At 40.9% G+C, this 266,514-nt stretch overlaps 2 protein-coding genes and 2 pseudogenes across 4 annotated transcripts; 3 read left to right on the top strand and 1 right to left on the bottom strand.

Moving 5' to 3' along the window:
- Window positions 1-55,954: 55,954 nt before the first annotated feature.
- On the top strand, window positions 55,955-157,980 carry REC114 (REC114 meiotic recombination protein). Of its 2 annotated transcripts, XM_046007785.1 has the most exons (6): window positions 55,955-56,113; window positions 75,697-75,786; window positions 141,343-141,426; window positions 148,735-148,947; window positions 153,811-153,900; window positions 156,944-157,980. In XM_046007785.1, exons 1-6 carry the CDS (start codon window positions 55,955-55,957, stop codon window positions 157,106-157,108), a joined length of 801 nt encoding a protein of 266 aa, XP_045863741.1. In that variant the 3' UTR covers window positions 157,109-157,980. The 2 variants fall into 2 exon arrangements, with proteins under 2 accessions (XP_045863741.1, XP_045863742.1); XM_046007786.1 differs by lacking the exon at window positions 141,343-141,426.
- Window positions 69,132-69,303, top strand: LOC123945266 (annotated as a pseudogene).
- NPTN (neuroplastin) lies at window positions 157,191-226,958 on the bottom strand. 2 transcript variants are annotated; one of them, XM_046007784.1, is made up of 9 exons: window positions 226,691-226,958; window positions 192,078-192,425; window positions 186,839-187,010; window positions 182,906-183,000; window positions 171,857-171,990; window positions 166,694-166,967; window positions 159,629-159,638; window positions 158,751-158,825; window positions 157,191-158,201 (listed from the first exon to the last, which is right to left on the bottom strand). In XM_046007784.1, the coding sequence occupies exons 1-8, from the start codon at window positions 226,779-226,781 to the stop codon at window positions 158,765-158,767; spliced, it is 1,185 nt and encodes a 394-aa protein (XP_045863740.1). In that variant the 5' UTR covers window positions 226,782-226,958; the 3' UTR covers window positions 157,191-158,201; window positions 158,751-158,764. The 2 variants fall into 2 exon arrangements, with proteins under 2 accessions (XP_045863740.1, XP_045863739.1); XM_046007783.1 differs by having other exon boundaries at window positions 159,629-159,650; window positions 226,691-226,957.
- On the top strand, window positions 203,220-203,307 carry LOC123945286 (annotated as a pseudogene).
- Window positions 226,959-266,514: the final 39,556 nt, after the last annotated feature.

Genomic DNA, 266,514 nt, shown 5'->3' with positions numbered 1-266,514 from the left:
CTGAAAGCAATCATTAGTGTCCTTGTAGGAGGAAAGCAGAGGGAGATATGACACAGAATGAGAGGGTGATGTGACCACTGAAGCATGATGCTATGCTGCTGGCTTTGAAGATGGATGAAGGGGCCATGAGCCAAGGAACACAAAGAATGTAGCTCTAGAAGCTGGAAGAGGCAAGGGAAAGATTCTCCCTGAGAGCCTCTGGAGAGGGAACAGCCCTGCCAACACTTTGATTCCAGGACTTCTGGAGCTGTGAGAGAACAAGTTGTATTGCTTTAAGCCAACAGGTTTGTGGCCATTAGGAAACAAAGCAGTCCCTTTTTGTCCTCCTTCTCTGTCCCCTCTGTCTTCCTCTTGAGTTGGGTCAATCCCTTTGGTGTTAACAGGGAGGCCAGACACTGAGCAAAGGAGAAAACCGGGCTCCTCACCCCTACCTGGGGCCCAGTGGTCTCTGGTTCCAGGGAAGGGAGGCTGTGGGAACATTGGAAAAGGGGCACCTCTTCAGAGCCGTAGTCTCACGTGGGTCACTGGTAGAGTGGCTTTGCTGGCAGCAGGCACTGAACTGGGAGAGAAGAACTCCTGAGAAGCCATATGGGGATTGTGGCTGACAGGGTGATGCTTCAGCATATGTGGGCTCCCTTTTTGGAACACCCAGAAATACATGTGGCAGAGGAGGAAGAGGGCAGAGGTCTTGTAGGAGCCAGAAGAGAAACAGCAGGAACTTTGGGTGATGTACGTTAATGGAACTTTATTTATAGTCCCAGACTGGGAGGGTCTGATAACACTGGTGTTACATTGTTCTTCTAGCTCACTACTCCCTCCCTGCCTTTATGCAAGGTGGCTGATTAAGCAACGAATGATTCCCAAACTCTTTTTATCCCCTTTTCCCATTTCAATTCAGTTTTGATCTTTGTCTTATGGCGTTGAAGGAGCACTTCCTATATGGGGGGAGCATTCCCTTTTCTATCATTTATTGCTACAAATACTCATCCCTGCATTTGTATGGAGTGTTTGCCATGCCAGAAATTTTCTCTCTTTTTTTTTAAAGATGTATTTACTTACTTAGAGAGAGAGAGAGCAAGAGAGTGTGCGTGGGTGGGGGGAGGTAGGAGGGGCAGAGAGAGAGGGAGAGGAGAATCCTCAGACTCCCCACTGAGCTTGGAGCCCAACTGGGGGGGGGTGACATGGGGGGCTCACTCTCACAACCCTGAGATCATGACCTGAGCCAAAATCAAGAGTCAGCTGCCTAACCAACTGCACCACCCAGAAATTTTCATTTCTTATATAGTGAAGCATGTCAACCTTTTCTTTTATGATCTCTGACCTAGATAGCATACTTCAAGAGTTTTTCCCCAACTCAAAAAATATTCATTTACATTTTCTTATCTAAATACACTTCATATACATATATAATCCATCTCCCCCCTATTAATTAGCAATGCCCCTTTTCTCATACAGTACATTTCTCTATATATCTGACATAGATATTCTGGAGTTTGTATCTATTCCATGATTTTGCTTCCTATTCCTGTTCCTATACCACAACCCCCCCAAAATTACCGTAACGTACTATTATCTTAAAAAAAAGAGAGAGAGAGATAAAAGAATCTTTTTCCTCTACTGCTCATCTCTTTTAGAATTCTCCTAGCTCTTCCTTGCACGATTAACTATATAATTATTTGATTGTGTTAGAAATCATGTTGGTATTTTGATTAGGATTATACTGGATTTACAAGTGAACCCAGAGGGAATAGATATCCTTTTTTAAAAGATTTTATTTATTTATTTGACAGACAGAGAGATCACAAGCAGGCAGAGGGAGAGGAAGGGAAGCGAGAGAGCCCGATGTGGGGCTCCATCCCAGGACCCTGAGATCATGAACTGAGCTGGAGGCAGAGGCTTTAACCCACTGAGCCACCCAGGCGCCCCAGGAGTAGATATCTTTATATCACCATGTCTTTCCTTCCAAGAGGAAGGTCTGTCTCTATTTAAATCTTCTTTTGTTTCCGAGAGAAATCATGCCATGCTTTCAGCCCTGGTGCAGCATTTTCTCTCATTTTTGTTTCTTTTTGTTCGCTTCTGTCAAGTTGGAGGAGGGTAGTTTCGTAAACCTGCATTTAAGCCACCATGATTCCCAGAAGTCTTTAGATTTGCACTGAATCGGGGGCGAAGGCGGAGATGATGAGCTGAGGCTCTGGATGTGGGTGAAATTCAGAAGATTAGATGCTAAGTGAAAGAAACAGAACCTTACAAAACTCCAGCATCTGGAGGGAAAGTGAATATGGTGGATATGGATGAGAGAGAGCACACAGAAGGGAGAGGTGAAAACTAGCCGGCGGGGTGGGGGTGGAGGTTGTGTGTCAAATAAGCCAGAGGACGACATTTCAAGAAGGGCACAGTCAACAGAGGTCGGTGTTGCTTGGAGTTCGGGGGAAATGGCTGTGATGAAGATGTGGGTTGTGTTGGTTGTGGCTGGTGAGCAGTAAACCAAACACATAATACAAGGTTTAAACCGGCACGCTTAAGAAGACGCTGGGACAGCAAGGGCAAACCAGGATTATTTCTGGTGAATTGAGACACAGGGTGACCCTGATGACAGTGATTTCTGAGAAAGTGGTCTCAGCAAATGATGTCCATGGTACCATATTGTATGGGTTGAGGAGTCAAGACAATGAGAGTAGGTTGTTTTTCTCAGAAGTTTGGCCAGCTGGGTCATAGCTAGAGGAAATTAAAGTTGGAGGAGGGTTTACTTGCTTGTTAGTTGTCTACACTTGAGAGATTTGTCTTTCTGGGGAGGAAAAGGACTTAGCAAAGAGGGAGAGGTTGAAGATGCAGGATATAGAAGAAAAATTAATAAATAAAGACAGGAGATTTCGGAGGGAAGGAAGCAGCCCCAACAACTTATTGAAGACATGAGGTTAGTCTGGAGGAGAAGGAAGGATAGTTTCTGATGTGAGAGGTAAGTAAAAGAATGCATGACAGGCCAGGGAGAAGTTGAGGTGCAGAGAAGGAATTTGAGAGAACTCATTAAACTTCTCAAGAATGGTTGCCAAGAAGGAAGTGGGCAAATCCACATGGGGCACAGAGCCTCCAAAAGGAAAGTTTATCCTAACGTGGTTATCCCCCGCCCCTGATGGATTGAGATGGCTCTGAGTGAGGTCCACTGGGGGTGGGAGGCTTGACGGACTGTCTAAGCTCAGTGCCAGACCCTAAGCTTTCAGGGTTCTGGCTGGTGTGTGTCTGGGACTGGAAGCTTCTCCCATCCTAGGCACTTTGGAAAATCGGGGTTTCTCTCCACTGGAGAACCATCTTAGAAATCCCTTGTCTAAGTCTGGACCATTGAGGAAATCGCGTCACTGCCGTGATAGGCAAGGATGTTGAGATTGTCCAGGACCGGGTTCCACAGCGATATGTATGATGTGACAAGAGACCCATGCTCTCATCTGTCACCTATCTTGAATAAGCCAGCCCTTTTGAGGAAGTCCTTGTACGCTTTGACAATTCCAGGAGAAGGACAAACCGGAGAGAGAGAGATATTGTATTTCTTGTTACTTCAGATGGACTTGAGTAGTTAATATGAATATTTATGAAATATTTCTCTTATTTATGCCCCATCTTGATAGAACAGATTCATATAATAAAATATTATGGAACCATTTGAAATGATATTGGAAAATAGAACAAGTAAGTAATCGAGGACATGAAAAAATATCTAGGACATATTAATTGAAAAACACTAGTATGAACATGGCAGTCTGATTTGTTATTTTTCATTTTATTTATTTACTTATTTTTAAGTAGGCTCCATGCCCAGGGCAGAGCCCAACACTCGGCTTGAACTCACAACTCTGAGATCAAGACCTGAATTGAGATCAAGAGTTGGATGCTTGGGTGCCTGTGTGGTTCAGTCATTTAAGCATCTGCCTTTGGCTCAGGTCATGATCCCAGGGTTCTGGGATGGAGTCCCACATTGCTTCTCCCTCTCCCACTCCCCCTGCTTGTGCTCCCTCTCTTGCTGTGTCTCTGTAAAAAAAAAAAAAAAAAAAGAGTTTGATGCTTAACCAACTGAACCACCCCAGTGGCTCAGCAATCTGATTTTTTTAAAAGAATATATAATATGTATAGACAGATATAAAACTGTAAGAATATATACTAGTTAGCAGTCGCTGTTTCTGAGTTGTGGAAGTAGAATTAAGGGTGATTTTTCTTTTTCACTTACATTTATTTTTAAAACATTCAACAATGTGTTTGTATTGCTTTTTTTAGTAAGTTAAATAACACAGTTATTTTTTAAAAGGATTGCCAAGCAGCAGTGGGACTCCACCTGAGCCTGAAAGAGAAATCTGTCAAGGGGCCCATGGATGCGGTTGAGTGTAGTCCCTCCAGCTGCACTCAGCAGCTTCCCTTTCCGAAGGGAAAGCAACCTGGCTGAATTTAGCAATGTACGTAGCCCAGGGCCACTCACAGGTCACCCGTGGGACACATCTGAGAAGAGCTGCCCTACATTCCCCACCTGGGGCTCCACAAACAGCCCACCCTCCATGAGCCGGTGTCTTCAGTCCACATCCCTAAATGAAACCTTCCCCCATCCCTGACCCGGGAGACCGGATCTACCCAGACCACTTATACCCAGACCAAAGGGGAAAGGCACATTGCGGGACCAGAATCCAATACTCAGAAGGATGGCCCTTGCAATTCCGGCCAGAATCCTTGACGAACCCCATACAGCATTCACATTTCAGTTGGAGGGTGAACACACTTACCCTGGCCTAGTTTGTTGGTCCATCCTCCGTGCTCAGTGAATCTGATGCAAGGAAAGCCCTAGGGGCAATTCCTGGGCCCACAAGCTTTGATCCAGTTCAGCCCCGCTGGAGAGGAGCTTAGTGATGTTTCTTACCTATATTTGGCTGGTGTGTATAGGGGCGTAGTTGGTGGATATGAGGGGGTCTCCATTGGGCCATAGGAAAAGTCTGGGCCTCTCCCTGGCCCTCTACTCTTTCCCGACCCCTGAGCTTTTGATCCCTACATCAGATGTCACCACTGCCCCATGGGAAGCTGGAGAGGCAGCCAGACCTCTCTGCTCTGGGCAGCAGGGCCGCCTCCCAGGCTGCTTTGCTGGAACAGCAAGAGTGAAGTGAGGATGGGCCTGCCTCTGTGCCCGCACAAAGATTCCATGCCATCTCCGGTATCTACTAGCTTTCTCTGAGCTTCTCACAAAGACAGTGAAGGAAACATACAATTCATCTCTGACTCGTGATAGACATTCCATATATCCTTGTTAAATGAACAAATGAATAAGGGAGTGAATTAATCCATTACCTAATTTTGTGGGCACAGAGGCCTTATGTGGCTGGACAAGGAACCGACTCTTTTTAGACTAGGAACATGTCGATAAAAATACCTACAGTGCTCAGCCATGAGTAAAAAAGAAATGCTAAGATGCCAAGGTTTGTGACTGTGATTCAAAATTTGTACATATTAATCATTTGAATGTATTAATCATGATACTTAAAAAAGTCTCTCCTTGGCACTGAACCACAGATTATCAAGTCCAACCAAGTCCAAGTTTCAGATAAGAAGAACCAAGGTCCAGGGGTGCTTGGGTGGCTCAGTCATTAAGCATCTGCCTTCGGCTCGGGTCATGATCCTAGGGCCCTGGGATCGAGCCCCACATCAGGCTCCCACTTGGCAGGAAGCCTGCTTCTCCCTCTCCCACTTCCCCTGCTTATGTTCCTTCTCTTGCTGTGTCTCTCTCTGTCAAATAAATAAATAAAATCTTTCAAAAAAGAAGAAAAAGAAAAACCAGGGTCCAGAACAAAAGGGAATGTCCAAAGCCAGTAGCCTGGTGAAAGGAAAGCACAGTTTAATCCTCTTGGGCCCCGGCCCTATAGGGCTTTTCCCACCGTCTATGCCAGTGTTATTGGAGGCTTGCTGCTCTGGGGCAGTGGGGAGCAGTTCCCGTTATAAATAGATATTTGTTGGGCACCACGTAGATGCTGCAAGCCTACTATGTGCCAGGCAATTTGCTAGGGGCAGGTGATACAATGATGGACTAGATGGTGCTTTAACAAGAGAGGAAATGAGCAATTATGGTAAGGAAAGTGCACGTGGCTTTGGGAACCTGGAGGAAGGATACCAAGCCCAGACTCGGGGTAGAGGGTCTGGTGGGAGGAGCTTGGGACGGGAAGCAGAAACTCCACACATTCCTCTTAGAGCCTCTGCAGGACCACCCCCACCCCCCCAACACACATACCATTCCTGCGCCACTCTGTCTCCTGCTTGGATGAGAGCACCAGATAAATGTCACACCTCAGAGGCTAAGGGGATGATAAGCAGGACAGGCTGCTCAAATGAAAGAGGGGTGTCAGGCTCCAGAGGAAGGCCCTGGGAAGGAAGAGAACTGACATCTTGTTTGAGGGGGATGTTGGGGGGGAAGGCTTGGACCCCATGGCAGAGGCTTGAGCTCCAGGACCCTTTCAGCAGCCCCTTCAACCCCCCAGACAGCCCAGCTGGGTTCTGCTGTTCAACCCGAGGTCTGTGTTGTCTGGAGGCCAAAGCTTCTTTAGGAGGTCCTAGAGGACTCCTGAACTCTGTCTTGTTTTCCACCTCCTTCCTCCCATTCTCTGACTATCCACCTGGCCAACAACTCATCCCTCCTGCGTCACCAGCCCACTCAGCCATTTTTTTCATCCTTCCTCATTTGGAGAGCTCCTAGAATTTGGTTTCTTCTGAAGAAGTTTGGAGGCCAAAGCAGAGGTGGTGAGAGAGGAACATCCATGATCCCCTGCTGCCTGGTGGTACCACCCGTAGGGCTAGGCTAGGAGGGGGTCTGTGTATCAGAACAGAAGAGGTGTATTTTCATGAGGTCGGGGGGAGAGCTTAGTAAAGGAGAAAGCAACAAGGGATAGGACAGCACCCCATCAAGAAACAGCGGGAAGCAGCTTCTACTTTGGGGCCTAAAGGGGCCTACGTCGGGAGGAGTTACAGAAGTCTGGAGGGAGGAGCTCTCCAGGGAGGGCCACCTGATAGTGCTGGGCCCTTTCATCGAGGGAGAGCGCCCACGCACAGTGGCCTGGCAGGGAAAAGACCACAAAATAAACGCCCCAACATCTCTCTCTCTTCCTGCCCTCTGATGTTCTGTGGTGTCTTCCAATGGCCAAATCCAACTGGAAGACCGAGGGCAAGAAAACACTTTGATGCCATCCTTAAGGGTCAGCTTCTCAGGCACGGAGTTGGATGGTAAGACTGGATGGTGGGTCTAGAGGGGCAAACAGAAGGCCTCCTTCTCATCTGTCTGTGTTCAGGGCACCGCGCTGAAGTGCTGTACAGCTCAGCTCATTTAGGGGCCACGAGACTCCGATGAGGCAGACATTATTTTTATCCCCATTTTATTTTATATTTTAAAGATGTATTTATTTATTTGAGAGAGAGTGCTCACAGCAGGGAAGGAGAGAGGGAAAGGGAGTCTTTTTTTTTTTTTTAAGATTTTATTTATTTATTTGACAGACGGAGATCACAAGTAGGCAGAGAGGCAGGCAGAGAGAGAGGAGGAAGCAGGCTCCCTGCTGAGCAGAGAACCCAATGCAGGGCTCGATCCCAGGACCCTGAGATCATGACCTGAGCCGAAGGCAGCGGCTTAATCTACTGAGCCACCCAGGCGCCCCGGGAAAGGGAGTCTTAAGCAGACTCTGCATAGATCTTGGAATCCAATATGGGCCTCAATCTCAAGACCCTGAGATCATGCCCTGAGCCAAAACCAAGAGTCAGACACTCAATCGACTGCACCACCCAGGTTTCCCTATTACCCCCATTTTAGAGAGAAGGAACCTGAAGCCCAGAGAAGCTAAGAAATTTACCCCAAACCTCTCTATCAAATGGTAGGCTACAGATTTGAAGCAAGAGAGCCTTCCTCAGGGCTATGACTTTGTTCAGAATCTGTTTAATCTAGACTAAAGCTGTCCAATAGAACTTTCTGCAGTGATGGGAATGTTCTATATTTGCACTGCTCCATGCAGTAGCCACTGGCCACATGTGGCTATGGTGACTGACTGAGGAACTCAGTTTTAAATTTTATTTTACTTCAATTCATTTTCACTTGAATGACTACATGTGATTACCCTATGAGACAACAGAGGTCTAAGACTTTACTCTGCGGGTCTTGAGTTGTTGGACCCCAGAAAGATGAATTGCTGCCAGTCTCACTCTCCAGCTTAATTCTGGGGAGGGTGGACTGATAATGTCATGTAGGTGCAGGCTGGGGCAGCTGTGGCCTGAGAGAAGATGTGGAAGTGCGTGTCCTCCCCCATCTCAGGCTGAAGAAGCTCATCAGATGCTCCCCTCCACCCTCACCTGGGCAGGAATAGCCCTGGAGGTCGAATCACGGGTCAACAAGATGCGGGGGTAGGGTGCTCAGGGAAAGGGGACAAAGACACTTGGTCACCTTCCCCAGCTAGACATCTAGACATGCAGGTTAAAATAATTGGCTGTGATAGGTCTGCATTTCTGAATTCCACTGCTGCTGCTACTTGGCCTGGGGCAGGCCCCTGAGCACTTTTCATGCTTCTTGATAAGGATTCTTCACCGGGCCGCTGGGGTTCCACGGATTGCTATGGGGCGGGGGTGTCTCAGGAACCCCCGATGCCGTGTGCAAAAGATTGCACGTGTGTCTTTGTTTCAAGGAGAAGGTCCACAGATGCCGTCAGATTCCCATAGGCATCTGTGACTCACAAAAAATGGCAGAGTCCCCGATCCAGGTCTTTGGATGAAGACGTGCCTCCCGCTTGCCTGCACCCTCCCCCAAGATCCCCCACCCCTCTTCTGGGTTTCTTCCCCTGCTACGGCTCTGCAGTTCTGCGGGGGCCGACTGTCCCCAGAGCCAGCTGCAGCTGTGTGTGCCTCTCTGCTCACCTGGACACCGTGCAGCATCTCTATCAACTGTCCTAGTTAAGAGCTGTTGAGCTGACTGCAGAGGCCAGGTCTGCATCTGCGGCCTCCTGAGGTGGTGGGGCTTTGAGGTGGGGTGTAGGCATTTGCCCTCTGAGTCTCTGGGCTGGCCGGGAGGATCGGGAGTCCTGGAGCTGTGCCTCCTTGATGAGTTATTGAAGCTCCCTGAGACTCTGTTTCCTCATCTATAAACTGGGGGCAAGATTGCCTCCCTACAGGGATGCTGTGAAGATTAAATGAGGTAATAGTCATAACGCGCCAGGAACTCCATAAATATTAGCTGTTATCTGGCACAACTGGGTCCAGAAGTTTTCTCAGCAGTGTTCTGGCAGGAGACTGCACAGCTCTGCTCCCGGCAGCTAGGGCTTCCCGTGGTGGCCCAGCCCCCATTTGGACAGCTCCGGCTGTGAGAAAGTTCTTACCTCAGTCAGGAACACTTTGAGTTGAAGTGACAGAAATTCAACTCAAACAGTTCACCCCCCCACCCAAAAAAAAGAGAGAGAGAGAGAGGGAGAATTTATTGGCCTTAAAAATTAGAAAGGGCAGGAGTTGAGGTGACCCTGAGGGCTTTTGAGACTCAGATATTATCAGGACTTTCCTTGTCTCTTTCTGCAACTCTTAATTTTGTTTCTCCATGTGATTGGGGAGAAGACAGCCCACAGCTCTCAACATATATTATCACATTTCAGTAAATCAGAAGAGACAGCTTCCTCTGTCCAGTGGCAACATATGAATTCCCAGACAAGGATTGAGCCTGGCCAGTCTTGGCTCACATGCCCATCCTAAGCCAATCACCATGGGCAGGGTCATGGGCAGTTATGACAGGCCAGGCCTTGTCACATGACCCAAGGATAGGAGATGCTAAATGGTAGCCATATTGGAACCATATGAAGTGTGGGAGAGTAGAATCCCCGACAGGAGGAATGCTGTTTCTAGAAGCCTATGGAAAACCAGTGGGTGTTCACTACTCTTCCTACTTAGGTTGGATCTAATTCTCTGTCCCTCTGACAGCCTTCCAGCCAGCACCGGTCCTAGCTTTGTCTTGGGCCACACAGGACGGGGCTGTTTACTCAGATGAGCCAGCCCCCTTAGAAATATGAAGAGCCATTTTTTCTGTAAGCGAAGTTGTTCCAGTTCCTCCATCTCTCTGAGTTCAGTAGGTTTCCAACACTCTTCCTCCTCTACTCCTGGGCAGAAGGCAGCAATCTGGTGGAAACTGGAAGGGAGCCAGACTTGAGAAGTATCTACAGAATGCTGATGAAAATCATGGGGGCAATGGGGAGGGGCGGTTAGTATCCCTTGGCACCGGTCACTAACCTGGTGTTTCCTCCAGCCAAGCAAGGGGAGTTGACTGGGGAAGAAACACAAAAGAGGAGAATGGGGGGAAGAGGAGGAGGGAGAGAAGATGCAAGAATGGGAAGCGGAAGGGAGGCAGAGGAAGTAGAAGGAAAAGAGACAAGGAGTCAAGGAGGAGAAAGGGGAGGAAGCTTCAGTTCTCTAGGAGCTCCCAGAGCTAGGAAGCACCATCAAGTACTTTAAAAGGACCCAACTTGGGTGGCACTGACTATACATGCAGGAGCTGGAGGCTGGGAGACATTCCCTTGGCTGGTCCTGGAAAGCTTCCTGGAAGAGGGGATCTTGAAGGAAGAAGAGGATTGCAAAGCTGGAGCCTAGCTCAGGGTGCTTGGTGCAGGAAGTGCAGAACCTTCTCTGAATGTCCAGCAGGAGGGTAGGAACCAGGCTAGCAGGGAAGGGGGCTTCTGCTCCCATCCCCCCATTCTCCCTTTCCCAATTGGGCTGCTGTGCGGAGGTCACCCCCAGGCTAATGAGGAATCTTCTGAAGTTTAAAACCAATTAAGCAACAAACGGCTTCTGATTAGTTATTTCTCTTGATATGAATTTTAATGAACAGCCTCCTCTCCCCTCCCCATCTCCCAAGCACTCAGGGGTTAACCAGCTCTTACTCTGCCTTCAAGAGGCTGTAGGGGTGTCTGGGAAGAAGAGAGAGGAAAATGAAAGGAGCTAAGTTGGGGTCCAAGCACCGCAAGCCCTGCCAGTCAGCCTGCATCTCCCCTGATATTTTAGAGTTCCACTGTGTCCTAAGACAGGGCTGCTCTTGGAGGGGAAAGGGTGAGGCCACAGTGGGACAAAGAGATGGTGAAACATAGTCTCTCACCTCTGCAAGCTCACTGTGGCCAAAGAGGCTGAGCATAACGTGTTCCACGTTCACCCATGACAAAAGGTAGACGTGCTCGGTGAAAGACAAGGGGCTGGGAACAGTGCCGAGTTGCAGGGGTCACAGAGGTGGCAACAAGGCTACAGAAAAAGGCAAAATGGTGCATGGGCAGAACTCAGTTCTGCAGGGGTATGTTGGGTGCTTTTGTCCTTCTAGGAATGTAGAGATGCTAGCCCTTGTGTGGCCTGTCTCTGGGGACTTTTGTGTCCCTCCCATGAATTATCATGAGGGAAAGTTTATTGTAAGCCAGAAAGAGACTAGGGGTTGGGCAGTGAGTGTTGAAGAGGAGGCAGAGCACTGTCTCCTTCACTGTCCTGAACCCTCACCAGGAGAACACAGCACAATGACAATGGGACCCTAATCAGTTGCATACCATCCCCATTCCACAGGCAGAAAACTGAGGTCAAAACTCAGCTCTGTCTCCAGTATGGACAGGAGGGCCAGCTGTAGAGCCTCAGGGTCCAGGTCTCTCTCTGTCCTGGGATCTAGAAGCCCCTGGGGAGTAGCTGAGACTCCGAGGTGCAGCTCAGAAGCTTGGTAAAGCTATGCTGTCCAGCCCCACATTCCTTACTACTCCTTTGAGCTGAGCAGAAAAGCTCCTTCTTGAAAGAATAAATTTCATGGTGTCTGCTAGAAGAAGGAAAGGCAGGGGGAGTTCCTCTTGGGAACTGCTGACAAAAGAAATAAAGATGGATTTTTCTTCAGGTTCTTCTTTACCACCTCCCTTCTCTTCTCTCCTCCCAGAGTACCTCTATCTCCTCTCCCTCTCCACCTAATTGCTCTCCCTCCCAGCCTCCCATTCCCTCCCCAGTCCCTGTTGGCTCTGAGGGACATCTGGCTGAGGGGTTCCAGAAGGTTCTGACAGGCCCTGGCCTCCCAGGGAAAGCCCAGTGAGTTTCATAGTGATTCCCTGAAAGTCAGCCCTGCTGTCCAGGTCAGAGGAAAGGCATCATTTCTGGCTCAGGCATCTGAGTGATGACAAATTTAGAGCAGCCACCTCTAAGCCCAATCTTTTTGGCTTCCGTTTTGGGTACCAGGAGCCAGCCTGGCCCAGAAGATTGGCTTCCAACCAAGGCTCTGCAGTCCAGAGTGGGGCCAGCTGTTCCAGGCCTGAGATTCCCCTTACTTGTCCCCATGTCACCATCAGGCACCTGGGCCCCTCTGATCTGCTTCACTGCCCCAGCTTTCTGGAACATGCTGACCATGATCTCCTAATGCAGTGGTGATGGATGAGGAGACAGATTCATAGGTCACTTGGTGGCACAACCATTCATACTACCAAGGGCACAAAAAGGGACTTTGTTCATAGATGTGGTGGTACAAGTTGTGCCTTTTGAGGAGGTGCCAAGGTCAGGTATGGGATATTGGCAAAAATATCCCAACCAAAAGAAGGGTTGAACAGCCAACCTGGAGAGAACAGGGATACCACTAAGCTTCAGGAACATTTGAACTCTGTCTTGAATGCTGCCAGGAATCCATCATCCTCTTTACATCTCCATTTGGGTGCCTGCTTCTCTCTGACACTAGATTGACTCCTTCTATCTCCTGAGCTTTACCCCTCACAACCTCAGCTCCAGGAGAGAGATGAGCCCTTTAGCTTAGTGCCAGTTCAAAGATCCCAGCAAAGATGCCTGATTAGCTCAGCTGGGTGGTGGTCCCGCCCCTATAGCACTCAACTCTGGCCAGTGGGTGGAGTAGCAAAATAGCAAAAAATAGCTGCTCCCATGGGAACCCTAAGGCTGGAAAGGGGGAAGGAGCCGTTTACTGTACTTGGGGAGTACTCACCCCAGAAACTCGGAGGAGGGCTGGAGAGACAGATCAGTAGCTATCCACTTCATCTGCTCTCTGACCTTGAGGATAGTGGAATTTTAGGGGGGTCCCATTACAGAGACTTTGTGAACATTACTTTCACCACCCCTGGTTCGCTAGCACCACGGACAGCTGGATGGATTTCCTTCCCTCATCCACAGCTCCCAACCTATCATCCTGACTCATGGACGGCTCTCACATATCATCCCAGAGGAGGGGTGACATCTAGCTCTGGCACTGTCTTACCTTGGTCAGCTTTACTTAGCCATTGAAATAGAGCCCAAAGATAGGAGCTTAGGATTTAGATAGGAGTTCAATCTACCTGAATTTGGGTTAACTGAGTTTGGATTAAGTGCCACCATTTACCAACAGCTCCTCCTGTCTAGTTCCCTCTGATTCTTCACATGTGAAATTAAGAAGATAACAGTACTTAGCCAACAGAGTTATGGTACAGGTTAAAAGAGATGGTGAGTGTAAGCTCATGGCATACAGTAGGTAACTATAAGTGGTAGCCTCAAAGAAGCCATGCAGAGGTATAGAGCCTTCTCAGCTGTTTATTCGAAGAGCAAGATCGCTGCGTCTGAGCAGGAGCCGTCCGTGGTAGGTGGGGGAATGGGTGTCGGGGATTTCCTTCAAGTTCGGGCTCCCAGATGCAGGCGAGAACCTCCATCCACTTCCCCAGCTAAGCTACACACCTCCCTTCAGCTCTGGGGAACCCTCTCTTTCTTGAGTGAATACGAAGGTCCTGATAAAACCTTCAAGCCCACATTGTCCTCAGGGAAAAGGACTGACCCCCTAGAGTCTGTCCTGAAAGCAGGGTGGAGCAGGAGAGGAGGACCCTGCATGGGATCCCGGCCACATCTGTCCTGAGGAAGCTCCAGCTTCCAAATGTCCCAGGCCACAGGGAAAACCCTGAATACAGGCTCCCATGTGACCACGATCTGCATTGTGTTCAAATCAGCCTTGTGTATCAGTGCAAGCTGTCCCCTCTGAGGAGCTGGCCGCGACTGGGGATGAGATACTGACAAACACATCCCAGCTTCATCCCTCCCCCTAGTTTGGGCCGTCATCCCTGAGCTCCTGGCTGGTAGGCATAGTAGTGTGCGTGGGGGGGGGGGAGGTGCAAGGAGGATCAAAGACGTGGGCACGCACACGCAAGCACACTCGCAGACACACGCGCACCCTCGCACATGCTGGCCCTGTGAGCAGAGGGAAGCAGATGGCTGAGACCAGAAGCCCTACCTGATGGCTAAGCCTCCCAGATGCCTAATAATAGTCATGGATACTGCAGGAACAGAGCACTCAGCACGTGCCAGGTTCCAGGCTAACATCTTCACCTTTGTTATATCATTGACTCTTTTCCACGATCCCAGAAATAGGCGTTAGTCTCCCTGTTTTACAGATGAGGCAACGGAAGCCCAGGAGTTAAGTAACTCGCCTGAGATCATACTGAAGGTGACAGAGCCAGCATTCAGTCCCAGATGTGTCTGACTACCATAGACATGGTTTTCCAAAGGAGAGATTCCGAGGGCACAGATGATTCTGCAGGCAGAGGCACTGGTTCTTGGAGGGGGACCTGGAGAGGAGCGACCTCAAAATCATCTGGGGAGGTTGCTGGAAGTGCAAGTTCTTGGGTCCCATCCCTTCCCCCCTTCACCCCTTTCCTTTGGGTATTGATTTCATGGGGTGCAGCTGCCTAGGAATAGGCACTTTCACAACCGGTCTAATCCCCCCTGAAAATAGCTTCCTTCTCCATTATAAAATAATAACACTGTCCATTGTAAGATATTTGAATCCATGTGGGGCTCAGGATTCTGCATTTTAAATACATTCTCCAGGAGAGACCTATGTTTGCTAAAGTTTAACAACATTTTCTCAGGGGTTTGAGCACACGCCCTTCCTCGGGTCAGTCCCAGGGATCTGCACAGAGGACTGCGGGGCCTCCACAACCTGGAGTTTGGGAGTCAGGTGCACCCCCTCCAGCTCACACCCAGCTCCTCAGGCTCCCCAGGCATTGTGGACGCAGCTTCATAAGGAGGGCAGAAGGGGCAGTAAGTTCTGCTCAGAGATGACTCTACCAAGTCTTTCCCATCTGCTGTGGGGAAATGCTTCAACAGCTCCTACAAGAACCCCCCCTCCCTCTGCTGCTCTGCCCAGGACCCTCTCCGTGGGAAGCCTGGACCCACCCGTTGGCTCCCCACTTGCTGAGCCCCTCCCACACCATTCTGCCAGACTTACAAAACTCCTCTTCCAAGAATGTCCTCCCCTGGGTAATTGGACCCTCAGGCCACTGACATTTAAAGAAATGTTCTTGACCTTTTCAGCAGTTCCATAAAATCACAAAATAGAACGCTAAATATTACTGCACACTCCTACTTGCCCAGACCCTGGCAGAGTCTCATTTTCCAGGCTAACTCAAGAATGAGAGAAAATAGCAAAATTGCTAGCAAAAAAGGAGCTCTTCTCAAACATCTCCCTTCTGGAAATCATCCCATTATGGACCATTATGGTCTGCATCAAGACTCTGCTCCACCACCACCACGACCACTACCAACACATCCTGCCCGCCATCATCATCCCTGAGCACCGTGGCCAGGTTCAGCATCATCACTTCAACGCCATCCTTACATAACACGTGGAGGATTTGCACCCTTGAGTCCTCATGGTGTGCAAGTTTTGCTTGTGCTTCAGATATTTTTGACCCAGAACCTCTCCCTGCTTCTCTTCTTCCCTCATTGTCATAGAACCAGATGGAATGGCGGATGGAGAAGGGCCAGCTAATGGCTCTGGAGGGAGACACAAGAGAGGACAGGTCTTGGGGGAGACAATGAATGGGTTAAAGACATTTTAAGAAAATAAAGAATATTTAAAACTAGATTAGACGGTAGAGCAGGACCATCCCTTACATTTACAGAGCTTGGGCCAAGGGTAGAAATTAAAATGATTTTTCCCATAGGTTTCAAAAAATGTTTTGGCATCTAAAACAGGAGTCCACAGTCTCTGGTCTGCAGCCCAAATCCAGCCCTCAGCCCATTTTTATATGGCCCTTGAGCTAAAAAATTATTTTTACATTTTTTAAATAGCAGCTTTGTTGAGATATAATTCACACACCATAAAGGTCACCTTTTTGGAGTGTACAATTCAGTGGTTTTCAGTGTATCACAGAATTGTATAACCATCCCCACTATTTAATTCCAGAATATTTCTTTACCCTCAAAAGAAATCTGTATCTACTAGCAATCATTCCCCATTCCCCTACCCCCCCAGTCCCTGGCAACCAATAATCTACTTTCTGCCTCTGTGAATTTATCTGGACATTGTTCTGGACATTTCATATAAATGGAATCATATGTGGCCTGTTCTATCTGAATCCTTTTACTTAGCATAATATTTTCAAGGTTTATCTATGTACATATACATATATTCATATGTAGTATATATGAGCAATATTCCATTGTGTGATATATGTGGTGCTTTCTGATACCACCTCTGACACCAAATGTCTGGTTTTTTCTTTCGCAGCAAATAAAAGTCATTCTTCCACACCACCAGCAACACATTCTTAGACACCAACTGGGTGTCCAACAACTCAGTTCAGTTCTGACACAGTCCAGGATTAGCATCGACCCCACAGGTTAAGGGCTCGGTCCCACAAGACTGCCTCCATTCAGATGTCATCTACAAATGGGGTGCTCAAGCTCCTAACATTTCTGCCTGACTACAATCTAAGAGCTTCCACAATCCTTTTCATTTCCAGAATTCTCTAGAACAATTCACAGAATTCAGGAATATGCTTTCCCTGCAATTACTGGTTTTATAAGGGATACAAATAAACAGCCAAATGGAAAAAATGTACCGAGCAGTGTATAGGGGGTGAGGCATGGGACTCCTCTGCCCTCCAAGTGCACCATCTTTCTGGCTCATCGATGTATTCACCAATACAGAAGCACTGAGAGGTCAGGGGTGGGGCGGCAAGTTTCCACCCTCTAACCACGTATTTGGTCTTTTTGGTGACCAGCTCCCATCCTGAAATGTTCTAGGGGCCCCACTTTGAGCCATCCCATTAGCATAAACTCAGCTGTGGTCCAGAGGGGTTCTAATGATCAACAAAAGACACTCCTACTCCTATCACTCAGGACATTCCAAGAGCTTTAAGGAGTTCTGCACCAGGAACTATGGACAAAGACCAAGTGAATGTTTTATTCTGCCACCAATGTACATTTTGTTTATCCACTCATCAGCTGATGGACATTGGATGGTATCCACTTTGGGTTATCATGGATAATAGGGCCACAAAAACTTTTGTGTGAATACATGTTTTTTATTTCCTTAGGTATGTACCCTGGCATCATGTTTCACTCTCTGAGGAAATGCCAAATTGTTTTCCAAAGAGTTTGTACCTTTGGAACAAAGGTACCCTCATCAGTGTGTGGTGGTTGCAATTTCTCCACCTCTTCATTAACACTTATTATTGTCTGTCTTTCTTATTTTAGCTCTCCTATAGGCTGTGATGTGATATTTCATTGTAGTTGGCTTTTACTCTTTTTTTTTTTTTTTTGCTTTTACATTTTTAAAGAGTTGTAAGAAGAAACAAAAACCAAGAAGAATATGGATCAAAGACTGTCTACTGTATGTAGCCTGCAAAACCTTCAATTTTTCATATCTGGATCTTTACAGGAAAAGCTTAGAACCCTTGGTCTGAAATATTCTAAATAATCCATTGAATTAAAAGGCAAAATACAAATAATAATTAATGAATAGCAAAAGTTACAATCAAATTATTTTATTTTATTTTATTTTAAAAGATTTTATTTATTTATTTGACAGACAGAGATCACAAGTAGACAGAGAGGCAGGCAGAGAGAGAGGTGAAAGCAGGCTCCCCACTGAGCAGGGAGCCCAATGTGGGGCTCAATCCCAGGACCCTGAGATCATGACCTGAGCCCAAGGCAGAGGCTTATTAACCCACTGAGTCACCCAGGTGCCCCACAATCAAATTATTTGACTGAAGTTCCTACTTTTAAAAAGCAGCTATATTAAGTATTTTTATTAAAAACATTCCCCCTCCCAAAAAAAAACCATTCCCAACCTAGCATTCATTGGCTTTCTAGTTGCCTAAGTTAAGAATCAGAAGTATATCAGGGATATTACTTCTAGATCCAACAGAGACAAATTTAAGAGGACCATGAATTGTTTAACTTTGCAAAACGTTCCTCAGTCTCCATGTACATCTACAGCAAATGCTGCGCTAATTCATGAGCCATGAGCTAGAATGTGGAGAGAAGCAAGAAACAGTGCCTTGGCCCTACTGGAGCAGACAATTCATTATGCAAGAGTCTGCCATATCCATGCTCTCTAAGAGGAAGGATGGGACAAGTTCATTAGTCTTTTCCCTGCAACATGCTTCTGCTGCTTTCTGCATGCATTCTGGAGGCTTTCTGCAGTGGACCTGTCTCCAGCCTCAGGAGCAACACAGGTCAGATGCCTACTGAGTAGGTAGTTGAATGCAGACACCTTTCACCGAGAGGCCCTAGGGCAAGAAGGGTGGATAAGTGATTCCCTGGGGCCCAAGTTGTGTTAGTCATTAGAGCCAAGGTCAGGGCTGTGGGTCACTTGTGGCAGACTCCAGCGCTGTATCCTCCGTGACTGAGGTACGCCTGAGTTCTTTAATAAATTCATTTTCTCTGTATTTGAAATATGTGGGAACTCCTTTAGGACACAGGGTCTTGCACAGGTCTGAAAGTAATATTGTATTCCTGTATTAGAAGATATTGAGGGATTATTATTAATTTTGTTAGGTGTGATAATGGTATTATGGTAATTTTTAAACGTCATCTGCCAACACTGAAGTATTCGTGGATGAAATGAAATGATGTCTAGGATTTGCTTTATAATACTGCAGCAAAAAAAAAAAAAAATCAGGGGGATAGATGAAATAAGATTGACAAAGTGTTAATATTAATAGTTGTTGAAACTGGGTGATGGTATGACTTCATGGTACCATTCTCTCTACTTTCGTATGTTTGAAATTTTTCATAATACAGAGTTAAAAATAGTAAAATGAAATGTAAAAGGACAGGAAGATTGTCAAAGAGAAGGTGTTCCTACCTCCTCGGAGGGCAGCTGGTAAGAGAGCACAGAGGACACCCATCAAGGGAGCTGTAGGCCAGAGGCAAGGACCTTTCCTATCAACCAGCTCCATAAAAATGGTATGAAAGTACTTGGATCTGAAGGAAAAGGACTAATTAAACATTTCCAGGGTTCCAGCTGTGCATGTAACCAGCTGACGGCCTAGCTACTTTGATACAGGCCATTCTAATCCTATGCCACAAAAGAGGGGTCTATGTATTTGGGGTTAGGTTACACCAGGAAGACTGGGGGTGAAGAAAAGCCTAGATATGCCTGGATGACAGAGGAGTCCCCGAGAACCCATGGGCTGAACCCCATGGTAGCTCTGTTCCACATGACTTTTAAAACTAAGAGAGAGTTCAAACACCCAAAAAAAGCATATAAAATGGTTGAGCAGACATCCAGGCACCTATACCACTCAGCTTGTGAAATCTTTAACATTTTGCCATTTTTGCTTCAGACCTTTTTAATGGCTTGAAATAAAATATTAGAGATACAGTTGAAGCTTTGATGAAACAGTCTGCAATTCTTCCCTTCTCCCTTTCTCCTCAGGGGTAACCACGAGCTTGAATTTGGTGTTCATCATTCCCATGAATTTTTTTTTTAAGATTTTATTTATTTATTTGACAGACAGAGATCACAAGTAGGCAGAGAGGCAGGCAGAGAGAGAGGAAGGGAAGCAGGCTCCCCACCGAGCAGAGAGAGAGACTGATGCGGGGCTCAATCCCAGAACCCTGGGATCATGACCTGAGCGGAAGGCAAAGGCTTTACCACTTAGCCACCCAGGTGCCCCTCCCATGAATGTTTTATACCTAAACTATATATGTATGCACCTGGAAACAGTATTTAGCACTGTATGACGTATTTCTAAACTTAAATTGCACCTCACCTACATATCCTTTGAAAATTTGCTTTTTCACTTACGTTCTGCGAGATCTATGTTGATTCTGATCACATCACTGTTTATTTCCTTATTCACTTTCCTGTTGATGGATGTTTGGATTGATGCCAATATTTCTCTACTATATTTTCTTATGCACATGTATGAGACTTTCTGTAAAGCTGATGATAAAATAATTGTTTATTTCTAGGGCACACACTCTCCTGTTTTTAAGAAGGATTTTATTTATTTATTTGAGACAGACAGAGAGAGCACGAGCAGGGGGAGGGGCAGAGAGAGGTGGGTGGAGAAGAAGGCTTCCCACTGAGCAGGAAGTCCATTGTGGGTCTTGATCCTAGGATCATGAGACCATGACTTGAGCCGAAGCAGGTACTACACTGACTGAGCTACCCAAGCACCCTACACCTCTCCCATTTTGTAGCTTCTCTAGAGAGTGGTCGTATGGGAGTTCCTGTTGCATCAGACTTCCTAACTGTTGCCAGTCTGTTGAGTATAAAATGGTATGTCCAATTGTTTTAATTTTGTGTATCTCTGATTATTTGTGAGGCTGTGAATCTTTTCCCCACTCTATTTCTGAAGTTTTGCTTTCTACGAATTCTGTTTGACAAGTTTTTCTCCTTGACACCATGGGTCTTTTGTTATTGCTTTGTAGAAGTTTTTTATATATTCTCTATACTGACTCTGTATGGTTTTATGTATTATACAGATCTTCCCAGTCACAAACCTGACTTCTCAATTGTGGTATCTCTTTTATACAAAAGTTTTAATTCTTAACGCAGTTGAATTTATCCATTATTTCTAATATTGTTGATTTTTTCCCCCTTAAGACATCCTTTCCTACTCCAAGGTCATATAGATATTTTTTATATTTTCCTCTAAAAGTTTTAAAGTTTTGCCTTTCATAACAGGGCCTTTAGTCCATCTGAAATTTATTTTTGTGTGTGTGCTATGAGCTATAGGTTTAATTTTTTACATGTGGATGACCAATGTTTCAACACCACTTCTTCTTTTTTTTTTAAAGATTTGTTTATTTATTTGAGAGAGAGAGAGCATGGCAGGAGAGGGGCAGAAGGAGAGGAGGAGAGAGCCGCACGCCGACTCCACTCTGAGTTTAGAGCCTGACATAGGGCTTGACCTCAAGAACCGGAGATCACAACCTGAACTGAAATGAAGAGTCTGACACCCAACCAACTGTGCTACAAAGGCAACCCTCAGCACCATTTACTTTTGGGTTCAAAATTGTACCTCTGTCATATACCAAATATCCATAGAGGTACAGACATGTTGAGCTCTCCGTTATATAGGGTTTTCAGTTTGTCAAAGCTTATTTCAAGAACACACTCTCTTAGCTACCAGAGCTTTATACTAACTCTTGATATCTGGTTGGGAGAGTATCCCCTTCAAAATTCCCTTGGCTGTTTTTCATCTTTCACGATTCCATATACATGTTAGGATCGGGTTGTTCAGTTCCACAGGAAACCCTATTGATATTTTGTCTGAGACTATATTGATGGTAGATATTAATTTAGGGATAACTCCATATTTATAACTTTAGGTTTTCCCAAATATAAATATGAAATATATCTCTATTTATTTACATACAGGTCTTTTTTGAAATCCTTCAATAATTTTTTTAAAATTTTCTCCGTTAAAGGCCCTGAATGTCATGGTTAGGTTTATTCTCAGTTAATTAATATTTTTGTTTTATTGTTTTGCTTTTATTTTTAAATTATATTTTATAAGTTTTAATGCTATTATTATTATATATAATTATACATAATATAATATATAATTATATTATATATACAAATATATAATATAAAATTATCATATAATAATAGCATTATTAATGCTATTATATATGAATAGAATTGATATTTAAATATTTATACCTTCTCCTACTCTCAGTCCTAATAATTTTACTGTAGATGGTCTTAGATTTTTTTGTGCAAATAATATTCTGCAAATAATGATGGTTTTTCTTCTTTATTCTCAATACATTTTTTGACAGCTCAGTGCTAATTGCTTTATATTTCATTAGAGAGATTCTTTTTTTCCAACATCTTTTCTTTCCTTCGGTGCTGGCTACAACCTCCATTACCTCATAGAAAAGAAGTGGCATGAATGGGCATCCTTGTCTGATTTCTGACTTTAAAAGGAATGCTTCTACCACACTTGCTGTAAGTTTCTGATCAGTGTCCTGTAGTAGGTTGAGGAGGCTCCTTCCCCCTATTTTTATTGTGCTCAGTTACTTTTTTTCCCCTTAAATATGAGTGCGTGTTGGATCAACTGCTTTCTCTGCCTCTCTTAAGATCACATGGATTTTCTCTTTTAATGTGTTGGTGTTTCAGAGTCTCAGCATGGGCTGGCATACAGGCTAGATTAATCCAGAAAGGATGCAGGAGGATGGCTACCACCACTCTTAGAGCAGGAGATATTTCCTCCCTATCCAGCCACAGCTGATCTATAGATACATAATTGATGATAAGGATCAGGTCTCAATGAGGCAGTGCCCTCAGGCTTTCTGGCTGCTTCTCTAATGAGCCATTTTCCCTGTCACTGAGGGAACAGGAGAATTTCTCTGAGAAACACTCACACAGGGCGCCTGGGTGGCTCAGTGGGTTAAAGCCTCTGCCTTTGGCTCAGGTCATGATCCCAGGGTCCTGGGTCCGAGCCCCGCATTGGGCCCTTTGCTCAGTGGGGAGCCTGCTTCCCTTCCTCTCTCTCTGCCTGCCTCTCTGCTTACTTGTGATCTCTGCTAAATAAATAAATAAAATCTTTAGGAAAAAAAAAAAAAAAGAAGAAACACTCACACAAGCAGAAGACCCTCAGCTGAGAGCTTTCCCACAAGTGGAAGGCCTCACTGTGTGAAGCATGCAGCTTTGAGACATTAGGTGAGCTAAGTTGGAGGAAGGCTGGAATGGCACAAGAGTGGTGGTCAGCAGATAAACTCTATGACAGGTGAGTTGATGGTGACAGGAGAAGGTGGCAGAAGGACCATGTTAACCACTTGAGGCTAAGGACCAGGACCCAGGTAACCCCTGGGGGCCAAGTATGACCCAGTGGAGGTAGCAAAGGAGCCAAACCACTGGGGTAGATGTAGTGAGCACTTCTTTATACGTTAAAGGGTTGAGTGCTCAGAGACTGATTTACTTTGACCCACAAGAATAAATAAATCTGAAAATCCCTGTATCTGAGGATCGTGGCTCTCATTTATATTTATTATACAAGGAAATATTTTGTTTTCTTTGTTCACCTACACCAGAGCCTACAGCACAAAAGAGAGTCTATGTTTCCAGTATTCCTTTGTTTTGAGAGAGAGAGTGCATGAGTGAATGCAAGGTGGGTGGTTGGGGGGGGTGGAGAGAGGCAGAGGGAGAGAGAGAATCTTAAGCAGGCTTGGAGCCCAGCTTGATCTCAGACCCTGAGATCATGACCTGAGCCAAAATCAAGAGTCAGACGCTTAACGGACTGAGCCACGCAGGTGGCCCTCCAATATTTGTTAAATGAGTGTTTGTTGACTGTCGGATGAAACCCACACACAAAGCAATTATCCCAAGACCTGGCACGCAGAGATGCAGGAGCCTTAACCGCAGCTCTGGGGGCTGGCTGATGACATGCTGGGTGAGCAGAGGCCCTCACAGACGACAGATAGCATCTCTCTGATCAAGTCCAGGAAGAAGGAGCAGAGTGAAAGAGTAGCTCCTGCCGGCCTCCCCTGCCCTGGCTTCTCTATACACACTGTCTCATGTACACGGAGACAGACAAAGGAAAAGTGACAGGGGCTGCTCCCATGATATGGCTTCCCTTAGCTCAGCCTTATTTGCTTCTGTTTCACTAAGAGAATAAGACCCATTTGAGCATGTGGTCTGCTTTACTCCTTCTCTAGGAGCTGTCAGCTTGCCTGTCAGAATTTATTCTTGCAAAACCATCAGTGATCAGATGATACTGTTGTTGGTCCCCTGTTCCTTGCTGCCTCCAACAGAACTGCAGGAAAAGCACAGATCACATCTTTCCCTCCCTCCCTTCCTATTACCTGTCTCCTCTTCTCCCGTGTCCCTGCAGGGGAGATTGGCCTCTCAACCTCCATGCTACCTTTTTCCAGTGAGAGTGGTTGAAAAGGTAAAAACTGCATTTCTCAGATTCCTTTGCAGATAGGCTCCTGGATTCCGAGCTCTTTTCATCAGTAAATGCACTCTAATTGTATTTGGATGAAAGAAATAGGGGGAGGCCATCGAATGCTGCAGGTGGTAAGCAAGGCTGGGCGTGTTTCTGGGCCATGGTGGCAGCTAGATTCAGTTCCAGGGTTTAGCATCCAGTCTGGGGCATGAGTCCTGCTGCAGAGGTGGCAGCAGCCGTGGGTTCTAGCAGCTTCGACAGTGGGTTTGCTTATCCAATAAACTGAAGCCAGATCCCTGACTTCCACACCATAAATCTCTTCTAAAAACATGCCTAATTCCTTCTACCATACCTTTTTCTACATTAAATACTTAGAGCAATCTCTGTTTATTGCATGGAATGGATGAATGCATCCATCCTCTGCTAGATCTCCTAAGTATATAACATTTTGTTCAGTTCGGCTCAGTCTGTACTGACCTCCACTGTGTGCCCAGTTCATTTTCTTGTCCTTGTCTTCAAGGAAGTTCCTAATCTGTCTGGAACAAGTGCAGACTCACACACAGGGGTCTGTAATAATGGCTGCCATTTATTGAGCAACTGCCAAGCAGGAAGTACTGTTAGGGCTTTGCATACATTGTCTTTATTTCCCATCACATCCCTGTGATGTAAGTATAAGGAGCATTAGAAAACCTTACCACATACTCAGACAGCAATGAGTTTATTTTTTTTTCCCCATATAAATAGGTGTTCAGGTTAGAAAACTCAGGACTGTATTGATGGTCAAGGTCATCATGAATAACTAGGTTTCTTCTCCTTACCAGTTCTACCACCATTAGTGTGTTTTCCTTCCTCAAATAGAACAGATGCTGTACCTGCCGACATCCTGTCTGAGTTTCGGGCAGAAAGAGGGAGGCAAACCCTAAAATGGTAAAAAGCAACAACCTCCTCCTTGTCAGGCATGGCCTGGAAGGCATTCTGGAAGGGAAGGCCTCCCTGAGGTCTTCTGCCTGAATCTCATTAGCTAGGGCTGTGTCACATCATGGCCGCCTCTACCTGAAAAAGAGTCCGGGATATAAGTATTTCATTTGCCAGCCTCTGCAGTAGAGTAAGACAGGAGATATATGGTTGACTGGGATGCTGAGTCAGCCATTCTACAAGAACTCCCAGGGAAGGTGCTATCCTAATTTTGCAGGTGAAGAATCTACAGCTGAGAAAAGTGACATGATATGCCCGAGTTAACCAAAGGAATGCGGACCACAGAAGAGATGTTGTCAGTCTGTCCTTGTGGAGAATCTGTGCATCGCACTGAGGTGAAGGCATCCCTTTCTTCAGTATTCATCTCAGCCTCCTTGGCCCTCAACACCTTCTGCAGGTATCCCTACACCTTGGGCACGAAGTGTAGACTTAGAGAATTCTGGAGGATACTGAATGTAGAGATTGTGAAACTAACTTTCTGGTGGTGGAACATTACCATGGGGATGCACAGACCACTGTGAGAAGGAATTCAGGGAAGTATCCATATCAAGTACCACCAACACACCAAGACCACTTGCCTGCAACCTTGGGTGGTACCAGCAAGGAGCATGAGATCTAACAGAGAGTTGTCGTCATTGTTGGTTGGTGTGGAGGTGGGACAGCTTAAAGAGAAATGGTGAACACATAATTGGCTTGAGAAGATGGAGGTGGAGGAAGAGTCTTTGTCCCTGTTGGATTGGGTTAGGCTTGAGGGAGAGTGCAAGGAGACCTGAGGTGAATGGCAGCCCCAGAGAGGAACTCAGAAACAGGAAAACACTTGATGCATGACAAAATAACTTTGCAAAGCACTAAGGAAAAGATAGCCTTTCCAATAAGAGGTAGTCATACAATCAGGTATTTATGTTGGGAAAAAAAAAATCAGACCCTAATCCTCACACCATTTGCAAAAAAATGAATTTCAGAAGGATTGGAAAATTCTACAAAGACTGGAGTTCTAAAAATTAAAGTTAGAATAATAAAGATCTCTAAAAGATAATAGAAGAGAATATCTTCATGACCTTAGCATAGTAAAAAAGTTTCATAAGACGCACAAAAGTACCAACCATAAAAGAGAAGATTGTTCTACATTGTTCTACATAAAAGAGAAGATTGTTGAAAGTACCAACCATAAAACAGAAGGTCCTCATCACAGGCACTATTACAAGAGTGAAAAAGCAAGCCACAGAATGGGGAAGGGGGAGACATTTTTCACATAAAGAACGCCTAAAAATTGATAAGAAAAACACAACAGAATTTTTAAAATGGCAAAATACTTGAACAGGCACAACACAGAAAAGGAAGTCAAAATGGTGAATATACTTAAGGAAAAGGACTCAATCTTATTACTAATCAAAGCCGTATTAATTACAAATTAAAATCACAATGAGATTCTATTACACACCCACCAGATGGGAAAATGTTTATAGAAGTCTGGAAGCATTAGGCATTGACTAGGGTATAGTGCAAGGGGAACTCTCTTAAGTTGTTGACAGGAATGTAAATTGGCCCAATCACTTTGGAAAACTAGCATTTTCTAAAATAGTTGAAGATAGGCATACCTATGACTCAGAAATTCCTGTACAAGAATGTACCTGGGCAAGAATGTTCATAGCAACACTGCCTGCAAAAGCCTCAAATTGGAAAAAGCCCATATATCCATCAACAGTTGAATGGATAAATAAACTGGGGTTCTATTCATATAAGAAAATATTATATGGCAATAAAAGTGAGCCCAACTACCCTCAACCACATAGATGAATCTCACAAACACAATTTTGATCTGAAAAATCCAGATATAGAGTGGCTGGGTGGCTCAGTCAGTAGAGCATGTGACTCTTGAACTTGGGGTTGTGAGTTCAAGCCCCACATTGGGCACAGAACTTACTTTTTTTAAAAAATATTTATTAATTTATTTATTTGACAGACAGAGATCACAAGTAGGCAGACAGGCAGGCAGAGAGAGGAGGAAGCAGGCTCCCTGCCAAGCAGAGAGCCCAATGTGGGGCTCTATCCCAGGACCCTGGGATCATGACCCGAACCGAAGGCAGAGGCTTTAACCCACTGAGCCACCCAGGCGCCCCAAGAACTTACTTTTTAAAAAGCCAGATACAAAGGAATAAACATTACATGATTTCACCCATATGGCATTTAAAAACTAAAAAACTAAAATACCTCATCTAGGCTTGCATACGTAGGTAGGACGTGATTACTGCGAGTGTCAGGATAGTGTGGGAGGAGGGGGTTGGTGTTAGGAATGGGCACGTAGAGGGGCTTCAGTGGTGGCTAGAAATATTCTTTCCTGATTACCTTGGTGGTCAGTGTGTAACATTAAATTCTACATTTCATGTTTTATGTGCTTTCTTGGTTATTATACTTCAGAATAAAAAGGTGAAAGATACATATTATCTTCAAGAGACCCTCTGGTCTAGACTCACACCATCAAGCAGATCAGGTGTCTTTCATGCTCACGTTCAGATGAGACAACTGAATCTGAGAGCTTTAAATGACTCATCCAAGGCCATTCGTTGATAGTTACCAGAAGCAGAAGAACACAGACCCACCTCCCATGTAAAGGCCCTATTCTCTCAGCCCAAACATCAGTAGTTTAGTTAAGAAAGGTTGAAGCAATAGAACTGCAAGAAGAGCATTTGTGGGTGGTGTGGGTCATCGCTACGGCAGATGAAAAAGCCTCATCCTTTCCCTTGGGTCCTAGCTTCATGCTGATGGTCCAGACACTGTACAAGCTGGGGCTGGAGAGCTGACCCTGATGCTCTTGAGGACTGGGTTCCCATTACTACCCTGTTCTGCTCCACATTCTCTGGATGGTCTCTCTGTGCTTAAATGCCCTGGCTGGTATGACCAGCTCTTATGATTTGGGCTTTTCTACCTCTTCATCAAGAAGAAAACTGCTTAAAAGCTACAGCGTATATAAGCTCTGAGAAGGCAGGAGCCATATCAGTCTTGCTCACCAGGCACTATATTCCCAGAGTTAGCACAGAGCCTGGTGCAAAGAAAGAGCTCAAGCAATATTGATTGGTGATTTGTTGAATGAGTAGCCTAGGAGGCCTGTTAGGGGACTAAGATGGGGAAGGATGGAGCTGAATAAAGGTCCCATTCCTTACCCAAGGCAGTCCATGACCAGTCTCTGGGCTTTGTAAGCCAACAATGCTTGAGGAAGGAAAAGATCAAGGTAGGCTATCTGGTCCAAGAAATCACATTTGAACTGAGTCTTGAATAAGAAGCGGGAATTCGTAAGTGGGAAAAGAATGGAAGGGATTACAACACGGACAACAGCAGTGAGGTGAGGGAACTCCAACCAGTTTGGGGACAGTGATCAGTGTGACCTCAGCAAATTGTCGATGCTGGAGTGAATCAGTTGGAGTTCAGTGTATCTCTCTGCCCTCTGATATGGTATTCTGCAGGGCTTTGCCCCAGAGCTGCCCCTGATCACAGCAGAGGTTCTTACAGTTGCGGCAAGATCATGCCTCCTGTATGGGGCGCAGCCCAGAGCGCCGCCCTCTGTAGCTTGGCTGCTTCCATCTTTGATCTTCAGGGTCTTGGTCAACAGTGTTCTTCCTCCTGACTGTCTCTGGGTGTCAGACGACAGTCCCCCCAATCGCCCTGGTTTGCATATTTTACAAGTTGAAGTACACTATTCCATCCTGGCTGTCCCATAGGCTCCAATCCTTCTGCATTTGGTCCCTCTGGCCCCCATATTTTCAGCAATCAATGTAATTAATGTGCTGTCTAATTTGTTTTCCTGGAACTGTGATTATCCAAGGTATCTCAAAACTTTTTGCAATAATTATGGGAAAAGGCTTGAAGGGTATGAACTGTGTGTGTGGAGTGAACTGTAACCTGGCCCTTGGACACTTAGATATTAAAAATCTGTCTGACTGTGTCTGCCTTCATTTGCATTTCCAAATTTTTAGGTGAGAGAGACTTTCAGTTGATTGGATAATGGGTTAATGGCATCCTCTCTATAATTAAATCCGGATTGTTTCTTCATGAAAGTGCACACTTGGTAGTCTCTATCTAGATCATTCTAATTGCATTCTGAGGGTGCCATGGGAGCTGCTTTGAAAAAGTAACTGTCTTATATGAGGGTAAAAGTTCTGTGCAAGAGGGAGGGGACCCAGTCCAAGAACATTTGGAGGCTATCTAGTTTTGTGTCTTGCTGTAACATAAGACTTAGGGTAGCAGGGACCAGCCCTATCTTGTTGGCCATCGTATCCTATGCCTAGAATGATGTTCTCAGTGCTGGCCCCTGATGTTTGATAACTCGTTCTGAGCAAGTGAACAAGTGAATAAATGAGTGCAGCTGTGTTGTCATGTTGACAACCTGCTGGGGTAGTCTGGATGGTCACATGAGTACAGTTTCAATCCCATATTTCAAAATATGGGATTATGACAGATTGAAACTAGAGCAAGAGAAGGTGTCAGACATAGAGAAACCAGGCTTAAGAGCTCCTATCTTTCCAAATGTACATTTTCCAAATGAGCATTCTGTTGTGACCAGGTAGGCTATCTCCTCCACAAACACTTACCTTGCTAACAGTCATCTCATTTCTATGCTAGTCATTCCATAAACCAAAAACTTTGATATGAAGTCCTCTCTTAGTACCAGTTCTGGGAGATCAAAAACAGGCTGCTGCTCCCTCTTGATGTCCATCTCTGTGTTTAAGTCTAGTCTTTTTTTCCTTACCACTAATAATAGTCCTTGACTGCAGAGAAAGGCTCTGCATTGTGGTGGGAAAAATATTCTGTCCACTGTGAACACTTACACATAAAATACGACAAATACCATTTAAAAAAATGTATGATCAAGCTTAAAAGACAGAGAAGTGAGTCTTTCTTTTTATTTAAAGTATTTTATTTATTTATTTGACAGAGAGAGAGAGAGATCACAAATAGGCAGAAAGGCAGGCAGAGAGAGAGGTGGAAGCAGGCTCCCCACCGAGCGGAGAGCCCAATGCGGGGCTCGATCCCAGGACCCTGAGACCATGACCTGAGCTGAAGGCAGAGGCTTTAACCCACTGAGCCACCCAGGTGCCCGAGAAGTGAATCTTTCATTAGCCATCAGGGGAACTCAAATCAAAACCGCCATGAGATACTATTCCACACACACTATAGGATGACTATAATAATTAAAAAAAAAAAAAACCAGAAATAAGATCTGGTGAGGATGCAGAAAAACTGGGGCCGTTATACATAACTGGTGAGAATGTAAAATGGTGTAGCCATTGTGGAAAATGTTGTCAGTTCCCCCAAAATTAAATACAGGATTATTATATGGCCCAGCAATTCCACTCAAGAGAATTGGAAAAACACACTCAAGTGAAAACTTGTATACAAATGTTCATAAGAGGGTTATTCATTAGAGTCAAAAAGTGGAAACAACCTAAATGTTCATCAGCTCATGAATGCATCAGCAAAAGGCGGAGAATCTTAAACAATGAAACATTGATACACTTATCTCAGACCACTTTTCCCAGCACAAAAGCCCATGGCCAGGTCTACTGTGTAGAGCTCTTACTAGAAGCTTTCTGGTGTTGAGTGGAATGGTAGTGGGTCAGCCATCCATTTACGACTCACAGAAACGAATCAAGGCATTCCATTTATGAACCAGACCCAGTTTTTTCCTGCCTGCATTAGCTGGTCATACAGAACTTCCCTTGAGGTCTCAGGTCTGAGCTGAAGGAGGTATTGGTGCAACAGAGGGACATGGCATGGAGATGTGGAACACCGGATAGGGTAATTTATTTGAACTCTCAGTTTATTGGAGCACAATTCCACCATATGATTGTTGCTGTGCCTCTCAAGGTGGATGTGACAAGATCCAACTTATGACGGTCACATCCAGTTACATAGTCACCTGCTGCCCCGTGATTGTATGCTCAGTCCCTGCCCAAGGTCAGTGGCATGCTGGGAGCTGCTGCTTGAACGATGGATATCTCTCTTCTGCAATCAGCACAGCCTTACTCCAGAACCTCAGTTGTTTGTGCTGTTACTCTCCTAACAGAACTTGCTGGAGATTCTGCATAGCAGCCTCTAGCCACAGAGGCCACAGAGACCTCTAGCCCCATTGTCCCCGCTGGGTTATATGACTCTAGGTTAGATGACTCTTGCTGAAGCCTGGACCTGCTAAAGAGCCCTGTCTTACTCTGGGCCCCACCCAAATCCAGCAGCTTTCTGATTCAGCTGGCAAATGGAATTGGACAGTAAGTCCCATGGTATGTGTTATCTCTAAAAATCCAGAGAAACCTCTCAAGCACTGTGGCCCCTTTTTTATGCTGGGGGGTACAAGGCACAATAGTTTCTGCTTTACTTTGGAGGGGATATTCCAGCATACCCCAGACTGTTGGACCTCTGAATGCTTCACAAGTGTGTTAGGCCCCCTAAATTTTTGTAGAATTTAGCTCCCACCCTCTGGCACTCAGGTGTCTCACCAGGCCTCCCAGGATACTTTTCATTCCCACTTACCGCTTTGATTAATGTGATTTCATCAATATAGTAGACCAGCATGAAGTTCTTTGGAACATCAAGATGGTCAAGGTCCCTTTGAACTACACTGTGACATAGAGTAAGAGAGTTAATCTAGTTTTGGGACAAATCTAGTTCTGGGATGTGTACTGCTCTCTGTCCTAGGAAAATGCAAACTGATGTTGATCCATTTTCCTGATGGAGATTTAAAATAACACATTCACCAACTCTATAGATGCATACCAAGTACCACAGGCTGTGTTGATATCAGTAAAGATGTTGTATCTGGGTTTGGGATTACCTCTTGTCAGAATGGCTAAAATTAACAACACAGGAAACAACAGATGTTGGCAAGGATGCAGAGAAAGGGGAAACCTCTTCTACTGTTGGTGGGAATACAAACTGATGCAGTCACTCTGGAAAACAGTATAGAGGTTCCTCAAAAAGTTAAAAAATCGAGCTACCCTCTGACCCAGGATTTGCACTCCTAGGTATTTACCCACAGCATACAAAAATAAATTCAAAGGGGTACATGATCCTCAATGTTTACAGCAGCATTATCAATAATAGTCAAACTATGGAAAGAGCCCAAATGTCCATTGACTTGTGAATGGATAAAGAAGATGTGGCATATATATATAGTGGAATACTAGTCATCAAAAAGAATGAAATTTTGCTCTTTGCAATGGTGTGGATGGAGCTAGAGAGTATTATGCTAAGTGAAATAAGTCAGTCAGTGAAAGACAAATACCATATGATTTCACTTATATGTGGAATTTAAGAAACAAAACAGATGAACGTATGGGAAGGACAAAAAAGAAAGAGCAGAAAACTCTGAAGCTCTTAACAATAGAGAACAAACTGAGGGTTGATGGAGAGAGGGCAGTGGGGAATGAGCTGAATGGGTGATGGGTATTAAGGAGGGCATTTGTTATGATGAGCGCTGTGTGTTATATGTAAGTGATGAACCACTAAATTCTCGTCCTGAAACCAATATTACACTATATGTTAGCTGACTGGAATTTAAATAAAAATTTGAAGAAAAAAATTTATGGTAATTACCATCATTTGCCTTGACTCATTTGATCCTTAGGTTCTTTGGCGTGGCATTAATCTCTGCTCTCCCACAGGATGCAGTATTACTTCTAATTTACTATCTTGGTTGGAAGGTAGTAGTATAAGAGGCTTCCATTTTGCCTTTCATACCATAGTGACTCTTACCCCATAAGCGAGGGAACCAGCTGCTAAGTGTATTCATCTCAATGATGCAATTAGGGATAGATAAAATGGATTTGGACCAAGACTCCATATATGCCATCCCTGAGCATGGGGACTATGATGGCATTTTTGGGTCCCCATAGCATCAGCGTCAGCTCAGATCCTATATAAAACAGGCTTCAAACGTCTGGATATTCCTTGCACTTACTGGACAGTTACTCAGATATGTGACTGTAGGTCCCTTTGAAGGAAGAACTGGAAGAGCGTCTGCTGCATAAACTTGACATGACATTGCAGGGCTCTTCTTCAAGGGGTCCAGCCCCCTTCAATCCAGAGCTCTAAAAACTGGCTCAGTTTTAGAAAACAGGTGAGGAATCATGATATTTTTTCATTGCAACCAACATTTTGTTCACTCTTTCTTGATTTTTTGATTATAGGATTTAAGCAACATCCTCACTGGCTGTCCATTTACCTCACTCCTAGAAACATTGTCAATTAGCCATTGTCCTATCCCCAAAGGTCAGGGCCCTTGATTTCCATCTGGTCTTGGTGTTCATGACGGTCATTACACTCACATTGTCTCTGACAGTTAAGTGCTACTTCCTGGCCTCCCTATATTCTAGAATTCTATCATCTCGTTGACATACGGACCCCAACTCCACAGCAGCATCTCTTACTAGCAACCCTGGCCTAGCAAATTCCTTATTTCCTTAATGAATGAAGTATCTTCAGGACCCTGGAATATAATCAGGGAATATAGTCAGCTAGAGAGCTCTCTGGTATTACATAATGAAGCCATTCAAATATGCTTATCCCTCTGAGATTTTTTTTTAAAGATTTTATTTATTTATTTGACAGAGAGAGAGATCACAAGTAGGCAGAGAGTCAGGCAGAGAGAGAGGGGGAAGCAGGCTCCCTGCGGAGCAGAGAGCCCGATGCGGGGCTCGATCCCAGGACCCTGAGATCATGACCTGAGCCGAAGGCAGCGGCTTAATCCACTGAGCCACCCAGGCGCCCTGAGATTTTTTTTTAGTTGAAGTAGTTGACATACAATATTAGTTTTAAGTATACAACACAGCGATTTGACATGTATATACAGTACAAAATGATGATTATTTGTCTAGTGACACCAAATGTCACCAAATGTCTCATTAACCTCTGTCACTATACAAAGTTGTTACAATATTATGGATTTTATTCCCTATGCAGTACTTTTCATTCCCATGACTTATGTATTTCATAACTGGAAATTTGTACCTCTTAACCCCCTTCACTTATTTTGCCCACTCCTCCACCCCATCCCCTCTGGCAACCACCAGTTTGTTCTCTGTATTTGTAAGGCATTTCTATTTTGTTGTGTTTTTTAAGGCATCTCTATTCTGTTGTGTTTGTTTGCTTTGTTTATTTAGATTCCGCATTTAACTGAAATCATACGGTATTTTTCTGTGTCTGCCTCATTTCACTTAGTATAATACCCTCTAGGTCCATCCATGTTGCTTCCAATGGCAAGATCTCATGTTCTTTTATAGCTGAGTGGTATCCCACTGTGTGTGTATGTATATCACATCTTTCTCATCAATAGATGAAGTTGCTTCCCTATCTTGGTTATTGTAAATAATGCTGCAATAAACATAGGGGCACATACATCTTTTCAAAGTGGTGTTTCCATAGATAAATACCCAGAAGTGGAATTGCTGGATCATATGGTAGGTCCATTTTTATTTTGGATGGAACCTCCATACTGTTTTCCATGGTGGCTGCACCAGTTTATATTCCCACCAACAGAACATGAGGGTTCCCTTTTCTCCACATCCTCCCCAACACTTATTATTTTTTGTCTTTCTTATAATAGCCATTCTGACATGCATAAGGTAATGTTTCATTGTGGCCTTGATTTGCATTTCCCTGATGATGAATGATGCTGAGCATCTTTTCACATGACTGTGGACCAACTGTATATCTTCTCTGGAGATGTGTCTATTCTTATCCTCTGCCCATTTTTTAATCAGTTTGTTTTTTTGGTGTTGAGTTGTTGTGACCTCCTCTTTAATGCTCTGCTAAGGCATCTCCACCTTATTTTCCATAGACCATCATTGGTTCCAAGCTTCAAGGAATCATTATGGCAACATATGAGGACTAGCTCCAGGCTGTTGCTGACCAGTTCCGTGACAGGAATGTTAATCATGGAAATGTCTCCATATCATTAAATCTTGCATACCAGATTTAGATTCCAAGCTTTTTTGTCCAGCAATCTTGAGATGCACCTACAGGTTTTCCCTACATATTTGCCATGTCCTACAGCTCTTTGGGGGAAACAATTCCTTTTGTCCCATAGTAAGGACAATACATCCCAACTGAAGACAAGCTCAGACCTAACCACACTTATCAATCTAGGAATGGCAATAGGAGGCTAGCTGTTCTCCTAGCAAAGGGGTGGCACCTCTGCTGGTCCAGAGGATTCCAGTTTCTCAAAGGCATCTACCCAAGTATTCTTATCCCATGTATCAGAGTCCTGATCCTCACCAGGGCCCTGATTTCAGCATAGACTTGGCAAGGCTGTGAGCTCATCTTCCTTTGCAATCAAATCTTGGCCTGAGTTTTTAGCACAATCTGTCTCCTCTATCTGGAAGAGATGAGGGTCACTTGAAACATTGCCATGCAGCCCTATGGCCTTCATAATGTGTCTTGATTTGATAGTAGGCAGACACGAACGTGCTATTTTTTTTCCTTGTAGGTTTCTATGGCAGTTAGCAAATAGTCAACCAAATCTGCCTTCAGTTGCAAGAAATGAAAAATGCAATTCAAACTGGCTTGAAAAATAGGGAGGATTTATGGGCTCACATAACTGAAAAGACCAGTGCTGGGGTGAACCAAAATAGGGCTGATTTGGTTCAGAGGCTGAACAATGCCACTCCCCTTCAGGGACCCATTTCCCTCTCTCTTTCTACTCTTTTCCACGGTGGCTGTGCCAATTTACATTCCCATATATGGAGTGGGAATTCCATTCCCATTCCATAGGCTCCAGCTTTACCCCAAGTTTAGCTCCCTTCATGGTGCCAAAATGGCTACAGAGGTTCCAGGCTTTGCATTTACTTACCATGTTATTCCAGGGAGATGATCCCTCTCCTGGTAGCTCTTTCAGAAGAAGAGGAAATCTCCTTCTCATATGACTCAGACAACTAACACCTGAGTCTCCTCGAACAGATTGTGTCACATTTCCATCTCTGAATCATTATCCTGATTATCTCAGAAGAGACAGGGCCAACCAAAAGCAGATGGGCTCCAATGGGGAGGGGTAGATACCTGGAAAAAAAAAGTCTCTGTATTGCTAGAATGCTGGCTAGGTATCTAAGAAATGAATGTATTTAAGTGTACTCCAAATTTTTACAATGAGCTTGTATTTCTTTGGGAACTTTAGACACTATAAGTGTAAAAATTCTCTTTTATACTCATAATAATAGCATTCTCTATGCTGCAAAAAGTAGCAAACCCCTTTCACTAGCCTTTTCCATAATAATATATAGAATAAGCCCAGCATTCTGAAATCAGCCTTCATAATTACCTTGATAATTCAATTAGGGGTGATATTCAAAATATTTAATGAGTAATGTGGCACAATTATCGATGAACCTGAGTGGCCATCCGACCAAGGAGGGGCCACTGGCCATCACACTGCCTCAGTGACCTCAGCCACTATTAGAGTTGTTACTACAGGATGGTCACCATCAACTCACAGCATCTCATATGACTGTCCAGTCTACCTTCAGTTACCAGGATTGAGCAGCCCATAGCCAGGGGATTCTCACTGACACCCAACCCAACACTGTGCCTGGACAGAGGGATCACAGTTTCAAGGGAGGGCAGGACTGTCATTTGTGAAGCAGTAAAGGAAGTATGCACTCCAGAGAACAAAATTAAGGACCAAAACCTCCCTGGCCCTCTGCATTTAGTGAGGAGAGACAGCCTGGGAGTCAAGACCAACCAATGGCACAATGAGCTCCAAGATTTCATTGCAACTGTGTCATTTTGGGCAAGCTACTCCACCTTGCCAAGGGTCAGTGTTCACATCTATAAAGAAACACAAAAATTGTCTTGAAAATTGCCTATGAACATTTACAAGTAGTGTGAATAAGGTGTCTGGCTCAGTGTTAGACACTGGAGTTAGTCATTAAGCTAATCAATGATAAGCATCACTTAATAGCGTCTCAAAGAGAGTGGTTGGAAAACCTCAGACAACCCAGGGGCTTACAGGCGTTCTTGGAGGAAGATTAGCTCTCTGATTTCTGACGTAAGGAAACTCAGCCACCGGCCTCTGCATCATTTCACCCCCATTTTGGGCTTGAACCATCCATTCATCCATGCTGCCCCTGTCTCTATAAATATATTGGGCTGTCAGCCACTAGGGCTGGAAACTGCTCTTCCTGAGCTAGAATCTCTAACAGCTCAACCTCCACAAGCTGTTCATGAGTTATTTCAAGGGACATTTTGCTGTCAATCACTCACCCTTGAAGTGGACTGCACAGGCCTGCTCTGTACCCAGAATCATGAGGGAGTGGGAGCAACATTTGCTTCTTGGGAATTAGCACACTAGTTCATGGCCCCTGAAGGGAAGTCGAGAAGAGAACTGTGATGCCAAACAAGGAAAGGGAACTGTTCCTACCAAGAACTCCATATATATCAGACAGCATCCTCCTAACAATCCTAGGAGGCAGGGAGGAGATTCCCATCCTACAGGGGAAAGAAACTGAGGCTCAAATATTCTACCTTGTCCATCTGGTGAGCGGGGAAGCTGAGTTTCAAACCTAGGGCTCTTTGACTACAAAGTTCCTTACAGGATTTCTCAGAGGTGGTGGTGCTGTGGTATTTGGGGTAAGATCATCTTTTATTACATGATGGTTAGCAACTCTGGTCCCTTGGCATTAGAAGCTGATAGCATACCTGGGTCATTGCAGGACCTAAAATGGGAATGGCCTCTGCACATTTTCAAACCTCCCCTTGTGGAGGGCGGGATGCCCCAGGCTGAGGAGGATTTAGATAGATAGATAATCTAGAACAGAACTATCTGTAATAGAACAACATCCTGTTTGAGAACAGGATTCTGACAGAGGGTATGAGGAGAAAGGGAGCTTTGCAAATATGGCTGTGAGGCTCTCGTCTAGTCTGGAAATACATTTGTGACTCTGAGTATGTGCGTTTCCACCTGAAGTAAGTAACGCTTCTTCATGCATGGTGTGTGCATGCAAATGATGACACAGGTGTATGAGGTGTGCCCTCGAGCACATGCCGGAACGCTCAGGTCCCAGTCCCCCAGGTCCCCTCCTCCTCACTTCCTCCACGTTCAGTCTGTTTCTTCTGTCCTGGTAAGTCCCACTCCTAAATATATCTCACAGCCATTCCCGCTACACTGGTCTACATCAAACCTCCTCATCTCTCATCTGGACCATTGCAACGACCCTGTCCCTAGCAGCAGCTACCACCAACTCGTTCTCCACACCGCTGCCAGCATGATCTTTCTAAATGGCAAATCAGACCACATCACTCTCCAGCTCAAAACTCCCGTCATTGCCATTGCCTAGAGCAGTTTTAGAAGCAGACCCTGTATCTAAATGAAATCTCCACACAGAAGGGCAGTATGTAAAGCAAATAAATGCAGGACTGCTCTGTTGAATTATGTAGACTCCTAAGTGAGGCATACAAGGTCTTTCCTGATCTGTCCTCCGCCTACCTCTCCAGCAACATCTCTTAACTCTATAGAATCCCTGTGGCTCGGCGGCTAAGTTGGAGGACTCTGGCGACAAGCTTCCTGCATTCAAATCCTTGGCCATTTCCTAGCTGTACAAACTTGGGCACATTGTTTTACCTCCCTGTGCCTGGGTTTCCTTATTCATAAAGTGGGGCTAATAGTACATCACAGGGTCCTTTTAAGGATTAGATTAGTTTATATTTCTGAAATACGTGAAACAGTTCCTGGCATGTAGTAAGCACACAGTAAATTTCAGCTCTTATGACCTTTCTTGTATCTCACCCTAAGTTGCTCTAAACCTCTACAAGCTCCCTGAAATGTTATGCTACCCCACCCTCCAATATTTTGCACACTATATACATGTGTGGGCAGGAGTGCAGGGCTTAGCTATAAGACCTGGAGTCATGAGGCTGCTTAAGAAAGGAAGGACCTTTATTATAAGAACACATGTGGACTGGATCTGGCATCAAAAAATCTATTCAGGACTTAAGGGGACTCTAGGCACTAGGTGCTCTAACCAGGTCTCCTGTCTTCCCTGAGCACCTGCTTCATCATCCTTCATCATCCTTCTACACCGACTTGACGGTCCAATCTCTAGTCTCTAATTTCTTGAGGGATCCAATCAGATTGGCTAAGTTCAGTTTCCAGTGCTTCCTAATTGGGTAAAAGCCCTTTGTGCCCACCTGCTTCATAGGACAACAGCTTCTTTTTCTTTTTTCTTTTTCTTAAGATTTTTTAAAACATTTTATTTATTTGACAGAGAGACAGCAAGAGCCAGAGAGCATAGGCAGAGGGAATGGCAGTGGGAGAGGAAGAAGCAGGCTCCGCACCGAGCAGAGAACCTGATGCGGGGCTCGATCCCAGGGCTCTGGGATCATGACCTGAGCCAAAGACAGAACCTTAACCATCTGAGCCACCCAGGCAACCCAGGACATCACCTTCTTGTCATGAGGTCATCTCTGGTCCAACCAGTGGCCACTGTACTTCAGAGGATGACTTTACTTCTCTTCTCTGAGCTAGGGGCTGTGCCTCTGGAAGGGGCATTATGAGCAGGCCTTTAACATAACATCCTGCACCTTCCACTAGAATGGCATCCTTCCTACTTCCCTGTCTGGCAAACTCTTTATTTACCAAAGACTACTTCCTTGGTCTCTCTTCCCTGATTCTCCCAGGCAGAATGGGTGCTGTCTTTACCCAGGTAGGACCTGAGAATCAGCATCTGTATACTGTCTTTGGAGGGCCTATCTTTTTTTTTTTTTTTTAAGATTTTATTTATTTATTTTTTTTGACAGACAGAGATCACAGGTAGGCAGAGAGGCAGGCAGAGACAGAGAAGGAAGCAGGCTCCCCACTGAGCAGAGAGCCCAACATGGGGCTCGATCCCAGGACCCTGAGATCATGACCTGAGCTGAAGGCAGAGGCTTTAACCCACTGAGTCACCCAGGCGCCCTGGAGGGCCTATCTTATCAGCATCTATATTTCTGTCTTCCCATCTTTTAAAAAAATTTTCAGTAATATTCCATTGTGTATATAGCACTGGGTGTTACATGCAAACAATGAATCATGGAACGCTACATCAAAAACTAATGATGTAATGTATAGTGACTAACATAACATAATAAAAAATAAAAAATTTAAAAAAATTTTTAAAAAAACTTTGAAGTATAGTTAACATATAACATTGTGTTAGTTCTAGGTGCACAACATATATGCCTATCTTTTCACAAGAATTCCTCACGTATCTCTAGGACCTGGCACACAAATGTGCATTATGCAAAATGCCAAGACATCTGGGGAAGAATTTTATTAGATGGATGAAAAGAATCTGGATATACATGCAAAAGAAGGTAAATTTCAGCCCATGTGTGCTTTCTTTGCTGAAATTGTGTCTTTTCTTCAGGACTAAGACAAGTTCATCTTGAAAAGGAGAAACAGATGTTGTTTCTGTGACATTTTCAAACCTTTCCCTGCTACCAAGAGGCACAATTGCCTCTCATGACTGATTTCTCTACTCCCTCCAGTTGGAATGTCCTTCAAAGGCTCTTCCTTTTCACCCCTTGCCTACCTGGTGGATACTATTCACGTTCGAATAATTCCACACATGTTAGATTCTCTAAGAACATCCCCTTGACCTCCTCCTCTTCCCCAACATTGATATTTCATTCCTCCTTGCTCAGTACCAAGTTTGTATGGTAGCCTATAGCTGTTTTTATGTTGATCCCATAGAATGGAGCTGTATTTCCTTATACATTTTTTGGTTTTTGCCTATAAAGTAACTCATTGAAGGCAAGAAGAAGAACCTATTCCTCTTTATAGCTCCCATACACCTAAGACAGTCATTAGAATGCAGGAGGTGCCAAATACATGTTTGTTGAATGAATGAATGAATAAATGAACAAATGAATATAGGGTACATAGTTATTCCAAAAATAGCACAAAATCCCCAAACCCTTAGCTTAGTCTTTGAAATATGATTTTCTTGCTGCAGACCTCCTTTTTTTTTTTTTAAAGATTTTATTTATTCATTTGACAGAGAGAGAGATCACAAGTAGGCAGAGAGGCAGGCAGAGAGAGAGGAGGAAGCAGGCTCCCTGCGGAGCAGAGAGCCCGATGCGGGGCTCGATCCCAGGACCCTGAGATCATGACCTGAGCCGAAGGCAGCGGCTTAATCCACTGAGCCACCCAGGTGCCCCCAGACCTCCCTTTTTTCATCATGTTTCATTTAGACTAAAGCTACTTCTTTTCTGATAGTTCTCACAATTTCCCTGAGTATATTTCAACAGACTAATGGGGACAAACATACTCACTAGAGTGCCACTATAAACAACTGAGGCCTACAAACATATTCAAAGTGGTTTTGTATGATTGCTTTACCCGAAGAAGGTCTTGGTACACATATTTGAAGGAAATGTGAAACTTCTCTGCTATCCCTGCTTTCTTCATATTTTCCCCCTACCTTTGCGACCTTTCTGCCATTTCTAGGTCTGACAAATGTGCATTATGCAAAATTCCAAGACATCTAGGCAAGAAGCATTTTTTTTTAAAGATTTATTTATTTGACAGATAGAGATCACAAGTAGGCAGAGAGGCAGGCAGAGAGAGAGGAGGAAGCAGGCTCCCAGCCAAGCAGAGAGCCCGATGCGGCGCTCGATCCCAGGACCCTGGGATCATGACCTGAGCTGAAGGCAGAGGCTTTAACCCGCTGAGCCACCCAGGTGCCCCAAGAAGCATTTTTTTAAAGCAAAGAAAATCTTCTTCTCAATGTGTGTTAGCTCAAAAACACCGATTCCTCACACCATGCATGAATATAAATTGAAGATGTATTAAAGATCTAAATGTGAAACCAAATTTTAAAACTATGAAAAGGGATAATAAATAAGTATGAGGAACCTCCATGAAAAGAGGGATGTCTTAAGAAATAAAAGACTTATAAAATATAAAAGCAAAAAAATTTTTTTCAAGTAACTTGGCAATTTCTAATGAAGTTGGAAATGGACACATTATGTGACTGAGCGATTCCACTTTTAGGTTTACACCCTAGAGAAAAATTTACACATGGTCACATGGAAACATATAAAAGAATAAAGGATTCTTTCATAATCAGAAGAAATTTAGGAACCTTTTATGTCATAGACTTCCAAAGACAGAAGAAACACAAGATTTTGCATGAAAGTCACTTATTTTGGGAAGTGATCCCAGGGAAACAGATGTGGGGAGATGGGGAAGAGGGAAAGAGGGAAGAAGATAAAACCAATCCAAAAATGTGTATCTAACCAGTCACCAGTGTAGACAACTCTAGTGGGGCTCTATCCTACTAGAGATTTATTTTGGAACCCTATAGAAAATAGATTTCTTTTACAACACCACAGAATTGTTTGCCCCTGAGATAAAAGATGAGCACATTTATTAATGGGCTTCAACTATCATTGGTCAAGGATTGCCCTATGAGGTGTTAATTCTTTCATATTTCTAGGTTGTACACATCTTAGAATGACTGAGTAGGATCCCATTGGAATTCCCAGATTGTCCTTATCTTTTCTTTCATATGCTCTATCTCTTTGCCTTTTTGTCCCACTTTCTAAGAGTTCTTCAAATTTATTTTCCAACCCTTCTACATTCTTTTATTTTTATCCATGTTGTGTTTTATTTTCTGAGAGCACTCTCTTTTCTCTAATTGCTTCTTTTTTCATAGCAACCTGTTCTTGTTTTATAGACACACTAGCTTTTCTTGTTTTATAGATGCACTAGATTTATAATCTCTGCAGATTTTAATTATTATTTTTCTTCTCCCCACGTTCTCTTTTTTCTCTGGGGTCACATCCTTTCTTATAGTCTCTTTTTTATGGTGGAAATTTTCCTCAACTGTCTGATAATATCGTTGATTTTTATTTAAGACTGAGGCATTAACAAGCTGTTTGGAGTTGTACAATGGGTTAGACTTTAGAATTGGAGAACTTTGCCTTATGTTATCAGATAGGAAGTTTGCCTTTACTATGAGTGACCCCCAAATGCCAGATAAAGAGAAATTATTCAGTTCTCCAGGAAAGAACCCTCTGCCTATGGAGAGATGTCCTGTGGTTAGATGTTTTACATTCAAGTTGTGAGGAGGTGTTCCATGCATAGATACCCCGTTAATCCATCTGTTGCCTGCTCTACGTTTTACTCCTGCCACTGAGAAACATGCTATCTCTGTGGGCATGTTGGCTTTCTTTTAGGCTATATTGTGACTCCTGGTATGCTCCAGGCTGCAAATTCCCTTGTCCTACTCTATCAATTACCCTTCTTTATGTCATTTTCTCTCTTCAGAAATTTGTTGAAATCTCTCCTTCACTTTGCTTTTGAGATAAGAATCTTTTTAATTTCCAGGTGAGTTAATAATCTACATTGATTAGTATGACAATACATTTGGTCTTTTAAGTTATTCCCTTTTTAAAAATTATTTTTATTAACATATAATGTATTATTTGCCCCAGGGGTACAGGTCTTTGAATCGTCAGGCTTACACTTCACAGCACTCACCATAGCACATACCCTCCCCAATGTCCCTAACCCAACTACCCTATCCCTACCTCCCCATCCCAAGCAACCCTCAGTTTGTTTTGTGAGATTAAGAGTCTCTTATTGTTTGTCTCCCTCCCAATCCCATCTTGTTTCATTTTTTCTTTCCCTACCCACCAAGCCCCCCACTCTGCCTCTCAAATTCCTCTTATCAGGGAGATTGTACGATAATGTCTTTCTCTGATTGACTTATTTTGCTCAGCATAATACCCTCTAGTTCCATCCACGTCGTTGCAAATGGCAAGATTTCATTTCTTTTAATGGCTGCATAGTGTTCCATTGTATATATATATATATATATATATATATATATATATATATATACCACATCTTCTTTATCCATTCATCTGTTGATGGACATCTAAGTTCTTTCCATAGTTTGGCTATTGTGGACATTGCTGCTATAAACATTTGGGTGCACAAGGCCCTTCGGATCACTACATTTGTATCTTTAGGGTAAACACTCAGTAGTGTGATTGCTGGGTCATAGGGTAGTTCTATTTTCAACATTTTGAGGAACATCCATGCTGCTTTCCAGAGTGGCTGCACCAGCTTGCAGTCCCACCAACAGTGTAGGATGGTTCCCCTTTCTCTGCATCCTCGCCAACATCTGTCATGTCCTGACTTGTTAATTTTAGCCATTCTGACTGGTGTGAGGTGATATCTCACTGTGGTTTTGATTTGTATTTCCCTGATGCCGAGTGATGTGGAGCACTTTTTTGTGTGTCTGTTGGCCATATGGATGTGTTCTTTGTGGAAATGTCTATTCATGTCCTCTGCCCATGTTTGATTGGATTATTTGTTCTTTGGGTGCTGAGTTTGATAAGTTCTTTACAGATTTTGGATACTAGCCCTTTATCTGATATGTCATTTGCAAATATCTTCCCCCATTCTGTTGGTTGTCTTTTGGTTTTGTTGACTGTTTCCTTTGCTGTGCAAAAACTTTTGATCTTGATGAAGTCCCAATAGTTCATTTTTGCCCTTGCTTCCCTTGCCTTTGGTGATGTTTCTAGGAAGAAGTTGCTGCAGCTGAGGTCGAAGTGTTACTGCCTGTGTTCTCCTCAAGGATTTTGATGGATTCCTGTCTCACATTGAGTTCCTTCATCCATTCTGAGTCTATTTTTGTGTGTGATATAAGGAAATGGTCCAGTTTCATTCTTCTGCATGTGGCTGTGTAATTTTCCCAACACCATTTGTTTTGAATGCTTTTTTGGGTTATTTTACTATATTGATGTTTCACTTTATAATCTGTGGTTACATTTCTGGAATACATGTGTATACCTGCTGGTGTGGTGTTTTCATCTGATAATTTGAATGTTTTACAGTCTACTGTTCTTCTAATTGATAATTTTATTTTATTTTATTTTATTTTTAAGATTTTATTTATTTATTTGACAGACAGATCACAAGTAGGGAGAGAGGCAGGCAGAGAGAGAGGAGGAAGCAGGCTCACTGCTGAGCAGAGAGCCCGATGCGGGGCTTGATCCCAGGACTCTGGGATCATGACCTGAGCTGAAGGCAGAGGCTTAACCCACTGAGTCACCCAAGTGCCCCTAATTGATAATTTTATAATCTAACTTTATATAATTAATTCTAGCATATAGCTAGATTTTTTAAAAATCCAATCTGATAATACATTTTTTAAAGATTTACTTATTTATTTTGGAGAGAGAGAGAGAGTGGGGGAGGAGCAGAGGGAAAGGGAGACAGAATCTCAAGCAGACTCCCCACAAAGTGTAGAGCCCAATGTGGGGCTTGATCTCATTATCCTGAGATCATGACCTGAGCAGAAATCAAGAGCTGGATATTTAACCAACTGAGCCATTATCAGGTGCCCCAGATAATGCATGTTTTTAATAAGTGTGTATAATTTATTTACATTTTCATGAATATGTGCGTATATGAATTTTCAGTACTAGCTTATGAGGATCTGTTTATCATTTTTTCTTTATTCTTTCTCTCTGTTGATAGATTTTTCTGCATCCCTATTTTCATGTTTTAGTCTGCTTCTTGAAAGCTATAGATTGTACTTCTATTTTTTAGTAGTTTCTCTAATTTTTTTAACATATACACAATTTCTCACTTGTCTAACAAAACTAATGCTATTAAATATTTCAGTCCCACCTAACTCTGAATAATTATCATCCTTCATTTTATTATAGTTCTTTAGAATTTCCATTTTACATTTTTACACAAAAGTATTGTTTTCTCAGTCAATACTTAAATTTCTCTACATTTTAAACAAGTTTCTGTGCTGTGATTAAATGCATCCTCGAATAATTATTTTAGTGAGTGTCTGGAAGTATAAACTCTCTTAGTTGTTATTGTATTAAAAATGTATTTGTTTCAGGGTTCCTGGGAAGCTCAGTTGGTTAAGTGTCTGCTTTCGGCTTAGGTCATGATTTCCAGGTGCTGGGATAGAGCGCCAGGGCAGGCTCCTTCCTCAGCGGGGAGTCTGCTTCTCCCTTTGCTTCTCCCCCTCTCCCAGTTCTTTCTCTCTCAAATAAATAGACGAATAGATATTTTTTTTAAAATGTATTTATTGCTTAAATGGAACATAAAATTAGTGAATACCAAACTATTGCTCCTAGGGAAAATACAGGGTTGGGATCCTGAGAGTCTACAGAGGTATTTTAAAAACCAATCAACACGTAACTTTGTTTATTTAGTGTGTGTTTCTGCTTAATGAAACATTGCTTAATATGTATAGTTGATCCATTAACACAAAATTATTGGCCAACAGCACTATAACGTGTGTCTAACACACCTATTTTCTCCATAAGGCACATCACAACTTCCTGAGCTTAGGAAACTAGCCATCACTTCGGAATTATGCTCTGGGTCCATTTCAGATGGCTAACTTACTAACAAAAAAACACAAAAAAGCAACAAATGAACAGACAAAAAAACAAAAAACAAAACAAAAAAAGTAGCACTAGGTAGACTACAAAAAGGATACTTGTTTACAATACGAGAACTGAAACAAGAAGGTGGAGTGTTGCCTTGTTTGACCTCAGATGAGACTAAGTGTCTGATGACTCAAAATTTCCCCCTTTACTGCCCATGTTGGCAAATGACCCACAAAGGGCACAGGTACTGATTTTGGGGTTTCAAATACATTTTCGTGAATAGGCAAATCCACAAGTACAAAATCTGCAAAGGAAGATTAAGTGTATCTATAACATAATGACTTTTTACAAAGTGAAGTCATTCATGTTGCGAGTAAAGTAAAGAAACGTTAACATTTCCAGCATCTCCCTTGGGCCCTCTTCCAACAGGAACCACTGTCCTGACTTCTAACATCATAGATGAGTTTACCTATTTTTTCATATCAGTGTAAGCATGTGTTTTGTATTCTTGTTCTGGCTTTTTTGGGGGTAAATATTACATTATTTATCCATGTTGTTGTGGGTTGTAACAGTATCACTCATTTTAAAACATTCTTACTAGTCCGTTCTGTACCATTAGTTTTGTCAGAAGTGAATTTGTGTTCTTATTGTTGCTTTCGTTGGCTTTCCTAGGATTATATTTTATCCTGAATTTTGGCTTTTTGACTTTCAAGTTCACTTTAAGTAGGAAGCTTTCTGCTTCTTCATCTTTCTCTTACTTTCTTGTAGTATAGTGGGTGTACTGGTGCTTTCCCCTGACCTCTGAAGGCCCCAGTGTCTTACTGTGGTGTTTCAGCATACCTCCCCTGCAGCAACGTTGAGGATATCCAGTCTCAGAGCCTGCAGGAGACTTGGCTCAGGTCCTGCTTGTGAGGCCATGTCCGTCCATCTGCCTCAGAAGGTCCCGATTTTCCTGGAAACATTTACACCAAGCAGCAGAGTGGCAGCTTCCTGAACCCCCTTCAAAGGAGGTGCAACCCACTCCAGTTCCTGGTGGCATGCAAGGAGCCCGACTCTATTCTGTGCCTTGAGTGGAGCTGTTTTGTTTCTGTTTCTCTGCTGGAGTCAGTCTCCTGTCGCTGTTATCTGGGTCCAGACCTGGAGCCTGGCCTGCCCTTTGTTGGCTTCATCCTTGCTTACTTTTGTGGATTTCTGGTCCCAGGGATGCGTGCCTTGTCTTTCATCCCAGTATCTCTTTTTGGTTATCTCTTCTATTTGACCTGTCATTGCTGTGTCTGGAGATGTGAGAAATTATTGAGGACTGAACTTTACTATGCTGTCTGGAAGTCTGTAGTGCTTTGTTTTATCAGCAAAGCACTTTTATTCTGAAATAAAGAAAGCACCATTCAAGAGTCCCCAACCAGGTGGAAACAATCCAAACATCCATCAACCAGTGAATGGTAAACAAAATGTGGTATATCTATATAATGTAATATTAGCCAACCATGAAAAAGAATGAATTACTGCTACATGCTTTTACATGGATGAAACTTGAGAACATTATGCTAAGTAAAAGAAGCCAAAGAAGAGAGACCGTACATTGCATTATTCCATTTAAATGAAATATCCATGATAGGCAAATCCATTGAGACAGAAAGCAGATTGATGTTTCTAGGAGCTGGGGGAGGGGGAAGTGGGGAGTGACTACTAATGGATATGGGATTTCCATCTGGGGTAATGAAGATGGTCCAAAACTAGATAGTGCTGATTGTTGCATAACATTGTAAATGTACTAAACACCACTGAATTGTATACTTTAAAAAAGGTTAAAATTGTGAATTTTATGGGATGTGAATTTTACCGCAAGACACCTCTCTGCAAACCCTCCTAACTGCCCCTGTTTGAATGTATCACTCTTTCTTTGCACCAACACAATAGTGGGTCAATATGCTCAGTGAGCATCTTTCATATTATACTGCAAATTATTTGTCTTTGTGTCTGTCCCGCGACGTGTGAAACAAAAGGAGGAGAAAAATTATTAAATCTCCTTACTACCTACAGTCCGTTGACAAGTCCTTGAAACATGCAGAATGACATTTCTCTAGGGACTCAACTGCCTCAATGTTAATACTTTGCTAAGGGCAAAAGGCTATTCTAGCCTGATCCCCGCCACCACCGCCCCCCCCCCCCCCAGGATCCTGTAAGTCTACTTTAATGTATTAAAATTCCTTTGGAAACTTCCTTTATCTCTAAACCCCTCAAGATACATGTTGGCAATCATCCCCCAAGCATGTGGCCCACCAATACAAATCTGAAGGGTCTCATGACTAAGGTTTTATTAGACCGTAATAAGTTACCTTTTCCCCACAATAGCTAGCCCCCTCAAGGTCCTGGAAACCTTGCTTCCAAAATTCCTTAGAGACTTACACTATCCCTAACCCCTTCCCAACATGAAAGTGTATAATGAGCTATTCCTCATGACCCCGGTGCAGTTCTTTCTGCCCATTGGTCCTATCCCTGTGCTTTAATAAAATCACCTTTTCGCACCAAAGATGTCTCAAGAATTCTTTCTTGGCCATCAACTTTGAACGCTAACGTTGTCTTCCCTCCATCACCACTATCAGACCAAAAGGTGCTTTCAAGAAGAGGAGTGTGAGGGGTGCCTGGGTGGCTCAGTGGGTTAAACCTCTGCCTTCAGCTCAGGATCCAGCCCTGGCATGCTCAGCAGGGAGCCTGCTTCCTCCTCTCTCTCTGCCTATTGTGATCTCTGTCTGTCAAATAAATAAATAAAATCTTAAAAAAAAAAAAAGGTGGGGAGTGTGTCCTATTCACCTTTGTTTCTCTGTCATCCAGCTTAGTGTCCAGAACAGAGTAAGCCCAACAAATATTTGCTGAATAAATGAATGAACATATTAGTTAAACTCACATGACCACTCAGGAAAAAAACAAAAACAAAAACAAGTCACTCTTCCTCTAAGTCTCACAATTTATTGTTAGAATTATCCCCTGGGGAAAGGGTTTTCATTTGGGAGCATACTGTGGTGCACACATAGCTGAAGCCTTTTGTGTGAGGAAACAGGGCCAGCAGCCACAACCGGGCCCTGACCCCTGACCATCCCTGGGGGCCCCTACAGGTTTGCCTTCCCAGCCTCTGCCAATCCTCACCTAGCATCTGCTGGAGGGGCAGTCACAATGGCTGCAGGCTCAATTAATCAACATATTCCTAATAACTAAGCTCAGAGATGCTTCTGCTGAGTCATCCTCCAGCACAAGGCATTTTTTTTTTTTTTTTTTTTTTTAATGATGCTCCCATCTGTCCTCTGGGGTGTGCGTTGCAAATATGACAGCCTCACTCTATAGAGTGGGTTTAAATGACAACCTCTGGGTTAGGCAACAAACAGTGGAATAAACAACGTATCAAACTGGGAGAGACTCTAGGGGTTCCTATATTTGACTATGTATTTGCAGGCTTTAGGGATATACATTTCCCCAATATACAGCTATGAGATTAGGCATTTGAGATGTAAAAATGTCTTCCTTGGCTTATGCTACAATTCTTTAGGACATGGCCAAAGATGTTTCTTCTTGTTCCAACCCATGTGGAGATAAGGGCAGGAAAGGAGTCCTTAACCATTTCCCTCATGTTAGCTGTTTATACTCTCAAAATGACTTTTAAATGAACACTTTCACTCTCTCATATTAAATTTGCAATCTTTTCATTAACAGATATTGAGAACCTATGATGTGCCAGGAATTCTGGACTCCAACATAAGTAAAACGTAATCCCTCTCTCCAAGGTATGAGTCATAGGCTTTCTTTAGGATTTGCTCCAAGTTCCTATTTCTGATTCTAACCTAGCTTTGTAAAACGTGCCCCCTAATTTATCAGCTGGTAAACATTTTCGACCACCTTATGATTCTCTGTGCTTATAATAAATGGAACAAGTCACTGTTAATCTCTCCTCGTGTTGTCCTAACGATCAGCAGCCTGTGGACAGGTTGGGATTGTCTGTGCCCAATCACACTGAAATCCCTTGAATTATCTGGAATGGAACAGTTTGTTTTTGCCCGTGAAAGATACAGAGTAGGCACTCGAAAATAATTGCTTTCTAGCAGGGAGTCTAGAGTTCCGTGGAAACATGCCCTTCTCACACAGCATCCCCAGGTTCTGACATTATGAAGATTGATCTGGCCCGACTGATGCGAATGGCTTTTCTGGGAAACCCCACAGCAGTCCACAGTGCCCTGCAGTTCCCAGTCACTCCGTGTAGTCCCCAGAATGTTGCTGAGGATCATGGCAGGCAGAGTAAAGGTGCATAAGTCTCTGTCATCTAGGAGCCAGACCCAAGGAGACTTCATTTCCTCTGCTGACTGAATGTATAGGGTCCCTGGTCTGCTTTTGAAAGGGGTGTGCTAGGATTTCAAAGCCAGCCCTGCAGCCTGCCAGCAATGATGCTGACTACTCATGCAGCCAATATCTCTCTGTTATTTGTGCCACCTGCAACACAGAGTTGCACAGTAAAAGAATTTGGGATCAAAAATGTTCAATGAAAGAAAGAAACTTTTTTTCACTTCCAGGCGAGGTTTTTGGTGTTGTTATTGTTGTTGCATTTTTTGTTTTGTTTTCTTTTTGTTTTGTATAAAGCAGGTAATAGTTGGGGCGCCTGGGTGGCTCAGTCGGTTAAGTGACTGCCTTCAGCTTAGGTCATGATCTTGGGGTCCTGGGATGGAGCCCCACATCAGGCTTCCTGCTGGACGGGAAACCTGCTTTTCCCTCTCCCACTCCCCCTGCTTGAGTTCCCTCTCTCGCTGTGTTTCTCTCTGTCAAATAAATAAGTAAAATCTTAAAAAAATAAAAATAAAACAGGTAATAGCCTCCAAAGAGGGAGGGAGATGTGCTAGCTCATAGTCACCCGTCATTCATTAATCCCAATCACAAATGCTATTGTTCTGCTCCTGCCAATCAGCATGGCATTGGAGGGACTGCTTCGAATATGAGAGTGACTTCTTCTTCCTCATCTTACTGCCTTTTCACTCTCTTTTTGTATACAACTACATTGTAGCCAAATACAAGAAGGCAGGGGAACTGTCTGCCTTGTTTGCCACTGTCTTTGTTCCAGTTCCTTCCCTCAGAAGCAGACCCTGGGCCAAAGATTCATACAAGTAATTTATCTGAGAGGTGATTCCAGGAAACAGTGGTTGGGAAGGGAGACAGAGAAGGGAAGTTAGCCAAAAGCAGAAGCATTATGGAGCAAGTTACATCATGGGTAAATGGAGCCTAATCCCATGGGTGAACCCTGGGAAATAGGGTATTACACAAATCTCAGAGTTATCCCACCTGAGGAGTGAGGAAATTGGGGTATTTATATGCCAATTTTCAGCAGTCATTGGTAGACAGCTGTTCCTATGTAACATTAATTGTACGGGGGAAAAAATGAACCTTAAGTCCAACTTCATTTACTATAAACAATTTAATGAAAGAAGGGTCATGTACCCAGATGTAAAAATTGGAACCATAATTTGTCTAGAAGAAAACATAGGAAAATATGTGTAAACCTTAGGGTAGGCCAACATTTCTTAGGACACAAAAAACAGTGAAAAAAAACTGAACGATTAATAAATTGGACTCCAGTCAGAATTAAATAATTCTGCTCTTTGCAAAACATTATTAAGGAAATGAAAAGGCAAGTCACAGAATGTTTTTAATGCATGTATCTGACAAAAGATTTATATCCAGAATAGGTAAAAAAACTCTTGCAAATGAATAATGGCAAAAGATTTGAACAGACACTTCATAAAATAGGATATACAAATGGCCAGAAAGCCATTGGAAATGGGGCTCAATATTATTCATCATCAGAGCAATGCAAATTAAAACCACAATGAGACATCACAATAAGTCCACTACAGTTGCTAAACTGAAAGGATTTGACAAAGCAAATGTCAGCAAGCACAACTGCACCTCTCAGGTGTTGCTAGTAGGAGTGCCAAATGATACAAGGATTACTGCCACACATTCCTTTGCAGGTTTTTATAGGATAAAAACTATCTCTCTAGAATATAGCAATTTCACTCCTAGGTACAGATTGAAGATAATCGACAGCACATTAAAAAAAAAAAAAAAAGAAGACTGGTACAAAAATGTTCACAACAGCTTTTTACAAAATACAGAAAACAACCCGAATGGCCATCGACAGGTAGAGAACAAATTACAATTTGTTTATGTAACATTAATTGTACGGGGGAAAAATTACAATTACAATACAACATATAATAGAATGCCATTGAGCACTAAAAAAGGTTGAACTACTGATACACATCACAACATGGGATGAACACAAAAGACAAAATTATACCAACCAAAGGAAGCACATATAAAAGGGTACATTCTGTATGGTTTCATATACATTAAGCCCAGGAGCAGGAAAAGCCAAGCTATAGTGATAAAAATCTGACCAACGCTTGCCCTTGGGAGTTGGAGAGTGACAGGAACAAGATATTCTTTTTTTTTTTAAAGATTTTATTTATTTATTTGACAGAGAGAAATCACAAGTAGGCAGAGAGGTAGGCAGAGAGAGTGAGAAGGAAGCAGGCTCCCTGCCAAGCAGAGAGCCCGATGCGGGACTCGATCCCAGGATCCCGAGATCATGACCTGAGCCAAAGGCAGTAGCTTAAACCACTGAGCCACCCAGGCGCCCGGAACAAGATATTCTTAAGAGAACCTAGGGCTTTCGGAAATGTTTTATATCTTGTCTTGGATGGTGATTATATGAGTGTTTAGAGGTGTCAAAACTTGCTTGTAATGTCTGTGCTTTTATTGTGTAAAATTGTACCTTGATACATATTATAGATTCATCTTTAAAAAAGAAAATATAGGGCACCTGGGTGGTTCAGTCCTTAAGCGTCTGCCTTTGGCTCAGGTCATGATCCCAGCATCCTAAGATCGAGCCCCATATCGGGCTCCCTGCTCAGCGGGGAGCCTGCTTCTCCCTCTCCAGCTCCCCTGTGCTTGTGTTTCTTGTCTCGCTATCTTTATCATTAATAAATAAAATCTTTAAAAAAAAAAAAGAAAATACAATGACCATTAAAAATATGGAGAAATTTGCTCAGTGTTCTGCACCCTCTTCCCCACTCCCTCCACCTTCTTGCTAGACTGTAAGTTTCAGGAGGGTAGAAGCTGTACCTGGTTTGATCTCTACTGTATCCCCAGCACCAAGTATACATCTGGGAACTTTTGAATGCTCAAGTCACATTTGTTAATATCGTAAGTTTTTAAGAGCCTCTGTGCATTGTGCTGTGGCTTTCTCATATCTCCCTTTGCAGACATGATTTGTTCTTGGCAGACGCTGGTGGCCCCAGAAGCTCAAGCACAGGTGCATTGTCTAGGAAGGGAGCTTGCAGGTGGGAACCCAGCAGGGCTCTGGGTGTCCTTGGGCACTGACAGGGTCCCAACTGTGAGCACCATCTGTTCCTGTGAAGGGTGTCTGACAGCATCCACAGTCCTGGACCTGGAAGGTTAGCACCTCTGAGACCGAATGTCAGGCTCCTGTTCCCATCCTCCTGCCTACAGGGAGCCCATAGAAAGTCTCTTTAACCCTGTGATTAGAAAGCACCAACATGTGTACCGCTTTGTAACTGACCAAATATTTTCCCTCATATGGTCTTATTTTATCTTTCCTCTGGCCCTTTAAGATGGGTATTTGCTAACGCTATTTTACAGGGAGGTTACGTGACTTCCCCAAGGTCACATGGCTGGCAAGTGGTGGAACTGGGACTCACATCAAGTTTCTAACTATTTACTACTATATTAAATGTCCTAGTGCTGTGTCCTTTAAAGACCTTCAGAAGCAGTTACTGAAATCTGAAGTGGAACGATGAGTAACATTAATCCTCTGCCTTGAATGCAGTTTGTTCTGTATGCGCCTGAAAGATTAACCTGCCTAGACCACCATTATGACAGTATCACTCCCCTAAACACATTTTCCATGCTCCTTATCACCTACCAAGTAAAGTTCATTTTCCTTAGCTGCTGTTTTTGGCTCTTTTGCCCCTGAGGCCTTGTCTTCCTTGAAACACCTTCTACTCTGCCTGGTTGTGTCACTATCTCCATCTCTGAAACTTTGTTCCTCAGCGTGTCCTCCATATGGAATATCGGTTTCTTCTATGTTCCCTTGGGGAACTTTTTCTCACTCTTCAAGTTCGCACTGAAATGCCACCACCACTCTTAATCTGAATTCTCAGAGCGCATGGTTTGTACCCTTTACGTGGCAGTAACTATCAGGTATCATGGGTACCTCTCATTGTCTTCCTTATAAATCCTAGGAGATCCTTATAAGATCCCAGGAGGCTAGACACATGAGTTCCTAGAAGGCTAGATATACGCCTCACCCATTTCTGTAACCCCTGTATTGACCAGTGTAATTCCACACTATGGATATTTAATCAGTGCTTTGTAGAATGAATAAACTACCACCTCTCTAAACATTTGTCTATGCATTTAGTACCCTTTGACATTTAGTTTTAAAAAATTATTTGCATTATAACTCAATTTTATGTGTTTGGTTAACATAGTCTCCATCCTCTGTATACTCTGCATGTGGTTTGACACAGACCCAAAGAATACCTAAATTCTTCGTGAGTGGGGCAGACGCTTGGAGAGACGGTGGAGACCACACTTTTGCCCTGGCTGTGTAACCTTGGACAAACCACTTTAACCCTCAGGACCTTATTTTGCCTCCCATTTATTCAATGGGGGCAGTAATATCTGTTTTGCTTCTTTAATTCACAAGGTTGTTGGGAGGACAAATGAAATAACAGATGTAGAAGTGCTTTGTCGACTATAAATCACCCAGACCCGTCATTTAGTTGCACCTGCTGCTTGACTGGGGCACACCGTTTATAGCCGTCAGCATCCCACCCAACTGCTCCTCTCTTTGGGCAAGAACTTGACAGTCTGGAGTATGTCCAGAGGGCCAGAGGATGAGGAGAAAATAGCCTTACTTCCTGAATGGCGGGTAGAATTGATGCAGTGTTGTGATGGGTTTGGGGTGGGCCATTTGAAAGGCTGCTGTTAAGGGAAACACATTTGTCCACACAGCCTTGGAGAGCCGGCCTAGTCCCAGTGCGCAGAAGTTAGTTTTCAGAAATGTCCCAGTCAGCGCATTTGGACCGGATGGACTGTGACCTGAGCTGCCTGAGGGCCCCAGGGTAGCAGAGGCAAGGCCCACCACCATCTACAAGCGTCACAGCCCCACTTCCAGGTGGAAGTTACTATCTCCACTTTGCCCACCAACAGGAGAAGGCGCACGAGGTCCCGACTGACGCCCACAATCTCAGCAGCCCCCTGCACGTGTCTTCGGGGCCTGCTCATTGGCTTCCGCTTGCGGGGAAGGTGGGCCTTAGGCCATCTCGCTTCCTGATTGGTTGGCTGCGCGGATTGGCATGGCCCGGCTCGCTGCACACGTCCCGAAGACTGACATGGCGGAGGCGGGAAAAGAGCCCCCAGGCCTCGCGTTCCCGGGAGGAGGCGCGACCCAGTGGCCTCTGCAGCGCTATGGCCGCTTCATGCCGTCGGGTACCGGAGAGCCGCCTGGGCTTGGTCAGGACGTTGGGGCAGCGTCTTCCCCTACATGGAAGGTGAGGCCTGTGGGCAGGAAAGGCCGCGCGTGCTCAACTCCTGGAGAGAGAAGGAAGATCGGAGCCAGCAGCCACAGTGGGCCTAGTCTGCCACCCAGGTGGGAGGAGGGGACACCGCGGGACTGACACGACTGGCTAGCCAGGAGCTAACAGGAAACGTCTGTATGTTATTTCATAATTGGAGCCAGTACATTCTCAAGATAATTACGCAAGGCAGTAGTCCTGTGTTCAACAGATTAATGGGCGGCAGTTGTGTGTGAGACTTGATTCAGGGGCTGGTGATATGTCAGCGAACAAGATAGTAATAGTCCCTGCCCTCATTTATGTTTTCAGCCTAGTGGGGAACACAGTATTATCCAAATAACTTCCTAATTATTTAAACCAGTTCCATACCCTTATGTGGAAGGAAGGGTTGAGTAGTCCAGGACCAAGTTATGCCAGGGGCAGTCTAGCACTCCCACAGAAGAACAACTAAGTTTGAATCCTTGCTTTGCCGCTGAGCTTCTCTGACCTTGGTTGAGTTGTCGATCCTCTCTGTACCTTATTTAACTTACCTCAAAATGGAGATAATAATAGTATCCCCTTCATAGCATGGTTGTGAGCCGTGAATAAGTTAATATATGTAAATTACTTCAAACGGTCCTGGTAAAATTATAGAAGCGTTTGCTGTTACTATTTTTTATTGTAGTGGTGGTATGTTTTAATGCCAGGAGTTGCTAGTCATTCAGTTCCGTTTGGTCAGCTTTCACTGTTGGTTGTAGACCCTGAAGTTTTGGATTATGCCCTGTGCATGCGTATGTTAGTGTGATTTGGGTAGAAGAGTAAAAAAACAAACATTTCAGATAGCATTTGCAGCATATGCAAAGGTCTTACACCTGGAAAACCTCAGCATGTGTAATGTATAGAGAAAAAGAATAAGGCTGGCACTTAGAGAACAAAGAGAGTGAGAACATAAGGTGGAGAGACAGGTGCCTTGTGAACATTATCCTAAAGCTAGTTGGAAGCCACTGAAGGTTTTAAGTAGAAGAATTTTCGTATTGGAAAGATCACTCTGGCTGAAGTCTGAAGATGGAGTTGAAGGGGAATATGAGAAGATTCAGGAAGATCCCTTAGAATGCTGTTGTTGCAGGCAAGTGATGATAATGACTTCGACTAGAGTGGGGCTGCTTTGGAGAGGATGGCAGTAGGGATAGGGAAATGGGACATATTAAAACTATATTTTGGAGGCCAAAATGACAGCACGTGGAGGTTGATGGGATATAGGTGGTGGGAGTAAAGGACTTCTGAGCTTCTAGCAGGAGCAACTGGGTAGATGGTTGAGGAATGGAAAGCACTGGAGGAGGAACAGTGAAAGAAAGATCCAAGGCTTCAGTTTTGGATGTATTGAGTTTAAATGTGTTTGAAGCATTCAAGTAGAGATGTTGAGGTAGTTGGGTATACTGGTGTAGAAGAAAGATTTGGGCTGGAGATGAATGTGTCATCAGCATGAAGGTGAAATTTATAGTTATGAGATTACATGAGATTTCAGGACCGAGTCCCAAGATGGTCCAACATTTGTATGTTAGGTAGAGGGGACAGAGTCCCTAAAGAAGATTGACAGGGGACAGGGAGTTGGGGAGGTACCCAGGAGAAAGTATCAAAGCTACAGAAAGTTATTTTAAGAGGGAGAGAACAGTGAACTTTGTTGAATGATGCTGCAGAGTGGAGAAAAAATGATGGCTAAGGGGTGTGCATTGGGTTTGGCAACATGAAGATCCTTACAGTATTTACCAAGGGAAATTTCAGTGGAGTGAAATGGTGGAAGCCAGATGAGATGGGCTGTTGGGTGACTGGTAGGGTAGTGAGCGGAGCCACCATGCCTAGACAATTCTTCTGAGAGGCTTGGCTGTGGATGAGAGTAGATAGGGGCAAAATGAACTATTCCCCAATCCTCAAATATTGGATGTAGGGCACCACTTAAAGCTTGAAATCAATATATCTAGAACCATAAAAAAGGCATTCAGTGCCTCCTTGTATTCTTACAGAATGGTATATCCGGAGAAATTATATAGGCTGCAAACACAAAAAAAGGATGAATAAAGTTAAATTGAAGGATGACTGATCTATTATTGTGTTTTATATAAAAAAAAAACAACACCAGGGAAGTTTGAAGAATATGTAAATTCTGAGACTGCCCAACACTTTCCTTCACACCTTCTCTTAACACCCCTTCAAACCCTTTCTCCTAAGGCTCCTGCATTGGGTGCATTGGCTCAGATGCCTATGGATAACTCTTGGATTCTTCTCCTGCAACCAGAGGCCATGGACATTTGGCTATTATAAGGAGTTCATTGTTATTACAGTTATTTTTCCCTTCTTTTTGCAAAGCTTTTCATAATTGCTTATGAGGAATGGCACTTTTCAACAGTTTTCAAATATTTGGCATAAAGCCACAGCTACAGTGACAAGAGATGAAGTTGGCTTTTGCAGTGCTTTTGAAAACGGAACATTTGTACCTTCCTTTGAATCTGTGCTGAAGCATCCTACCTGCTGTGATCAGTTTCAGCCTAGGTCTGTCATTTTTCTTTTTGGAAAAACGAAAGAGAAAACAAGATTTGTTCTATTTTATGTGCACTGTGACTATTGTGCAATAGTAATAATAAAAGATGAGCCATCTAAAGAACTGTACTAAGTCCCATGTGAATTTCTGATTTTAAAAATATGTGGTACCTGCAGTAAAAAAATATGTGTTAGGTAAAGCATAAAAATATATTATTGTGGAGGATTGAGTCATTCTGGTCGTTTTTTTCCTAGGGAACTTTCAAGTTGAACCTTGGTTTAAACTATTTTGAGTTTATTTTTATTTTTTTCTGAAGGTATAGCAAGAACTGATCTGGTATTTTTCTGTATAGTTATTTAATTACAGAGACTTTGTCACAATGGCTGCATGCTAGGGGCCACAAAAATGTTGACTCGAGAAAATATGGATAGTACAACAAGTCTTCTAAGACTTGAAATCCTGGTTGAGAGGGGAGGTCAAATCTGAGACAAATATTATATACAGAACATCTAATATATGTATATCTGATTTATTTGTCTGAATTGAATTATTATGAAAAGTAACTCTCTGGAGATAAGTTAATCAACAGTTTGGAAGCAAATAAGCTTTTTATAATACTGTAAAAAAAGTGTGAAAAAAAATCAATGTTTAGAACTATGCTACTCAGACTTCATTGTGCATAGAAATCACATGGGGATTCTTTTTTAATGCAAATTCTGACTCAGTAGGTCTAGTATGAGGAATAAAATTCTGTAGTTCCAGCAAGTTCCCAGGTGATGCTGATGCTGCTGGTTCTAGGACCACACTTGGAGGCAAGGGTTTAGAAGACCTCGCATGAAATGGGCAGCCATACAGTAAAATTAATAAAATGAATTCATGGAGTTATGAAGTAAGGCAATCAGATTCCTAATGAGTATGCAAATGTCTTGTTAATAGGGTTAATATTTAAGCCATCTGTCATTTAAGTGGAATGAGCAAATGAAATACAAACTTGAACTTGGTTTTAATTCCTTACATCTGTTCACCCAAGTCTTTCTGAAAAGATTATCATAATGACAGATTGGTCCATTTTGTGTATTTTATATCTGAATATAATTTAGCTTACTAATTTGAGAATAATTTTGAAAGGTGATGTTAAATTGTAGGTTGCTCTTAAGTTAAAGTTTCACCATGTTTTTCAGATTCCAGGATTTCTTAGACATGCCCTAATTGGTTGAACCTGACAATTTCTTATTTTTTCCTTTCAAAGGGAAAAAAAATCAACCTTTAATTTTTATAGGAGGAACTTAAAATAATTGCCCTACTTAGAAATTAAGAAATAGAATATGAAGGAGGTGAACTTCTAAATGCAGATTCAACATAAGATATACTTCAGGTCCTCTCAACAGTGTCCTTTTCTTCATTGTATTCTTAGTGCCTGCATATTAATACTTAATATGTAGCATATGATTGCTTGTTCCTCAGTGAATGTTTGAGTATGTACTAACTTTTCTAAACCTTCCTTATGATAATGTGATAATTATGGCATGATAGTTACTATTAAGGTGTTTACTTTGATTTATTTCTGACAGAAGTCCTGTGAAGCAAATATCATACCATTTTATAGATAGGTAAACTAACACTCAGGTCCGGTGGCTTGTCCAGGAACACTGAGATAAGTTAAGAATAAAGAATTTATTCAGAGCCTGGTTTAACTGCCTCTAAATGTTGTGCTTTTAAACCACTATGCTGTTTGCCTCTGAAGTGTTAACATTTCATATACAGAATAGCATTTCAGTTATGTAGATGAGGGATTTTGAGATTAACACACAGAGTGCAAATGATAAAAATGACAGGTTGTTTGTTTGTTTTTAAGGAAAATTTAAGATTGAGTAAAACCCCCAAAAAATGATTTTTAAAGTAGTGAAATAGTAGTTTTTCTTTACATGTCTGGTAATTTTTAATTGGTGACTGATGTGAATTTTGCCCTGTTGGATGCAGGATATTTTTGTATTCCTATAAATATTCTTGAATTTTCTGGGATAAGTTATCTGGAAACAGTTTGATCCTTTCAAGTCTTGCTTTTAAGCTTTGTCAGTTGGGACCAGAGCAGCATTTGACCTAGGGCTAATTTTTTTCTCACTCCTGAGGCAAAACTCTTCAGGGTGTTCTACCCAATGCTCTATAAATTATGAGGGTTTTCACCCTAGCTGATGAGAACAGGCATTATTCCCTGCCCTATGTGAGGTCTTGGGATCGTTCCCTTCAATCTTTCCAAGTGGTTCTTTGCCCTGCCTCACATATGTATATGTGGAAGAGTTGAGGAATCTCTGCAGGCTGGGGAGTTTTCTCTCTGGTATTCTGTCCTGTGAACTGTAGCCACACTGTCCTCCCTGGACTCACATCTCTAGCCCCTCAGCTCAGGGAAGCCTCACCCTGTTCTGCCTGGGCTCCTTCTCTCAGTGCTTTGGCCTAGAGACTTTTTTTTTAAAGATTTTATTTATTTATTTGACAGAGAGAGAGATCACAAGTAGGCAGAGAGGCAGGCAGAGAGAGAGGAGGAAGCAGTCTCCCTGCAGAGCAGAGAGCCCGATGCGGGGCGCGATCCCAGGACCCTGAGATCATGACCTGAGCCGAAGGCAGTGGCTTAATCCACTGAGCCACCCAGGAGCCCCTGGCCTAGAGACTTTCTCCAAGAAGTAATCTAGGGCAGTGGTAAGACACCTCCTTTGTTTTCCATTATAGCTCGGGAATCATGGTTTTCATTCCCTGGTATCCAGTGTCTTGAAAACTGTTGTTTCCTCTAATTTGTTCTGTTTTTCAGTTGTTTGAGGCAGGAGGGTATATTTGGTCCCTATTCCTTTGTTGGCCAGAAATGGAAGTCCATAGTGGGTCATTTGATTGAGTTCCACTTTGTCATTTTCCATGTCAGTTCATCAGTTCAACAAAATGTTATTAAATTGTCTACTGGCTACTTAGCATATAGTTAGGCACTGGAGAGGCTATGAAACTGTCCTTGTGCTTTATCACAAGGACCATGTAAGAACATGTAGAGGACCTGATCATAGAGCAGTGTTTCTCAAGATGTAATGGGCTGACTGCTTTCAACAGTCTTTTGGGGTTCTTGTTGAAAATGCAGTTTCAGGGGCACCTGGGTGGCTCAGTGGATTAAGCCACTGCCTTTGGCTCAGGTCATGATCTCAGGGTCCTGGGATCGAGCCCCGTATCGGGCTCTCTGCTCCGCAGGGAGCCTGCTTCCTCCTCTCTCTCTGCCTGCCTCTCTGCCTACTTGTGATCTCTCTCTCTGGCAAATAAATAAATAAAAATCTTTAATAATAAAAAAAAATAACTATTAAAAAAAAAAAAGAAAATGCAGTTTCATGGTACCTGCACCGGCGCAAATGAATTAGAATCTCTGGGAGTGATACTCTAGTTATATTTACATACTGCGGGCCATCCTCATGCCCCAATTCTGAAGTAAAGGTGGGGAAGAGGGAATAATTGACAAAGTAATACTGATACTCTTACAATTTGTATTTTCATCAGCCTCTTCCAATTTAATTGTCACTACTCTTTAGATCTATCTTACTACCATTTATAGAAGCTGAGGCTGCCTAGGCTAACTGGCTTGCCAAAGGTTTACATAGGAAGTAGAACTAATTCTAAAACTCGGTTTTCCTCAAGCCAGTCCTCACTGTGCTGTACACTTCCTGCAGTGGTATTTTCTCTTTTGTAGATGTAGGAGTCTCCTTGAGAGTTATTTTTCAAGCAGCTTATGTTTTCTGAAGAGTTAGCAGGTTATATTTTGTATTAATTACAATTGATACTGACTCTGAGTAACAGAAAACATAAAATAACAGCGGATTATATAAGGTGAAAGTTTGTTATTCTCCATATAAAAGTGCAGGGCTGGTATGACACTCCACAGTGTCAGGAATTGAGCTTTCCGTTTTGTTCCTCTGCCACGCCTGGCCATGGTTTAATAATCCAAGATAGAAGTGATATCTGGACAGCTTGGTGAAGGAAGGGATCAAGAAGTAACAAAAGGACACATACCTGCTGTCTCTTATGGAAGATTTCCCATAAGCTGCCACATGATACTACCTCTTACAGCACAGTGGCCAGAACTTAGAGCTGCGGCCCCATCCTAACTGCATAAACAGCTGGATGTAGTCTGTATTCCTCAAGATCATGTGTCCAGCTAAAACCCAGCAGTTGGAGAACAGCTAGAAGTCTGCCACATACTTTTCTCTTCTGACTCTGGAGACTGCCAAGAAATGAAGGCTTATTCCTGGGGTCCCTAGCTAGAACTCAAGGGCTCTTTCTTTTCTTTCTTTTTTAAGATTTCATTTATTTATTTGAGAGAGAGGTAAAGAGTGAGAGAGAGAGAGAGAGTGACAGAACATAAGCAGGGGGAGGGGAATGAGGAGAGGGAGAAGCAGACTCCCTTCTGAGCAGGGAGCCTGATGCAGGTAGAGGTCAATCCCAGGGCCATGGGATCATGACCTGAGCTGAAAGCAGGTGCTTAACCAACTGAGCCACCCAAACACCCTCAAGGGCATTTTCTAATAACAATACCAATAACCAAAATATCTTGTTATTTAGTGCATAATTACAATATGGTCATAGATGTATACATTACTGTATTTCAGTGTGTCCTATCATATTGATGTTGAAATACCACAATAGACAGAGGTCAGGTTGATGTAAATCTTTTTCACCCCATTTTATTGTGATATAATTGATATACAACATTAAGTTTTAGATATATGACATAATGATTTCAAATATGTATATTTCTGAAATGATTACCACAGTAAGTTTAGTTAATATCCATAACATTACATAGTCACAAATTTTTTCCTTGTGAGATCTTTTTTTAAAAAACATTTTATGTATTTGAGAGAGAGAGCATGAGCAGGGGAAGGTGCAGAGGGAGAGGGACAAGCAGACCACCCTCTGAAAATGGAGCTCTTCATAGAGGCAAGGGAAGGTTGGATTCCAGGAGCCTGAGATCATGACCTGCGTGGACTGAACCACCCAGGTGCTCTAGTGATAAGAAATTTAAAGATCTATCCCCAGCAGTTTCCAAATATACAGTACAGTATCATTCGCTATGGTCATTATATTGTATATTAACATCCCCAGAACTTATAAGTGGAAGCTTGTACCTTTTGATCAAGTTCAGGTATTTTGCCCGCCCACCTCTGTTCTCCACCAATCCGTTCTCTGTTTCTGTGACTTTGGGTTTTTTTTTTAGGTTTCACATGTAAGTAAGATCATCCAGTATTTGTCTTTTCTGTGTCTGGCTTATTTCACTTAGTATAATGCCCTCAAGATCCATCCACTTTGTCACAAATAGCAGTATTTCCTTCTTTTTATGGATGAATAATACTCTATCATGTGTATATATGTCTCAAATGATCTTTAGTCTTTCATTTCCAAGTCTTGGCTATTATAAACAGTGTGGCAGTGAACAAGGAGGTTCATGTATCTCTTCAAGATAGCGATTTCGTTTCCTTCAGATCTATCTCTAGAAGTGGATTTGCTGGATCATGTGGTGTTTTTTTAATTTTTGTTTTTCGAGAAACACCTATGATGTTTTTCTTTGTGGTTTTACCAATTTATATTCTCACCAACAGCATACAAGTGTTCCCTTTTCTTCATATCCTTGCCAGAATGTGTTATCTCTTGTCTTTTTGATAACAGCCATTCTAACACATGTGAGGTAATAGCTCATGATTTTTCATTTATATTTCCTTGAGGATTAGTGATATTGAGTACCATAATATGTATCTTTTGAACATCTTTGGGAAAATGTCTTTTCAGGTCCTTTGCCCATTAAAAAATTGGATTATTTGCTTTTTTTGCTATATATATATTTTTTTTGATATTGAGTTATATGAGTTGCTTATATATTTTGGATGTTAATCCCTTGTTAGATATGTGGTTTGCAAATATTTTCTCCCATTCTGTGGTTGTCCTTTCATTTTATTAATCCTTTCTTTTGCTGTGCAGGAACATGTTAGTTTGATATAGTCCACTTATTTATTTTTGCTTTTGTTGCTTGTACTTTAAGTGTCATATCCAAAAAAATCATTACCTAGACTAGTATCAAAGAGCTTTTCCCCTGTGTTTTCCTCTAGAAGTTTTATAGTTTCAGGTCCTGCATTTTTCTTCAATCCCTTTTGAGTTAATTCTTGTGAGTAATGTAAGATGGGGAACTAGTTTCATTTTTTTGCGTGTGAATATCCAGTTTTCCCAACACTGTTTATTGAAGAGACTTTTTTCCATTGAGTATTCTTGGCTCCCTTGTCAATTAGTTGACTGGATATGCATGGGTTTATTTCTGGGTTCTCTATTCTGTTCCATTGGTCTGTGTGTCTGTTTTTATGCCAATACCATACATACTTTTTTTTATGACCTAAATCTTAAGCCACATTTAGGTTAGGAACTAGAAGAAGAGAAGATACAAATATGATAAATGTTTTCTCTGACACCTTAAAATTAATATCTTTTTCTGTGATGACTTGGTCATTAGAGATAACATTTTTCTTTGAGCTTTCCATATTGTGCCAATGTGAACATTCCAGTAAAATGCTAAATCATCACTCATTAAAAATATTTCCCAAGAACCAGAAGTCAGTGATTTTTTTCTCAAATGCCTAGATTATATTAGGCATTATGACATTTGGAATTTGTAGAGTTAGGACACTGTGTGTAGTATCCTTGTCCTTTGCAGTAAGCTGAATACCTTCACTTAATCAAGCTTAGACCTAGTCAACAAAAAAAATGGAAGCCTCTTGTAAAACTTTTTGTTTTAAAGAAATTAAAACATAATCAAAGATACATAAAATAATGCAGTAAGTCCAAATGTATGTGTCACCAGATTCAACAGTCATCAGCTCATGACCAGTCTGGATTCATCTGTATCCTATCCATGTCCATTGTTTTATTTTGAAGGAAATCTCTGATATCATATCATTTTATCAATTATTGCAGTTATCTCTAAAAGGTAGGGAATTTAAAAGAAATCATAATACCACTTTTGCCCTAAAAAGTTCCTTAATATTATCAAATATTCAGTGTTCACTTCTTAAGTGTCATAATTCTCTTTCAGTCATTCTCTTTCATCCATTATGATTGGTATATTTCTTAATCTTTATGTTTTCTTTGATCTGTTTCCCTGACCCACCTTTCTCCCTTCCTTGCAATTTGTTGAAACAAACAAACAAACAGGTTCTACAGAGTTTCTGACAGTGTGGATTTTGCTGACTGTTTCTTTGTGGTGCAGTTGATATGATCCTTTGGCCTCCCTAATTCTTGTGAATTGCTAGTTGAAGCTAGAAGTGGGATCACATTCAGGTTGGGTTTTTTAAATTTTGTTTTTATGGCAAGGGTACTTTTAAAGGAGGTTGATTTTCTTCCTGTTGGAAGTATGTAGTACCTGTTTATTTCTTTTCGTGATGTTGCAGCTAGAGCCTAGAGCTCTAGAGCCATTAATTAGGAGTTGCAAAAGGTGATATCCTAATTTTATCATTTTTTTCTTCATTTATTATTTGGAACATAAAAATATTTCATATTCTTTATAGAAGAAAAAGTTCTTCATGTCGGCTAGTGTTTACATGGTGATTGGTTTGTATAGGAGAGGTATGATATATGTTTAATTATTTTCCTTCATTTACCACTGAAAAAGTTTTTTTTTAGAATCCTCTGGTGCTGGAGAGTGACTTTTTTATTTTTAAGACTGGTAGCTTTTAAGGTCTTCTTCTGTCCTTTCAATTCAGAATTTTTATCGGGTTGTATCTAGTGTGTTGTTTCCCTACCCCCCGCCCCCAATCAGTGCCTGGAACTTGAATCCCTTGTATCTCATGCCTTTCTTTAATCATGGGATAGTTCCTGTTTGTTGAATCATTGTGTTTCCTCAGTCTCTTTCTACCCCTCCACTTTAGCTGTTATCATTAACACTTTGTTCCACATTACCTTATCTTACACACTTGAGTTCTTCCTCTTTGTAGTTTTGCTCTGTGTTTCTAAATATTTCTTCTACTTGCCTTTTCAGACCATTAATTTGGTTTCAACAATGTCCATCCAATTCTTCAGTTAAGCTGTTGAGTTTTTTCCTGTTTTTATAAGGCATAATTTAGCTCTAAGACTCTGCTTAAATGTTCTTAATTACATATATTATTATAATTATGTATGTATGTGTATATATATATATATATATATGTGTATGTGTGATATATATATGTGTATGTGTTGTAGTTGAGGCTGTTGTCCATCTCCTTAGACAGTTTCATTCCACTAGGAGCCACCTATTCTGGGTTTTCTGTTCTTCATTACTTTAGCCTACTAGGTATATTGTTATTTTCCTTTGTCTAACTTACACTTCTTTTTACCCTTGTGGCTCAAGTTCAACATCTTAAGTGGTAAATGTTGGGAGGTATATGAGTCTTAGGTTCTGGGCCTTCCTAAAGGGGTAGGAAGGACTCAGCTCAGTAAGTTGTCCATCTCCGTTGTGACTTCTTAGAGGCCGGGAGACCAGTAGGAATTTCAGAATACACAGGCTGGTATTGCTCTTTTGCTTGGTTGGCCGGGGTTGGGGGGGGGGGGGGTTGTATACAGTTTGTACTGGTAAGGTTCTTTCCCAAGAACTGGGACATTCCTATCTTTGTCCCTCAGAGGAGGGCCTCCTTTCTCTTGGGGGTGGAGAAAGTATGCCACCTCTTTTTATCTGAATTCTAAGATCTAAACCCCTCCTTCTGGCCCATTTGGATGCTGATTTTTAGTAACTGCTCAAGGAGAGGTAGTTGATATTTGGTTTGGATTTGGGAAGGGAAGACTGCAAGGATGCAAACTACCATTTTCCTAACCTCCTTGGAAATCTCTAAGACATTTTCAGAGTGTATGAATATATTATAAAAATCTTTTAGGTGAAGGATTGCAAAAAATATCTGAAAAATAGAAAGTATTGAATTCCCAGATATCTGGTTAACCCTCTAATGCCTTCAAGTCTTTGCTCAAGCCTCACCTTCTCAGTATGGCTACCCTGACCACCCTATTTATATAGTAATTTTCATGCCCTGTCTTTTTACTCCTGTTCCTCTTACCCTGCTTTATTGTTTCCCTGCCTTCTGTATGTTCCTATATACTAGATAATTTACTAATTGTGTTTACTTATTACTTATTTACTTATTATTATGTTAAATGATATGCCTAGAGCATTTGACACCCAGAATGGATAACTTTTTAGCACTCTACTGCCTAAATGATGACATTATTTTCATAAAATTTCCACAAATGAAATCGTTCATTTTTATTATATAAATAGTAAACTCTTTTATTGAGCTTCATTATTATAATCATGGCAGTGAAATAAATAAGAAAAGGGAAATACACACTACAGTACAAGACAGGAAAAAAGCACAACTCTAGCTAATTGTTTTTACATCTTGTTAACTTCTAAACCTTGATTCTTTGCTTAGAGGCTGATATTTTATGTAATTAATCACCCACAAACTAACAGGTGATTAAAAAAACTTGAATCTCTCAACGGTACAATTTAGGCAACTAATGATAAAATTACTGTTTTATTCACTTTTTTGTTCTTTAGTTTGAAACATTAAATAATTTTAAAATAATGTTAAGGATACTGTTCAAGTTTAGCAAAATATTTTGAGTGTGAACTAAAATTTGCACTTAAACAAAAATGTTCCATCTTGTGCTTGCGCTCTTGTCTCATTTAAATTTAAATTTTAAAATTAAACTTTTTTTACTTTTAAACTTTTAAATTTTAAACACAGGGCGGCCTGGGTGGCTCAGTTGGTTAAGCAACTGCCTTCGGCTCAGGTCATGATCTTGGAGTCCCAGAATCAAGTCTCAAATTGGGATCCCAGCTCCAAGGGGAGTCTGTTTCACCCTCTGACCTCCCCTCTCCTGCTTTCTCTATCTCTCTCTCAAATAAATAAATACAATTAAAAAATAAATAAATAAATAAAATTTTAAACACAAATATAAATACCAACAGGTCCCAGCATTGGACAAATGACAGCATTGGAGTAACTCCAGTCTGTTTGCGTTTATAGTCCCTATGCTATCATTGTTTTGAATCTAGTTTAAATGCAGAAGAATGTAGAACTGCAGGGTTGAAGTGAACTTCATCCTAAGAAAGGGTTGGAGACAAGAATTTTGCATTGAGCAAACTTGAAGTATGTCAAAGCTTTGTGAGCTATTCTTGAAAAAGATGTATGTGGTTAAGTGTGCATATATGTTGTCCAACATTATAATTGGGAATTTCCCAAATGAATGTGTGAAAAGCAAAGTTTATTAAAGAATAAATACTAAAAGTCCGATAATTTGAAGCTTATATATGTTTTATTCAAACTTAGCAGTAACTTAGCAGTAACTGTAGTGGTTGTTTAGAACTAAGACCAACAAAAGACTTTTTCAGGGAGGGGTAGTTCATCAGTGACATTGGTTAGAATTGTGGGCACATGGTGTAGCTTTGCGCAGTGGCAGTATCGTAGCCAATGAGGTTTATCCGAGGCACGATTATTGCTAATTGTGGGCACATGGTGGTAGTAAAAATCAGATTGCTTGTTAGTCTCTTTGACTATTGTATATAAATTCTTGACACAGCATACCCTTATTGCCCGAACCAGGGTTCACTGCTCTCAACATCCCACCCTTAGAATGCCACTAATTATATTTGTTTACGGTAGTCTTTACTGTACCCTTGCCCTGCATCCCATCCCCCATTAGCTCCATGAGGGCAGCTAATAATTTTGTTCAGTTATGTTTCCCGTCTAAAAAATACTTAGAGTCTAATAGGTTCTTAATAAATATTTGTTGCATGAATGAAGCTCAAGGTCAGGGACATTCCTTTCTATTTTTTTCTCCTTTCCCAAATATTTATAAAATAAATATATAGTGGGTACTTTATTAATGTTAGCTGACTGAAATGTTTGCTATGTGGTGTCTTTAATCTCTACAGAAGAATTTAAAATTTTGATTGTTGCTGCTGTTAACAAATTGCTACAAACTTAGTGGCTTAAAACAACTCAAACTTACTAGCTTATAATTCTGCAGTCAGAAGCCTGAAATACATCTTAATAAGGCTAAAATCAAGGTTGTCAGTAGGGATTCTTTCCTTCTGGAGGCTCTAGGGGAGTATGTTTCTGCCTGTTCCAGCCTCTAGAGGCTGCTTGAATTCCTAGCCTTGTACTAATACCATCCATCTTCAAAGCAGTCAGATTTCCTACTCTGACTCTTCTGCTTCCCTCTTTCCCTTGTAAGAACCTTGTGATTATACTGGGTTTACCTGGATAATCCAGGCTACTCTCCCATCTCAAGATCCTTAACCTGAATTACCTCTGCAAAGTTCCCTTTGCCATGTAAGATATATCCACGTGTTCCAGGGATTAGGACATGGAAATCTTTGAGGGACCATTATTCTGCCTGCCTCAGTATCTTGCCAATACTAAATGTTCCTATCCATGAACAAAATACCTTTCTCCATATATTTATGTGTTTGTAAATTTATGTCAGTTTTCACTGTGCAGATCTTTTTCAGTTTTTTTCATATCCCTAAATATTTCATATTTTTGGTGCTGTTATAAATGTTGACATTTTTAAAATTTCAAACTCTAATTGTTTTTTCTAGTTTGTATAAATTTAGTTTTATTCTAAGAAAATCAATTAGATTTTCTACATAAATGATCATGTTGTCTGAATTAAGACTGTTTTAATTCATTCTTTTATTTCTTTTTCTTGCCTGATTATGATAGAACCTCCAGGAAAATGTTGATAGGAGTGGTAAGAGCTAACATTATTGTCTTATTCTTTATCTTAGAGAGAAAGCTTTCCATCTTTCCTGCTAACTGTAGGTTTTTCATAGATGCCTTTCATCAGCTCAAGGAAGTTCCTGCTATTCCTGGTTTTCTGAGTTTGTAAATGAGGAATGGATGTTGGTTTGTGTCAAATGCTTTTTCTATATATTTCTCACTATTGAGGTGATTATATGGTTTTTCTTTTTAGTTTATTAAGATGGTGAATTATATTCAGTTCAAAATACTTCTAATTTCTCTTTTATCTTATTTACCCATAGGTTATTTAGAAGTGTGTTACTTAGTTTCAAAATATTTGGGAGTTGTTTTTTTTTTTTCCAGAAATCTGTCTGTTAACTGATTTCTAACTTAATTTTAGTTTTGAGAGAACATACTTAATATTTACTAAGACTTGTTTTATGGCCCAGAATTTTGTCTGTCTTGGTAAATGCTCTGTACATACTAGAGGAGAATGTGTATTTTGCTGGTATTGGGTGAACTGTTTTATAAATGTCCGTGAGATTATGTTGGTTGATACTGTTCTTCAAATCTGCTATTATTTGCTGATTTTCCATGTACTTGTTCTATCAATTATTGAGAGAGGGGTATTGACAGCTCTGACTATAATTGTGGATTTGCATATTTCCTCCTGCTGTTCTGTCAGTTATTGATTCATGTATTTTTAAGCTCTGTCATTGGGGACATAAATGTTTAGGATAATTATGTCTCTTGATTAATTACCCCTTTATCACAATGAAATGACCATCTTTATATCTTTTGATATTTTTGCCTAATGTTAATATACATACTCCAACATTCTTTGACTAGTATTCTCATGGTATATGTTTTTCCCACTCTTTTGTTTTAACCTATTTATATTTTTATATTTAAAATGCATTTCTTGGCGTGCCTGGGTGGCTCAGTGGGTTAAAGCCTCTGCCTTTGGCTCAGGTCACGATCCCAGGGTCCTGGGATCGAGCAGGCTCTCTGCTCTCTCCTCTTCTCTCTCTCTACCTGCCTCTATGCCTACTTGTCTGTCAAATAAATAAATAAAATATTTTTAAAAAATGCATTTCTTATAGGTAGCATATAGTCGCACCTTATCTTTTTGTCCTGTTGTCAGATTGCCTTTTATTAGGGGTATTTAAGCCGTTTATACTTAATGCAGTCATTGATAGGGCTGGGCAAAATGTCTATAATCTTACTATTTGTTTTGTATTTGTCCCATCTGTTCTTTGTTCCTTATTTATTTTTATTCTGCCTTTTAGATTGAGTATTGTTTGTAATCCCATTTATCAATTACCTTTTAAAGAAGATAGGTAAACAGATAACAAACAAGTAAATACAAAGTAACAAAAGTCAAAGAACTGTGGAGGAAAGCAAAGTTGGAAAAATGAATAGAGCAGTCTGGTTTGGTAATGAGGGAACTTGGTGGCAGGTTTTGGTAGGATGGTCAGGAAAGGTGTGTTACCTGAAGAGATGACATTTAAGAAAATGGAGTGAATCATGTAAACGTAAGAAAAGAGAATTTCAGTTAAAACAGGATTGTAAAAACCCTGAGGTTTATCATCATGAATTTGCCTCTTGGGTTCAAGGAGCAGCAAGGAGGCCATGTGGATAGAGCAGAGTACATAAGTGGATCATGAGAACAGAGGGGCAATGGAAGCTGAGTTGTGGAATACTTTGCGTGAGTTTCTGAATGAGATACTGGGCTTTGAACTGCAGGGCTTTGAGCTGGAAATGACGTGATCTAATTTAGGTTTAAAAGGATAACTCTAGCTACTATATTAAGAATAAACTTTGTGGGGAGGGGGAACAAGAACACTAAGGGAAGGCAAGTGTGAGGTTTTCATGATAATCCAACTAGAGATGATACCTTAGACCATACCTGTGAGAAATGGTTAGATTCTGAGTATTTTGAAGATAGACATGAAGGATGTGCTGATGGATTAGATATGGGTATGAGGAAAGGAGAGGGTTCAAGAATGATTCTACAGCTGGCCAAGGAAATGAAAGGATGGAAGTATATTCTCTGATGTGGAAACTGTGGGAGTCAAATGTCTGTAGCAACCTGGCACATGGTAGGTGCTTTGTATTGGGAAAGGCAGTCTTGTGCATGCAGGCTTTCAGTCCCTCTTGGCCATGACCTTAAGAATAGACCGGAAGCCCAGAACACTTCCTTTACCAAGAGATAGAGTCTTCACATCCTGTGCTCCTTTGTTCTGCTCATGTATCATATGGCACCTGGCCAGCCCCACTGCTATAGCTATCCTATTGGGGGAGGGGACAGCACAAGAGGGGAGAATACAGGCCAACTGCTCTGTGTGGGTGCCAAGAGGGACCTGCTCTCTGCTGTGCAGGGGCAACTGACCCCCACTACGATACCAATCTTCCTCTGTTTCTTCCCTATGTGAGTAGAGTACTGTTCCATTCAGTGCTTGACTGTTGTGTTTTCCACAGTGACTTCAATACCAAAATGCAGTGGGCAGGAATGCTTGGATTTCTACTCCTGGTGATAGGCAACAGATGTCAGTTGCTCAAGACTTTGTAAATATTGAATGAATAAATGTATGAATGGGAAGGTTTGGACTTCAAGTTAGGGGCTGTTAATTTTGAAATGACTGTTGGGCCTTTAAGTGAAGATCACAAGTAGGCAATTAGATGTAGCAGTTTGGAGAGCAGGGGAGAAGTCTGCTGGGATTCTCATGGAAGTCATTAGTTACCACTTGAAAAAATTACAAAATAATTTGGAAAGAATTGGTATCTCCATAATGAGTGTTTCTAGCCAACAAAAGACATAGACAAAAATGTTCACAACAGCGTTATTTGTGCTCAACCTAAACTGGGAAACAATATTCATCAACAAAAGAATGAAACAATAAGTTGTGGTATCATTGTAGAATGGTAGTCTGTAGTACTGAAAACAAATGAACTTAGGTATGTGCAACAACACTGATGAAGACCGACAGAAAAGAATTCTTTCTATATGATTCCATTCATACAAATAGGGCTGAACTATGGTGTTAAGAATCAGGCTACCTTAGGGGGAGGAGGGAACAGGTAGTGGTTGGGAGACAGCACTAGGGTACCTTCTGGAAGGCTGGCAGTGTTTTCTGTTTCTTCACCTGCGTAGTGATTATTATATGTTTGTTTTATCATCATTCATTAATTTATACATTTAACTGTTGGATACTTTGGGGGATATTTTGGGGACATATAGTACATTTGTAAAAAATAAACAGTCATGTGGAAAAATTGCCTCTCAAAGAATTTGTTGACCAGGCTCTAGGTTTTTGTTTTTTTGTTTTTTGTTTTTTTTTTTTTTTGACCAGGCTCTAGTTTTGAAAGCTGTACTTGACTCCTAGCTATCCTTGTGATTTTAAGTGGTCATGAAGCATTCAGGATAAACCATTTAAACTGTGGCAGGAAGAGTATCATACAAATAACTGAGTTCCTAATCCTGCAAAAGAGACGGAGCAATAACCACCAAAGTGCAGAGTTTAGCATACCTTCCTTGATATGTAAAATACCATTTGAGGGGTGCGTGGGTGGCTCAGTGGGTTAAAGCCTCTGTCTTTGGTTCAGGTCATGATCCCAGGGTCCTGGGGGGCTCTCTGCTCAGCGGGGAGCCTGCTTCCTCCTCTCTCTCTGCCTGCCTCTCTGCCTACTTGAGATCTCTGTCTGTCAAATAGGTTAATAGAATCTTTAAAAAAAAAAAAAGAATTTTAAAATACCATTTGGTTTTTTTTTTTTTAAAGGTTGGAATTTAAAGTGAATTAGAGAAATCTCAGTAGGAACTCCTTAAGTTTAAATATAGCATTAAAGCTGTATTCCCCACAGATGAAACTATGAAAACATTATTTCTCAAAAGAATGTAGTAACCTTATAAAGATAGACTTCAGTTAGGTGTATATTCATTGTTTTGAGCTTTGAGCATTGAGGTAAATCCCTAATTTCATTTTAATATTTATACAAGGATGTTTACCTTTCAGTATATTAAAGCCACCTATATATACAGGGTAGTCATGTAAGACCCAAATCCCAGTCTTCTATATCTATGAATCATGTCCTCTTTGATATTTTGATTTCATTGCCTCAACTCCCCTCCGAAACTGTAGGCCAAATCTAGCGAGAAAAATATAATGAGAATAAATGCAAGATCTTACATTTAGGTTTGGATTAAGAATGTGAAGGAATGATTTACCAACATAAGTGATAAAGTTTCAAGAGTTTTTACTGATACCAGATCATTCTTCAAATGGGACTACCCCCTCAAAAGGTTAATGTCATTGTAGGCTGTACTGCGTAATGGAAGATAGACAACACCCAGCACATTATGGTCAGTTCGGGGCACCATATTTTAAGAGTGACATTGAGGGGCGCCTGGGTGGCTCAGTGGGTTAAATCCTCTGCCTTCACCTCAGGTCATGATCTCAGGGTCCTAGGATCAAGCCCCCCATCAGGCTCTCTGCTCAGCGGCCAGCCTGCTTCCTCCTCTCTCCCTCTCTGCCTGCCTCTCTGCCTGGTTGTGATCTCTGTCTGTCAAATAAATAAAATCTTAAAAAAAAAAAAAAAAGAGTGACATTAAAAAATTAAAGCTCACCCAAAGGAAAGCACTGGGTTTTGAGATGTTGTAAAAATGGATTTATACGATTGAAGAAACTAGTACTCTGAAGTCTCACAGCAACCCTGTAAGGCATTATCCCTATTTTAAGAAAGGAAACAGGTTCAGTGATAACTAATGACTTATTAAAATGTTACTGAAAAGTGGGGCGCCTGGGTGGCTCAGTGGGTTAAGCCGCTGCCTTTGGCTCAGGTCATGATCTCAGGGTCCTAGAATCGAGTCCCGCATCGGGCTCTCTGCTCAGCAGTGAGCCTGCTTCCCTCTCTCTCTCTCTGCCTGCCTCTCTGTCTACTTGTGATCTCTCTCTGTCAAATAAATAAATAAAATCTTTAAAAAAAAATGTTACTGAAAAGTGGTTAGCTCAGGGCCCACATCTCTTTATTTTTAAACTAGTATCCTTTTCATTTCAAAATACTTGATTTAGTAATATTTTTTAAAAGCTGGCTGCTAGCCCCTATAGAGGAGAAACTTGAAACTATAAGTGAATCATTACAGATTAAATGGAATTAAAGGGAACATTCTGAGTAGGAAGATCAGTGTGAAAAGATATACATTTATTAGTATTACAGAAATGTATTGTTTTACCCACATTTCTCTCACTCTCTTCTTTTCCAAGGTTTTTGACTCCAGTGAAGAATCTGGGTATCTTGTTCTCACCATCGTTATATCAGGTCATTTCTTCATTTCCCAAGGACAGACACTGCTGGTAGGTTTTATGCATACAGTTTTATATGCAAATATATTTCTTTATCTTTGTAACTTTACATTAATTTTTGTACCCTCAAGCTTCTTCAAGGCTGCAGAAATTCATCATGTTCAACAAATTAAGCATTTATCAATGTTCTGTAGCAGGGGGAAATACAAAAATATACTGAATATTGCCTGGCCGAAAGGGGTTTATGGTTCTGTTTTGGGAGCCAAAGTGGATCAAAGGATTGAGATTAACCAGTATTAGAAAGGATTCTTAACTGGGGAAATTGGGTTAGACAGGCTAAATTTATGGAGAAATGTGTGGAGGGTTTTTCAGAGAGGGTAAAGAACATAAGCAGAGGGATAGATCTGAGGAAGTAGCTAGAAGAAATCTTGAAGCGTGCTATTATTAACTTCCATAGCCCTCTGTAAAACTAATTTTATAAAGGGCCATTTGTCCTTTAATCTGAGCATACACACACACATATTGTAGGAAATTTTTTTGAAATGAAGAAGTAAATAAAGGGGAAAATAACAGTCATTTTGCTTGAAAGTTTACGTTTGAATTGGTATTTAGGAACAAAATGAAAAAACAATGCAACTTCCAGTCAAAGAATTGAAAAAGAAAGAAATGGAAGGGAAGAGTATTATATCCTTTGCCTGTGAATGATATCTGTATAGACATAATAAATTCATACAAATATTTACTGAATATCAACATAAGCATAATTTATTCATGTAACAGGTATTTACTGAACAATTATTATGTGCTAGGCGTCCTAGATGCTAGGGATATAGCAGTAAACAACAGAGACATAAATCTATCATTGTGGAATGTCATTCTTGTGGGGAAAGACATCATGAACAAATAGGTCAAATATATTTAAAAGAAAAGAATTTTTGGTGAATCCCTTACACATTGTTAGGATGGCAGCATCCCATAGTTGTAGATTGCGATGATTCATCTCTCCACGGAGTGACTTGCGAGGTCCTCTTTGTGTTCCTTGTGATTTTTAAAACTGCAGCAATGGTTGTATCATTTTTGCTTTATTTGCCCAGTTAGGGCTTGTATTAGTTGCAGAGGATAAGATGTCTTCTTCAGCTTCAAATGAAGAATAGTCCAGACTGTGGACTGGGGATGCCTAGCCCACAGCTAGTTCTCCTCTGTCAGTATTGGGAGTCATTGCTGAATGATGACATTAAGGCAATTTGGCTTCCTTACACAGGGGGCCACCTTGTGCTTTGTCTGCTTCGTCTGTTTGTACCAGTGGTAAATGTTGTTACAAACTGATAGAGGTTTCTTCGTATCATACATGAAATGATTTTTGCAATGCAGTTACAAAACTAAGTTTATCAAATTCCACAGACCCACTACTGAGAAATACAATGGTAACTCTACAATTTGTTGCCTGTTGTATATACATATATACCTTATATATTGGATAATACATTAAAAAAAATTCTAAGTAGGGTCCATACCCAGTATGGGGCTTAAACTCATGACCCTGAGATCGAGTCCTGGTTGTGCTGACTGAACCTGCAAGGCGCCCCTACTGGATAATACTTTAAAAAAAAATCTTTTTTAAACTCTTTTTAAAACTCAGTTTTATTGAGGTGTAATTTACATAAACTCAGTAATTTTTAGTGTTCAATTTGATGGGTTTTGTTTTTGAGAGAGAGAGTGCCCACATGCACTCAAGCGGGGAGGGGAGGGGCAGAGGGAGAGAGAGAATCTTAAGCAGGCTCCATGACCAGCACGGAGTCTGATGCAGGGCTCAATCTCACAATCCTGAGGTCATGACCTGAGCTAGAATCAAGAGTTTGATGCTTAACCAACTGAGCTAGCTACCCAGGCACCCCTGATGTGTTTTGATAAATGAATATAGTTGTGTAACCATTGCTAAAATCATGATGTAGAACATTCCAGTTAACCTGATAGTTTCCTTGTACCACTCTGTAGTCAGTCTCCTCTGTCTTCTCTTGGAGATCTGCTTTTTCTTGCTGTTATTTTCCTTTTCTAAAATTTCATGTAAATTAAAACCTAGGATATGTAGTCTTTTGTATCTGGCTTTTCCACTTAGCAAAATGCTTTTGAATTCATCAATACTGTTTTTTCCTTTTCATTACTGAATAGTATTCACTTATTTATGTAAACCACATTAGCTTATCCATTCACATTTTGATAGACATTTGGGTTTTTCCTTTTTTTTTTTTTTGTTACTATGAGTGATTCTTGAATAACCATTTGTATAAAGCCTTTGTATGAATGTATGTTTTCATTTTTTTGATAAATTCCCAAGAGAGGAACTGTCACTGAGTCACATGGTACATCTGTGTTATAAGAAACTACACAGCTGGTTTTCAAAGTGGCATTCCCACATCGGGTGTGAGGGATCCAGTTGTTCATGTCCTTACCAACACTTGGTATTCTCCTTCTTCTTAAGTTTAACTGTCCTAATGGGTGTCTAGTGACATCTCATGGTAGTTTTAACTTGCATTCCCATAGTGATTAGTGACATTGAACAACTTTCTGTGTGTTGACAGGTATACCTTAGAGGTATTGCAGGTTAAAACCTGCAATATGTTATTAAGCCATATAATAAAATGAATATCACAGTGTGGTGAATCAAATGCATATTTTGGTTCCCAGTGTTTCTATAAGTTAAGTTTACCCTACATTGTAGTCTATCAAGTGTGCCATAGCGTTATGTTTAAAAAAAAAAAAAAACAACAGTGTACATACCTTAATCAAGCAGTACTCTATCGCTAAAAAATACTTACCACGATCTGAGTCTTCAATGAGTCATCATCTTTTTGTTGGTTGGGGGGGTTGGTTCTTGCCTCGACAGTGCTGCCTTCTGACACATCCGGGTAGTAATTGCTGAAGCTTGGGGTGGCTGTGGCAATTTCTTAAAATAAGACAGCAGTGAGGGGCACCTGGGTGGTTCAGTCGGTTAAGTGGCTGCCTTCAGCTCAGGTCATGATCCCAGGATCCTGGGTTCGAGTTCCACATCGGGCTCCCTGCTCAGTGGAGAGGCTCTTCTCCCTCTCCCCCTGCCTGCCGCTCTGCCTACTTGTGCTCTTTCTCTCTGTGTCAGATAAATAAATAAAATCTTAAAAAAAAAAAAAGACAGCAGTGAACTTTTTTTTTCTCTACCCACATCTCTTACATTTTATTTTATATATAATTAACATATTTTTGTGTATATAGTACATTATTATAGTTATATTTATCTTATTTATTTATTTATTTTTTATTTTATTTATTTTTTCAGCGTAACAGTATTCATTCTTTTTGCACAACACCCAGTGCTCCATGCAAAACGTGCCCTCCCCATTACCCACCACCTGTTCCCCCAACCTCCCACCCCTGACCCTAAGAAATTGAGGAAGACACAAAAAAATGGAAAAATGTTCCATGCTCCTGGATTGGAAGAATAAATATTGTGAAAATGTCTATGCTACCTAAAGCAATCTACACATTTAATGCAATCCCTATCAAAATACCATCCATTTTTTTCAAAGAAATGGAACAAATAATCCTAAAATTTATATGGAACCAGAAAAGACCTCGAATAGCCAAAGGAATATTGAAGAACAAAGCCAAAGTTGGTGGCATCACAATTCCGGACTTCAAGCTCTATTACAAAGCTGTCATCATCAAGACAGCATGGTACTGGCACAAAAACAGACACATAGATCAGTGGAACAGAATAGAGAGCCCAGAAATCGACCCTCAACTCTGTGGTCAACTAATCTTCGACAAAGCAGGAAAGAATGTCCAATGGAAAAAAGACAGCCTCTTCAATAAATGGTGGGGGGAAAATTGGACAGCCACATGCAGAAAAATGAAATTGGACCACTTCCTTACACCTCACACGAAAATAGACTCCAAATGGATGAAGGACCTCAATGTGAGAAAGGACAGCAGTGAACTTTTGCCAACAACTTCTCTGCAGAAAGTAATGCTGTCAAGATTGCCGCAATTCAGTCCCATATTCAGGCTCCACTTCTAATTCTAGTTTTCAGCTATTTCCACCACAGCTACAGTTACTTCCTCCACTCAAGTCTGGAACCCCTCAAAGTCCTCCATGTTGACTGGAATCCACTTCTTCCAGACTCTTCTTAATGCTGATGTTTTGATCTCTTCCCCTGAATCAGAAACATCTGAATGGTACCTAAGATGGTTAATTCTTTCCAGAAGATTTTTAATTTACTTTGCCCAGATCCATCAGAAGAATCTCTAGCTAAAGGAGATCTGGCCTTATGCAGTGTATTTCTTAAACAAAACTTGAAACTCAGAATGACTTCCTGATCCTGGGCTACAGAATGGCTTTTGTGTTTGTAGGCATGAAGACAACTTCATCTTGTTACACGTCTCCATCAGAGCTCTTGAGTGGCCAGGTGTGTTGTCAGTGAGCAGTGATATTTTGAAAGGAATCTCTCAGAGCAGTAGGTCTCAATAATGAGCTTAAAATATTTAGCAAACCGTGTTGTAAAAAGATGTGCTGTCATCCGGACTTTGTTGTTCCATTTATAGAACCAGGCAAAGTAGCTTTACCAGAATTCTGAAGGGCCCTAGGATTTTTGGAATGGTAAATGAGCATTGACTTCAACTTCAACTCATCAGGTGCATTAGCCTCTAACAGGAGAGCCAGGCTGTCCTTTGAAGCTTTGAGGTCAGGTGTGGACTTCTCCTCTCTACCTGTGGAAGTCTGACATGGCATCTTCTAATACAAGGCTGTTTCATCTACCCTGAAAATCTGTTGTTTAATGTAGCCACCTTCATTATGATCTGCTTCATTACTGCCTGTTATAACCTGCTGCTTCACCTTGCACTTTCATGTTATGGAGACGGCTTCTTCCCTCACCCCTCCTGAGCCACGCTGTGCTGGCTTCAGACTTTTCTTCAGCAGCTTCCTCACCTCTCACAGCCTTCACAGAATTGGAGAGAGTTAGGGCCTTGCTCTGGATTAGGCTTTGGCTTAAGGGAATGTCATGGTTGGTTTGATCTTCTATCCAGAGTGCTAAAACTTTCTCCATATCAGCAAGAAGACTGGTTTGCTTTTGAATCATTCATGCAAACTTTTCCTTTGCATTCATGACCTGGCTGACTTGTTTGGTGCAAGAGACCTAGCTTTCAGCCTATCCCAGCTTTCAAGGTGCCTTCCTCACTAAGCTTAATCAGTTCTAGCTTTTGATTCAGAGTGAGAGACATGTGACTCTTTCACTTTGAACACTTGCTGGCCATTTCTTTCTTTCTTTCTTTCTTTCTTTTTTTTTTTAAGATTTTATTTATTTGTCAGAGAGAGAGAGAGAGAGAGAGAGAGAGAAACAGAGCGAGCACCTGCAATACACACCAGCAGGGTGAGCAGCAGGCAGAGGGAGAAGCAGGCTCCCCACTAAGCAAGGAGCCTGATGTGGAACTCAATCCTAGCACCCTGGGATCATGACCTGAGCCGAAGGTAGATGCTTAACCTACTGAGCCACCCAGGTGTCCCTAGAGACCATTTCATTGTGGGGTTATTACTTGGCCTAATTTTGATATTGTTATGTGTCAGGCTGGAGAGAGGGAGAGAGCTGGGGGAACTGCTGGTCAGCAGAGTAGTCAGATCACACAATATTTATTAGTTTGCTGTCTTAGATGGGTGTGGCTCATGACTCCCCGGAACAATTAGAGTAGTAGTATCAAAGATGACTGATCACAGATCACCCTAATAAATACAGTAATAATGAAATAATTTGAAATATTGTGAGAATTACCAAAATTGACACAAAGACATGAAGTGAGCAAATGGTGTTGGAAAAATGGCACCAATAGATTTGCTTTGTACAGGATTGTCACAAAACTTCTATTTGTAAAAACAACAGTATATGAGGAGCACAAAAGCTAAGTATTGCACAAAGTGCGATAAAATGACATATTCTTGTGTTTTTCTGTATTTGCTCTTCATATGTCTTATTAGTGTAGTGCCTTTTATATCTTTTAATCACTTTTAATTGGAGTTGTCTTTTTATATTTGAATTTTAAGAGTTCTTCTGATTCCAACTCTTTTATCAGTAGTATGTTCTGCAAATTTATCTCTCAGTCTGTGGCTTACCTTTTTGTTTCTTATCAGTCTTTTGCAGAGCAGAAGCCTAAAATTTTGATGAAAATAAACCTTTTTTTTCTTTATGATTCGTGCTTTTTATGCTGTTTTAGAAATTATTGTCAACTCCCAGATTGCAAAAATATTTTTTCTGTTATCTTCTGGAAATTTTGAAGTTTTAGCTCTTACATGTAGGCCTATGGTCCATTATGAGTTTTTAGTATTATTTCATAACACTAATATTTATTATTTTGTATAGGGCCCCTTCTTCCCTTTGATTAAGGCAATGTGGTATTGAGAAAAATGACTATATTATGAAATATCATGGATCTTAAGGAATCTACTTCTGGAACCTCTGAGTTAGTTTTGTTTTTTTTTTTTTCCATTTTGAGTTAGTTTTTAATGTATGGTGAGAGTTAAGGGTCAGGGTTAATTTTTTTCAGGTAGAATGATCCAGCACCATTTGTTGAAAACTCGAGCCTTTTCTCATTTATTTACCTTGGTGCCTTTGTGAAAATCAATTTGGTATGTATGTGTGGGTGTATTTCTGGACTCTGTCTTCTGTTCTATTGACCTATATGTCTATCCTTACTCCAGGAAGAGACCGTCATGATTACTTCAGCTGTGTTGTAATTTTTGAAGTGGGTAATATAATTCCTCCAAATTTGTTTTCTCGACAATGTTCTGGCTGTTTTAGGTTATTTACATTTCCGTATAGATGTTAGAATCAGCTTTCCTACCCAAAAAAACCCTGCTGGGGTTTTGACTATGATTTCTTCAGATCTGTAAATCATTTGGGTAAAAATTGACGTCTTAATGTTGAGTCTTCTGACCCGTGAACATGTTATAATATTTTATATTCATCATTCCATTTGCTTATATACTTTTCCTCAGCAGTATTTTGCAGTTTCCACAATAGATCTTGCACATATTTAACTAAATTTATTCACAAATACTTCATAATTCTTACCTTACTGTAAAAAGAATTTTATAAATCTCAATGTCTAATAGTTTGTTGCTAGTGTGTAGAAACACAACTTTTTTTCACATTGACTTTATATCCTGTGATGTTGCTGCACTCATTAGTTCTATAGTTTTTGTAGATGTTTTTATAGTTTTTATAGATGTTTTTATGTTTTATAGTTTTTGTAGATGTTTTTATAGAATTTTCCATATAGATGATCTGTTGTCTGTGAATACAGTTTTACATTCTTTTCAATCTATCTACTCTCCCCTGCCTCCCTTCCTTCTTTTCTCCCAGATGACACTGGCTAGGACATCCTTTACAATGTTGGTTTTGGGTTTTTTTTTTTTTCATTTTTTTAAAATTTATTTTCAGTGTAACAGTACTCATTGTTTTTGCACCACACCCAGTGCTCCATGCAGTACGTGCCCTCCCTATTACCCACCACCTGGTTCCTCAACCTCCCACCCCCCACCCTGTTAGTTTAAAAAATATTTGTTCAAATCACAGTCTCAGCTTAAGAATCTTCTGAAAGTCTTAGCACAGAGTTTTAAAATCAAGTTATTCACCCAGTTAAATTCTTTAAATTAGAATCAGTCTTTTTCTTTGGCCACCTTTTCAAGAAGAGGCAAGGAAGACAGAATTCTTCATAAGTATACTATCACCCCCTTCCCACATTAAAAACCTTCAGATCAATTCTATCACTTTTTTTGGTCTTGTATCTCCCCTCCAGAGAGAATTGGGTTAGCAAGAGTTAAAGCATTTCCCCTGCTCTATTTTTATACTTTCCCATATCTAAGTAAACTTCAGCACCTATGCAGTACTGGCTTGAAAAGTTGCTGACTACCCATCTAAGAGGCGTGTGAAGGCCATCCTCCAGCATACCTCCCCTATCTCCCTGTGCTGCCTTTAGAAACCTATGACCATCCCCACCTCCATTAGTGAGACATCCATGACTTATGCATTGGACTCTCTTGCCTTTCTTCTCTTAAATTATCCATTGGACTCAGCTTGTCAGTAGGTAAGAGAATAGTCTCTGAACTCCGTTCTTATGACTACTCCAGAAAAAACAACTCACACAGCAGCTGCAGTGTCATCTCCTCCCAGACTTCCTCAGGCAGCGTTGCCTCACTTGCCTTCCCAACACTCCTTCCAGTTCCAAACTCGTTTAACAAGGGTAGTGGTGAGTCTGTGCCAATCTCACTTCTTATGCCAACGGATGCATTTCAGGTGGGTGGAAGGAGAACGCATACTCATACACAGTGGAGTTACAGTTCTTGCTTAATTAGCAACAGGAATATAATCTTATTAGAAGTGAGGTGACCACACATGACTGCAGTGGATACAGTGAGTCTCAGTAGCGCCTCCCTCTCTCTCTTGTCTGATGACACTGGTTTTTTCCAGGCTCTAAAAAAAAGTCACTTTTTGCTATGCCACAGCCTTTTATATGTGAGACTTAACCTTACCATTCCAGAAAAATGTATCAGTTTCTAATTAAGGGAATGTTAACAAGCATTGGATTCACCTCTCCATCTTTTCTAAGATTGAAAGCTGTCGGTGCTCAGGTGTTTCTGCAGGCTTTTCAGCATTCTAGAACAGTGTCTTTCACATTTTCTGTTGGGAGACTGGGGCTTTGTTGTTGGTAGTAATGGCATTATCTTTCTAGAGTAAGAATATTGAATCTTTGAATGCATGTTGAAATCTTTTTTTTCTTGATTTGTCATTGGCTTTTTTGAAAATAATTTTAACTGGTGTATAACTTACAATAAAATGTACTCATTGAATTCATGAAGTTTTGATAAATATATACAGCTGTATAAAGCACCATCACAATCATGATATGGAACTTTTACCCCTCCAAATTCCCCCTTGCCCACCCACCCCCAGGCAACCACTCTTCCTCTCTGCTTCCTGTCACTGCAGAATAGTTTTGCCTTTGCTACCCACTGATATAAATGGAATTCTGTAGTATGTACTCTTTCTTGTCTGGTTTCTTTTACACAGCCTAATGTTTTCGAGACTTGTCCCTGTTGTTGTGTGTGTCATGTTCTCTTTTATTGATGACTAGAATTTTGTTTTATGAACGTGCCTCAATTTGCTTATCCATTCATCTCTTGGTGGATATTTGGATTATTTCCACTCTGGGTCCATTATATCTGAAGCTGCTATGAACATTTGTATACAGGTGTTTATGTGAACGTAATGTAAACACTTGTTTATGTTTTAATATCTCTTGGGTAATACCTAGGAGTAGAATTGGTGGGTTGCATGGTAAATGATTATTTAGGTTTATAAGAAACTATTAATTACACTGTTTTTCAAAGTAGTCATATGATTTTGCTTTCCTATCAGCTGTTTGATAGTCCATGTTGCTCTACATTCTTGCTAACATTGGTATGAGCCTTTTTTATAATTTTAGGTATTTTAGTGTTTGTGTAATGGTATGTCATTGTAGTTCACTTCTCATTCCTAAATTACTAATAAAGCACATATGCTTATTGTCCAAGTTAAGAAACAGAACATTTGGGGGCACCTGGATGGCTCAGTCAGAAGAGCACATGACTCTTGATCTTGGGGTTGTGAGTTTGAGTCCCATGTTGGATGTAGAGATTAAATAAATAAATAAGTAGATGGATAGATAGATAGGTAGATAGGGGCACCTGGGTGGCTCAGTCATTAAGTGTCTGCCTTCAACTCAGGTTGTGATCCTGGGGTCCTGGAATTGGGTCTCACATCAGGCTTCCTGCTCGGCAAGGAGTCTGTTTCTCCCTCTGCCTCTCCCTCCTGCCTGCTCATTCTCTCTCTCTGTCAAATAAATAAATAAAATATTTAAAAATAAAAATATAAATAAAATATATTTAAATTTATATATAAAGTTATATATTTAAATTTATGTCAAATCTATTTAAATTTATATATTAAATATATAAATCTATTATATAAAATATAATAAATATAAAATATGTATAAAATAAAAAATCTTTTTTAAAAAATATTTTATTTATTTGATAGAGAGAGATATCACAAGTAGGCAGAGAGGCAGGCAGAGAGAGAGGGAAGAAGCAGGCTCCCTGCTGAGCAGAGAGCCCAATGTGGGGCTCGATCCCAAGACCCTGAGATCATGACCTGAGCCGAAGGCAGAGGCTTTAACCTACTGAGCCACCCAGGCACTCCAAAAAATCTTTTTTTAAAAAAGGAAAACATTTTTGAAGTATAATTGACATATATACTATATTGGTTTCAGGTGTAGAATAAAATGATTCAATATTTGTATGGATTGTACAACATATAATCCCCAAATTAGTCTGGTTGACATTCATTACTATGCAGAATTACAAAGATTTTTTTCTCTTGTGATAAGGACTTAAGATCTACTCTTTAAGCAACTTTCAAATATGCAATACTGTATTATTAACTATAGTTCCCATGCTGTACCTTTCATCCCTGAGATTAACTTATTTTATAACTGAAAATTTGTGCCCAAGAAATAGAACATTTTGAAACCCCCAAAACCTCTCATGTTCCCCTCCAGTCACTATTATGTATCACCACCCTCCTGAAAGTTAGCCACCATTCTGACTCCTAACAGTATAGATTAATTTTGCTTGTTTTTACACTTTATATAAAATGAATAAATACAAGACTCTTCTGTGCCTGGCTTCTTTCACTCATAATTATATTTATGAGGCTTGACCATGTTGTGCACAATTACAGATTATCCATTCTTGTTTTGTGAATATATGACAATTTACTTCATTTACTGTATTGTTTGATATTTGGGTATTTGGGTAATTTCTAAATTTTAGCTATTATAAATAGTGCTGCTGTGAACATTCTAGTACATATTTTTGGGTGAACACTTGTATATAATTTGTTGGGCATATAGTTAGGAGTGGAATATGTGAGTTATAAGATAGCACTTCTCAAACATTAGTGTACCTTTGGTACATTATATGTACCATATATGTACCAATGTACCTATAACCTTGGCTCTCAGTAAATTGCTGATTGTGAATCAGCAGATTTTGGATGTGGTCTGAGATTTTATGTTTCTTTTTTTTTTTTTCCCATTTTATTTATTTTTTCAGCGTAACAGTATTCATTCTTTTTGCACAACACCCAGTGCTCCATGCAAAACGTGCCCTCCCCATTACCCACCACCTGTTCCCCCAACCTCCCACCCTTGACCCTTCAAAACCCTCAACAAACTCCTAGGTTTGCTGTTGCAACTAATGATGCTGTTGTTACTGATCCCTGGACATACTCTGAGAGACATGCCTATGTTCAGCTTTGGTAGATACTGCCAGAGTTTTCCAGAGTGATTATGCTCAATTTATACTCTCGTTAATAATGTATGAGAGTGCTCCACATTCTTGACAATGCTTGGCATCTTCTCTTTATTTTGGCAATTTTGGTAGGTACGTAGTAATGTCTTATTGTGGTTTTAATTTCTATTTTTCTACTTAGTAATGAAATTACATACTTTTCCTTATATTTATTGGTGGTCTAGATATCCTCTTTTGTGAATTGTATGTTGAAATCTCATTTTTTTACTGGGTTTTCATTGATGTTGTTTTTCCTTATGCTATTACAGTTCTTATTCTATTACATCTGTTCGTCTCCTTGTTCTTAATTGTTTTTTTCTTTGAACTTCCTACTTATTTCTACCTTACTCTTAGTCAAACTTCAGTCTGCTACACAATAACTGATCTGTCATCTCGGTTTCAAAGAATGTGTCTTTTTAAAATTTTATTAAATTTTATACAAAGCAATTTAAAATTTACTTCTGTTTCCAGGGTTTTTTTTCAAAACTGTATGCCCTTTTCTGTATCTTGAGTGTAGTTTTTTTCCTTTTCCTTTTTTGCTGCAGAATGGTTTCATAGGCCCCCGTACATGTTTTTCCTCCTCCTCCCTCTGTCTGTTCCCCTCTTCCCATTCTTTTTCTCTTCTTCTTCTTCTTCCTTCTTCTCTTCCTCTTTCTCTTCCTTTTTTATTTTATTCATCCTTATGCTGGGAAAAGTCTCATCTAGGGCCTGTGTGTGGATTCATTTGCAGTAACCTCACTGTCCTTGGATACTAATAGACTTTCCTTTCAATATTACAGAAGTGACATGGTTGATAGAAATTTACATTTCTGTTCATATACCTGGAAGCCTGAGAGGAGTGGCTTGGGAGCCTGTCCTAGCAGGGAGTGATGTCTCTGTCTAATTTCTTCTATGAGGAATGAGACTCATTCAGAGCTATGAGGCTAGCTTTTGGTAGCCACAAGGCCAGTTTATATACTATAGTTATTCATCCACCTTCCTAGTACCTCTGTCCACTGTTTCTGGGTGAAATTGCTAGATTTCCTAGACCATCATTTAGTACATTTCAGTGCATATCCTGCGGTACAACTGTTTCCAGTGCTCTTGATTGGTAGTGGTAAAACGTATTTCACATGAAAGATTTCTTTTTTTTTCCCCTATGGTGCACCCTTCCCCTAGCTCTTGCCGTTCTTTTTTTTTTTTTTAAATTAACATATAATGTATTATTTGTTTCAGGGGTACAGGACTGTGAATCATCAGTCTTATAACAGCACTCACCGTCACACATACCCTCCCCAATGTCCCAGCCACCCTATCCTTCCCACCCCAGTCCCCTCCTGCAACCCTCAGTTTGTTCCTTGAGATTAAAAGTCTCTTATGGTTTGTCTCTCTCCCCAGTCCCGTCTTGTTTCATTTTTCCCTCCCTTCCCCGCCCCACGACCGCCCCCTCAGATTGCTCATATCAGAGATATCATATAATAATGATTGACTTACTTTGCTTAGCATAACACCTTCTAGTTCCATCCCCGTAGTTGCAGATTTGCCCTTCTTATTAATGGCTATTTTTGCCAGTATCTATCTCCTCTGCGTTCTCTCCAGCTCACAGCACTCCTTTCTCAGGAAGATAAGTCACTAGTTGGCTCTTGACATCTTTCTTCCATCCCAGATTTATCTTTCCATGTCTTTCAGAAAGTCTTCAACAGTTTTGTCATAGGAATGGCATCCATTCCTAGTTTCTAGGATTGGTGTAGTTGTGTCTTATTTTAGATTTGTTTTGGAATTTTAATTGTGATGGCATGAAGGTGTTGAGTTTAATGTCTCTATTCAAGATGTTATCACCTACAAGTATAAAAACCTTTTAGATAATTTTTAATTTTTTTCCCACTAAAATACCTTTTTCCACCAAAATTTTTTCACCTTTGAGTAACAAACATGGAGTTAAAGTCTTGATACTTTCTGTCGGGTTTGGTTGTTCATGTTATCTCAGATGAGGTTATGTTAGCAATTAATTGGGTGATAGTCTGTCAGTGGACTGGAATATCCAAGTATAAATCAAGAACATTTCTGTACCCAAAAATACTTCATTGACTATAGTGGATCAGACAAATGAGGCCCTCTAAATGGGTGATTATTGACCTAGGGCTGTACTACTTTGTTATGCTAAGTGTTTTGTGATGAGTGAGTGTGTGTATCTAGCTTTATGATAAGGTAATGGCTCTGATAGGGAATGTAAGGGTTTATCTAGCTTGCTTTGCTTTTAAAACTATAATTATACTTTTGTTCTGTTGGACTTCAGTGGGATCTTTGTATGTACTTCTTGTCCTTTCTTCAGGGACCAATTCTTGACAATAATTTGTAAGAAAGCTTCTATTTTGTGTTTAGTCTGAAAAAATCTTAGGCATATGAAGCCAATAGTACTGATCATTTCCTTTCTTCTTTTATCTTTTTTTTTCTTTAAAGTGAGTCATAACTTTGGAATGATATTTTTGAAAAGAGATAGTAGCTACTCACAAAGAGTAACTTGACATTGGAAACCCAAATGCCTCCCCCCCACTTCATTTCTAAACATCTCAGAGTCAAATGTATTTGCCAGATTTTATAGATTGTGTCTTTATTCATAAAGCTCCCATTTAATTTATCAGACTTGTAGTTTGGAAGAGGAAGTGCCTCTTGAGGGCTGAATTCTGGTTCTTATTTTGTATAATGAAAGTTTTTTTTTAATATTTTATTTATTTATTTGACAAAGAGAGGTCACAGTAGGCAGAGAGGCAGGCAGAGAGAGAGGGAGAAACAGGCTCCCCACTGAGCAGAGAGCCCCATGTGGGGCTCAATCCCAGGACCCTGAGATCATGACCTAAGCCGAAGGCAGAGGCTTAAACCGCTGAGCCACCCAGGCACCCCTCGTATAGTGAAAGTTATCTCACCAGTTATCTGTGATATGTTTTATCACAATGTCATGATGATATGTTTTATCATCAATGTCATGACTCAAAAAAAACAAAAACAAAACCAAAAACATTGTGAATACCCTAGTCTTAAAATGTTTTTAAAGAGCACATAGGGGCACCTGGGTGGCTGAGTGGGTTGAAGCCTCTGCCTTCGTCTCGGGTCATGGTCTCAGGGTCCTGGGATCGAGCCTCCGCATCGGGCTCCCTGCTTGGCAGGGAGCCTGCTTCCCCCCTCTCTCTGCCTGCTTCTCTGCCTACTTGTGATCTCTCTCTCTGTCAAATAGGTAAATAAAGTCTTAAAAAAAAAAAAAAAGTAAACAGGAGAAAACCTCTAAAAAAAAAAGATCAAATATAAAAAAAGTTTTCATCTCTTCCTGTTTTTGACTGCAACAAATTAATTCTTGGTTTAATTTACATTCCTCTTTACTGTCTTATCAAATGATGTGGCATGAGTTCAGTCACATGGCATTCAGCCAGGCTTCTAGATTACTTGTAACCAGAGGGTTACAAGGTTATAGAATTTAGAGTCTTTCTGAAAACACATTGTTGGTGTAAGATTTTTTTTTCCCCTGCAGTATTCAAGCCTGCATGAATTTTGATTGGATCAGCTTTACTTGGGTTGTTTTAAAATAGTAAATCTTTTATTATTATTAGAGAAAAGCCATTTTTTTGTTTCACTAATCATTAGCAAAGAGGAAATGAGCAATTTTGCTTTGATTGTTACTACTTAAACTCTTCTTTTTAAACCTTTAAAGTAATTTAATTCTTGTGAATATTTAGTTCTTCAGTGGAGCTTACTGAAGAGACAAAATTTATATACTTGTAACAAAGAAAGTGCAATTCCAAGTGATGTGGTTTAGATTATCAGCACTAGCACCATTATGTCTTTTAAACTTGTTATTTGGAAATAATTTCAGACTTAACCAAAAAGTTTGCAAAAATAACACAAGGAATACCTTTTACCACATACCTTTCACTCACCTTCTGCAGTGATCAAAACTGGGAATTCTGGTCTGACACAATACCATCGACTTATCTGCACACTTTATTCTTATTTTACCAGTTGTTCACTGTCCTTTTACTGGCCCAGAATCTAATCTAGGATCCCAACTGCGTTTAGTTGTCCTGTCTCCTTGAGCTTCCTCAATCTGGGACACCTCCTCAGTCTTTGTTTTTCATGCGTGTCTTTGATGCATTAAGAGTATTGGCCAGTTATTTCATAGAATGTCCTAGAAGAGAAAGATGTTTGGCCTTTCTCAGTTCATCGTCTCAGGAGGTACGCTGTGCTGCTATGTCTCATTACTGGTGATGATTATCTTGATCACTTGCCTAAGGTGGTATCTGCCAGCTTTCTCCATTGTAAAGTTACAGTTTTTCATTTTATAATTAGTATTTTTGGGGAGATATTCTGATGTATACAAGTTTCTGTTTCTCATTATACTCTTGTACACTAATTTTAGCATCCATCGATGACTCTTGCCAGCAACAATTACTGCTCTAGTGTTTGCCAAATGGTGATTTTCTATTTCAGTGATTCTTTGCACATTTATTAATTGGAAGGGTTGTCTCTTTCCCCATGTTTATTTATTTATTCAATTATTTGATTACATAGGTATAGACTCATGGATATTTACTTTATTCCATAGATCACTATCCACAACTGTTATTATTTATTTTGGTACTAACACCATTTTTATGTTAGAATATCATGGTTCTTTTTTTTTTTTTTAAGATTTTATTTATTTATTTGACAGAGATCACAAGTAGGCAGAAAGGAAGGCAGAGAGAGGAGGAAGCAGGCTCCATGCTGAGCAGAGAGCCCAATGCGAGGCTCCATCCCAGGACCCTGGGATCATGACCTGAACTGAAGGCAGAGGCTTTAACCCATTGAGCCGCCCAGGCACCCCTGAATATCATGATTCTTAAACTTTCTGGTGTGCCATGAAATTTGATGTTGGGCAAAATATTCAGCTATTTTCACCTTCAGTGTGCTTAGTGTAAAATGGAAAGAATATCTTCTCTGCTATATATAAAATAGATTTGCAAACTCTAAAATGTGATACAAATGGTAACATTTGTCGTTATTTTGTTTAAATGCCTGTGTTATTTTGTTTAAATGCCTGTGGCTGTTCAGAGAACAAAAGCTGTTTTCAGGGGTAGACTTGAGAGTTAATTCTTTTAGACGGTTCATTTATATATTATAAATATAAAATAACATATTTTATTATGTTATTTATTTCAGTAGGGAGGACCAAGAATGAATATGGAGAGAAATGGCTGATGAGATTAGAGGCAGAAGAAAGACAAAAGTAAATCATATAAATACAGAGCAGTACACATTCTCACATTCTGCTGTGTACAATAAATACTTTCGGAATCCCTAGAATTCCGTATGCAGTAGTAAATGTATTTGACTGTTAGTTCTGAAAACTACCTTGTTTCATGTAGCAAAAATATGTTGCCAAATTAAATGTGGCTTATAAATACAACATTAACTTAATTTTTTCTGTTGTTTGGTTTGGAAACATTATCTCCGGTGTACTTTATTAAGGTGTTGTGGATGTTACTGCTCTTGGCATTCTTTCCAGTTTGCTTTGTGAGTCTTTTTTGGTACCTATGATAGTACTGTGCGCAGAAGTCCTTGATATGACATCCTTTTATTACGTTTCTGAATCAATACATATATATCCTGCCCAGGATCTGTACCTTCATCCTGTTTGCTCTGGATATTTGGAAGATATATTGAATGTTCAATTTATGACTTAAGATTTGTCTCCCCTCCCCCCCCTTTTTTTTTGTCTTTGGGGATGAAGGTTTTATTTCTTCATGTCATCACAATCAGGCAAAAAATAGTAGACTAAACTGCTAAGTAGGTCGACCTGCCTGAGCATGGTGAGGTGGCGAATTCTAATGAGATTTCCTGACTTCAGCAGTTACTAGTGCTGGGAACAGCGAGTGGAAATAGCAGTACTTGAACTGCAAATAGTCAAAGAAGAATAAATGAGTTTCCACTTTGTTCAACATTTGTAACTGAGGAAACAGAAGACTTCACACCACAGCACATTTTTTTTTTTCTATTTCATGTTAAAGAATATGGCCAAATAAAGGCATGAAATCAGAATGAAATAAAGAAGAGATCAGAGTAAGTGATTGTATTAATGGACGTGGGTTATTTCAGTTGGTATCTTCTGTGTTCTCTTATACAGTAAAAGATTAGAAATAGACTTGCCTCATTGTTGTATATGTTTATAAAAGCTCACATGAGGCATTGAAGCTATCAAAGGTTGATGTTTTGTGCCAGTTATTTCAGAGATGGATGTTTTATAAAATTCAGAGACCTCAAAATCAACAGTAAATGCAGTGAACCTCAAACTTTGGGTTTAGCTTAGCTTTTGATTTCAGCTTGGAATTTCACCCTTCTTTGTTGGTTTTTGGCTGTTGACTTGTGTGCACAATGACACTCAGCTGAACTTTTCCCCTTGTCACTGCTGCTCTAACTTGGTCTACCAAGTAATTAAAATTTTCCAACTGACAAAGGGAGGACATTGGGCACTTCCAAGGAACACCTGCCAAGGTATTAGTACTTATAAGTCAGTATGATTCCTTTTATTTAGTTGAAGTGAAACCCATTTTGGAGGGGGAAAGTATTATGGAAGAATGTTTAATTGCTGTAAGGCTGTGTGGAGAATTTTTAAAGAAAAATTAAGTATTCACCAGAACTCATTTTGACCATTTGCTACCTAATGCAACCTTTTGTGCTTAAATCTTTCAGGCTGGTACAGAAAGAACAAAAGGCTAATGAAAAAATTTTTTTATGGAAGTATAATTAACATACAATGTTAGGTTAGTTGTAGGTATAGATTCTACAATTCTTTTTTATTATTATTATTTATTTATTTAATCTCCACATCCAATGTGGAACCAAAACCCATGACCCTGCGATCAAGGGTTGTGCACTCCTCCAACTGAGCCAGCCAGACACCCATATATTACGGTATGCTCACCACAATAAATGTAGCCTCCGCCTGTCATCATACAACGTTATTACAATACCTTTGACTGTTCCTTGTGCTGTAGTTTTCATCTTTATGACTTATTTATTTATAATTGGAAGTTGATAACCCCTTAGTCCCCTTTATCTATTTCTCCCATCCTCCCACCACTGACCTATTTTTTATAGCTGAGTAATATTCCATCATATGTATTACCACATCTTTCTCCATTCATCTGTCAATGGCCTAACATGTGATCTATCCTGGAGAACCTACCATATGTACTTGTAAAGAATGTGTCTTCTGCTGTTTTTGGGTGGACAATTCTGTATATATTTGTTAAGTACATCTGGTCTCATGTGTTGTTCAAAGCCACCATTTGCTTATCAATTTTCTCTCTGGATGACCTATCCATTGATGTAAGTGAGGTGTTAAAATCCCTTACTATTGTATTACTGTCCAGTTTCTCCCTTCTGTCTGCTAATGTTTGCTTTAGATATATAGGTGCTTTTGTGTTGGGTGCATAGATATTTACAATTGTCATGTCCTCTTGTTGGATTGATCATTATCATTATGTAGTGCTCTTCTTTGTCTCTTGCTACAGTCTTTGTGTTAAAGTCTACTTTGTATGTCCTTCTATTTGCATGGTATGTTTTTCCATCCCTTTACTTTCAGTCTATAAGAATCTTTAGGTCTGAAGTGAACCTCTTACAGGCAGCATATAGATGAGTCCTATTTCTTTATTCATTCAGTCACCCTGTGTATTTTGAGTGTTTGAATGTTTAGGCCATTTACATTTAACATTATTATTGATGTGTATGTACTTGTTGCCATTTTGGTAATTGTTTTCTGGTTGTTATTTTAGTTTTTCTTTGTTCTTTTATTTCTCTTTTCCTCTCTTCCCTTGTGCTTTGTTGGCTTTCTTTAGTGTCATGCTTGGATTCCTTTCTTTTTATTTTTTGTGCATCTATTATAGGTTTTTGTTTTGTGGTTACCATTGGGTTCATATATAACATCTTATATGTATAGCAGTTTATATTCAGTTGATTGTCACTTAAGTTCAAACACATTCTAAAAGCACCAAATTTTTACTCTCCCCTCCATATTTGATGTATATGAAGTCATACTTTGTGTCTTTTTATTTTGCGTATCCTTGACTAATTTTTGTAGATTTAATGGATTTTACTATGTCTATGTTTAACCACCATACTACTGGATTTTTAATTAATTAATTTTTAATTAAATTAATTTAAAAATTTTTAAATTTAAATTTAAAATTTTAATTTTAAAAATTAAATTTAATTTTTAATTAATAATCTACTTCCTTTACTATTTGCTTTTTCTGTGAAATTCTGTCTTTTTATAATTTTCTTCTAGTTATGGCATTTTCTTTCCCATTTAAAAAGTCTTTCTGGGGTGCCTGTGTGGCTCAGTCAGTTAAGCGGCTGCGTTTGGCTCAGGTCGTGATCCTGAGGACCTGGGATTGAACCCCATGTCAGGCCCCCTGCTCAGCAGAGAGCATGCTTCTCCCTCTCCCTCCACCTGCTGCTTTGCCTACTCATGCTCTCTCTCTATTGTTCTCTCAAATAAATAAATAAAATCTTAAAAAAAAAAAAGCCTCTTTAACATTTCTTGTAGAGTATTGGCTTAATGGTGGTAAATTCCTTTAACTTTTTTTAGGAAACTGTCTCTCCTTCAGTTCTGAATGATTGCCAGGTAGAATATTCTTGGCTATAGGTGTTTTCCTTTCAACATTTTGAATATATTGTGTCACTCTGCAAAGTTTCTGCTGAAAAATCAGCTGATAGCCTTTTGGGGTTTCCCCTGTATGTAACTGTTTTCTTTTGCTGCTTTTAAAATTCTCTTTTTATTCATGCCATTTTAATTACGTGTCTTGGTATGGACCTCCTTGAGTTAATTTTGTTGGGAGCTGTCTGTGCTTCCTGGACCTTGATATCTATTTCCTTCTCCAGATTAAGGAAGTTTTCAGCTATTCTTCATATAAGACTTCTGTCCCTTTCTCTCTCTCTTCCCCATCAGGGATTCCTATAACATTATTATACTTGATGTTGCTCAGTTCCCTTAACCTATTCTCTATTCTCATTTTTAATTTTTCCTTTTTACTACAACATACTAATTTTTAATTAATCAGATTAAAAACAAAATATCCTTAACAGTCATGTTCTCTTCATCTTTATCACCATTACCTCAGTTTAGGCCTTCATTATTGCTCTACTTTTTATCTTTTTTTTAAAAAAGATTCTATTCATTTATTTTACAGAGAGACACAGTGAGAGAGGGAACACAAGCCAGGGGAAGAGGGAGAGGGAGAAGCACACTCCCCAATGAGCAGGGAGCCTCATGCAGGGCTCGATCCCAGGACCCAGAAATCATGACCTGAGCCGAAGGCAGACACCTAATGACTGAGCCACCCAGGTGGCTCCTCCTCCTCCTCCCCCTCCCCCTCCTCCTCCTCCTCCTCCTCCTCCTCCATCATAAATAAAATCTTTAAAAAAAAAATTTATTCTGGGCGCCTGGGTGGCTCAGTGGGTTAAGCTGCTGCCTTCGGCTCAGGTCATGATCTCGGGGTCCTGGGATCGAGTCCCGCATCGGGCTCTCTGCTCCGCAGGGAGCCTGCTTCCCTCTCTCTCTCTCTCTGCCTGCCTCTCTATCTGCTTGTGATCTCTCTCTGTCAAATAAATAAATAAAATCTTTAAAAAAAAATTTATTCTGAAATAATTATAGATTTTGGGTCCTCCTTCTCTCCTAAAAGGGTTAATTCAGTAACCTCCCACTGATCACTTTTCTTTTTGTCTCTTATTTACTGTCTGTACTGATGTGTGAATAGTTATTTTATTTTATTTATTTATTTTTTAAATATTTTATTTATTTATTTGACAGACAGAGATCACAGGGAGAGAGAGAGGAAGGGAAGCAGGCTCCCTGCTGATCAGAGAGCCTGATGCAGGGCTCGATCCCAGGACCCCGGGACCATGACCTGAGCCAAAGGCAGAGGCTTTAACCCACTGAGTCACCCAGGCACCCCTGAATAGTTATTTTAAAATACAAGCTAATCAGATCATTCTCTTGCTTATGATTGCTTCAGTGGCTCACATTGCCTTAGGATAAAGCATAAGGTGCAAGGACCTTAATGATCTGGCCTTTGCCTGGCTTTACTCCCTTATCACCTACACTTCCCTAAACAACTTGTGGTTCTCTGAAAACTCAACAGTTTGCGTTCTCATCTTTGTTTTTTTTTTTTTTTTAAAGTAAGCTCCATGTCCAGTGTGGAGCCCAATGCAGGGCTTGAACTCATGATGCTGAGATGAAGACCTAAATTGACTGAGCCATGTAGGCACCCCTCCACTTTTGCTTTTAATATTTCTTTAGCTAGCATGCTCTTGTCTCATCTTGCTAATTAGCTCCTATTCATGCTTCAGGACAATTTAAACTTTTTATTATAGATATTGTCAGACATACACTAGAGAAAATAATGTAATGAATGCTATGCATCACCCAAATGCAGATTATTAACAGCAGATCTTTCAACTTGGTTTTTTTCCCCCAACTCAGCCTTTATTGTTGTTTTCTATGACCTCTTTAGGCAAAGCAAGCTGCTGCTTCCCTCTCTTGTCCTTAGCACCATGGCCATTCTTCTCTTAGAATGATTATAAGTTGATGTAATTACTCATTTACTTGTCTCTACTTCTAGATTGTAAGTCCTTTAAGAGAAGGAATCAAGTTCTTTTCTGTGTGTTTTCTGTGCCTAATGTAGACATTGACACATGATAGATATTTAATAAATATGAAAAGTAATAATCAACTTCATGTCTTCCCTTCCATTTGGCTATTACCCCATTCTCCCCTGTTTCCCACAAATAAGTACATTAAAAACAACAACAACAACAACTTTCTCCCCCATGAGGCCAGATACAAAAGAGTATCATATATTAAAGAAAAGATAAAAGTGGGCTATACTGATAGAAGCCAGAATAGTGTTGGTCTTTGGCAGCAGGTGATATGTGGACATTGCTAACCAGGAGAGATCATATATGAGGGAGTCTACTTGGTCCTGGGTATGTTCTCTTCTGATCTGGATGATGCTTAGATATATATATGTATAAAATACATCAATCTAAACTTACTTGTGCATTTTGTTGAATGTAAATCCTACACCAATTTAAAAAGAGAAAAAAGAAAACTTGCTTTCTTCCATTATTTTTTCCTTGCTGCTACCACCATTTTCTTGATTACTCTGATTGGAAAACTTGGGAGTTTCTCTAGACTCCCTCCTTCTTCTTCTGAATAATAACTCTTGACTCCTTCTCTCCTGTTCAGCCTCAGCACCTGTGTTCATAGAATGCAGACCAGGTTATAGATGGGCCCAGTCTGTGTCAGGTTCCCTCTCCAAGCCTTTTGGGTTGAGGGATGGAGTGAGTCATTGGACTTAATTACCCATTTAACCAGAGCTTTAGTTTGGGGAGGCAGTGATTCACTCACCAACACAGATTACATGAGAATTTAAGGCATGTTCATGAAGCCATTTGCAGTACCTAGGTATGATACTTGGGTATGATATTTGGAGTAAAAAAGAGATGCCAAAACACTGCTTTTACTAAGAATATTTCTTATTGCACATCCATGAGAGTATAACATTCAGCCTAGTTGAATAAATGTTAAGTAATGATTGAAAGAAACAACTTTTTATTACATGTAGTTTATAGGAGATTTTAAGGAAAGATGCATTTTATTCAAGTATTGCTTATCATTTTTCTTTCTTTATGGAAGGGTAGTAAAAGTAAAAATGGGAAGCTCCTGGGTGGCTCAGTCATTAAGCATCTGCCTTTGGGCTCAGGTCATGATCCCTAGTCCTAGGATTGAGCCCTGCATTGGGCTTCCTGCTCAGCGGGGAGCCTGCTTCTCCCTCTCCCACTCCCCCTGCTTGTGTTCCTTCTCTCACTGTATGTGTCTCTCTCTCTCTCTGTGTCAAATAAATAAATAAATAAAATCTTAAAAAAAGTAAAAATCTGTAAGAGGGTTCAGAATAAATGATGAGAGTTTTTATTCTGTGGGGTTTTGCCAGTTTTATTCTTGAGGAAGGACAGAGTTGATTCACTTTTTTTTTTTTAAAGATTTTATTTATTTATTTGACAGACAGATCACAAGTAGACAGAGAGGCAGGCAGAGAGGAGGAAGCAGGCTCCCCACTGAGCAGAGAGCTCAATGCAGGGCTTGATCCCAGGACCCTGGGATCATGACCTGAGCTGAAGGCAGAGGCTTTAACCCACTGAGCTACCCAGGTGCCCCTAGAATTGATTCACTTTTAAAGCATGCTGATTTTATGTTTTATTTTTCAGAATAAATATTTTATCAGATAATCAGCAGGTGCAAGGGATGCAGTGCAATGATCATTGCAGTAAATACTTAAATATATACAGCTCAGGAATAGAAGTCATTTTCTTGTGAAATGAATTTTATTAAGATCATGTTGCTTATGTTCAGGGTTTAAGAGAGTTCTGTTGTGAAAGGTACAATTCCAAAATGGTCTTAGTAAGGAGAGAAAGTAATTTTGATTTCTATAGAATGTGACACTTATATAATTTATGTTCTCCATATCTATTAAATAATAAATCTTAGAAAAAAATAATGAAAATAAAATATCAAGCTGAAGACTAAAATTTCCATGGTAACATTATCTATCACACTAAGTGAGAAAGATTAGATTGCATTTAAGGACATTTTGGTACTAAACATTTGTTGGGGTATAAAAGATTAAGCTTTGTGTTTTTATTTTAAAGATTTTATTTATTTGAGTTAGTGAATGAGAGAGTGAGAGGGCATGAGTGTGGGTGGGGGGAGGGCAGAGAGAGGGAGAGTGAGTAGCAGGCTCTCCAATGAGCAGGAAGCCTGATGCAGGACTCCATCCCCGGACCCTGGGATCATGACCTGAGCCAAAGGCAGATGCTTAACCAACTGAGCCACCCAGGCGCCCCTTGTGTTGATTTTTAAAATGAAATTCTAGCCCATTCTTTAGATTACCTCCCCCCGAAAGCTACTTGTAGGCTATTATTTGCAAAAAAGGATGATCTCTTCAAGGTATGTAGTGATACTAAAGTTAAATAATTTTGTTTGGGCCATTTATAAGAAACATAAAGGAAGATGTGCAGGATATTTAAAGATACTTTCTTTTTTTTTTTTTTTAGATTAATGAAATTTTATTATGTCTATTTGAATCAATGCCTCTAATTCCCATTTTTTTTAAATTTATTTTCAGCGTAACAGTATTCATTGTTTTTGCACCACAGCCAGTGCTCCATGCAATACGTGCCCTCTCTATTACCCACCACTTCGTTCCTCAACCTCCCACCACCCACCCCTTCAAAACCCTCTGGTTGTTTTTCAGAGTCCATAGTCTCTCATGGTTCATCTCCCCTTCCAATTTCCCTCCACTCCCTTCTCCTCTCCATCTCCCCATGTCCTCCATGTTCTTTGTTATGCTCCACAAATAAGTGAGACCATATGATACTTGACTCTCTCTGCTTGACTTATTTCGCTCAGCATAATCTCTTCCAATCCCGTCCATGTTGCTACAAAAATTGGGTATTCATCCTTTCTGATGGAGGCATAATACTCCGTCGTGTATATGGACCACATCTTCATTATCCATTTGTCCGTTGAAGGGCATCTTGGTTCTTTCCACAGTTTGGCGACCGTGGCCATTGCTGCAATAAACATTGGGGTACAGATGGCTCTTCTTTTCACTACATCTGTATCTTTGGGGTAAATACCCAGCAGTGCAATTGCAGGGTCATAGGGAAGCTCTATTTTTAATTTCTTGAAGAATCTCCACACTGTTCTCCAAAGTGGCTGCACCAACTTGCATTCCCACCAACAGTGGAAGAGGGTTCCCTTTTCTCCACATCTTCTCCAACACATGTTGTTTCCTGTCTTGCTAATTTTGGCCATTCTAACTGGTGTCAGGTGGTTTCTCAGTGTGGTTTTAATTTGAATCTCCCTGATGGCTAGTGATGATGAACATTTTTTCATGTGTCTGATAGCCATTTGTATGTCTTCATTGGAGAAGTGTCTGTTCATATCTTCTGCCCATTTTTGGATATGATTATCTGTTTTGTGTGTGTTGAGTTTGAGGAGTTCTTTATAGATCCTGGATATCAACCTTTTGTCAGTACTGTCATTTGCAAATATCTTCTCCCATTCTGTGGGTTGCCTTTTTGTTTTGTTGATTGTTTCCTTTGCTGTGCAGAAGCTTTTGATCTTGATGAAGTCCCAAAAGTTCATTTTCGCTTTTGTTTCCTTTGCCTTTGGAGACATATCTTGAAAGAAGTTGCTGTGGCTGATATCGAAGAGGTTACTGCCTATGTTCTCCTCTAGGATTCTGATGGATTCCTGTCTCACGTTGAGGTCTTTTGTCCATTTCGAGTTTATCTTTGTGTACGGTGTAAGAGAATGGTTGAGTTTCATTCTTCTACATATAGCTGTCCAGTTTTCCCAGCACCATTTATTGAAGAGACTGTCTTTTTTCCATTGAATATTTTTTCCTGTTTTGTCGAAGATTATTTGACCATAGAGTTGAGGGTCCATATCTGGGCTCTCAACTCTGTTCCACTGGTCTATGTGTCTGTTTTTATGCCAGTACTACGCTGTCTTGGTGATCACAGCTTTGTAGTAAAGCTTGAAATCGGGCAATGTGATGCCGCCAGTTTTGTTTTTGTTTTTCAGCATTTCCTTAGCCATTCAGGGTCTCTTCTGATTCCATACAAATTTTAGGATTATTTGCTCCAGCTCTTTGAAAAATACCGGTGAATTTTGATCGGAATGGCATTAAAAGTATAGATTGCTCTAGGCAGTATAGACATTTTAACAATGTTTATTCTTTCAATCCAAGAGCATGGAACGGTCTTCCATCTTTTTGTGTCTTCTTCAATTTCTTTCATGAGTGTTCTGTAGTTCCTCGAGTACAGGTCCTTTACCTCTTTGGTTAGGTTTATTCCCAGGTATCTTATGGTTCTTGGTGCTATAGTAAGTGGAATCGATTCTCTAATTTCCCTTTCTGTATTTTCATTGTTAGTGTATAAGAAAGCCACTGATTTCTGTACATTGACTTTGTATCCTCCCACGTTACTGAATTGCTGTATGAGTTATAGTAGTTTGGGGGTGGAGTCTTTGGGGTTTTCCAAATAAAGAATCATGTCATCTGCGAAGAGAGAGAGTTTGACTTCTTCATTGCCAGTTTGGATACCTTTTCTTTCTCTTTGTTGTCTGATTGCCATTGCTAGGACTTCTAATACTATGTTGAACAAGAGTGGTGAGAGTGGGCATCCTTTCGTGTTCCTGATCTCAACAGGAAGGCTACTTTCTTATAAAATATTTCAAACAGAATTAAAAAATCACCATTGCTTCTACCACTCAGCTTTAGCCAGTCTTTTATATCTTTGTATCAATTCTTACGGAGTTGATTGCATTGATTAAAGAAATGCAAATTAAAACCCCAAGGAGATACCACTACATATTATTAGAATGGCCAAGACTTAACAACAAGAACAGCAGTGCTTTTTGCAAGGATGCAGAGTAAATGGCGCTCTCACACTTTGCTGTTGGAAATGCAAAATGATATAATCACATAGAGAAAGAGTTTGGCAGTTTCTTGTATAAATACAAGCTTATCATATGATCCAGTAATAAAGATGAAATGAAAACCTATTTTCACATAAAAATTGGTTCACAAATGCTTATAGCAACTTTATTCATTATCACTCCAAACTGGAAACAGCCCAGTGTCTTTCAGTTGGTGAATGTATAAACAGAACTATGGTGTATCAATGTAATATGCCTCAGCAATACAAATTCCTGACTGCTGACACACAGCAACATGGATGAATCTTAAATGCATTTTCCAAGTGAAAGAAGTTTACTCATAAGAGTATATGTCTTATCATTCCATTTACCTGATACTCTGGAAAAGACAGAAAAAAAATCAGTGATTGCCAAGGCCTGGGTATAGGAATTGGGGTTGACTACAGATAGGACACTGTTTTTTGGGTTGTTGAAAATATTATTTATCTGGATCATGGTGGGACACAACTGTGGATATTAAATCCATAGAACTGTATACCCAAAAGGGTGGATTTTACTGTGTGTAAATTATACCTCAATAAACCTGACTAAAAATTTTCCCCGTTTTTTTAAGGTTATAGCTAAAATGTTTACAGAAAAAAAATGCTATGACACCTGGAATTTGCTTCAGAATTATCTTGCAGTTGAGGTATAGATGAACTAAGATTGACTGTGAATAAATGGTTGTTGGATTGGGAGGTGGATACATGGATGTCATTTTACTGTTATCTATTTTCATATATGCTTGAAATGCCCTATTATAATAAAAATTTTCTAATGTTGCTAATCTGGTGGATATAAAATAGGATTTCATGTTTTTAAATTTTGTTTTTCCTGATTTTAATGAACTTTTGCATCATTTCCTATTGGTAATTCAGGTTTTCTTATGCATGAATTGGGTTTTTTTTCCCCATGCCTGTTTTCCTATTAGTTTGTCTATCTCTTACTTATCAACTTTAGATCTTTATATATTCTGGATGCTAGTCCTCTGCCATGGACTAGTATCTAAGTTGCAGATATTTTTTCCCAGTCTGTCATTGGCTTTTTCTGGTGAGTTTGTTGTGACTTTTATAGTACATAGGTTTCTAATTTTTACGTAGATGGGTTTATCAATCTATTTTTTTGTGTTTTGTGCCTTATTTATATCTTGTTTAATAAATTCTTCTATAGAGGGGCCTGAGTGGCTCAGTCAGAGTGTCTGACTCTTGGCTTCAGTCCAGGTTGTGATCGCAGGGTCATGAGGTCAAGCCCACATCAGGCTCCATGTCCAGTGAAGTGCCTACTTGGGATTCTCTCTTTCCCTCTCTACCTCTCCCCCCATTCACATGCCCTCGCATGCTCTCACTTTCTCTCAAACAAAGAAATAAATCTTTAAAAAAATTCTTCCATAGAAATATTTTCATATTTCTTTGTTTTTTGCATTTATGTCTGCAATCCTCCTAGAATTTATCTTTGTGTTTAGTGTGATCAGTATTTTTTTCCCTTGTGGATACCCAATTATTCTAACACTGTCCTTCTACTGATTTGGAATGGAACCTGCAGTGAGTTTGTCCCTGGGCTGCCTGCCCATCCTGGGCCCTGGTCCTGTTTGGCAAAAAGAATCCTAGCCCTTCCTTCCTGCCCACAACAAGCATTTGTTTCCCCTCCTCTTGAGTTTCTTCAGATACTTGAGATTTATGCTCTTGGGCTTTGCCTCCCTTCCAGGTTTAGATATGAATCATCTTTATTTTTTTCCTCAGGAATATACTTGGGGGAGGAGAACAGGGAGGAACAATCAACTGATTTTACAAGTGTGGCTGAGCTTTTTAATTTTTTTTAATTATTAAAGAATTTTTTGTTATTTATTAAAACATTGGTTACATACATATTATATGCTGCAAGGGAAATCTTGAGTTTTGTTTTAATGGCTTAGAGAATATAGACTCTAATGGATTCCATTTTAATCTTTTTTTAAAATATTTTATTTATTTAACAGACAGATCACAGGTAGGCAGAGAAGCAGGCAGAGAGAGAGGAAGGGAAGCAGGCTCCCTGCTGAGCAGAGACCCTGATGTGGGGCTCCATCCCAGGACCCCGGGACCATGACCTGAGCCAAAGGCAGAGGCTTTAACCCACTGAACCACCCAGGTGCCCCTGGATTCCATTTTAATTTGGATTACAAAACCCTGGACTTGGGTTGCCTACATTTCTACAACAATAAAATTGCATCCTGTTCTCTAACCAAACCACATTACATTCTGTTCCTTGCTCACATCAATTTCCTCTACTCCTCAGTCTGTTTGTACTTGCTCTCCTCACTTCCTAGAATGACTTTTTTTTTTCTTTTTGTGCCTGGAACACTTCTACATATTTATCTTCCTCACTAACCTATGACTCTCACTATGTTCTATTTATCTTCTAAACCCTTGTACCTTGCATAGCTTCTACAGTGTAGTAGGAGCCCTAAAATGTTCATGAGCTTACATTCATCATGTTTGTGGTATTCTTCATGTGTCAAAGTGTGTAAACTTCTCTATAATTTGGTTGGATATTTGGTCAGGGTGAGTTGTAAGTTTATCAATTAAATATATGTGTTGTTACTGGTCATGTGTACTCAACCTGTTTGTCTCAAATTTGCTAGATCCACACAGATGCTTATGAAAATAATTTTTTGTTCCATTGCTGTGCATTAAATTTTCTGATTATCTGTTTGGTGCAAGCAAATTAGACGCCTTTTATTAGTAGTACTTTTTAAAAAACAACATCCTTTGCACTAAATAGGACCTATTCTTATCCAACATTCAGCTCCAGTCCTTCTTAATCTGGTTATTGTTCATAGAAAATCTGCTTCTTATTCTTCAGTAACATTGTACTTTTTGTTTGTTTCAAGTCTTTATTTCAATTCTAGTTAGTTAATTTACAGGGTAATACTGATTTCAGGAGTAGAATTTAGTGATTCATCACTTACATCTAGTGCTCATCACAAGTGCCCTCCTAATACCCATTATCCATTTTAATTTGAAACGGCTTTCTTTTCTTTTTTTTTTTTTTTATTCCTATGGATGGAACATTTGAGGAGAGAGAGTATGACTGAGAAAAGTGATTTGGAGCACATCCTTTCTGAATTGACAGAGAATTAACATTCCATTACTTTCTTTTTTCTTTTTGTAAACGCATGTTTTCATACTGATTTGGTCATCTTATGCAGAAAACTTATAGTAGGCTCTATAAATTAAAGGTAAGGAAAGCTTTGGTATTTCTTAGAAGCTAAAAGCTTTGCTTTTTTGCATTTGGTCTTTTGTCACACATATTTTCTAATAATGGAAGATAGTGGGAGCTGAGAAATAGGACTCTGAATTGTGACCCTTCTCTTTTTAAAAAAGCTTTGCCAGGTTGTCTTGGTTGTACTTTTAATGTCACTTAGTATTGTTTGAGTTGTACTGAAATAGCGAGAGGTGGCATTATACCTAGGCTCAGCTGGTTCACTGCACTGTTATAATTACTACTACTTGTGAAATCTAAAAACTAAAAGTTTAAAAAGATGCCTGTGGTGCTGATACAACATGGCTGAAGTGCCACTAGAAATGAATGCAAGCAGAAGTGCTGTATTTAGTATCTCAGGAATTAGATCAGAAATTGATAACTGTGAACAATGTATATTTGCTTGGTTTGATAAAGATTACAGTTTAATTCAGCTATACATACTTATCAAAACTAAATTCAACCAATGTAGAATCATTGTTACAATTATACATTTGGGGGAGATAAATGTAAATGAATGAAAGGGTTTTATAAATCCTATCTTACATGCCTGAGAAGCCAATGACCACATCAGACTTAGAGTGCCTCTGAAAGATCAAAAGAAATATAGGTCTGAAAGAAGGTGGTCACAACAATTTGTGTACTGATTCCATTACTCTGTGACCTTAGAAAGGATTTTCTAAATCACCAAGGAAAAGATCAAAAGATACTAACTACATAAAACTGGAAAACTTTGCTATGTCCAATAAAATCCATAACCAAACTAGAAAAATGTTAAAGTGGAGTGAGGAAGGCCATCTTAAAGATGTGAAAACCCAGAATCTGTAAAAGTTGATAAAGTGGGGCACCTGGGTGGCTCAGTGGGTTAAAGCCTCTACCTTCGACTCAGGTCATGATCCCAGAGTCCTGGAATCGAGCCCCACATCGGGCTCTCTGCTCAGCAGGGAGTCTGCTTTCTCATCTCTCTCTGCCTGCCTCTCTGCCTACTTGTGATCTTTGCCTGTCAAATAAATAAATAAAATCTTAAAAAAAAACAAAGTTGATAAAGTTTGCTAATAGAAAAGAAATCAATACTTCTACATGGAGAAAAATACCATAAAGTAAAAAAAAAATGATGAAATTTCCTTTTCAAGACAAAGTGTTCATTTCTTGGGTATATGAAGAATATCTATAATTAATAAAGCTGTAACTCAATTAAAAATAGGCAAAGAACATAAAGAGAAATATCCACAGAGTATCTGTATCTGCAGAAATAGAAATGGTTTATGTATATAACTTGGACAAAAATGATCATATATATATCTGCTTGTATGTACATCGAGTATATCAAGAGGCTTTATAAGAACTTCGTTTCAGTGTTTGTGACAGGGAGGGAAACTGGATGGCTAAAAGACAGAGATGGGAAGAAGAATTACTCCTTACTTTCAAATCTTTTTCTTTTGATATTTTTCTACTACGTATTAAATAGATACCATATATGGATAAACACACATGTAATTTTTTTTTGTTAAAAGCCTAAAAAGAATATTTAAAGCACAAAATGACAATATTTTTATTGTAACAAAGAGCTCACACATGTTAACAAAAACAAGACTGTTATCAAATTAAGTAAGCAAACATACATTAGCAAACAGTTCACAAAAAAGGAAAACAGAATGAATAAATAAACATGTAGAAATATGTTCAATCTCAGTAGTAATCAGAATGGAACTTAGTTATAACCTCTCAGTAAGTCATTCCCAAGCACCTTAAATTAAGGTAAGCACCATTTTTGTGTTTCTGGCACTTGGCCTCATGGTTCTTATCCATGAAATTACTAGGTGATGGATGTGTTGATGATGTTTTCTGTCTCTACTTCTGCAAGCTCTTTGAGGTTAGAGATTGTGTTTTTTGTCATTTTCCCTTGAGTATGCCAGTGTCTAGTACAGAGGACTGTTTCTTGAATGAATTAATGAACAGAGTAAATAGCTAGTAATCAGAGATAAAGATACTAAAACAATGTTTAGGTTTCTTTAATAAGGAGAAATTAAATTTTAATATACAGTGTGTTATTAGGAAGATGAAGCTATTATGCTCCTCATACTCTTGGTGACGTAGCACATTGTTTTTCTAAAATATTTTCATCATTTGCCATCATCAAGACACCCCCCTCCCACAAACACACCCGTTATAGGGCACAATTGTTAACCTTTAATTCAATTCCATTTGTGAATGTGGTGAAGATTGCCTGGGGAGAGGGTAGCAAAATGAACAAGAGAAGAATCTGTACTAGGCTAATAATCTAATATATTTTAAAAATACACATCCAAAGATGTTCATCATGGTGTTATTCATAATAGGGATACAATGGAAGTATCCATAATAGCCAACACTGAATAGCGATATTAAAAATTGTTGAATCCATATGGTAGGCAATAAAAATTATCCTTACAAAAATATAACAGCATGAAAAATGCTTGTGATATAATGTTAAGTGAAGAAGGCAGAATTCAGAGTTTATCTTAATAATGCCAAATATGAAGATTAGAAGGAGATACTTTAAAATGAGAAAACCTTTGTTGTAATTAGAATAATTTTAAGTACTGTGGCTAAAACTCCCTTTCTTGAAAATGTTGGATGGGAACTACAGATATTTGCCTCTGACACTCTATATCCTTTAGATACATCAATATATTCAAACAACTTATTGTATTATATTCTATTATTTTTGGTATAATAAGTCTGGGAGTTATGAGATTTGGTATAATAAGTCAGTGAGTCTGGGAGATTTCTTTTGCAACAGATCTATAGTGTGATTATGTGATTTTTACATTTAAAAATGTTTATATATCTTAGCAAATACAATAAGATCTGTATTCCTTTTTCTTTCTTTCTTTCTTTATTTTTTAAAGATTTTATTTATTTATTTGACAGAGAGCGATCACAAGTAGATAGAGAGGCAGGCAGAGAGAGAGAGAGGGAAGCAGGCTCCCTGCTGAGCAGAGAGCCCGATGCGGGACTCGATCCCAGGACCCTGAGATCATGACCTGAGCCGAAGGCAGCGGCTTAACCCACTGAGCCACCCAGGCGCCCTGTATTCCTTTTTCTTTAAAGATTTTACTTATTTTAGAGAGGGAGTGCGTGCGCATGGGTGGGGGAGGTGCAGAGAGAGAGGAGATACAGAATCTCAAGGAGAATCTCAGAGAGTCTGTGCTGAGCACTGTGCCAGTCTTAGGGCTCCATCCGGAGATCAAGACTGGAGCAGAAACCAAGAGTCAGATGGCCTAACTGAGCCACCCAGGTGTCCCTAAGATCTGTATTTTTACCCAGTTGCTATAGTTATTAATATTGTCATAGTGATGCTTACAAATTCTGAGGGTATTTTGCCATGACTTACATGGGCTGTTACTGACTCAGTTCTTTCCCTTCTAAATTCATGTGTTGAAGTCATTATAACCCAGTGTAATGGTATTTGGAGTGGGGCCTTGTGGATGTAATTAGATTTAGGTTAGTTCCTGAGGATGGGTGGCTCATGATGGGATGAGCACCCTTAAAAGAAAAAGAGAGCATATACTCTTACCTTCTCTCCTGATGAGAAAAGGCGATGTGAGCACACAGCAAGAAGGTGGCTATCTACAGTCCAGGAAGCAGTTTCTCACCAGACACTGAACCTGCCAGTATCTTGATCTCAAGCTTCCTAGTCTCCAGAGCTAGGAGAAATAAATGTCTTGTTTAAGCCACTCAGTCTGTGGTATTTTGTTGTAGCAAACTGAACTAAGACATGGGCTAACCCTTTGTGAATACGGTAACTGTTGAAGGCATGTTAATAGCTACCTTTTAATTTTGCTTACAATCTATTTTATTCACAAGGAACTGAATATAAAGACCAATTTCTGTAGTTTTTAGATAGACTTCTATTTACAAAGTAGATATGCAGATGTTTACATACAACACCCTTCCCATTTACTCCTTTGCAGACCATATAAAAGATTTGGTTTTTTATCCTTAGAGAAATAGGATGCTATTGAAGGATTCTAAATAGGGGAGTGACAGGACCAGTGGTGTTTTTAGATAAAAATGACATCTCTCACAGTGATGCAGAGAAGGGGGTGGGCAAGAGGTTACAGGAAGCCTACTTTAGGAAGACATTTAGTAAATCAAGAAAGAAGAGGGCAGCTTAAACTAGGACAGACAGGAATGGATTGATAGAAGAGATACTTGAATGTGAAAAAAATCAATGACTAGTGGTGATTTGGAAATAGCAGTAGGGGAGAGAGACATATGAAAGAAAACTTCCCTGTTTCTAGCTTATGCAGTTCAGCTGAAGGTATCCTCACTCATTGTGGTTAGGGAACTCAGAGAAGAGGGGTACAGTGTGTGTGTCTGCCTGTGTGTTTGTGAGAGAGAGAGAGTGAGTGAGTGAGTAAGATGGCTGTGGCCCTGGTTTTGGACAGTTTGAATTTGAGGTGTCTTTGAGATACTCCAGCAGAGACCACGGTTCCACATATCCTTTTTTACTGTTTAACAATTAACCTCCTTGTTCTTTGAAGGTGGGATAGAGGCCTGCACTAGTGATACGATTCAGGAGTCATAGGTATTTAAACAGTAATTGAGACTGTGAATGTGGTGAAGATTGCCCGGGGAGAGGGTAGCAAAATGAACAAGAGAAGAGAACATCGAGGAGAATCAACTAGAAAAGGAGGCAGAGAAGGAGCTGTCTGGTAGGAAGAAAACAGTAGGAGTGTTGGAGTCATAGCAGCCAGGGCAGACATGTTTCATGAAGGAAAAAGTGGTCGGCTGTGGTGGATACTGATAAGACATTGAGCAAGAGGAAGATAAAATTAATGTGTTAATTAGTATATTGTTAAATGAGAAGATGGGGGGTTTTGAAAATGGTATGGCATTTGGACAGGGAAATTTGGATATATAATTGAAATGCTAAAAAGTGAGTTATGTTTGCGTTAAGTTGTATGTTAATTAAATTCTTTGGATTGGAAATAACAGCAACCCAACTCAATTTCCTTTAAACAAAATAAATAACTTATTGCCACAGAGAATTAAAATGTCCAGAAAAGGGCGCCTGGATGGCTCAGTGGGTTAAGCCGCTGCCTTCGGCTCAGGTCATTATCTCAGGGTCCTGGGATCGAGTCCCGCATCGGGCTCTCTGCTCAGCAGGGAGCCTGCTTCCCTCTCTCTCTCTCTCTCTGCCTGCCTCTCTGCCTACTTGTGATCTCTCTCTGCCAAATAAATAAATAAAATCTTTAAAAAAAAATGTCCAGAAAAGGTGCCTTGTTAGCACAGTAGGTAGCACGTCAGTCTCATAAAATGTCCAGATAGGAGTGGCCTCTGGCATAAGTGAATCAGACACTCAAACAATATCATTAGCTATGTCTTTATCATCTCTCTCAGTTCTGCTTTCCTCTGAGGAAGGATCTCTCCTGGTAGTCCCTAGGCTTTTCTTATCCTTACAATCCTAATGGAAAGAGTGTTCTTCCTTCCCAGTTTTAGCAAAAATCTCAGGACTTGGATTTTACCAGTTTGTATCACATGCTTGTGCATAAACGAATCACTTTGGTCAAATCAGTTAGAAATGCTGCCAAGCCAGGCCTGAGTCACCTGCTCAGCCCTGGATCTGGGCCAGGTAAAGAAGTAGTCTAATCTGAATCACATGGGCTGTGAATAAGGGAGGAGTGATTTCCCAAAGGAAAATCAAGATGTGTTCCCAGAATAAGGACAAATATATGCTAGGCAGGCAGAAACAGCAGACGTCTATTTTAACTGTGAAAGAAGCCTTTGGCCCAATATATTTGAACACCTGCTTTTGTCATATACTTCGTAGGTAATCTTTTGGCTTAAAGGATGATTGAGTCTATATGTTATTGTAACTTCTAGAAGGAGCCCCCAGGCCTGATTTTTATGGCTAGAGGAAGGTTGGAATTATTCTTGCTGCTTGTGCTACTCTTGGTTTGGGGAGCTTGAATAACTAATCTTGAAGACACACTGGGACCAACAAACACGTGAAAAGATGCTCAACATCACTAATTACTAGAGAAATGCAGATCAAACCACAATGAGCTATCACCTCATCAAGATGGCTACTATAAAATACCACCACCACAAACAGAAAATAACAGATTTTAATGAGGATGTGGAGAAATTGGAACCCATGTGCCTTATTGGTGCATTGATTTATAAAATGGTGTTAACTGCTATGGAAGACAATATGATTCCTCAAAAAATTAAACGTAGAACTATCATATGATCCAGCAATCCCACTTCTGGGTATATATCCAAAGGAATTGAAAGCAGGATCTCAAAGAGATATTTATACATCATGTTCATAGCACCGTTATTCCCAATGGGCAGAAGGTGGAAGAACTCAAGTATCACTGATGGATGGATAAATAAAATAAGGTATACACATACAATAGAATATTATCCACCCCTATAAAGGAAGAAATTCTCATGTAAATGACAGCATGGATGAATCTTGAGGATATTATGCTAAACAAGATAAGCCGGTCAGAAAAAGATAAATACTGCATGATTCCAGTTACAGGGTACGTAGAATAGTCAAAATGATCAGAGACAGAAAGGAGAATGGTGGTTGCCAGGGGCTGGGTGTGGATGCGGGGAAGAGGAATTGTTGTTTAATGGGTGCAGAGTTTCAGTTTTGCAAGATGTTAAAGTTCTGGGAGATCTTTTGCACAACAATGTGAATGTATTCAAACCACTGAACTGTACATTTAAAAATGGTTAAGATGGTAAATTTATGTTACGTATTTTTATAATTTCAAAAATTCTTAAAAGACACATTGACTAATGAACAAATTATAAATGTTCTTTAAGGAGTAACTTGTATTACATTTTGTAATAAAGACTGATGCACCTGGCCAAAGGCAAAGGGATTTTAGGGGTTGAATTTACCAAAACTGTCCCTAGCACCAACATTACCACCACTCCTGCTTCATTCTGCTTGGATATGCCTCTGAAATATGTGTTACTGGCAGTGGCATTAATAGATTTGTATGATCCATTAATGTTCTTTTCCCCAGTCTTCTTTCAAATAATCCACCTGTGTTTTGTGTTATCAGTATCTAACTCTTAAGAGTGCTTTTAGGGGCACCTGGGTGGCTCAGTCGGTTAAGCATCTGCCTCTGGCTCAGGTCATGATCCCAGGGTCCTGGAATCAAGTCCCCCATCAGGCTCCCTGCTCATCTGCCTCGCCTCCCTGCTTGTGCACACTCGCTCGCTCTCTCTATCATGAATAAATGAAATTGTTAAAAAAAAGAGTACTTTTAATCTAGTTTCTAGAAATTTATAATTCATCATTATATTTGTTTATGAGAAACAAACCCACACTTTTTTATGCCAGTGGACATCTTTTCATTCATTCACTCAACAAACATGTACTCCATTGAATATCATTTTTTAAAAATTAAAGTTGGCACACAGTATTATGTTAATATCAGATATACAACATAGTGATTCAACAGTTATATACATTATGAAATGCTCACCACAATAAGTGCAGTTACCATCTGTCACCATACAAAGTGATTACAATGTTATTGACTATGTTTCCTGTGTTGTACTTATCATCCCTATGACTTATTAATTTTATAACTGGAAGTTTTTACCTCTTAATCCTCTTCACCTATTTTGCTTATACCCCCAAAACTCCTCTCCTGTGGCAGCCAATTTGTTCTCTGTACCTATAGGGTTGTTTCTGTGTTTTCTTGGTTTAGAGTCCCCATATAAGCAAAATCATATAGTATGCATCTTTCTGTATTGACTGATTTCACTTGACATAATACCCTCTAGGTCTATCCAGGTTGTCACAAATGGCAAGATCTCATTCTTTTTTATGACTGAGTAATATTCCATCATGTGTATGTACCACATCTTTCTCTATTCATCTATTGATGGATACTTAGGTTACTTCCCCATCTTGGCTATTGTAAATAACACTGCACTAAACATTGAAGTGAATATATCTTTTTGAATTAGTATTTTTATATTCTTTAGGTAAATAACCAGTAGAAAAATTACTGGATCATATGGCAGGTCTATGTTTAGTTTTTTAAGAAACCTCCATACTGTTATCCACAGTTGCTACATCAATTTACAATCCTACCAACCATATACAAGGGTTCCTTTTTCTCCATATCCTTACCAACACTTGTTATTTCTTGTATTTTTTGTTCTAGCCATTCTAACAGATGTGAGGGATATCTCATTGTGGTTTTGATTTGCTTTCCTAATAGTGAGTGATGTTGAACATCTTTTCGTGTGTCCATTGGCCATCTTCTTTAGAAAAATGTCTACTCAGTTCCTCTGCCCATTTTTAAATTGGATTATATGTTTTTCTGGTGTTGAGTTATGTAAGTTCTTTATATATTTTGGATATTAATCTCTTATTGGATATACCATTTGCAAGTACCTTCCTTCATTCAGTATGTTGCTGCTTCATTTTTTTTATGACAAAAGCATTTTAGTTTGATTTAGTCCCAATTATTTATTTTTGCTTGTGTTTCCCTTGCTCACAGAGATACATTCAGAAAAATATTTCTAAGACTGTTGTCCAGAAGATTACTACCTATGTTTTCTTTTAGAAGTTTTGTGGATTCAGGACTCACTTTTAGGTCTTTAATCCATTTTGAATTCATTTTTGTATATGGCATAAGAAGGTAGTCCAGCTTCATTCTTGTTCATGTTGCTGTCCAGTTTTTCCAGCACCATTTATTGAAGAGACTGCCCTTTCCCATTGCATATTCTTGCCTCCTTTGATCATAGGTTAATTGACTATAAAAACATGAATTTATTTTTGGGCTCTCCCATTCCATTGATCTGTGTGTCTGTTTTTGTGCCTGTTTCAGCTTTGTAGTATATCTTGAAATCTAGGATTGTATTACCTCCAGCTTTTGTTCTTCTTTCTGAAGATTGCTTTGCCTCTTGAAGGTCTTTTGTCATTACCTACAAATTTTATGGTTATTTGCTCTAGGTCTGTGAATAATGCTGTGATATTTTGATAGGGATTGCATTGAATGTGTAGATTGCTCTAGGTAGCATAGACATTTTAACAATATTTTTTTTCCAGTCCATGAACAGGGATATCATTCTATTTGTTTGTATCATTAATTTTTTTTCATTGGTGTTCTGTAGATTTCAGCATATAGATCTTTCACCTCCTTGGTTAAGTTTATTCCTAGGTATTTTATTGGCTTTGGTACAATTATAGAGGGGATTGTTTTCTTAATTTCTCTTTCTGCTACTTCATTTTTAGTGTATAGAAGTGCAGCTGATTTCTTTGTACTAATTTTTTATACTGCAATTTTACTGAATTCATTTATTACTTCCAGTAGTTTTTTGGTAGAGTCTTTAGGGTTTTCTACATACAGTATCATATTATCTGTAAATAAGAGCAGTTTACTTCTTTCTTACCAATTTGGATGACTTTTTTTTTCCCTTGTCTGATTGATGTGGCTAGGACTTCCAGTACTATGTTGAATAAAAGTCAAAAGAGTGGGTCTCCTTGTCTTATTTCTGATCTTAGAGGAAAAACTTTCAGCTTTTCACCGTTGAATGTTATATTAGCCATGGGTTTGTCATATACAGCCTTTGTCATGTTGAGGGGTGTTCCCATTAAACCACGTTACTGAGAGTTTTTGTCATGAATGGTTGTTGAATTTTGTGAAATACTTTTTCTGCATCTGTTGAGATGATCGTAATATTTTTTATTTTGATGTGGTGTGTCATCTTGACTGATTTGCAAATGTTGAACCATCCTTGCATCCCCAGAATAATTCCCACTTGATTGTGGTGAATAATCCTTTTAGTGTAGTATGCTAATATTTTGTTAAGGATTTTTGCATCCCTCTTCATTAAGAATGTTGGCCAGTAGTGTTTTGGGTTTTTGGGGATTTGTTTTGCTTCTGTTGTTTGGATGGTGTATCTTTTTTCCATCCTTTCACTTGGAGTTTATGTCTTTATTTATTTTAAAAATTTTTTGGCTCCATGCCCAACATGAGACTTGAACTCACAACCCTGAGATCAAGATTTGCATTCTCGGGACATGTAGGTGGCTCATTCAGTTAAATGCCTTCAGCTCAGGTCATGATCTTGGGGTCCTTGAATTGAGCCCCACATTGGGCTTCTTGCTCAGCAGGGAGCCTGCTTCTCCCTCTCCTTGCCTCCCTCTCCCCTTGCTTGTGTGTGTGTTCTCTCTCTCTCTCTGTCAAATAAATAAATAAAAATCTTTAAAAAAAATTTTTTTTAAGTTGCATTCTCTACAAACTGAGCCAGCCTGGAGCCTCTTATATATGTCTTTAGGCCTGAAGTGAGTCTTTTACGTGCAGCATATAGATGTCTTGTTTTGTTTTAAGCCATTTAGTTACCCTTTTGATTAGAGTATTTAGACCATTTACATTTAAAGTAATTACTGCTAGCGGAGTGCCTGGATGACTCAGTCAGGTAGGGGGCTGCCTTTAGCTCAGGTCATGATCTCAGGGTCCTGGGCTCTAGCCCTGGGCTCTCTGTTCAGTCAATGGGAGTCTGCTTCTTCCTCTTCCTCTGATCTTTCTTGCTTTCTCTCTCTCAAATAAATAAAATCTTAGAAGAAAAAAGTACTTACTGCTAAGTATGTACTTATTGCCATTTTATTGTTTTCTGGTTGTTTTTGTAGTTCTTCTCTGTTCCTTTCTTCTGTTGCTCTCTTGCCTTGTAATTGATGGCTTTCTGTAGTGTTCTGCTTAGCTTTTTATTCTTTTGTGTATCTATTAGGTTTTGGGTTTGTGGTTACCATGAGTTTCAGGTATAGGATCCTAAGTATATAGCAGTTTATATTAAGTTGACAGTCATTTAAGTTTGAACATATTCTGAAAGAACTTCTTTACTCTCTCCTTCACATTTTATATCTGTGTTGTCATATTTTCATCTTTTAATTCATAATTTTCTTACTTCTAATTATGGCCTTTTCTTTTCCATTTAAATGAAGTCCCTTTAGCATTTCTGGTAAGGCCAGTTTAGTAGTAAAGAATTCCTCTTACTCTTGTCTGGGGAACTCTTTATCTCTCCTTCCATTCTGAATGATAACCTCACCAAGTAGACTATTCTTGGTTGTAGGGTTTTTTTTTCTTTCAGCTCTTTAAATACTATGCTAAGCAATATAAGTCAGTCAGAGAAAGACAATTATCATATCAGCTCACTGAAATGTAGAATTTAAGAAACAAGGTAAAGGATCATAGGAGAAGAGAGGAAAAAAATGAAACAAGATGAAACCAGGGAGGGAGATAAACCATAAGATAATCTTAGGAAACAAACTGAAGGTTGCTGGAGAGGAGAGGGCTAGGAGGATAGGGTAACTTGGTGGTGGACATTGGAGAGGGTATGGACATTGGGAGGATGGGGAGGGTAGCACTGGGTGTTATATAAGACTGATGAATCACAGATCTGTACTCCTGAAACCAATAATACATTATATGTATTATTGTAAAAAAAAAATGCCAGCTACCTTCTGGCCTGGTGTATTTCTGTTGAAAAATCAACTGATAACCTTATAGTGTTTCCCTTCTACTTAATTTTGTGTTTCTTGCTTAAAATTCTCTATCTTTAAACTTTAACACTCTGATTTTTATGTGTCATGGTGGGGACCTCCTTGAGTTCATCTTGCTTGGAACTCTCTGTGTGTCCTGAACCTAGATCTGATTTCTTTCTTTGATTAGGGACATTTTCATCTATCATTTCTTCAAATAAGTTTTTGACCTCCTTTTCTCTCTTTCTTCTCCTTCTGGGATCCCTATAATGCAAATGTTTATTCACTTGATGTTATACAAGAGATCCCTTAGCCCATCCTCATTTTAAAAAATTATCTTTTTTTTTTTTTTCTGTTTAGCTTAGAGTATTTCTGTTGCCCTTCTGGATTGCTGATCTATTCTTCGGTATCCTTTAATCTGTTGATTCCCTCCAGTATATTTTTCATTTCTGTTTTTGTGTTCTACAACTGATTGGTTCTTTTAAATATTTTCTCTTTGTTGAAGTTCTCACCAAGTTCTTCCACTCTTTTCTCCAGTGTTATGAGCATCTTTATGATCATTAAACTCTTAATCAGGCATATTATCTCTGTTTCATTTAGTTATTTTTCTGTGGTTTTGTCTCATTCTTTCACATGGGGCATATTCCTCTGTCTCCCCATTTTGTTTAGCTTTCTGTGTTTATTTCTCTCTGAAGGAGGTAAAACAGCTATTTCTTCTAAACTTGAAGGAACAGTGTTGTGTATGGTCAACCCCCATGTAGACTGTGTGTGCCTGGTAACTTTGGCTGGTTGGCTAGGACCATGTCTGGTGGGGGCTGGGGTTCTAAGGCTCTCCATGTTGGGCCACCCTGGTGAGATGGCCAGAAGTGAAGTGGGTGTGGGCTGGGGTGGTCTTAGGGTTCTTTGAGCAGAGGTCACCCTGGCAGCACAACTGAAGCTGAAGTAGATAAGCTAGAGTGTCCTGGGGTTCTCCACATAAGAGTATTTCCTGAAAAGATAGCTAGAGACAGGGCAGGATGGTTCAGGGGATCCCAGGGTGTTCCACACAAGGAGTATCCTCACAGAACAGCTGTAGGTGAAATGGGTACAAGTTGAGGTGTCCTGGGGTTCTCAGTGCAGGGGGTGCCCTGGTGGGGAAGCTGGCCAGGGGTCCCAGAGCCCTCCACACAGGGGCTGCCCTGGTGGAGTAGCCAAAACCAATGTAGGCACAGGCTGAGTGTTCTTAGGGAACCCTTCCAGGGTAGATGGAGCAAAACTAGGTGTGAGCCAGGAGGTTACAGAGTGCTCTGCTCCAAGGATGCCCTAGCAAGCTGTCTAGAGCTGGCATGTTGTGGATGTGTGTTTTGGAGTTTGTGCCTGTGTCGCCTTGGCACATCAGCTGGAAATGTAGTGAGTGCTGACCAGGGGTGTGTCCTGGTTGTGATACACTGGGGCCACCTTTGTGGAACAGCTGGGGCTGGTGTGGGCTAGGAGCCTGGGTCTCACTGAGGTATTAGGCCTGGACCTTGCTCTTGTCCATGCTCTCAGGGTGGAGGAGGGAGCATAAACCATGGTGCTCACCAGCCCCTCTGACTCAGATAGTGTTCCAGGAGCTCTTCTGCTGTTTGGCAGAGTTCTAGGGCTGGATCTTTTATATCTATTTGTTCTTTTAAACTGTGGCTCTTTTTCTATGCCCCAGGGCAAACATATCCGCTTATGGCTCCTCAATACTGTCCCTTCCCACTGTGGTTTTTAGCACTGGAGGAGGCAGAGGGCGGGGGTGGGGGGGGGGGATGTAGGTTCCCCTTTGTTACCACATCTCCATCTCTCTTGCTCTTTTCCTTTTGATTTATCTCAGAAGCTGTTCAGTCAGCTCTCAGTTCCTTAGGAGGAATTGCTCTATAAATAGGTATAGATTTGGTGTGTCTGTGGAGGAGGTGAATTTAGGGTTTTCCTATGTTCTCATCCTTGACCAAAACCTCTAGTTAAATTCTTTTGTATGTGGCTGTCCAGTTTTCCCAACAGCATTTATTGAAGAGACTGTCTTTTCCCCATTTTTATTCTTCCCTACTTTTTATTGGATTCATTGACCATATAAGCATAAGTTTATTTGGGGGCTCTCTGTTCTGTTCCATTGATCTATATATCTGTTTTTGTGCCAGTACCACACTGTTGTGATTTATTATAGCTTTGTAGTATATCTTGAAAAATCTGAGACTGTGATATCACCATCTGTGTTCTTCATTCTCAAGATTTCTTTGGCCATTCAGTCTTCTGTGGTTTCATACAAATGTAAGTATTATTTTTTATAATTTTGTGAAAAATGCTATTAGTTTTTTATAGGGATTGCATTGAATCTATAGATTGCTTTGGATATTATGGACATTTTAACATTATTCTTCCAATCCTTGAGCATGGGATATCTTTCCATTTGTTTGTCACCTTTTATTACTCAGCCATAAAAAAGGATGAAATGCTGCCTTTGCAACAACACATATTGACCTAGAACTTATTATGCTAAGTGAAGTAGAAAGAGAAAGACAAATACCATGATTTCACTTATATGTGGAATTTAAAAATGTAGAATAAATGAATAAACAAAAAAAAGTAGAATTAGACCTATAAATAAAGAGTGCAAACTGATTGTTGCCAGAGGGGAGGTGGAGGGTGGTTGGGTAAAATGGGTGAAGGGGAGTTCAAGATACAGGCTACTACTAGTTATGGAATAAGTAAGACAAGGAATAAAAGGCACAGCATAAGGTATGTAGTGAATGATATTTTAATAGTGTTGTATGGTGACAGATAGTAGCTATACTTGTAGCGAGGAAAGCATAACATAGAGATGTTGAATCACTATGTTGAACACCTAAAATTAATGTAACATTTTATGTCGACTATATTCAGATTTTTTAAAATAGAGAAAACATAATATTATGAATGAAAAGAGGGATATTACTATAGAGCCTACAGACATTAAAGAGATAAAAGAGGATATTTTATTTTATTTATTTCTCAGAGAGAGATCACAAGTAGAGAGGCAGGCAGAGAGAGAGAGAGAGGGAAGGAGGCTCCCTACCGAGCAGAGAGCCTGATGCGGGGCTCAATCCCAGGACCCCGAGATCATGACCTGAGCTGAAGGCAGAGGCTTAAACCACTGAGCCACCCAGGCGCCCCGGGGATATTTTTAAATATCTTTATTTCATGCCATTTGATTGTGTGGATAAAATGTACAAATTCCTTGAAAAAATACAACTTACCAAAGCTAACAGAAGAAGGAATAGAAAATCTACGTAATACATTGTCTGTTAAGGAAATGGATTCCATTATTTAAAACCTTCCCACAAAGAAAACCTCAAGTTATAGAACTTATCTGGTGAATTCTTGCAGATGTTTAAGGAAGAAAAACACCAATCTTGAATAAACTTCTCCAGACAACAGAGAAAGAGGGTTATAGTCCCTACCTCTTCTTACAAGAAAGGAGTTATAGAATAATTTGTAAGAAAAGAAATTGCAGGCTAGTCTGCATCATAAATGATCGTATTTATGGATACAAAAGCCCTTAACACAATATTAGCAAATCATATGCATAAAAAGGGCCGTATGTTACAATAAATTAGATTTATTTCAAGTATGCAAAGGTAGCTTAATATTTTAAAATCAGCATATTTCACCACATTGACAGAATATTAAAAAATTATATGACTGTTTTGATAGATACAGACTTTTTAGCTTAACAGAAGAGGACCATTTCAAACAATCTACCTCTCTCTCCAGCCTCTTCTCTTGAACTGCCATATATGCACAAATTTCTTCCACCATATATGGGATAGTTTGTACTTCCTGGATCATGTCCTGTTATTTCTTGCTTCTCTGCCTTCACAGGTGTTGTACCACCTGGTTCTTTCCCCAATAACTTAAACTTGTTCCTTAGAAGTCTGTCTAGGATTCTGGGAAGGTTTTGGCAGCATAGTCTCCCCACCCCTCATATACAGTAAAAGGCAGTCAATATGTAAACTCTGTTTATTACTCTCAAAATGATGCCCCTTCCCTATAAATATCCCTCCGTGTCTAACCCTAGACAGCTCCAGCTATCTGCTTTCTGTTAGTATAGATTACATTTGTATTTTCCAGATTTTCATATAATCGGAATCATACAGTATGAAGTCTTAAATGTTTAGTTTTTTCACTCAGTATGCTTTTGAGATTCACCCATGTTATTGCTTGCACCTGTAGCTCATTCTCTCGTTTCTGAGTTGTATTCCAGTGCATGAAAATTCCACAAATTGCTCATCCAATTACATGTTCATGGACGTGGGAGTTGTTTGTCGTTTGAGGTTATTGTGATTAAAGCTGTTATGAACATTAGTGTACAGGTTTTTGTAGAGATGTATTTTCATTTCCCTTGGGTAAATTCCTGAGAGTGAAATTGCCAGGTAGTATGCTAAGTGGTATACGAAAACTTGATAAGGCAGTGCCAAACTGTTGCCAGCGGAGTTGTACTATTTACATTGACCAGCAGCGCATGAGTATTCCAGTTGCTCCATATCCTTGGCAACACTCGGTATTTGCCAGCCTTTTTAACTTTAGCCAACCTAATGGGTATGTACTGGTATCTTGTGATTTTAATTTACACTTCTCTGATAATTATGTCGAGTATCTTTTAATGTATTTGTTGGTCATTACTATATCTTCCTTTGCGAAGTGTCTGTTCAAATCTATGTGTTCAAATCTTTTGCCTATTGAGTTGTCTGTAAGAGGTTGATATATATATACATATATATATATATCGATTTATATGTGAAAGCTGCCATATATGTTTATATATAAATATGTATATATATTCTGGATTTAAGTCTTTTGTCAGATGCATGTGTTGTGAATATTTTCTCCCAGTATGGGTCTTCCTTTTTCACCTTCTTAACATTGTCTTTCAAAGAGCTAAAGATTTAAAATTTTCAAAAGTCTGATTTATGAACTGTTGATTCTTCTATGATTTATACATTTTGTCACCTTTCTAAGAAATCTTTACTTACACCAAGCTTGCAAAAGATTCTCTACTGTGTTTTATTTTGGAAGTTTTATAGTTTCAGCTAGTATATTTAGGCTTCTGTTTTATTTTTTTTAAGATTTTATTTATTTATTTGACAGATATCATAAGTAGGCAGAGAGAGAGAGGGAAGCAGGCTCCCTGCTGAGCAGAGAGCCTGATGCGGGGCTCCATCCCAAGACCCCGAAATCATGACCTGAGCCGAAAGCAGAGGCTTAACCCACTGAATCACCCAGGTACCCCTTCTGATTTATTTTCAATTAATTTTTGCGTGTAGAATGAGGGTAAGGGTCAAGGTTTATTTTTTTTTCCCAAATAGATAATTTTGTTGTCCCAGTATGTTCGTCATTGAGTTATTGTGGCACTTTTATTGAAACTGATGATATAAATCTTCAAACTTCGTCTCTTTTCAAGCTTATTTTAGCTAAACTAGGTCCTTTGCATTTCTATATGAATTGTAGAATCAGCTTGCTAGTTTATAAAAATTTCTGCAAAATTTTAATTGGGATTTCATTATAGATCAACTTGATGATAATTGAATCTTAACAATATCATAATGCAATCTATGAACATGTATGTCCTGCCATTTATTTAGGGTTCAGTTCGTTGTTACCCTTTTACCTAGGTATCACAGTATTTATACTATCTGCTTCCCATTGTCTAAAAATAGCTATTGCTAATATTTGTCCAGTTTTCTAGTTGTTTATGACAGGAGTATAATTCTTGATCCTCTTATACCTTCTGGTCAGAAATGGCATCCTAGCTTTTGAATCTCCTCAAATCACCCCATAAAAATAGATCAAATAGCTCCAAAGCCAAAGACCCATGGTTAACAGCTACAACAAATCTAGGTGACTAGATGTTTCTGTGACCCTCCAGATATGAGTTGGGGAGGCTAAATCACTTAGAGCTGAAGGTCTGTGTGATATCATCATCTATGCAGGAGGAAACAGGGAGGCAGCCTAGCTTATGATACCTTGAGAACTCAGGATTCAGGAGTCAACTTGAAAAGGTTCTCACTAGCCAAAGAGAGATACTTTGGGAATCAAGAACTCCAATTAATTTCAATAGAAAATATATTTAAATTTGTAAGTTTCAAATAATACTTTTAAAAACCCTCTCATTGTTATTATTGGATTAAATGAAGGAATCACGTCATTATTTTGAAAGCTGGCAAATAAAAGAAGCAAGCATTTATCCTTTTCTGTTTTTAATCTAGAGTAACAAAGTAGTTGGTGAGGCAAAGTTTCTCTATGGGTTCCAGCTCATAAATGAATAAAGAATGAATGAAAAACTAACACACCACTTTGCAACTACTGATGAAATTAATTGGTCTGGGCAGTGATGGTCAATGGCTGCTAACTTCACTTTGGAAAAGATATTCATATAAAATCACATACTCCCATTTCGGAAGTAGTCTCACAAAATGTGACAACATAAATCTGGTCAAGCATATTAATCTATCATTCTACCGATTATGAGAGTACATAATAAAAGACACCATGGGGGTATAATAACAAAATTTAGTGAGGATTACTCTAGAATAGGGATTGGCAAATTGGCCCTGGGACAGATTTGGCGCATTGCCTGTTTTTCCATGGCTTACGAAGTATGAGCAGGTTTTACATTTTTAAATGGTTGAAAAATCATGAAATGTGAAAATTACATAAAATTCAAATTTCAGGGACATCTGTGTGCCTCAGTCAGTTAATAAACCTTTGCTTTCAGCTCTGGTCATGATCCCAGGAATCCCCCAACTGGCTCCTTGCTCAGTAGGGAGGCTGCTGCTTCTTCTGCCTGCTGCTCCCTGTTTGTGCTCTTTTTCTCTGTCTCTAACAAATAAATAAATTAAAATCTTTTTTAAAAATAAAAATAAACAAATTTAAGTGTCCACAATTGAAGTTTTGTTGGAACACGGCTATGTTCTTTATGTGTTGTCTGTGGCGGCTCGTGCTACAGTGGCAGACTAGAATAGTTGTAGCAGAGACTATAAAATCTGCAAAGCCTAAGATACTTACTTAGTGGCCTTTTACAGAAAAAAATCTGCTGATCCCTGACCTAGAAGACTAATGACCTAGTGTCCTCAACAAAAAAATATAAGGGAGAAGAAGAGATGAAAGGAAGAACCAATAGTTTGAAAGTGACTTAAACATACCAGTTATCACAGTAAACATGAATCTTATTGGAATCCCTGTTCAAAAAAATGGGGAGCACCTGGCTGGCTCAGTTAGCAGAGCATGCAACTTTTGATCTCGGAATTGTGAGTTTCAGCCCCATGTTGGGTGTAGAGATTACTTAAAAATAAAATCTTTAAAAAAATGAAACAATATAAAAAATAGAGAAATGTGAACATTGACAAAGATATTTGATATTAAAGAATTTTCATTTTAAAAAGCATGATAATGGTTTTGTGTTTATGTTTTCAGAAGAGTCCTTAGCTTTTAGAGATACATTCTGAAATATTTACAATGGCCAGAGTTGTCTCAATAATCTGAAGAGTGGGGGTTATTGGGTGTGGGTATAAAAAATAGTAAGATTGGCCATGTTATGAAAATTGTAACTGGAAGATGGGTACATATGATTCATCATACTATTTTACTGTTTCTTCCTCTTTTGTGAATGTCTGAAAATCTACATTATGGACTTAAATCAGTTATTTAAAAATAGAAGTATTTATTTTTAAAATTATTTATTTTTATTATGTTTAGTTAGCCAACATATAGTATATCATAACTTTTGATGCAGTGTTCAGTTTTTTAAAAATTGATTCAAGGGCCATGTCCTCTGAGCCTTGTAATCTAATGCCTCTTTTCTGTGCTTGTGCAGAAACACGGGATTTACTACTTTGGTTGTTACTGCTAAATGATTGTTTGATTTCCCTTCAACTATGAGTCCCTGAAGGCTAAGACCATGTATTATTTGACTTTGGTCCCTAATACTAATAATCATAGGAGCTGGTACATAATAGCTCTTTCATAAATTTGTTTGGAACAAATTGTGACTCTCATAGCATATCTGATTTGTAGACATTAAGGATTTCAAACTACAGTAATCCCTATTTTATTGACATTATTCATTAATTTTTACCATATGCCTTCCAAACAACCTGTGTTTCAGCATGAAAGGAAACTGTTTATATTTCTTATAAATCAGGAAAAATATAACTCTAAAGTAAATTATAGAATGGGCATGTTCATTTGAGTTGTTTGTTAATCTTCATGTGGTTTGTTAATCTTCGTGCTAAATGTAGAGTAGTTCCTTCCAAATAAGACAGTTATTTCTTCTGCGGGCACAGTATTGTGTATTTCTGAATGTAGGGGAAATATCCACAAAATCTAAGATAAAAATACTAATCATAATGGAATATGAATCGGTACAGCCACTATGGAAGACAGTATGAGGTTCCTCAAACAATTGAAGATAGAGGGATTTCCAGGAGTAGGATGTGTAGGGCAGAGTAGGAGGATCCTAAGCTTACCTCATCCCATGGCTGTACGTACGTAATACCCATATCATGTAACCCAGAAAGCAACACAAAGATTGGCAGAATAGATTCTCCACAACCAAATGTAGAAAAAGAGGCCACATTGAAAAGGGTAGGAAGGGTGGAGATGCAGTTGGGAACAAAACTGACCTGTGAGACTGTCTGTAGGAGGAAGGAATGCCGCTGAGGACCCCAGATCAGGCACCCTAGGCGCAAGGACCTTAACTGGGAAGATGAATTCCTATAACATTTGGCTTTGAAATCCAGAGGGGCTTAACTTTGTGAGTTCTGACTATAGGTGGGGCTTAACACCTGGAACTTTAAAAATCAGTGGGATTGGCACTTGGAGAGCCTGAGGGCAAAAAGAAACTGAATCCCCACCATTAAAGAGAAAGCACAACCAACAGCTCTGCTGAGATACAGCATAGAAGCAGCAGTTTGAAAAACACCTGGAGTGTAGGGAAGAGAGATTTATTTACTTATTTCAGAACTGTGCTGGAGGGACAGGGATCTTTAGTAGACTTCTCTAAGAACAAAAGAGCTGGTGGTGTTATTTCTCCCCTGTGTCCCTCAGTCTAGATACATGGATATATGTGAGAACCAGTGCAGCATGAACGCTGTCCATGTAGTTTGCTAAAAGCATACCCTGCCCCCTTGCTCTTTTGCAGGCCTGCCTCCTCCCACCCGTCCTTGGTAAAAGTCCATGCAGAGTGGTACCACAAACAGGGCAGTGTGCAAGCAGCCCTGACAGGGGCTAACACCACTCCAAAGTGACTCCCGCCCTGGGGAGAGAGGGAGATAACCACACACACCAGCTTAACTCTGGCTCAAGCAATGTGCTGGGGGCAGACATGCAGTCTGACTACAGGCTCTGCCCACATTGAAAGCTTCTCAGTGGACAACATAGGGAGAGCACCCTGCAGTCTGGAGTAACCACAGCTCTGAAAAATGTCTGACCTATCTCAAACCATCTCCAGACTGGCCCACTAATAACACAGAGACCAAACCCTGCCCACACAGGCAAAGAGGGCCATTGCAGATGACTGGACTGAAGTCAAAAGTGGCAGCTCAGCCATTACAGTAGGGTATATGCAGCACACATAGGAGAAACCCCTGAAGTGCCAGGTTCTGCACTATACTGCAGGGCACTATAGGATCTCTTCTTCCTAAGGCCACTACTTTTTTCTCTAATTTTTTATTTTTTATTTTTAAGTAATATCCACACCCAGCATGGGGCTCAAACTCATAACCCCAAGATTAAGGGATGCATACTACCCTGACTGAGACAGCCAGGTCCCCAGGGCCACTACTTTCAAGAGCAGAAAACATAGTTGACTTTCCTAACACGTAGAAACAGAATTATGCAAAATGAGGAGACAGAGGAGTATGTCCCAAATGAAAGAATAGGACAAAATCACAGCAAGAGAGCTAAACAAAATTGAGATAAGTAATATGCCTGATAGAGAATTTAATGGCCATACTCACTGGACTTGAGAAAAGAGTGGAGGACCTCAGTGAGATCCACAACAAAGAGATAGAAAACAAAAAAGAACCAATCAGAGATGAAGAACTCAATAACTGAAATTAAAACTACACAAGTGGAAATAAATAGGGGAAACAGAATGGGTCAGGAACATGGAGGATAGAGTAATGGAAAGCAGTCAAGTTGAACAAGAGAAAGAAAAAATATAATAATAATAAATTGTTATTTTTATATAATATACATTTATATATTAAAAATATAATAAAATAATAATTTAAAAATAAGAAAAGATTGGGTGCCTGGGTGGCTCAGCGGGTTAAAGCCTCTGCCTTCAGCTCAGGTCATGATCCCAGGGTTCTGGGATCGAGCCCCGCATCCCAGGGTCCTGGGATCGAGCCCCGCATCGGGCTCTCTGCTTAGCGGGGAGCCTGCTTCCTCCTCTCTCTCTCTCTGCCTGCCTCTCTGCCTACTTGTAATCTCTATCTGTCAAATAAATAAATCTTTAAAAAAAAAAAAAAAAAAAAAAAAAAATATAATAAAATAATAATTTAAAAATAAGAAAAGATTGGGTGCCTGGGTGGCTCAGTGGGTTAAGCTGCTGCCTTCCGCTCAGGTCATGGTCTCAGGGTCCTGGGATCGAGCCCCACATTGGGCTCTCTGCTCAGCAGGGAGCCTGCTTCCCCTCTCTCTCTGTCTGCCTCTCTGCCTACTTGTGATTTCTGCCTGTCAAATAAATAAATAAAATCTTTTTAAAAAAAGAGATTAAGAGAACTCAGTGACACCATCAAGCATAAGAACATTTACATTATAGGGATCCCATAAGGAGAAGAGAGAGAAAATGGGGCAGGAAATTTATTTGAAGAAATAGTAGCTGAAAACATCTCGAATCTCGGGAAGGAAACAGAACTCCAGATCCAGGAGATAGAAAGCCCCCAACAAAATCAATGAGGGAGGTCTGCACTAAGACATAACGATAATTAAAATGGCAACAAGTAGTGATAGAGAATTTTATTTATTTTTTTAAAAAAGAGGTATTATTTTTTAAGATTTTTATTTATTTATTTATTTGACAGAGATCACAAGTTTTATTTGACAGAGATCACAATTTATTTGACAGAGATCACAAGTAGGCAGAGAGGCAGGCAGAGAGAGAGGGGAAGCAGGCTCCCCGCTGAGCAGAGAACTTGATTCGGGACTTGATCCTAGGACCCTGGGATCATGACCTGAGCGGAAGGCAGAGGCTTTAACCCACTGAGCCACCCAGGCATCCAGTGATAAAGAACTTTAAAAGCAGCAAGAGAAAAGAAGATAGTTACATACAGGGGCTAACTCCATAAAGCTACCAGCTGATTTTTCAGCAGCAAATTTGCAGGCCAGAAGGGAGTGGCATGATTGATTCAAAGTGCTGAAAGAAAAAAACAAAAACAAACATGCAACCAAGAATCTCTATCCAGCAATGCTATCATTTAGAATAGGAGATATCAGGAGTTTCCCAGATAAATAAAAGTTAGAGGACTTCATCACCACTAAACCAGCCTTACAGGATATGGTAAAGGGATTCTTTCAGTGGAAAGGAAAGACCATAAGCAGGAGTACAAAAAGTAGGATGCACAAAAGCAGTAAAATTAAGTATGTCAATAAAAATTAGGGAATTCACAAAATAAAAAGACATAAAGTGTGACACCATATACTTATAATGTTGGGGTTAGAGGGAGAGGAATGAAAATTTAGTGCTTTTAGAATGGGTTCAAACTTAACTATCAATTTAATATAGACTGCTATATGCATAAGATGTTATGTCTAAATCAAATGGTAACCAAAAATCAAAAACTGGTAATAGGCAAAAATACAGAGAAAGGAATATAAATATATCACTAAAGAAAAGCAGTGACATGTGAGAGAAGAGAGCAAAAGAAGAAAGGAACAGAGAAAAATTACAAAAACAACTGTAAAACAAGTAACAGATTGGCAACAAGTATATACCTATCCATAATTACTTTGAATGTAAATGAATTCAGTGCTCCAATCAAAAGATACAGGGTAACGGAACAAATGAAAAAGCATGACCCATCTATGTGCTATCTGTAAAAGACTTATTTCAGGGTGCCTGGGTGGCTCAGTGGGTTAAGCCTCTGCCTTCGGCTCAGGTCATGATCTCAGGGTCCTAGGATCAAGTCCCACATCAAGTTCTCTGCTCAGCGGGGAGCCTGCTTCCTCCTCTCTCTCTGCCTGCCTCTCTGCCTACTTGTGATCTCTCTCTGTCAAATAAATAAATAAAATCTTAAAAAAAAAAAGACATATTTCAGCCTTAAAGATAACTCCAGTTGAAAGTGAAAGTAGGATTTATTCCTAGAATGCAAGGGAAATATCAACAAGAGAAAGGAGAAAAACCATATGATCATTTCTAAAGACAAGGAAAAGGCATTTGACAAAGTACAACATCCATTACGACAAAAGTTCTCAACAAAGTTTTAGAGGGAACATACGTCAACATAATAAAGGCCATCTATGAAAAAACCACAGCTAACATCATACTCAGTGGTGAAAAACAGAGAGCTGTTCCCCCAAGGTCAAGAACAAGACAGGGATGTCCACTCTCACCATTTTTATTCAACATAGTACTGGAAGTCCTGGCCACAACAGTCAGACAAGAAGAAGGAATCAAAAACATCCACAGTGGTAAGGATGAAGTAAAACTATCACTATTTACAGATGACATGACACTATAGATAACCTTAAGGACTCCACCAAAAAACTACTAGAACTGATGAGTGAACTCAGTAAGGTTGCAGGATATAAAAATCAATATACAGAAATTCATTGCATTTCTGTACACTAATAATGAATCAGCAGAAAGAAAAAAAACTAAGAAAACAACTCCATTTACAATCGCACCAAAAATAAAAAACTCCCTAGGAATAAAATTAACCAACGAGGTGAGAGACCTGAAAACTATAGAACATCGATGAAAGGTATTGAAGATGACACAGACAAATGGGAAGATATTTCATGCTCATGGATTGGGAGAAAAAAAAAATATTGTTAAAATGTGTGTACTACCACAAACAACATACACATTTAATGTAATCCCTATCAAAATACCAACAGCATTTTTCACAGATGTAGAACAAATGATCCTAATTTGTATGGAACCACAAAAGGCCCCAGAGGTCCAAAGCAGTCTTGAAAAAGAGCAAAGCTGGAGGTATCACAATTTCAGATTTCAAGATACACTACAAAAGCTATAGTAATCAAAACAGTGTGATACTGGCACAGAAATAGACATATAGATCAATGGAACAGAATAGAGAGCCCAGAAATAAACTCATGCTTTTATGGTCAGTTAAGCTAGAACAAAGGCAAGAATATGCATTGGGTAAAAGACCGTCTGTCTAACAAATGGTGTTAGGAAAACTGGAGAGCTATGTGCAAAAGAATGAAACTGAACCAATACATGCAATAAACTCGAAATGGATTAAAGGCCTGAATGTGAGACCTGAAACCATAAAAATCCTAAAAGATAACAAAAGCAGTAATTTCTCAGACATTGGCCATAACAATGTTTTTCTGCATATGTCTCCTTTGGCCATAGAAACAAGAACAAAATTCAACTATTGGGACTACATCAAAATAAAAAGCTTCTGCATAGTGAAGGAAACAATCAACAAAACTAAAAGACAACCTACAGAATGGTAGGAGATATTTGCAATGATAACATGATAAGAGGTTAGTATGAAAAATATTTAGGGCACTTATACAATTCAACACCAAAAAACCCAAATAACCCAATTAAAAATGGGTAGAAGACATGAACAAACATTTCTCCAAAGAAGACATACAGATGGCTGAAGGACACATGAAAAGATGCCCAACATCATTCATCATGAGGGAAAAGCAAATGAAAACCACAATGAGATACCACCTTACACTTAACAGAATGGCTAAATAAAAAACATAATAATAAAATAAAATAATAATAAAATAAAATAAGAAACAACAAGTGTTGGTGAGGATGTGGAAAAAAAGGAGCCCTTGTGCACTGTTGGTGGGAATGCAAACTAGTGCAGCCATTGTGGAAAACAGTATGGAAATTTATCAAAAATTAAAAATAGAATTAATATAAAACCCACTAAGTCCTCTACTGGGTATTTACTCAAAGAAACGAAAACAGTAATTTGAAAAGATAAATGCACGTTGTGCTTATTGCAGCATGATTTTCAATTGTCAAATCATGAAAGCCCAAATGCCCATTGAATAATGAGTGGGTAAAGAAGATGGGTGTGTATATACAATGGAGTATTATTCAGCCATAAAAAAGAATGAGTGAGATCTTGCCATTTGCAACATGGATGGACCTGCAGGGTATAATGCTAAGTGAAATAAGTAAGTCAGAGAAAGACAAATACCATATGCTTTCACTCATATGTGGAAACTAAGAAATAAAATAAAAGACGAAAATACTCTTAAGTATGGGCAGAAACTGAAGGTCACTAGAGCAGAGGCAGGTGAAAGATGGGTGAAACAGGTTAAGGGGATTAAGAGTACACTTTATCTTGATGAGCACTCAGTAATGTCTAGAAATGTTGAATCATATTGCGTACCTGAAACTAATGTAACACTATTGTGTTAATTATATTTGAATTGAAAAATAATTTTTTTAAAACGTAATCCTTGGGGCACCTGGGTAGCTCAGTTAAGCATCTACCTTCAGCTCAGGTTATGATCTCAGGATCTTGTGATCAAGCCCCACATCGGGCTCCTTGCTCAGCTGGGAGCCTGCCTCTCCCTCTGTCTATCCTTCTGCCTGCTTGAGCTCTCTGTGTCAAATTAATAAATGAACTCTTTAAAAAAAGAGTCTTTTAAAAAAATGTAATCCTCAAACCAGCTCTTTAAAAAGAAAAAAAGATTGTTAATTATTTATATGAAAGAGAGAGCAAGAGCACAAGCAGGGGAAATGGCTATGAGGGAGAGAGAGAAGCAGACAACCCACTGAGCGGGGAGCCCAAATAAGGGGGTGGTTTGCCCCGGGGCTTTACTCGAGGTTTAATCCCAGGACCCTGAGATCATGACCTGAGCTGCAGTCATATGCTTAACCAACTGAGTCACCCAGGCACCTCAAATCAGCTATGTTTTTTTTTTGTTCCCTTTTATTAGCTTAATAAATAACAATTGATTATGATTATTAAAAAGTTAATTTTTAAAAAGCCCAGTTCTTTTGCTTGCTTTCTTTTCTGTGCACATTGTTATTATCTTCATATTCTGTAGCAACCCTTTTATCATGGATTTTTTTTCTTGTTTTCAGTGTAATTTGAACCTCATGAACCCAGGGAAAGTGAGTCAAAAACACAATGCTGGGGTGCCTGGGTGGCTCAGTGGGTTAAGCCTCTACCTTCAGCTCAGGTCATGATCTCAGGGTCCTGGGATCCAGCCCCGCATCGGGCTCTCTGCTCAACAGGGAGCCTGCTTCCCCCCTCTCTCTCCCTGTCAAATAAATAAATAAAATCTTTAAAAAACACATACACACAACGCTGAAACTTAAGATAGGATCTAGTTTTTAAATAAATTACTGGCACCTGAATACCTCACGTTTGTCAAGAAGCCCTTTGAATGGTCTGGGCTTGGGGACTGGGTAGGTTGTCTAATGGTAAGTCACTCAGTTATTTTTGTAACCATATTCTCCTCTACTGTTTTCCTCTGAGTCAGGGTGTTTGTAGCAGGTGTGAGCATTTTTTAATTGTTATTTCCATAAAAGCAAAATGCTGTGTTTTCTTCACTTATGATCATTTCTGGCATGGTTTGAAAGCTAATTTGCCTAGCTAAATGCCAACAACCCCTGTGATGGCCTCCTAGCTTGCCTCCTCACACCTGAGAGGTGTCTGAAGCACTAAAGAAACTAGTTCAGTGATCACATCAACAGCAAGGGAGATGGCTTGGTTTGGAGAATGGCCTAAGACATTTTTTCCCCACCACTCTTAGATACAAAATTGTCTACCTCTAATCTCTGCATCCATTTATTTAGGTCTTTTTCCCCCCTTCTTTTGATGGTTTTCTTTCTGGTAACTGTTAATTATTTATAATAACAAAGGACAAGGAGAATGTGGATAACTAAAATCTAGAAATGAACTTTGTAATTTATAATACTTGAAAAGCAAAGCTTGTGGCTGTTTGTGTGTGTTTGGCATTTGTGCCACTGCACCTCAGGGAGACTGGAGCTGGACAGCAGGAGGGGATGGGCCACAGGGTGATCAGAGGACATGGCAGGGGGTGGGGGTGGTCAGAAATTGGCACTCTATTTCAGTTAGCCAGCATATAGTACATCATTAGTTTTGATGTAGTGTTCAGCGATTCATTAGTTGCTTATAACATCCAGCACTTATCACAACATGTGCCCTCCTAAATACCCATCACCCATTTACCCCCTTCCCTTATCCCCCTCCCTTCTGTAACCCTCAGTTTGTTTCCCAGAGTCCAGAGGGTCTCATGATTTTTTTTTTAAAGATTTTATTTATTTATTTGACAGAGAAAGATCACAGGCAGGCAGAGAGGCAGGCAGAAAGAGAGGAGGAAGCAGGCTCCCTGCCGAGCAGAGAGCCCGATGCGGGACTCAATCCCAGGACCCTGAGATCATGACCTGAGCCGAAGGCAGTGGCTTAACCCACTGAGCCACCCAGGCGCCTGGGTCTCATGATTTTTAAACTCTCTGATTTCTTCCCATACACTTTTCCCTCCCTTCCCCTGTGGGCCTCTGCACTATTCCTTAATGTTCCACATATGAGTGAAACCATATGAAAATTGTCTTTCTCTGCTTGACTTATTTCACTTAGCATAATCACCTCCAGTTCCATCTATGTCGATGCAAATGGCGGGTATTCATCCTTTCTGATGGCTGAGTAATAGTCTGTGTATATATGAACCACATCTTTATCCATTCATCTGTTGAAGGGCATCTTGGCTCCTTCCACAGTTTGGCTATTAAAGACATTGCTTCTATGAACATTGGAGTGCCTTTGCCCCTTCTTTTCATGTCTATATGTTTGCGATGAATACTTAATAGTGCTGGGTCTAGGGTAGCTCTGTTTTTAATGTCTTGAGGAACCTCCATACTGTTTTCCAGAGTGGCTGTACCAGCTTGCATTCCCACCAACAGTGTAAGAGGTGTCCCGTTTCTCCCCATCCTTGCAAATACTTATTGTTTCCTGTCTCATTAATTTTGGCCATTCTTACTGGTTAAAGTGGCATATCAGTGTGGTTTTGATTTGATTTTCCCTAATGGCTAGTGATGTTGAACATTTTTTCATGCATCTGTTAGCCATTCATATGTCTTCTTTGGAGAAGTGTCTGTTCATGCCATCTGTCCATTTCTTGACTGGATTATTTGTTTTTTGGGGGTTGAGTTGGATAAGTTCTTTATAGATCTTGGATATATATCTTGTCCCATTCTGTGGATTGCCTCTTAGTTTTGTTGACTATTTCCTTTGCTGTGCAAAAGCTTTTTATCATGACGAAGTCCCAAAAGTTCCTTTTTGCTGTTGTTGCCCTTGTCTTTAGAGACGTGTCATGAAAGAAGTTGCTGTGGCACTCCTTTTTTTATTCAGCAGACATGCAAAATACAAAGATGGATACATCACAGTTCTTGCTCGCATGGAGTTTGCAGTGAAGTGGGATCTAGGAGGAGAGTGAGTTAGAATGACAGATGTGTGCACGGACGTGGTAGCGTGTAGCACCTCCCACGTGCTGAATTCTGGGCATCTTATAGGTCTTATTTTCACTCCATCCCTGTGCATCACCTAAGAACCTCAACTGTTCACCGCTTCAAAGTCTCACTCCCCTTAGCTTCCACATGCCTCTCTCTGAGACATAACTTTTTGGCTCCTATGCTTTTAGTTGATGGTAAATTTGGTATTTTCCAGAGTATTCCACTCTCTTTCTCTTCCTACCTTGTACTGTTAATTCCCAGCCATTTTCCATCCCATCACTTTGAAGAGATATGGCAGACTCTCAGCAGCAGCAGTGACTTTGTCCAGGTGAGGGAACAGTGTCCTAAGCACGAGGGGGAGAGCCCTTGGGTGACTCTAATGCATTCTTCCTGCCCTTGGGTGGTTTCTGTGTCTTTTTTTAACCCGTGGCACAGTGCTCATCCATAATAGGAGCCCAGGGATGGTGAGTGAGTCTTCAGTAGTGGCTGGTACAGTTGCTGTAGGTGCACAGAACAGGGCTGCTTGTCTCTCTGAGAAAGTCAGGAGAGGCTGCTGAGAGGAGCCATCAGCTGAGCTAAACTGAATTTGCCAGATGGATAAGCCTTAGAGGAGATTCAAAGAGGTGGATTTTCAGAGACCGGGCAATGAATTATTAAAATCTCGGAATATATTAAAGGCAAGTGGTTAGGTACAGAGACTTCTTTACTAAATCCCAAAGTATTAGGATGAAAAGACTCTTCTTGCATCTTCAACAAGATTGGAATAAGTCAAATAAAAGTAAGATGTTCTGTATCATTGGACAGGTAATAAATGTATGGGCCTCATTGTTCCCAAGAAGTACTGCCTTGAAATACTCTGTTAATTTTAATAAAGAGCTTCATTCTTGCATTCACTGACAACTTATTGAAGCAGTTGCTAGGGCCAAATGCTGTAATAGGTGGTATATATACAGTAGTGAGCAAAACGATCAGAGCCCCTGCCTGCATGGGGCTTCCAGTTGAGGGGAAAACAGACGTAAAGCAAACAAGCCCTGTGGATGCATGACTGTGAAGGATGCCGATGGGGAGGTCTAATAGGCTGACCTAAGTGAGATTAAGGATGAAATGAACAGTGATTAGAAGTTAATTAGGCAGACAGAGAGAAGAGATATACAGAGTTCGAAGGCAAAATGGTTTGGACAAATTGATGAAGAAGAGCCCTAAACATGTCTCAAATAAGATGCTGTCAGGTGTGCCTGGAGGGTTCAGTTGGTGAAGCATCTGCCTTTGGCTGGGGTCATGATCCCAGGGGCCTGGGATGGAGCCTGCCTTGAGTTCCTTCACTGGGCTCCCTGCTCAGCAGGGAGCCTACTTCTCCCTCTGCTGCTCCCCACTGCTTGTGCTCTCTTGCTTTCTGTCAAATAAATATTCTGTCAAATAAATAAATCTGTCAAATAAATAAAATCTTAAAAAAAAAAAAAGTTGTTGCCAAAAAGGAGACCACACCTTTCTCCAGGTGGCCACTGCACAGAGTCCTAAACGGAATGGCCGCTGGGCCAGAGCCAGTAGCATTTGCTAAACATTCTGCTAGTTGCTGGGGGAGTAATAAGAAACATTTGAGAACCTGCCTTGCCTGCCCAGGGGTTATTCCTCACTCTGTGAAATGTAGTCAGGAGGTAAGTACAAGATCCTGTGAAAGCATAGATTCTGAGAGGTCAGCCAACTTTGTCTTGTGGGGGATGTTTGGGACAAACCTGGGTTTTCAAAAATCAGTGAAAAAGGAAGCCATTTCAGGAATGGGCTGCACAACAAAACGCAGGTGTGAGGAACATGGCACGTTTGCAGAACTGTGGGGAGTTTCACAGGGCACTAATACAGCGTTTATATGAGCATCGAAGGAAATAATCAGGCATAAAAGGCAGAGAAGCCAAATGTTAGATATTTATATGCATCAAGGGATTTGAATTCCATCCTGCAGGTGTTTCTTGTGGGGGGTGAGGGAGAGATGAGATGGTGGCATCGAAAGGAAGTGACTTCATCCAACTTTTGTCTTATAAAGGCTGCTCTGGCAGTAGCACAGATGGATGGAGAAATTAGGCCTGGAGGAAGGGGCACTAGTTCCAAGGATAGTGTGGAGATTCTGGGGACCACTGGCGGGGGTCTGATGGAGCAATGGCTGTGAACATGGGGAGAATGGTCAGGTGGAAAAGCCCTTTGGGGATGATATCTCTGAGACTTGAAGATTTCATGGTGTTGAGGGAGGAGTGAGGAAAGGAGGAGGTAAGCATGATGCCTGGTGATAGGCTGGGTGTCAGGCAGGTATGTGTGACACCATTTGCTGAGGCAGCACCACGTTGGAGTGACAGTGTTTGTGGAGGACGGCTGTGTGGATGCAGCCGGACATGTTTACATGGAGAGATCTGTGGAGCTGTCCAGTGGAGATATTCTAGAGAGCTCTAACTGGACCAGAGACAGGAAGACGTGAGATCCGACCAGGGCCAAGAGCCGTTGATTTCTTTTCTTTTTTAATCAGCTATTTATTCTAGAATAGTTTTTGATTTGCGGGAAGGTTGTAAGGATAGTACAGAGTTCCCATGGACTTACCATCTCTTTAGGTCCCACTTTCACCTCTTCCTTGAGTTTTGCTGTGGTGGAATGGGTATCTTGTTTTCACAGAGATTCCCATATATATGCAGGACAGGCTTATGTGGTTCAGAACTCAAAGCAACATAAAGACAAAATAAATCTTCCTCTAACTCCTGCCCCCATTTGCACTGTTCCTCCCATTCCCTACAGATAGCTATTTTTTTTTAAAGATTTTATTTATTTATTTGACAGAGAGATCACAAGTAGGCAGAGAGGCAGGCAGAGAGAGAGGAGGAAGCAGGTTCCCCACGGAGCAGAGAGCCTGATGCGGGGCTCGATCCCAGGACCCTGAGATCATGACCTGAGCCGAAGGCAGCAGCTCAATCCACTGAGCCACCCAGGCGCCCTAGATAGCTATTTTTATTAGTCTCATGTGTAGTAATCCTTCCGGTTTCTTTTTTAAGTAAATGCAAGCAAAGAATAAGAATATACATTGCATGTGTCCTCCCTTTCTTATACAGAATGTGGCATATTATGGGCATTGCTGTGTAGCTTGCTTTTTGCTGAACAGTATACTATGGAGATCAATACAGAACTGCTCTGAGAAGGTAGCAGTAGGCTGGCCATGCATGGCTACTGGGCACTCAAAATGTGGCTGGGGTTATGAAAGCCAGAAGTTTAAATTTAGTTTAAAGTTAGAATTTTAAAATGGCAGCAGTGTAACTTATGTTCCCATTAAATGTTATTTTGGTGGAATGACATTCCACTTTAACCATCAAAAATAGTTTCCAAGATACAAACGTTGTGATCTGAAGGGGCACGTGTACCCGAATGTTTATAGCAGCAATGTCTACAATAGCCAAACTATGGAAAGAACCTAGATGTCCATCAACAGATGAATGGATAAAGAAGATGTGGTATATATACACAATGGAATACTATGCAGCCATCAAAAGAAATGAAATCTTGCCATTTGCGACGACGTGGATGGAACTAGAAGGTATCATGCTTAGTGAAATAAGTCAATCGGAGAAAGACAACTATCATATGATCTCCCTGATATGAGGACGTGGAGATGCAACATGGGGGGTTGGGGGATAGGAGAATAATAAATGAAACAAGATGGGATTGGGAGGGAGACAAACCATAAATGACTCTTAATCTCACAAAACAAACTGGTGGTTGCTGAGGGGAGGTGGGGTTGGGAGAGGGGGAGGGGGCTATGGACATTGGGGAGGGTATGTGCTATCGTGAGTGCTGTGAAGTGTGTAAACCTGGTGATTCACAGACCTGTACCCCTGGGGATAAAAATATATGTTTATTTAAAAAAAAAGAAAAAGGATGAATACCCAACTGTTGTAGCAACGTGGACGGGACTGGAAGTGATTATGCTGAGTGAAATAATTCAAGCAGAGAGAGTCAAGTATCATTTGGTTTCACTTATTTGTGGAGCATAGCAAATGACATGGAGGACATTGGGAGATGGAGAGGAGAAGGAAATTGAGGGAAATTGGAAAGGGAGATGAACCATAAGAGACTATGGACTCTGAAAAACAACCTGAGGGTTTTGAAGGGGCGGGGGTGGGAGGTTGGGGGAACCAGGTGGTGGGTAATAGGGAGGGCACGTATTGCATGGAGCACTGGGTGTTGTGCAAAAACAATGAATACTGTTACGCTGAAAAAATAAATTTAAAAAAATAGTTTCCAAATTGAGATGCGGTATATGCGTACACTACCATGGGGGTCACAGACTTAGTTTACATTCTCTGTTTTGATACAACCTTAATGTTTTACAGTGTTAAATTTGAAATAACAGTTACATGTAGAAATAACGTTTCTGACATAGAAGTTAAAATATTTAAATTTTACCAACTTTTATTTTCAAAATATGGCTATTAATAAAGTAAAAATTACATGTGGCTCAAATTATATTTCTGCTAAACAGCACTGATATAGAGCATTTATTATTTCTTACAGTTGTATACTGCTGTAAAGAGTACCATATTTTATTTAAGCAGTCCACTGTTGATGTATACTTGACTTGTTGCTAGTCTTTTAATGTTAAAAATGCAGAAATCCACAGCCTTGCCCTTGCATCACTTCACACACACGCAGGTGGATCTGTGAAATGAATTCCCAGGATGGGAGTTGCCGGGTTAAAGAGTATTAAATTTGTAATGTTGATCCTGACAAATTACCCTCCATAGGAATTGCACCAGTTTGGGGACACCTGGGAAGCTCAATTGGTTAAGCATCTGACTCTACTCAGGTCTTGATCTCAGGATTGTGGGTTCAAGTCCTGCACTGGGTGTGAGTTCATGCCCAGCAGGGAGCCTACTTAAAAAAAGAGTTGTACCAGTTGTGCTTCTGCCAGTAAAGTGTGTGAAGTGCCAGGGTCCTTGCATACTGGCATTTTACGCTACACACATGTTTGGGAGATCTAATAGTGAATGCATTTCTTTTTTGCTAATTCTGAGAGTTTTAAGATGGTTTGCCTACTTCTTTTTTCGTTTAAAAAAAAAAGCTAATATTAATGATAACTCTTAAAATCAACATTTTAGAAGTGACTCTTTTTCTTTTTTAAATGAAAATGTGGAGGAATTAACATCCAGTTTTCCCAGGCTCTAAATTTCTCTGGAAGTTGTGGTTTCTCTGTATACAGACTTAGGAAGAGAGAGGCCAGGAGAGTTTGTATTTATAAGGGACGACATTTTCTTCTGTTTTCTAATTGTTGCAGTTTTTTTCCCCAATTCCTCCTCAGATCCCTTCAGCAGCCTCCCCTGGCTGTGGTGCACAAACAGTATAAGGGAGACAAGGGAGGTGGGCAGGGGCAGGCAGGATTCATATACAGCCTTACCATCTCTTTAGTTTGGTTTGGTTCCCAGGATCAGTTTTACTGAGTGCTGAACACATTCTCACTTCATGGGCTTCCTAAACCAGGAAATCCACTGACAACATAATTGGAGCTTTTGAGTGCACACAGTGGTTAAACAGCCAATTCTGTTTACTTGATTATTAATAAGCTGCAGACAGTTCATCTTTCTCCCATAGGCTCTAACTGCTGTCTCTCTTTTGAGGCTAGTGTGCCCTCTACTGCCCTTTCTGCCTTTTTTTGTTTGTTTTTTTTGTTTTTTTCAGACTGAAGTGAAGAACGGGACATTCAGCATCCAAAAACAAGTTGCTTCAATTTTTCCATTCATAGGAATCTGAAAATAAGATTCTCACGAAGAGAACTCTCGCTGTGTAGTTAGAAATCTGTCAGAAAAGCTAACAAATTAGTATATTGGAAACCCTTAGCTTTCAGGAACATAAGCTCATATTTTGGCAAATCCAGAAATGTATTTTACAACAGCTATGACTGTGGACATTTGCTTTAGTATTTCATTGATTTTCAATATGAAAAGGTGAAGCAATGAAAGCTGAGACTCTCACTGTGGGTCAGGCAGGCAGAGGACTGGGCTCAGGGATTTTCTGGAAGGGTCATCTTTGGCAGCGGGTGAAATTGAGCCATTTCTATATTGTGCTTACTTGCAGAATGAATGTATAACGTTCTAATAGGAGGCAGCTGCTCCAGAGCTGTTCTTCATGTCCCTTTTTGCTTCTGTAGCTAATTGTGCTTAATTGTTTTGTTTCAGGAAGGGTTTTCACTCATTGGTAGCAAGAACTGGTTGAAGATTGTGAGACGCATGGATTGTCTGTTATTTGGAACAACAATAAAGGCAAGAGGCCCCGTGGCCAACTGTTTTAAGCGAACGATCACACCCTTCTCATCTTCTAAGTGTGCACAGGGGGTGAGTGGGAGCTTCTCTTTGCAGGTGAAATGGAACCGGGAAGATCACGTATGTTCAAAGACTTGCCCTCTGAGCAGAATGTGAACCCCGGGCTGCAGAAAGGCAGCAGCCGGGCAGTGAGAGGATGTTGCTGAGGACTCAGGGCTTTAACTGATCTGTCAGTGCCCATCTGACGCAGCAGCGGCCCAACCGTGCCCCATTCCCCAGGCACACGCTGGGGGGACGCGGGACACGTCATTGTTTGTCTCACTATTTTCAAATGCTTTATTGAGAATGTCTTTTCATTTTCCCTCTTTAATAGTAAAAAATACCCCTTTTATTTGCTTTCTGACTGCATTAAACATTAAGAATGATTCTTATCAAAGACACATACAGACTAATCACCTGGATTATTTTCTTTCAGAAATAACTATAAAAAACCAATCTGTTAACATTCACCAAGTAGGTAATATTGGAATTTAGGTGAAAGATACTAATTTTCCATGGGTTCATAGACTGAGACTTGGAAGAGCACCTAATAGAGCATCTAAGGGAAAGGTCTTAGCCTGGGATCCACAGACCCTCCACAGGGTCCCTCAAGAATTCAGGAGACCATGGATTTTCACTGACCTCTAATTGGAATTTATCATTTCCTTCAATTATGAACGTAGGCGTCAGACACAGTCGTATTAGATCTTTGCATCAATAGAAATCAGCTAATTTCACCACATCATGGTTGTTTCTGAGAGCTTCAATGTCAGCCGCGCTCAGCACTGCCGCAGAGTTATGGTGGTAATTAGGCCCGCTGTTAGATCTTTTTATTGCCTATGTTAATGAGCATATATACTGTTAGTTCACAAATTAGTGTTTTAATATTGTAGTAGACTACTTCAGGATAATTGGTTTCCTTTATAATCTAATGTATTTTATGTGATTGCAAACGTTTTGAGAAGTGGTCCACTGGCTTCACCAGACTGCCAAAGGGGTCCGCGCACATACTCGGAAATCCTATCACACATTTTCAGGAGTTCCTGTTTTCATTTTATGTGTGAGGAAATGGAATTCAACTTCCACTACTAGTCCAGGTTATAAGTAGCTGTCAGAGAGCTGGGCCACCCACTGGCCTTCTGACTCCCTGCCCTGGCCCGTGTCACACCAGAACAACATGAGTTTGAACTCGCAGGTCTGCAGATACACAGAATTTTTTTTTCGATAAATACTGTCCAACACTGTAAATGTATTTGCTCTTCCTAATGATTTTCCTAACATTCTCTTTTCTCTAGCTTATTTCATTTTAAGAATATAGTATATAGGGGCGCCTGGGTGGCTCAGTGGGTTAAAGCCTCTGCCTTCGGCTCAGGTCATGATCCCAGGGTCCTGGGATGGAGCCCCACCATCAGGCTCTCTGCTCGGGAGGGAGCCTGCTTCCGCCTTCCTCTGCCTGCCTTTCTGCCTATTTGTGATCTGTCTGTTGAATAAATAAACAAAATCTTAAAAAAAAAAAAAAACCCAGTATATAATAGATGTAACATACAAAGTGGGTTGATCGACTGTTCGTGTTACCGATAAGGCTTCCTGTCAACAGTAGGCTACTAGTAGCTAAGTTTTGGGGGAGTCGTAAGTCATACTTGGGCTTTCAACTGCGCAGGGGTCAGCACCCCTCACCTCTCACTCTACAGTCAACTATATATGTCTTTTAAAAGTTACACCAAGTTTTTAAGTTTTTTCCTGATATATATTACTGTTAAAAATTTGAACTATAAAGAACATAAAAACCAAGCAACTTGACCATTCCAAAATAATTATTACTAACATTTTGAAGTTCTTACATGATATATTCTTTCAGTTAGGATAGCATTCAAAGGCATGTGACAGAAAATCCAGGCATAATGGCCCCCAAAATAAAGGGTTTATTTTAATTTTTTTTTACTAGATGACAAATCCAGAAACAGGCAGTTGCTAGCATCGGCTTAGCAATTTCACAGTACCAAGGTCAACATCTTTGCAATTCCCCTGGCCTCTCCCTCACATTTACAAAATGGCTGCTGTAGCTCGACCGAATTTCTATTCAAGGAAAACCCGCTTCTTCTGTCCCTTTCATAAGGAAAGCAAAAACTTTCCTGTACGGCTTCTTTCCACTTTCCACAAAAGAACAGGTCTTCTTAAGTCTCATGGACCAGAACAGTGTAATGTGGCCAGTCTCAATTTGCTGATATTAGCAAAATGAGCATTTGGCTTTCTCAGCCTCTGGTATATATCTGCTCATGGCAGTGAACAGTGCCTACCGCACAGATAATTTATACCTTTGGGTTTGTATTACATGGAGTGCTTTGTTCCTGCTGTCTTGTCATGGAACATGGCATCAGGAACACAGTCCTGAGTCACGACCTTCTTAGTCTTTGAAAACGTGATTCTCCAGGGCTACATAGCATTTTATTGTTTGCATTCAACATGATTCAGCTAATTCCCAAGTTCTCACTATTATAAAAATGTTTTGATTTTCGTAAGGACTTATTTACAGGGTTCTTGAGGTAGGAGTCCTGGAAGTATGTGTATTTCAATCAAAGTATGTCAATGTGCCCTCTCTATAAGTCACCCCATTTCTACAGCACTAGTGAATTTAAGAATGCTCATTTATCCAAATTCTTTCCAATAGGGGAATATAATTTAAATTTTAAAGCTAGCTTCCAGTCTGATTGGCAGAAAGGAACATCTTCCTTTAATTTGTATTTCTTCAGTAACTAAGGAGAATGAACCTTTTTAGTGTATTTGTTAGCCATCTGTATTTCTTCTGTGAATCACCTCCCTACGGGTTTTATTTTCCTCTTCAAAGTGTTCAGACAATATGTATAGAGATTACAGTTATATACGTATACATACAGATTACATGCTATGTAGAAATACGTATTTATGTAATTTGTGTAATTTATATATGTATGTATATAAGTCATATAGATGTAGATTTTAGAAATATTTAAGGTTAAGATCCTTTTGCCCACTTTTACTGTGAATGGTATTCTTTATCCCAAAGATATTTCTAGCTGCTTATTATTAGACTTTTTCTGAATTAGTTGAAATTTGGCTTCCTGACCAAACTTTTTATTAACTCTGATTTGTTAATTTTTTAATTTCTAGGAAAGTGATTTTATAATCTACAATGACAATTTTATTTTTTCCAGTAGTTTATACTTATTACTTTTCTCACCTTACTGAATTACCTAGACCTTTCAGAACACAAATTCTATGATTATACCATATCATCCTTGACCTCTTGTTGACTTGAATGGACAGTTGTGTTTAAACGTTATGAACATTTCTAGCTGTTGATCAGATATTCTTTATCATGTAAGGGAGATAGTCTTTCAGTTAAATTTTATTTACTAATACTTTTTATCAGGATTACATATTAAATTGATTTATCAAAATATTTTTGATACCTTATCAAGATCATGTCTTTTTTTCTTTCCCTTTTTGTGGTCTGTTGACTTGGTATAATAATATTGAAACAAAAGATTCTTTTTTTGGCCTTACCTGGAAAAGGGTATCTTTGGTGTTTCTTGCCTTGGATAACTTTTAGTTAACCAAGTGTTATGTAACAAACATCATTAAGTTGACAAATGGAAAGTGTTTTGAAAATAAAGTTTTCATTCTGTTAACAGCAATTAAATATAGCTTAAATCCTGTGGGTAAATAAAAGATTATATTTCTTTTCTCTCTGGATGAAATAAGCAGATTGTTTAAGTTCTGCTTATTTGCAAATTGGGCTGCCTTTTTTTCCAGTAATTCTGATAAAAATGCTCCAGGTTAATCGGCTGTCAACATTGAGTTACCTATCTGCAGGGAGTTTGGTTTAAAGGAGTAAACAAACCACTCTCCTCTTTACCCCCAGGAACTCACTGAATCCTGTTTTCATGATTTTGTCTGGCCTAGGCTTGGAGTATTGCCTCTTGGTTGCAAAGTAAAGAATCAAAGAACGTGTTGAAGCCCCTTCACTCATTCAGTCCTTTTTTTTGTACTCCCCTCTCCTTCTGTTTCTATGGCAGAGGAATTCTCTACCAGTGGTGGGGAAAACTGCTTTGGTTGGGTGTCCTCGCGGTGATGGGAAACTTTATACAAACAGGTCTGGGCAAGGAATCTAAAACCAGCAGGAAAACCCAGCAGGTTGGTGAGGCCTTGTGTCTCCTTGGCTCTCCTCCCACGTGGCGCTAACCAGACCCACGTCTTACATGTGTGCTGGTACCGTATGACATCAGCCAGAGAGCCTGTATGAGAATCACCAAACGCAGATGCTCTTCATACCTGTGAGTCAGAATTTACTGAGCACGATGCCTCCCAGAAAGTAGAGCCTGATTTTCTTGTGAATACATTATCAGTGTCAAGAGACAAACCCTTAGCCTTTACTTTTGTTTCCTCAAGGCGTCTGTGTGAAGGGAGTTTTCTGCTTAATGTAATAACTTGAAATTAAATGTTCTGAAGTAGGGGAGAACAACCCAACACGTAAACCATCACTTAAAACAGTCATTTTGAGCTAATCCCCTTAGATGATAGACTGTATATTTAGGCCAGCTCGTGGCTGTTGGCATATACTTGAAAACTTTTCATTTCACCACAAGCAGCCCTTTCTTGCTTTTAATTATGGCATAAGAATAAGTCTTATCAAGATTTTCAACCCGGGAGTCCTTTTTGTTAACCCGGTGGTAGCTTTTCCTCTGTGGCACCCCATGGCATTGAGGACATGGGATGGCGATGTAGCTCATTGTCACATTTTTTTCCTGATGCACCTCAGTTTTATCTTGGGTCTGCATGCACTGAGGTGATATTTCTGGCTTCAGATGATAAGCTCAAATTCTGAGAATTTTACAGCAGCAAACTTGGAGCAAGGCTTCAGTCAGGCTGTCACCTGTACAGCTTACCCCGTCATTCTTGGAACTGCATTCTAAAGAAACCTTAACTGTCTAGACCCCTCCGTACGCACACTCACATACAGATAGCTCTAAACCTACATGATTGGTATGAGATCGTTGCCCTGCTGATGCACTTAATAATTGTTTCTGTACACAGCCTTTTGTCCAGCCCCGAGGTACAATTTTTAACGTGATTGCTTGTCAAAGATTTGATACTTACAGAGTCGGCATGGGAATAGCTAATGTAGAGATCTTCGTATGGAGTTTAAACTAGGGTAAGCTGGGAACGGCTTATTAATTGTAAACAGGAAAGCAGCTCAATTTCACAAAAAAGACTCCTAGAATTACCGAAAATGGAATGTATAGGTCTCTTATCAGTTCTTTGTCCTTCTTCAGGGAAAATCAGCTTTCAGTTTCTCTTGACAATTTGGGGATTATTCATCCAAGAGAAAAATAGCTAAGGAAATGAATACGCAATCCAGAAAAGAAAAATACAGGGGACCAATAAGTAGAAGTATTCAACATTATTTGTAATCAAAGAAATGAAGTTCTACAATAAAAAGTCTATGTTAACCTAGTAGAATAAAGAAGTTTAAAAGAATAAGAATCTCCAGTGTGGAGGGCACAGTGGGCGTAAACTGATAGTATCTTGTCCAGAGCAGTTACGCATTAGGTACCAAAATACTAAGACCTTTTGAGCAGGCAAATTTGGAGGAGAATGCCTACCACAGCTCTGTGGTTTATAATAGGACAAAAGGCTGTAAATAACTTAAATGTTTGTCATTAGGGGGCCAGTTAAATAAAGGACTATTCAGTCATTAAGAACAATGGACTTTTTTTTTTTTTAAAGATTTTATTTATTTATTAGAGATCACAAGCAGGCAGAGCGGCAGGCGGGGGTGGGGGGGGAGCAGGCTCCCTGCTGAGCCGAGAACCCGATGTGGGGCTAGATCCCAGGACCCTGGGATCATGACCTGAGCTGAAGGCAGAGGCTTAACCCACTGAGCCACCCAGGCGCCCCTAAACTTCTAGTTTTATATTCCTTAGATTACTATACAGTAGTATAGTCCAACATATCTGTGTAATACATAACCCACAATGGATAAGTGTGTTCTAAGATAAGTATATATTAGAGTATTCCCTTTTCATATTTTTTCATTGTTGTAAGGGCAGTGATAATGGGTTATTTTACACTTAGGACAAAGATTAAATGAATTACAAAATGAAGAGGACCCAACAGTAGCAGTCAAGTGGAAGCAGTGTCCATTCTTCTAAACACGATGCCTCCTCATCACTTAGACATGCCCAGAGTTTTCTGTAATGTAAACATGTGGCTTTGCCTAATGGCTTTATCTAAAAAATTTAAATAGTACCAATTGGGAACAGGCAAACCAAGGGACTTTTGCCTGTGGGAACTCAAAAGGATTTTGTTAGCTGTGGTTGGAAACATTCTCCCATTAGTAGAGTGATTCATGTATAATAAATAGAAAGAAAGTACTGTTACTGTGCTAAGTTAGCATCTGGATAACTTTAAAGAAGGACCTGAACAAAGGCACACCATACATACCCCTGTCTGGTACGTATCAGCCCCTCTAAACTAGGCAGAATACTAGACTAGCAAAACAGGAAGTTACTTCTACTAAAATAACGGGTTTATTTTTGTTGTTACTATTACAATACAGCTCTATTTTTAACCTTCAGTCAAATAAGTTCGATGCAGTTGTCAAACTTTTACAACATTAACTGCATCTCGCCCACATTAGCTGATCTGCCGAGGAATGGAACTCATACAGCCAATGAGAGGCAACACAGGATTTGTGTGTAGTCTGGCTTCGTTCTGGATCTGGAGCCCTGCAGATTACGACTGCGTGATTCACTCACTCTTCGCATCTGCCTGTCTCCTGTTCCCCTGTCTTGTTGGTCAGCTTCACTGGTTTAATGTGCCATCTCCCTGGTTTGCTCTTTTATATACTTAGGTTTAGAAAAATTTTGTTGAGCCAGCACTGATTTTCCACCTAAGGAATTAGAAGCTATGAAATTTTTATTCCAAAGTAAGACAAAACACTGATCTTTTACTGCAGTCAGTTGTGACTTTCCTGGTCTTCATGATATGGGCGTTTCCATTCCTGCTGATGTCAGTTCCCTGAAGGAGATGAATTTAGTTGGAGTGGTTCCCCAAAGGGGGAAGAAAGGAAATTACTGGCTTTTCTCTACCCACAAGAACAATCTGGAGTAACTGCTCCTTTGTCCACACCTGTCCCCTGCAAGCATAGGGAAGCACTCCCTAGAAGACGGCACAGTAAGGAAGTGTATGACGAGGGTTACTAAGGCTAACTTTGGATTTGTCCTACAGAACAAGAGCCGCATGTTCCGGGTACAGTTTAGTGGAGGGTCCAAGGAGCAGGCGCTGGAACACTGCTGCAGCTGTGTGCAGAAGCTGGCCCAGTACGTGCCGGTGCAGGTGCCTGACCCAGTTGGCCAGGAGCTCCCGCCAAGTCCTGGCCCGCTGACAGCGGGCGAAAGCCAAGGGAAGGACTGTGTGCGGCGCGTCCCCCTGCAGCAGGGGGTAAGTAGGCGAGTGTGTTGGCTTTGGGAGAAACCTGACGAGGTATTCCTTTTAAGGGGTGGGGGCAAAATCACAGTGGAATTTGTTGAGTCTGTCTGGTTTGTAGGTTAAAAGGTACCTAATGTTAAGTGACTTACTTAAATTGAAGGTTGATCGTCACTGTAGCTACCTAGCATCCTAGAAATTAGAGCAGCCAGGAGTCCCGGCTGTGTTCTGGGTGTCACTGTAGACCGTGGTCCTCAATGTATGGCCCCTGGACTCTTCCCTGAGACCCTCTGCAGGGGTTCATAAAGTCATCCTTGTTTTTATAATAATATGACATTATTTGCCCTTTTCATTGTTTATTTGCATTACTTGACAAAAGAATTGTGAGCAACGCTACTGTCACCCTAGCACAGATCAAGGCAGTGACATCAGACCGGGCAGGGAGTCAGCACAGTCCTCCACAGTCACTGGCGGCGAGAACTCACGCACCCACCTTGCACTCGGAAGTGAGGTGGGAGGCGCCTGAGCCTCTCCACTGCGCCCTGAATCAGCCCCACTTCTGGAGTGCCCCTGGAGCACTGTTAGCACTGTAAACGGCGGACAGACTGCCACAGCCCAGGTTCACCACCCAGGTGAACCTGGTATTCGGTGGGCATTTTCTCAAATAAAGTGAGCCTGTCATTATCGGAAAACGACTAATAGTATTTATCGACAGTGATGAAATAAGCTTCTCAAGTGAAGACTGGAATCTTGGAAAAACTTGTATCTGCTGCTGGGCTGTCACAGTTCCCGACCCAGCCGACTTCTCTGATAGTGCTACTTGTGAACATGGGTGTGTTTCTTTTTTTAGCTATAATTATATGACAAAAAGTTTCAACATTTTGGAAGATCTGTATAGTCCGGTGAACCAGTATTTTCCAAGTGACCAATCCACAATGCTACAAAATCATGCATGGATAGAGATCTGGTTAAAGTGTACAAAATAGTCTCGTGGTTTTAATAATAGAAAGTGTAACAAGTTTATCCCTATGATTTCAGACTGTGTTACAACTAACTTTTAAGAACCTATCTTTTGTTGAGTTTTAATGTTCTATAAAAGAAGATCCATCATTATCTAAAAAGGGGGTTTTAAGATACTTCCACCTTTTCTACCTACATAGCTGTGTGAAGCCAGAGTTTCCTCATGTACCTCATCCAAAGCCACAGATTGAATGTAGAAGGAGATAGAGTCCAGCTGTCTTCCATTAAGCAAGACATTCCAGAGATTTGCAAAATCATGACATTTTTTAGGAAATATTTTTTTCATAAAAACATTTCTAAGAACATATAATGGGTTCATTTTTTAAATGACTCAGTATTTTTAATTATTGTTTCCATTTTTAACAGATCAGAAACCAAAACAGAGGCTGTCTGAGGGCCTCAATAATTTATCTATGTGTAAAGGGGTCTTGGGATCATAAGTTGGAGGATCACTGTTTGAGAATTTCTCCTGGAAGGACATTTTCTAGCATTTCGTTGGCCTGATCCCAAATGTTAGCATAAGCATCTACCTGTGCTCTTGAGATGAAATTCCAGTTTCAAGCTGAGTTTTTAATTTTCTACTTTGAGAAATTATTTTCCAAACATGGCTTTCTTCCCTTCATCCTGTAAGAGCCCTTAAACCACTGGGCCAAGACGGTTCATTGTTGCTGTTTGCCACCAAGTTTCTGGTTCAGAATTTATGTAGGGTGAACACAAATTTACAGTATTTTTCATAAGGTCTTTTTCTTTGAACAAGTGCTGACTTCCTCTGTTAGAATTCTTTCCCTTCATTTGTTTCTGCCTGACCTTCTTTGAGAAGATGTCTTCATGCTAAAGCTCCATTTCTTACAAACCCTAGATCTGGTTTCAAGCATTTTGCCACATCAGCTCCCGGTGTATTAAGAATCCCTTCCCTACAAATGGAATGGAGTGGTTTATTACTTAGTACTTTATTGCTCATGATCCTTTGCCCCCTAAATAGAATATCTTCTTTTGTAGGTTTCATTGATCCATTATGAGATTCAGATTATGGTACCCAGTGCATGGGATGGGACAGGAAGCAAATAGGCTCCTAGAATTTGGGAAGTAGTCTGGAATGCCTTATAAAGGGCAACGAAGATGCATCAGGCTAGAACCTAACCAGGCTACACAGTTATCTGAATAGAAGAAGATAAACTGAGGCTACAGCACGGAGTCGCAAACACAGGCTGAGGGTTATGAACTACAGAAGCAGATGGAGGCTCTACCTCTCCGATTTCGAAGGTTGGTCCCAAATATCTAGGTAGAAATATCCGCAAAGTGGCTAGAAATTTTTCATGTCTTTTCTTGATTCTGTCTTCAGGGACTTTTCCAAACTGTAGTTGTTTGGTGTTAGATGTGATGTTGTGCAAAGACCACAGGCTGTGGCATCAAAATGGATCTGGGTTTGAATCCTGACCCTGTTAGTGGCTGTGTGATCTCGTGGGAGTCCCTGAACCTCATCTGTAACACGGCAAGATGGAAATGTTCTATGTTTATGTATGTATATGTGTATATATATATATATATATACACACACAGAGATGTAGTCCAACACCTGGCAAACATCTAAACCATGTTACTCGTGACCGTCACTGTCAGTACTGTTACCCACCCAGATCATTCCCTTGCAGATGGACAAGTTAGCCAGGATCACAACTCCAAAGGGGCCATAATAAGATGGAGTGTCTGAAGCTGCAGAGCAGAAGACAAGTAAAACCACTGGATTAATTTACCACAGTGTAGACATCGTGAAGTCTAGGAAGACATCTAGTCTTCCTAATGGCAAAACCTTCCCAGGTTTGCCCATAGCCGCTGCTGTGCAAATGTGGTACCATGTTCCCTTTCTCAGAATCCATCTTAAAGAGTTGCAAGCTGTGGCCAAGTTCTAGTCATCATGCTGCTCTCTTGTATTCATTCAGGTGTGTCATCTCCCTAATAACTGCATGCACACATGTATGTGTGTGTATACGCGTGTGTGTACATACGTGTGTATATATACATGCACATCATATACCTATATATATTTGGGGGGGTCTGAAATAGTACCTTCTTTGCAGGTAGAGATAATTCCATGTCTTTCTACTTCAAGCTCATTTCCCAGAGAATTTTGTTTTTACTTTACCTCAGCCTTGTCATTTTGCTAACTGTGGCTTAACTAAGTGTTTCTCAGCCTGAGAGTTTCTAAGCCAACCCAGTCCACCCCGAAGAGAGGGGCACAGTAAAGAGAATGGTAGTTGCTCGGTGAACTCTTCGTCAGTACAAGTCTGGAAGAAGCAAACAGCAAGTTACTGTGTGCACAGAACCTTCTAAGTCTACACACATGAGTGGAGGACAGTCTAAACCTGAGCCACCCTACTAGGCTCAGGTGCTACCCTCACACTTGGCTATTGTTCAGTGTTTATGCGACACCACGTTTGGTTGATGTCTGTCCCAGGTGTCTGAGGAACATGATGTGAGCTGAGCTGGTATATATCGTAGGAAAGCATCACATACTGGAGCCAGGCATGCCATGCCAGGCAGGAGAGTCTGACTTTTATTTTCACACGTGAGGAAACTGAACAGAGAAAGGGGCTTTACCTACGGACTTCTGATTCATTTGAGTCCCTCAACCTTTTTGTCATTTTTAGTATTCTTGACTAGTTTTCTCTTTGTTCCTTACTCCCTGTCACCCTATCTTCCGTTTTTGATGCTTCCAGATGTACTTTTTTTCTGAATACCTACTGACCAGTGACGGTCACCTTCCACATAGGAGGAGACAAAATCTGGCACCCCCTGACTTCTGGCAGCCAGAACATACTGCTGACAGAGGCACCACCAGCTCACACCTCAGGTGGGCACGCCTGTGTGCAAGAGCCACAGGTGGTCCGAGCCTAGGTGGACCTGCAGGTGTGTGACTAGGAAGGAGGGGGCAGGGCGTTGGAAACAGTGCTTTTAGGTAGAAGCAGCCTTCCAAGCCTTTTGGGATTTTATTCGCCTGGAACCCACCTCCTGTGTTCTACCCAAACAGTCCCCTCACATTGTAGATTCTTGTGAAATGCACGGATTCTGGAGCATCTCCTACTTCCTGCCTAGCATATAGCCTCCCTATGGCTCACCCCCCACCCAGAGCCTGAAGTCTTCTATCTGCTTCCACTCTAGCACCGCTTGGGTTGCATTATAACCACTGTTTCACTTGTTAGGTTCTCACTGGGCTGTAGGTTTTTGAGGGCTGGGCCTCTGCCCTGTTCTCTGTGGCCCTTTCCCTTTCTCACCCCGGTGTCTAGTAGGCACACACATTGTTGAAGATATCTTGTTATTTACTCAGAAGAACGCATTCTCTTAGAATATCTAAAAAGATATTAAGTCTTATTAAAAGCAAATGGTTATCTTGAAATTACACGGTGTCCCGTTCCCCGCACACGCTGCCCCCCTTCCCCCTGCCCGGTTTGCTCTTCTGCTATGATGATGTATTACTTGAGTCATAACTCTCAGAAAAGAACAAATCATTACCAGAAGCTGGGCAGGTCGCCTGCCCTGTGGGACGAGCTTGTGGGCATGAGCTAGGCCTCTAAAGCCTGGAGCGCATGGTGGTGCTGGACAGTGAGAAGTCCTAACAGCCTAGTAGTAGACATGGAGGAACACATACCAGGCACAGCGCGGGGAGCCTCAGACTGAAACTGTCTGTACTCTGTACTCCCTCGCCCAGCTTAAACCGGGCAGACTCCATGGGTGATGACTTTATGCCCTTTACTGACACTTTCTTTTTACACAAGCAGACGTGCTGCCACTTCCTGTGATGGCCGGTGGCATTTGTGATTACATTCAGCTCGTCCCCTAACTGCAGCCGTATCTTTGCAGCCACCCCAGAAGCCGGAGAAGCCGCAGCCATGTGGACCAGCCAGCACGAGCGCTTCCGGAGGAAGGACTTCAGTGAGTCGGTTAGCTCAGGTAGAGCCTATTTTCCTTGGTCATGAAAACAGTGATCCTGAGGAATCTGCTTCCCCGTGGTCACCCCTTGTGGAAGAGTAAGCTAAGATGCTAGTGTGGAAGCTGGGGACGACTGGGCGCTTGGGCCGATGGAAGAGCTGCCTCTGGGGAAAGGCAGGCAGGGCAGGCCGTGCCTGTGGCCTTAGCGGTTCACTGTGGGAGATAACGGATTTAATTACCACTTCCCCAAAAGGAAGAGTAGAGGGAAGTACTTCCACTTAACTTTGGACATGAAATTTGAGAACTAGTCTAAGACAAATATCAATATGAATTTGGAATCAGATCAGTGATGGTTTCTGTAGGGACAAACTTCCGGTGCTACGATCTCAGCTAAGGATGTGTGGAAACCCAGGAGGATTCAACCTCGTTCGCACAGACTAGCTTTCAGACATTCCTCCCTCCCCTTGCAGTTTGCTATTACCAAAGAATCCCACAAAATCTGTTCATTCAAATTCGGGGTCACTTGATGCCTACTCTGTTGGAAGCTCCTGGAGACCTGTCTCCTCACTGTGTTTCCCTGCTGTGCTGGACAGCATGCAGTCAGGCTAACAGCTACTGCCTTCCATACAATTCTGCATGGAAATCATCAGTATGCAAGGATAATTTTATTTTTTAATTTATTTTAGAGCACGTACAAGGTAGGGGATGGGGAGAGGGGGAGAGAGAATCTCAAACAGACTCCACGCTAAGTGCAGAGCCCACTGTTAGGCTGGATCCCAGGACCCTGACATCATGACCTGAAACAAAACCAAGAGTCGGACATTTCAACTGACTGAGCCACCCAGGCGCCCCTGTTTTTCTTTTTAAATGTATTTATTGAACTGTGCTAACAGTGGTATGAAACAGAAAACACTGGTGTTTTCTCTGTCTGGCTTATCACTACTAACTCATAGAACTAACGTGGACAGGGGCGCCTGGGTGGCTCAGTGAATTAAGCCGCTGCCTTCGGCTCAGGTCATGATCTCAGGGTCCTGGGATCAAGCCCCGCATCGGGCTCCCTGCTCCGCAGGGAGCCTGCTTCCTCCTCTCTCTCTGCCTGCCTCTCTGCCTACTTGTGATCTCTCTCTCTGTCAAATAAATAAATAAAATCTTTAAAAAAAAAAAAAACTAACATGGACAGTCACAGAACTAAAAAACTTAAGAGGAAAGAAGACTAAGAATTCATGTCTATTCCTTTTAATAACTCAAGCAACCACAACAAAACCAAAACCAAAGCAAACACAGACCTAAACGCTTCTGTCCAGTGGCAAATCAAGCTACACAGTGCCCCAGTATATAGCCTCCTATTTGCATTGTGGCCGGAGAGTAACTGAATGAGCAGCTGAGGACAGGAGAGCCACACAAAAAAACATGGAAACAGGGTACGATGTGATATCCTTCTTTAGGAAATGTCAGTTGCTATAAAAGGTATATCTTAGCCCAATTTATTTACATAGTAACTAAACATATGTAAGTATTTGCATATTTACATAGTATGGAAGCAGGTACAAACGAGAGAGCACCAGGCTGGCCACTCAGACAGGTTATTCATTTGCTCTAAACTTCTAGACAAGACATTCCATGAAGGTAAGTGGGTAAAACTTTTAGAAACCGATGTAGCCATATAGATGAAATTTCATGTTCTTACTACCTGTAATTCCATTTCAACTACACAAACATGCATATAAGGATGCCCTTCACAGTGCTGATCACAGATACAAGATCGGAAAAAACATAAATGTTGACTAATAGGACCCTAAGTGGTTTTAAGTGTGGCATAACCGTAAGTGGGATAAAAATGCAGCCAATGAAAGTGATACATATCCCTGTCTATTGCCATGGAACAGTATTAGCAGTACAGTAAGTCTCTAAGAAGGCTACAAAGCAGCATGGTTGATTTTCTTGTGAATACAAACAAAAGTTGGAAGGAGATACACTAACCTGTTAACAGTGGCTCTCACTGGAGAGCAGGGCTCCGTGTTACTTTCACGTTCTCTCTTGACGTAGAGTCTGAAAAGCTGGTTTGAATTTAGAAAAGTAAATGTCTATTACAGATCATGTCTAGGGAAACATCAGTTGTATACACATACACCAAACCGTGCCATCCATAGAAAGGGCATAAAACCACTCACCTAGGAGGAGTGCTAGGAGTCAAAGCAGCAAGCGCAGAGGGAGCACCGCAGAGCCGGAGCCCACAGGCTCACGTGATGCTGTGGGCTCCAGTGTCACTGCACCGTCCAGACCGCCAGGTCCAGTAGACTTTAATTTGAACTCTCGTATCGAAATCGTGGCAACTTACTCACCTGGTTTTAAAACACTGCAAGTTACCAAAGACATACAGATGGCAGTCCATCAAGTGAAAAACTTGCTCGACACCGTATGACCTCGTCTGTGACATTTTGGAAGAGGCAAAGCTACAAGGTATGGAGAAGAGATGAGTGGTTTGCCAGGGGTTCAATGTTTGACAACTAGAGTGGAGGTATGAAGACATTTTCTGGGCTGGGGAGTGGTATGGAAAGGTCTTGTCTCCTGATTGTGGTGACAGTTACATGCTCCTCTCCCTGTCCAACTTCATGAGTAAGACTGGAAAGAGACATGAGAGTTAATTATGTCCTTCGGATGGTCAGTTTGTGACTTTAATTACATTCAAAACCCACTTCCCACACGGTGAACTGCTCACACCCATTCATCTGTGACGTTTGGGAAAGATGAACAAAGCTCGTGCATTTCATTCATTGACTTTATCAGTCCACCAAATGTCAGCACAGTATTCTTCATTAAAACAGGATCTTAACTTTGTAAATCATTTCATTAATACATTTGAAATACTCAGGGATACAAGTTGATCTCACTTCCTATGTATATTTAGAAACGTCATATAAAGGAACCCTTTAAAGCTAGTAAACACTAATTTTTGGTGTATGTTTCCCTAATACTTCCTTAAAGCAAAGTTTTTCTGTGTTCTATTCAGGCTGTTGCTTTTGGCTGTACTCTCTAATAAACTACTCTTCTGAAATCCCCACAGTCTCTCCTGGTGTCAGGGGAGCGGCTCCCGGTCTGCGAACAATCTGCGTGGGACACAGAAGAGTTAGGCCCCTTTCTACGCTTGTGCCTTATGGATCAGAATTTCCCCGCGTTTGTGGAAGATGTGGAAAAGGAACTCAAAAAGCTGACAGGGTTGAGAAATTAACACTCCAACAAAGGAAGCTGAAAGCACTGAGAAAGTGCTTCCTCCTAAGATTAGATACAAGAATAAAGAGTATTATTCCAAACACCTTTTATCAATGTTTTATTTTTAAAAACAGGTGAATCCACTTTTTTATACATCATTGCACTTCAACACAAAACACAAGTACATGCATCTATGGTTACACGCCGCATGAGAACCCTGCCGGGCGAGAAAATCTACACTCACCCGTTAAAGCAATGTGAAAAATACAGTGTCAACCCCGGAGGAGAACGAGTTGCATAGAATACCATGCGAGAACATTTCAAGGTCATTGAAAACAAAAGGTAAATTATAAAAGTTTGCCTTAATTGAATGTACAATAAGGTTCAACACATCAGTGCAAAAGGATTTAAGAATTTACATGGTTTAACAAAAAAGAATCACTTAAAAAGCAATCATACATATATACTGCAATTCAATATATCCATTCAGTGGAGCGTTCCAGCTTCTTACCAAAGTTGCAGGTTAAGCCCTTAGAACTACAGATTTCAGTTTATATTACTCATCTTTATGTACCAGAACTGCACAATTTCCTCATCTGACAACATACAATAAGGAATGAATATCAGCAGCTAAAAAATGAAACAAGCATTTATTTTATTTTGGATTTCTCCCACCCCCAAAAATATAAATATATATATATATATATTTATATACTGTATATATCTGTAGGTTTTGCTGTTCTTTACAAAAATGTTTTCACTAGATGGCAGCAGTGCAATTTAGAGCTTTGCCAATTTAACAGCTGCATTAAGTAAAAAATGGCGCATGCACGATCCGATCCTGAGGACCTTTTCACTTCTACTTAAATATTTTAACAAAGGGGGGAAAGAAGCAACATTCACAGCACATCAAGCCCAAAATAGTTTACACCTTCTACACTGAAGCATTGTTTAAAATGAACCTGACTAGGTCACCCTTACAGGAAAGGCTAAATAAGGCATGCTTTAGACAGTCGTTGTGGTGTTGCTCACTTGAAAGGGGAGAGAACCAAAGAGGTCCAAGCAGAAAATTTAGCAGGTCATGTTGCCACCAGTTTCAGGAACCTAAAGATCTGTAAAGAGACAGTATGTGGAAATTAAAAGGGAATATGCACCATCACTGAAGAACTACACCAAGTGCCACATCAAACAAAGCTTTGGTTCAGACAGCATGCTCAGGGATGTGGTGTGAAATTCTGATCTCCATGTGCCTACGTGGAAGGCACTCCGGCCCAGCTGTGCCGGCCACCGTTCCTGCCTGGCCCTCAAAAGCAAAGTGGAATTAACTGGCCTCTGGGAATAATCCACATATGGTAACATTTTTTACCTCTTTTTAAAGATACGGTTAAATAATGGTGCAGAGTCTTTTTAAAACACCACACATACTCTGAAACGGCACTTATAGAGATATGTGGAACAACACAGCTGAAAATGTTCCTTTCCAGTGGCTGCACTGGATGGAGGACAGAGAAAGAACTTATTCCATCAGTACTGGCTGCTCGGAAATGAACTACCAAGATCCCACAACGTGATGCCAACTACTGAAGAACCTGTAGCAAGGTCAACAGAGGCACATTCATTGGAATATAATTTTTAAGATTTCTAAAGAAGGCCATACTTACATTATAAGCAGTATTTAATTTGTGTTTCTCTGGCGCAAGTTTTTATCTTTGTGATTGTTGGTGGAGTTGGTTTTCCTTTGGAGGAAAAATTGCATTATAAAAGTTAAAGTCAGTAGCAACTCTTGAAATTATAACACATGGAAATACAGGGATTCTTTCACTTACTACCATCCCTGGTGTAAGTAGAAATTTTACTGCACACTAATGCATAAAAACACTCTCCATAAAGTGCCTACAGATCTTCGAGTAATCCTTCTGACTCCCAAGATAGAATTTTCAGGTACCTTTCCCTCTGATGTATGGACTATAATTACCATAAAGGTAAAAACTGTAGTTTCTTCTCTACTGAACACCATAGTCTCTTCTCAAATGATAAAAGATGATCACATATGGGCAGTGCTGTGCCCTCTGGCACTTAACCAACTTGAGCAGTTTGCCTGTCACTCCTTGGTCCGCAACTCTAGGCGGTTCTGCTTATCTCGGACGGATTCAGAGCCTGCAGTACCATCTCCCTCGGACACACGCAACTGCTGAGGGAGCCAGGCAGCTTACCTGTGCTACAGTTCCGCTTGAGATGAACAAGACTGGAAGTCTCTGATACATACTGGTGATTGCCCCCCGCATCATCAATTTGAGCATACAGGATGCACAAAACTTTATTCCTGCATGGCATTCCACTTTATGTTGTTAGAAAAAAACAAAATTATACCACCTGTCCTGGGAATCAAATGGTCGGTCAGCCCCAACCGTGCGGCTAGTGAGGTCTACACTACAACACTCACTTCCACTCACTGGTTCCCCACAACCTTTGCTACTCCATTGGATTACACTGCAAATACAAAATAAACTACTGAATCAATGTCCAATAAAATACTTACATTGGTCCAGCTGGTTCATCATCTGTAAGGTGTTCAGATTTTTAATAATCCATTGAGAGACAGGAGAAGAAAGGAGAAAATCGTGAGACTCTACATAAGAATTAACAGAACAGCAAATGGCAAGTGGCAAACATGGCTATTCATAGCATTTATTCAAGGCCATTCCATCTGGAGGTGCAAAAACACTCATGGAGTTATTACTTCTAGATTCAAGTTTTTAATGGCAGGTATGTTGTTTTAATGGTTTTAGTTAACACTTTGAATGCTTGTCATGAAAAACTGCAACTGTAGTGGACAGATAGGCTGCAATATTATTATACTCATCTTGTCCCCAAGTTCCAGTGGTTCACTCTTAAATAGATGAGAAGACAAACCAACATTTCAGTTGTAAAATCCTGCTGTTTGTTTTCTTGGGGTGAATGCGTGCACAGTTTTGGCTCAATCCTGCAAGGTAGATGGATGTGTATGTTCTATACATTTAGCCACACATCCTCACTTCCCCAAAGGACACTGCTCTTGCTCTTCTATAATCTTTAGGAGAGTCTTCCATCTGGAGAAAAGATTGAGGAAGAGGAAGCCACAATAGTTCAACCTAAAACTGGGTCAGCCCGGCCGGGCTATGCCCGCAACAAGTGTATGGGTACCAGATGTTCCATGACACACCAGGGAGAGCTGAATAGTGGTGACATCCCTCTAGAAAAGACTTCAGACAGAAAGACAGGCTCAACTCTTGAGCCCTGGCCAAAACCAGAACCAAAATCCAGATGAGCCATGAGATTTTTTTTTTTTTTAACCAAAAAGCTTAGATTCTCTGAGTTTAGAAGCCTTCTTAAATTGGTATTTCATGATTGTCATTTGTAAGTTTTTCTTTCCTGTTTGTGGACTGAGGGCAACTTGGTCCCCTTTAGGTAGGTATGTACATACATGGAATGTTTGTTTTAAAGAGGCCCACAAACGGGAGGGAACAGTAAGTGCTCTTAGTTTCTTTCTGTTTTACATAAGTCAGGTAGACTAAATGATTCAGAACAGTTTGGTTTCACTGAAGGCTTCCAGAAAAACTCTCAGCAGGATTCCACAAGGGGGCTTGGTGCACATGAAGCAGTTATGGAGGTCACAGTCTCCGTGTAGGCATCTGCAGGAGCACACGTCAGGAGTAATGTCTGTCACAGGGAGACATTGCTCCACCTGTTCCTTCGAGGCAACGGAGAGGCAAAGCCACTGCCAGCACACACAGTGACTGGAGCAAAAAAAGATTGAAAAACAAAAACAAAAACAAAAACAAACTAACCACAAACCAATGATTTGTCAGCCAGAACAACAGGCTAGCGACACACCAGTGTCCACAGGGCTCTACTACAAACAACAGTACACTCTCGACCAGGTACAGAGAACAAACTAAGACTCAAGGACACCCAAGACAGTTGTGTGCCGTGTACGCAGTGGAGATATACGGGACAAACCAAGACTGAGACACAAGCCCAGCCTACATCCACTGGCACCACAACACCCTACGCTCTCAGCATCCAGGCCAAGCCAGCTCAGCTACATGCCAGGAACTAAGCACTTCAGGGACTTAAAGGAAAAGACCCAGGAGCAAACTTAGAATAGTTTCAGTGCTCTGGCTCTGCACCGGAAAACAGAAAATTCTAAAGCAAGATAACTGACAAGAATATCACCAATCTACACCCAGCATGAAAAGAAAAAGCAGGGGAGGGAGAATCGCGATAGCCAAGCTAATCTCCTCAAAGCATGACACTGTCCGCACTGACCCAGGCACTTCACACGCAAGCTTTTCTTTCTTTTGGTGGCAGAGGGGTAGGCCCTGCTGTCTGCCCAGTAATGTCATCTTCCAGCCCAACAAGCTGGTACCGTGCAAGGGGCTGCATGTAGGGGTTTTAGCAACAGCGGCTCTGGTGCAGCTGCCATGCCTGCAGGTGGGAGCAGGTGCTGCTCACACTAGTGTCTGGATCTCGCATCGTCTCTCCCCCAGTGCACATTACAAGGAACCCAGAAAACAGCCTCATGTCTCCTACTGTCCTGGACGGAGACTATCTCCAGCACCACTCTCCCTTCACAGGTTAGACAAAACAAAACAAAACAAAACAAAACAAACAAAAAAACCCAACCTGACCCTAACAGGGAAATCAGAAGAGAGGAAAGAACAGAACTACAGAAGAAAAGGTACGAAAAAAAGTAAATGAGGATTAAACAGCAAACTGAAATCCAAATTAGTTGTGAAAGTGAATGAAGTAAACTTGAAGAAAAGTGTTAACATTATGAACTGTGCATCGTATAGACTGAAGCGGAGATTAAACAAACTCCAAAAGCATGCATATCGCTCACTTACCACCATGTTTTAAGGGTTTGATGCAATTGAGGGGGGAAAAAAAAGAAGTCATAGTAACCGACAAATATCAACATACCCCCAAACCCTCAGGCCAAAAGATAGCGGCTTAAACTGGCTCTCCTCTTCGCCTGGGATTACTCACAGCCACTGGCTAGATGGGAGGAAGAGGACTGGGGAGAAAGGGAACAAGATGCTTCTGGAATCCGTCTGAGGAGAGTGAAGTTCCTGGTGGAACTGCCATCTTCCCAACTAGTTGTGCTATGGCGCTCACTCCGCCAGATCCCATCGCCTCACCGTCTGGAAGGTGCTCTGCGATGCCCAGTACACAACACGTTACCTGATAGGGCACCACCTCGAAAAAGATGGCTTTTCAGTCAAAGTGACCAAGAGTTGACTATCTGGTCAAAGCTCCTTTTTCACTGCCTTCCTCTCACTGAGGATGGGGTTTTCTAGTTTCTAAACCTGCTTAAATCTTGCCTCATCTCCACAGAGCAGCATTAAACCAGAGAGATTCACGGCCACATCCAGTTGCCTTTCATATTTGGTCCTACTGTATTCTCTCCACAAGGTAACTTGTTACTGACTCAGATGACCCCTAGTTAGGAGACGATTTAAAAAAGTCACATTTCTTTTCCAGCATTCCCGGCCGGCTGAAAAGCTTCACATGTTCCCAACTAACAGATTTTTCAAACATAAGAAAAGCTCTTGTTTGTAAAGTGTCTAAAAGAGTTTGAATGTATCAGAGCCACTAAAAATGGTCCCCCTAAACCCCCAACTATCTTCTCCACCAGTAACTTGAGGAGGAGTCCCGTTGAACTGCTAATAAAAACTGTCCCCTGAATGTGAAAACAGAAAACTCTCTGATGCCGCCACTTCTTTTCTTAAATCAGCTCTTCTTGTTTTCATTCGAGGTCACTAAATGTCCAGCAGAACTGAAGGCCCCAACAATGAGGCAGGCTCGCACCGCATTGGGGAGGACAGACTTGAAGCATACTCGAACGCACACTAATCCCTCCCTGGGTTCTGTCAGCAGAGAACCAACACGGAAGGTGTGCTCCAAGCATGTGAGCTGTAGGACGGATAGAAGGCTAGGAGGATGCCGGCTCAACCTAGTCTTTTTAGATAATTACCATTTAACATTTTCAGAGAAGCAGTCAAGAAGTGAGTAAAGTGAAAAAACGAAGACTCTGATTTGACCCCATGATTCATCTGTTACTAAAAACGCTGAAGGTAAAAGGCGATATGCAGATAATCTACCTTAAGACAACCTATTGGGCATTGATCCTCAAACACACCATAGCAGGGGCTTAAAGGGACTTAGCGTGCATTTCGCTTGTAAAATGCCCTGAGTAGAGGTGCCTGGGTGGCTCAGTCAGGTAAGCACCTGCCTTTGGCTCAGATCATGAACCCAGGGTCCTGGGATCAAGTCCCCGCATTGAGCTCCCTGCCAGGGGGGGAGTTTTGCTTCTCTCTCTGCCTGCCGCTCCCTCTGCTTGTACACACTCTCTGACAAATAGATAAAATCTTTAAAAATGAAGTGTCCTGGGTAGACTGTAGTAGACTAAGAGACATATCTTTTTTTTTCTGCTGAAAGCCACTAAACCTTAACTCTAAGCATTTTCTATGTGAGAAATCTGAAACAGTATTTACTTTTCTGGGGAAATGTACTCAGACTAAACTCTCTAAGTTCAAATTTGTGCATGCGTACAGTTTTAAACTGTTTAAATTGTTCACTTAGTGCTTTTCTGGTAAGGGGCTGAGTGTCCAAGAGCTCAGACTGCCCAAATAGGAATATTGTGAGTTTTACATGAAATTGTCTCATACAAAAAAAATTTCAGTGACTCAGAAATCATACATCTTCTCTGATAGTAAAGTACCTTTTTTTGGCAGAGAAAGCATGTCAGGCATATTAAAAAAAAATCCATTTTCACTATGGTATAAATAAGCAATAGCTCCACAGACAGTTATCTGACACAAACTCATCACCTCTACAACTCCAGTTTGTATCAGATAGGCAGTCCCTCTTCTTCATTCCACACAGGAGTGCATGCATCTGTCTACGTGTAGGCTTGGGGAGGGCTGTGTGGGGAGAAAGCATATGAGGGGGCGGCCCGTACATGGACTGCACAGGAGTTGAGGGGAAACTAGCTAGAAAAAAGCCACAGCATAAGGAAAACTCACTGAAGAACAATCGACTTTTTTTTCTTTAATGATTAATTCCAGAGGGACAAGAAATGAAGGGGCATAGGAGCAGGGAGGAGTTGGAGAGGAGGCAGCAGACAAGGGAGAAAACTCTGGTGCAGAAATGCAGAAGCAAGGCAGGGATGTGGAGAATGGAGCCTGGACTGCGCTGGCTGTCGGGAAGAGAGCGGGGAGGAGGCAGACACTGCGATAATCCCAGCGCCCCAGGTCTGCAACCCCAATTCAACAAGAGAAAAGTAAATGCTGCTTGCATTATAGTTCCTCTAAGAGACCAGAGCAAGATTTTACTTTGCACTTACCCATGTCTTTCATGTAGGATTCATCCATTGTCTATAGTAATTTCGCTTAAAAGAGGGACCTTCCCTTCGGAAGCCACTCAGATCTGCTGACCACACATGGCTCTTCCACCCCACCGGCCACCACTTGCGTTCATGAGCCGTGGAGCTCTAGGTGGTGGTGGTGGTGATGGTTGGTTTTACAATAGCTGTTCCCCAAGTAGGTGTCTGCTTGTCAAAACCAATACTAACCATTTCTCAAATCTAACCCAAATGTCTTCCACACATGTGGGGTGAGGGGGGGACAACCTAGTAATAAACCAAGTGGCTTCCTAAGAGGAAGACTCAGATGGGGACGTGCTGAGCCAATGTATCACTCTGCCAAGAGAGTGGCAGCCAGCCTTGTCTTAAAATAAAAAATCAGGATCTGAAGCCCATCTTTGCCTTCTCCTACCTCTTTGCTTCTCTACCTTTCTAAACAGAAGGCTGAGCAAGGTGCTATTCTGCAAAGGAAAGAGCATTCTGAGGGGATGAAAGCCTTTGCAGAACCGAGGCGTAAGTGCTCCTAGGGAGCCAACGCTGGAAATACAGACAGCGTCCCTTGACTCTCAGGCCTAAATGTAAGTACTCTGCCTTGGGAATCCTAATTTGTAGCAGGAAAGAGAAAAAACTATAGGAAAGATAGTACGCATGTGTGAAAATCCCAAGAAGGCAGTTCACATCATAGAACAGCAGTTCTGTGGACCTAGGAGAAGGAATGTAAAAATCCTGGGGGCGTGCTCCCCCTGCAGGGAACTGGCTCATTTATTCCCACAGGCCCAGCGGCTTCCTGCGGCCATCCCCTCGCTCCTGCATCCAGCTTGCTGAGGAAGGAATGTGCACCAGGAGGGGGGCCAGCCCAGCCTCCCACAGGCGTAGTTAGGTTCAACAATGAACCTTTCCGGCAGCCTCACTGTAATACTCTCTTCTGCTTAGGGCAGGCAGAGAGATTTTGGAGGTGCTGAGAAGAAAGGAAAGGGGGGGAAGGCCTCTCAAACGTGGCCTTCCAGAGAAGCCAAAGCCCCCGGGCCTACCTTCAGGGCTGCACACCTTCTGAGGGAGCAGCAGCCACAGGGACACAGACGACTCTGCGGGGTGGGCACAGAACTGTGGTACACGAACACAGGCCCAGGACTGTCGCACCAGAGCTGGCATCCTCACTGTCACCCGGGGCCGGCCTCCACTGAACTTAGGCCCACACCCTTCTCGTCTAGTCAGTGACAGGCAAGTGGTGGTAATCGATGGCTGGCCAATGACTTTGACAGTGATGTTACAGGGGAGAAGGGTGGGAGCTAGTCAGGAAGCCAAAAGTACCAACGATACACATCTCCAGTGGCAGCTGCCCCCGACTATAATCGTGGGGTTAGAAATGGAATATCCATGACAGAAACAAAAGGAAAAAACCCCAAAGATACCTTAGGACTTTCCTCACTGTAAGCATGTCCAAAAATCTAAATTCCTTGTTCTTTCCAATGCTTACTAATTCACTGTTGTCCTGATGCCACTATCTAGTCCCACCTCTGGCCTAAGCCAGCCTAAGGGTGTCACCTCAGGGCCTGGGCTCAAGGTGTGACTGCTTAGTAGCTCGGTCTTAAAACCAGGGGCAACTGATACATCAGACTCCACCATTCTTGTCTGTGAGACAGCAGAAAAGCCAAACGCATGGTGGCTGCCTCACCAAGAACCTTGAAAGCTGCCAAAGGGACGAAGCAAGGGAGCCAAAGGCTGATCTTGTTCTCAAGATCAGTCTGACTGGGCTGGGGGGGGAACCTGCAGGGCTACACCAGGCAATCACATGACAACCAATGAGATACCTTAAATCTGCCTGAAAGGCCAGGTGGCCTGCAATCTTGGGTGGCTTCTAGGCTTGACCTGGATTCCCCTCAAGCTCAATCTGCCTGATGATCTGTATTGGAGGAGGACAGAGCTGAACAAAGAGACTGACAGCTGCCTGTTCCCCACATGGGGCCTGAAGGGCAGATGGGACTGGGGCTTGGAGAACAGCCAAATGCAGGGATGGAGCTAATTATAGCTTGAAGGTGGCTAATCTTAAAGAGCAGGGTGTGAGGAACCAGTATGAGAATTCTCCTTCTCTCCTTTTGGGATTGAACCCCAACATTCTTATAGTACTTTTGGGGTGCTTGGAAACCATCCCAAGGATCCAACCCCAACATTACAGCTATTTTGTAGGGATGCTCTTACCATCAGGAACTTCATCTGGCCTCTTCCTCTTCTCATACACAACAATGATCACCACAAGGATGATGATTTCAGCCAGAATTCCCAAAAAAGGCCAGAGTGGGGCCAGGTGGCTCCGTACCCTGAGGATGGTGACAACGGAGGCGGAACCGATGGAGTTGGTAGCATTACATTCATACTCGCCAGGGTCTTCTGTGATCTGGAGACCCACGATGCTCAGCTCAGTGTAATTCTCCTTGTTGATAATGAAGAAGCGGCCGGAGGTATTGACAATGTCCTGCTCAGGGGCAGAGAAAGTAAGAACACAGAGGTCAGTGTAGGTGAATTCGTGTCCAAGACAAGGCAGCAAAGTTCTCCCTTCTTAGTAGGACTACTGGCTAGGATGAGGGAGTAACTCTCATCTCAAAGTACCTTTGTCCAGGTAACTCATGAGCAGCTCATTACTTGCTTCCTTTCAATATCAGTAACAGATAAGCAAGCTTCTGGCAGAGCCAGGTTAAGGCCTCCCCTACCCAATGGTCCTCTAGACTTCTCCAACTTCTCTGAAGTGAATGGGAGAAGTCCTACCATGTAAACTCAGAAAAGACCAACTCAATCTAGAAAATGCTACTTCGAATACAGATAAGAAACTGTAACACAGGCAGAAGATGAAGAAAGAGGGGTGTGCCCTCCACGGTCAGGCAAATATGCTAACTTCAGGCCTGTATGAAGACTTCAGAATCTGCACATCTAAACACTTGGTGAGTTCTGAAGTCTCCTTAAACTTCCTCTAGAAACCATGCTAAGAACTTGCTCCTAGTCAGAGTGGAGAAATTCATTAACTTCCCTTTCCGTTAAGAATTAGATGGTTAAAGGGAAGTTTATTCAGTCAATCAACTATTTACTAATTAATGTATGTTATATGTCTCACAACCTACCAAGGAGAAGGCGAGACAAAAGCGAACCAGGAGGCTGGCCTTTAGAGGGAACCAGACCTCCAAAAGGATGGTTACAGGAACGTGGCAAGAAGCCCCAACACACCGCATGTGCTGAGTACTGGGGGCGGGGGGGGGGGGAGTGTGAGTGGCCAGTGCCAGAAAGAGTCGGGTAAAGCTTCGGAGAAGGCCAGCTTCTGCACTAGATGATGGGGAGGAGAGGTGATGGAGCAGACAGGAGTGCTCCAGGTCCGTGTTGGAAGGCTGAGGCGAGAGTCCACAAGCAGGGGTCTACGTGGAGCTGGGACAGGCTTACAGCACTGGGGTGACTACAGTGCAAAACTGGACTCATGTCAGCAGGCGGCAGCAACTAAAGCATGATCAGAAATAGTAGAGAAGAAAGGGGAAGAGGGCCCCGGACTGAGGTCTATCTACAGCACAGAGTGGCACATGCAACACGAGTGTGGATAAGGTTAAAATGGCAAACACAGCCTTCAGAATAAGTTATCCATGAAGCTTCACCTTGAGGACTTGGAAAACTGCCAACTTCTCTAACTCTTACTCTCCTGGTTCACTCAGTCCATGTTTTCCACTTATGATCAGAAGTGGTGTCTTCTTTGATCCAAAGCCTTCAACGCGGGGTTTTTTTTAAATACCATGATATGCAAGAAACTTTAACCTTTTCAATCAAAGCATAAGAAGATACTGAGTGGGACTTCTCCTACTGCTACAGAATTGATGACTAGGGAGAAGCATCAAAAGTACCCCATACCCGTGGACGGAAGTACAGCACAGGGAACAGAGTTGATAATATTGTAATAACGCTGTACAGTAACAGACAGGACTACGCTTGATCACGGTGAACACCGCACTATTGCAGAACCGTCCAATCACTGTGCTATCCATCGGAAATGAATACGACGTTACATGTCAACTATACTTCAGTAAAATTTTTAAATACATACATACATTTTTTTTGAAGGACAGCTTTTCAAACACCATTAATCTAACTTGTATTGAGGAAGTGTTCAAATACATTTATAGCTAACAGTGATTGATATTTAGGTTTCAGTATTAAGACTGTGTTATATGTTCAAATCTTCCACAGTATTGTTGATTTTCCCTCCATCTCATCTGTCAAAGACTAAAAATAACATATGTAGGTCTGCCACCATATAACTGTGCGTCTGGCTATACTTATTTTTCCAGTTTTTGCTTCATTCATTTTGAAACTACTATGTAGCATAATAGACCATGACAGCTTTGTCTTTATTGTGGATTATACCTCTTACCACGATAAAAAGGAACTCTTTTGGTTTCATGTTTTCTATTTGAACCTTTCTATAATGTTAATATTTTCACTGTTCTATTTATATACCTTCACCATATATATCTTGAATCATTTTTGTTTCAACACTTCTGAATGATTTTGTTATATGCAGATCATCTTTAAGCAACATTGTTATATTGTTTCTTAGATCTCTGCCTTTCAGTGGGGGTACTTAAAACTTTGTATTTACTACTGCTGTAATTTTTATGTTTATTGTCATACATTATGGCTTCTATAAAAAAAAGTACCCCAGAATTCTTAAAAAAAAATAAAGTTCATACAAATCAGGGGCAGACAGTCCTTCCAGGGCTTATTAAAAGGGAGCCCCATCAAGCTCTCTTATGCCCAAGTCATTACCAGATTACCCCTTGCCAGTCTACAAAAGAGAAGACAGGTTGAGACTTGGCATTGCACACAGCCTTCCACCCTGCAGCTGAGTGGAACAGGCACCAAGAAAATCACTCAAAGATTGGGGATGGCAAGAAGAAAATATCTTTTTCCAGTGATTATCCATTTAGGCAGGAGACTGGCTGGTAAGCTCTATGCCTCTCAACCTTGGATAAAGGCTATTTGGAGATAAGAAGGCAGAAGAGCCTATACTCCCACCATTTGAAGAGCCATGAAGTTCAAGTGTCCTCTACCCAAGAGGTTTGCCTTGTGGGTGAGCAGACCCCAGCATCTGTGGCTGGAGCTAAATAGGAAACAGAAAGGTTCAGTAAGAGGAGATCTCTCATATCTGAGAACTGTAAAGAACTTACACAAATTCTTACAAGATCCAGGATCTGGATACCTGCCACGCAGAGGTCCCAGAAGCAGCAAAAACCAACAGCAGACTCTTGACTATAGCAAAAGTCAGATGAGTGCTATTTGTCCCCCTTCCTGCCTCATACAGAAGAAAGAAAAACCCAGAAGACAGAGTGAGGACAATCCCCTACTCCCCTCAGGCTAGGGAGAGGGGACAGGAGGTAAAACTGGGAATTTTGGATTGGACTGGACTCAACTCTTTAACAAAAAAGAGGTCCAAGAAAGCAAAGGGATCTGCCTAGAAAAGGGATCTGTGAAATTAATGTCTAGAAAAAAACTGAAAGCATTTTATCTTCGCCCTCAACCAATTTAGGCTGTTCAGCAAACTGGTTTTCAAAGGCATCAACCTACAAATTTCTCTTCTTTTTCCTATCCTCCTTTCATTAAAGTTTTCTGTTTCCCAATTGATCCATAGCTTGAAAGCAAGAGGAAATACTACTTGATTTTAAAGGTTTTTCACAATATAACAGATAATTAAGAGTTCATGAGCATGAAATTGGAGATGAAAATATCCACTGAGGGGGAGCCTGGGTGGCTCAGTAGGTTAAGCTACTGTCCTCATGGCTCAGGTCATGATCCAGGGTCCTGGGCTCGAGCCCTGCATGGGGCTCCCTGCCCATTGGGGAGCCTGCTTCTTCTCCCTCTGCTGCATCCCCTGCTTGTGCTCTTTGGCTCTGTCAAATAAACAAAAATTTTTTTTTAAGACTTTCTTTACTTGACAAAAAGAGTGACAGCGAGAGAGAAAACAAAAGGACCCCAAGAACATAACCTGAGCCGAAGGCAGACGCTTAACAACTAAGCCACCCAGGTACCAGGAAAGGAAGGGAAAGGGAAAAGGAAAGGGCTATTGAAGAATCAAGGACTCTTCTACCCAGAGACTGGAAGAGAGAAATGGGCATTTGTTTGCCATCACAACTAAGTATTTTATTGACTTTTCAGGGCCTGCTCCAAAAATACTCAACCTCTCCCTTCCTCATCATCCCCCTTATTAATGGGTTTCTGAAATCTAGTCATTGTTGTTAATGTTAGAGTCCTTTTCACCACTTGACATATCATTATTGAGAGGTCATGGAGTGGGAAGAACCATGGACTTGAAATAAAAAACTGGACTTGACCCTTCCTTGGTTCTGTCACTAATTCACTTTGGTTAATATGTAATCTTCCTGAAGAAGCAGACTAGATTATCTCCTTGGTCCCTTCTGATTCTGACTATTGGCAATCAGAGAGGATGCCTGAGAAGTACAGTGTTGGGCATGCAAGGCCTGGGGACAGGAAGAACGGATGACACCCTGACAGAAAGAGAGACTGGCGAAACATCATGAATCACAGAGTGAGTAAGAGTCTAAAACTTGGACTCCCTCCACACTACCAAGAATCATCCCACCGACTGGAAAAGATGTTTTCTTTGACCTTTCTGGGAGCAGATACAGTCAGATTTCCAATGTCCAATGCTGCCCTTGTACCTCAATCCCTAATCAATACTCCCTGTGTTCTGGAATATACTAGTAATTGGCTGCCATGTCTTACCCCAAAACCAGAAAGGTGTACTGAGACTACTTCAAGAGCAGTGTTTTCTTTTGGACAAATGGACTAGAAAAATAAAAAAAAAGTTTAAGATTGGGGTTATCTTGAGTGCCTGGGTGGCTCAGTTGTTAAGTGTTTGCCTTTGGCCCAGGTCACGACCCCAGGGTCCTGGAATCAAGCCCAATGTCGGGGTCCCTGCTCTCTGCTCAGTGGGAAGCCTGCTTCTCCCTCTCCCACTCACCCTGCTTGTGTTTCCTCTCTCGCTGTCTCCTTGTCAAATAAACAAAATTAACAAAATCTTAAAAAAAAAAAAAAAAAGATTGGGGTTAGCTATTTCAATTTCCCATCTTGAAGGCAAACCAGTCAAATCCCTTCGCAGATAGCCAGCTTTAACGAATCACGTAGGGATTCCATGCTGGACAGAGGCTGTCAGTGACCTCCAGATTCAAAATGTAACCGTCTGTGACTAGAACGGGTGACCTAAGCCATGCCAGTATGGCAGGTTACAGCAACTAGTCCAGATGTCTGGACCTCCCAGGAAGAACTCTAGCACAGAAACCCAGGCAGAGAGAATCAGGGCTGCCTCCTACTCACCATGGGCATACCGTTCTTCTTCTTGCGCCATACCCAGTCGGGATGCGGGTAGCCAACTGACTTGCAATACATCATGGCATCTTGCCCTTCATTCTTATTCTCACTCCGTTTATGGCCAGTGATGTCAGGAGCAGCTGTGAGAGAGTGTTGAACAGTTACCACAGGAGCCTACAGGATACAAAGGCCTTACCTATGGACTCGGAGCTCTGCTTCTAATACAGCCAGTCTCTAGGCCTGTCCTCATAGTCATCTTTGATAACATGCATTTCCGATCAGAACAAAGCAATGGAACCAATCCATCCCCTACTTCCCACCCACTGAAGCAATCATGCAGATACCAGGATTACTATACATGAAGTTCTGCTAACAATGTAGGTGGTTCTCTAACCTCCTAGAAGAGGGGACACAGGCTCAACTATCCTAAATGAAAACATCCTTAAAAAAAATGCACACAGGAACTATTATCATCTCCTCTCCTGGTTATGGTTTTTTTTTTTTTCCCTTAAAATGTCTGCACTAATAACAATTACAGATTATATCAAATGTCATATACTCCTTTAAGGAAATGAGAGAGCCCTAAGATCAAACACCTAAAATCAAGTCCTATTGCAAGATACATAAAAACAATGAATGCCCAGAGAAGCAATCTGATGAACATCAATGGGCAAGGTTCTCCCAGGAAAGAAGGAATCAGCAAACTGGTCTTCACAAAGGGTAAGAAAGGAATAAACATGAAATTCAACCAGTGTCCCAAGAGACTTTATTAACAGTTTAAGAATCTGACCTGTACACCTGATTTGCAGTAATCTCAATAAACCCAAACTTGGAATTTCTAGATATATTAGACATTGCTAGTATTCTCTGCTTTAAGGGATCACTTATGAAGAAACAGACAGCACCTGTGGTTTAAAAATCAGGTAAGTTTCGGGGCGCCTGGGTGGCTCAGTGGGTTAAAGCCTCTGCCTTCAGCTCAGATCATGATCCCAGGGTCCTGGGATCGAGCCCCGGGTCGGACTCTCTGCTCTGCAGGGAGCCTGCTTTCTCCTCTCTCTCTGCCTGCCTCTCTGCCTACTTGTGATCTCTGTCAAATAAAGAAATAACATCTTTTAAAAAAATTAGATAAGTTTCAAGGATCCAAGAAGTCAGAGATGGGGGCAAATTCTTTGAATTTAGTCTCCTTTGATCTTAACTAAATTTTCCACCATACCTCCTCCTCATCAATTACAGTAATGTGAAAGCAATAAAACTCAAAGTAGGCCAGATGTCACTTTGTTGGCCAAGATAGGAAAGAGAATCAATAAGCCCGGTCCAAATTCCAGTTTTGCTTGTTCTTTAATTATTCTGTGCTTCAGTTCTACACCCACTATCAAATGGAGGTAATTCTAGCCCCCACCTACATCCAGTGTCCTTGGATAAGTAAGATTTAAAACATGCACCTTGAGACTATAAAAGCCTGTACCATTGTATTATGTCATGGGCTCGTCCCATGTTCCCCCTCTATATAGCTTGGTTTTTCTTGGCTTAAAAAATGATCCAAAGTCCTGCTACTTCTCAGACTGTGCTTCCCAGCACACTTCTAGAGGCACCTGGACAGAAATGGAATGAACAAGGTCCCAAGGTGTCTCTATACCCACTGCCTGCCCAACTGAGGCCGGCTCAGTACTAGTCAGTGTGAGGTCTTTTCTAAAAAGGATGTTATCAAAGGAAACACTGTTTCTCCTCCCAGGCAAACTTCCTCACTGCAGAACGGAGTGGGCCAGCAGGGTCAATCTTGTTCCCACCATACCAGATTTCCCCCAAAGCCACTTGGTCACTGCTCAGACCTACTGTTCCACCTGCTCACCTCTCCTCAGAGCTTTCTTCAGTCAATAAATAGTAAAGACCATCTTAAGTACTCCAAGAAGCTCCACGGCAATACACTAATGAAAACACCATGGGGGAAGACACAACAGAGGAGCTACCACATTTTGCTTCTAGCTGTGTTTCATGTGTTTGACTAACATTTGTTAAGCACCCACCATATGCCAAATCCATCAGAGTGGTGGGGTGAAGGCCTTTCTGTTGAGGTGAGTTTTAGCACAGTCATGAAGAAAATAAGGGAGTAGTGTACTCCTATATCCATGGGAAGAACACTCCAAATAAAAGACAAAAAAGCCTTAAGGCAGAGGTGCACTTGTTATGGACAAGGAACAGCATGGAGGAGTTTAGCTGGAGCTCAGTAAGCAAGCAAATGGTAGAAGAGGACATCAGAGTGAATGGAGCCCAGATCAAAGAGGACTTTGCAGGCCACTGCAATGACTTTGGCATTTACTCTGAGTCAGCTAGGAAGCCACTAGTAAATACCAAGCAGGGGTATGGAATGATCTGCATGTTTAACAGGCTCCCTCTGGCTCCTATATAGACAACTGCATTGAGTGACATCAGTGGAAGCAAGACCATTTAGGAAGCTGTTAAGAGTAATCCAGGCAATGGGGCGCCTGGGTGGTTCAGTGGGTTAAGCCTCTGCCTTCAGCTCAGGTCATGATCTCAGGGTCCTGGGATCAAGCCCCACATCGGGTTCTCTGCTCAGCGGGGAGCCTGCTTCCCTTCCTCTCTCTCTGCTTGCCTCTCTGCCTGATTGTGATTTCTCTCTGTCAAATAAATAAATAAAATCTTTAAAAAAAAAAAAAAAAAAAAGAGTAATCCAGGCAAGGGAGAAGGTGATTTGGATGAGGGTAGTAGCAGTAAAAGTTGAGATTCTGATATATTTTATAGGCTGAGTTAATGTGTTTATCAATGGACTGAATGGATGTGGGATGCGAGAAAAAAGAGCCAGGGATGACTCCAAAGTTTCTGGCTTGAATAATTTTAAAAGGGAGTTGTCAGTTACTAAGATAAGGAAAACTATAGAAGAATCAGGCTGTGTTTTGTTGTTGTTGTTATTGTCGGCTTGTTTTTGTTTTGTTTTTTGTTTAGGGATAGAGCAATGGTGGTAGTAAAAACCAGGAGTTCAAGATTTAGGACATGTTAAGCTTAGAATACTTCTTTAATATCCATGTGAAGTTGTCAAGTAGACAGCTGAGATGTCCAGTCTGAAGCTCGGGACAGTAGTCTAGGATAGAGATGGAAATTTTAGAAATCAGCATATGTGTGGCATATTTTTTGATTTTCATTCTCCTTTGCCCCACAGAGAATACTCACTCTGGCCCAGTTATCTAACTAATACCATCAGCTTTTACCTTGGGGACTCATCCCAATATTGCACATCAGAACTGCCGAGAAGGCTAAAAGTTGAGTTGGCTTATGATGCCATGGCCTCTAAGAAGTTGCTATTCTGAAAGGAGGCAGACCAGAAGGCCAAGACCTGAGGAGAAGGATGGGGATGGTCTTCACTCCTACCATGGTGTTTAGGAAAACACCACTTCCCCTTTTCACTGATCTATTTTGGTATTCTACAGAGGTGTCTATTTACCCATGTGAACACGGCCTTAAAACTTACTATACACAGACTATCTAGGAACTTAGCCACCCTCATCACACTTTGTTGGCCATATTTACATAGTGTAAACCTAAAGGAAAGAGCCTTCAATGGTTAGATCTATTACTGCTTTCTCCTCAGCTTAGCAAAGAATACCAAGTAACACTCTGATTAGTTACCCCTGGGATGGTGGAAGTGTCATGAGTGTTGTGGGCAGAGAGAAAATTAACCCAAGCCACATCATTCTATCCCTAAGGGAAAGATTATAATAACTATTACCTTAGAGTCAAAGAAAAATCTTTTCACTTCTCTCTATCCTTTACAGTAGCTGCTCAATCAGAAAGCCTGCACCTCAGATGGCAGCCATATCTGTGGTAAACATCGCATGATGCATAAACTTACCAAATGACAGAGCTGTATACCTAAAACTAATGTAACACTGTGAGTCAACCATACACTAATAGCTGGGGGAAAAAGAAAGAGAAGTGGGGGAGGTGGAGAAAGAAAAGCTGAGCAGGACAGTGGACCCACAGCAAGAAAGATCACCAGACTCTCAGAGCACATGTAAGCACTGGGAGGAGAGCAAGGGGGGTTCCTTAGGGCTCAGAGTCCTCTCATGGTGGTTTTTAAATAGTCACCGAAGTCTCTGATATTCTTCCCTTCAAGAAGTGAAGCATAATTGCTCCCTCCTCGAGTGTGGCCTAGTGACAGTATTCCAATGAATGAATTAATGAGTGAAATAAAGCAGAAGTAAAGGTATGTGACTTGGGATAGTTCACAAATAACCATGTGGCTTTCTCCTTGCTCTCTTTCGGATCACACGTTCTGGGGAAGCTTAGCTGTCATACCTGGAGGACACTGAAACAGCCTATGGAAAAGGCCCACGTAGTGCGGAACTAAGGCCTTCTGTCAACAGCAGCCATGTGAGGCAGCCAGCTAGGAAACAGATCCTCCAGCCCCCATCAAGCTTTCAGAAGACTGCATGCAGCCTGACAGACCCTGAGCCACCCCACTAACCAGCTCCCTAATTTCTGACCCACAGAACTTGCGAGGTAATAAGGGAGTTTTGTTTTGCTTTTGTTTTAAGTCTCTAAGTTTGGTGGTAATTTAACCACCCGATGAAGAAGACATTACCCCATTTACATAGACTGGAAAACTCAAGTTTGGAAGTTATTGAACTTCTAACAGTACATTGCCAGTAAATGGTAAAGCTAGAGACCAAATTCAAGACTGATTCCTTTTTGTACTTTATCACATAGAAAATAAACCAAACTAGAATGGAGTCCATAAAAAATAAAAATATGCAATATGCATTACAACTGCACAGAAAACTGCCTAAAGGTTATCTTTGCTTGTAGAGGTACCAGAACATTCTAGACCCGAGGTGGATTGATTCAGCTGTCAGAGTTTACTCTGTATATACCATAACATAAATAAAAGGAGCTTTGGATTTTAAGTCAAAGAAATTAAGGCTCCACTGAGACTATGACTCACCAACTGAGTAACCTAAGGTGGATCATTTAAAATCCTTTGAGTTTCAGTACTCACTCTTGTAAAACGGGAGTAATACTCACATAATTCACAGTGGTCTTATGAGGATTAACTTACATCTCTGTACCAATCTAGCACATGATTAGAGCTCAGGGTCAAAAACATTTAAATTTAGTTATTAATCAGAGAAAGGAAAGGCTAGACTTAGACTCTGGCATTACAAGTTCTAAGAAATCAAAGAGATGGTGATTAATGTGTTCTCTCCCTACTGATACAAACAGGACTTTTATTCGTAACTCTAATAAGGTTTAATCAGGTCAGATACCCCCAATTTTGATTAATGGCCTATTTACATTGATTACGGTGTCTCACCTTCTATGGGCTTGCCATTTAATAAGGAGCTACTTAACCAGGGTCAGCTGGTCTGAAGGTAGGTCTGAGGCATCTGACAGAGCCAAATACTTCTTACTTCCCCCTACCCTCTCAGGGAGGCAGAGAGTGACAGAGAGACCTTTAAAAGAGATCACAGATCTACTCAGGAATTAACTTGCTCTCTGGCCTTGTTAGCCACATACTCTAATACTAGACATCACTTAATGGATATCCTTCCAGTATCCTGATGAATGGCAACACAGGGGTTCCAAAAGAGTCTTAGTTACCCAAAAACATCTGACCCAATTTCATTATCTGGGCCCACAGCTGAGGACGAACACATGTTTCTCAGCACCTTCTGCTGCCCATCCAGCCTACACTTAAGAGCAAAGCATCGAGCTTCTCTGTCACACTGGTGGCTGCAGAAAAGTGTCCACTTGGGCAAAGGAGGCATGTTCAGCTGAAGCTGACATTAAATAAAGTTAAACACAACAGAGCTAAGAATGGGGTCGTGGTGTGGGGTTTCATACTTTTCAAGGCAAATTCATAACCTCACAACTCATTTTTCATCTTTGCTGCAGGCAAACTTATAGGCTTGGCTGAAGGCAGAGAGAGAGTGAGTTAAGATTTACTATTAAGCCAAGGGCTAGCCCAAGAAGCAATATGAGACTGGTCACAATGGAAACAAAAGGGATGTTGGCTTTGTGGCTCAATAAGCCTTCACACACGGCAGATGCATCATTCATCTGAAGACTAGAGCAATCTTCTGCAGATGAGGCCCTTCCCTTTTCTGTGTGTGAGAGCATGGAGTGGGTGGCATCTGAAGTCTCCTCAAAGACAGTGATTCTAGCCTGGGCCACTCTAATCACCCAGCGTGCTCTTCATAAGCCTGATGTCCAGCCACAATGCCCACACATTTAATCAAGTTTGAGAACCACTGCTCTCATATCTTTCCTAGCACCAGTGTTTGAGATCAGGGCAGTAGGAGGAGGAACTGTCCCTTATGACAGGGAGATGAATGAGTGAAGGTATGTGGAGCACTGAGGGGACACTCCCAAAGCTGAGAAGCTGACACAGCTATGTGTCACCATGTGTCTACCATGAAGAAAAGAAGCTTAGAGATCCTTTTCTTCAATAACCCAACCTCAGCTTTGGGTTCTCCCTCTTCCATATAAGGGAACCACAGCCTACAGGAGCCTTACAGGAACTCTTAAGACCATCCATCTCATCCTGCTTCATCACATAGTTGTGGAAGGTGAAGCCCGAGGATAGAGAGCGAACGACAGTGAATAGTTAGGGCCACTGCAAGTTTAATGGCAAGGCAGGAGTTTAATGGCAAGGCAGGATTAGAACCCATTTCTTCTGACTCTCATTCCAAGACCTTCTAGCTGTTATACGCTGAACACAGCAACATGGCTTAGGGCCTAACAGCACAGGTTCTGGCATGAGAGTGCCTGGATGAGAACCCTTGTTCCATAGGTTACCTGTCACACTGGGCCAGTCATCTAATTCCCTGGATCCTCCATGTTCTCCCCTGGAAAGTGGAAATGATAATGGCATTTCTACCCAAGAGCTGTGAAGACTATAAGGGAGGACAGAATAGTAATGCACCTAGCACAGAGCCTGGCACAGAGTTAGTGTGCAATGTTAGCCATTCTTATTAAGGAAGGTCAGGGTAGCACCCTGAAGAGAGGAAAAGAACGAACTGGTATGGTTATTTGGGCTGAGGTTGATGCTCACAATGTTCTAGCAACTTCAAGGTATTATTTTGCTTTCAAAGACTTCTCAAGTATGGGCAATTCTGAGTCAGAACCAGCTTTGATGTAAGTTCTGACCTAATGGATGTCAGAACCTCTAAGCATCCTTGCCTATCAAAGTAGCTACCTATCAAATAACCACGAAAATGCTCTGTATGCTGAAAGTGCCAGACAAATGAAGAGATGTACATGTAGTATTACTCTTAATGATACTGTCATCACTGTACAGTCCATTTTAGCCAGTCTGAACTTTAATGTATCGATTTTAAGGCCATATTATAGAGTAGGAAACAAGGATGCAGGATAAGGTTATAACATTTAGAAATCCTAACATTTAGCCATAACATTAAAATACAAAGAAAGCTGAGAAATATGGAGGGAAAAACAAGATCGGTCTCATCTCTGGTAGCTCCCACAAGACGGAAAGTCAGTTGAAATGCCCAGTGAGCAGGGAGAGATAATGGTGAGCTTAATAAAATGAGTTAGACCCTCAATGCAGACCTTCCTGGGTCTGGGAATGTACCTTTCACAAAGGTGATAGATAGCATGTTTCTTGCAGAGGATTTGGTGATCACCAGAATCCTTTTCTAAAAACAGAATAAAATTCAAATTCCTGAGTTATTTTGATTAGTCCAAGAAATGAGTGATGAGGATAGGGTTTGGAAGTCAGGAGAGGGATTTTCTTTTTTTTTGTAAATTACAGACATTTTTAATGTGCTTTGTTATGAGCACATTTTGTTTTCTGATTTCAAAGGGAAGAAAGGGAAAGAGAAAGAGAGTAAGAGTTAGAAAGGTTGAAGAATCACAGAAATAGAAAATTCAGTACCTATCCATTCACGAATGCTTTATAGCAAGCTATGGAGTCTCTAGAAGACATAGCCTCTGAAGAGTCAAAATGCTGGGAAAAGACATGCCTCCCAGAGTTATCTAAGTGGATCCCAAGACAGGCTGGGCTTTGGGGCCAAGATCCCACTAAGATCTAGTTATGGCTATTTCCTCTCCCCTGGCCAGCCGTGCTCCATCTTTCACCCCCAGCATCTGCTCAGGTCACCTGGCAGATACCTAAGAAATGTAATCCTTACACAGTAATAGTATCTTCCTGTTTACACTGTGCCACATTCTTGGCCTTTAAAAAAAGTACAAGAAAAAAACCCCTACTTCAGATGCAAGGCCTTCCCTACTACATGTGGACATTGCCATCCTCAAAATTCCTTTCTTGACAGGGGCTCTACACTAGAGTGGAAAAGCACTGCCACCTCAGGCTTGCTCCTGGCCACGTGCCCCTCCGACTCCTTCAGCCTTTTCCCTTGCACACCGTAAGCAGTGCAAGACGTGATGATCTGCTCTTCCAGTGCCCAGTTCTGGTCTAGCTTAAGCCCTTCACTCCCCGCTGTGCTAAGTCCCAGCAACACCTCAGTGAGGAGGAGCCGAATGCATGCAGTACAAGCCAAATAGGGGAGAAAAGGGCTGCAGACTGCGGAATTGGTGCTAAGGCAATCTATCTGTGCGGTGTAAGTGAGACAGCCCTGAAATGCCAATTTATACTTAAACCACAAAGGAAGATACTCAGAGACTTCTTTCAGAAGAGGTCACTTAATGTTTCTTGAATCTCTCTCAAGGACTCAGCATATTTTTCAAATCTTTATAGCTATACAAAGATAACTGTCTTTTACCTTACCATATGGACTCTGAGAAAACAAAACCAGAATTTATATGAAAATGTTTTGGGAATCAGTCCCCCACCCCCACCCCCCACCTCTCTCTCTTTCAGTGCAAGGCAGTTTGCAACCCCAACCACCTAGCTTAGAATATGATGCTGGGGTTATGGCAAATCTTTTTAAAGTTAAACAAAAAAAAGTCAAATGTTTGGTCTTTACCAGACTAAACTAATTATCCCCTAAAAGATAATAAATGTTCAGCTGTTTTCTATCCAGGTGTTAGGGAAGAGAGAGACTGGAATTCCCTGTGAATTTTCTTGAGAGACTAACCTATCAGTCCAAACTAATCACAGAATATGCTTTAGAATTCTATGAAAGAGAATTCTCTTAAGGTCTACTCCTTTAAAAGCAGAATTCTCTTAAGGTCTACTCCTTCACCACCCGCCCAATCTTCCTCACAGAGCTCCTGGGCAGTAAAATGCAGCAGTGCACAACACACACAGTCACAGCGACAAGCTATCATGGAAGTTTTAACATCCTCTGAAAATGCTTCTGCCTGCAGCCTCCTATTCTCTGCCCCTCCAGACCACTACCTCCTATCTGCTAAAGGGAATGTGAGGAAAAGATGTCTTAGGGGGTCACAAAAGCACAGCTCATGAGCAGCCAACCCACTGGGAAACCTCCATCTCCACTCCTGAAAGCACTGCTAGAAATCAGGAGAGCCAAGTCAGCAGGATCACAGTGAAGCCAGGACTTCCAGTTGCTTGGAATTACGTTTCAGGCTTGGGGAGGACAGCTAACTACACACACCACTCTCCCTCCCTCACCCATCCTGTTAACATCCTGCACCAAAGGCTCAGCCTGGAAGGGTACAGGGCCTCCAGTCTCTCCTGGGAGAGTAAAACATCTCTCCAGGTAATCCTGCTCGCCCAAGCAAGGAAAGACACTTGGCTGTCTTAGAGAAAAGGCCTTCTCATGCCTCCCTCCCCATGCTGAACAAATGTGTCATCCTTCAAAAACAGAGATAAACCCAGACCTCTCCAAGAAAAGCCCTGAAGGAATCAAATCCCAGGTTCTCTGCCTTGTGTGGACTGTAACCATGCCACTGTGACTCAACCCCTTCAGGCATTTTGAATTCAATCTGGCAGCTAGAAGAGACACTGGCTGTCCTTATGTCCACTTATAAGTCAGGGCTGTGTCAGCAAGACACTACTTTCATTTAATAACAACATATAACTGAAACTTAGAATCTATCTCAGCCTTTCTTTAATCTGAACTTCTAGTCTTCTAATTGTTTTAAGAAAGATCTGAATATCTGCTATTATGGGATCTTGCATTTCCTAAATTTGTCCTTTCAGCCACTAAAGATCACCTATGGATTTAAAGAACAAGTCTGTCTCTTTCCTAAGCAAAATGAAGAAGACTGGAAAAACAAACAAACAACCCCTCAACTCTTTAGTCTAACCTCAAACAGTAGCCCCACTTTCCCCTTGGACATTTCATAAAATGGAAAAACGGGACTGAGAGTCAAGACCTGGGTTCTAACCCTAGCTCTGCCACAAACCACTCTGTGACCCAGAGCTCATGGCTGCACTTTTTTGGGTCTCAGCTGCTTCTTTGAAATAACACTGGAGTGCTCGCTTCGGCAGCACATATACTGAAATAACACTGGAAAGCTGGATTCACAATGTTAGGGTAGCTCCAATCTTATAAAATTCACTTGTCCCTTCTCTTAGAGTTCCCTTCCTTTCTCAAACTTTCAGCTACACGTTCAAGACACAGCTGCATGTTGAAGATGCCGTGCACCCAGGTCCTATTAAAATTCCAATGAATTACCCACAAATAGTTTATGCTCACCATGCACATTGTAGTTTTCCAAATCCTGCTGGCCTGTTGGAGAGACCTATGTAATAATATTTGTAAGGCACTTTGTTCTAAGAGATTTACATAGGTTGAACCATAATGAAGCTGCCAACATTCATTTTTACCACACAGAAACAGCAATTTCCTATGCTCCAAACTACCATATCAGCTTATTTATTCCTCCTTACAATCCCCATGAGGTAGGTTTTACAAATGAGGACAGAGAAGCACAAAGAAGTTAATAACTTGCCACAGTCATATACATAGCTAAGAGATGATAGGGCTTGGAGTTAAACCTGGGCGCCTGAGCTCTGAGCCTGTGGTCCTACCATAATGTTATGCTGCCTCCCATAATGGGAACAAGAACAGCTTGAAGACTGGAAGTCCAGACCAAGGTAGTGTCTCAGAAAGAGAGCGAGAGGCTCACACTGCAGCCTCTGTTCGGTTGTACCTTTCACTTCAATGGTGGCATTTGCTTTAGGAGCACTGACAAAGTGATAAACACAGTGGTATTCGCCTGAATCCTCAGCTCTCGGCTTATTGATCCTGCAGAGATGAGAAAAAAAAAAAAAAATCAAGTGAGGAAGCTGGGAACAAATACACAACAAAATACACAACAAAAGAATCAAAAGGGGAACCATGCACCCTGCTCTCCAAACTGTGTCCCTGAATGCAACTCACCTCCTCCTAACTAAAAGCAAAACCTCCCTCCATGTATTACAAAACATTAATGCTTCACTCCTTACTGGGTGCCTGGGATACAAATATAGAATGATATATGCTCTCTAACCTTAAACAAGCAATCAAAATAAGAGGGCTGTACAAAGCAGACTCTATTTAGATATAGAGGATGGAGCTGTCAATAAAAACTTCTTGCTCACCTGGTGGTTCTAGTCAAATAAGTAAGAGCAGGAAAAAAAGCAAATCTTCTTCTATGCTTCCCTAAAGACCCTGTTGTGGACTTGTTCTTCCCACACTGTATTTCAGTAGCATGCCTTTCAATAAGTCGACTCACTAACAGGACCCAGGGGACATTAGGGAGAAAAAAAAATCTCTGACATCAGAGCACCAGCCACAAAGATGCAACTAAACTTTTAAGACTTTTAAGTACAGGGATGCCTTGATGGCTCAGTTGGTTGGTCGTCTGCCTTTGGCTCAGGTCATGATCCCAGGATCCTGGGATCCAGCCAGGCATTGGGCTCCTTGCTCAGTGGGGAGCCTGCTTCTCCCTCTGCCTGCAGCTCCCCACACTTGTGTGCACGCTCACTCTCTCTGACAAATAATAAAATCTTTAAAAAAAAAAAAAGAAAGAAAGAAAAAAAGAAAGAAAAGAAAAGAATTTTAAGCACAGCTAGAACTCTAAGGACCTGCACAAATCTGCTTCCTACCCTCATCTCACCCACTTTCTAGCTCTGCTGGGCTCTTTCCAGTTTTTCAACGTGCCCCACTTGTTCCTTCGTCAAAACCTTGACACACGATATTCCTTTAGAGAATGATCTTCCCACTACCCTTACCCTAACCTAAGTCTTTCTGCATCAGTCTTGGCTAACATCACTTCCTCCTACCCTCAATCTAAGTGACATCCCTCTCCGACATGCTCATTATACACTCTAATTCTTCATAAGCATTCATCATATGAGATTATATACTTATTATATATGTATCATAAATATATAATATATATTACACATTTATATATTATATAAGTATGTATATTTATATTTTATAAATATTTATATATTATATAAATGTGTAATATATATTATATATTTATACGATTGCTTGATGAATGTCCAGTTTCCCAAAAGACCAAGTTCTATGTGGACAGGCACTGTTCATTTGGTGTACAATTCTATATGCTGCATATGATCTGACCTGGAATACAGCAGAGGGAAGGAATAAAGGAGTAAATGACTGAATGAATATAAATGGAGAGTAAACAGCTATGCAGAGATCCTGATCAAGTACATCAGAATGACAAGAAGGACTGTAGAAAGTGTGTATGGCTAGAACAGCACTTCTCTGAATTCCACAGGGTGATCCTAAACAAGCTTTCTTGCCCCTGACAACCAGCTTCACACCAGCTCAGTACACCATAGCCTAGACACACACCCCAAAACATATGCAGACAGGCTAGTGCGTAATTACTAAAGAGAGAGAGATCCACATCAGAGGATAGCCATTATATAGCTTCTCCTCTTTTGGCTCAGTGGTTAAAACATGACACTTGTGATGGTCAAATCTCCACCACACTAGTTAACGTCTGAGAAAAACCCCTAACCTTGACCACTGACTAGCCTAATATATGTATCCATCTTACTGTTCATCCCAAAAAAGAAACAGGGTTAACAGACTATGGATGAGGAGAGACAAAGCCTCTCCCTAGGACTGTCTCAGCATACCCATGGCAGCATAGTATTCTAAGAGGAACAGCCAAGAGCTCTTCTTAAATCAATATGCTCCCAAAAGGGAAAACAGACAACAGTCAGCTGCTTTTAACAAATGTTCCAGAGTTTCAAGGAGGAAAAGCAGCTGTATCCTTAGGGCTCAGACTAACTCTAAAAGTTCCTTGAAAAGACTTAGAAAGATGACTCCCAAGCTTGAGCCCATGCCTAGGGCTCAAAATCACCTCCATAGGGGCACCTGGGTGACTCAGTGGGTTAAGCCACTGCCTTCGGCTCAGGTCATGATCTCGGGGTCCTGGGATCGAGTCCCGCATCGGGGGTCTCTGCTCAGCAGGGAGCCTGCTTCCCTCTCTCTCTCTCTCTCTGCCTGCCTCTCTATCTACTTTGGATCGCTCTCTGTCAAATAAATAAAATCTTTAAAAAAAAAATCGCCTCCCTAACATTCCCTTCAACTAGCTATTGGGAAGCAACTGAAGCAAATGGAAAACATCCCCTCGAGCTGAGCAGGTGCAGGGTCTGAGACTGGCTCCATAGCTGACTTAATAGCTGGTCCAAGGGACGCATAGCTGTTACTTCACAAAATGTGGGAGAACACAGATTCCCTGAAAAACCCTGACAACGCAGAATACCCTGGAGAGCTGCAAATAAGCTGACCAGAAAAAAGGAAGAAAGAAGAAGGAAGAAGAGGAGACAGAGGCCATATTTTATAAAGTCAAGCTCAGATTTATAAAGTGACAGTTCAAAGCCCTATAGGTGACATAATTCAAGACCTATGAGAAACATAACTGGATGTCTGGTACCTTCAAAGAGTTATTGTAAAAATACAAACTTGTAAAACTAACAAACTGATCAAGAATATATGCCTTTCATTCCACCCAATAGTTCTATGTGATTAACTTTTTCTAAACTATGAGAATATAGCTGAGGCTACATTTCCAACTTAGTATCAGAAGAAAGTACAGTAGAGACAGATTAACTTGCCACTAAAAATGGTATGTTAAAATGGGGGAGGAAAAAAAGACCTAGGTTCTAGAAAGTCAGAAGAGCTGAAACCTAGCCTTGCTTCTGAAATTTACTAGCTGTAATATTTGGCCTTGAAAACAGTGAAGAGTCATTACTCTTTGAGTTGCAGTTTCTTTACTTGAAAAAAGGAGGAGGATCCTTAATGTAAGTCAATCAAATAAGGGCTATGAAAAGATCTCAATCTTGCAAAATACTGCAGAAAGTCCTTGCTACTCCTGGGCACGCAGGTTTTCCTGGTTTCACTCCACTGCACTCTTTCTTTGCACTGCATCAAGCTGACAAACAGGATTAGCTGATCCTTTTCCAGATTAGTTTTCAACCACAAGCTATTCTGAAAGGTGAGGTGCTGTGTGCTCTATTTCAAAAAAGCACCAAATCTTTGGGTGCCAGGGTAGCTTCAGCCAGCAAATATATCCCTTTCATCAAATGATGTTTCCTGGTTACTGGAATTACCTTATTCCAGATCATTAAAGAGCCTTGTATCCAATGGTCTTGATCAGGTTCTGGTCCTATTTAACTACTCCTAAAAGGTAACTCACTAGGAAATCTACTCAGTGGAAAAATCACTTAGGGTGCTCTTGCTTTGAGAGTCCTAAAGTAGACTTCAATCTGATTCCTCAAACCACAGGATTAAGTCAAGAGATCTGCATTCTAATTGTGACTTTCCTACTGACTAGCACCATTCCTCTGAGCAAAGCACTCCCTATGCTCTCTGTTTCTTTATTATTACAGTAAGGGGAACATCTATGACTCTCAAGCCTAGCTATTCATCAGAATCCTCTGGAAATCTTTAATAGATCCCTGGGCCTCACCCCAGATATACTGGATTGACTCTCGCAGAAGGGCCATATATATCTTACATGTCTCCCACATAACATAATTGTGGATTATGCATGTCCATAGTAAGTTCAGCAGTGCTCCCTCCCATCTTCCGAGGAGCTGCTAGTCCCTCTCACCTGTATTCCATGTTGCTGGCATTCTTGCGAGTGGCAGTCAGTTCAACCCCATTCTTTGTCCAGTAGCTGTATGTAAGGGTGTGAGAGTTGGAGGTGAGGTTACACTGCAGGGTGACAGGGAGAACAGGGCTGTCTCGAAGAATGACCTCTTCACTGGTGACAATCCTTGGCTCTGTAATAAGAGTGCACAGTGATAGGGCGCCATAGCTTTCCATTCTCTGTAGCCCTGGCCTGAGAATCAGATGGGGTAGGATGGGGAGACTAGAAGAAGAGGGAGGGCAGACAGGACCACATGAGGAGTTTCACTTTACCACTTTGGAGGAAGTCAAGAAAGGAAAAACAATGATTATAAGCAAATGACCACTAGCGCAGACAACAGCCTGAAGACCAGTTGGCCTAGACGTGAAAAGAATGGGAGTATTATGGGTACTTGTACTGGGAACAATCCACTTACACTTTTGAACACCACCGTTTTATGATTTAAGAACCACCAACCAATTCAGCTTCAATTAGAAAACCAGTCTCCACCTTGCAGTTCTGAAGACAAAGGCAGTATCATTTATGTAACTAATAAACTCCCTATGGAGTTACTAGGCCTTGGAACAGTACCAGCTATAATTAGATAATACATATATGGCTTTTCTTTAATTAAATTCTTAGGTTAAATTCTTAGGTTAAATTCTTATAAACCTATGGCAAACCAGCCATGGTCATTAATTATGCAGAAAAAGACAGTATCAATCCTAACAGCAAATTTCCTTCCAGAAGTCTGTTGCATTTTTCCAAATTTTGCCAAGGGAAAATTCTTAAGGAACCATCATATTTCTTCTCTCCAGCCCATATTTATTCCCAAAACAAAACTTTTTCAGAATTGCTAAGTAAAACACATTCCACTGTGCAGATAATATAACTAGAATGCGATATGTGTTGGTATCACGGCTTCCTAGCATTTAGAGCTAAAAGGCCCTTAGAGTTCACTGAATCCCCACTCTTTAAGAGCCAGAAATGGAAAATGACTTGTGCAAGGCCATAATTATTATTAATGGCAACGCTGGGCCTAGAACACACATCTGACTGAATTCTCTAGCTTTGTTCCCTCCCCCACTTCCAAACCCCACCCCACCCCAAACACACTTTCCGCCCTATGGCAAGTTATATACTTCATCTCCCGGTTCTCTCCTGGGCTGATAACCTGGGGTCATTATTCTAAAACCTACTTGACTCAAATATTAGAACACATTGAGCACAAATACACTATCATTCCTGGAAGGTTCATCCTTAAAGCCCTTTGAATTCCACCATTATATTAAAGTTAAGATGTTTGTTGTCTTTTTGTTATTGTTACTTCTCTCTAACCTTTTCCCAAGCTTAGCTGTTATTCTACTTTTGGTCGGACATTTTCGGGTCAAGTCTAAACTTTTCCCAACCACAATTCAAGGTATTTCCTTTCTTACTCTTTTTCCAATTGTCTTTCAGAAATTCTTAACTAACTTCCCATTTCCCTGTACCTGGCAACTCTGTAGCAGCAATCTGACACCAACAATATAGTTCTGACTCTTAACTCTTGAGGACAGAGGTCTCTCCCTCCACTGGAGCTAATCTTTGTTCCCTGTGCAGGGAGGCGGACAGAATGGAGAAGTCATGGGACACTTGAAAAATAGAATGCCCAAGGACCTCCTAATCAATGCAACATTTCTGACTATAGAGCTCATATCAAAGGAAACTCACAAATAAAGCAAATCCTCAAGTCTGTTAAATTAAATGGGTTCTCACTATTTTCCAACTCTGGCAAAGGGGTAGTGGTTATCTTCCATTCAGCACTGGTCTTTACTGGTAACATCAAACAGGGTCTCTATGTACAGATAATGGAGGCATAGCAGCCACTAAGACAGAAGCAGATGCATGTAAACACGTTAGCGCAGTGGTGTCCCAAGGTTTCCAAAACACACTGGACAGAAGCCAAATCCCTGGGCCTTAAGTCGAGTGGAACGGCTGCAAACCCTGCAATGGAAGGCGCACACACACCATCAGCAGAAAGCACCACAATTCCAAGAAAAATCAAAACCAAGCAAAAACGAAAGAGAACCAGTACTCCACAGAAATTAAAAATATAAAGGCAACATTAAAACCCAAACATACTTTTAGGTTTTTACTAAATTTTTATTATCCAATTTTCTTTTCTGACCCATACGGGATTCTCCTTCTGGTTCTTCTCAGACTGCACTGAGAAAGGGTAAACTTGGAGGATGAGGCCAAGAGCTTCCAGATGTTTCAACACAAGGAGGCCAAAGTAAGTGCTACTCTTACCTGTGATGATGCAAATGCCCACTGCAGCTCAGGGAGATCAAGAAGGTGATGAGAGCAACCTGCAGACTTTCTGCCAAGAATTCTTGGAAGGCAAAGGAAAGCACTTTTCCCATTATGTGTTAAAGATCCAGGAGAGAGTCAGCTGGGAGCAAGTGGATAATTTAAATAGGTTTACACAGGATTCTGCATCATAGGAGGGCTGTGAAGTAGGGTAGCCTCCCTCCGATAACTGCTGCATATGGAAACCAGTACTAAACCAAGCTCCTTGGCCAGGGTACCACATCTGCATTCAGCACCAGGATGAAGGTGGAGCTTTTTTTCCTGTGGCTTAGCATTGCGCATGAAAGTCCAGGAGAGAATTACATTTAGGAGAAGCCCAAAAAACATTTACCTGCCACTGACTCCTATTTAGAAGCAGTGGGTGGGAGACCCTTACCCTCACCATCACTCATGTATAAAAGAACGTGCTATGGCCAGGAAGATTCCCTAAAAACTGGGCATACTTCTCTGCTTGCCTTACCTTACTCAAGGAGCTTTGGGGGAAGTACTGTCAAGAAGTCATCGTTAGGGGTGCCTGGGTGGCTCAGTCGATTAGTGTCTGCCTTCAGCTCAGGTCATGATCTCAGGGTCCTGGGATCGAGCCCCACCTTGGGCTCCCTGCTCAGCAGGGAGTCTGCTTCTCCCTCTCTCTCCAACCCACCTCCCCACTTGTGCCCCCCCCCCCCGTCTGTCTCAAATTTTTAAAAATATCATCCTTAGAAGACTTCAACCTCCTCCTGGAGGCAAATGTCCTTGGGATGTTAAAACCACAAAACAATCCAATTAGAGTGAATTCAGGGTGTTTTTTAGAGGTAGCAGCAGCAGCTTGGCTCTCTAAAAGTTAATGAGGGTTAACTAATTGATGGGGAAGTCTGGGATAAGACTGAACTGGCCAGGGTTTGGTTTAACCACATGAAACACTTCTAAGTTAAGAAGTTTATTTCCAAGTAAACTGGGGAAATGTTACATATTCTCAGGATTTGTAGGTAAGTACCCCCAAAGACTCATCTTCTTCTGGCCCCAAGGCATGACCGTTGAACTGAGTTTATTTGAGCCAAGCTCCTGGAAGTACAAGAACCATATGCCCAGTCCAGTCCATGCCTACAAACTTCTGTAGATCTTTGTGGCCATTTGGGTAAATCTGCTTTTATAAGGAAAGGAGCAGGGGGGCAGGAGAAGGAAGCGTGCAAGGGAAAAACTGTTAAATAAAAGGAAAATTGCTGGGTTAATATTCCCCATTTTCACATAGACAGGTTTTCTTTTCCCCTTTCCAGAAGCAGGTTCTCTGATTGAACAGTGCCAGCTGCAGCAGCCTCTCCTATCTCTCCCCTAAGGCCTCTCTCTTCTTCATAAGCATCTTCTAAGATACTACACAGAACAAACAACTAACCTGCTATCTTCCATAAAGTATATAGATTCAGGGCCCATGTCCTATTAATTCCTGTGTTATTACTAAATTCCTCATAAATGTGTTTTTACTATTTTTCCTTACTCCTTCTAAACCAATCAGTTCCTTAAGCCAGTACTGGCTGTAAGTCTGAGTTCTTGAAGAGAAGGCGAAAACCCAAAGGATCCTTCCATTAAGTAAAGTATGCTCCCTCAATTCTAATCAGGTCAGATGTGGGGCTAGAACTAACTCTTCCCAGCCAGGAGCACTAGCTCACTGGAGACTTCTCCCTCCCTCTTCTTCCCACTGTACAAGTAGCAAGACACTTTTCAGAACGAAAGGTGGCCACAAGAGCTCCTGTGTCTAATGTCTTACTTGTACCTGCTACAACAGAGGAAGAGAAGAACTCTGAGCCAGCCACTTAGCTCCCCCTCATCACTTAGTTGGAATTTAGTTTCTTCTTTTTTCAAAACACAAGAAAAGGCCAGTGTGAATGGCTTCCAAACTAGTTCTGGGGTTGCCAATCTCTGGGATAAGGAGCACCATGCCAACAGTCAGTCATCAGAATCAAACTATCTGTGAACAGGAAGCAAATGCAAATCTGACTTTGAAACAGCAAGATGGGGTTTAAAAAAAATACTTTGCAGTTTAGTGTCACCTGGTGCCTACCAGCAAGACATATGGAAAAAATATCAGGCTGCTGCTTTTAAGAGAGCAGGAGACTGGATGGGCAGGACCAGTAAGGAGTGTACTGCTGTAGTGGAGGGCTGTTATCAGAGAAGCACGTGCCACTGTTTTAGAAAAGAAAAAGAGCTGGAACTATGGAAATATCCAAGCTTACATGCCACCCAACAACCAAAACACACCACCACACCGCACCCATGGCGACATTCCCATCACAGAACAGGATGACACCAAGTCACAGTGAGGGAAGAAGCTGGGCAGACACAAACTTAAAACCATAGAGGTGAAGGCAGCTACTCAGAGAGCTTCAAACAGATGAACAGGAAAAAAAGTAGTTAGATTGGGGAGAGAAACAAAAATAAAAAGGCACCAGAGAACAAATCAGCAAAAGGATAGCAGGAAACCTACTACAAAATTAAAGGGGAGAGAAAGAAACAATTCAACACTACTCTGGTTTAACTGCCTGGTTTTGTGAGTTTAAGTGGTTTTTGAGCCCCCCAGTTCTCCCTCCCCACCTCTTCCCATTGCAGATGATTTTGGACAGGCACGGATTTCCCCAAGTTCTTTGTTCCTGAGGAGAAAGACACAGAGAAGGGATGGGGGATGAGGGAGGTAGAGAGGATGGCAAAGGGAAAAAAAAAAAAAAATGTCGCCACAGATGTTTTCATACACTACAACCAGAAGGGTCATGGGTTTGAAAAAATGAAGACAAGGGGTGGGGTGAGCGATCATACTGGGGAAGAGGGAAAGGAAGCAGAAGGGAAGGGTCATCGGGCCACCTCTAATGACTACAGTACTACTACTGTAGGGTGCTGGACTCACTCTGAAGGACGCTTATGGTGGCCTGGGCTCGAATCCATGTTATGGAGGGGTTTTGCCTCAAGTCATTCCTCTTGGGGTCGTTGCTGGCCCTGCACTCGTAAGTCCCAGAGTCCTCCAAGGTGAGCCGGGTTATTCTCAGCACACTTACGCCGTTTGACCCGTAGGCGGTGTTTACGGTGACACGGCGCTTCCGAGCACCGTCCCACAGCTGTCTGAAAGACTCTGCCCGGTTGACTTCTGCGTACCACCACTGGATCTCTGGCGTGGGGCTCCCGACCACGTCACAGTACAGCTCAAAGGCGTCCCCAGTGAGCTTAGTTTCTGACATGGGCGACTTGACAAACCCAGCTAGAGGGAGGGGGAGCAGGAATGCAGTGACAGGCCAATCAGAAAAAAAAAAGAATCAACAGGTGTTAATAGTAATTTAAAGAAAAGAAAAAAGCAAATGAGTTGCAAAGAACAAAAAGGATTCATTTTTAAACTATAAAGAGACAGTAAATAGCATTTCATACAAGCTTTTAGAAGAAGAACCACCCTGGGAAGCTTATGAAGCAAAGGCAGGCTAATTACAAGCTGGGGCGGCCCAGGTGCTAGCCAGGCAGAAGCAAGCCCACTGGAAAGCATTTTAGCAATGGGCCCAGTTGGTAGGAATGAGAAAGCCTCAGGTCTCAGGAAAGAGTCTTTTTCCTTAGAGCACAAACCATTACCTTTCCAAATTCAGGCAAGTGATGAAAGATAACCGCAAGCAGCAGTAGTTCAATATGCCAAGTCAGGATCTCTCTTTTGGATGGGGGGAACACTTTGTTAGAGATGGAATGTCTTTAGTGGGCCTCAACAAGAAATACCAACTGACCTAATGACACCTTCTCTTGGGAATCAAAGTCCAAATTTCAACTGAAATGGTAACATACTTCTCTCTTGTGTAGGACTCCATGCTGAGTTCAGGATGGCATTCGCCCCACATCCTATTCTTCCCTGGGTCTCTGGCAAACAAACGGCCCAACTAGCTGTGACTAAGGTAACCTCTACCTGAATGCAGACCTTCAGGCCCAGGAAAACAAGACAGTCTGTACTTCAGAGTGCGAATTACTAAGGGTGTCAGCTCAGCAGCGGAACCAACAGTAACAGCAATCCAACTAATTGCCAATAGAGGGACTACGTCTTCCACAATTCCGTAAGTTCATACAACTGGAGAACTCTCCTGAAAAGTCAGTCTTAAAAATAACCATGGTACTTGACAGGCTCTGTCGACATAGTTTACTTGCCTAGCTCCCAGAGGCCAGCTCATAAAGAATAAGAAATATGTAATGATGAATTAATTTCCATGGTGAAGGCTAGGCCTCAACAACATTGCCAGGCATTATTCAGGAATTAAAGTTTATGTAACCTTTAGCATACACTCCCATAAGACAAGGTGGCAATGGCAGAAAGAGAGTAGAAAATCCAGACTTAATTGAAGAACTTGGGAGTAGGGTCCATAATAAACTAAATCACAGTGCAAGCCTACTCTCTCTCACCCATTTATTCCACCTAGGGTTCATCAGCATCTCTACCAATTCAGGCAGTATCCCAAGGTACAAGGCAAGAGGGGCTGGTCAGTTTCCCTGGGGACCTAGCTGGCCCCTCTGTAGTGAGCAGAGTGGGGCCAGGATCTATCAACATCAGATTAAAAATATTCCAAAGGAAAAGTATAAATTAAATGGAACAGTTTTCCTACAGTCCAGAAGCCAAGGATGTAAAGGAGCTGGCTGAAAATGGAGGTTACTAAGTGGAAAATTTTCTGTTTATATCCACAGAAGTACTTGCCTTTGGAAATAAACTCCATCCCATGGATCTAAGAACTCTAAGAGAGGTACTATACTTACTTAAATAAAGGCCAAGACCTCCAAATTTATACTAATCTTTCAATTCATAAAACACTGAGTATCTGGGGAGGATAGGAATACTATAATTAACAGCCTTAAAGTTTTGCCTTGAAAATGCTATTCTAAACTACTTCTTCAGATTGGGTCAGTTCCTTGTAAGGAACCATCTATCAGAGACCCCAAGAAGCCAACAAGATGTCACTCTCCGATGCAGGGGAAGTTCCAGAATTTCAGAAAGGAGACACCAATCCCCAGCAATGAAAAGGCGATCTCAATTCCAAGTAAAGTGGTACTCAAGGAACCATGTCTTAATTTCATAAACTGCCACCCGCCCACTCATTAAAGTCAAAGCCAACTAACATAGAAGGACAGGTAAAGGAAGCTGGTCGTTCATTTTACCACTGGTTTAATCATCATGGAAAACTGGTTATCAATAAATCCCTAGGAAGCAGCAAAGAGTAGTACTCTGTTTTAATCACACTCTCAGTCATTAAGTGTAAATTACAAGTGCTCTTATTCTCACATTTTCTGTGAACTGGGGGAGTTTATGTCTTCTCAAACACTGTGATTATGCACAGACTGTCCTTGGCTTATGATGGGGTTACATCCTGATAAAGCCATTTTAAGTTGAAATTTTCTAAAGTTGAAAATGCATTTAATACACCTAACCTACAGAACATCACAGCTTAGTCTAGCCTACCTTAACTGTGCTCAGAACACTTACACAGGCCTACAGTTGGGTAAATCATGTAACAAAACATCTACACTTTGTAAGTGTTGAATATCTCATAATTTATTGAATGCTGCATGGAGAATGAAAAACAGAATGGCTGTATGAGTCCAGAATGGTTTTAATGTATCAATTGTTTACCCTTGTGACAGCATGGCTGACTGGGAGCTGCAGCTCGCTGCTGCTGTCCACCACCATGAGGGAGGTAGGGACTGCAGATGCTAGCCTGGGAAAAGATCAAAATTCAAAATATGGTGTCTATTGAATAAGTATCACTTTTGCACCATCAAAAAGTTGAAAAGTTTTAAGTTGAACCACAGTAAATCAGAGACCATCTACTGGATCATGCTCTAGAAATCTTTGGTGGGTTTGTACTTTTCCCCCTTCTGAAATGCAGGGTGACATTTAAGCCTCTTTATCAATCTATTGATTATGCTAATATAAAAGGAATGCCTGCAAGTATGTCCAGAACCCCCAAAATCCATCCAATTCCATTATAATCTCTAATCCCAACACTACACAATTCAAAGGTAGCTGAGAAACAGCCTGAACACAATTCCCACTGCACAGAACCAAGCAAGTCACTCAACCTGACACTGCCACCCCTGGGCAAGACTCATTACTGAGGAGGAAGGAATGCTGATCTGATTTAGTTTAATTTTCTACCTGCATATAGGAAAATGGGACTAAGTAAAAAAAAAAAAAAAATCTTCTGAATTAGTAAATTATATGATATATATTTAAACAAACTTATATGAAAACAAGATTTAAAATCCCTTAAAACACTAACAACAGACATCTATCCATGTGCTCTTGTAAGAAGCTCTTATAATGTGCTCTTATAATAAGCTGTTATTATTATTAGCCATGTGCACCAACAGGTAACATTTTCTAAGTACAAGTTATGTGTTAGACAATGTGATAAGCACTTTATATTACCTCATTTAATCCTCACAACAGTCCTATAAGATAGGTGCCACCATAACACCCTTAAAGATGGAAACTAAGGCCCTAAAAAGTTAAGTACTTTGCCCACAGTCACAAGCTAACAGTGAAAGACTCTGGCCTGAAATCCAGGTGTGTCCAAAGCCAAAGCATGGTCTCCTAATACTTTCTACAAGTGTGGTCAATACCCCTTACTAACATAGAAAAAGGTTTTTGTAGTTATTTAAAAGTTAAAGATATTTTTGTCACCACTTAAATGTAATTAATTAATAATTACATTTTACATAATTTACATAATTACAATAATAATTGCTGACTACAAAAAGCAAGGACCTGTCCACTGGAATGTGCAGCACAGTGTGATCACTAACTGCTTAAAATTATAATTCTAGTAAAGAATGGAGACAGAGCAGCACAGGATCAGAGTTCCCCAAGCAAGCGTGGGGCACGGGGGGAGTGGGGTTCAGAGGGGAAAAGTGAGAAAACAAAAGAAAAGATGGTTCAGAAGCAAGAGTGCCCCCTAGTTCTGATGATTTCATCACCTGCTCTTGAGAAGGCTGGCTTCATAGGGGGGAAGAGTTTAAAGACATTAGATCCATTTCTCTGATACTGTGGTCAGTGGGAAAATTAATAAAGGGCAGTACCTAAAGTTTTTATAAGACCTAAAAGTTTACAAAGTGCTTCCACATGCATCATATCGCATTTCATTCACATAGTTTCACAAGTTCTACAGGGCAGGCACAGGGAGAAGTTCATGACTACTTAGGTAGCTAATCCTGAGCAGAGATGGGACCAGAACTCAGGTCTTCAGCACTTAATCTACTGTTCTTTCCATTAAGCTGTACTGCCTCTAACGAAACCAAGCACAGGATTCCTTGATAGCTGAACATGCATCAAAAATCCATGAAAACAGATCTATTTCCCCTCCTAGCAGCAGGGAAAAGAAAAAAACAAAAACCTCTCTACACAGTATCGTGAAATCACAATTAGCAAAGGAAAGTTATTAGCAACCCATCTACCTCATTATCCATCCCAAATTAGCTCCAATTCAGGAGAAGAGAAGAACCAGCTTGCAGCAGCAGCAGCAGGAGGAGGAGGCAGACAGCTCAGAGCCTGACTCACTCTGCCCTGCCTTTCACCACCAAGGGCTTTCAATCTAGTATGTGCGCTCAACATTAAAGGACACAACTGCCTGAAGTTAGGAGGGCAGCAGAAGCATCTATTTGATCTCCATGTCAAAGCCCATCCAGTATTTTGGAAAAAGCCAAAATTTCTGAAAAACCCCTTCCCCACCATCATCTCTTCCCACTGTAACATATAATGGGGCTCAGATCTCAAACAAGTTTGAGGAAGGACTAACAAAGCACATTCAGTTCAACACTGATAAAGGAAGCTGAGAGGTGGTCAGAGGTTTGGGGGAAGGGAGAGACTAGAAGCTGGGGTTGGAGGAGGACAGCAAGCACAGTATAAAAAAATGAAGACAGTAAAACCAGGAAAGCAGTAATATAAAATTGCATAACTGGGGATGGGGGATGGGAAGCGAAGATGACAGCTGGGGCTAGCAGCCGGAGAAAAGGAGGAGCTCTCTGGCAGAAAAACTGGATGTGTAGATATGTAGCAGCGGGTGAGAAGAAAAAGGGAACACAGAAGAGCAAGTTGAGCCCAATCCCAAGAAAACTGCTTTTACATATGCCCTAAGGAAGCAAAAAAGCTAACCTAGTCCCACATAGGACCTGAGACCACCACTGATTTTTACAGCTTAAATTCTCACTTACCTCCAGGGCAATCTCTGAACAGGTAGTAAGACTAACTTCTCTCCCTCTCTCCCTCTCAGCTGACTATTGCCAAGGCCAGGCTTTTAAATCTAACCTGCTTTTGTCACCTTTTATTTATTTTTTTAAACAGCTGTTCCCTTCAAGCCCCTGTTTACTACTAATTCCCTGTGGGTGGCTCATGCTGCTGTCTCCTTCATGCCACAAAATAAAGAGAAAATGACAGCCGAGGAGAAAAGAGCATTTCTCTCCCCCATCTTACCCTCAAACACACTCTCATATCATATACATCAAAAAGAAGAGAGACTGAGCAAGACAAGCTGATCTCTAACTGTGGTTATAAGCATAGTATTTCAAATCTGTTAAAACAACTATGAACTGCTATAAGGCTATATATACAGGTTGTACGTACACATCTCGCCTACCCTTTTTTCTTTTTTTTAAAGATTTTTATTTATTTATTTGACAGAGAGTGAGCACGAGCGGGGGAGAGGCAGAAGGAAAGAGAAAAGGAGAAGCAGATTCTCTGCTGAGCAGGGAGCCCAACTCAGGATTCAATCCCAGACCCCTGGGATCATGACCTGAGCTGAAGGCAGATGCTTAACTGATGGAGCCACCCAGTCGCCCCACATCTTGCCTATCCTTACTGTTAACTTAAGAATTATTATCGCTATTCCTTAACAAAGCTAGGTCATAAATCCATATGCACTTATTCTGTGTGTAACCATCAAGGGTAAGGCAGGCCTGAGGCCTTGGGAGTGGATGAAAATGGGATAACCTCATTTTCTGCAGCAGTAAGTATCTGGGTCTGATCTCATGGATTAGTCTGATCTGTAGGTAGAAATGGCAGCAATTACAAACCCAAATTAAACCCATTCCTTTCACAGCTACCTCAATCAGGCAGACATGACAAAGGTTTAGGACTGTCACCATCACTAGTTTCTATGCCAGGGCCCACCCTTTATTTAGAAAGTGTACCATCCAAATGGCTAAAGATATCTGTTCAGCATTTTAGCCCGCCTTCTGTTTTGGAGAAACAGGACAATCCAGTTTGAAGGAGACTATGTAGTTTAGTGATTAAAAGCAGCAAACTCTAAAATCAGATTGTCTGGAGGTGCAATCACTAACTATATGACCTCAGGCAAGTGACCTAACCTCTCTGAGCTTCTCCTAATCTGCAGAAAGAGGCTAACAGTAGTAACAACCTCATAGTGTTATTGCAAGGATTACATGAAATAACACAGCTTAAAACAGTGCCTGGCACATAGTAAACACTCAATAATGTTACCTATTATTACATGTCTCCATAGAAATAATGCTGAACAGGCCACATGCAGTAGCCTTCAGCACTGCTCCAGAACAGGCTGGGAAGCAGAAATATTACATCCAAAATGCGTTCTAAATTAGAATCCAACTTCAAGAAACAACAAAAAATTAACCTTTAAAATAAATTTAGAACCAGAATGGAAGCAGACTGCAGAACACAATGAAAAAGAAGGGAAACTAGAATGGGGAGAATGATAGTAGCAGTGTGGACTCAAGGAATTTGAAATGTTACTGAAGTTATAAACCATCAAATCAGATAATTATGAACACTGTGGAAAGCCCAAGAGTAATGAGAATACAAAGAGGCAGTATAAGATTCTCCTTAAAAAAACAAACAAACAAACAAACAAAAAACCCAGATTACTAATCAAGCTACTTAGCAATGATATATGGGAAGATACTGAACACTGGCCAGGCCAAACTATAAATTCACAAAATGTAAGATAAAATGGTAGTTACAGGATTTTGGACCATGTCAGATTAAGCTTAATTTCATCTAATAGTGTCAGATTTTGAGTCAGTACCTCCACACCTTAAATTCTCTTAACACTAAGCAGTTTTTTCAAACAGGAAAAATGCTATCTTCTTTATGGGATAGTTGTAAGTCACATGGTTTATGTGGAAAAGCTCTGTAAACTGTAAAGCTCTATGCAAATGTTATTTTAGGACAGAGAAGGGATGCATCAGATGTGACTAATCTTCAACAAGGATTTTCATTCAGTTCTGTTGTCAATTACCATTGGCAGGCTAAACAGTCATGATCTATCTAGATCCATGGGTCTAAAAGTCAGTGACAAAAAAAAAAAAAAAAAAAAGAAAGTAGGTTAGAAGTATGATAAAAAGAAACCATGGGCTTCTCTCATCCCAGAAAATACAAACAAAATTTTGCCTATAATACAGGGGTGTTCCAGGCCTCCAAGTTAGACATCTGTGTCTCAATTGTATTGCTACTGAATGAGTGGACAAATAAGGATCTTTCTAGTAAGCTGAGAGCTGCCCAGCTTACAGGGAAATGAGGCACAGTTTACATCTAGGTTGAATTCTTCAACTTCTTCAACCTCAATCTCCTCATCTGAAAACTGGGGATAATAATCCCTAACTCCTTCATAAGGTCATGGTGAAATTCACATAAACAATGGTATAGAAAATTACTTTGCAACATATACAACTATAAATGTAATAATATAGGTGGTCATTTTGTGCACGCATTCTAGTCTGTAACAAAGGATGACTTAAACCAGCTCTGGGTGTTCTAAGACTCACCCATGGGGGGAGGGGTTGTCTACTGCACTTTTTCTTCACTTTTCAATTTTCCAGAGGAATAAAAGCTCTGAAAACCACTGACTCAAAGAATTTAAGTATGTTTCAAATAGAAAGTGACCTTAAATAAGGTAGAGTTGCCAGCAATTAATAATAAAATTTAGAATTCTGGTCCCCTCTTGCATTTCTTCATGTATATGTAACATGCTCCAGGGGGCTCAGTAACACCAGCCTAGGACCCTGAATGTCCTCAAAAGGGTTCTAACAGATTGAAAGCTCTGCTTCCATGTTATTTATTAGAAAATCCTGGCCACTTAAGTCTTTTACAGACATCAAATAAATAGCTTCACTATTAAAGACACTCCTTGAGACTAACAACATTTTCTCCTCACTCCAAGAAGGAAAGAGGCACTTTAATCTTGAACAAAGAAAGTGAGGCTGAATATAACTGGTCAGGTCTCATTTGACTGTGATATCAAAATGACTATAACCTTAGTGTTTAAAAACTAAGGATGTGTCCAAGGGGAAAAAACGAAATAGCCACAAACAGCTATCAAGCTAGTTTTTTAGGAAGCTTTAGGAAATCTACATAACTCCACAAATAGTACTCAAGCTGCTAGTACACAAAGGAAAAGAGCTAGTTTTGCTAGCCATTAAAAACCAAGGATATCGCATCCAAAGGAAATAGACAAACGCATACAAATCAGCTATATCTCAAACGGTGTTCTTAATAAAAGGTCTGGTTTCAAACAGTAAAACCCTTATACATTTAATGCTCATAAAAACTCTACTATTCCGGGGCGCCTGGGTGGCTCAGTGGGTTAAAGCCTCTGCCTTCACCTCAGGTCATGATCCCAGGATCCTGGGATGGAGCCCCAAATGGGGCTCTCTGCTCAGCCGGGAGCCTGCTTTCTCCTCTCTCTCTGCCTGCCTCTCTGCCTACTTGTGATCTCTGTCAAATAAATAAATAAAATCTTAAAAAAAAAAATTCTACTATTCCAATAGATGGTCAAAAATAGCTATGGGCCAGTCTAGAACTACACCCAAATGGAACTGTGAGGCCAAAACCAATTTTTGTGTGTGTGTTGGGGGGAAACAGTTACAGAGCATGCGTCAGTTGACCCTCCAGTTAGGATTTATTAAAAGCAAAACAGGGGCACCTGGGTGCTCAGTTGTTAAGCTTCTGCCTTTGGCTCAGGTCATGATCCCAGAGTCCTGGGATCTCGCCCTGCATGCTGCTTCCTACTGGGCAGGAAGCCAGCTTCTCCCTTCTCCACTCCCCCTGCTTGTGTTCCCTTCTCTCACTGTGTCTCTTTCTGTCAAATAAATAAATAAAATCTTTAAAAACAATGACAACAACAAAAGGCAAAATGAAATCAATATGCTAGAAAGGCTGAATACTCCAATTAAAGAAACCAATCTCACAGCCATGGGTAATTACTAATGAAAAGCTGACCTTCACTAATTACTTTTTCTATGAAATTCACTTGCCTATAGATTCAATTTAACTTTTAAAAAAAATTTATTCTAGAGAGAGAGAGAGAGAAAACGAGCATACAAATAGGAGGAAGGTGAGAGAGACTGTCAAGGAGACCCCCCCCCGCCCCCCATCAAGCACAGAGCCCAACATAGGACTGGATCTCAGGGCCCTAAGACCATGACCTGAGCTGAAACCAAGAGTCAGACACTCAATGACTGAGCCACGTGAATCTAGGCACCCCTAGATTCAGTATAGCTTTTGATAACAAACTCACTTTCTGTCCCTGACAATAATCCAATCAGGATTTAAACATTAAACGTAACATATTTCAGCTCATTCTTCAGAAGATGATACAATTCGTATCTCTCTCTCTCTCTCTTTTTGGTGGTGGGCAGCAAAGCAAAGTTTATTGAGCTACAAAGCTCCCAAAGAGGGAGGGGACCCAAGAGGGTTGACCTCATCTCATTCCTTCATCATCATATATCCCCCATAAGAATGACCATTAACATAAGCAGTGCAAGCTGACAGTCTGAATATAATCTAGAAGAGATTTTAACTGAAAGAGGTAGGAAACCCGCCTCCTTTTAAACAGCCATTCCCAGAAACCAGAGTCAAATAGTCTGCACATAGGGATATTCAATCTTTGAATCACATCCCAGAATGTTAGGTAATATAGTCCCAGTCTTCTCTTCTGAGGAATTATTTCCAAAGCATAAATAGCTTATAGTGGAAACCACACTAGAAACTTTGTTATTATATGTCAAAAGCAAAACTTTTCTTAGATGGCAGAATCCTAGAGCAGCTATTCTTAAATCTTATTATGCATCAGAATCATCTGTTAAAACACAGACTGCTAGGCCCCATCCCAAGATTCTGATTCAATAGGTCTGAAGCAGGGCCTGGGAATGTGCATTTCTAACAAGTTCTCAGATGATACTGGTATTATTGGATCACAGACAACACTTTGACAATGTCAGTGTGAAACTGATCAATTTTTTAGCTTTTTCAAATAGAAGGGAAATATGGGCATAAAAGTCACACAGATGTTTCTGAAACAAGTAATACTCTCCTACAAGTTGAGTCTAATGCATCATCAAAAGAGCAAATGTGACAAAAATGGTTGCTAAAAAACTGTATCACTCACTAGGATTTATGCTCCCTTCAGCAGCACATATACTATGACTTCGTAATAATGGCTTTTATCTTGTCTTTGTTCTAGTTCTCAATCTGTAAGTTGTAAGCATGCTTTTAATTCAATTTACCATTTTTTGAGGGCCTATTTACTAAAAACTGTACACAGCAATAATTAAAATAAACTTTGTTCCTAAAGAGAGCTCAACCCTGAAGATGACACAGAAAAATAATCAAAATACAAGTGACAATGGCTACTTCCTCAACAGATGTATACAAAAGACAACATATAAGAAATAGCTAATTTTGCTGTGGCTGATAGATGCATAAAAAATTTATGCATGAAATCTAAGTTTAGCCTTGTCAGTTGTGGGGAGAGAGGAGACGGTCTTGCTCTAGGCAAGAGTAAACAGTTATGAGCACAGGGTTGAGAAATGGCAGAATGGTTCTAGATACAGCTGGAAAAAATCCACATTTTTTGAGCGCTTTTATATACCAAACACCTGCTAAGTACTCATGTTACTCAGAAAAAGGAGACACTCTATAAACTCAAGACCTCACAATTTAAGGAGAATGACAAGCATCCTGCAGGCTAAGCATTCTGGGCTTCTTTCTATAGAACAAGCAGTGTGAAGCTTTGCGCAGTGGCAGTATCGTAGCCAATGAGGTTTATCCGAGGCGCGATTATTGCTAATAGAACAAGCAGTGTGACCCATCTGACTGGTGGCAGTATGAAGGACAGATCAGAAGAAAGGAGCTAAAAAACTCCTCTAATAGTCCAAATTAAAAATGAGTCTGAACTAAGTAACAGTAGATGCAGAAATGATGAAAAGGTGATGGATTTGAGAAATGTTTAAGGGAATTAATCAACTTAAATTGCTGACCACAGGTGAAGAGGGATACTGTAAATGGAATAAAGGAAGATGAACTGAGAATTGGCTTTGAAGGCACATACAGGATAAGCTATGCTGGTAATATGTTCATATGTAGTTAAAAATATGAATCTGTTATTCAGGAGAGAGGTGGAGGCTGGAAATATGCACTTGGGAATTATCAGCTTAGATGGAAGTTGAAGCCAAGGGAGGAGATGAGATCACTCAGGGAGGATGAAAAAGGAACTGAGAATGGAACTTTCTACATAATTACACTTCTTTCCAAATGATTCACCACTGAATGCAATGCACTTTTGGTAGATAAAATACACCAAAACAGGAATTAATTCCCTTCCTTTATCTGGACAACACTTCTAATAAGATCAGGTAAATAATTTATTATTCTGCTTTAGAAGACTTAAAAGAAGGGTCTTCTCATGTTCTTGCTGTTAATGACTAAGATACAAGGCCCAGAATCCATACTAGAAGCTCCCAAAGCAGCATCAGACTTTGAGTACAGTGCCTAATACAAAAAATCCTTAACCTTTCATAAAAACAGCACCCATTTGGTTCCAAAGATTATTTGGGAAACATTTTTTTCTTATACTTAATTCCCAACCAAATTTTCCCAATTTTTGAAAAGGAAAACGTATGGAATCTCAGCCTAATGCCCAAGACCAAACCAACTCTCACCCTGCAATTCTGCAGTAAAGTACTGGAAACAAATAAAACCAATACACCACAGAACAAGTAAATGGGGACAGGAGTAGAAAATCAACAGGAATGTAGCTCCTGTTTCCATGACGTACTACAAAGTTTATGTTCTTTTTCTCACCTTATGGATCTCTTCAATCTTTCTATAAAGATTAACCAGATATGAATTTGGAAAATAAGGACAGTAACACATAAGCAAATGACTAAGAGTCTCCACTTTGACAACTGCATGGAATGGGGAATTTCCTTCCCTCATCTAGGTTTCAATAGTCTCTCAATTTAAAAACTGAGGATATTCAATAAAACTATGAGCCTTATTCTGAATTTTTAAAATGAGTTATGAAAGGAGATAAATTTGACTCCACCTATTAACCATATTGACAATGTACTGGAATTGCAAGCTTCCCCACTACTTAAGTCATAATGATGGCAAAACTATTTATATGGTGGGATTAAACAACAGGATGTAAGGAATATTTGGTATTACATACTTCATGGAGATCTGTATTTCTCTCCAAATTCTCAACAATTTACACAGTTACCGTTCATTCCTGGAGTTTCAGTTGCATCTCCAAAAGAGGCAATATGATATTATGTTTAAATGGTGAAGGGGGAGCCACAGGGCAAATGATTCTTAAAGCAACACACAATTTCACCTCCATTAAATGGGAATTTAACATACATTCAATCTGCTGTTAGAAGAATGAAGATCTTACCTGTGGAACTTACTAAGCCTATTCAGAAAGAGACTATCAAGAATACTTTCTTAAAATTAAATACACTCCAGACAATGAAATATTATTCAGTGTTAAAAAGAAATGAGCAATCAAGCCATAAAAAGACACAGAGGAAACTTAAATGCATATTACTAGATAAAAAAGCCAATCTGAAAAGCTTACATATTATGTGATTCCAACTACATGACATTCTAGCAAAGGCTAAGCTATGGAGATAGTAAAAAGTAGCTGCCAGGGACTAAGGGGAAGGGAAAGAAAGAATGAATAGGTGGAACACAGGATTTTTAGGGCTGTGAAACTATTCTCTATGACACTATAATGGTGGATACAGGTCATTACATGTGCCCAGACTCTTAGAATGTACAACACTGAGAAGGAACTCTAATGTAAACTACAGACTCTGGGTGATAATGTGGTATCACTGTGAGTTCACTAATTGTAACAAATGTACCACTCCGATAGGAATGGTGTTCTAGAGAAGACTATATGTGTGGGTGGGGACAGGGGATATATAGTTAATTCTCAGTACTTTTTCTTAACTTTGCTGTGAACCCAAACTGCCCTAAAAAAAGTCCATTAAAAATAATTAAATATACCAACTGAAAAATACTTAACAATCATGTACTAAGATTTACTTGCCCTCTGCATTTAGTACCTGACTGCAGATAAATTTTTTTAAAAGATTTGAGAGAGCGAGCGAGTACACATGCATGCACACACACACACAAATGCTCAAAGAGGGGGAGGGGCAGAGAGACTCTTCAAGCAGACTCCCCACTGAGTGTGGAGCCTGATGCGGGGATCAATCCCACAACCCATGATGAGATCATGACCTGAGTCAAAACCAAGAGTTGGATGTTCAACTTACTGAGCCACCCACATGCCCGACTGCAGATATTTTTTTAAATGACACATTAATGCAAAACTCCTTCAGTAATGAGAATTTAGGTTAACCCAGACAAGCAAAGTGATATCCACCCATCTTGTGTTTATGATGCAGGAACAGAAAACACAGAGCTCTTTTCTAGCCTACAAATCATCTTAAACCTTGAGATCACCCACACTTCCCATGAGACTCTTTTTACCAATACCCTCATAACTCCACTAAACAAATCTCTCAGCTGAGGGAAAAACACATTATCCAACATAGGAAGACAATTCATATACCTTCATCATATTAAGTACCCAAAGGCAGATACTACACTTATGGGTAACACAACCACATAATTTATTATGTAAATCAGGACACTTTGGGGGTGCCCGGTGGCTCAGTCAGTAGAGCATCTGACTCTTGATCTCAGCTCAGGTCTTGATCTCAGGGTCGTGAGTTCAAGCCCTGCGTTGGACTCAATGCTGGGTGTGGAGTCTACTCAAAAAAAAAAAAAAGAAAGAAAGAAAAGAAAAAATCATCAAGTAAACCAGAACACTTTTAAGAGTGAAAGGGATGGGGCGCCTGGGTGGCTCAGTGGATTAAGCCGCTGCCTTCGGCTCAGGTCATGATCTCAGGGTCCTGGGATCGAGCCCCACATCAGGCTCTCTGCTCCGTGGGGAGCCTGCTTCCTCCTCTCTCTCTGCCTGCCTCTCTGCCTACTTGTGATCTCTCTCTGTCAAATAAATAAATAAAATCTTTAAAAAAAAAAGAGTGAAAGGGATGCTGTGAATAATTATGAGAGGACAATAGGCACCACTAATGGGGAACCTAGAAGTTGCACAGTGTAAAATCAAGCACTTAGAATGGAGCTATCCCAGAATAAAACTCCAGGTCAATTCACTTTCAATCCTATATACAGTATATTTGTGATTTACAAACTTTTCCCAAGAACTGTGAGCAATAATTTTCCAAACACTGTTAAAACACCGTCTCAGATTCAAGTATGTCCAGTTCTACAAAGCACCTCCAAATTTCTAGGTGTTTTTTTTTTTTTTTCTCCTCTATCAAAACTGGTAAGTCCTCAAACCTATTCTCCTATATTCAATATTATTTGGTATCTATAGCACCCTTGGCTAAGATAAATTTCCCACTAACCAGAATCTCTTGCCAGCTATAAAGTATGCATCCATATTCAAGCCCTACTGCCTTGGTTTCAAATGACAGTATACAAAGATCAGTGAACCCTAATATTTGCAAAAGGTAATTCCCTACTTGGTAGTCTGAAAGTATTATCATATCTAGTAAAATTATCAACTCTGGTACAAAACAGGCCAAGATTATATAGGCTAGATTAACTCTCTAAAATGTATTATCAGGTACTTTCTGATGGTGTTTCAGAAATGAATACCGGAGCACATGGGTGGCTCAGTGGGTTAAAGCCTCTGCCTTCGGCTCAGGTCGCGATCCCAGGGTCCTGGGATGGAGTCCCACATCAGGCTCTCTGCTCAGCAGGGAGCCTGCTTCTCTCTCTCTCTCTCTCTGCCTGCCTCTCTGCCTACTGTGATCTCTGTCTGTCAAATAAATAAAATCTTTAAAAAAAAAAAAAAAGGAAATGAATACCAAACTTCATGGTAATAAAGTGCTAGACATACCAATTTAAATTGTAACTTTTAAGGAAAGTATAATAATGTACAGAAATTTTTCCATTTAATAATATATATGTTTAATCTGAAACCTCAGTTTCCTTGTGTGTATAATCATAAGACTGGAATACAGGATTTCTATAGCCTTTTGTGATATAACAGCTAATATTCCATAAATTCACATATAAAAACTGAAATGCAGTATTCTGTGAATCCATGAAGAGGCATAAGGCAGTACTGTGGTTGTGATATACAGTATATTTTAATAGATTGTGATTTTTTAAAAGATTTGACAGGGGGAGAGGCAGCGAAAAAAGGAACTCAAGCAGGGGGAGGGGCAGACTCTCCACTGATCAGGGAGCCTGATGAGGGGCTCAATTCCAGGACCCTGGGATCATGACCTGAGCTGAAGGCAGATGCTTACTTAACCAACTGAGCCACCCAGGCACCCCTAGATTGTGACTTGTTTGGAAACCAGAACAGGCCTCTAATTATGTATTCCCATAATGCCTTGCTGCACATACAACAGTCAATAATATTTGTTAAACGAATGTTGAGAAATACAATTCTCATTAACTGAGGATTAAGGATCAAATCCTGTCATTAATTTCAACCTATTAACAACTTAAAATGTGCTAGTAATTAGTGTTATAATGAACAGAATAAAAGAAACCGTATCTCTTAGATGAGTGGTTTTTCAGAATATCAGTGTTATCTTTCTGAATATTGACAGAATCATAAATTCTAGAAAACTAGACTATGGTATATTTGAATTTAACACAGATGCCCTAGAAGCTACTTTTATTTAAAAAAATCAAATCCCTAATGTCAGTCTGTTTTCTTGCCAGTGTATTCATTAATACTAACAAGCAAGGGAATAAAAATTGAATTTAAACAGATTTTTGATTTGAAAAAATAAAAAATAGATTTTGATCTGAAATTTTACTTTACAATGGGAATGCACCTTTCCCATTCTTTTCCAAATTAGGTAATGAGGCCGCCCTTCATCCATTCCAAAAGAGAAGGAAATTCAGATTTCCCTGTAAACCTCCCAGAATCAAAAAGAAACAGACTAGAAATTTCTTCTTTGAAAAGATAACCTTTAAGAAAATCCTTTGTGGGGGAGGGGGCAGAAAGTAGGACATTTTCTAACTATTCTTTAAAAAAATAAAAATTTAAAAAATCTGAGATTACTAACAGATAACTGAATGTCTCTGAAAACAAATTCATTATAGCAGCACCTAACCTTTACTGATCATTTATATGTGTCAAGTATGGTGCAAAGTATATTATATAATCTAACTCACTTCATTAAAATACAGTCTACTGCTTAAGGTCCTTGTTGCCATTCTACAGATATGCAGAAGCAGGATGCATACCTTGGCAGTTAAGATTCCAGAGTTCAAAACACTACACTATTTGCTTTATTTTTCTACATATATTTTTCTATATACATTACATAATCCAAAACATTTTATCTTAGAATGACTACCACACAGTGTATTCTACTTCTCCCTCGTCAATGTTCCCAGTTCAGGCCTTTATCAATTTACAACCATCTCCAATTATCTAAGTTAACTATATGGGAATTCTATATGGGTCTATAAATTTAAAAAGTATTTGGCATTACTAACTGTAGCCTATTGTTTTAAGTTGGTGTTCCTAACTAGTAAACTGGAATTTAGTAGATTTCTAGTTCTTACTGGCAGATCCCCAAGGTGGTTGCTAAAACCACACATCCTGAAGATCTTCCTCCCACAGAAGGATGAAAACTAACAGCACTTTCAATCCTCTACCAGGCAGGGACTTAACAGCATACCTCTGCACTCCTATTCCTGTGCATATTCTCGGATTTCAAAACTCAAGGCAAGTGACAAGCAGGTCTTTTTCATGAAGAGTGTGACAAATCTTGCAATAAAAATTATTTTACCAAGTGATAGGATGATTATCTTTGTCCTATTTTATAGATTCTACCTTAAAGAGATCATGTCTTCTCTGGTCTTAGGTCAACTATGGACAAATCTATTAGTAATCACTGACTTTGCAAAGTAGCCACAGGACCGCTCCCAGGCAGCTATCAAGACTGAGCAAGAACCAAAGGTAAGATACCTTGTGCAAAAAAAAAAAAAAAATTTTTTTTTTTTGCTTCAGTAGTGGGTCCACAAAACAGGTCACCCATATCAATAAAAAAATTTTAAAATTGTGCTCCTCCACCCTAAGGAGTTTTTGAAATAATTAGGAGATTCCCTCCCCTCCTAAACAGCTCTACTTTTATCTCATTAACAAACTTAGATTCTACTTAATTTTTAAATAAAAGGAAAAAATTCTTCAGCTGCTAAGAGTTGAAAACTTAAATCTAATTCTTGCCCCAGACTGACACTTAACATATACCATGGTCCAAAGACGTTCTACTTCAGTTGCAGTGCCCTTACTAGAATCCAAATATTCTGAATCCTGTCCACTAACATTCTATCCACTAAAATCTGCTCTGTATTTGATTGCTCAGGAAATCCCAAAATCCAGTCAACAATCCAAATCTGTTTTTTTTCTCCTTTCACAATTACTTATTTGTATTCTGATCATCTTGTTTCAGGTCTTCAGTACCTCCTAAGTCCATGATTACATAGTACCCCCACCTCCATAAGGGACAGCAAAATTGAAACCAGAATGCTTCCACTAAAAATTAGCAGAGCTGTCCGAGGAATTATCCACATGGCTACAATATTAAATGTGTGAACATTCAAGATTTCTGACAAAAAATGTGTCTCAGGATAAAAATAGAGTAATATATCATTCCTTTTCATTTAACAAAGCTTTTTTCCCCCTTTGGAATGAGAAAGGCTCTCTCAGCAGACCAAGTTCAATATAAAGAATTCAGTCATCATCAAAATAATTCCCTTCAGTGACACTGAGTAACAACAGATGTATTCTAGAGACTCCATATATACTTAAATGAGAATATCTGTCACTCCAATTGCCATATTCAAAAAAGGAAAGCTACAAATACCAAGATAAATTATATCATAATTAATACTACTAGAGCTTTACAATCTATAAATTATATCTACATAAAACAAGCTTTGAAAGGGTACACAACAGACTACTAACAGTGCTTGTTTCTGGGGAGTGGGAATCATGGCATAAGAGGAGGGACTTTAACATTTTACCTTTCACACCCAGGTATTATTTGAAACTACCATGTATGCAAGTCCTTTCATAATTTTTTTAATCCAGTAACTTCCCCTTTTTTCAAAAACTTAAATAATTCCAAGTCAAAATGGTTAACAAACTATCCCAGGCAGGAAGATTTATCCTCCCTGTCTGCTAATATTCCCTCCTATAGTAAGTTATATCTATCCTTTGAAAATTCAACCTGATGAAAACTTCATTTTATGTAGATATGGCTGACAAGTTTATGTATCCGGTTACTTCAGGCTCACCTGGTACTACTGGGCTTGTCAAAGTTTTTCCAATGGTGTACTTTGAGAACTTAAGACTTGATACAATTCTTCAGCTGTTTCAGTGACAAAAGTGATGTGGGACGCAAAGGCAGAAGAAAAATTACCAATTTCCTTACTACCCATTGACAAGTCCTTGAAACAGGCAGAGTGACATCCCTCTAGAGACTCAACTGCCTCAATGTTAATACTTTGCTAAAGGCAAAAGGCAACCTAGCCCGACCCCCCCACCCCCACCACCAGGATCCTGTAAGTCTACTTCAATGTATAAAAATTCCTTTGGAAACGTCCTTTATCTCTAAACCCCCCAAGATAGGTTTTGGCAATCATCCCCCAAGCATGTGGCCCACCAATACACATCTGAAGGGTCTCATGACTAAGGTTTTACTGGATGGTAATAAATTACCTTTTCCCAAAAATAGCTAACCATCTCAAGGTCCTGGAAACATTGCTTCCAAAATTCCTTAGAGACTTATGCTATCTCTAACCACTTCCCCCCGGCCCCCAACTTGAAAGTGTATTATGGGCTATTCCTCATGACCTCGGTGAAGCTCTTTCTGCCCATGGGTCCTGTCCCCGTGCTTTAATAAAATCACCTTTTTGCACCAAAGACGTCTCAAGAATTCTTTCTTGCCTGTCAGCTTCAAACCCTAACATTGTCTTTCCTACATCAGAAATGATAGTGTTTCGTAACGGTAAGGTGACACTCTTAAGACACTACTAAAAACACATTCCACTCAAATTCTTTCCCATTCTGACTTTAAAGCTGCTAAAACACACATACCTGTTACTAAGATACAAGTGCTAGCCATCTCACACTTCTAATGGTAATTTCTCGGCAATTTTTAATTTCTCAGCCATTTTCACTATAGTATAATGTTGTTCCTAAAGTAAAAACTATCACTCTGTATACTCTAGTGTTATTTTTTTTTTCTTTAACGCACACCAAATTTGCCCTTTCGGGGCGTCTGGGTGGCTCAGTGGGTTAAGCCTCTGCCTTCGGCCCAGGTCATGACCTCAGGGTCCTGGGATCAAGCCCCCAATCGGGCTCTCCGCTCAGCAGGGAGCCTGCTTCCTCCCCTCTCTCTGCCTTCCTCTCTGCCTACTTGTGATCTCTCTCTCTGTCAAATAAATAAATAAAATCTTTTTTAAAAAATGAATAAATAAAAAATCTTTTTAAAAATTTTACCCTTTCATCCTACAGCTGTAAAATCTGATTACCCCTAGCACCACCCCCACCCCATAATTGAATTTTAATGTCCACCTGCCACTAAGTAGCAAATTATATGCTCCATAGGCAGACATTTCAGAATGCTTCATGTGCACTCCACAGTAAGTGGTAGCTTTGCAGGGAAGCACTAAAATTTACCAGTCCACAGCAAGTACCTTATAGTTCATAATCAATATTCATTACTAGCCACCTGCCTAGAATTCTTTCTGTCTTGATGTCCTCAGTTCTATAAGGAATTAATTTTCTTTGTGAATAGACCTCAAAGACTATCTGTGCTGTTTCTGAAAAATATGGACATTATGACCTTAAAACATTTTAAGAACATGTTAGAAAAACCTCCATCATACAACAAAATCATTAAACAGCTATTAGGAAAAGCAAAAATATCCAAAAGTCACAATATGCAAACACTCCAGCTCAAGAACATGAGTCAACTAAACTTTGCATATGACAGGCAAAATAAAATTTGCTACCCCTCTGCCTCAAAAAAATCCAAGTGAAACAGGACAAAGAATTTAGAAGTATCAAATGTTTATCTAGAAACAATGGAAGATACCAGAAAGGACAGGCCAACTAGGTACACATAAGACCAAAATTAAGACAGAAAAAATGGGGGGGGGACTTAAAAAAATTAAATATATACCATATATACATGGTACTTAATTATATATACACAATTAAACCATAAAGCTCTTAAAAAGGACTCAAAATCATACTGTGGAGGAAAACAGACGAACAACAGAATTCTGAGGACAGGAATAAAGAAATAAAGCACATGCTTTCTTGTACTGCCTTAATCATTTAGGTCTCTGTCTTAATGCCTAAAGTTAAAAAGAAAAGAATTTTCTGCTGCTAACGTATGAAGACAAGATGTACAGCAAGACATATATGCCTTTAAAGCATTTTACAAGAACCAAGAAAACGTGGAACTTTTAAAACCTTCACTGAACAACTGAAAGAAAAGCACACACGTGAGTTTCCTAGAAACAATCATGTTGCTAAATTTCTAGCTCAAGCAACAACTCTAAAAATATGTCACTACTATGGCAAATCTAATTTTGAAGGTGCAATAAAGTACTGTAGTACTAGCAAATATTGCCCACTCCACCGTAACTTCAAAAATAAATAGCACTGCAGGGCACCTGGGTGGCAAAGTCAGTTAAGTATCCAACTCTTGGTTTTCACATAGTCATGATTTCAGAGTTGTGGAATCAGGACCGAAGTTGGAGTCTGTGCTCTGGGAGGTGTCTGCTTGGGTTTCTTTCTCCCTCTCCTTCTGCTCCTCCCCACCCCATGCACTCTTGCAAATAAATAAATAAATAGATAGACAGACAGACAGACAGACAGCATTGCTAAAAACATCCTCACTATGCTAAAGTTGAAAAACAACCTGAAAGACTAAGGAGGTTGATCATTTGGAATTAGCATGTTTAGCATTAGCATCATGCTCCAAAGAGCTTAAATGGTTGATGGATTGTGCGTTAACTAAAAAAATTCATTTTAATTACCTCCTTGCTTCTATTAAAAATAGAAAGGGACTAATATCTCCCATATTGGATTTCAAATTTCATAAACATTTCACAATAGAAACACACAGCTACCTTTCAGATTAAAAAGTAAACCAAGATATCTGAAAGGATAATAGTGAAAGAAACTGTTATCAAACAAGCACGTGTGTCTGGTACCAAGCTAGGTGATTGTGTATTCACCTAATTCACAGATAAGGAAACAGGGATTAAGAGAATTGCCAAGGGGCACATGGGAAGTCAAGATCCCAAGGGCCTAGGATCAAGTCCCACATTGGGCTCCCTGCTCAGTGAAGAGTCTGCTTCTCCCTTTTTCTCTCCCTCTGCCTCTCTCCCTGCTCCTGCTCATGCACGCTCTCTCTCTCAAATAAATACATCTTTAAAAAGAGAGAAAGAATTGCCAAAAATCAGGACTCCAAATGTCTTAGGTTTCAAAATTCATAATATAGTCTCTTTTGGTAAAGAGCATGCAAAACAGGCCTCTAGTGAGCCAGGTCCAGGGATTCTCAACATCCCACAAAACAGGAAACATCTTAAACAACAAAGAATTGTCTCTCTTCCTATACAACTTTCAAATGGCATTCAATATGAAAAACTTGTTCTGGGCCTAGAACCTAACTCTTTTTTTTTTTTTTTTTAAAGATTTATTTATTTATTTGACATAGAGAGATCACAAGTAGATAGAGAGGCAAGCAGAGATAGAGAGAGGGAAGCAGGCTCCCTGCCGAGCAGAGAGCCCGATGCGGGACTCGATCCCAGGACCCTGAGATCATGACCTGAGCCGAAGGCAGCGGCATAACCCACTGAGCCACCCAGGTGCCCGAACCTAACTCTTTTTTAAATATAACACATAAAGCATTCTTACGTGGTTTTAATCATCACTCAATTTTCCAGGAATGTAATTACCATGTAGAGTGAGAACAGAATGGACTTTGTTTCATTTGGAACCAAAAGTTGCTCACCTTCTCAGAAAATGACATTGTCAACAGCAGTGCCACCTGTGGAATTTGAGTCACCTTTACAGCAAGACTATGTCAGTCTGCCTTTGTAACTGTCACGTTCTTGGTTTTTCTACATATGGATATAAACAGTAGGCTACCTCATTGCCTTCCTGTGCAGCCATGCCTGAACATTTGGACCAAACTATTATTAGTTATGTTCTCCTTTATATTACATTTAGGGCATTACATTTTTTTTTTCTTAATGTGAAGGGGGGGTAAAACATCTAGGAACCTCATCCAGGATACTAAAGGAGAGTTACAAAAATGTGTTAAGAAAGAGGACACAAAATACACTTGACTTTACTTTTTGTCATCTATCTAGGGCAAGGAGGGAATGGGGATAAGGTAACAGGATGTCCTTACAACCAGATTTAACTTGAAATGACAGCAGGACTGAGAAGCACATTTCAAAGATTACAGAAATTCAGTATCAGCCTCCCCCAAGAGAGGGAAGATAATTCAGTGAAACTCATCATCATCATCATCATCATCATCATCATGGCACCTGGGTGGCTCAGTCAGTTAAGTGTCCAACCCTTAAATTCAGCTCAGATCATGATCAGGGTTGTGAGATAAATCCCACATCAGGCTCCATTCTGGGTGTGGAGCCCCACTTAAGATTCTCTCTCTCCCTCTCCCTCTGCCCCGCCCTCACCTCTAAAAAGAATAAAATAAAATGCACATTATAAGATACAATCATCATTTCTCAGAAAAAACAACCTTGAAATAATCTTGCCCTTCTCATTAGCATTTCATTTTCCTCTTCAATTTCCTATGAATCACCAGAGTTGCAGTTAACTTATAAGCGTACTTTATAAAGTAAAAGACCCTATAACTCAAAGCATGCATACATGCCACTTTACAATATAGCTTAAAGCACTTTCCCACACATTATCATTTAATTTAATGAGAACCCTATGGATTAAGTACTAACCTAATTTTAAAAATGGAAAGCATAGCAACTAAAATGGAAATAGGAATTCAAGACTACTCCCAAATCCAGTGCTTTTTCTATTCAACTACACTGCCCCACAAAATAACGTCTTTAACAGAGTTTTTATTTACATTTTACATTTACAGTGGGAATAGAGTATCAGTTTATCCTGTAATATGGTCTCCAACTGAGTTTAGACATCAAATTTAAACTACACTAATTTTCTAGTTTCATAAAAACCATGAATTATTTTGAACACCTCTTAAAACTGCCTTAAATATATTTCAAATAAATATGTATAAGTATGATCATGCTTTATACTACTTAATATTATTCACCCTGGAACCTATTTTTTTTTTTTTTTCTAATTTCTTTAAGAGAGAGAGATCAGAAGCAGGAGGGGCAGAGGAAGGAGGAGAAGAGAATCTCAAATGACTCTCTGATGAGCATGGAGCCCAGTGGGGGCTAGATCCCAGGACCCCAAGATCATGATCTGAGCTGAAAACCAAGAGTCAGATGCTTAACTGACTATGCCACCCAGATGTCCCCACCCTGAAACCTGCACATTGTTCAATTCTTGTTATTCTTACAGCTGTCTTACCCTGGCCCACACCACAAGGACAGAAGGTAAAATCTCTTACACTGAATTACTAATACATAGTGACACAACTTTGGTCAAAGACCCTGTAACTAAAGCTCATGGAACCACGATTTTTCTTAGTATTAAAACCTACCTGTAAAGAAATTCACATCCCTCAATTACAGAGCTAACATCTACTTTCTGACTCTCTAAATCAGGTGGTTATAATTCAGCAAGTGAGGGTGTGTGGCCAGTCACATCTTCATTCATACATTTCTCTTCTTCCATGCTAAGAATGCAAATATAGGGACGCCTGGGTGGCTCAGTTGGTTGGACGACTGCCTTCGGCTCAGGTCATGATCCTGGAGTCCCGGGATCGAGTCCCGAGTTGGGCTCCCAGCTCCACGGGGAGTCAGCTTCTCCCTCTGACCTCCTCGCTCATGCTCTCTCTCACTGCCTCTCTCTCAAATAAATAAATAAAATCTTAAAAAAAAAAAAATGCAAATATATTCCAAGCCCCAGAGTAAAAATCTGAAAAATAACGATCCTTGAACGAAGGGCCACAGAACACACCAAATTACAAGATGCTTTGTCACTTAAGTTCTAAATGGAAAACCAAAATAGAAAAATAGGGAAAAAAAAAAAGACATTAATATTGCCAGAATTAGCAAAAAAAATTCTTTGTTGTTTATCTGAAATACAAATATAACTGAGCATCCTACATTTTATCTGGCAACCCTACACTCTGAACTGATTAAAGTGAGCTCTTACCTCTCCCAAAGTATTACAGCATCTGCTCCCACTCAAAGAACAAGCTAGGCTTCTATCACAGAAGAATTTTAACCAGTGAAGTCTTGAAGAGTTAGTCTGGCAGTTGATAAGGCTTTCTTTAAGAGCTGACATTTACCATATAAAAAACGTCTGTTTCCTAAGAGCCAAAGGTTAAACTTTTACTAGGTTCCATGCAATATGAACTCTTGAGGAGTTCAATATTTCTATGTGTAAAACCCAAATTAGAAAAGATTCGTAATGTAGGTTTTTTGTAACTAAAAAAAGTTGTTCATAAAGACTATAATAAGCAGAATCCTATTTTCAGCATTACAAGCAGATACTAAAAGGTACTTTAATGGATTCCAAAGTTCATCTGCCATTTTTCTTGAATTCATAATCATAGAACTTTTGTGTTGGAAACTAATTTCTAACCCGTTAGAAACTTCTGGAAGTTCCATTTCACTTCACATTCATTTCCATAAAAGCTTTTCTATTACTGAGCTCTTAAGCAAGTACTAGATGTAACAGAGAGCCTACCTTTTGTTTTATGAGGCCCCTCTCTCCTCTCAACCTCTTGCCCTACTTATAAACAGCTCTGACAATGAGAGTGCAAATAACTATTCCTCTGCTAGTTTCATTAATAACATCTTCTTAATACTAAATCTATACTTTTCCTCCTCGTGCTCTAGGCCACTGCTCTATGATACAGCCCATCCATCTTTGGAGACTGCCTAATTCCCTTACTTCATTTACACTGCTAGCTTGAAGGTATTAATAGATAATCATATCCCCCTAATGCTCCCTTTTCCTAAATTTAGCTCCTTCAGGCTTTTCTCCTAAGGCTTACGCTACCATCAATGTAGAATTATCTGCATGTTATCTTAAATGTGGTTGAAAAGTGTTCATAATTATTTGGAGTTTTATCCTAGTAAGAAAACAGTAACACTGTTAGCAGTACCAGATCACTAGGTTATTTGTCTAGGGGTAATCCAGTGACAGCTCCCTGGAAGTTATTTGAAACCTTGTTATAGTTGCTCTTTTCTAGGTAGCAGTTTCCTGGTTTGCATTAAGGCCATTTATTTCATCTTCCTTGGTGAATGATTTGATATTCAGCATTAACTAATATAATTTCAATGCTGGAGCTGCTATGTTATTTTTCCAGTTGTTCCACAATGTCCAAAACTCCACACAGTGTCTAAAAATGAGTAAACCTGCTACTCTAGGATCTTAAACATGAAAGCCTAATGATGCTTCAGTGATGCTTCTGTTTTCTTTTTCCCTCCTTCCCTGTGGCCAGTCCTCAAGTCATTCTGTACTCACCAGCAAAGTGCCTCAGACAATGGCATCAGAGGAAGCATTCAGTTCTGAATAAACAGGCAGTGCTCCCAGTCCTGTACTCAAACAATAACTCAAAGACAGAGGCTATAATAAGCAACAGAAGTTCTCATTTAAAAGGACAACTAAAGGGGCACCTGAGTGGCTCAGGTCATGATCTCAGAGTCCTGAAACCCAAGCCCTGCATTGGGCCCTGGCTTCAGCGGGGAGCCTGCTTGAGATTCTATTCTCCCTCCCCATTGTCCCTCCACCATGCCCCTCCATGCACTCTCTCTCTCTCAAATAAATCTCAAAAAAAAAAAGTAAATAAGAGGACAATTAATCATACTAGAAAACTTATGCTTTGATTATAATATTCAAAGTACTATAGCTTCCCCTATGTCCCAAGTACAGATAGGGAAAAAAAGTTAATATTATAGGCAAATGCCTCATGAAAATCCTTATTGTGTTTATAATATTATTCTAGACTACCATAGCATATAAAAAATAAAACCAAACAACCCAAAACTACTCCATATGAGAAAATGTTGTTGAGTCTCTCTATCCATTAATGAATTATGAAATCGAGGTAGGTCACAATAGTTTTCATATGCATTAGAATGCAGATATTGTACAAAATGTTACATACTTACACATACACTGTCACAAAATCTATACTTCTGGATTCCAAACAAAAGTGTGAAAGCCCTTTTTCTAAACAGCTTTTATATTTTTAGAATCATTTCAACATAATTGTGAATGAAATTATTACCATTTTATTAATATTAGCTAATTCCTACTAAATGCATTTCAATATCTAGAAAATTTTAGTTTGTAATGTTTATTTTTCAGGTTATTTTTAAATTAATAAGCAGCAAGGATGTATTTACAACTCCTGAAACTAGATGATGAGTATATGGGAGTTTATTACATTATTGAGTCTACTTTTTATATGTTTGAAATTCTAACAAAAATATAAAAAAAACCAAGGAAATGGATCTACTTAACAAATAAATACAAAGACATATAAGGAATAAACTTATAAACTGAGACTTGAACACACCATTTCTAAGGACAATAAACCCAGGAACCTCCTCAGATTTAATTCTGGTAATACTTAGATTGCCTTGTTCAATTATAATGGAAAAGGTTTAGAGATCTAAAAAAATACATAAGAGACAGGAGAAACAAAGCCATAAAGAGAAAACCTCCTCAATGGATAATACAATTATTTAAGTGTACCTCCTTGTCTCTTCATTGCCTCTACAATAGTCAACTAATTTTCAACCAATAGAAAGAACACAAAATATCTACCTACCTGGCAGTGCTTTTCATTTCTTAAAATGTTTAATTCACACTGGCAATTTTCCCAGTGAGTTTAATATAAGAGCTCTGTAACACACCATTCTGCCTTCCTTGAAACAAAAGCTACAAATGTTGTCTGAAGTAGGCTTACAGGCAGTTGGATTACAAAACGGTGCATGCCTCAAAAATCAGGTTTTTTTTATTTCCAAAAAGTAAGTTTCTAAACACTTATTAAAACATAAAGCATTCTCTCCCTAGGCCCTTTATGCATTAGAACTACCTTAAACTATAAGGTCAATTGTGTAATTTTAGAACTGGAAGGGAATTTAGACATCAAAGTGGTTTTTCAAATACTGTATCAGGAAGAAAAGAAGAACCAGTGGCATAACAATTTATATACCCAAGCACACTTACTTTTTTACTGTATCATACTGCATATGGAACATTTTGCCTTGTTAGCATTCTATCAGAAAAGGACTTTACATTTTGTTTTGTACAGTATCTTACATTTAATCACTTTTAGAATGTGACTATACACTTGGATAGAATTAAAACTATTGGTACAATCTGTAACTTAATGTTTTCTGATAATATAAACTTACATAATATATAGAACCCTGACACTTTCAGAATGATTTCACATCATCTCATTTATATTTCACTGTCTAGTCAATTTGAAGCAATTCTTGGGTGTAATGATATAAACTAAGATAAAACAAAGGGAAATAGAACCTATCAAAATCAATATACTTCTGGAAAATACCATAAAATACACCACAAACTTACAGTAATTAGGATTATTTGGAAAGCAAGCCAGTCTTAAAACATTCCATAACTGTTTTCAGATATGCAAAAGAATACCATTCACTACTTTTTAGTACAAGGAACTTAACACAAGATGTTTCCATCAAAGCTGACCACAATCTGTTTTAATGAAGAGATAGGACTGGGGTTTTTTTGGTTTTTTTTTGGACTGGGTTTTTTAAACCTGAAACAACAAAAACAAGAAACAGAAAACCAGCAGGTGGGTGAGGAACCCTGAACACATCTCCTACTAACTACTAACTTACTATATGTAAATAAATGTTGATACTTATGAAATTCTTTAAACCCCATTTCTACACCGACCAATTAAAAGTTCTGAGCAATCAGGTCAAAATTACCTCATTAATTAGGTTTGATTAACAAATGTGTATCTTTGTATTTACATAAAAACAAACAAAAAGGCCTAATCTCAGTTTTAGATAACATAGTAAACTGGAATTAGGTACAAATCTTTACTCCCTCTCCTAAAGTGAATAAATTTTTGAAGAACAGATAACATTCTACATAGAAATAATGTTTTTACATAAGATCACTACAATATTTCACTTTAAACTCAGTGAGAAGTCTATATTTTATATATGTACACACACACACACCCTTATAAAATCTAACAGTTCATAAATCAGCTAATTTTTACTGGAGAGATTTCCTACTTTCCCAAAGCTAATCCTTACTAACTAAAACTAGGAATTCTGAAAAAAAAATCTACAAAAACCTCACAAACAAGTTTAAAAATGGATTATCTAAGGTGCTTAAAATTAAACTCCATGTCATCAATGGCATTTTAAAAAAATTCATATAAAATGATAATGTTTTGTTTAAAGAGACACACTGAAAGGCAGGTCAATTGTTCACAGAAGGTGATTTAATACCATTTTTCTTTAACATTGATGTGTGAATTTACTTTAGAGGTCCCAGCTCTATTTTCTGACAGATTCTATTTTTCTAGATGCTCCTCAAATGAAGATTTATTCCTCAGTCTTACATCCTACTTTTCTCCTTGTACTACTGAAGCCTGTCTCGTCTTTCCCTTTCTCTTATAACGTCATTCTCTACCTCTGATCCTGTCCAGACTGTGCTCTCACTGTAAACAAAAAAGGAACAGATGCAGAAAATTCTTCACAGAATTCACTTCTTCCAAAACTTATCTGCATAATTTTACTCAAACTTTTATTGAACATCTCCTGCAAAATAGCCAACATTGTTTTCCTACACTTCATTTGTGTAGATGCTAGCTACTTGTTCCTTCCCAAACTGTCTTGTAAACAAAAACTTTTACATAGATGCAGCAAAGTATGGAATTTACAAAAATGTAAAGATTTTACATTCATCTTATTTTGAAAAAGTACCTCAAACTAAGTAAATGAAAACATGTCCAAATCGTTGGAACAGTTATCTGGTCATATCTGCTCATCTCTGCAAACCCAGTTAAAAAATCACTTTTATTTAAAAAAAAATTAAAAAGACAATACAGTAACATTTTGCCTTTTACTTATGTCTAAAGATATCCTCTAAAGAAAATATTTCAAATCAAAATTGTACTAGGAAAAAGACAGGGATTCTTTCAAGACAAAATAGTCGAATTTCTCACAAGGCTTTGTATAACTCACTCAAAGTCAGACCTGCATTGATCTTCACTCTTAATTTCTGGCAATGTTTGGACTGTGGAGCACATTTATATCTAAGGACTTTTATTTCCTTTCGTTGTTTCAAACCTTGGTGTATTAATAGGTCAGCTTTATTAAGTCTGACAACACAAAAACCCCATCTGCATCTCTAATTTGAAACCAGTAACCTTGAAAAACAGAGACTAAGAGCCCAGGAAGGATCTTGACTTAGTACCATGACCTTTCCACCTGAGACCCAGGACCAATTTTTCATGCCTAGGTGCTCCACCCTATCAGTAGTGATACTTGTCAGTTCCCTGAGAGATTAAAGGCTTAAAATCTCCTTAGGAAATGCTTTATTCCAAGGCAAACTATTTCTTCTGGTCATTTAATTATTGGGATTAATTACGTTAAGATCTCTTGCCTGACATCTAGCATGTCATTTGTACCACAGATGCTGTAGATAACATCAGTCTTCTGTCACTCATTTCAGTTCACCCAAAGAGATGAACAATCAACAGCAAGTACATGCCTAAAAACATACTCAGGGAGAGAAAATGCCAAACCACTAAAGCAAACAGCACTCGACAGAAAAGAAAAAGATTTGTGAATCATCTATTGCTAATACTGGCATTGTTACAAATGACAAAGTTCACAACTATCTAGTATCACCTAGCAAAACGGTCTCTTAAAATTTCACTCATTAATAATAAAATTCATTAGACTCCTTATTTTCTCCCACTGAGCACTGTTAATTACCCAATTTTATATTTTCAGTATGAATGTATTGCATTTTTACTCTCCACTCCACATTCATTCATTAACATCTCCAACACTCCCACTGTGTGCCAGGCACTACACTCTGCTTCTCTTTTTCACAACAATGGGATTCTATGAAAAGATGATACCTAACCCATATGAAAGATATTTAGTTCACTGAAAGAAAAAGAAAGCCCATGAAATCTCCCGGATAATGAAAATATGAACTTCCTCATCTGAATTTGCAACTACAGACACAGTGCAGCTGGTCATTTAAAGTTACATAAGCAACAGCACAAATCTCTGTTCAGGGCCTTCAAAATGGCCTACTTAATTTTATTCAAGATAGTGAGCAGTATTAACAATTAAGTGCTCAACATACACATGATAAAAACAAGTAATTAATAATGTTACTTTTTAAAATTTTTTTTTTTTTTTAATAAACATATAATGTATTTTTATGCCCAGGGGTACAGGTCTGTGAATCCCCAGGTAATAATGTTACTTTTTAAGTGATAACAACAGTAACAGCAAACACTATAGTGAGCAAACATTTAGTACATATAGTTACTGTTATGCTACATAATGTAGCATATGGCACATATAGTAACATATAGTAACATATGTTACATATAGTAACAAGTGTTACATATAGTAAAAATTCACTCCCTACTGAAGCTCACTATATATGCCAGGCAGAAATCTAACTGCTTTATACCATTATCTCATTTAATCTTCCCATCATCCCTAGGAGACTGGCGTTATTATAAACTTCCTTTTACAGATGATTAAACCAAGGTTTGGCAGTATTAAGCACTTCATATAAGATAACTTAGCTAGAAGAGCTGCGACTCAAACCCAGGTCTATCGGGATCCAGAGGCTGCTCTTGATCACCGTATTAGTATCGCTTGGTTTACACTCATTCAATTTTAAAGTCTAAAGTTTTTTGGGGCGCCTGGGTGGCTCAGTGGGTTAAGCCGCTGCCTTCGGCTCAGGTCATGATCTCAGAGTCCTGGGATCGAGTCCCGCATCGGGCTCTCTGCTCAGCAGCGAGCCTGCTTCCCTCTCTCTCTCTCTCTCTCTGCCTGCCTCTCTGCCTACTTGTGATTTCTCTCTGTCAAATAAATAAAATCTTTAAAAATAAAAAATAAATAAAGTCTAAAGTTTTTGAATGTCGTATCAGAAAGATTACTTTTAAAAACAAGTTTCTTCCTCTAAAATGAGTTACATCTTTCTTGATATATACAAAAACCAACACCTTAACTAAGGATTTTACTTTGAACTGTGGTCCTACAAGTCTAAAATTTGGATGAGAAAGTCTATCTGAATGAAAGCCTTGAGCCTCTTGGGTCACAGCTGAGAAGCAAGAGGCGTTGAGGGTCATCAGTCCAAACTCCTCATTTTAGGAAAATGAAAGAGACCTTTTGAAAAAATGTATAATCAGTCTAAACTACCACATACCTAATCCAGAAACACTTAGGTTTGGGTTGTTGTTGTTTTTTTCTAAGTCACCATTTTAAGTAAATAAATCTAACATTTTGACATCGTACAAATAATGGTATCCATTTCTGATGCACTATAAGAAAATACAAACTCCATGACAAGAGGTCAGACTCTTGTAGGGCTACTATCAATTGAAAGCATGAATTGTATCATAAAACATGTTATAGAAAGCTATAAAATGGCACTCTTACCTATATGGACTCAAACACACAAAAAAACAGCCACTTCTTCCTTAAATAAAATTTACATTCTTTTGGGTCAACTACAGGGCTCAGCTGCACTTCACCAGTCAGGTCAGATGACTGAATTCAAGCTCATTTCAAGGAAAAGCTGCACTATGCCGTATTTAGAACACATATCACTGAGAATAGCCAGTCGAGTCTTTGGTAGGCCTATCCAAAAACATTGCTTTAGTTGCTAAGAAACTACAATTTCCCCGTGTTATAAATCATTGAAAGAAGCTAAGCCACAGCACAGAGATTAAACATGTTAAGATAAAAAAAAAAATCTCTCACCTATCATGCCAAAGGAAACCATGCTATTTCCAAATTTTTCAAACAGCTGAAATTAGTATTAGGCTCCTTTAAATCATATTGTTAACATAGACTAAAAACTGATGAGACAAATAGACTAACTCTACCCTGCCTTCCACAGTGGCCTCATACTTTGGAGGAAACTGAAAAATACCCAACCGACTTCACATATTCAATGCTAAAGACAGAAATATATTTCCTTCCTGACCCCTGCAGTGATAATTCAAAGCCATGAAGCATACATTAAGATTTGATTAGTGCAATCTGGTATAGCAAACACCTATATTTAACTGATGGTGATTTTCAATCCTTTACTGATATATTTTCACTGTAATCCTCAGCATTTTAAGCCCAGACTCTCCCTAGAATGCTTAACTTCAATGACTATCACTGATTTTTTTTAAATGAAAGCATTAAATTCCAACTGTTCCAACAAGAGTAATTTTAAATTGTTCTAGAATAACGAGACACTGAAGAATCAGCAATAATAATTTCTAGTTCACTTTCTAGTAGGGACTTCTGTTAAATTCTGTCCTACAAAAAATATGTTTAAACCTCTTAAAGGCTGTTTCCACAAAAGCAGAAACTAGTTCCCAGTATTTTTCACCTCTGAAAGATCAATTCAGCAGCTGAGTTGTAACACGGCATCACCAGTCAGAATCTTTTTTGTCTTGATCCCCCATCACCATGAATTTCTCGATTTCTCCATCTTCTCTTAAAGAGCTTCAGTTCAAAACCTAATTGTTTCCACTACAGACTGTACACATCTCAGGAATTACTTTCATGGTCCTCAGAAATAATGTCTGTTCTGCTTTGAAACTTTTAGATCTTTAAACCCCACTCCCTCCATCTCCCTGTCTTCAGATTCAGTCCCACCCCTGCAGTTCAGTTCTGTGTCCCTGCCTTCCCAAAGCCCTAAACAATATCATACAACACGAGCCACAACTCAGCTCCTCTCGACCCTAACATATTCTCCACACTGCAAACCAACATTACACCCCCGGCTTCCTGTATTTTACTCCCATTCCTTATTTTGTCTTTCCCCCACCCCCATCTCTGTACCCAGGCACCCTTATTGCTCTAATAAATATTCCCCCTACCTCAGTTTCAACCCTTTCTCCCCATCTTCTGCTCGTTTTTCCTCTCCTTATTTAGAAACTCCTTTTTGCTCTCCCAACCACTACCCTAGAATGCCCAACACTCCACCCTCCTTAGCAAACCCAGCCCTCTTCCCCCATCTCGTTGAGAGCCACAGCTGTTTCTTTCCAAATCCCTTACTGCAGTCAACCCACTACCTTAGCTTTCCACCTACCTTCCCTCCACCTCCATATCCAAGGTTCCGTGAGTCTTTACCCCTCCTTGGGGCTCTAGTACTCTGCTCAGTATTCTTCAGGACTCCCCTTCCCCCAGTGTCTCCCTTATTTTTTTTTTTTAGGGATGTCAGCGGTCTCACGGGGCCCCCGTAGAATCCTAGATGACCCCAGTGCCCGGGACCCCTGTCCTCTTGGGGAGCCTGACTAACCCCACTCCCGTCGCCTTAAACATAAATACCTGTATTCTACCGCCTTCTTTAAATGCTGCGCCCCCTCCTCATCCGCCCCCGCTACTCCAGCTCCTCACGTTGGCTTCCCGGTGTCCCCTCCCCGGCTCGCAGCGACGAGCCCCACGATGTGGAGCCTCTAAGTCCGCAACACCACAGGCTCCTAACGGACGCCCCCACCTCTCGGACCGGCGCCTCGGTTCTCACACCCGCGCCTCTTCGAACTCCCGACCCGCATCTCCCCTCGGGTGCGCAGCCCTTCATACTCTCGACCGGCCCTCTTCCCCTTGCTCCGGCACCTCCTCGAGCCCGGGACGGCCTCCTCCGGTCGCCGGCGTCCCTCGGCCCCCGCCCGGCCCGCCCCCGGCACCCCGCTTACCGTTCTGAGCGACGCCTGGCCCTGGGAGGAGGGAGCCAGAAACCAGCAACAGCGAGAGGGCCAAGGCGCTGGGAAGCGACGAGCCCGACATCCTCCCTGCGGAAGACCGAACAGCGAATGGGCCGGGGCCGGAGCCGGGGCCGGGGCCGGGGAAGGGAGGGGAGGGAGGGAGGGGGCGGGCGAGTGCGCGAGGGAGTGAGCGAGGGAGGCAGCAACAGCTAGGCTCCGTCCTTCTCCGTCCTCCTCCTACCGCCGCAGCACCCAAGCCTCGCGAGATCTTCGCTTCGGGGCCGTGGGCGGTTAAGGAGAGACGGCGGCAAGGATCGCGAGAAGAGGCGGCCTCGACTGATGCTCCCGCCCCTCAGACCGGTGTCCCGCCCCTGCGGAGGCTGATTGGCCTAGCGCTAGAGGGGTCACGTGCCAAGGGAGCTTCTGGCCACGTGACGGGGCGGGGCGGGGCTCCTCCACTCCTTTGGCTCTGGTGGAACCGTAGGCTGTGCTTTCTGGTTACCCTCTGTGAAACGGGAGCGCCCATAAACAAGAGGAAGCTGTGGGGACACAATATGTTTTCTTCTCTTATCCTGCTTTTCATTTGTTGGAGCTCTAGGCCGCTCTAATTGCCTGTTCAGTCTTCCTTCTGGACTTTGACCTCAGATCCCTACAGGCATCTGGCTCCAACCTTCTACTTTCACCTGTTTTATTCCTCCAGGCATAGTGACGTCCTCCACGTTCGATATTACCCTGTGCTTCCTGCATATGCTCCCGCCCCTTGAAATGTCCTCCTTTTCCGCGCGCTTCTCCTCCTCCTCCCCCATTTTGACCTTGTTTTAATTTCACAGAATCTCATGGCCTGAAGTTCAGCTAGCCTAATTGCGCATCCATTGACACTAAATGCTACAAGAAAGTCATCATGTACTAACTTACATGAAGAATCTTCAGAAGCATTTTTATGCGGTGAACATTTATTGAGTACCTGCTGGGTACCAAGTTTTCACATCTGCTGTGAAACCCAGCACAGATGTAAAGATTGTCCCCATTTTCATGAAGTTCACAACCTCCTAATCTGTCAGAGGAACAAGGAAGAGGACGAATGACGGCATAGCAAAACAACCCATAGGAAAGGAGTCAGAGAAGAGTTCTGCCGTGTGGTCGCTACTGTTTGTGTGGAATTGAGAAATGCACTTTTTAAGGGTATTTTTTTGAACTGCTATCAGCACCGTTGATCCTTGGCCAACAAAGGAGTTTCCGTAGCTTAGCTCATCTCTGAGTCAGACCAGACATCCTGGGGAGTGTCTGTGGAGTGAAATTGTAAGAAGACAAGTAAACAGTCCTGGTGATCTGACTCAATTCAGAGATAGAGCTTGGGGAACCAGAAGGAAGGAACACTCACCAAGACCTTCACAGGCTCAAGTCAAAGTAGTCTCAAGCTTTCAGCATGAACTGGACAGCTGGTGGTCCAAACTGAGCTTTCAAGCAAATACTAGGACAGCTGTGGCATGTTGCAGATGGAACGGAAACCAAATATCCTCTGAGACTTTAGGTGTGTATGTGACCAAGGGATTGGCAGGTGTCCTAGGATAAATAGGCCATTCTGCAGACAGCTGTGTATGCAGGGCTGCAGGGCTGCCTGTGGTGAGATGGATTTTCAGCTAGTGGAAATTTGGTGAGATGCAACTATAACCCTAATCAACATCCCCATTTAATTAGGGATCCTCATAACAAGGGATCCTTGCAAAATGATTGTACTCATTTTGTGGGTAGAGAAACTGAGGCCAAGAAAGGCGTGACCTGCCCAGGGCCTGAGTATTACTGGTAATCATTAGTACCAAACAGTCTGGTTTGACACCTTCTGGGCTCGTGGCAGGAGTGCATTTCCTTGCCCCCCAACCCCGAAGTTCGGAGTGGCATATGACTTGCTTTGACTGGTGAAATAGAAGATGACACACACCATCTTCAAGCAAAAGCATTTCATTACTGTTGCAGACATTAGAGGATGCTCTTTTCCTTGGGAGAAGATCCGTAATGGTGATGTGAAAGCATGTGTCAAAATGAAACATGTCAGCCTGGGTCCCTCAGTTAGCCCCAAAAGCCCAAGCCTCCTGCCAACCAGTGTAAAGCAGATAATGACTGTTGAGTTAAACTACTGAGATTCAGAGGCATTTTCTCCTAACTATTCTCCTTAGGGGGAAAATGATATTTAAGTCCATCCCACGACCCCCACGACTCCTATTAGCTGTGTGACATTGGGCAAGTGACCAGATCTCTCCCTATGTATCTGTCAAATGGGGATAATGATAGTACCTACCTCATAAGATTATAGGAGGAATAAATGATCCATTTATGTACAATGTTCACATCAGTTTCTGGTGCATGTGAATACTCAAATGTTGATTATAATGATAATAAACCTTATTGTTGCTGCTGCTACAGTTCTAACTCCAGCCCTATGTTCTTCCCACTATGTCATGCTACTTACAAAAAATCATTTGGGGACAAAGTTTTCTTAAGATTTTATTTATATGAGAGGGGGAGGGAAAGAGAGTGCACACACAGGCGAGCAAGCACAAGCAGGGGAGGGGCAGAGGGAGAGGGAGAAGCAGACTCCCTTGCTAAGCAGGGAGATGACAGGAGGCTCGAATCTAGGACCCTGGGATCATGACGAACTGAAGGTAGACAGCTAACCAACTGAGCCACAGAGGTGCCCCTGGGGAAAATAAAAATTTAAGTATGGTGTTACCATCAACTCTCAAAACCTGCAGTTATGAGGATTCCTTTTACCCTGGAGAAAATATAAAACTCTACATGATAGTAGCTCTACTTTTAGACCTCTTTTGTTGAAAAAAATACATGATAACTAATACCTTTCAACAGCTGAGTAACCTCTTTAAAGGAATTTAGGAGTTTGTGTTTTGTTATTGTTATTGTTGTTGTTCTTCGTCTTCCTCCTCCTCCTCTTTTTAGATTTACAGACGCTTAGAATCTCTCTACAAGTGTGTGGGGAAGGATGGCGGAGCTCCTTGCAATATCTCACAAGATCCCTAGAGGTCCTCAGTGCTCAGGCTGAAACACACTTCTTGGCCTCCAGGGACTGCTTGTAGGTCCGCTTTCCACTGTTGACAGAGCCTCCTGGTGGCAAGATCTATAATAAACCATTCTCAGTTGAAAGGTTTTTGATGGGTTTTTTTTTTTAATATTTTATTTATTTGACAGAGAGAAATCACAACTAGGCAGAGAGGCAGGCAGAGAGAGAGGAGGAAGCAGGCTCCCTGCGGAGCAGAGAGCCCGATGCGGGGCTCGATCCCAGGACTCTGGGATCATGACCTGAGCCGAAGGCAGAGGCTTTAACCCACTGAGCCACACAGGCGCCCCGGTTTTTGGTGGTTTTATTTGATATGGTTCATTGGCCATAGGAAGGATGTCAATAAAATGTAATAGTGATATTACAGTTGACTTTGATCTTCCTAATGGTTCCCCCCCACGCACCTCCTGCAAAGATCTCTGCTCATTTGAAGTTCTTTCTATTCAGATTTATTACCCTGATCACCCTGATGGCTGCCATCTTCTGACCTCCCACATAATCTTTCTCTGTCCCTTCCACTAACACCATGCTTGAACACCATGGGTGAGTTCAACATCCACCTTGACGATCTGTTCAATACCCGGGCTTATCAGTCCTTTGATCTTTTCACCTCCAACAGCCCTCTTCACTTAGCTACCCTTCCACATTCACACCCTCAACACTTTAATCACCCCAAAAAGGGCTCCATATTTGAAATGTGAAAGTATAATACCTCACTCTCCATTTACCATCTCCCATCCTTTCAATTCTGTGTGCTAGGACCCTATTTGCTAAGTCTTCAACCTCATTGAGACCTCTAATGTATTAATCCCACCAATTCCTTGTCCATTCTTCATTTCCCTCCTGGTCTAGCTTGGAGTCCATGATTCATCATTATAATCATTTCCTTACCCACCTCAACCTCTAACATACTTTGCTGGAAACACCACAAACTGGCTAAGCACTACAGTCTGAGATGAGGTTTCATGCCTGCACCTGAGCAGCTGAATGTTGTCAGACAAAAATCACACCAACAGGCTGAATGACTTCATTTTAAATTCTTGGTCTCAAACCTCAAACGGGTCTTCACTACCACCGAGCAGTCCTACCCTTCCTTATGTGGTACAGATGAATTGACAATCAACTGGTCTCATGCAGGAAATGCACATTTCTTTCATTTCTCTAAATCAAATTTAATCCATTGTGAGCACCGTTCTCTTTTTAAAAATATTTTATTTATTTATGTATTTAAGAGAGCTAGAGAAAGAGAGTAGGGGAGAAGCAGAAGGAGGACAAGAGACCTCATGCTTGTCCTCCCATCTCCCCTGACATGGGGCTCTATTCCAGAACTTGAGATCATGACCTGAGCTGAAATCAAGAGTCAGCCACTTAACCTACAGAGCCACCCAGGTGTTCCGATTCTGAGCACCTTTCTGCTGAAATGACAAGAAACTCCATTTTGTTCATTATGAGCTTCCATCCCTACTTCCCGGGGTAAATATGAATTCCCTGGTGTTTAATGCAGTCCAGGACATTACTGGGTCTTGTTTTGTTTTTTTCCTTCATTTGGTTCAGTCTGGTCATTGCTGGTAGGGGCACTTCCCAGACCCTCATGGCCCCTTGAAGATGAATGGTTCAGCACTTCCCACCCCTTACCTCGCAAGCCTCACCCCATCCCAAGCTCCCTTTTCCATTCTCTGTGATTGCTCTGCTCCTTCCCACCTTGGGACCATTTTGCACATTCCATGACCTTTGCCCAGCATCCAACCTCTTCACCTCATCTGCTTCTCATCCTTCAGACATCAACTTCACATCATCCCTCCTTAATGTGAAAATTAAAACCATATGAGATACTACATTACATGCACACATTTAATCATTTAAAAAACCAACAATAGGGCCACCTGGGTGGCTCAGTAGGTGGGGCATCTGTCCAACTCTTAGTTTGGCTCAGGTCATAATCTTGGGGTTCTGGGATTGAGTTCAGCCCAGAGTCTGCCTGAGATTTCCTCCCTCTCCCCTTTCCCCCACACTCCCCATTTGCATACTCTCCTTCTCTCTCTCTCAAATAAGTAAATTTTTTTAAAATCTTAAAACAAAAACACCTGACAATATTGGTGGATGTGTGGAGCAAGGAGAACTCCCATACACTGCTGGTATGCATACAAAAATGGCAGAACCATACTTCAATTTTTTTAAATGGCAGAACTACTTTGGGAAACTATTTGATAGTTTCTTATAAAATTACATATACATCTAATCTGTGACCAATAATTCCACTCTTGTATTACCAGTGCCCAAGAGAAATGAAAATATATGTCCATGAAACAATTTGCATAAGAATGTTCCTAGCAGCTTTATCCCTAATACACATAATGGGAAATAACCCAAATATTCATCAAGAGGCAAACAGATGAGCAAACTATGGTATCGTCATACAGTGCATTCTATTCAGCAATAAAAAAAAAAAGAATGAACTACTGATACATGCAATAACATGAAAGAATCTCTAAAGCATAATACTGAGCAAAAGAAGTGAGACCATGGGGCTCCTGGGTGACTCAGTGGGTTAAAGCCTCTGCCTTTGGCTCAGGTCATGATCCCAGGGTCCTGGGATCGAGCCCCGCATTGGGCTCTCTGCTCAGCAGGGAGTCTGCTTCCCCTCCTCTCTCTGCCTGCCTCTCTGCCTACTTGTGATCTCTGTCTGTCAAATAAATAAATAAAGTCTTTAAAAAGAGAGAGAGAGAGTTAGCCAGGCAAAGATGGGGCAGGTATAGGCATAAGAGGTCTGTTCCAAGGGGGTAGAACTTCAAAGTGTGAAGTGTCTGAAGTGGGAGAGAGCTTGTCAAGGGCTACAGAGAAGACCAGTGTGCCTGAACTCAGGGAACAAGGGGAAGGGTATATAAAAGGAGGCTGAAGCGCTGAAAGAGGGGGATTGGGGTCGGATCAGCAATGCCTCAAGGACCATGTGAAGGATTTGAGATTTTGGTCCCCTGTGAGTAAAGCTGTAGATTGTTTCCTTTAACATAAGCCTAGTCCAGAACCTCTTTATTTGGAAGTAAAGTGAATCTCTCAATAGGGACCATATATTGAAGCAGAATGAATAGTGAAGCTGTGCTCTCTCTCTTTCTTAAAGATTGTATGTATGTATGTATGTATGTATGTATTTATTTATTTATTTATTTTACTTATTCATTAGAGAGAAAGAGCACACACAGAGGGAAGAGGCAGGGGGAGAGGGAGAAGCAGACTCCCCACTGATCTGGGAGCCTGATGGGAGGCTCAGTCCCAGGACCTGGAGATCGTGACCTGAGCCTAAGGTAGACACTCAACCATCTGAGCCACCCAGGTGCCCGGAAGCTGTGCTCTGTGTATGCCTAACCAGGTGCTACTCTCTATCACAATTTCCTTCTATTAACCACATCTTGCTTAGCTGTCCCCTCCAGGCTCAACTGTGCTGCAGGGAATTAAGGGAAGGGCAATTCTTTCCTTGGGTTAGAACATAAACAGGCAAGAGCCCTCGTATCCTGTCCTAAGCCCTCGTATCCTGTTCCTAATGGGAAAGTGAATGAAGCATAGAGGCCAGAGATCAGTGTGGTGGGTCCAGTCCTCTCTTGGCATAAGCAGAGTCTAGTGATTCTAGAGGCTGGATGACCAGCCCTCAATTTTTCTTCCTCCAGACACCTACGATGTATCTGTACCATCGAAAACTGTTGCCTAGTCTTGCATGATGGGTTAATGTCATATATCTCCACATCCAGTCTCCCCATCTAGAATGTGAACTCATTCTAACTACCTTTATCTAGGGCTGCCTGTGCGGCTCCGTTGGTTATGGGGCTGTCTTCAGCTCAGGTCATGATCTCAGAGTCCTGGGATTGAGCCCCATGTTAGGCTCCCTGCTCAGCAGGGCTGCTTCTCCCTCTCCCTCTGCCAATCGCTCCCCTCCCCTCTCTCACTATCAAATAAATAAAATCTTAGGAAAAAAATAACTACCTCTATCTCATATATCACAGCTTTTCACAGATTACAAAACATTTTCACATTCATTATCCCATTAGTTCACTTGGTTATCAAAACTCTATTGCATAAATAAGACAACTGGGGCTCAAAAGGGAGAGTAACTTGCTCAAGGCCCCCAGCTGGTGAGTAATAAAGCCAAATAGAATTTGAACCCAAGTCCTCTGGACTCCAAAGGGGTGTTGAGGGTCACCGAGTCACTAGCTGGAGGAAGACAATTTCAATCTCCTAAAATGACCCTTTTCCAACAGCATGGGTCTTTTCTAATGATGAAGCAAAGTCTTTGGGCAAGATCTGCTGGGGGGTCACTATAAGATCATCTCATCTCCTGGTCAGGAGTTTGGGGCGCTCACCATTTCTTCCGGAAGTACTTTGGGTACCGTATCTACCCTGATGACCAGCGGAGGGATGGGGCAGGGCAACTCAACAGCCAAGTTGACTTCTCCCTGGAGTTAGAGATGGGGTTTTAGGGACTGATCCACAACCCTCTTTGAATCCCTGCTCAAATTTGGAAACAACTGAAAGACAGACATGGGCATCAACTATTCGACTGGATAAGTCTGCCAAATTTAGGGGCACAATGTTAGCAACCATATTTGGCTGGCAGACTTATCCGTGTTCTCCAACATCACCTTTATAATGGGGATATTTTGATTTCCAAAGTGATGCTGGAGAACATGGATTAATCTGCTAGCCAAATACAGCTGCTAGCACCTTGCCCCTAAATTTGGCAGACTGTCCAGTCAGAGATGCCCGAAGTGCAAGATCATTAATTCTCCCACTGTCGCTGGAAAACTTAAGCACCATGGAGATACAGACAAACGCCTGCTCTCTGTAAGTGGCCGCTCCCAAGCTTGCTGATATCTTTTTCGCCTACCAGAAAACTCACTCCTGAGCCCATGGGGAAAAGCCAGTAATAGGAGGTAAAGAGTGTTAAAATAATGAAGTAGTTCTCTATCCTGACCACATATTAGAAGCATCTGGGGAGCCTGAAGCAACACCAATGCCAATATATATACACTCATCTTCAGGTCCCAGCCCCAGAGATTTGAACTTGATTGGCACGGGGTGGGGTCCAGCATATGTGGCCAAGTAATGCCCTCTAATGTGTTGTAATGCACTGCTTCTCAAACTTGGATGAACATTAGGTCACCTGGGAACTTTAAAAAAATCCCAGTGCCTAGACCACAACAATTAAACCAGACTCTCTGGAGAAGGGACCTAAGGATCTGTATATTTTTAAGACTTCCAAGGTGATTGCAATGTGCAGCAAAATTGAGAACAGGTGCGCAAATGCAATCTTTAAAAAAAAACTGGGTATGTAGCAGAATGACAAAGAAGGCTATTTAAAAAAAAATAGATTTCTGGCCCCCACCGTATTCTTGTGGACCTGTAACTGGTGTGTTCAATTAAGAATCTGCAGATTATGACCTGCTGAATGAAGGGGGACAGGCCACCGGCACAGGACTGGGAAGTAGTTCCCTGAGCATCCGGGATCCCACTCTGGGCAAGTGGGTCATTTTGATCAAAGGCACCATTTCAATACACTCACACAAAGGAAGTAAATTTACAAGATTTATTACTTACACATCCCATCAGTGGGAGTGAGGAGGTATGTGATGAGCATGGGCAAAGGCAGTCCTCTGTCCCAGGTCAAGAGCATGCAGAAGAAAAGAGAGCAGGGTTGCAAATACCTTTATTTACCAGGTGGCTGGGGTGGAGGTCACTAACTTTTTGCAGGCTCAACTCTGAAGGGTTATTGTAAAAGGTACCCTGGAATAGCAAAGCAGGATCTTGTGGTGGAAATCCTAACTTTGGTTCCTTATCTAAATGTCCAGACTCGGTGTGAGCAGGGTGTCATACTGTAAGATGAGACTCAAAAGAGCTGTTTTCTCATGACATTTACCCCTAGAAATTCTGATTCAGTTGGTCTGGGTGGAGCCTGAGACTTTGCATTTCTAACAAGCTCCCAGGTAATCCTGATACTCTTTTTTTTCCCCCCCAGGTAATCCTGATACTCTTGATTTGCAAACCACACTTTGAGACCTGTTCCTGCACAGGACATAGCAGTGTATTTCCTCCAGCAGTGGACAGAGCCATGAGGGAAGGCCAGTGTTATAACTTCTGTCCCTAAAGGTCCATGGAAAAAGAATTATTGGTCCAAGGGGCGCCCAGGTGGCTCAGTTGGTTAAGTGTCTACCTTCAGTTCAACTCATAATCCCAGAGTCCTGGGATCGAGCCCCATGTTGGGCTCCCTGCTCAGTGGAGAGTCTGCTTCTCCCTCTGCCTCTCTCCCCACTTCTGGCTTGTGCTTGCTCGCTCTCTCTCTCCTATAAATTAAAAAAAAAATCTTAAAAAAAATTATCGGTCCTGGAGTGCCTGGATAGCTCAGTTGGTTAAGCGCCTGCCTTTGGCCCAAGTCATGATCCCGGGGTCCTGGGATCAAGCCCCACATCAGGCTCCCTGCTCCACGGGAAGCCTGCTTCCCTCTCTCCAACTCCCCCTACTTCTGTTCCCTCTCTAGCTGTGTCTCTCTCTGTCAAATATCTAAATACCATCTTAAAAAAAAAATAATCGGTCCCCCCCACAAAAAATCTGTCCTATTAGTCCATATGATGTTTTTAAGAGGGATAATTCTGTGGCTAGTTCCAGAATGCTCAAGATGTTCTCCAGGTCACTGATCTTCCCACAGCTGAGAAACTCACTTGTGTTGTTTCCATGTTAATGACTACTTAAAGCTGTAAGAGCAGTGTCTTCTTGGTATGGTCCCTTTTTCCTGAGAAATGCTCTGATTCACATGAGCCTAATGGGACCATTCCATTCTTGCAAGACCCTTGACCCCTGTTTGATTCAAGGGAGGTGGCAAGGCTCTAGCCAGGCTATTCAGAAGCCCTAGGAAATTTTTGGATTATAATTTAAGAAAGCTAATCTCTCTCTCTGCTTAGTGAAAACCAAGGTGTCAATGGCCAGGAGTTCTGCCATTTGCAAGAAGCCAGTCTGCAGAGAGAGGATGAAGATGATTAAAAAAAAAAAAAAAAAAGGCAGCAAAGTTCCCTCTCCTCTATGTGCTCCTCTAGGAGGGGCATTACACAGTGTTCTGTTCTCCAGTGTCTGGCATTGTTAATAACACAAAGGAAGAGGGTCAATAAGTATCATAAACAGCTTCACTGAGGTATAATTAATAGACAATGAACTACATATATTTAAAGGGTACAGTCTGATACGTTTTGACATATTTATACACCTGTGAAATCATCACCATTCATCGCCCCCAGAAGTTTCATGAGCTCCTTTATAGTCCCTCCTCCCACCTCTCCCCACCTAACCCCCTGGCAGCCACTGATCTGCTCCCTGTCACTATAAATTTGTATCTTCTAGAGTTTTATATAAATGGAATCCTACAATATGTATTATTTTTGACAGCTTCTTTCTGATTCATTCATGCTGTGTGTGTCCATAGTTCATTCCGTTTTATTGTGAGTAGTATTTCATCAGATGGATATATCACAACTCTTTATCCATTCACCTGTTGATGGATTTTTGGGTTGTTTCCAGGTAATGCCTGTCACAAATAAAGCTGCATGAACATTCTTGTATACGACTTAGTACAGACCTATGCTTTCATTTCTCCTGGGTAAATAGCTAGGTGTGGAATGAGTGGATCATATGGAGATGTATGATTCACTTTAAAGAAACCACCAAACTGTTTTCCAAAGTTGGTTATGCCACTACATTCCTGACAGAGTTTGAGACCTCTGGTTCTTCCACACTAACCCTTGGCAAGGTCAGTTCTTAAAATTTCAGTCATCCTAATAGGTATGTGGCACACCATTGTGATTTTAATTTGCATTTCCCTAATGATTAATGATGTTGTACACCATTTTATGAACTTATTGACAACCGATATGTCTTCTTCGGTGCAATGTCTCTTCATATCTTTTGCCCATTTTTTAAAAAGATTTTATTTATTTATTTGACAGACACAAATCACAAGTAAGCAGAGAGGCAGGCAGAGAGAAAGGGGAAACAGGCTCCCTGATGAGCAGAGAGCCCAATGTGGGGCTTGATCCCAGGACCCTGGGATCATGACCTGAGTTGAAGGCAGAGGCTTTAACCCACTGAGCCACCCAGGTGCCCCTCTTTTGCCCATTTTTGATTGGGTTCTTTGTCCTCCAAAGAGCTGTAGGGTTGTAAGGGTTGTAGGTTGTAAGGGTTTTTTCTATATTCTGAATAGAAATATCAGATATGTTTTGCCAGTATTTTCTTTCATTCTATGCCCTGCTTTTTCCTTTTCATAGTAGTATCTTTTGAAGATCAAAGTTTTGATTTTGATTAAGTACATTTATTAACTTTTTCTTTTTAATATTTATATTTGTGGGCCTTCGCTAAGAAATCATTGCATACCTACAAAGATTTTTCTCCCATATTTTATTCCAGAAGCCTTAAGTTTGAGCTCTCATATTTATGTCTATGATTCATTCAGAGTTATTTTTTCCATATAGTATAAGGTAAAGATAAAAAAAAATTTAGTGTCATTTGTTGAAAATTTAGTGTCATTTGTTGTAACATTTGTTACAAATCAGTAGTCCACACACAATGTGGACTATCTCTGGATTTTATTCTGTTTCATTGAGCTGTACGTCCAGCCTTCCGACACCACAATGCCTCAACTACTTCAAATTTATTTTAAGCCTTAAAATAAGATAGAAAGAAAATTAGATAAGGTCCTTTGGAAATAATAAACATGTAGGTAAATATAAGAGACTTTTCTTCATTTTTTTAAAGCATTTTATTTATTTATTTGACAGAGAGAGAGAGAGAGATCACAAGTAGGCAGAGAGGCAGGCGGGGGGGCGGGAAGCAGAGACTTTTCTTCATTTTTGAAGATTTAGAAGATTTTATGTATTTATTTGAGAGAGAGAGAGTGCATGCACAAGTGGGGGGAGGGGAAGAGAGGGAGGGATGGGAAAAGGGAAAGAATCCCAGTTAGACTCTATACAGAGCCCTAAGCCTGGAATGGTAAGGTGAGGAGCCTTGGTCTCAGGACTCTGAGATCAAGAGTTGGAGTGAAAATCAAGAGTTGGACACTTCAGGGCACCTGGGTGGCTCAGTGGTTAAGCCTCTGCCTTCAGCTCAGGTCATGGTCTCAGGGTCCTGGGATCGAGCCTCACATCAGGCTCTCTGCTCGGCAGGGAGCCTGCTTCCCCCTCTCTCTCTGCCTGCCTCTCTGTCTACTTGTGATCTCTCTCTTGTGCCAAACAAATTCTAAAAAAAAAAAAAAAAAAGGAGTTGGACACTTCAACCAACTGAGCCCAGGCACCCCACATTTTTAAATATTTTAAAAGATAATTGACTATTTAAATCAAAAGTGATAACAATGTATTATGGGGTTTATTATGTAGAAGTAAAATGTATGACAACAATATATAAAGGGCATGAATGGAGAAAGGAGAGTATTTCAAGTTTCTTACCCTTTGTTCATAAAGTGATATAATGTTGTTTGGAGGAAAACTACTATCAGTTAAAGATTTAGTAGGGCAACTACTGAAAACTAAAAGAGATAGGGTTGGACAGACTCTGTCTTTGGCTCAGGTCATGTCCCAGTGTCCTGGGATTGAGTTCCACAACAGGCTCCCTGTTCAATAGGGAGTCTGCTTCTCCCTCTGTCTCTCCCAACTGACTTGTGCTCTTGCTCTCTCTCACTTACTCCTCTTTCTCTCAAGTAAATAAATAAATAAAATCTTTTAAAAAATAATTAATAAGCAATGGTGAAAATAAAATGGAATATTAAAACATATTCAATTAATCCAAAAGGAGTCAGGAAAGAGAGAAAATTAGCAAACAAAAAAATTGGGTCAAATAGAAAACTAGCAATAATATGATAGAATAAATTGCACCCAAACAAATCATTGTATTAAATGCAAATGGTTTAAGCATTCCAACAAAAAGGCAGAGATTATCAGATTGGATAAAATAAAAAACAAGACCTAACCATGTGCTGTCCATAAGCAGGCCACTTCAAATATAAAGACACACAAAGATTTAAAGTAAAAGAATCAAAAAAGTATGCCATGCAAACATGAATTAGAGGAAAACAAGGATAGTTATATTAATAGTTATTATTAATAGTTATATAGGGATAGTTGTATTAATATCAAAGTAGATTTCAAAAGGAGACATGTTATCCGGGAATAATGGATTCATTGCATAATGATAATTCACCAAGTCACATACACCAAGAGTCAATACACCAACAGCATATAACAATCTGAAATGGTATGAATATGAAAACAGAGCTTCCTAACAGATAAAACAAAATCTGATAAAACTGAAAGTTAAATTATTTTATGTATGTAAGTATGTGTGTGTGTGTATATATATATATATATATATATACATATATATATATATATATATGCCAGTCCACAAGTATAGTTAGAAATTTTAACACTTTTCTTTCAGTGATTAATAAAACAAGTAGACAGAAAAATCTATAAGGATGTAGAAGACTCATACAATACTATCCATCAACTGAACCAAATGGCATTCATAGAACACTACACATAGTGATGGCAAAATGTGCATTCTTTCCAAGGGCACATGGAACATGCACTAAGATAATCTATGTTCTGGGTTATAAAACAAGTCTCAACAAACAGAAGCATTGAAATCATCCATCATATATTCTCTGACCACCAAGAAATATACTAGAAATCAGTGAGAGAAAGATAACTGGAAAATCCTCCGAATAATTTCAAGTTGAACATTATACTCCTAAATAACACAAGAAGAAATCATAATAGAAATTTTAAAATATTTTTCAGTAATCTGTAACAATTTAAAGAGATTTAAAAATAAAAAAGTATTTGTTACATTTATACTCCCATATTTACCATTCCTAGAACTTCTTTATTTTTATTTATAAATCCAAATTTCCACCTGGTTTCATTTTCTTTATGCCTGAAAAGCTTCTTTAACATAGGTTATAGTGTTGGTTTGCTAGTGATGAATTCTCTAAGCTTTTGTCTGACAAAGTTTTTATTTCACTTTCTCTTTTGCAGGTATTTTTGTCAAACATAGGATTCCAAGTTGACAGATTTTTTCCCCCCAATTCTTCAAAGATGCCTCTGCATATGTTCAGGTTTGCAGATTGTCTGATAAGAGGTCTACTGTAGTGCTTGTCTTTTTTCCTTTGAACACATGTGTCTTTTTTTTTTTTCCTGGCTGCTATTAAATTTTTCTCTTTATCACAGGGTTTCCAGCAATTTGATTATAATATGTCTTGATGGTGGTGCCTGGGTGGTTCAGATGGCTGAGCGTCTGCCCTCAACTCAGGTCATGATCTCCAGGTCCTGCATTGAGCCCCATGTCTGGCTTCCAGCTCAGCAGGGAGTCTGTTTCTCCCTCTACTTCTCCCTCTGTCTCTCCCCCTGCTGGTGCTCTCTGGGTCTCTGTCTCTCTCTCTCTCTTTCAAATGAATAAATAAATCTTTTTAAAAAAAAATAGTGTGTTTTGATGTATGTTGCTTTCTGTTTCATTTACTTGGCGTTCACTGAGCTTCTTGGATCTGTAGGTTTATAGCTTTCATCAAATTGGAAAACTTTTAACCATTATTTCTTCTAATATGTTTGTTCTCTTCCTCTCTGCAACTCAAATTACACCTATTTTATTTTATTCTATTTTTCAAAATACACCTATTTTAGATCACTTTGAAGTGTCTCATAGAATCGTAAGGCTCTGTTAATTCTTTTTAGTCTTTTTCTCCCCCTCTGTGTGCTTCATTTTGGATAGCTTTTGTTTGCTATGTCTTTGCTCTTCACTGGTCTCTTATTTACTGCAGGGTTTCATCTGCTGTTAATCCAATCCTGTTCAAATTTCACATCACATCATTGTGTTTTTTATCTCTTAAAATTCCATTTGGGCCTTTTTATATCTTTCATCTGTCTCCTCATTATTTTTATATTTTCCTTTCCATTTTGAATTCTAATATCTTTGTTACTTCTGTGTTTGTTTTCTATTGTTCAATTTTTCTCTTAGTTATGTGTCATAGTTTCCTTGCTTATTTGCATGTCTGGTGGTTTTCTATGCATGCTCTGTATGGTAAGATTTACCTTATTTTATGTTGCATCTTTTTATTTATTTTTGTTGTTGTTGCATCTTTTTAAAAGATAGATAGAATAGATAGATTGATTGATTGATTTGACACAGAGAGGAAACACAAGCAGAGAGAGTGGGAGAGGGAGCCTGTCACAGGGCTTGATCCCAGGACAATGGGATCTTTTAGACATTAGATCTCAGACATTTAACAACTGAGTCACCCAGATGCCCCTTATGTTCCATATTGTTGTATTTATTTAAAGAGTGTTGGGCTCTGTTCTGGCATCCAGTTAAGTTATTATGGATCAGTTTGATCATTTTGAAGCTTGATTTTTCATGTTGTTATGGTATCAAAGAAGTCGTTTCTCTGGGTTTAGTTAGGCCCTGTGTTGAGGGGCTCCCTTCTGAGGATGCCTCATATATTACAAAATCTCTTCACCCTGGCTGTTAGGGGAAAACAAGCCTGTCCTGCTGTGTGTGAGCTCCAGGAATTTTTGATTTCCAATGGTTCCTTCCCAGCCTCCTAGAGTTTCACCCCAAACGTGCAGATCAGCATTCAGCCAAAGATTAATCTCAAGAATCCTTCTGCAGATCTCCAGAGCTTTCTGTGTGTGTAAGTACTTCCCTTCCAGGATGATGTCCCACAAGTTCCAGCCACCTCTGTCTCTCCAAATTCCAATCTCTGCCTCCTCAACTTAGCTAGATTGATTCTGTTTGAGTTCCTCCTCCTTGCACAGGAGCCAAAGAACTGCTCCAGGACAGCAAGCTGGGTCACTTTTAGGACTCACATGTTTGTTTCACTTCTTTCAATGATTGAAGTTCTGTGCTGTGTGACCAACTTATATCTCCTTCTTTACAAGATTCCTGATATGAATCTGTGATACTTGAAGGAGACCAGGTCCAATGGCTTCTATTTTGCTTCCTGTTTGGACTATGATTTTCTTGTACATAGTCTTCCCTAGAATTTCTAATTACCTTTCTCTTTTGTTGAGAAAACTATATGACCATATCACCAAGCCCTTCCAGCTTCTTTCATACCATTTTTCATTTGGAATCTATTCTACCCTTCATCTGAAAGATATTCTTGTTGGATCATTCTGGTATGTTATTGTAATACAAAATGACTGACTTGTAGATCTATCACAACAGGGTCTTAGTGAGACCTCTTTCCCTCTGCAAGCACAACAGAAAGTATTGTAGTGAACACTGGTTGATTCCTCAATTCACATTGATTCATGATTAGCCTGGGTCAATAATGATGACCCCATGCACTTTGCCAGTGATTGACTCAGAAATTTAACTCATCTGGCTAATGACATGTGAAGATAAATTAGCAAAAGGGCTTCTGGGAAAGGTTTCTTGTTCCTTTTTGGGGGGAAAATACAGGAAACACATCCTTTTTCTTCCTCTGGACACATCATATGTAGATTTTATATCTGAAATTGTGGCAGCCATCTTGCTGTCAGCTTGAGGCCGAAGCCAACACTAAGAAATGGCAGAATAGACATATGAAAAGAACCTAGTCTCCAGTTGATATCATAGAGTTAATGAATCAACTATTTTCTGGAATCACTACATCTGGAATTTCTGTTTCCTTACAGCCTAAGTAACTTCTTGTTTTGTAGAGCCAAAATGGTGTTTTATGTGGTAAACACTGTTGGCTACCTGCCCAATATTTTTTCTTTTCTTCTTCTTTTTTTAAAAAAATTATTTATTTATTTATTTGACAGACAGAGATCACAAGTAGGCAGAGAGGCAGAGTGAGGGGGGGAAGAAGGCTCCCTGCTGAGCAGAGAGCCTGATGTGGGGTTCGATCCCAGGATCCTGGGATCATGACCTGAGTTGAAGGCAGAGACTTAACCCACTGAGCCACCCAGGCAGCCCTCTTCTTCTTTTTTTTTTTTTTTTATTACTATGAGAACCTTCCCCCTTTTTCCCCCCTTCATGACAGGAATGGCAATATGCCCTAAAAATGGTTTTCTAAGCTATCCTGAAACATGCTTTTCTCTTCAGGTTCTTTTTCAGCTAGGTGTGGGGGCCATATGATCCATTTAATACTAGCTAATGAAATATAAAGATTTCTTAGTGGGTCCTCAGGAAAATCTTTTTAATGAGAATAGATTTAATTTTCACACTTGCTCCTTCCTTCTTCTCCCTGGAAATGGAGATGAAATGTTTGGAGTTACTGTGGCCATCTTGTGACAGGGAGAATGAAAATCATACTAGAGTGGGTAGAACAGAAAAAGAAGGTGCCTAGAGCCTTCATGACACCCCTGAGCTGTTAAACCAGCCATTAAATGCCTCCACAAAACTTTTTGTTATGTGAAAAAAAAAAATTTATTTAAAAAAAAATTTATTTAAGCTGCAATTAATTGTATTTTTAGAGAATACATTGAGAATATAACATTTTCCTCTTCCATAGTTTTCTCCTACATTTTGCTTCATTATATCCTCAAGATTCTCCCTTCAAAAAAGTATATAGGAGGTTAATGTTCTTAGTCTTTGCATATCTAAAAAGTCCTTATTTTGTTTTCATACTTGACTGATAGTTTCATAATATGAATGATTCTAAATTCTAGCTTGAAAATAATTTTTCCTTGGGGCACCTGTGTGGCTCTGTCAGTTAAGTGTCCAGCTCTTGGTTTCAGCTCAGGTCATGATCTCAGGGTCATGAGATCAAGCCCCATGTTGGGTGTAGAGATTACTTATAAGTAAAATCTTTTTAAAAAAGAGAGGGGATGAGGTAAGTTGGCAGGAGAGTAGGGGACCCTAAGTCCAGCTGGTCCCTGGAATTCAGCTAGAGAGTTATCAAATCATTCTGAACACCAGCAAAATCAATCAGAGATCTGAGGAAAGAAATTTTGCAATTCTACAAATAGAAAAGCAACCACTTTTTGGAAGGTAGGAGGTGTGGAGATATGAATCAGGGCAATATATCAGAGGATACAGTAGAGGGGAGGGAGCTTACTTAAGGACGCTACTGAGAAACATTATAAGCAGTGGAGTGCAAAATCCTAGAAAAGAACACAGGCAGCAACCTCGTTGACCTCAAATGCAGCAAATTCTTGCTACACATGTCTTCAAAGGCAAGAGCAACAAAAGCAAAAATGAACTATTGGGACTTCATCAGGACAAAAAGCTTTTGCACAGCAAAAGAAACAGTCAACAAAACTAAAAGGCAACTGACAGAATGGGAGAAGATATTTGCAAAAGTCTTATCAGATAAAGGGCTACTATTGAAGTCTATAAAGAATTTATCAAACTCAACATCCAAAAAACAAAAAAATCCAGTCAAGAAATGGACAGAAGACATGAACAGACATTTCTCCAAAAAAGACATACAAATGGTCAACAGACACATGAAAAAATGCTCAACAACACTCCACATCAGGGAAATACAAATCAAAACCACAATGAGATACCATCTCACACTGGTCAGAACGGCTAAAACTAACAACTTGGGAAACAACAGATGTTGGCAAGGAAGTGGAGAAAGAGGCACCCTCTTACACTGTTGGTGGGAATGCAAACTGGTGCAACCACTCTGGAAAGCAGTATGGAGGTTCCTCAAAAAGTTAAAAATAGAGATATCTTATGACCCAGGAATTGCACAACTACGTATTTACCCAAAAGATACAAACACAGAGATTCGAAGGGGCACATGCACACCAATGTTTATAGCAGCAATGTCCACTGTAGCCAAACTATGGAAAGAGCCTAGATGTCCATCAGCAGATGAATGGGTAAAGAAGACGTCACAAACACACACACACACACACACACACACACACACACACACACACACAGAAATAGTACCCAGCCATCAAAAAGGACAAAGTCTTACCATCTGCAGCAATGTGGATGGAACTAGAGGGTATTATGCTAAGCGAAATAAGTCAGAGAAAGACAAACACCATATGATTTCAGTCATATGTGGAATCTAAGAAACAAAACAGATGAACACTGGGGAAGGGAAGGAAAAAATAAAATAAGATGAAGACAGAGAGGAAGACAAACAGTAAGAGACTTTATAACTACAGGAAACAAATGAGGGTTGCTGGAGGGGAGGTGGATAGCGGGGTGGAGTAACTGGATGATGGGAATTCAGGAGGACATGTGATGTAACCAGCACTGGGTGTTATATATGCCACCAATGAATCACTAAACTCTACCTCTGAAACTAATAATACATTACAAGTTAATTAAACTGAATTTAAATAAAAATTTTTTTAAAAAGGAACAAAGTCAGAGAAAGACAAATACCATATGGTTTCATTCATATGGAATTAAGAAACAGAACAAATGGGGGCGCCTGGGTGGCTCAGTGGTTTAAGCCGCTGCCTTCAGCTCAGGTCATGATCTCAGGGTCCTGGGATCGAGTGCCGCGTCGGGCTCTCTGCTCTGAAGGGAGCCTGCTTCCCTCTCACTCTCTCTGCCTGCCTCTCTGCCTACTTGTGACCTCTCTCAGTCAAATAAATAAATAAAATCTTAAAAAAAAAAAAAAAGAAACAGAACAAATGAACAAAGAAAAGAAGAGACAAACAAACAAACAAAAAACATCAGATTCCTAAATACAGAGAACAAATGGTTGGTGCCAGAGAAGAGGTGAGTGAGGGGCTGGGTAGAGTAGAAAAGGGGTATTAAGAGGCATAAACTTCCAGCTACAAAATAAATAACTTACAGAGATGAAAAGCACAGCATAGGGAATATAATCAATAAGATGGTAATAACATTGTTTGGTGACAGATGGTGATTACACGTATCGTAGTGAGCACTGAGTAATATGGAGAATTATTGAATCATTATAATGTGCACTTGAAATGGATATAACATGTATGTTAATTATACTTCCATAAAAGCTTTTTTTTTTTTTGAAAGTTTTAGAAACTGTACTTATTTTTAGTGTTCTGAAATCTATAAAGGTATATTCAGGAGCGAGTCTTTTCCATTTATCATGTTTAATACTTGCTGGGATCTGTTAACCAGAAAACTACTGTCTTTTCACTACTTGGGATAAATTGTGACCCTTCATGGTCTTTCCTCTATTTCTGAATGTTTGACTTTCTGGATCGATTCTCTTTTTCCTACCTTTTCCTCTCATATTTCCCATACCTTTTGCTTTTTCTCAGTGCTCTAACATATTTTCTTTATCTGCCAATTCTTCCATTACATTCCTGACTTCAGCCATTATATTTAAAATTCTAAGAGCAATTTCTTATTCTGTGATTGTTCCTTTATCATAACAATCTTCATTTCATGGATATATTATCTTTTAAAAATCTCTCTGAATAGGTAGTTTTTAAAGGTTTTCTGTTCTCTGAATTCCTTATTTCTCTTAAGACAGATTTTTTTTTTATCCTGATCTTTTTCTTCTATTTGTATGTGTGGTAATCTATATTCGCTTTTCTATATTTAAGAGAGAAAAACCATGTTGGTATTTCTGTGTGCTGGTATGAGTTTCCTGTGTGGTGTATGAGTCTAGATCTGTTTCCCCATTCAGTGTCTTTCTGAAGGGAAAGGCTGATCAGAGGTTCCAAGATGAGCCTTGGAGCCAACTTTCATACTGGAGGGAGGGAACGGAAGAGACACCTCAAAAGGAGAAGACCTTATTCTGAGATTGTTACCCATGTAGCAACCTTTGTTCTCTGTGGTTAACCCTATCTGGTGAGTTCTGCAGGAGGGTTGATAGCAGGGGGCGTGGTCCAAGTATGGCCTCTTGGGAAGCGGTTTATAGAAAGACTTTAACTTAACTTCTAACTTTCCTTGTATTCCTTCTGTCCTCCCCTGCCAACTCTTGGGCTCTGCTGAGCGTATCAGCTCCCTCCTCAGCTCCAGGCCTTTCTTACTCCAAACAGTGGACTCATTCTCTGTCCCATCTATCAATAGCTTCCCTCTACTTACTGTTTTCCAGAAATCTTAGAAAGGCTCCTGCTTGATGATGGCCCACTCTTGTTCTCTTTGCTGTATTAGGTTATTTTACTTTTACTATCATTTTAATGGTGTTTTAGGAGGGAGAGAAGACAAATATGTGTGTTTAATCCACCGTCTTTGCTAGAATTTTATTTTGATTTTCCATTTGTCTTCCTAAGTGAAATTGTTCTGATAGTTGTTCTTCTTTTCTCTATGGGACCTTTCTTTGGTTTGGGGTTCAGGCCTGCAGTAACTTTAAAAAGTGGTTGGCTCACATTCCAGGTGTTTCCACACTTTGGGATAGTTTAAATTTATCCAAACATTGGTCCAAGGATTTTTACCCCACTGTGACCTGGGACTATGTTTTTAAGTACAGATTCCATTTATTTTTGTACCAATACAAGAAAAATATGAAATAATGCACGTAAGTTGATAACATTTGTTAACTCAGAGGGAGAGAGGGGGAGAAATAGGGAGACTTAATTTTTATTTTATGCGTGTCTTTATTGTTGGATTTTTTTTTACAACCACTATACATAACTTTTTTTTAAGATTTTATTTATTTAAATCTTAAAAAAGATTTTTTAAATCTTTTTTAGGATTAAAAAAGAGATCACAAGTAGGCAGAGAGGCAGGCAGAGAGAGAGGGAAGAAGGCTCCCTGCTCAGTAAGGGAGTCTGCTTCTCCCTCTCCCCATGTCCCTCCCCTTGCTTGTGTTTTCTCTCTCTCTCCCTCTCATTTAAATAAATAAAGTCTTTTAAAAAATTATTTTTTAAAAAGATTTTATTTATTTATTTGACAGACAGAGATCACAAGTAGGCAGAGACGCAGGCAGAGAGAGAGGAAGGGAAGCAGGCTCCCTGCTGAGCAGAGAACCCGATGTGGGGCTCGATCCCAGGACCCTGAGATCATGACCTGAGCCGAAGGCAGAGGCTTTAACCCACTGAGCCACCCAGGTGCCCCCCCCAAAATAATTTTATTCATAGAAATTATATCTACTAATTTTTATTATCCTTACCATAATCACCTTTTCTTTTCTTTTTTCTTTTAGAGAGAGAGAGAACACAAGGAAACTTGAGCTGGGGAGGGGCAGAGGAAGAGGGAGAGAGAGAATCCTAAGCAGGCTCCATGCTCAGTGCAGAGCCCTACATGGGGCTTGATCTCACAATCCAAGATCATAGCCTGAGATGAAACCAAGAGTACTACACTTAAGCGACTGAGCCACCCAGGCACCTCCATAAGCTTCCTTTATAATCATCCAGAAGAAAGTTTTCTCATCCATCTTTTCCAGATGTCCCATGAGGGAGAGAGGGTGGAGCATCCTCAAGCAGAGCTTGGACCAGGGCTGCACGTGGTAGGGAGGCTTTGGGGCCTCAGTCAGGCCAGGCCAATCTGATGGTTTTCAGAGGCCCCATGGGGTGCAGCAGGAGGAGGCCTTGGCATCCCCAGCCATGATCCCTTTTCTTTATTGTGACTGACTCAAAACCTTTAGCTCTCTTTTCCAACTGTTCTTCTAGATGGCTCTCAGGGAGCTTGGGGACATCTGGTGGCCACTCCCCAGCCTGCCTCTCCTTCTCCACCTGGATACTCAGCTCCTGCAGGTCTTTCTCTGACATATGGGAACATCTGCAGTTGGAGCCAGAGGCACACGGGCCTGTCAGTAGAAACTTCCTACAGCACCCACTTGTCCTGTTCATCTAGCAAGATGGCTGCTGCCTCTTGGAACACGTCGTACCAGACCCTGTTGGCCTGGAGGTGCCACAGCCCCTTCAGGAGCTTCTTGAGGTTGTGGGGGTTGTCCTGGAAGGAGAGGCTTTAGTTGTCACAGGGAGTGATGCTTCCCCAGGGCCGCCTGCCCCTGGCTCTGGAGGGCCCAAGGACTCTGAGCTCCTCCTCCTTCTGTGCCCTCCAACCTTCTTTGTCTTTCATTTTAACCCCTTTCTTACTCTTCTGTGTGGTTTTTCCATTAAAGCATTTCTATTGTGGTAAAATATACATAATGTAAAATTTGCCATTTTAACCATTTTTAAGTTTGCAATTCAGTGGCATTTAAGAACATTCGCAATGTTGTGCAACCATCACCACCATCTATTTCTGGAATTCTTCATCATCCTGAACATAAACTGTGTACTGTTAACCTTAAAAATAAAACTGCCAGTTCATTTTTACCAGCAAAAATGGGTTTATTCAGGAATAGCAGAAAATTGCAATCTGGGACAAGCAAGCGACAGCAAAAACCATAGGCAAGTCCGGAGAACAGAGGAGAGGAACACTCTTTTACAGAGGAAAGTGGGAAGTTGGGAAAGGTGTCATAAACAAAAAGTCCACTAAAATAAACTAGGGTTGGGAACCATCGTGGCTTCTCATTGGCTGGGCTGTTGCTGAGGGGAGGAGGGTAGTCTTTTTCCCTCCTGCCATGATAGTAAAGTAGTATGGAGACACAAGGTCCATCTCTTCCTTAGATTTGCAATTGATGATGAATGGTAGAGCGTAAGAGCTCCCACTGCCAGTCTCCCGATTCCATTTTAGTGAAGTTTCCCGTTATTAATTTTCACAGTGCCCTTTGAACATTAACTTTTCATTCTTTCCTACCCCCAAGCCCTTGGTAACCTCTAAAATACTTTCTGCCTCTATGAATTTGCCTATTCTGGGAACCACATGTAAGTGGGAGCATACAATATTTGTCCTTTTGTGTCTGGCTTATTTTATTTAGCATAATGTTTTCAAGGTCATACACATTGTATCAGAACTTCATTCTTTTCTAAAGCTGAATAATACTCCATTGTATGTATATACCACATTTTGTTTATCCGTTCCTCTGTTGAGGGGCATTGGGTTATTTCTATCTTTTGGCTCTTGTCAATATTGTTACTATGAGGATTAGTGTACAAGTACTGATTTCAGTCCTTGCTTTCAATTTTTGGGGGTATGTACCCAGAAGTAGAATTCCTGAACTCTTTGGTAATTTTATGTTTGGTTTTTTGAGAAACTGACAGACCGTCTCTACACCAGAAGTACCATTTTGCATTCCTATCAGGAATGCACAATTCCAATTTCTCCACACCCTCACCAACACTAGTTATTTTCTGGATTTCTTTTTTTGTTTGTTTTTAACTGTAGCCATCCTAATGGGTGTGAGGTAGTATCTCATTGTGTTTTGACTTGCATTTCCCTAATGGCTAGTGATTTTGAATATCTTTTCCTGGGCTTATTGGTCATTTATTTATCTTCTTTGCAGAGAGTTCTATTCAAGTCTTTTGCCCATTTTTGAAGTTGGCTTTTGGTTTTTGGTTCAGTTATAAGAGTTTTTTCCATTGTTTATTGATCTGATTTATTATTCTGTCTCTCCTGAATACCTAAGAAGCATACAGTGGATCTTCTCTATTTGTGTTGTCCCATGTGGTAGCCATTGGCCACAGGTGACTATTGAAATTTAAACTTTAGCTGATTAAAATTAAATACAATTTAAAATTCAATTCTTCGGGGGCATTTTGACTTGTCAAGAGTCACCTGTGGCTAGTGGCTACCATATTGGACAGCAGAGAATGAACATTTTTATCATCATGAAAAGTTTTATTAGACAACATTGTGCTAGATCTACCTTCCACATCTCTTTTTTCTCTAATATTCTGCATCTCTATTTTTATGGTCTTTTATGGTCTTTGAGAGATGTCCTTGACTTCATCATTCATACGTTGAATTGGTCTTCAGTCATGCCCAATGACATTAATGACCCCCAATACTTAATTTTAAATCTTATTTGACAATGAACTTTATAAATGTCACTATTTCTTTTGTTCTTCTACCGCTCCGTTTTCATGGGAGCATATTCTTAGAGATGCAGTTTGCTTTTGATTAAGTACAAGGACACTAATTCACTTAAAAATTTTGTTTTAGGTTCTCTGTCTCCTGAATTAGCTTTGATTCCTCCAGGGTCAAATGTCCTATTTGTTCATCTTGGTTCCTCTCTTCTGTGCTATTGACTTTCCTAATGTCTAATGATTCTTAATTGTCTATGTATATTTTCTGAACGCAAGATGAGGTTGACATATAACTCATATTTATTAACAACTGAAGATCACTTCCACAGCTGGGATCACTCCTTAACTGCAGGATTAATGGAAGGCTCTGGGTTGGGAACAGTCAGATAAGCTACCACAGTTGTTAAAACAAAGGGAAGGCTTTATTCTAGAGGCGAGCATTTCATTTGAACCATGGGTGGGCTGCATTCCCTTATTCTTTTCTTCTTTTCCTCCATTTATATTGTGAACGTACAGGATTATCTTGGGCCTAATTTGATTCTCTGGTCTCAAGAACTGACTAGGAGTTCCCCTCAGGCAGGTTCTCCAATTTGATTAGAGAGTGGAAATCATGGCTCTATCCTGGGGCCAAACACTGCAGCCAGCTGCTCTCTATAGAGGGGAGAGGGGGGGCTCTGTTGTTTCAGGGCAGACCTTTAATTAGTTACTCCAAGGTCCACTTGTGCTCCTTGCCCTTGCTGACTATTTGAAGCTCTTTGAGAAAATTCATCTCTAGCCTATGTTTCAGATTCCTGCTTTCGTTCATTTAGTATGTGAGTTTCTCTGCTGTGCTGTCTCCATCAATTGGATGCCATCACCCATGTTCACTAATTGATCTTTGCCTTTGTGGATCTCTGTTGTACTAGATCATGTTAGTCCTCAGTTTATAGTAATCAGCACTGCTCCATCATCATTAACATCATTGTTGTTATTACTATTACTTATTTCTATTACTTATTAATAAGTAATAGTTATTATTATTACTTATTACATCATGCACCAGCTTGACTCCTTTGTTATAGGATGAATGTATTTTTGCATCACGTATGTTTGCATTTTTAACGGATAAGAATGGTGCTAAAAGATTTGTCTTCTTTTTTTCGGTGTTGTGTTTCAAATATGTATCTCTAATAGTCTATAAATATCCAGCTAATGCTTTAGGATGCAGCTGCTGTTCCTTTCTAGTCTTGCACTGCATTTATTTATTTATTCTCTTGTGTCGGAAACCTCGGTTACCTCCAACTCTCCACCCGCACAAACACTTGACAGGGATTTCTATCTGCTGGTGCATTTCAACACTTGCTATTTCTCTGCTTGCTCATGTTTGCCCACAACGTAGTATTTCATTGCTGCTTGAATGTGTATTTCTCGAGGATCTCTTCCTATTTACACATGAACACCTTGGATCTCCCCTTCTGCAAATAGTGGGTTTTGCAGAAACCCACCTTTGGGGTTTTCTATTGGCTTACTGAAAGGTTATTTGGCCTTTCAATTGGCCTATTCTATTAGCCAGGATATACGAGATGTTGCTGCTCTACCAACCAACCAAAAACTCTTACTGGCTTAAAAGAAGACATATTTATTTCTTGGGACACATGGTGAATTGTGTATTGGCTCCAGAGCTTCCATCCTGAAATGACACACATTATTTCCACTCACATTTCATTGCCATAGCTAGTTCCATGGCCATAGTTAACGTTCAGAAGGTATGGTAAAGTACAATCCTACTATGTGTCCAGAAGGAGGAGAATGGAAAATATTTAATGAACATTACTAATGACAACCATTATCTGTCCTTCTGGCCAAAACCCATTCACTTTGGTTTTTTTCCACTCATAAAAACTACACTCCCTCCCTACATAAGGTAGTTGTCTAAACATTTGAAGGGAAGGAAAATTTTTTTCTTTCTACCCTTTAAGGGACCCCATAACAAAAGACAGATTCACAAGAGAAAAATAAACAAAAGGTTATTAATATGTATATTTCCTATATACATGGGAGACACTTAGGGAAGAGTGATGCAAAGAGATGGGTTAGAATGCAGGTTTAAACAGCATCTTCAACAAAGCACAATGCATTTTTAGAGAAAAGACAGGACAAAGGAAAAAAAAACCCCCACACATTTTTAGGCTTCCAAGGGTGGCAAATATGGGAAGGTAAATATATGAGAAACTAATGGCTAGTTTAATAGTTAGTAAATAAAATGGGCAACTTGGGGCGCCTGGGTGGCTCAGTGGGTTGAAGCCTCTGCCTTCAGCTTGGGTCATGATCCCAGGGTCCTGGGGTTGAGCCCTGCATCGGGCTCTCTGCTCAGCGGGGAGCCTGCTTCCTCCTCTCTCTCTCTCTCTGCCTGCTGCTCTGCCTACTTGTGATCTCTGTCTGTCAAATAAATAAATAAAATCTTAAAAAAAAATATATATATATGGGCAACTAGTGGTTAGTTTAATAGTAAAGTTTGCATGTAGATTCTTATAGTGACTCCAAACTGATAGGGTCTAAAGTTAACTTTGGTGATTAACTTTCACTTTCCCTGGTTGAGAGGGAGGGAGGGACACCTTTGAGAATTTAGGTCCTGCTTTTAGGCAAATAAGAGAAGGATAGGTAGATTTTCTTGTATTTGCTTTTTCTCAGTTGCCTTCAGTTCAAAATAATCCTTATGCTAAAGTGGCATATTTTGGGGTGACATATTCTGCTTTCTTTCACATTCCATCCTGTCACCCACACTCTCTGTCCCAGCAATGTATAGTTCCTTGCTTCGATCCTTATTGCCTGCTCTGGAAGTAGCTGCCTTGTCCTTTGCTCTCCATAACCCTGGGCTGTACCTTCTGAAAGATTCTTTGCTTTCCATCATCCTCTTTGGCCATAGACAACGGCACATTTCCTGCCCATTGATGGCTGGGGGCTCTAGAGTCATTTTAAGGCTCACAGGGTCATAAACTTTATGCTCACAATTTCTTCGACTGTGCGGATACTTTCTAAAACCTTAGTAGCCTTCTTATTTATTTCATTCTCCTAAGTTCTCAATGATAAAAATACAAACCACACAGTTGTTTGATAGGACTCATCTGCTATTTTCCAGGTATATTTCTTGGATTTCCTAGATTTCTTGCTAACCCTCTTCCCCACCCTTTCTTTTTTTGCATAATTGCAGGTAAGGTGTCGAGTTTATCGGGCTGTTGTGGAAGAGCTGCACACTTAGTCTCTTAGGGCCGTTTTGTCGAATTAAAAGGGATTACTGATACTTCACCTTTGGTTGAACCCTCACTCTGAGCCATCTTTTAGCCATGCAAAGGTTTTCATCAGTGGATGAAACAGACATAAACTTGATGTGATCCTTGTCAAAAGTCTGAGATTTTAAGGAGCATTGTCCTTCCAAGCCCTCCTCATTTTTCCTTTTACTTGTGAGGGCTGAGAAACAGCTGTCACTTCCAACCGTGCAAGACCTCCGTTTTCTGGTCCCTCTCAATCCCCTTCCATTCCTGCTCGGAAATATGCCAGGTACTTAATGCTATCTTCAAATAAGAAATTTATTTCAAATAAGAAACTCATGCTCACTATTATCTTCCTTTCCTCTAGGGTTAAAAGTTTATTAGGTATAAGACATGCCTTCTAGGTTATTGCAGATGACAGTTTTATTCAATATTTTGCCACTACATAACAGAAAATGCTATCCCTCCAACATCTGCTCAGAGCTTCCTTGCTTCCTGGTGACCAGCTCCTAAGCCATTGCCATATATTTTAGATTATACTGTTATGTTGGGACCCCTTTCTTGTATCAGTTAGGATAGATTAAATTAGGCTAGGTGACAGCCATCCAGGTGCCCCATACAAGGATTTTTGTGGACATATGTTTTTATTCATCTAGAAATGGAATTGTTTGGTCATAAAATAGATGTATGTTTAACTTTTTAAGAAACCACCAGGTTGCCACAGTGGCAGTTTGATTGTATGCTTCTACCAGCAATATATGAGAGTTCTGGTTCCTCTGTATCTTCTATAACACTTCGTATTATAAAGTGTTGTAGGGGCGCCTGGGTGGCTCAGTGGGGTTAAGCCTCTGCCTTCGGCTCAGGTCATGGGTCCTGGGATCAAGCCCCACATTGGGCTCTCTGCTCAGCAGGGAGCCTGCTTGCTCCCTCTCTCTGACTGCCTCTCTGCCTACTTGTGATCTCTCTCTCTGTTGAATAAAGAAATAAAAAATCTTAAAAAAATAAAAAATACAGTGTTGTAAATACTTTTCACTTTAGCCATTATATCAGGGATGTATTTCCTTACTGTCCTTTTATTGGACTGGCACTTAATTGTTGTTTTAATTAGCATTTCACCAATGACTAATGATTTCAAACACTTTTGTCATATAGCTAGTGGTCATTGGTATACCTTCATTTGTGAAATGTCTGTTTTTTGCCCATTGAAAAAAAACTGTGTTGTTTGTATTTTTATCATTGAGTCACAAGAGTTCTTTATATGTTGTGGATACAAGCCCTTCATCAGATATGTGTGTTGTGAATATTTACTCTCAATCTGTAGCTTGCCTATTTGTTTTCTCGATGATGCTTTCTGATGAACAGAAGTTCTACATTTTGATAAGGTCCCATTTATCAGTCTTTTCTTTTATGGTTTATACTTTCTGGAGTCTCATAGGAAATCTTTCCTTTTTCAGTAGTCACAAAGATATTCTCCTACAGCTTTCAGTAGCTTTATTATTTTTGCCCTTATGTTCCAGTTTATGATCCATCACAAATCTAGGTTTTTGCATACAGAATAATGTAGGGGTTGAGGTCTTTTAGTTCCCATATGGATACCCAGTTGTTCCAGCACCATTCTGGGGGACATTTTGCTTTCCCTGCTGAGTTACTTCGATCTTTTTTATCAAAAGTCATTTGAAAAAAAAAAAAAGTAATTTGACTGTATATCTGTGGGTCTATTTCTGGACTCTGTGTCTGATTCCATCAATATGTCCATCTTTCCACCAACAGCACATCATGTTGGCTACAGTTTGGGGGTTTTCTTTTTTTTCTTTCTTTCTTTTTTGGTACAAAAATGTCATTGTTTTGCTTTCATATTTTGAAGGATGTTTTTGTTGGAGATAGAATTGTATGTTTGCAGGTTTTCTTTAGCACCTTAAAGTTGTTCCATTTCCTTTTGGTTTTATAGTTTGGGTACAAAATCATCAAATCTTACTCTTGCTGCTTTGAAAGTAATGTGTTTTCATTCTCTAGTTGCTTTTTTTTTTTTTTAAGATTTTATTTATTTATTTGACAGAGAGAGATACAAGTAGGCAGAGAGGCAGGCAGAGAGAGAGAGGGAAGCAGGCTCCCTGCCGAGCAGAGAGCCAGATGCGGGACTCGATCCCAGGACCCTGAGATCATGACCTGAGCCAAAGGCAGCGGCTTAAACCGCTGAGCCACCCAGGCGCCCCCTCTAGTTGCTTTTAAGGTTTGCTACTTAGCTTTGGTTTTCAGCTATTTGACTATTAAGTACTTAGATGGAGCTTCCTTTGTATTTATTTCGCTTGGGTTTCAACAAACATCTTGAATCTTTACATTGATATCTCTGATCTCTGACTTTTGGAAAGTTTTTGGTCTTTCTCTTCCAATTTTACTTCTGTTTTATTCTCTCTCTCCTCTCTGGGACTCCAGTTACACATACATTTAAACTTTTGATTGTGTCCTAACATGTCTCTTGTGCTCTGTCCATTCTTTTTTCTCTGTGGGCTTCAGCTTGGATCATTTATATTGATATTTGAGTTCACTAACGCTGTTTGTTGCTCTTAAATCCATCCAGTGAATTTGTAATTACAGTTACTACATTTTGTAGTTCCAGAAGGTCTGTTTGATATATTTTTTTAAAGATTTTATTTATTTATTTGACAGAGAGAGATCACAAGTAGGCAGAGAGGCAGGCAGAGAGAGAGGAAGGGAAGCAGGCTCCCGCTGAGCAGAGAGCCCGATGCGGGGCTCGATCCCAGGACCCTGAGATCATGACCTGAGCCGAAGGCAGTGGCCTAACCCACTGAGCCACCCAGGCACCCCCTGTTTGATATTTTTATAGGTTACAATTCTCTGTTGAAGTTTTCTCTTTAACAATTTTGTCATACTTCACATTTTTCTCTTTGATATATTTGTAATAGTTATTGAAGTGTCTTGTCTGCAAAATAAGATACAATGTCTTGTCTGCTAACCACAAAATCTGGGGCATCTGTGGGTCTTCTTCTATTACTGATTTTTTTCTCCTGAGAATGTGTGATCACATTTTCCTGCCCTTTCACATGCCTTATAATTATTTATTGTAAGCCAGAGATTGTATATACATGAACTGAGACTGAAGATGATGATATTTTCCCCAGAGAGGTTTTACCCTTTCTTTATTGGGCACATAAGATAAGGGGTCAATCATAACAATATGATTAGAAAATGAACTGCATTGGGGTGGGGTTGTAGTTTTGCTAGTCCCTACCTCCTTGGCCATGAGACACCCTGGGAAATTCATTTATGCCTTTCAGAGGCTTGAAATTAGCTCCTTAGCCTCTCAATCAACACAGCATCAAAATTTTGCAAATAACTAAGAGAGCTATATACATGACAAAACCCCCCTTCCTCTAGCAGGACTTTTGTCTCCTAAGCACTGTGAGTCTGTGGGGGAAATTTCACTGTTATTCTACACCCTTCTCATCTGCCCCCAGCTTCCTGTACCACTCAAGCACTCAGCAAATGTTCTGTGGGAGAAAACTGAGGGCCATCATCGATTTCCCATCTCTCATCCTTATTATTCCAGTGTCCTTCCTTTCAGCCCAAGGAAGGAGTGGCTGCCCAGGCTTTGAATCCCATCCCTTTCTGCTTTCTTAGAGATCTTTATGTAGAATACATCATACCCCTTCTCTCCCATGCAACTTGTCTTCTTCCTCTCTTGGTACCTTCCCATAAGCACATAAGTTCAGGTCTCTCATATCTTGAAGAAAGCATTTCAACCTTTTTTCATCCTTGTGTTCTTGAACTACTGGTCCTTCCATTCACCCAGATGGAACAACTTATTCAACAAACTATAGTTGAAACACCTACAATGTACCAGGCAGAATTCTAGGTGGAATACATCCTGAACAAAAACAAAGCCCTGACTCTTATGGAAATTATATTCTATGTAGGGATACAGAAAATAAACACATAAGCAAGTAATATAGTCAGAAGGTTAATAAATTCTAAGGGGGGGGGGAATGAAGCAGAATGAAGGAATTGGAGATGACTGGGGATGGACACTAGGTGAATATCACTTTATATAGGGTGGTAGGGGAAGCCTTCCATGGTAAGGTAACATCTGAACAGAGACCTGAAAAAAGTAAGGGAATGAGCTGTATGGATGCCTCGAGGAAGAGTGTCCTAGTCAAGGGGAATAGCACATGCAGAGGTCCTGAAGCAAATGTGCCTGGTGTACTCAAAGAACAAGGAAAGGAGCATGAAGAGGAAACAAGGAGAAGAGTGGCAGATGAGGTCATAGAAACAGCAGGGGGCCAGGTCATACAGGGCTTTGTAAACCAATTTAAGGACTCATTCTTACCTTGGAGAAATTTGGAAGTTTGGAAAGAAATCTGAAAGTTTGCTTATATGTAAAACGATCACTCTAGTTGTTGTGTACACAATAAACTATAGACTGAAAAGGAAGCAAAGAGACAGATTAGGATGCTATTGAAATACAGGAATGTGACAAAGGTGGCTTGGACCCGTGGAGGTGGGACAAGGTCATCTGGTTCTGAATATATTTTGAAAATAGTTATAGTAGGATTGCCAATGTGGGGTTTGCAAGAAAGAGGAAAATCAAGGGTGACTGCCAGGTCTTTGGCCCTAGCTATTGAAGAATAGAGTTGTCATTACCTGAAATGAAAAGGCTGTAGGAGAAAAGGGTTTTTTTTTTCCCCTTGGTTTTATTTTATTTCCATAACGGGGGGTGGAAGTTATAAGTTTGATTGGAGACAAGTGGAGATGCTGAGTAGGCAGTCAGATATACAGAATTCAGGGACACATTCCAAGCTGGAGATTTAAATTTGAGAGTTGTCAGCACACAGATAATATTTAAAGCCATTGGAGGATGAGATGACCAAGGGAGTGGGCACTGAGCCAGAAGAAAAGAGTTCTGAGTACTCAGTCCTGTTGTTTCCCAATATGAAAGGGTTGGCCAGAAGAGAAGGACCAGGCCAGGAGATTAGAAGGAGCAACCAGTGAAGGGAGAAGAAAAGAAAAAGAGGGGAACGTTCTAGAAGTTGAAAGTGTTTCAAGAAAGAAACAGAACGAACGTATCAGGGGAGAGTGAAAGGATTGATGATGCAAGAGAAAGGAAGTGACTGGTGATGTCCTCAAGGAGAGGAGAGTATGCAAGAAGGGGGCGGCCTCCATAGGAGCACCCCATCTCATCCCCAGCATCAGGGGCAGGCAGAGCACGTGGGCCACTTGCTCTTTCTCCCCTTACAGCTCTGCTCTTCTCGAGGGTGGCTTTCCCCTTCTGCCTCCACCACCTGACCCCTTTTCTGGTCTCAGACCCACAAGGGGCTCCACCGGGATAATCAGATCAGAGTCTTCCCAACCCCTGGAATGTCTTAGACAAGTGCCAGACCCAGGCAGGACTCTGATGCTATTCACTTATCAAATTCTTCCCATTCTTCGAGGTCATCTAGAAGCCCATCTCCTCTGGGCATCCTTCCTAAACCTCCACAGCCCCAGCCCACAGTGCTTCTTCCTCTCCTGCCCTCCCACTTCCTCCTCCAACCCTGAGACTGGCTTTGAAGAGCATCACCCTCGGAGAGCTGGGTTGGAGTGAGAACGGGGCCCTCTCCAGCTGCATTTTGACATGTCACCAGGAGGGGGCTCAGGGTAGCAAGTGCATCTGTCAACCACAGTAGGGACCACTTGCAAAATGGTCGGGAGGTTGGAGGCAATCTGTTAGTCCCTTCCCAACTTTGCAGACTGCCTGTGCATGTGCAAGCCAGCTTCATTAGTCCTGCCTGCCTCAGGGCCCCGGGGGGAAATCCTTCAGGTGCTCTCTGGGAGAAAAAGTCGCTGACTCAGTAGGTCCTTGGGGACATTGGGCAGGACTCTTTCAGAAGAAAAGGAGGCAGCTCCTTTTCCAGAACAGCTAACCCATTCTCCTCCTCCCATGTGCCATCCTTGGCAGGGCTGGGAGGAGAGCCCTGATGTCCTGGTTTCCAGCCCACTGTCCCGTCTACACCCCACTCCCTCTGGTCTGGGTTGAGGCATTCACTCCAGAGTTCAAAGTTTCTTCCAGCTACAACATTAGGAGGTGTGGGGTGGGGGAGGGGAACCTGGCTGAGGAACCTGGAGGAGATCAAGCTGGGGGCCTGCCTGAGGAACTCTTGAAATTACATGGGACAAGCAGAGAACACTGGGCAGCACATGTCAAAACCAACCAGAGTTGAAGTTGGCCCGTGTTTCTTGAAGGAGACGGGAAGTAAGCGGATTTGTCCAGTTTGAGAGGCCAACGTCTGGTCGACTCCCTGTCCCTGAGGGGAGGGAACTGAGCTGTGTGAATATTTACACACGTGTGGAGGGTGTGAAGATTGATGAAGTGGGAGGACATTTTGCTGACTCCAACAGAATGGAACAGGGGATTTCTAGGGTGAGTGGAAACACCCCAGGGGTGGCTGGGATCATTCCTCAGAGGTGACCATGCCTCCCCGAGTGGATAAAGTCTGCTGCTGCTCAAGGCCCTGGCTGGAAACCCAAGGCCCATCACGGGTTTGTCTGTGGGGGTGTCGGGTTTCCTCGGAAAGCCTGGTTGTAGAGATTTCTTTAGAAGTTGTATTTGCAATGATCTCATCATGGGAAACGAGGAAAGAAGAAGAGATGCCAAATATGTTATTGTGCTGAAAATCCTGTTTTAAGAAAACAATCGCAAGATTGTATTCATTAGCAACTGCTAACCACAAAAGTGGAAAAAACAGTTATGCCAATAAGAAATAATGCCCACGTCGCATAGAGCGCGTGTCTTTGGGGATGAGGCCAGTGGGAGACCACTTCTGGTGACAGAAGCAGGGTGGGAGGGAAACTGTCAGAGGGCTGACAGGACACTGGAGATTGTAGAGCCTGCCTACCTCAGACTGGGTTTCTCTCCAGGGTCAGTGACCTGAGGGGCCCCCGATCCACATACAAGGCATGGTCTGGGAGGAACCACTTCCATCACACCCCGCATGTCTCCACATGAGAGGCAGAGTGGGCTGAGGGAAGCCAGCAAGAGAAAGGGGCTGGGATTGGTAGTCAGTCATCCCGCCTCAGAAATGAGGGTTTGGCGGGGGTGCTTGAGTTGGTTAAGTGTCTGACTCTTGGTTTTGGCTCAGGTCATGATCTCAGTGTCATGAGATTGAGGTATGTTTTAGGCGCTACACAGGGCCTGGAGCCTGCTTAAGATCCTCTCTCCCTTGGGGCGCCTGGGTGGGTCAGTCAGTTGGTTAAGCGTCTGCCTTCTGCTCAGGTTGTGATCTCAGGGTCCTGGGATGCAGCCTGGCATCAGGGTTCCTGCTGAGCCAGGAGTCAGCTTGTCCCTCTGCCCCTCCCTCCACTCATGTGCTCATTTGTTCTCAAATAAATAACTAGAATCTCAAAAAAAAAAAAAAAGAAGACTCTCTCTCTCCCTTTCCCTCTGCCCCCCACCACCTGCTTTCATGCTTTCTCTCTCACTCTCGCAAGAAAAAAAACAAAATAAAACAAAACAAAAAACAAAAAACTGGCAGGTGAATAATAAATCATTCTCACTATTGGGACAGCTTAGCTTTCCCTTGTGCCAGCACCAGGGCTGGGACCGTAGTCAGATGTCCTGAAGATGTCCAAGCACGTACCTCAAGTCCAGCTAAAACCACATGACCATCACGCGTCCCTGTAACTCAAAAAGCAATACTAGGATCTGAGATTTAGCACCTGGGTTGAGACTAGGATTTCTGGATTTCAAGAGGTTTATCCACTGTCTTCCCTAGGAAGGTCTCCCCTGCTGGCTTCTCCTGAGGGGCCCTTTGTTCTCCAAGCCTGGGCCCTTGGTCTTATCCCTCTCGCTGGAACCCTTAACTTGTTCTGTTCTGTGCTCTTTTCTCTGAGCCTGTCATAGGCCAAACCTAGGGGCAGGACCAGGGCCAGGGGACATAAATGAGGCCCCTGTGACGCAACACTGAAGGAGGCCCTCACTCTCAGGGTTGTGCAAGTGCTGCTAACTGGGTTATTAGCACGTGACTAGAAGTCATCAGAAAAAAAAACAAAACAAAAAACAAAACCCAGAAAAACCAAAACAACTCCCAGTATGAGGGAAAAACGTCTCTTGGCACCACAGTGCTCTTTTACTTTTGTTGTTTTCTTTCTTAACTCCATCCTGACCCTCTGGTTTGGAGAACCACCCTGACCCATCAGCAGAAGGACAGACTCCAAGATGGATTCCTGGTATCCCGAACGCCGGAAGCGTGGGCTGGAGAAGGAAGAGGAGAGCAGCGGGAGGAGGGTGAAAGCTACCACCCGGCACAGGGGAGGACAGATACTGGAGAGGGTGGCCAGGGAAGAAGAGAGGACAGTGGGCCAGATGGGGACAGCTGGTCATACAAGCCTTGTTAGAAGACGTTTTGTTATTTTTCAGTGTATGTGTTAGATGGGTGAGGGGTGCTAAGGTGTTCTCGAAGGATCAGTTCTGCTCTTTTTTCCAGGCTGCTCCTGCTCTTTTGCCTGCCAGATGCTTCCAGCTGGAAGTATTTGGATCTAGACACCTGAAGTCTAACACTCAAGCGTCAGGAATAAGAGAGCAGAAAGCAGGAACGTGCCCTGGTCACTATGCTCTATATTCAACCCTACACTGGATCCGGTTAATTAGGGGAAACTTGGTTGCCTTAGACAGTCTGGGCTGGCTGGCCGGCGCCAAATGGCAGCCTTCTGCTCTCTAATTGAGTGGGTGGGGCTGGGTGGGGTCGTGGCCTTTGCCAAAACATCAAGGACTGAAACTGTAGTTTCAGACCTGAAAATGCAAACAAGTTTGGAGGTAAAGTCCAGCCTATGTAAGGGGAGGCCAAGGTCAAGATACTGGTGTCACAGGGAACTTGGAAAAAAATGCCCCAAGGGGGCCTTTGGCCCCCAGCACAGCCAATACTTGATTTTTTAGGGAAATGAAGAGTTCTGGGTATTGTTCTTAGGTGAGACCTGCCAAAGTCTTGGAGCTGCATTCTGAAAGATGGGCCGCTTAGCTGCTCTAAGGAGCCCAACCGCACACACACACCACTCCCCCTTCACCTTAAAGCTAGGTTAAGGAATTCAGTTTGCTTGATTTAAGGGTATTCAAATAGATAAGGAAAATACTTGTCCTTTTGTATGTTAAGGAGGCTAAAGAAAGACGTCTTTGAATTTTAAGGGCATCTCAGAAATTCTGTTCCAGGAGAAGTAATAGGAGGGTCAGCACACAGCCTCCCTTTGCTAGAATGATGGTCTGATGCTCCTTACAGCGAGCCTGGGGAGGATGAGACCCTCAAGGGTCACTGTTCTATCTCTCATCAATCCTGAATGAGCAATGGCAACTCTGGGGTGAGGCCAAGGGCTGGAAGCAATCCTGGGTCCGGGAGGCAGCTGCACGATGCCATGGGAACCAGACTGCTTCTGACTTTCTCCTCAGCGACCCTTAGCTTTTGTCCCCAGAACTGCAGGATGACTGCTGTACAACTGGTTGTGTGTCTGCACTTCTGGCACAAAGAAAAAGAGCAAAAGACAAAGGCACATGCCAGCTAGGCCCGCTCCTTATTGTTACTCTGAAAAATGTTTAATTGTGGTAAAATATAGACACAATAGAATTTACCAACTTAACCATTTCTAAGGGCACAGTTCAATAGCGTTCCATACATTCAGACTGTTATGTAACCCATCTCCAGAACTCTTCCCATCTCACGAAACAAACTCCATATCCACTTAACAGCACGCCCCCCCCCCCCCCACCAATCCCCTCCTTCTCCAGGCCCTGGCAACCACACTTCTCCTCTCTGTCGCTAGGAATTTGACTGCTCTGGGGACCTTATGTAAGTGGAATCATACAGTACTTGTCTTTTTGGGACTGGCTTAGTTCACTTAGCATCGTGTCCTTGAGATTCAACCATGGCATAACATGTGTCAGAATTTCCTTACTTTTTAAGGCTGAATAATGTTCCATTATATGTATTACCACATTTTATTTATCCATTCATCTACTGATGGCCACTTGGGTTTTTTCTACTTTTTGGTCATTGTGAATAAAGCTGCTATGGACGTGGGCATACGAACATCTCTTTGAGACTGTGCTTTCAATCTCTTGGGTTTATTCTCAGAAGTGGGATTGTTGGATCCCATAGTGATTCTATTTTTAATTTTTTGAGGAACCACCATGCTGTCTTCCATTGCATAAGCCCGTTCCTTTAACAAGTTTTTCCCAAAGCCCTAACCCACGAGTTTCACTTCCATCTCATTGGCCACAGTGGATCACGTGATCACTTCTAGCTACAAGGGAGCCTGGGAAATGATGTTTTTTTTTTTGACTAGGCATAGAAAAACACCCTCTGTGATGTGGAGATTCCTGTATATTAGGGATGGTCACTCCAGCTGTTTGTGTTTAAGGCAGGTGTCTGAGTCTCAGCTGAGCCCATCCCAGACACTCTGTCTATTCCCTGCCCTAGTTTACATCCTTTCAGGGGGATCAGTACCCTCTCAAGCCACTAATTCCAGAAATGTGAGACAATACTCACTTCCTTTCCTCCTCACCTTGTCTCTTAAGCAATTATGAAAAAAGTCTCCCCCTCCCCCCCCCCCCCACACCAATATAAACTGTCCTGTGTTATTCCTTCCTTGTCCATCATAGCTGAGCCAAGCTTCTGCTTCCACACTATAAGTCCTCTGGGATACGACCTGTGTCACTACTGCAGGGCACAAGGCACAGGATTGACTCTTGGTGGAGGGAAGGAGAGTCTATTCTTCTAGATTAGTTCTATGCCACCTCCAGGCTCTCTCAGCCTAAGGACACCTCTTCCTCAGATATTTCTCCCCAGGTTGTGGGGCCTGGTGAGGGCTGCTCATCCTGCGATCTATGAAGTCAGGCCCAGCATGGAACAGGACCTGATAGGGCAGGGGGAGCAGTGCCCATTGGTGGAGAAGCTCATGACCTCCAAGCCAGATGGTCGTGCCTTGAACCCCTGTTCTCTGCTCCCATCCCTAGAAGCAGTTATGTAGACATAGCCACTATCAAACTTAAATTCAGAAAACACATGTGCACGTAGATTCAAATAGAGTTGCTCACACAAACGTCCGTACCCATGCAGCACTGACACACATACACAGACACACACACACACACAGGCACAGAATTAAATTTGCATGCAGCACTTAAATTCAAGGGGGCAAATCTTGTTCCTCTAATTACTACTTTTATCCTTTAGTAATTTATTAATCTATGTCTCAATTTTTTTTATTTGTCAAATGAGGATAATCATGGCATTCCACTCACTGAGTTGTGAATATTAAATGAGATAAAATAGTAGAGAACTTACAAGTGGTTACCCCTTCCAGACATGTGCATGCATTCATTCTATTTCCTGAGCCCCCTCCTCCTTCTCTGTTGCCACTTGGTGGTGAGCCTGGCAAAAGCACGAGGTTCGAATCCTTCCATCCAGCCTCAGGTTTCTCACCTGTAAAACCGGGCTAATATTATCTATCTGGTGGGACTGTAGTGAGGATCTAAAGGGGTCCGAGCAGGGAAAGCTCCGAGTCTAGATCCTGGCCCCCAAAAGCCTTGCTACACTTGAGCTCTCCCTGTCTGTAACTGATGAAGAACAGGTCGGAGAGCAGATGCAGGGACGGGATGTGCAAAGGTAAGCTCCTAACGCCGCCCCCCCAACCCCGCCCCCAATCTCCTCCCAGGCTGGAGCTGGGGCCTCTAAGGACAGAGCCCAGGCACGG

The sequence above is a fragment of the Meles meles genome, chromosome 6 (genome assembly GCF_922984935.1).
Source record: "Meles meles chromosome 6, mMelMel3.1 paternal haplotype, whole genome shotgun sequence".
NCBI classification, from domain to species: Eukaryota; Metazoa; Chordata; class Mammalia; order Carnivora; family Mustelidae; genus Meles; species Meles meles.
Note: the sequence above shows the minus strand (reverse complement) of the source record. Positions and strands in the feature narration are given on the sequence as shown.

Coding starts and splice junctions, on each gene's coding strand:
- REC114 (XM_046007785.1), top strand. CDS start 55,955: ATGGCGGAGGCGGGAAAAGAGCCCCCAGGCCTCGCGTTCCCGGGAGGA. Junction 141,427..148,734: donor TATTTGGAACAACAATAAAG/GCAAGAGGCCCC, acceptor TTTGTCCTACAG/AACAAGAGCCGCATGTTCCG. Junction 148,948..153,810: donor GCGTCCCCCTGCAGCAGGGG/GTAAGTAGGCGA, acceptor GTATCTTTGCAG/CCACCCCAGAAGCCGGAGAA.
- NPTN (XM_046007783.1), bottom strand. CDS start 226,781: ATGTCGGGCTCGTCGCTTCCCAGCGCCTTGGCCCTCTCGCTGTTGCTG. Junction 183,001..186,838: donor GCCAGCAACATGGAATACAG/GTGAGAGGGACT, acceptor TCATCTCTGCAG/GATCAATAAGCCGAGAGCTG. Junction 158,826..159,628: donor GATGAACCAGCTGGACCAAT/GTAAGTATTTTA, acceptor TTTCCTCCAAAG/GAAAACCAACTCCACCAACA.